General features: G+C 30.9%; 9 protein-coding genes and 1 long non-coding RNA gene across 15 annotated transcripts; 5 read left to right on the top strand and 5 right to left on the bottom strand.

Annotated features, from left to right (window-relative positions):
• Positions 1–4,273: 4,273 nt before the first annotated feature.
• Positions 4,274–10,472, bottom strand: LOC100878881 (uncharacterized). Its single transcript, XM_076538853.1, has 3 exons — positions 10,337–10,472; positions 9,411–9,721; positions 4,274–5,909 (listed from the first exon to the last, which is right to left on the bottom strand). The coding sequence occupies exons 1-3, from the start codon at positions 10,373–10,375 to the stop codon at positions 5,411–5,413; spliced, it is 849 nt and encodes a 282-aa protein (XP_076394968.1). The 5' UTR covers positions 10,376–10,472; the 3' UTR covers positions 4,274–5,410.
• A 2,804-nt stretch (positions 10,473–13,276) lies between these two features.
• Positions 13,277–20,239, bottom strand: LOC100878994 (trypsin-7). The gene is made up of 6 exons (XM_012280802.2): positions 18,178–20,239; positions 17,435–17,716; positions 14,925–15,108; positions 14,441–14,703; positions 14,216–14,352; positions 13,277–13,998 (listed from the first exon to the last, which is right to left on the bottom strand). Exons 1-6 carry the CDS (start codon positions 18,275–18,277, stop codon positions 13,822–13,824), a joined length of 1,143 nt encoding a protein of 380 aa, XP_012136192.2. The 5' UTR covers positions 18,278–20,239; the 3' UTR covers positions 13,277–13,821.
• A 2,157-nt stretch (positions 20,240–22,396) lies between these two features.
• On the top strand, positions 22,397–26,038 carry Mcm6 (minichromosome maintenance 6). Of its 2 annotated transcripts, none has more exons than XM_012280803.2 (11): positions 22,397–22,645; positions 22,731–22,874; positions 22,999–23,263; positions 23,337–23,539; positions 23,614–23,815; positions 23,886–24,416; positions 24,490–24,795; positions 24,868–25,192; positions 25,281–25,403; positions 25,484–25,623; positions 25,697–26,038. In XM_012280803.2, exons 1-11 carry the CDS (start codon positions 22,554–22,556, stop codon positions 25,799–25,801), a joined length of 2,436 nt encoding a protein of 811 aa, XP_012136193.1. In that variant the 5' UTR covers positions 22,397–22,553; the 3' UTR covers positions 25,802–26,038. The 2 variants fall into 2 exon arrangements, with proteins under 2 accessions (XP_012136193.1, XP_003701379.1); XM_003701331.3 differs by having other exon boundaries at positions 22,401–22,645; positions 25,278–25,403.
• A 151-nt stretch (positions 26,039–26,189) lies between these two features.
• On the top strand, positions 26,190–37,991 carry LOC100879105 (urea transporter 1). Of its 3 annotated transcripts, none has more exons than XM_076538538.1 (10): positions 26,190–26,503; positions 26,651–26,784; positions 27,334–27,453; positions 28,301–28,452; positions 28,922–29,069; positions 32,113–32,196; positions 34,913–35,060; positions 35,171–35,355; positions 36,079–36,243; positions 37,837–37,991. In XM_076538538.1, exons 2-10 carry the CDS (start codon positions 26,656–26,658, stop codon positions 37,897–37,899), a joined length of 1,194 nt encoding a protein of 397 aa, XP_076394653.1. In that variant the 5' UTR covers positions 26,190–26,503; positions 26,651–26,655; the 3' UTR covers positions 37,900–37,991. The 3 variants fall into 3 exon arrangements, with proteins under 3 accessions (XP_076394653.1, XP_076394651.1, XP_076394652.1); XM_076538536.1 differs by having other exon boundaries at positions 26,662–26,784; XM_076538537.1 differs by lacking the exon at positions 37,837–37,991 and adding an exon at positions 37,005–37,808 and having other exon boundaries at positions 26,662–26,784.
• A 10,444-nt stretch (positions 37,992–48,435) lies between these two features.
• LOC100879218 (uncharacterized) lies at positions 48,436–133,916 on the top strand. The gene is made up of 5 exons (XM_076538541.1): positions 48,436–51,345; positions 63,871–64,132; positions 77,378–77,685; positions 118,438–118,734; positions 120,508–133,916. Exons 1-5 carry the CDS (start codon positions 50,958–50,960, stop codon positions 120,582–120,584), a joined length of 1,332 nt encoding a protein of 443 aa, XP_076394656.1. The 5' UTR covers positions 48,436–50,957; the 3' UTR covers positions 120,585–133,916.
• Positions 133,917–135,964: 2,048 nt separating this feature from the next.
• LOC105661943 (facilitated trehalose transporter Tret1) lies at positions 135,965–143,645 on the bottom strand. The gene is made up of 3 exons (XM_076538540.1): positions 143,545–143,645; positions 142,324–142,399; positions 135,965–141,019 (listed from the first exon to the last, which is right to left on the bottom strand). The coding sequence occupies exons 2-3, from the start codon at positions 142,373–142,375 to the stop codon at positions 139,629–139,631; spliced, it is 1,443 nt and encodes a 480-aa protein (XP_076394655.1). The 5' UTR covers positions 142,376–142,399; positions 143,545–143,645; the 3' UTR covers positions 135,965–139,628.
• Positions 143,646–148,040: 4,395 nt separating this feature from the next.
• Tsp97E (Tetraspanin 97E) lies at positions 148,041–151,355 on the top strand. Of its 3 annotated transcripts, XR_001095268.2 has the most exons (7): positions 148,045–148,315; positions 148,686–148,853; positions 149,482–149,580; positions 149,653–149,772; positions 150,258–150,386; positions 150,561–150,688; positions 150,868–151,355. XR_001095268.2 is itself a non-coding variant. In XM_003701332.3 (6 exons), the coding sequence occupies exons 1-6, from the start codon at positions 148,256–148,258 to the stop codon at positions 150,937–150,939; spliced, it is 648 nt and encodes a 215-aa protein (XP_003701380.1). In that variant the 5' UTR covers positions 148,041–148,255; the 3' UTR covers positions 150,940–151,355. The 3 variants fall into 3 exon arrangements, 2 of the variants coding, with proteins under 2 accessions (XP_003701380.1, XP_012136198.1); XM_003701332.3 differs by lacking the exon at positions 150,561–150,688 and having other exon boundaries at positions 148,041–148,315; XM_012280808.2 differs by lacking the exon at positions 150,868–151,355 and having other exon boundaries at positions 148,044–148,315; positions 150,561–150,834.
• A 1,511-nt stretch (positions 151,356–152,866) lies between these two features.
• LOC143265667 (uncharacterized) lies at positions 152,867–154,242 on the bottom strand. The gene is made up of 2 exons (XR_013040353.1): positions 154,108–154,242; positions 152,867–153,991 (listed from the first exon to the last, which is right to left on the bottom strand). It is a non-coding gene; the product is annotated as an uncharacterized LOC143265667 (long non-coding RNA).
• On the top strand, positions 154,228–157,358 carry LOC100881234 (cyclin-dependent kinase 2). Its single transcript, XM_003701333.3, has 5 exons — positions 154,228–154,544; positions 155,713–155,908; positions 155,981–156,253; positions 156,370–156,573; positions 156,665–157,358. The coding sequence occupies exons 1-5, from the start codon at positions 154,429–154,431 to the stop codon at positions 156,773–156,775; spliced, it is 900 nt and encodes a 299-aa protein (XP_003701381.1). The 5' UTR covers positions 154,228–154,428; the 3' UTR covers positions 156,776–157,358.
• On the bottom strand, positions 156,664–220,047 carry tau (microtubule-associated protein tau). The gene is made up of 9 exons (XM_076539251.1): positions 220,020–220,047; positions 216,778–216,983; positions 191,297–194,276; positions 190,001–190,138; positions 189,208–189,416; positions 187,061–187,246; positions 183,304–183,348; positions 177,661–177,822; positions 156,664–161,211 (listed from the first exon to the last, which is right to left on the bottom strand). The coding sequence occupies exons 1-9, from the start codon at positions 220,045–220,047 to the stop codon at positions 160,057–160,059; spliced, it is 5,109 nt and encodes a 1,702-aa protein (XP_076395366.1). The 3' UTR covers positions 156,664–160,056.
• Between the last annotated feature and the right edge of the window lie 49,269 nt (positions 220,048–269,316).

Here is a 269,316-nt window from a genome sequence, read left to right on the forward strand (position 1 = left end):
TTCCAAACACCTAAATTACTAAGTTTACCTAATTAATTATTTAATTTAAACACTGTTCTAAAACGACCTGCAAATTTAATAGTAAACGTGTCGATTAGTCTTCACCCCTTAACCTACAAGTTAAGTCCATCAGAGCTGCCTAATTATTACTGCATCGCTAAACTAAATAAAGAATGTTAAGATGTTCGATATATTTTGGATTTAGCAGTCATTACAAAAACCGCAATTGGTATCATACTCAAAACTCTTTTGAACTAGTTTTATCATATTTGCAATGTGCGTCACGAGTCTGACTCGATGTAGCCCAAGGGATTAACTACTTAAAATGGCAAAGTATCGCAAAGGAATTTAAAAAATAAATCGAAGTAGCAGAAACATAGAAAAGATGAAATTTCGCAAATTTCCCAACAGCGTAAAACGAAAAAAGAGCAACGTTTAATAACAGCGCTCTTTCGCATCCCGGTAGAACATTGCTTTAATACGGTCTCTCCTCCTTTTCCAAGGACTCCATCTTGCGTCTTCATCTCGTTTTCTTTCTACTCCGTCATGGGAAAAAGATCCGAGGGTATTTCTCATATTTTATTCCTGCTACCTCGCTGCTTTTTATTGCGGTTCGACTCAGACTGCGCACCCCGCAGCTTCAACCATGGCTCGTAGCCTTTGAAGAGTCTCTAAAAAAACTCTAAGGATTACCGGAACCGAAAGAAATGCAAGGAAATTCGCACATCGCGCTGGAAATAATGACAGACGAGCCATTTTATTTGTCCTGTACTGCGGTCTCGTTTCGGTCGTTAAAGCAAGCTCAGAGTCGCGTGAAGGATTTACGAGAACACAAAGGATCAGCAGTTTCTCGTTTTTATTTTATATACAAACATAGATCTCGATTTTGTACCCTCTTGGTACATCGCGTTCCTTCTCTCTGTGAGCGTCCTGTTTCCTTTGAATATTTCAGCAAACCGTAGAACACCGTGCGGAAAACTTTTCGCGTATGCTCATTTTGTGCGAACTGTGGTTTAAAGAAAATGGAAGGATTAACGGATTATAAAGGGATACTTAGTGCTAAGGACGAAGAAGTTTCACGAAAATAATTTTTACCTTCTGCCTTTTGTAATAAAGCGTTTTATTTACGAACACACTTTTTCTTCGTTAAAATTAATATAACCACTCTTAAAATAGGGGTAATAATTTGACAGAAATGATTTCCTTTCTCTTAACTGATATGTTCATTGATTAATTTGGTGTAAATTTATGATCCCCTTATTCGGTTATAACCTTTAAAAATTTTCAAATCTTGTATTGGACACAATTTCTTCCTGTTAATTCATCGCAAGATATTATGAACTTACTATTTACCGAAAGGCAAGCAAAAGTATTAGCTTGGACATATGAACTAATTGTGAAGGTCTCCAGATAGTTGGAACAGTTATTAGCAAAGCTATTACTCTGCCTACCGATTTCCTTTGCTAAAGCTCGAAGAAACTAATGGAGACTGTCGTCCTGAAAATACAATTTTCAGACAATCTGGTTTCCTGGCGGACGGACAGCAATCAAGCACCACTTAAGCCCTCATCGTTCGTTTTATGATCCCGCAACAAGTATACCGGAGACGAGGAAATTAAACGGTCTCGAAAATGTCTACAACTACTGCGTTCACGATGTATTTATCTGTATGTGGCCCGATTTGGACGTCTGCACATTCAGGAAACGTTTATTAGAGCGTGATACGGGCCAACAGCACTTTACAAAATATTCATTTTTTTCCCTTTCAGGCGATTTTTTTCTGGTGATCCGTTAAATTACGAGTTATGCATTAATTTGTGCGCACACGATGTTCCGCGTGAATCTTTTTACTAATAGCAATTCATTTACACTTACAAGAAACACGTTCTGTGAACCAATCAAATACAATTAGTAAAACTATTCGTCGCGTCCATGAACAGCTAGATTGGATGAATTATTGTAATTAATATTAACTGCACGAGTGAAATTGTCATTGTAATTTTTATTAAAAACATTTGTATTCGTTCTGAAATTAAATCACTGTACATATGTGTTTTATAAACTTTATCTTATTAATTCCAGGCCAATTAATTAATTGATGTTAAGTGCATGGGCACATAATATATTATATCACTGTTTTAGGGTTGATATTGTGTTGACTGTTATTACTGCCACTTTCATTAGTGACTGATACTGTACACTGTACGGTTGTAGTCTCCGGACCCTTGATGAAGCTACCTGCAATGTTGGTCAAACATTGAGAACATTTTGCTTCTGGATAGAGCTTGTAGCTACCTCAGAGTCTCAAACAGCATTAACCGTAATACAAACGGTATTAACTATAATTTCCAACGAAACATATATTTAACAAAATTTCTCATGCATACTTTTAAAACGAAAAACTATGTATGTTATAGCATAGTTTTATACTCATATACTATTTTTTTTGTTATGTTCGCAATCTTTTATATTGGTTCACATACTGTTACAAACACGTGTTTTTAAAAGTGCTGTAAATATGCGATTATGTATGTTGTATGTATACGTATAGAATAAACGAAGTTTCTTATTATATGTTATTATATGTAATTTAAACCCTGACAGATTTGAAAATATCACAATTTCTGTTTCAAGCCTTCGAATCTAGAGAAGATAAAATTTTTACTTTTTTAAAGTAATAATTATGAAGTATGAAATATGGTACATGAAATATTAAATAACTGGAATATCAAGTGTTAAGTATCGAGTGTCAAGTGTCAAGTGTCAAGTGTCAAGTGTCAAGTGTCAAGTGTCAAGTGTCAAGTGTCAAGTGTCAAGTGTCAAGTGTCAAGTGTCAAGTGTCAAGTGTCAAGTGTCAAGTGTCAAGTGTCAAGTGTCAAGTGTCAAGTGTCAAGTGTCAAGTGTCAAGTGTCAAGTGTCAAGTGTCAAGTGTCAAGTGTCAAGTGTCAAATGTGAACTGTCAAATTTTAAATATCAAATACAAGTACCAACTACCAAATACCAAGTGCCAAATATCAAATACGAAATACGAAATACCAAATACCAAATGCCAAATATCTAGTTTCAAATACCAAATACCAAATACCAAATGCCAAATATTTAGTTCCAAATACCAAATACCAAATACCAAATACCAAGCATCAAATACTAAGTACCAAATATAATATACGAAATATTAAATGTGGGGAACAGAAAGTGAAATAAAATATAAGTTACAAACATTTCCAGAACACCCTATACATTGTTATCAATATTTTTATATCAATCATCTTCACAATCTCGGTAACTGTACAAAAGGAGTGCGTCATAAATATTCAACCACTACCAGGCTATAAAATTGTTCTTTCTTTCCTGAAGAACAAGTTTTCGCTTTAAGTAATAGAGGCATTGGATCGGAAAGATTTATTTAGTAGCTTGTATCTGATGGACGTAGTCTGAACGAGAGCAGCAGCGGTCGAGACCGGTACATGGCTTTCATCAATGAAATCAAGTTAGTAGTATCTAGAGAGGTTTCCGGAGAGACAGGAAGGTGTAATGAGAGTAGTTTAGTGCTTAATCGGGGTTTCTCGAGCGGCCTCTCAAACTACTCCAATTAACTTCGCGCCAAGCCCGATTGCCGGTAGATTCAAGGGTAAATCCGCATGATATTGATTAAATTTAGAATGGGCCACGAAGGAAGCGAGTTAAAGTTTTCTTTAATACGGCTAGCCGAACTGTCGTTTGGATAATTAATCAGTGCAACGTCAGCGAAGGGCAAACTTCGGGTTGATTTAATGCGGAGTCTGCGGTTTAAGCAACCTCAATGAACGGAAGTAGATTAATCGTTGAATTAAAGTTAAAACTATCGCCTTGAGAACTTTAATGAATATTGTTTGTAGACATAAATTAGTATCAAGAAACCATTAAATATTTATTTACGTTTTTACGCATTCACTACTATACTGAGTTCAAAATTAAAAATGCTAATACTTTAAGTTTTAACAAATGTTACCAAATATTTTCAGTTACGAAAGTGCATTTTTTATATAGATGTCTGTATAAAAATTAAAGTGTCATATATGACAGTAAAAGTGTTACATACTTTAATAAATAACATATAAGTGTATGTACACTTACTTTGCAAATATGTACATTTTTTGTACACTTATTTTTTAAATGAATTTTCGAAATTTTTATACACTTAGTTTATATGTGTACGAATTTGAAAATTTAAAATAGAGTTATATAAATTTAAAAATATAAATTTTATTTATATAAAATAAAGTATATCGCATTCATTGTATTCATGATTTATTGTAAACACGAAAAATGTTAGATAGATATTTTCTATGTATAACTAGTAATAAGTTTACTAATGAAGAAAAGTAAAATTATATGAAAGAACTACATGTCACAAATCCATAAGAACAAATAAAAATACATTTTTTCTCAAAAATTAATTTTTAATTTTTTTTAATCAGATTTATGTGTTAATGGAATATTATCTAGTTATTCCTGGAAAGGAATGATTTTACAAGCTTTCTTACTCTGCTTGTACTAGGACTGCTGGAGAAAGAAACCATTTTCTTCACAAAATAATCGAATCCTACATTCAATAAATCCCTACATTTCCAAATATCTAAGTTTCCAAGTACCTGCATCTTCGAATCGCTACATCCTCAAATTTCTACATTTTCAACTGCCTACATCCTCAAATCTCTAGATCCCCAAATTTCTACATTCCAAAATGCCTACATCCCCAAATTTCTGCATTGCCAAATGACTACATCCTGAAATTTCGGGACCTCTAATCACTGAGTTCCCAAAATTCCAAGGTTCTTAACTTAAAAAATCCTGTAATCGCTACATTTTCAAATCCCTACATCCTCAACTCTCTACATTCCCAAATCCAACGTTTCCAAGTCTCTACATCATTAAATTCTTATATCTCCAAATACCTGCATCCTCAAATCGCTACATCCCCAAATTGCCAAATTTTCAACTGCCTCTACCCTCAAATCTCTAGATCCTCAAATTTCTGAATTCCCAAATGACCACATACTCAAATCCCTACATTCCCAAATCCCTGCATGCTCAAATCAGTCTATGTCCAAATCCCCAAGTTTCCAATTTACTAAATCCCTAAATCCGTAGACTCACACACCTCCAGAAAAATAAATTGTCAAAAATCCGTAAAAGAAAGTGGTTTCTCTCCTCTGTTGCGTTCTTATTCCAACATTCGTAGTGCAAACAAAGCAAAAATTCGACTACACACTGACAACGCTAGTAACTGGCTTAATGAGGACGCTTCTAAAAACGGTCACTTTCACTTTCCTTTTCGCTCCTTCCATTTTTCTGTTCTCTTTCAGATGTCCACTACGCGCAGCAACATTTAACAATTTTTTCTATAGCCACAAAACATTCGCAGATGTTATCTGCGAACGTAGGTGGGCACTTGGTCGCATTCGAGCTTATAGCTACCAAACGGTTTGTTGTTGTGTATGTTGTTTACGGCCATGTGCGCGTACACGCGAGGGTTTCGTGCCCCGAGCACGTAGCGGCCATATCGAGATAGGACCAGGGCTAAAACAGGATTGGGCGGTGGATGTAGCTCGCTGTTGTAACTATCATCGTTTAGAATCCCGCTCAGGAAGTGATCGAGAGCTTTGATGACCGTCGTTATGTCTTGCGAATTACGATGGGGATTCGTCGTCTGAGCCTTCCCACGATAGACCAATCCTGCATGATCCGAATCGTCCGTTAGGTATTCATCGCGCTCTTCCACAACTTGATACGAGGAAGATCGTTGAGGAACGTGGGGATGATGTTCGACCCTGGATCGCAGCCTCGACCCACCATTTATCGACGTTTTAACCGTGCCAGTTGTCGATATTCCGTGGCTCGTTTGCACCTGCTTCGCCGTTCTCGAACTGCAAATTCGAGATGAGCAATTAGAGAGAGATGTCACTACATTGGTTAGCTCGCGGAAAATCTGTGTTATTACGGGGACAGTTTTGGAATTTTAAAACTTTTTGTGTTTGGAAAGGGGATTTGGAGACAAACGGGTAGAAGTTTTCTACGTTCCAGAGTTTCAGTATTTGGATATTTGAATATATTCCTACTGTGTAAGTTCAGAATTTTTGGATATTATACTGGAGTAATTAACCAAAGTATATATGTATATACATATACAGGGTGGCTCACCACATTTTGTCAATAATTTTTTCACATAAATAGATTAATACTTTTATATTACATACATATATTATATAATATTATATTATATTATATTATATATAACACATGATTTGGAATGTTAGCTACGATTTGAGAATTTCATGGGTTTCTAATTTGGGAATTCATGGACTTCGGAGTTTGATAGGAAATTCGAAAATTTCAAAACTAAAGAATTTAAAAGTGATGATTTAAACATTTTTTAGTTTCAGTATTTGGAAATTTCAAAATCATACAAGAGTATGAAAATTTGAAAATTCTAAAACTTGGAAGTTCATGGACTTAGCGTTTGAAAATTTAGAAATTTAAAAATTCGAGATTTAAAAATCTGGGAATGACGATTCAGATATTTGAGAGTTTATGGGTTTAGAAATTTGATAATTTGTGAATTGAAGAATTAAAAAATTTAGAAATTGTTTCATCGCAGGATTATAAGGTAAGAGACAATTAAAAGTAAGATTAAATTTGATAAAAGTTGACTAAATTTATAAGGTAAGATTAAATTTGATCATTTAACATAATTTGTGCGTTGTCAAATGTTCGAAAGATAAAGTTAAAGGACGCGAATAATTTTGGAACAATCCTGTGCGCAAATTCGAATGCAAATCGCATACTGTTATTAGTAATGCCATGTGAATCGTTTATAATTCTTTTTGTGCCAATTGCATAGGATTATAGTAGACTCTTTCTACCTTAACGAAAAGAATAATTTGTTCCGCTCGATTTAGCCTCTTCTCACAACGCTTAGTTGAACGTAAAATAAGTTCGTTTCAATGACATAAAAGACATTCGACTGAAAGGAACAATGCAACAGTCTCCTCCTTCCAACTTCTCGCGTCCTACTTCTTTTGACCAGTAACAGAATCCAGTCATCGTGAAAAATATAATTGTAGATTATTTTCAGCTAAAATGCTGACAATACGTATTTTCTGTCCTTAATTAAACTAGCGAAAAGTTGGGCCATGTAAAAAGAGTACCACCGCTGAACTTCGTTTTCGGGCGCCATTTTGACTTCTTCAGCGAATGGTATCCTATAATGGTATTAAGAGGAGTCTTCTGGCAATCGTTGTTCAAATAATTTAAATACAGAAACATACGAGTAGTACAGATTGAATACTCATTCGTACCGAGAATGTTTCTGTTGAGTCAGTTCATATTTTAACATGATTTTGAAGATCGGCGAAACGGAATTTGGCAAAAGAGAAATACTAGCGTGTCAATGCTACGTCCATAATACTACCAAAGTTTTAAATAATGACAATCAAATAATTTCAGTTTTTTTAATATGCTCAAAATACTTCGAACAATTTAATCAATATGATATTTGAAGTGATTGAAAATTCTGTTTATTTTTTCTCCTCTTTCCTGAATTATTTTCTTCTCCCGTATCAATTGAACATTCTTGTATGCTCACTCTTATGAGCGATAATTTGAATATTGTTAAGTATAAAGTAATTTGTTTCTTGTTAGAGCAAAGTTTCTTGTTTTGCGATTGAAGGGTTTAGCGACCTAGGGATTCGAGGATTTGAAGATTTGGGGATTTCAGGACTTTTGGAATTTGGGAATGAAGGTAATTGAAAATGTAGAGATTCTAAGATAAAGGAATTTGGAAAATTTAGCGATTGGAGGATTCAGCGACCTAGGGGTTTGAGGATTTGAAGATTTGGGGGTTTGAGGATTTTTGAAATTTGGGAATCAAGGTAATTGAAAATGTAGAGACTCTAGGATATAGCAATTTGGTAATTTAGCAATTGGGGGATTCAGCGACCTAGGGATTCGAGGCTTTCAAGATTTGATGATTTCAGAATTTTTGGAATTTGGGAATGAAGGTAATTAAAAATGTAGAGATTCTAAGATAAAGGAATTTGGTAATTTAACGATTTGGAGATTTAAAGATTTGATGACGTGGGAATGTATGAATTTGGGGATACAGATTTAAGTATGTAGGTATGTGGGCATGTAATAATTTAAGGACGTATGAATTTGGGAATGTAGTTAGAAAATTTCATATTTCCATATTGTCGATGGAAAAACAATACTCAGCATGCTATTCATAAAATTTTTTATGAAACTGAGCTTTTTAATATATTGCATATTGCGATTACTTGGAACAACAAGTTTGATTATGTGCAAATATTGAACTAGCAGTATAAACAAGTATTGTAGTGTGTAGATTGGAAAGTAAATATGTGTTGCAATATTGTTACGACGTGAAGTTCAAATAGTAATTAACCTAACGCTCATTGTTTTGAAAGGATTAAAAATAATGATACTAACAATTTTTCCGCATCAATTAGTCAATCATATTGACCAGAAAGTCACGATTTCCTAACAAGTTAGAATTAAAATATCTCCTAAACTAATGCTTTTTTCACATAAATAGATTAATATTTTTTTGTAAAGAATATGAAGGAGTATCAGCTGATGCAATAAAAAATATATGATACCATTTACAAAAACATTAATTATCTTCATATGTCCTTTACACGTCCACAAAAAAATATACCACCAGCAGACAAGTCTAGAGTAACCATTTGTACTGATTTTTTGTTGTATTTTGTCATACGTTATAGGTCAAATATACTGCTAAATATTCACTGTATTATAGTCAGTATATTAGTATTTACATACTAAGTACATTAAAAGAATATATCACTTTGACAGAGTTTGAATTAAGTCTACATTAATCAAGTCACAAAGTTTTGCTAATCAAACCCTATGTAATCGTTAATTACGGTTCATAACATTTATAATATAATGCTCATGAAATTTCAAATTTAAAAATGCCATAAACGCTAAGTTGGCTATATAAGTGGCTATTTTACGTTAAAAATAATAACAACACATCAGCCACTGCAGGAAATGCAAACAGACTGCGATTCAATATAAGATCATCTCTGAAGGAAGGCCTAAGGGACAAATCGACTCAAAATATGCTGCTCAAAGCATCTAAACTGTACAACAAGCTGTAATAACCCTAAGTCGCTAATAACCCATGAGCAGTTGTTGTGACTATAAATAAATAAATGAAAAAAAGCTCATATAATCGTTTTGATTAGACTTGTGTACTACAAGTACCAGTTTGTGTATGTTCTTTTATGCCACCAAATTGTGTCAGATTCTGCTTTCGAACCACAATAGAACATTTGTCGTATTATCCCTCGAACTTCAACAATCTCGAAAAGTGAATTCCTTACCTTTGCTTATCGGTGATTGATTTAATCTTCTGATCTCTGGACGGTAACTTGAGGTCGATCAATAGTGGTTTCAGGTATGAATACCCGGCTTGTGTTTGTCTTTCTGTAAAACCTCTACCTGAGGCCCCGACGTCTTCCAAGCCATTGTCCAAGGCATGGTTGGCGAAAACAGCGTGTTGCGAAAGTTTTGGGGACACGGTGTTCGTAGTTGGTAAGTAACCAATGGGCGGAGATTGTAAACTTGTCGCTGGTTGGAAATCTCTAGGTACCTCTGTTGTCAATATGCCACTGGCCGGATAGAGAAACGTTACCTGAATTGGATCATTTTTGCGCTTTATTTCTACGATGTATTGAAATACTCTTACTCGGTGTGTTTCATAAATGTTCCCCATATTTTCAATGTTACGAATTTTTGATCAGTGTTCTGAAACTACTAACTCGTAGTATGTAAATAAATTGTTTAAAAGAAAACTGACGTAATAAGCTGGGTTAAAACCTTATATTCACGCGTTTCATAAACGTTCCAATCTTGTATACTCTTTTTACATTAATCGAGCTTCATAAGCAACCTCATTATGTCACCTACGTTAGTTTCATTTCATATAAGATTCCTTTCTGAAGGTTAGAAAATGTTTCAAACAAGTTTGAACGAACCTGCTAATGAGTTGTTGCACTCGCCATTACTGACAAACTCATTTAATGACAAATAACGAATGAAACGATTGATTGACCAAAGCCTTAAAATATTGGAATTAAAAGAATTTTATTTGCCGTTTAAAAAGATTTGTTATTAGTGTTCGTTAACTGATACAATTAAGAATTTTAATAAGTCAATAACTATGTATACGTTTATAAGGACGTCAATAAATATTACATATGTTTTCGATGGAAATAAAAACGTAATATAAAATAAAAATACAGTTTACCAAATACAAAATAATGACGTCGTCGAGGTAGACCAACATTCTGGAAGGTTTTTGAAATAACTAAAACGACAGCATACGCATCGAGAACTTTTTATACCCTGTAATGCTGTTTGCCCTAAAAGCGAAGTCTTGTCAATGGCAGGAAACGTGTAAGTACTGTATTTATCTACATACTGAAAGATTTCTTAGCTTTCTCTTTTTCTACGTTTTTTATTACGAAATCTCTACTCACATTTTAGTCACGTCGTTTTTGACAACGTTTTTGACAACGTCAATTGAACGTTACCGTAATGAACGTTACCATTTAAAGGTATTACAATTTTTAATTTGTATATAAGCAAAAGCTGTAAAGATAATATTCTAAAATTATAGTCCGCAGTTTAGACTCTAGATAAAGGCCTAGAAGAATATCCGAAAACGTTGGTGTCAGATACTAGTTTCACATTTTTTCAACATTTTATTTCAAAAGGCTCATTAACATTTCATGTTAAAAATAATTAAATAACTATTATATTAAGGTAAAGGTACCAGTAGTTGACAGTTTAAGGAATTTTTTTGTCTATTTGTTCATATGGCTTAGGCTAAGTTCACTTTATGGAAAATTTATAATTACCAGTCGCTGCACAAACTATTCTTCTATTATATTACAACAAGTATTCATTCCTGATGGCGGTTGCAAATTTTTTTCTTTTTTTCTTCTAAACGTAGAATTTGATTAAATAGTTGACACCCAGCGGAAACAGAAAATTGAGTAGTTGACATCCTTTTGTTTCAGTAGTTAACGTAGAAAAAAAATCCAATTAACGAACTAGGCTTGGTAATGTGTGAATACAGAATTTTTTTGAACATTTAAAAAAGATTATTCGTGAATAAGTTTACAAAAAAATATTTAATAATTAAGGGTTAATATGAAGAGTTAATAATAAATATTTAATATGAAGAGTTCGAACACTCCTCATATCGGAGGTATCCTCATATCAGTTTTTTATTGCATTTTCTCCTGCATCAGTCAATACTCTGGCTGGGCCCATTTTTCTTTTAATTGGATGTTTGCCTTCAACCTCGCATTTTAAAGTTGCCCTCGGAACACTAAATTTCCTAGCTGCCGTTTTATACGGAGTTTTATGGAGCCGAACATCTTCCAGAGCCGCTTGCATAGTCTCTTCTGTATAATTTCTGAAGTTACGTAGGAGGCATCTCAAAATTGACAGAGGAACAAAGTCAGTAGTTGACACGTAGTAATTTAATAGTTGACACCCCATGTCAACTACTGAATAGTAGACCATTACAAGTTTCAGTAATCGACACGGAGTGTATTTAGACAATTAAAATTGTTGCCAATTTTAATAAATAAACCTCTTTTTAAGTTTCAAACAACATAAACGAATGCCCTTTTTAGTCACAATAATTAAATAATACAAACTTGCAATACTTACATTTTAACGAAATCCTTAGCGATTTATATAAAAAAACACTGAAAAATCGTAAGAGCCGTGCGCAAGATTGATTAATCAGTTGCTATTACATTTTTGAATGGCGGATGTGCACAATAGTTCGTAATTAAGCCACTGAAGCATGCCAGTATACAGATTAATGTTTGATGTATTCCAACTTGTGGCTTCCTTATTTATTTACTTTTTTTGAAAAAGTGTCAAGTACAGGTACAGTGTCAACTACTGGTGCTCTTACCTTATATTATTTGAATATAAAATTATGCCTCGTACTATATTACGCAAAATAAATTGTTTCAATACGCTATTTTTTTGATATCGAAATTTTATTCCTCTTTAACATGTGCATCAGTAGCGGAGAGTGTCTTTAACAGATTACTATTAAATAAATAACATAACATATTTAAAAAATTACGCACATTTTGTATTTCTAAATTTAATATCAGAACGTGAGTTGACAACACTACTAATATCGTTACCAGACAGTGATCAGCGCGAACATTCAAGCTTGTATTCACTAAAGAATCGCCGAAAGCCAAATTGATAATGATTTGGTAAAGTCAAACATTCCGAAGTTAATTAGTCTTGCACTCCGATGCAATTTGTTGTATATTATAGTTAATTAAATCAATAAAATCAATGTTGATTAAAAATTTCATGAAAATGTAACAAGTGGTGCTATTTCTTCGGCGAACAGGCGAACTACACGTTTGTGAAACTTTAGTTTCATTAGTTCGCATATACTACCGCTAAATGGCGCCGCATGCATCTTTCTTTTTTATCATCAGAGTCGTCGGTTACGAAGAGTTCTGTTATTCAAGCCGTCGATCAAGAAGAGTTCTATTTATATTTGTGAACAAATGATTAATGTTTAAAGCAATCGTCATTTGATCGTATTCAATTTCATTTTAAAAACCAAATCGTTCACTATTCATTCTGTAATCAAACCTTAATTCAAGAACACGTATTCAAATTAAATTCAGAATCAAATCCAATAAAATTAGTTATTTTGCAAAGTTATTAATTAATTGATTATTAAAATATAAGAAGACAACATAGGAAGGAATATTCCCTGATATCTTCTTTTGCAAAAAAGTGCTTATTTGCAAAGTTTGAACGATATCGAAGTATGACGGTTTTTCGAAATTACGCCTATGCATTAAGAGTATTTCATAAAACTACACGAATTATATGTATATCTAAATTTAAGAAAAAAAAAATGTTAAAAAATATCAATTTTCAAAATTTCGTTTAATACGCAGCATCATTTTCAGAATAGTCGATCGTCAATTAGGTAAAAAATGACATAAGAATGGTAAAAAGTTTTTTCCGTGTCGCCAAAAATCGTTTTCACAGGTGTTTCCTTTCTGAAAAATTAGCTTATTTGCAAAATTTGACCGTGATTTAGAGCACGATGGTTTTTCGAAGAACAGCGTGAAATTGCTGCGAAAGCGGTGAGGAGTGAGGACCAATAAATTTAAACTTCGAATTCCATTTTCACATTTATTAATACCTTCAAAACATTTTTAAGTTACTAATTAAGTTGTAAATAGCACAATCCGGCAACAATGCTTGCATAATGCACCATCTTACACATTTTTTTAATGATGCTTTTATCGAAATGTACACTAGCCTTTGTAAAAATAAAAAATAATTATATAAATATACTACTTTTTTTTTATCTGTAAGCTTATCAGGAATATTGCCATAAAGGGTAGGATTTACTGAATGGTGGGTGCACTTTTTGAAAATACTCAAAGAGACACGATCTCGTCTTGACGACATCCCCGTTAATATGGACATTGTTTAGAGCACTTGGGGCCGGAGAAATTTCCCTCACAAAGGGAAGTATAACGACAAAAGGCACATGACCTGTTTTCGACCATTGGTCGATTTCTGTTTTCTAACACATCGCTAGTTCGTATTCTCACTTTACTTTCAATATGAAAATAAATCGACATCAAACATCATTAATTTTAATATTCAGACGTCTCAAATAATAACCTGTTGCACACATCCTCTAGTCGATTTCAATCAGTTTGGCCAAACTATATCTTGTATCCAATCAATGTAGAAAAAAACATTTGTATATACACCTGGATACATACGTTTAGTAGGATCCGTACAAATCGCACCATAACTTGTAATACCGATGATGAAGTGTTTTCTTTGCTTATCACGATAGACAGATAACGGGCCACCGCTGTCGCCCTGTACAGAAAAATAAACACAGAAAACTATTAACGCCACGGTAATTCTATGGTTCATATGTCTAGAGTACACATTCACAATCCATGAGTTGATTCGAAAAGTTTTGACAAATACTGTTCTAAAATAAAATCTAAACATCTGAAGCTGAGCGTAAAATTCAAATCAATTATCCTGTTTGCGTGTGCTTCTTCATTATGTCTAATAGAATTATTCTTACATAACAAGTGTCATTCCCTTTGCCACCAGCGCACAAATGTATGTTCGGAATAGCACTAGGTTTAAATTTCTGGCATTCATCCATTGGTACCAAAGGAACGTTAGCGCCCAAAAGAACATCTGATATTTTTCCAGTTTCTGTAAGAAAAATAAAAAAGAGAAATGAATAGTATATTCACTTATACGAATAGAATTCGTAAATTGTTTATCGCTCTTTTTTATTTACTTTCAGTTACTCCCCATCCAGAAACTTCTGCGTCGATAGAATAATTTTCGAAGGCTGCAGAATAAGCCAAACATGCAGGAAATACACTCGCGTTGAAGGTTACATTAGTTTTTAACTCGAGAAGAGCAATATCGTAACCAGCAGGCGTGTTTGATTTATTGTACCCGGGGTGTTCCGTTTTGTGGATAATTTGATGTCTTGCATTTATGTCATTTTCCACCGTCGTAAGATTCAAAACCCCCAAAATAACGTGAATTTGATCGCTGTAACATATAATAATTAAAAAGAAGTAAAAAGAATTTAGGATACTCTTAAAAATCTAAGCGTTTATCTATAAAAACAGTGATAACTGATTATAAATCGTATCTTGTTTATGATTACCAGTCAGGTTTTGAAATAATCTCGATCAGATGCACTGTTACAATAATGGCCGGCCAATAACCGCTCAGATTTTGTATTGACGAGTATCGGCATAAATACTTACATAGTTTCCTTCTTTTTAAAACAATGCGCCGCGGTTAAAACATATTTTTCAGAAATCAAAGAACCTCCACATCTAAATGCGTTATTAACATATATCGCGGCCATATGTGGATATTGATTTTTTTCAGCAGGTTCTCCGTGTATCACCTTGTACATACCACTCGGTCTATTGTAGCGATTGCATTCTGAAACAATTAGTTTGGTACACTAATTTGAAAATACAATTTGCGCACAGATAGCGCTCGCGACATATAGCATGATCATAACGTGAGTGATATAACACGTCACTCAATAAGTCTCCGGTCTAACTAAGAAAAACAAATTTTTTTTTTAGAAATTCCACTTTAATCATCAATATACATTCCTTCCAGTGTGATACATTGATTCCAACGCTCCTCTAACTTTTCAATTCCCTTTATATTAAACGATTTGTCTTTGCCCCCAAATAAGCTGCAATTTCCGCAATCACTTCTTCATTTGAGCCAAATTTCTTTCCCTGGAGCATTCTTTTCATATCTGCAAAGAGCTAGTTGTCGCTGGGGTCTAAATCTGGGGAGTACGGTGTGTGGGAAAACAATTTGTTGTGTTGCGCGTCAACTTAATGCATACGCAACTGTTTAGGTATTGTGTCAGTGACCACTACTCCGATAGTATGAACAAAAACAACGTTTGTAAGAGGTATAAGTTAAACTTTTATTTGTACTTAGAAAAAATTCCCGAGGTGGTAACGGATTTTTAGGGGTGTTTACTCGTTAAGAGCTGGCGAAAGAATCCCTTGTCTCACATGAATATTTTTCCACGAAGACTAAAGATGCGGAGTGGGATTGGCATGTGTTTGGGGGTAGACGAGCGACTTGACAAAATTAACCATTAGATTGGTTGAAAAAATGTTCCGAGAAGGGGCAAGAACCGCCCTAACAAAATGTTCGAGTTCAGGTCAAAGTTGACCTGAAGAAAGTCGACTACACCGTCGCTCGTCACCTAACGGTTGGACAGTCATAAAAAATAAATCATGTTGGACCTTAATAAAAATATAAAGACATATAAAAATTTCGAAGGTACAAATTGGCCCACAATAAACCGCTGCAACGGTGGCGGTCATTTTCAAGAAAATTTTAAGTAAAATAAATACGGTCTTAGAATATTAAGATTGAGTCCCAACACAATTCAAAACGTAATTCATTCAACTGAACCATCGCATCGTGTTCATCGACTTGTGACACGGCGCATTGCCTTCGTGAAACAGCAAACGCGGCACCCACTTTGAAAGCAATTTGCACATGCCCGAATTTTCATGCAAAATTGTGAAGGTACTACCTTCTGATATCTTCAAAGCATCAGCTGTCTCACACAACTTAAGTTTATGGCCCTTTAAAGCTATTTTGTGGACATTTTTTATGTTTTCCGGAACGACTGCTGATTTTGGGCAACCAGAGCGTTCAGCATCATCGGTGCTTGTATGACCGCGTTTAAATTGAGCATACCAGTCAATGATAGTTGATTTCCCTGGTGCAGAGTCCCTATAATGCTCATGAAGTCACTTTTTGGCTTCAACAGTATTTTTTCCCCATTAAAAAACAGTGTTTAATCAGCACACGAAATTCTTTTCTATCCATTGTCTTCAAAATTACAAAACTGGGGGTACTAAAATGACTGTTACTTCTACTAACAGTCATTTCTACTAACTATTGATCAGAATACCCTGAAATTTTGACACGTACTGTTTGAAGGTTAGTATTATTCGAAAATAACGTGGGTCTGTCACCAGTATCGCCATATATGTGTCAGACCGGAGACTTATTGAGTGACGTGATAATCATATAAAAATATTACGAACATTTCTCACACATCAATTTAAAACACAAATTATTATACTAAAGCCTCAATATAAACGAAAATGATCTACATGATATAAGCGAAAAAATGATCCACACCTAAAATCTTTCAAAACAGCAGAAGGTACGCTCGCCGAGAAACGTAACGTGATCCGAGTTTGCATACATCCTGGAAACAGTATTAATGCAAGTATGAAACTTTTTCATTTTTAATTTTTATGTTATTAAACTTTTACCCATAGGTAATTGACATTTTTCTGATTAAAATGAGACTAAACACATCGTAATATAGGTCATATTTACTGGCATTAACTTATTGCAGTAAAATTCTCATCATACGCGAACGCTTGGAATTACAAGTAAATATATTTCGAATTACGTCGCGCTTGGTCTCACTCTACTCAGAGAAAATGTTATAATTATATTGGTAAGAGTTTCATAACAAAAAATCAAAAATAAAAATATTTTTTCCTTACATGAAAATTGCCTCATGTGTATGTTACTTTATGTTACATTCAGCCAATCGGCTATTTTTTTCGCTCATTATCCTTTTCAAGTTTGGCAAGACATGATCATTGTACGAACTATACGATATGAGCAAACGTTCAGACCCGAAAAATTTGCTTATATCCAGACTTCACTGTGCTTGTATTGAAACAATTGAAAATACACGTACCTTTTTCCGCTATTGCTTCAGGTGATTCGATAGGTGCTGTGGTTGTTGTAGATGAAGGTGGAGGAGTTGTTTCGGTTGTTGTTGCTGCAGATGATGGTTGAGGAGTTGTTTCGGTTGTTGTTGTTGGTGATGATTCGTTGAGTGGACAGCACACAATAGGTTCAAAAAAGTAATATCCGACAACTAATGGAGGAGATCCACGCCGAAAAGCGTTCAAAGCTGATTTACATTGTCTCATATATGTACCTCTACCTGGTGATCCGTTAATTGTGCACGGATCGCCTGAAACTCACAACAGATGTATATTTAAACTTGTTACAATAGAAATATCCACTTATAGTACATATATGAATAAAACACGTAACACAGATTATTGTAGATATTAAAAATTACTTATTTAATACAATGCTTCAGTTTGCTATTTTGCATTATCAATACAATTTTCAACGATATTCGGAGCTATCTCGCTGTCTTTAGTATTTAATTATTTAACCGAATTAAATTCGTGCTGCCGATGACCGGTAAACGTGGCAGCAAAACATATAAATCGCATTACATCAGTATTTAAAGCAATAAAAGATATTAAACTAATAATTTGTTTACAAAAATTGTAAGTAACTACAATTTGATGCGGTATGGGTAATCTTAGCTTAACATTTGTGCCTCCACGAATAATTCGAGAAACGCTAGGTAATTACCCTAGTGTTCAATGAAAGCGATAAAGCTAAAACAATTGTATATACCTTGGCATATTACTTTACTTAATGCATCTCCAGTTGAACATATGTGGAAGAGAAATACGAATACCAATAATACACTACTGACAGGAAATCGTAACGCCATTCTTGCTCGTTAAATAGTTCTGCTGGTACTATCACTTCCAACTGTAGTGTCTCGATTCTTTAATGTATTGCCGACTTATGTCCCTTCCATTTCCTTCAATTTATACGAAAACAGGAATCTACGGTCATGTATTATATAATATATTTGCATGTATAAAATGCGATAATGCATGACCTGGTCAAGATTCTACAAATATTATTTTCCCTTGACTTGGAAGAGAAATGATTGACACCATTTGATAACGAATAATCGCGAACTAACTATGATGTATCTACTATATTATACAAAAACTTTATTCCTTACTCGAATGACCACTCCAAGTTGGAGACTACGTTAAATCATGTCATGAGTTGTTACTAAGGTTGTTGAGGTTCGAAATTTTAATTTTTCAAGAAAGAAAGCTCGACGTGTATAATTTTCTCGAATAAGGATGAGGGAAACAGATTTCTATTGGCTACACAAAATTGGATGGAAATGGAAGTCGAGAAACGTATGTGGTGGGTATTTTCTTGAACAAGTGATCAGATCAAGTGATAAAATCAAGCAATACTTCGACTTGAATAGAAAACTGCAAATAAAAGACTCCACTGCTAAGATCAAGGATTCTGACAACCAGATGTGAATAGTAATAAATTAAATGTACCTGATAGAATGTAACGACTATTTATGTGTCATTGCTGTTACGGGTAAAGAATCTATTGATTTGAAGGTGTACAAAAGTGTGCGGAGAAACTAAAAACGGTACATTATTGAATAGATAGAAAACTTAGTTCGAGGTATAATCCCCTGGCTATGATAATTATATTCTAATTGTAAAACCTAACAAAATGGGCCCAAACACGTACTATACGGTGTTAATACTAGTTGCATAGCGCTACATGTTTTATTTCCGCCATAAACTTTGAAGTTCTAACGTTTTCCGAAGTTTATCTGCTTGATTGTTCCACTCTATTTCACTTTATTATCGAATGCTCAAAGATCGATTCCACTGGTTTAGATGTAACATTGTATGAGATAAGAAGCGTAAAGAAACTGAAGAATAATAACTGCAAGCGACCTTTCATATTTAATAATTATGACCCTAAAAACTGATATAAGCTTGATATCCACATATATTACAACGTAGAATTATTTATCAAAGTATGTGATGAGAAAAAGATCGAAGGACCAGAATTTAAAAAGATTATTGTTGTATTACGCTACCTTTCATCAAGATAAAATTAAATAAACCTTATTCTTTCAAATAGTTTTTATTAATAAACGTGTCTTTTTACGAAAGATCGGGATTGATGAAGTCACAAGAACACAATTATACTGAAACAGGACTATTTTTAAACAATAGGCGAATCTGATTTAAATTGGCTTATCACTTATTTGCGAAAAATAAATAAGTGAACATTATTGTCTTATATCTTATACTTACCTTTGCAGCTTCTTTGTCCGCGTTTTTCTTTTACACCACTCAACCAATTCTCATCAAATTTTGCACGCACATGCGTTGTACATCCAGATGGACATAGAAAAAGAAATTTTAAATCGGGCTTGCCACGGAGGAATAATCACCGAAAAAAATGATCCTCATAGACTTCAATGTAAAAATTGAATTTGCTCGCGCTTGGAATTTTCGTTATTGGGAATGTTGCAAAACACCCACCGTTTGATATTCAACACATGCATTTTAAAAACACTATCTCCAGATAAATATACAGTTTTATACATAGATCTTCGTTCAAAAAATATTCTTGGATATATGGAGACCAACTTGAGCCGTCCAGGTTTAAGGGGTGAAAAAATTTCACTCTGGGCTGAAATACACACCTGGAAATTAACGGTCAATTTTGAACTTTCACCTCATGCGCAGTAGCAAACCGTTACAAATAGTATAATTTTTTTTTTTTTATTAAAATACACTTCAGATCCAAAACGGACCTATGTGTGTTGTTTTAATTAAATATAAATATAAAAATCTATTGACAGAATAACAAAAGATATAAAACTACAAAATATTGCATATACAAATAGTGCAGTTTATTGACTAAAAAATTGGCGCCCATCCAGTGACGAAAGGGGTGAAATAAACTTAAAAAGTGAGGGTCCGAACACGCATATAAGGAAAATAAAAAAATGAATATTTCGGCACTTTGGCGACGTAGCATGGTTCCTGAGGCATTTAGAAACAAATTTCTATTAGGGTTTGATGCGTTTTGATTCCCAGTAAAGCCAGAAAATGAATTTTTGTCGAATTCGGTCGAAAACGGTACCGGTGGCGCCATCTAGCGGCGAGCGACGGAACTACGAAAAAATAAAATTTTGATTTTCTCCAAAATTAGGCAATTTTACGTATTTCTGAGGGTCAGAAATTGTTCTCTGACCTCTCTAGAACCTATATAATGCCACAACAACCTCTTCAAAGCGCTAGAAAAGAAAATAAAAAAATAGGTCAAAACATGGACTAAAAAATTGGCGTCCATCTAGCGGTGAAAGTTGGAACTACAAAAATATAAAAATGCGATTTTCTCGAAAATCAGCGAACTTTGAGTACTTCTGAGGCTCAGAAAGTGTTATGTGATCGCATTAGAAGCAAAATAATGCAATAAAAGCTTCCTAAGGGCTTTAATAAAGAAAATAAAGAAAATGTCATTTTATGGAGAAAATTTGTGGCGCCATCTGGCGGAGAAACTGCGAACTAAACTGAAAAACGTATGCCCATACACGTGTTAAGGAAAAATATGAAAGGTAATATTTCGGAACTTTGACGACGGAGTAAGTTTCTTTAGATATTTTAAAGCAATTTTCGTTGAATAAATTATTCATTTTTTGGCCTATTAAGCCCAGAAAATTAATGTTTATTTGACCCCTTTCCCGCGTGTTCGGACATACGTTTTTTCAGTTTAGTTCGCAGTTTCGCCGCTAGATGGTGCAACAAATTTTCTTCATAAAATGACATTTTTTTTATTTTCTTTATTAAAGCCCTTAGGAAGCTTTTATTGCATTATTTTGCTTCTAATGCGATCACATAACCCTTTCTGAGCCTCAGAAGTACTCAAAGTTTGTTAATTTTCGAGAAAATCGCATTTTTACATTTTTATAGTTCCAACTTTCACCGCTAGATGGAGGCCAATTTTTTAGTTCATGTTTTGACCTATTTTTTTATTTTCTTTTCTAGCGCTCTGAGGAGGTTGTTGTGGCATTATATAGGTTCTAGAGGGGTCAGAGAACAATTTTTGACCCTCAGAAATACATAAAATTGCCTAATTTCGGAGAAAATAGAAATTTTAGTTTTTCGTAGTTGCGCCTCTCGCTGCTATATGGCGCCACCGGTACCGTTTTCGACCGAATTCGACAAAAATTCATTTTCTGGCTTTATTGAGAATCAAAACGCATCAAACCCTAATAGAAATTTGTTTCTAAATGCCTCAGGAACCATACTACGTCGCCAAAGTACCGAAATATTCATTTTTTTTATGTACTTGACTTTTCAACTTTTTTGTCCACGTTTTTCTCTTGCACCACTCAACTAGTCCAACCGGATGATACGGTTGACTATTTTTGCTTTAGCGTGAGATTTACTCGCTCGCTCAACATTGTTAGGTTAGGCGCTCCGCGCCTCAATCGAACACTCCTAGTTTGTAATTATTTTCATTATGTAAAGACGGTTGATCACGTTCGCGCTCAGCCGACAGGCTCAAAGCTGTCGCTCTAGCGCCTAAGCGCGCGCAATCCTCGCGCTCTGATTGATCTCTGTTTCTGCTTAATAATTCAAAAACAATGCTTCAAATTCGACAACCATCTCAGGTACATACCCACCAAATTATGTCTGTCTATGATTAATATGTACCGAATTATTTAATTTTTATTGGTTACCCCTTTTTGGTCCGCCTATTTTTCATATATCTAAAAACCTTCATGAAAGCATATATGTGCGCCAACTTTCACCGTGATTGGTCAAACGGTGACGAAGCTATTAATTTCTTACAAACAAACTTCCATTTTTATATATATAGATTAGCTATTAAAAATAATACACGTTAAAAAAAATATTTGAACGTCTCTTTCTAATTAATATCATTATAAATGTTAGTTTCGAAGATAGTAATAATTTGTTTGACTATATGTATACCATAGAAACTGAATGTGACATTTGTGAACTCACCGGAAGATAATTCCCGCCAAATTCTGTTATGTTGTTTCCTCGTTGAATGGTTGAACGTCGTTATTTAATTATAATTGTTTAAATGCATATAAGTTGAACTGTTTTTTGTGATTGTATAAAAAAATGGATGCTGGAGATACGCAGGCTACTGGAACTCGTATATTTGATGAAGTCGGAATTAAATGTCAAAAGTTATTTCAAGATTTCCTTGAAGAGTAAGTTCACATGTTACTGAAACTAAATAATGCAATAGTATTCATTTGGTAAATCATATATTAATCATATTTTGTTTTTAATTAGATTTAAAGAGGATGGCATTGTGAAATATCTTGAACCAGCTAAAGAGCTTATAAGTCCAGAACATAGCACATTAGTAGTCACGTTTGATGATGTTGAAGAATATAATCAAGTACTTTCAACAACTATCGTTGAAGAATATTACAGGTAAATGATTTATGTTCAATTATTATAGTGCAGAATTTATTATTTTTATGTTGAACAAATTCTATTAAATTCTGGTTTTTGGTAATAATTCTTCTGATTAATATAAAATATTATTTACTTTTAGAGTATATCCATATCTGTGTCAAGCGGTATGTAATTTTGTCAAAGATGTATCAGAATCAAGAAAAGATTTAGAATGTTATGTAAGTTTTGTGGAGGTACCGACTAGACAAAAATTAAGAGAGTTAAATTCAGCAAAATTAGGAACCTTAATACGTATATCTGGTCAAGCGATAAGAACACATCCTGTTCATCCAGAATTAGTGTTCGGTACATTTATTTGTATGGATTGCAATGCTGTTATAAAAAATGTAGAACAGCAGTTTAAGGTACAATATAAATATTTCTTAGTTAAGTTTTTTATATTATTAATTGTATTAATACTCATAAAATCATTTATAGTTCACAAATCCGACAATTTGTCACAATCCAGTGTGTAGTAACAGACGACGCTTTATGTTGGATGTAGACAATTCTGTATTCATTGATTTTCAAAAAATTAGGATACAAGAAATACAAGCAGAACTACCAAGAGGCTGTATTCCTCGTTCACTCGAAGTGATTTTACGAGCTGAGGCTGTTGAAACTGTACAAGCTGGTGATAGGTACTTTTGATGGAGAAAGTTATGTATCATTAATTTTTTAGGTGTTTTGTTAAAATTTTGTTTATGTTTTCTAGGTATGATTTTACAGGGACTCTTATAGTAATACCAGATGTTGCAGTTCTTTCTCTTCCTGGTGTAAAACCTGATCTGAAAGCAAGACGTGGAAATCCTATGGAACAAGGAGAAGGCCTAACAGGATTGAAAGCATTAGGGACCCGTGAATTAACGTATAAAACTGCGTTTTTAGCATGTAGTGTTACTCCGACAAGTTTCAGGGTATAACATTTACGTTATAATTGACAGTGCTAATTAGAAATGTATGTTTTAATGTATAATGTTTCTGCAGTTTGGTGGCACTGAGACAAATATGGAAGAAATTTCACAAGAAATGATGAAGAAACGCATGACAGAAGCAGAATGGAATCGTATATATGAAATGAGTCGTGATAAAAATTTATATCAAAATCTTGTTAATAGTTTATTTTCTTCAATACACGGTAACGACGAAGTTAAAAAAGGAATAACTTTAATGTTATTCGGTGGAGTTCCTAAGACAACGTTAGAAAATACCTCGTTACGAGGAGATATAAACTGTTGTATCGTTGGTGATCCTAGTACAGCAAAGTCTCAGTTCTTAAAAAGCGTCGCTGAGATTACTCCAAGAGCAATTTATACCTCGGGAAAAGCATCTTCTGCTGCTGGTTTAACTGCCGCCGTAGTAAGAGATGAAGAATCTCCTGATTTCGTTATTGAAGCTGGTGCTTTAATGCTCGCTGATCACGGTATTTGTTGCATCGACGAGTTTGATAAAATGGATCTTAAGGATCAAGTTGCTATACACGAAGCTATGGAACAACAAACAATTTCAATCGCCAAGGTTACTTGATTATAAAACAGTTATTAAATTTTTAAGTTATAGCATATATTCATATGAAGTTATTTTTTCTTAGGCCGGTGTAAGAGCAACTTTAAATGCTCGAACATCAATATTAGCTGCTGCGAATCCCATTGGCGGACGATACGATAGAAAAAAATCTTTACAACAAAATGTTCAGTTAACAGCTCCTATTATGTCCAGATTTGATTTGTTCTTTATTATAGTTGACGAATGCAATGAAATCGTGGATAATGCTATAGCTAAAAGAATCATCGATTTACATTGCGATAATTGGCAGGATTTTGAAACAGTATATACGCAAACGGAGATTATTAGATATATTAATTTTGCGAAACACTTTAAACCTGTTCTAAGTCAGGTATTATTATACTTAATTAAACAGAAACCTATAATTATTTGAGCTGATTGAATTGATTTAAAAACATTTTAGGAAGCTGCAGAGTATTTAGTTGATTGTTACACAACTCTTAGGCAAAGAACTGGTGGTGGAGCTGGAAAATGGAGAGTCACTGTTCGACAACTTGAAAGTTTTATCAGATTATCAGAAGCTATGGCTAAACTTGAATGTTCAGATGAAGTTACTATAAAGCATGTGAAGGAAGCTAAACGTTTATTAAGTAAAAGTATTGTTACTGTGGAACAACCTGATATAGATTTGGAAGAAGCAGAAGATGGCAATGTGGACGGTCACTTGGATGAAGCTCCACCTGCAATGGCTGCACTTAATGCAATCGATAATAATACATCAGAGACCCGTATATTTTTTATTTATATTTTTGTATATTTGGATTTGTTTTTGACATATAGTTATATTGTTCTGTTGTGATGTTATACCTTTAGCAGCACAAGAAGTACTAACTCAGAAAAAGAAATTAACGATGTCTTTCGAAGAATACAAGAATTTATCCAACATGTTGATATTGTACATGAGGGGTGAAGAATCTCGCGCAGAAAGTGAAGCCATGGGTAAGCGGTTCATAGTGGTGGCAAATAAAACTGTCGTGTATACATTTATTTCAGATAAAAATATATTACTTTTTTTGTAGAAGAAACTAAAGGTGGATTAAGAAAATCTGAATTAGTGGCATGGTATCTTGATCAAATACAGGATCAAATAGACTCAGAAGAAGAACTATTAGAAAGGAAAAACTTTATTGAGAAAATTATCGACAGACTGACATATCATGTACGTATTAAAGTAGCACTCTAGGTTATCTTCAATTTATTATCATTTCAATATGTAATTAATTTCTTTTCAGGATCAAATTATAATACCTTTGACCACGCGTGATTTAAGAAGTAAGGATAAAGAAGAAGATGATCCCGTGTTAGTTGTACATCCGAATTACATTCTTGATGCGTAGTTTGTATTATACATTTTATACCCAAATGAACGTAACTATTTTTAAAGAAACTTAATAGTAAATAGAGGTAAAAATTAAAACGGAATAATTTCTTTTTTACGTTCTCTGAGAGTTTGTTTTAGAATTAAGTCAATTTTTACCTCTAATTGCCACGATCAATTAAAAACACTGATTTTATAACGAAAAGTGAACAAATCTTTTTTACAGTTTTTTAACAAATAAATATTTATATTCGTATGCAGTGTGCATTTATTTCATTCATTATTGTTTATTTCAGCATACAAATTTAAACATAGCTAAAATTGTAGTCGTTTGTTAATGTATAAGTTAGACTTTACCTGTCGTAATCGTTAATCGTGTTAATTGTCTAGTAGATATTCGTGCTAATTTCTCTGTACCCTATTTGTACAAACTGAATGTTCAGTTGAAATAAATCATTGACACAAGTAAACATTCAAGTTAGAATGAAAACTAAATAATGTAAAGTATTTTGATCTTTAATTAGAATTTTAGATATTGATATCGCTTTGCTAACAGTTATGATTTAGCGAAAAAGAAAACGTGACTCTATCATAAATTTACCTTAAAAGTGGTAGGGGCATTTGCACAGCAGTTAAAAGGATTTATCTGCTCGTAGAAATTATAGTCGTACATGATTCAACTATGAGTGCGAGATACCGATCTCAAAAGTCAACGCACGAAGTAAGTGTTAAATACAGAATAGCAAAATATAAGTATTAGGCATTACCATAAAGCATAATTAAATGTCGTAACAAGTACATACGTAAATACTTTTTAAATTAAATACTTAAGTATTTTTATTTTTTCAAATTATATTTATAAATATAGTTCAAATGCAGGAATATTCACCAGTGGCATGTCTTGGGAACTTTGTCATCCTACAAGATTTCTTGTCAGAAAAAGAGGGCTTCATTTGGAATATACTTTTCTTATTGAACGTGCTTCTACGAGGTTTTAGTCATGTAAGGTATCAGTTATTAGTAGCTTTTAATAAGTAAATACAACTATAAATGTTATTGTAACAATGCTTGAAAATTGTAAATAAAAAAGGCTATGAGTGCCATATTTTAAAATATTACTTTTGTTTATAAAAAGAGTGTTTATGTGGAAGCTACTGTCAGGAAATATGGGTGAAAATGTTACTACAATAGTACATTTATAGTTTTCATCAGTAATAACTGTTGACTTATTTTGTCAATAAATAATTTAATAAACAAAATGTCTTCTTAGTTTTAACACTTATAGCCTTATTTGTTTCCAATCTATATTCATACGCATACATTCATGAAAACTTTAATCTTTATGTATGCATTATAAAACATATATTTGTGATATAGTAATATTAACTGTAAAATTCTACGAAACGTTTTCCTGGCCTAATAAACGAACAATAAATTAGTGATGTTTTTTTATTAATACGCTACTTTTTTATTGTTATTTAGTATAATATTAGAATTCATAGATTGTACACCTACTTAGTAGAATATTCAAAATAATACATAAATTTACAGACGACGATCACAAATAATCCAATCAGCGGATTATTGATAGCAATTTCGGTAGGAGTGGCTTCTCCTGGTGTTCTCGTTTTTGGATTATGTGCTGGCTTTTTAGGTCTGTTGCTGTCAATGGTATGTAACATGAACTATGTTAATTTTTTAAAGTTAATAGTTGATTAACATTTTGTTATTTATAACAGGTATCTTTATAATTAACGAGATTTATTATTCAGTTATAATAATTATTGTACAATTATTGTACAAAATTGAAAAATTTGTACAATCAAAACCAGCTTATAGTATATAGTATCTGAAAACATTTTTCTTTTATTCTACCTACTCTGTAAATACATTATTTTACATTTACGTCTTTAATTTGTTATTTTTAATGACAAAATATTAAATGTCAAAACATGAAGATATAAAAGGAAAATGTTGGAAGTTGCTCCTGTTTCAATAATAAAAGTGTGCATAGCTTAAAAGTAGTTTTGTTTCAATGTAGTACTAAATTCAAGGTAAAAAAGTATCCTAAAATAATGTATATGTTACCGTGAAAAACCGAAATCTGGTGAATGTCGACATTCTCCAATTTCGGTCTTTCACCGTAACATATACATATTAATTCGACAAAAAATATCGAGCTAATTAAAACAATAGAAAAGAGGATGACTATAGGCAAATTAGCGTAATCAAAAATATTTTGAAGCTTCATTCATTTTGATTTCATCTTCATAAATAATTACTGTTTGCACTCTGATTTAGGAAGCTAACAAATCCTTTGTGCATATTCGGGTTTCGATCTTTTTACTTTTTTTCTTCCATCATAATCTATCGCTTTGTAAGAATGAAGCAATATTACTGCAATGCGGAACTCTTTGCAAAAATTTACATACGCCAAAGAATCCTTTACGCTTTCCACGTATACTGAAAAGTACACGTGTTATTTAAAAATAATACATATATCATTTATTATTTCTAGTTAATACGAGATTCACAAAATGACATTGCAAACGGCTTAACGGTCTACAATCCGTTATTAGTTGGCGCACTTTCATATGTTTTCATACCAAAATTTTATGGAGAATTCGACTCTTTCAGTATACTTATGACGATCTTGGCAATAATATTCAGGTATGTTCCCATAAACTAATATGTATATTGTTCAATAAATCATATTTTATTGTACAATCGGAGCTACTGCGTGCAAATTGTTCGCTAGCAATGATAACATTTATTTTCACGACATTATTTAAGAAATCCCAGATATACATCCTACAGTTATATCACCATCTGTTGTAATAGTCTCGCTTTATATCACAACACATTTTATAACTCCAAGTAGTATACCCACGTTATATCGTCAAACATTATTATCAATGTACGTCCACTTTAACTTTTATCTAGATTTTTTCAAAATTTGTGTAATTCAAAACGTTTTAAATGGTAAACATTTGTACTAAAATGATTTGATTTATTTAAAAAATAAATTTGTATACTTATCAAGAAGCAATGAAATTAAATCGTAAGATATACAAATCATTATGGTATATACTTGTTAATATTCGGAAATATATTAATAAATAGTTGTTAACGTTTTCAGCGTTTATATAAGACGAGCCTTTAGCAACAGTAATATACCGTACACAGCATGGCCATTTAATCTGGCTGAATTTACGTTGCTGTTTGTCCTTTATACGGAAGACAATGGATTTGGCGCAACAGAGAAACTGCAAGTAACCATGGGAATGGTAATTGAATTTCTTATATGCATTTAAATTCTACTAAAAAAATTCGAAAGCTATTATGGAACAGTCGATCTTGTAAAAATAGCAAACTTGAGTTTTCTTCTTTTAAATTACAAAAAGGAATATTACATTACTAGACCGTCATTTTCAGTGAAATATAAAGTCATTATAATAGTTAATTTATTCATTTTTCCTATTTTCCAATTTAATTTCACGTGAATACAGGGTGCTCACCACATTTTGTCATCTGGATTTGCGTTATTATTATTACTCGTAGCAAACATTGTTTTAAATGAACTTGAATGGTTTTGAGAGAGGCATATGCTGGTGGTATATTTTTTTTTGTGGGTGGACGTGTAAAGGACATATGAAGGTCATATATATGAATCATATATTTTTGATTGCATCAGCTGATACTCCTTCATATTCTTTACAAAAAGTATTAATCCATTTATGTGAAAAAATCATTGGTTCAGGAGATATTTTAATTTTAATGTCTATTTACAGAAAAGGTTCAATGTGGCGACCATTTGCATCAGAACACTTTCTGAATCGAGAAATTAATGACTTACTAACATTCCGTAGTGCATAATCTTTCTGCATGTGTAGTACTTTTCCCAGCTTCAAAATAAACTGATAACATGTCTATCTTTTCTTCTTTAGAATACTTTATTATGAAGTGATAATTTACCTATTGTCGTATTCATCGTATTAGAGACGTAACAGCGACAAAATTTCACTGTTACTGCGTAACAAAAAAAAAAAAGAACTCACAATTCGTTTGGTGACACGTGACCTCTCAAAGCATCTAGAAAAACATTTGCTGTTCAGTTAGGGCAATTCATAATATTGACCAGAAAGTTACGATTTGCTAGCAAGTTAGAATTAAAATATCTCCTAAACTAATGATTTTTTCACATAAATAGATTAATACTTTTTTGTAAAGAATATGAAGGAGTATCAACTAGTGCAATAAAAAAGATATGATTCCATTTAAAAAAACATTAATAACCTTCATATGTTCTTTACACGTCCAGCTACAAAAAAATATACCACCAACATATGCCCCTCTCAAAACCATTCAACTTCATCTGAAACATTGTTTGCCATGAGTAATAATAATGACGCAAATCTAGATGCCAAAATGTGGTGAGCCACCCTGTATACAGGATAGTGATAATGAATAGAACACGGATTTTTACTTTCCTCTAAATGAACAACTTTTTGCACTGGTGCGCTCTGTTGAAAATGGACAAAGTATGAGCGAAAAACAAAGTGTGTTTGTTCGAAACAAGTCCCTTTCACGGTCTTTCCGATAACATCCACTTTACTACTCGTCGCATTGTTGTTTTTCAAATCACGCATCTTCGCAAACTGCGGCTTTTATTCTGCAACAAAGTCGTGCACTAAAGCTTCTAAATAAATGAATACTTATCAAATTTAATATCGGTATGACAAATTTTAATATTTTGATTTTTTCTTCAAGTGTGAGATGCCGCCATTTTAAGTTCTATTTAAAATTACAAACAAAACTTTGCATTCTAAATACACGTGGAAATAATTTCCATATGTTTCGTACTTTTCGTGAAAACCATTATGAAAATTATTTGTCACGTGTTGTTAAAAGTCTTCTTTGAAACAAAAGTGAAAATAAGAAAAATAAAATATCTATAATTTTTTTAAGACTTCGTTAAAGTATCATTAACTAAAAATTCATATTTATAAATATTCAATAATATTTTACAATTTCTTATGACTATAAAAACATAATTACATTAGATCGTTGTAGAATGCTCCGTACGTTTATTAATTTTAAATCTACACAAACAAAAATAAAACATGTAAACTTATGTAAACATTGTTTTAATTTAGTGAGCAAAAGTTAAATTATAACAATTATTGAGGAGATAACAGACTTTATTAATTCAGAATTTTACAAATATATTTTACGATTATTTACACGGCAATTATTATTTCATACATGAAGCAAAAACGACGAATACTTGTTAACCAAAGATATTTTTGTGCGAAATATTTGCATGAAACTAGAAGTTTGTTTAAAAGCAGCGCAGAGAATCGTTTAACCAGTTTACGAAATATTATACTTATAGAAACTAGTTTGAAGGTATAAGTTTATTTTTTTCGTTCGTATCAAACAAAATTTACATAATTTTTAGCTTAATATTGTGGATGTGCATGCTAAAATGGTAATACTTTTAAATTATGGAAAACAAGTCAATTTTTTAGACTCGTTAGAGAGTTGCCAATGTTTGGTAACTTTCTCCTAAGTGCTATGTAAATTATTTAGTATTAGATTATTCTGAGAGTTTCCTCAATATTCTGTACCTGATTTTAATGCCATATAAAGTATTTTAATATTTGTTAGAAGAGCATGTATTGAATTCGCATATATCAAGTTTTGCTTCATTCGTATAATAATTTCTTACGTTTCACATATTTTATTACTGGGCAGAAGACAATTTGATCAAAGTTAAAACATAATAATCAAACTAATAGGTTTACGTCAGAAATGTATATAACCCTTTTTCCAGAGATTTTCGTGAGCTTCATTTTTTGTTCGGAACATTTTTCTCTAAAATCAATTATTTAGTCAGAACTTTGAAGTGGAACAAACGAGGTTCAAAAATCTTTTTGGGGGCTTTCTTCCCTAACCAACTTGGTTATAATTTCAGCAGAATCGGAGCTGTACTCTAAAGTAATATAATAAAAAATATTGAATTAGAGTCTTCGAACGTCTTAGAGACATAGGAACTTTCAGGCTGACCTAATACTTTCTCGCATAAATTAATATCCAGTCGAGTGAATGATCGTCATGAAAGAAGGATTGGTTCCTCGGCGAGAATATGTAGTTTTAGCCGAAGTTTTCTCTCGATCGTGGACGTCAATGGTCGAACTACCCCAGTTTTAAGCACAGGGTTATGTGCACCCGAACAAAGATATCGCGTTCGTGTATATGCACGTGTTATGTGTGTCGCGTCCATGTACATGATCAGTTGTTTATACCGTGCATTGTTATTGTTTCCAGGACAATGCAACAAGTGATGCGACGACAGGCAATGTCAGTTTCATTGGAGAAAATGCAACGAGGACCCATATTGACTGGGGAATGGTAAAGTTTGCATGTGCTCTACTTTTCACTATTCGATCATGTTCCACGCGGTTCAAAGTATCGGGTCGAATTTTTCAAGGAGAAATGAATATGCTCTTCCTTTTTCGTTCGGGCTGCCGGTGATTACGAAAGTGCGCAAAGTCGAAATTCCATTATGGTTACATTATCGAAGTAAACTTGTATTTCTTTATGAATCCAATTTACGAATATTTAAACAAAATAGTAGACGTCAAATTATCAAATTTTCAAGCTTCCTGCTTCTACTTACATCATCAAATTCTGTAATTTTCAAATGTTCAAATTTCCAAATATCCAGATCTTGAAGCTATCAAATTATTAAACGTACAGATCTCCAAACTACTGTCATCAAATTCCCAAATCCATAAATCTTAGAATTTCTAAACTCTTCGAGAAAAATTTCCTTTGTCGGCTTTTTCCTAGACTCATACCACTTTGTCGATAAACAGACGTGTGTAGCACCATTGTTGTCGAGTCAACACTTTAAAAAATCTGACTCACACCGCATTTTTTTTATCTTGTAATATCATAGTTTTTGTGCTGCAAGATCAAACGTGTTATCATCTGTAAGAAACGATGAAACGTGCTTGTTTATGTGATAAACTGAACCATGCTGTAAAAAACGGGACGTGCTGTTTTTCTCAACGCACGTCAAGATTCTCATTAAAAATTGAACGAAAAATACGAAATGTTTGACACATAATTTGTTTTATAGTTTAAAATGTAACACATAAAATATTTCGCAGTGTACGTAACTTTCATATTTATGTATTTTGAAAAGTGGAACTTCTTTGAGAAAGGAATTTCATTATTGGAACCACGTTTACAAAGTCCGATATCTGTTTGTTTGAACTTGAGAATTTTTATTTCTCCTTGGAAGATTTGATGTTTCGAATATTGAACCGTTTGGGAATCCAAGTTATTTCAAACTTTTCTTCGTACCATTATACGGAGAGAGTAATGATATATTTTGCAAAGTTTTGAGAGAAACTCAATAATTTATCTTTCAACGTTGAAGTTTAAAGATAAAGGAAAAATTATTAACGGTATGGCATTGATTTATGGTAATTGAAAAATACGGGTTTCGTAGAAACTTTGCTGATTTGTAAACGTGACAAGTAAGTATACTATTAAAACGTTTCTCTTCTTTAGTACAACTAGTGAGAATTAACAATTGTATATAAATAGAATAAAAATATAACAGACTATCTTGATAGAAATTGAAGAACTTACATTTTAGTAAAACAAAAGCTTATTTTGAAATTAACTGAGAACTTAATTAAGTGATCATAGTTACATACACAGTGGCCGGACAGGTCAAACGAGCAGGAGGAGATTCTCCATGTTAAAATAAGTCTAAAAACAAGAATAACATTTTTTCGTTTAACGCTTCGTTTTCGAGAAAATCGAATTTGAAAACTCTATCCACACGTGCACTGGACTGTCTCCCCAAGTCATTGTTTGCTACAAGTTTCCTTTTGCATTCTAATATTGACGTTTTTAATGTTTACATCTTTTCTTCAATTGTACGGCTTTCTTCTACTTTTATTCTGTTTTGATCAGACAAGCTATGTCAATGTCTACTTATAGCAACCGCGAATATGTCGGTATGATAAAAGCTTTGGAGCTTGTCATGGAAATGCAACAGCAGCGGCTGAATATAGGCAACAATTTCCAAATCGTCGCTATCCGGACAGGAGAGTGATGCACAGGGTAGAGTAAAGATTAATTAAGTATGGTTTTTTCACAATTACCATAAGTCTGGTAGCAATAGAAGATCTCTAAATTTAGAAACAGAAGTTCTTAATACCATTGCTAATAATCCTAAAATAAGTATACGAAAACTTAGTGCTCATCATAATACCAGTACCAGAACTATTGGTCGCAATAAATAATATTAACATTAACATTTTTTATTTATAAATATATTCAAACCTAAAGATGGTATAATGCACACGTACTGGATAGAATTTTCGAACTTGATTCTCTCAAAAATGAAGCGATAAACGAAGAAATGTTACTCTCTTTTTCGACTTATTTTTACATGTAGTATCACCTCCTTTCGATTGTACCCGTTCGGCCACACCCTGTAAATGTTAAGTATAACCGAGAAGCGTGAATGTTTAGAAATGTATTCTACATTTACATTCACCCCTTAGTAACACTGGAAAGAACACTTGTGACACACTCGCAGTTGTATGATAACTTTTCATATTTTTAGTATTTGAGTTTTTGGTTTAGGTTTGCAGATTCCTATTTTGCACGGTTAAGGATTGCTAAATACAAAATGAATACGATACTTTAACTTTCTTTATTTGTGTATTGTAGCTTTGAATGGGTATTTAGGTTTGACGCATCTGTCGAATAAATCAGATCTTTCAAGTTTTCAATTTTGAAATTCCCAAATTCCCAAATTTCTGAATTTCCAAATTCCTAAATTCCCAAGTTTCTAAATTCCTAAATTTCAAAATTCCCAAATTCCCAAATTCCCAAATTCCCAAATTCCCAAATTCCCAAATTCCCAAATTCTCAAGTTTCCAAATTCCCAAATTCCCAAATTTCCAAATTCCTAAATTCCCAAGTTTCCAAATTCCCAAATTGCCAAGTTTCCAAATTCCCAAATTCTTAAATTCCCAAATTCCCAAGTTTTCAAATTCCCAAAATCCCAAATTTGTTATTTAGTAACACGTTTTTCCAGGTATTTCAAGGGACCATAATGTCAGCGTCACAGGTGGTAGGAGTTGAAAATGTCATTACAGGATCCATCGTCTATTTAGCTGCTCTACTTTTTTCACCGATAACGGCGGGCTTCGCTTTTTTGGGCGCACTTAGCGGTTCATTGGCAGGTATCATACTATTTTCGTGTATAAACCTTGAATTTATCGATTCTCAGTCTAGAGCCGTTTTGTAAATGTTACCCACATGAAAATACTCGGTATACTTTTTATTCTTTCAGGTCTCGTACTTGGTGTAGAGATTAATGAAGTATATTCTGGCTTTTGGGGCTATAATACTTTTCTAACCGGAGCTGTTCTAGGAGGAAACCTTTTTGTGATTAATGGACAAACAGCTGCGGCTACTATCGTAGCTATTACATTTACTGTGATCGTACATTATGGTGTACTGTTTTTCTTTAGAAACGTAATTACGTTTACCTGTTTCACTATCTTGTAACAGAGAATAACAGTCATTTTAACACTAAACCTACCAGCGTAGAATCCAACATACAAAAAATAAATAAATGATAAAACACGGATTAATGTACACATTAATTCTTCACATTAATTTTGTAAATTTATCATTTGACCTTTTTGGTAGTTTTGGTGTTTCATGTTAAGAAATTATTCTTATTTCAATGGAAGTCGCTTATTCAATCTGAAGGGACTAAAAAATGTCAACTACTTCACTATAAACTTTTTCATTCATTTTATTATTTTCTTCAATATTTATGCAAAAATTTTTACGGAGGTTTAAAATAATTAGAAAGATGTCTCTATTGAAATGAAAATATGTGTACATTAAACTTCGTATTTGAATGTCAGCAGTGTAATATAAATTTAAGTCATTTATAATTTCTCACGAAAAACGTAATTCTGTCAAAAACACAAGTTCTCATATTCGATTTAAAAAAACATTAATTACTTTTCTGCACTATCCTTTTTCTACGACTCTTTTAGAAGAACAAACATTCATTCGTTAAAAATTTGTGACGCACGAACAGTCCCGTGTTGTTCTTTCAAATTAATGCCCATATTGCGGTCACAAAAGTGCAGTTTGAGAAAGTAGAATATTCCAGTAAATTAGAATAACGATAAAGTAAGTTCTTTTTAAATGGTGCTGAAAAGTGAATAATTGTGTGTGCAGCTGAAAATACCAGTAATTTCACTGCCGTTCGTCATGGTGGCCTCTTTGTTCTTGAAATTACGCGACAATCCAGGGGATAAAACCTTTCCACGACCACTATCTCCTTCTTTTCCGGAAAAGCAACGTCGGGATTACATCACCACACAACATATGCTTATTCAGCAAGTATGTAGACATTATTTCTATGCCTATCAAAACCTTTAACGCTTTTTTTAATATTTTTATGCTTAATATTCTCAGCAAGCAATATTTATATTACTTCTATGCTTGTTCTGGAATTCAATGTTTTTTTTAACATCTCTAACCATAATTTATAATATTTCTCAGTAAGTAATATTCATATTACTCTATGCTTGTTTTGGAATTCAATGTTTTTTGTAACATCTCTAACCATAATTTATAATATTTCTCAGTAAGTAATATTTATATTACTTCTATACTTCTTTTGAAAAAACCTTAAATTTTTTTGTAACATCTCTAACCTTAATTTATAATATTTCTAAATAAGTAATATTTATATTACTTCTATGCTTACTTTATCAAAACCTTGAACATTTTGTGATATTTTTATACAAGTTTAATAATATTTCCCAAGAAGTAATATTTACATTATTCCACTTATGACATTCTTGTATAATGAAATTATACAAGATATTGAATGATATTGAAATATTAACAATATTTTTCGGCAGAATGAAAGTTTATGCCATGATGGAAATATGTGCCCTAAGTTTTAATAAGTCACGTAACGATATAAAAGAAATTTTGTAATTAATGATACAAACGAAATTTTGTAATTAACGATACAAAAGATATACAAATTAATGAATAATGTATATTAAAGATATAATTCGGTTACGTTGAAATAACGAATTCAGGAATTAATGAAAGCTTGAACGTGTAATTTGAAATATTATTTAACATAGTTGCAGTCGGCTTTAGCTAATAACAGGTTTTACACGTAACTCGAACTGACAACCACGCCCTGTAGGATCGCACAAATTGATTTCTACCCTTCTCAAGCTTGCCTTTATACGAAACCAAGGAATCTCCTATGGTGTGTAGTATACTATACACATGGTTTTATTCCATCGACGGTTATTGGTGGAAGCACTCAGCGACACGTTTCTGGTTTATTTTATTTGAGACGTTCGAGGAATAGTTTGCATTCGCGTGAATGGAAAGTGTCCGTCGGTGTAAATACTTATATTTGTTTGCAATATGAAAATTCACGAGTGTATAATTATTCTTTATATTTCAATTGAAGACTATTCTTGTAAATTTTATATTAAATTCTGAAATAAATGGAAAAGCAACAACTGAACCGTTGTTTTAAAAACGATTTGATTGTTTATGCTTCTATATTTTTGTAAGAACAATATTTTCGAAAAATGGACTTGTATCATAAATTCTAGTGTATTATATTAAATACTAGACACTAAATGCTACATATTAATAACAGTAATATATATTATAATATTTATAACAAACAAATTATCAAAAAACATTTGTAAAATATTAAAATATACTTTTTTGTTAATACCGAGTTTCATAAACTTTTACTTCGACGAGAAAATTTTGAATAAATCGATTAATAAACGTATTATCCGTCTGAGCCAGACATTGACATTGTCACATGTAAATATACATCTTTCTCGTATAAAGCAATTTTCAAGAACCAGAAGAATTTATGAAGTTGGCTTACTCTTTCTCTACTGAAAGATTAAAAGTTTATTTCATTATTTACCTTTTTTATAGGCGGACGAACCAGAAGAATCCGAGGACGAGAACAAGAGGAATGTCTCCATGTTTAAGGTTTAATAAATACGATAACTTATCTTTATTTTTTATTTGTAACTGTGGAAACGATAGTGTACATAAAAATGATGGATTTTTCAATGTTTACTTTTAAATATTGACAATAGATTTATTCGCCAAAATGCCGGATCTTTCTTAATTTAAATTATAAAGCTTTTGTCAAAATGTATATCAACTTTTACCGAGATAAAGAATCATTTTTTTAGCAAGTTTGTGGTCTCTTATTTATTTTTTTACTTTAATTCCGAAATCTCGTGTTAATTTTGTTATTTTTCATATCACGTAATTTGCAAGACAAATAAAGCGTTACTTCAAATTTTGAAATACTTTCCCATAACTTACTAACTTAATATTATTTCTCGTATTTAATCTAATTCAACGCAAATAATTTGTTGTCTAACTGGAATCAAAGGCATTTTATAAAATTAATGTAGACTTATTTGGCTTAATGCGAATGCTCGTTGTGACACTCGGAAAAACATGCTTCCGTTGTCACAGAATTCTCTCAAGTTTCCTGCAGAATTCATCTCGCAGAATAATATATTATTTCGCAAGATAAACATCTCCGATAATTTAAACGACCTACTTTCACCGAAGATATTAAGCGAGACGCGTTGTATATAAAAATTGGAAAATTCTGTTTTTCACTCGCGTTCATACGCAGGTATTCGATGACGTCAGCGGTAGTTTATAGGTTTGCCGTTCGATAAGAACAAAATGCCTGCGTGGTGTCTGAACAACTTGGTTACGTTGATTTTTATTTATTCTTGGCTACTTTAAAAACCGTCGTCAATCATTTCTCCCTCTCCGCTTATGGCATTCCATCATCTTTCTATGAAGCTGAATTGAATGATCGCCATTGTGTCTCTTCCATTTCTAAGATTCTATGAATGTCAGTTAACAAGTGAAAAGGATCACAATTTCATTTTTCAGTGATACTGAATTAAATCGCTGTGTAAGTGTTTAAATCCCCAATTAAACAATAGACGGAAATGATATGCAAAAGTCTAATTTTCATACTTCACTATAATGTAATTGTGCTTCGTAATTATATTGGACTTAACAATTCTTTTACTTCATATATCCGGTATCAATGCAGCATTAAATTTCACTATGACATTTTAATAATAAAAAATTATCTATTAAATTAGAAATAACTTTATCAAAGACTTTAATAATATTAAAATTGGTTCTTATAGATATACAGAGTGGCACACCACATTTTGCCATCTAGATTTGTGTATTATTATTATTCATAGCAAACAATGTTTCAGATGAACTTGAATGGTTCTGAGAGGGGCATATGCTAGTGGTATATTTTTTTTGTAGGTGGACGTGTAAAGGACATATGAAGGTCATTAATGTTTTTTTAAATGGAATCATATATTTTTTATTGCGCTAGTTTTTTTACTAACCTTTTTTTTTTAAATCATGGTAGTAAAATGAAAATGTCAGTAAAAAAAATTCGTTTCCATTTCTTCGAAGACAAATGAGTGGGGGATGATTTGGGCTGGAATTTAAACGGAGTGGATACAAAGGCAAAACAAATGTACAGTTTCTTCAAGGAAAAATGAATTATCAAAAATATATAAATTTACTCTCAAAATAAAGTATTGAACACGCACTACGAATTACCACTGATAAATTTATTTTTTAACATGGCAATGCTGCAATTCTCCGAATTAAAGTCGAAGAACAATTTTTTCAAAGAGAACACGTATCGATTTTACCGTTGCCCGCACGCTTCCTGGACCTGAATATTATTGATAATTATTGGGGAGAACTAGCACGTGCTGTATATAAGAATGGAAAACAGTATGATAATATTAAACAATTAAAAGAAGCTATTAAGATAGATTGGGATAATTTGCCACAAAATACAATTAAAATGTTATACAAATCCTTACCAAAGCGGGTACTCGAAGGAATAGAAAATAAAGGCGGATTATTATTATTATCATATCATTATTAACTTTGTATTAATTGCAATGTAACTTTCTTTTTTATGAAAATATGTATATAAATTCTGTGAATGTGCTATCATTTCGCCGGCACTATTTGTATATTTCTTCTGCTTGCTCAAAAACCTAGCAAGGTCAACCATATTTACTAAGAAGTTCCTTCTCTCTGCCATGTAACAATTAGAATGGTATGTATTACATTAAAAAATTCTAAGTAGTTTTCAAGAAATTAAAGATAGCACACATGTGCTATCTCTTTGTCCAAGGGTGTAGATACACAACAATCTTGTATAAAATAAGTTGACATGTAAGAATATAAAATGAGAGTATATATCTTATTCATACACACTTCTATTATCTTATGTAGTATATCTTATATAAAATATAAATTCCCTTTTACACATAATTTATAAAATATATAAATTATTATAAGATGTAATAAGATGTTATTCAAATAGATAAGATCTTATTCAAAATGAGATTTGAATGTAATTATATATATAATTAAATTTAAGCCCTTTCCGAAAGCAAACAGTAACATAAATGGAAGCATATCTAAAATGAGAAATATTTATTTACGTGAGTCGAAAAGCTAGAAAATTTATTACACAAACTTTCTAATTGCGTAAGGCAATAAAGTCTAGACATTAAACAATGAAGAATGAAACAAGTTTCTGGCATTAAAATCCTTGAACGAAGCTTATGGCAGTATATGTTGTAATCTGTAATTCAGATTGTATCGCTTTCGATGTTTTAAATTTGTTTCCGTTTTTATAGAGACGTATTAGGTAAACGAACTCGTAATCTTTGATTTAAACTCGAATGACGCGAAATTGACTGAAAAGTTTGCGTTGTAAACTTCGTGGAACGTTTAATAAAACAGTAGCTTCCTTTTATAGCTTGTCGTATAACTTTAATAACGTAGGAATAATGTTATTTATATCTTCGTAAATCGGGCTGAATACAATGCGGGCATTTATCGCACAAATGTGTTTCAACTACGGTAACCTTACGTTGTAGCAATAAAGACGAGCAAGAACAAGTTAAAAGAACTATTATTACTATTTTATAATGAATAACAAGCATTATGTGCTATTTATAAAATACTTTCATCTCTACTGTATTCATATACTCAGCTAATAAATTTCTAATATTATTTGTTTAAATAAAAGTTGTAGAATCCCTTTTAAATAATTATTTCTATTTATTGGAAAATATTTATTGCTAATTTATTTCGCTTATTTACCACGGAAATGAAATATTTCTTAATTTTATAACGAATGGAAGATATTTACTAAATTATTTCTTTTTAAGATAATTATCTTTATACGCGTGTGTTTAACATGCACAATGACATATTTTAATTTAACAATCAATTTTCAAATATTATTAATTTTTTATCAAGGTTATACGTCTGTGATTATCTTAAGAGTTCTTACAAAAGAATATGTTTTAGTATTACTAACAAAAAATATATATTTAATAGTTCACCACAGTTTTGTTAACTAAACAAAGTAATTATTTATTCTAAATATTTTATTTAAATATAAATAAATATATTTGTGTTTAGATGTGGACTATAGCTAGAAGTTCCACTCAAATATATTTCAATATTTTTTATTGAATTTAATTATATTGAAATATTTTATTGAAATATTCAATATATTAGTAAATTAGTTTAAATAGCAACTATTTAATAATTACATCATTACACAGCGCATTTTTCACCTACCTGTAGTCTTATGACAAACAAAAATTTGGAACAAAAATTTCAACGTATGATTTAAAAAAAATTTTGGAATAATTTATTTTCTAAGTTTTTACAAACATGAATACATCATTTCAGCATTGCAGACATTCAAAACGATAAAAAGCACATTACACGATATTTTTACTAACATATTAGTACGTTAATAAGTTTTTAATTAATGTTAATAATTACTATGTTAATAAATATGCTATTGTTGATTAATAATATAACTTGTATTATTCTTAAAATATCTTGTATTATCACATAAAATAACCAAAGAAAACATGCGAGTTAAAATTCATATTTATAGGTTATGTTATCAATAGCTTGGCTGCTATATTATGTCAAAACATAGTTATTAACTAATGTGAAATTTTAACGAGTAACTATACTTAGGTTGAATATATAAGAAGCACTTTGCGGTGAGTGACTACGCTCATCTTTAGTACTTAGCGAGCTATACTCTTCGTAGCGAAAGGGTAGCATACGCGAACTTTCCCTCAGCGAAAATTCGTATTCGAGGTAATTTATTTACCGAAACCATTATTCAACTAGATAAAACAATGAAAAATCTCGTTTAATAATTAATTAATCTCCTTTTTTTATAAATTTAGTTAGAATACATCATGTTTCCTATCAGTGATGTAAATAACTCTTGACCTTCAATTTTCTAGAGAGTTATGCCATTCATGGTGTACTAATTCTTGCTACAACATGAAAACTGATGGCTGGTAACCATAATTTAATTAGAATACATCATGTTTCGTATCAGTGATGTAATTAATAATTGACCTTCAATTGTCTAGACAATTGTGTCATTCATAGTGTACTAATTCTTGCTACAACATGAAAACTGATGGCTGGTAACCATAATTTACTTAGAATACATCATGTTTCGTATCAGTGATGTAATTAACAATTGACCTTCAATTGTCTAGACAATTGTGTCATTCATAGTGTACTAATTCTTGCTACAACATGTAAACTGATGGCTGGTAACCATAATGTAGTTAGAATACATCATGTTTCGTATCAGTGATGTAATTAACAATTGACCTTCAATTGTCTAGACAATTGTGTCATTCATAGTGTACTAATTCTTGCTACAACATGTAAACTGATGGCTGGTAACCATAATGTAGTTAGAATACATCATGTTTCGTATCAGTGATGTAATTAACAATTGACCTTCAATTGTTTAGACAATTGTGTCATTCATAGTGTACTAATTCTTGCTACAACATGTAAACTGATGGCTGGTAACCATAATGTAGTTAGAATACATCATGTTTCGTATCAGTGATGTACTTAACTCTTGACTTTCAATTTTCTAAACAGTTGTGTCATTCATAGTGTATTAATTCTTGCTACAACGTGAAAACTGATGGCTGGTGACCATAATAGTGTCGATTGACTGGCGATTGATGTCGCAGATTGCTATACACTATGTCGTCCGATCTGGGCAGGGATTTTTAGTCGCAAACTAACTCCCATGCGATTAACATATTTTCTTTCTTTAACACTTTGACTAACATGTCATCCATATGTGGCACTGCAATTACCATACAAATCTACCATTGATATTATTAAAAATATGTCCTCTTACTTCATTGAAAATACTCGTATTAACTGCTTGTAACTATGAAAAATAAATATAAGAAGATACCGTAAAAATATTTGGTAAGATTTGTTAAAAACGAAAATGCAATTTTCAGCTGCTTCGGTGATGGCAGTTCATGTGTTAAATATATGTCTATTTTGTAAAATATATTGTGAGTTTTTCTTACGTCAAAAATAAAAAAAATTGAAAAGTTAGGCACGTTTTACTTTCGACGATCCTTGAGTTTGAAGGCTGGAAATAGAATTCATTTGCAATGAAAATATGAGTCTGTTTCGTCATGTGTGAGTTGTAAGATTCGTCACGAGTGTGATACAATATAGTAGTGCTAAAGGATAATTATTTTATTTAAAGGATATATAATTATTTTCAATTTTTGTATACGAAAAACAGAAAAAGAGATATGCAAAAAATTGATATAATTTATGTTTGATAAAAACTACATATTTATTATATTATTAATTTATGAAAACTACATATTTAATGTAAAAGAGTACAGAATACGTAGGTAATAAATATTGCAAAGTTCTGTTACCTCCGCTAATTATCGTCGTTAATGGATTAAAAAGACGTTAATAACGATTAAGCGGTTTTATGTACAGAATTAAGTTGGAGGTCAGTCGATGAAAGATGAAATGAAACGTTTTTAATTAAGTGGCTTCAAACGATAAAACCATGAAGTAATTTATAGATATATAAAGTATTAATTTTTAAAAGATACATAACGAATTAAGTTTTTATTCGTTACATGTTCGTATCACTGTTATATCGCTCTGAATTCAATTAACTGAAAGATATTATTTTAAATGTAAATTGATTTAAGATATTCGAGAAATATCGAATTTGTACATATTTGAAAAATTGGGCTTGTAAAATATTTGAAAAATTTGTAAAAATATTTTGATCGAAAAACATTCATTTTTTTGCAGTTTGACATTTTAAGTATAAAGTGATGATCTTTTCGTGTCGTGGAACTTTGTATGTGCCTTCATACAGAAATTCTCGTTAACAAGAAAGGAACTAGAAGTGGTCAGAGCTTTTTCAATGGCTCATACTTCAAATTGTAGGTCCAGAGTTGTTTAAGGAACGCATGTCTTCTAACAATAACCAACTATTAACGGAAATGTGATAAAAATTCAAATTATTATAAAATTGACAATTTTCAAATAATAAAAGCAATAAATCGATTTATAACGAAAAGAATTAATCTGTAGTTTATTTTCTTCGATACTTCCGTTTGTTGTTCTTCTCATTTTCACTAAATATAAAATTCGCGAGGAGATTATGTAGCTTAGGAATTTCTCTTTAATTTGTACACTCATCTTTTTCTTTTGAGGTTGTTTTTAACGCACTCAGTACTATGTGGGTCAGCAACTGACGTCACAAATTTAACATAAATAATGAAATAATAGGAGGAAATGAAAATTATGAACTCTGTGAAATAATGCGCTGAAATTTTATGTAAAAGGTTATACAATATGCTTAACCTTTATTCAAAAGACTTTAGAATTTCAAAAGATTTCAACGGATCCTTTAAACATTTCATATTGAAATTAGAACCTTAAATTTGAAGGAGTACAAAGTAAAATAAATACTATATTTTTAAAAGCTGCAAATTAAAAGATGGGGCTGAAAATATATTGTTAGTGTTTATTTAATATGTGACCTTGTATCTGACTTTATATGTAAATTTTCACTGTTGCAATCAAGAATCAAGGTGCTGACGTTATTAAATATGTTAGATGACACATTAAATATAAAGTTGTATTTCTAACGCATTCACCGCAGAAAATATACGAGGCACTCGAAACGAAAGCCTTACTAAGGAATTTTTGCTATTCTTTTTTTTATTAAACCGTACGTCTTATTAATACATAATTTTAGCGACATAGTTACAGTCAAGGTTTACGACGCAGTATAGTTGTGTGTGGAAAGCCGAGATTAAGTTATAAATAATGAAAATTCCTAGGATTTTTCGCAGCAGATGTAACCAGCGTAGCATGTCCTTTTACAAAATTAAAATACCCGCTATATTTTCCTTGTATCTGCTAAAATTTTGAGAGACGCGAATTTACGGTGAAAATAATTTCCGATCTTAAAATAAATTTATTCAAATTAATCATAAAAGAAAATTAATGTCGAGTCAACTGAAGATTTGTCAATAATAAATGGATGATATAAGCGAAAATTACGTGGTTTTATGTATTGACGTAAAGACACTCCATGACTTCTAGCTACACAATTGTCACGAGAATCATTAAAGCTTCTTCTTTGATCGACTTAACGATGCGTTATACAAAACGACGCTGCAATTTCGAGTACACACGATTGTCCTTTTACCATACATTTTCTACTTGTGAATTACTCGTTTCAGTTTTTTTATTCTGAAATATAATCGTTAACTTTTATTATAGCCATTCTAACTATTTCTTCAAAGTATCATGTTATTACGTTTTTTTAATATAGCATCAGTATACAAATACGTTTAATGTATTTAGTATTCTTATGTATACATCAGGATGACTCAATAAAATCCTTTTTGCCCTCGCCGTCTAAGAAGTTAGTATAGCGTAAAAAACCCTCCCACAGTTAAGCTCAAAAATTTATATTTAAAAAATCGATCGAAGTAATTTAGAAATTTACAAAATAAAATTTAAGATTAAATTTTTTAACTACCTTCTTATTTTTTGAAAGCTATTTATTTGTCAATGGATGTCTTGTATATTAACCAATTGTGGGTATTCTCTCGAATTTATAATTTAAATACACTTTTGTCTATTTAATTTAAGTCCTTGAGTTTTTCTGAGAAGTAATCATTTTTATTGCGTGATGGATATTCATTTTAGTATTGTCGCACTACTTTTCATGAATATTGCAATTTATCTTTATTGTTAGTTAAATATTTATTAAATTTGTCCATCAACGTTACTCCTCGCTCTGTCATACCATTAACAACTTGGAAATTTTTTAATATTTCTTCACAATTCTTATAACTTTTGTAATAGTTAAGTTAAGAGTAATAGTAATTCCGAAAATAGTTAGATCAATTTCAGTCGAAATTATTAAAATGAGATTTTACGATTTTAAAATGAAACTTCATGATTTGAATATATTGGAAACTTGATATGTTCCTGCGTCAGGGGCTTTAATTACGGTAATCCAGCAGGAAAATATGAGATTTTTTTAGTTTCTAGTCCACATTCCTAGACGCTAGTTTACATTTTTGACAATAAATTTTTAATTGACAATTTACATTTTAAAGCAGCAAGCTTACATTTTAAATAAAATATTGACTAAAGTTTCAAGAAATCTTTTAATTTGAAACATGAGAATATAAGAATTAAAAAATTTCGAAACTTGAGAATCTGCAAGTTTGAAAATTTAGAAATTTGTGAATAGTAAAATTACCAAAACTTGTTATAAACTTGCTATTGTTATTAGTAACGTTTGCCTGTCAATGTGCAGAAAATGAATCCCTCAAATTACTTAAAAAAATTTGAAAGACATATTCTTTTTTTCGCGCACATTAGCCACGACAATCAAATTTTGTTATTCGCATTTCAGATCGAAATCTGCTACATTTAACTCTTAATTAGCAACTGAAGATCACAAAAAGGCTTTGATATTATGGTCTTCAATTAGCATCGATTATTATTACCGGTTCTACATAGTCATGATATGAGAGTTTATTATAATAATAGGGCAAATTAATTTGATCAAATAGACATTCTACATAAGCACGATATGTGCATATACGTTATAAATAACGCATTCATCACATTATTTCACATTAAACATATCTATGTTTAATAATAAAACATACAATAATATACAACAATATACAATAATAACAGAAAAATATACATGTTTAAAATCCTTTGAAACATGTATATGTATAAACAAACTATCTAATTAAATTTTATTAAATAATTTTTCATAAATAGGAATGGTGTTATATGTAAAATGAACGAAGCTTTACATTCAACTGTTTAGAATGGTTTATGGAAAATTAAAACTTTAACGATCCATTTAGTGAAGAGGAGAGTAATATTGTTTCATCTGGATAGCGTTATGCATCATACTGCAATGATTACACGGTTGGCGGATGCAACACAATTATCATATTTTTCTGACATCGTCCCAGCACATTTTCATTTATCACCACAGAACTTTTTACCGAATGTTTCTAAACAAGAAACAAGTGAGCCATTCATAACTTTGCGCAGTGTAAAGGTCAGCAATTTTTAATACACTAAAATTGCGAATAACAAATATACTTAAATCAACAATTTTACAAATCTTTACCAAGGGAAAAACTGTAGAAGATAAATGAAGAAAATAACTACAAAATATGTCTATATTCATTTCTCTACTGTGCTTTAAATATGCATTCAAAGTGTATACACTCAATAATATATAGTGGTGAGATGCACACTAAAACCTCAAAGGTGTTGCAATTTTAATCTACACTGAGCAATCATGTATCACCGAAATACATTTTCCCCGTAGATTTGCATAATTAACACAAATTGTACAGTTTACACAAAACAAAAATCGCATCTCTTGGTATTGTGCTTTAATTTCTGTACTCAAGGTTGTTAGCTGTTACATAATAAGTATACAGTGATCTCAAAATAACTTCAAGAAACATCAATCAAAAAACCAGGTATCTGATTTAGACTAAGCTTTATTTCATCTTCGAAACTTTCCTCTATGAAAAAAATTCCAGTGTTTTTCCGTAGCTCGCCCTGTATAATTTTTCTATCCATAAATACCGAAACTGTGAAACTCGCGAAAGAACATTTGACGTGCACTAATTCCTCGTACGCAGGAGACAAAAATTCCGGCAGCCGACACGGGTTTGTACTTTATACGTTTTCACGGCGAATGGTGAAGCGCATAATTTCGGGAGGTATCATAAATCTTTCCGCGGACGCACGCATTGTGTATCCAGAATCCAGGGTCGCCGATATTGGTCGTACGTTACGGGGGCAAAAAGTGATCATATAACACAGTATCACTCTGATTGCGGATACATACGCTAAGGTGAGTATCGGCAGGAAGGGAGATGGTGGATGCCAGGAGAAGGTAGCGGAGAAAGAGGAGCATAACCTAGCAAAGTGGAAGTGGCGATGTCGGTATAGGAAGGGGTAGGGCTGAACGCATCCCTGCCAGACCGGCCACCTGCCTACCAACCCTGTCTGCTCCACGACGCTTCCCAGTATTCGAGCGATCGCTAACACTCGCGCACGCAAATCCCTCGGCCGGGGATGTGCGTTTATCGCGCCATCACGTCGACACACATCGTACTACGAAACGTACGAAGCAACGTAGTGGCAGCGTGCCCGACGTGACGTGATGTGGCGTGTCGTGCCGTGCCGTGCCGTGTCGTGATTCGATGTGGTACACGCCACCTTCGAAATTGGACCTGTCGCGATGTATCACTCGGAGAAGACACCTTTGTCCGTCCCTTCGTAACACGTCACCGAGCCCTGAGCTATGGATTCGCCGGGAATCACCGCGCGGGCATCCCACGAGTGCCCATGAACGAGCTACCCCCATGAAATCCTATGATGCGGCCTTCCGATACTCTCGACCTCGAATTCATCCGACAATCCTCTATTCCGAGCTTTTATAAACACCGAGAAGGCCAACAAACGATTTCTTCAGAATCGCGGTTCAACAACACATGTTCTGCGACAAGATTTAACGACCTCTGCGTTCACTCAACGTGGGTTACTTATGAGGACTTTATCTCTGTCCGGTAATTTTCGGAACTTCAAAGGAATGCTAAACTTCGATCCAATTGGACATTTCTGTCGATCGAATCTTTGCAATGGGGATGAACTCGTGTCTCGTCAGGTGACGAAGACATTCCAGAATAAAGTTTAATGAACGTCAAGTATATGCGAATTCGTTAACGGAGCAACATTGATGATAAATTCGAGAAAAATGCTCATTCGCTGTGCAATTAACGTCACTAATGTACCGAATGACATCTAATCGTTCGGACTGCGGGCTAAATTTTGATCGCGTTCGCAGCAGTAATTCCGAGCGGTGGCTTCCCTCGGCCTTTGCCTCCCTTTTTCCTGTTTCGAAAACACTTGACACAAGCAACCGGCGGTGTATCGCAGTGAACGCTGCCTGACATGGCTACGTGTTTCGACCAAGCTTCGTTTCGCGTTTCACAAAGGAACGAGGTCATTAGGTACGCGAGAAAGCAGGAAGGGTCGAGGGAAGTTGGCCACGCGGGAATAAGTGTCCGCGGCACTTTTCCGGGGGTCTTTCTTTTATTCCGAAAGGATGTCACGACGGTCAATCCCTCGTAGCTCGATACACCTTTAAGTTTGCCGCTTCAATTGCTCGGTCGATTCACGTACTTTCTGAACATTCTAAGGGCACTTGTTACCGTATAGTCGACCGGACGGAACATTTACGTCGGATCGAAGCCATAGAGGATTACGGTTGGCTGCAATCGCCGCATAGCAGCTGTAAATATCGCCGATTCAAGTAAGCGCTGTTGATTCGATGGTGTATCGTCAACTTACGAACGGATCGCAACGGTACTAATTTCTAGAAAATTGTGAACGAGTGAATAAACTTTTGTCATTCGAACCGGAGCGGAAGAAAATTTCGGGACCTGTTTGACACGGTGCGTTGAAATGAATTGTAGATGATTCTTCGTGTTCGATCGTGTGTTAAATCCGCAGCTCCGAATGATCAATTGGTCGTAGCGAGAAGTGGAAGAGCATCGGGTTTATCCATGATGGAGGCGGAAATCGAGCAAATTCTATCGAAACCCACTAGCGAAATGAAATGCGAACTGGTTGATCTGTTAAACAGCATGGTACTCTTGATAACCGTTGTTAGATAATGTGGTTGATCGATTGAGGGGGCAATTTTGTTCAGCCAACTAAAGAGGAAACGCTTGTCAAGAGGTTGTCGAGCACCTTCTTTAATCCTACATAGAGAGATCCTTGAGATCATATTTCGGATAACGAGTCGATGTAATCAGTGCTCGAACGTCGCTACGAATCGCTGGTAATTAAGAAAATGTCAAGAACAAGAAACGTAGATAAAGATAATTTTCATCCTGACGCAGCGACGACGTGCTGATCTTTCTTTTTTAAACGAGCTACGCTGCTTATCTCGTTTCCGCACAATGGTCGATGCTCTTAATCTTACGGAACACCAGAACGGAAGAGAAAAATCTTCTGCGGTCGTTTTCTTCTAACCACGGAGAACGTTTAATGCGAACAAAGGAACATCGGTAAAAACTCCATTCCGCAGAAGCAAGAAAGTCACCACCATTGCCGGTGACGTTAACGTTATTCGAAAGATATAAAGGGAAAAAGGTTATCGATAACATTCGTACCTCGCACAAAAGCATCGAATATGCGGTGTTCGCGCGTTCTATTCCGCAGAAATTATCAAGCATCATCTTGGCGGGAAGTTTGAAAGCTGCTCGGAGCGAGAAACACCCCCGGTGTCTGTAACAACCGATGAAAAGGGCCGAGTAATCAGCTTCATGTTGTCCCGATTTATCCGAGAGCTCTCGGCGGATAGTTTCACGGAAGAACGCGGAAAGAAGAAGAAGAAGTCACGCGGTGACGTGTCGTCGGTTTTGTGACCGTACGGTGAGCGGGCCGTCGAGAAGTCCCGCGACCTTTCTTATCGAAAAGTGGTCACCATCGAGGGTGGTGAACGTAATGTGACAACAGCAGGTGAAGAAATGACGGTGACTCCGTCGACTTCCGATGTCGCTGACAAGGCAGTCTCGACGGACGACGGTGGCAGTGGAATGGAGGTGGCACGTCTCGAAGCCGTCCTCGCTGCTCTGGTGGAAACGAAGGTGGAAGCAATCAAAGCTTCCTCGGCATTGAGCAAACGTTCCGGTAGCGCGCCAGCCAGTCCCCGTCGGCTCAGACTAACTTCCACTTCGACTGCCTCCTCCTCGCTGAATCATCATCAACATCGAAGGAAGAGTCATCATCATCATCATCACCATCACCACCACCATCATCATCATCATCATCGTCGTCGTAGGAGACACGATTCAGCCCCGTGCGACGAGTTCATGGGAGATATCACGGAACACCATCATCATAATTCGCATCATGGTGAGTATGTTTATTGCTTTAGTTAAGCTTTTTAGTTTTACGAACTATTCTGTATCTGTGAAATGTTTGTGTGAGGCAATTTAGAATACTTGGTTTGCGAGCTTAATGAAGTGTAATGGCACAGTTATAACGCGAGGTTTTCAGATTGTATGAACAGCATGTTTTGAATAAATTAATGATATACTCGGGTATTCGATTTCGTGGTAGCAAAATGCTTTTTATGTGAAATTTCATTGATTAAGCTGATGATTAAGGTCTTAGGTTAGAGTTATCATATTATTCAATTAAGGTTCACATTATTATGTTCAGGTTAATAATTAAGGTATTAGGTATAAGTGGAGTTAGGATTTATCTTTCTCCTTTCATGAGTGTTTAATTAATCCTGGCATTAATAACTAAAATAATTGTGGTACAATTTGAATATTACATTCACGTACTACATAACACATTCTCATGTACATATAGAGTGTTCCTATTTTAATTTATTTAACATTATCTATTCCTAAAGAAAGGAAATATTGAAGTAGGGTTTGATACTTTGTTAAAAGGTTATAATAAAAATACGAAATGACTCACGAATTTATTGTGAACTGGCGTCGTTTAAAATGTTAAAGAAATTTAATAAAGTTTTAAAAAGATTAGTAATATGAAGAAAAAAATGTTAAGGGGTAATATTTTAAAAATTGAGTTTTAACCTTAATAAATAATAAATTAATTCATTGTTTTTACATTTGTTTTCGTTTTTTTAAATAACTGTAATGGATGATTTCGAAAGACAATTACGTTAATATATTTTAAATATTTTAAAGGAATAAGGTTCCAGAACCGATTTATTTCAGCATGCGCCATTGTGTTCCAAAAGAAACATAATAAATTCTTAAACGTCCACATGGATGTGGATTATTGATATAAGGATTAAATTCGTGGTAGCAGTCAACGATGACTGACTTAGGGATTGAAAATAGCTATGATACGGTTTCGATTCTTGAAACTGTTATGAAAACCGAAATAATGTCATAACTGTTACGGATATAACGGTTCTTGCTCGTATCGGTTTCCGCTTGAGTTTTTCAGAACCGATATTATATCGGTTTTATAACTGTTATTTTCCAGTTCTATATTTCGATTCTAAAGCGGTTCTAGAAACGATACTGGTATCGATTTTGAAATATCTAAGGTTCTCGACAGCTGCAAAGTAGATACGAGTATCGATTCTACATGGAACTGTTTTGGAACTGCAATATGGAACCGCAAAATCACAGTCACAGAAGTATCAGTTGTAAAGAAATTCGTATCATTATATCCATAACAGATATCACATTATTTCGATTGTCATAATTGTATGAAGAATCGATGAATAAATATGGAGTAATTTTTCTTAGGAACTGGTTGATTTGGCCCAAAAATGTTTAATGCATTTACTGCTTTTAAATGTACAGGGTGTCATCGACCCAAATATATTTAAAAGTTTGATACAAACATGTTTGAGACAAAAGTTACGTGATTTTAAGAAATTATTTGAGTGATTGTATTCTTGTGCTTTAGAGAAGATGTGAATGTAAGCTCGTTTTTTAAATCATATATTTTCAATGCGCCGTTTTATGCAGTTCGCTTTTCTCTACCCAACAGTATTAACGACTATTAAACTGCTAATTTTGGTAGTACACAATGGTATTAATGAGTATTAACCAGTTAACTGTGGCGATCTTTTTGCAAAGCGCGCACCAGTGTGTGTCGTGATAATCAAGCGATGACGAGTTAGCTCTCAAGAATTTATGAATCCATTTCAAATTATTTACACTTTTTATTTGTTTATTTCATTTCGCGTTGACCTCTAAACATTTTAAACATATTACAATTTATGAATATAATTTAGTTTTCGCCAAAATTACAATTTAAATATCAGATTGTAACAAAATTTTACGCAGTAACGGATATAGTCGTCATGACACAAAATTCTGCCAGATCTCCATGACGGCTATAGTCGTCAAACACACTTAACTGGTTAAATTATTAACTGGTTCTGTTAGTATACAAAAATATTTAAGAAAATTAATTGTACTATTGAAGAATATTAAATTATTAATTTTGTTAATATACAAAAGTACATAAATATAATATCGAATATTACTTTTGTTAATACCTAGAACGAGTATTAAAAAATGTAACACAGTATAACAAGGTATAAAAATATAACGAAAGTATAAAAGATACAAAACGTATAAAAGAGTAATAACGACAGCTGCCACGCGTTTAGTTTACAGTTTTCATATTTTTAATTACGCTTTTATAACGATTAAACGATTAAGTTTCCATGACAATTCGAATTTTTTTACTGACAATTAAAACTTAATTGTTAATTCAATGTTTTATAATTGAAAATTAAAATTTAATTTTTAATTTAAATTCGTCAAATCAAATATCAAAAACTCGTAATAGAAGACATTCTTAATTATTATCCTGTAATATTTTATTTATGACTTTCTTAAATTAAACATTAAAAATTGAATTGAAAATTAAACCTCAATTCTTGATTAGAAAATTATATAATTCACAATTCTAATTTTCATCGTAATTGAAAGAAATTTAATTATGATTAAATTAAATTAAATTAAATTACATTTAATTAAGATTAAATTAAATTCCCGTTAATTACAATTAAGTTACATTAAATTAAATTAAAACTCCATTAATTGCGAATTAAATATTAATTCGTAATAAGTTGTCAATTAAATTAAAATATTTAATGGTCTTATGTAAAAAGAAGTAGCGAAACTGTGTTAATCATAATTTTTTCTGTAACAATTTCTGTAACAAAACAACTTCTCTGTACTTCAACATAATAGTTTAAGATATGCTTAAACTAAGTTGTTTCCAGTACGCTTTCAATTCAATTATAGCACTTTAGACGATAAGTAATCATAAGTAAGTAATCGATTCAATTATATCACTTAGTACGATGAGTAAGTTCGTCAACTTTTTCGAGGCAAATACGGCGCCATTTTTTTACGGAGTGCCATGTATAATCGCATTCAAACTTTTCTTCTGGCTACTAACTAATAGATTTGAAAGCTTGTTAATTTGCTTATTGGAGAACTGAAAAGCTGATAATCTGCAGATCTGTATATTTGTAAAATTGTAAATTTGTAAATTTACAATTTATTTGTAAATTTATTTGTAAATTTGTAAATTTAAACTTCTAACTTGTGAACTTGTAAACTTGTAATCTTGTAATCTTGTCGACTTATCATCTTGTGCACTTGTAAACTTGTAAACTTATAAATCAACTTATAAACAAACTTGCAAATATTCAACTCAATAAATTATAAAATTTCAAAGTTCAAAAATTTAAAACCAAAAAGAAAACTAAATATTGAAATGTTCAAATTTCCAAATTTCTATTCTAAGAACTTGAATAGTAAAGTAGATCGTCATTCCGTATCTTCGTTATAACTTTTTAACCAAATACTTCAAGGCTTCTATTTATTTTTTCCTCAACTTTGCTCATAAATTATACAGAAAAAAAACACCCTATATACGAAGATATAATGAGAGCAGTATAAAGACGTAAAAATAACTAATAAAAAGTAACTCACAATGAGGGAGCAAGTTTTGAACAATATTAGCAGGCTCCTGTCTAAAAAATCTTACGTACAGCACTTAAAATAATTGAACTGTTATTCTTGCTTCCTTTCATTGCTTATTCCTTTAGCTCGCTGCATTTCAATGGTATATTATGACCGCAGTGTGATCATGATTTATAAAAAAAGGTATAGGAATATCTAAAGCGATCAACAGATGTTCATAATGAAAATTAATGTATTGCAAAAATATGCTAACAATTTTGTTTAATGATGCATTTAGTACATTATAAAAAATATTCGTACTATTTGTGAAAAGAAACTGTTATTATTTATTGTTACAATTTGTTTTGTTTATTTTATTCTGTTTGACTATGTTATATGTAACAACTGAAATGTTTATTTGTATAGAGGAAGACTTTTTTGGGAAAAGTGGCGAACTATGAGGAAAAATAAATATTCGCACTATTTGTGAAAAGAAACTGTTATTATTTACTATTACAATTTGTTTCGTTTATTTTAGTTTGTTTGACTATGCTATATCTATCAATTGAAATGTTTATTTGTATAGAGGAAGACTTCTTTGGGAAAAGTGGCGATCTGTGAGAAAAAAGCACCGTCACTCTTTGGTATTTAATTAATTTTCAAAATTCGTTGAAAAATTACTTTCGAAAAAGTCTGAGTTCAAAAATATAGGAAATTTCTGAGTTGCGTGATTCGGAAATTTGTGTCTATGTAAATTTGAGAGATTTAAAAACTTAGGAATTTAATAAATTCATTTCCTAGAAGCGAGAGGAAGAAAGATTTTGAAATTTATAAATTGTTCATTTTTCAAATTCACAAATTAAAAAATGTTGAATTTCCTGAACGTTCAAATAAAACTCTCATATTCTTAAAATACAATATTATCAATTTCTGAACTGAAAAATTTTTGGATTCCCAAATTCACAAGTTTGCAATTCCTTAAATTTTAAAATAAAAATATGTTAAAATTTCCGAATTTCCACATTTCAAACTACTAAATTTCTGAATTAGAATGTTTGTAAATTTAACAAGTTAACTAACAAAAATCAACAAATTACGAGATTTTTTTCCACCATTTTCTTTACGTGTCGGCCATTTTGTTTACCCATCTTGCTCGCAACTTACTTTTTAACGCAGTCAAATATATGATATGATATGAACAAAATTATAATTGTTAATAAGTATTAAAAGCTTTCCTTTAAATTATATTCTATTATCTATTTATTACTATTGCCTTAAATCATACTTTTATTATCATATTATTACAATTATACTACTACTTTGTATGACGTTTAATATTTAAAATACTTCTATACATTCGATCTTACGAAATTGCAAACACAGATTTACGATACACACATTTCAAATATTGTTTCATTAAATTTTGTGTGATTGTTCTCGAAATCTAAACAAGGGTGGAGAGAATCGTTGATAGTATTATTGATACTAAAAGATTTACGATTTGTATATTTCTGATATTGGTTGGTTTATTGAATGCTAAATAATCCTTTTCAAAATATACGTCTGACAGGATTTCACAACAAAAGGAGAGCTCAAAATATTATTTATGTTGCATTTCAAGGTTAAAGTCTGCAGAATTGATTCGTAATACAAAATGGCTGATTAAATATTTTACTTTACATCGTGTCACACTTGTGATACATCGAACTAACCTAACTCGTATTTTTATCGTGTTCAAATTTTTAGTTTCATTCTAATCTTAATATGCAAAATCGGGGGTTAAATATAACCTAAAATATAAATATATGTATAACCTGAAATATAATAAATGTATATTTAATAACTTTTTTTATTCATCAAAACATCGCAACAATTAGTTAAATCTAACTGACCCAATTGTTGGAAAATCATAGGTTATGGTTTCACAGATGAAAGAAAAGGAAAAATTTGAAGAGGTTATAACGAAATAGTTATCAATTATAAGAATTATACATAAATTACCTTATTAAGGAATAATGTCTAATAAATGTTGAAAAATGAAAGAGAGAGTTATGTTAAAAAAAGTGAAGACAGAAAAAAAATACGCAAATCTTACCAATGTAATGATTGAATTGAGCAAAAAAAGAAACAGAAGAATTATTTACATAATAAATTATTAACTGTTGTCCAAAAGTTCCTTGTTTTATTGTTCGTGGTGATGTCACAAGAGAACATTAAGGGATAAAATGTAAAGTGGATAAGCTAGGCATCCTCTTCTATTTATCTCACCGTGTCTGTCATAGCTGCCCCGAGGCTTATCTCGTGGCAAATTGTGGCGCAGTGAACCACCAGGGCATAAACCTGAATCTAAACAAAACTATCCACCTGTCAACAAAAATTAACCACCAAACACGTTCCATTGTATTGCACGAACTGCGGACACTGAAAATATTTTGCATAAGCAGAAGATACAAAATAACTCAATAAGTATATACGTAATCAATTTATTAGTGTATAAATATGTTGTTTATTTTGAAAGTAGTCTAAGTTCATTTATGTTTTAAATTAGTACGAGCAGTGTATTAATTAAAAAGTTAGAATATATCGATTTGTAATTTTTTCTATACACTTCTAGGCTCTGAAAAATTGTATATTAATAATTTCAGCAAGCTATTAAAACTATGAAAATATGAAGAAGATTTCGTGAAAAATTGAGATGTAACCAGATATCGGTTGTTGATTTTTGCAATTGTTTTCTGCAATTTCAAAAAGTCTAAAAAACTTACAGGTTAATAACCATGACATGGCACTTCCACTGTAAAGATATAAACGTGATCACCTAATAATTTCTATTAAGAAAGATATTTTTAAACTTCTAGAATCTTTTAACCTCTTCCCGTGCTTTGACGAGTCTCACTTGTGACGCACTTACAGCTCAAATGTGGCAAATCTTACTCAAATTTTGAATACTCTTCAAATTGAAATTTAGGTCCAACTATAAGTTGCATTATCAAGGATCCCTGAATATAAAATAATTACAACATTTTAATTTTCTTTGCTTGTTTTAATGTTATAGCCCTGAATAGTTAGTCTTGACTAACGCATCTGATAAATAAATGGCACTAGAAAGGGTTAAAAATTCATTTTGCGTTTAAAAATTCTGGAAAAATTCATGAACACGTAGATCATAGAGCAGAATATCCCTGACGTTTTCAAAATTTTCCATACGATATATAAACTGTAAATTGCGTTTCGTCTTGTGACTACCCTTCAAGGAGCGATAGCTGCTTGATACTTGGGAAAAATGGTTTCCTTTGAATGGCCCATTAACTGATATGTTTATAATTTGGCCTAAAGGCACTTCTGATTCCCGTATTTGGCTATACCCTTTGTACATTTATGTAACTTAGAAATTCGTAGGATCGTAAATTTGAAAATTTAGAAACTTGAGAAATTTAAAGATTTGAAACTTAAAAACTTGAAAACTTGAAAAGTCAAAAATTTAAAAACTTGAGAACTGGAAATTGCGGAAACTTGAAAACTTGTCAACTTACCAACTTGAAAAATTGAAAAATTGAAAAATCGAAAAATTGAAAAATTGGAAAATTGAATACCTGAAAATTTGAAAATTTCAGAAATTGAATATTTAAAAATCGAAAAATTTGAAAACTCAATAACTCAACAACTTGACAACTTGCTAAATAGAAAAATTAAAAATTAGAAATTTAGAAAACTAGACGACTAGAAATGTAGAAAACTAGAATACTTGAAAACTATAAAACTAGAAAACTAGAAAACTAGAAAACTAGAAAACTAGAAAACTAGAAAACTAGAAAACTAGAAAACTAGAAAACTAGAAAACTAGAAAACTAGAAAACTAGAAAACTAGAAAACTAGAAAACTAGAAAACTTGAAAACTAGAAAACTAGAAAACTAGAAAACTAAGAAACGAAAAAATTTGAAAAATTGAAGAATTGGAAACTAGAAAACTGGAAAACTAGAAATTATGAAATCCTGAAAAACTGGAAAACTTGCAACTCTGTATATAAACGTGGACATTAGAAAACTTGAAAATAAGAGAAACTCAAATATTTAGAAATTTGTATATATGGACATTTGAGAATTAGAAATTTTTGTTTCTATTGATAGAAGTTTCTACTTCACATACGTGATTTACAATCATAGTAAAATAGTGGTAATCTCCCCTTTCATTAACCCTTTATCAAATGAAGCTTAATCGTCATTCCATAATTTATATAAGAATCTCAGTAATAATTACTCATGAATATCAACACCTTAATCTTAATCCAGTTAACAAGATCCTCAACCATCAAGACTGAACAGAAAAACGAAATGCCACTAACATGATTGATTATCCCACACCTTAATGTTTGTTTTTGATAATGTCTTCTTTGTATTCCACGTTCCTTTGTACCTAAAATTAACGTTGAGTCCGTACAAAAATAAATCTGTTTCTATGTTGAAGTGTATCGGTGCAGTTTATATTTTGACGTAGTATTAGCTTACGTCAAAGAATGGTGAACATAGGATTACTATGTAAATCGATAAACGATACGCCGTGCTGAAATGAAAATACTGTTTTATAAAATTCGGCGGACTCATGAATATTCGACGATATGCACGTTTCGTATCGTTTCAGTTTTATCAATCATAAATTTGCGCGCTTTAATTTCACAGAGAATCAAGTTGACCGAATAAAAGTAGTTTCAATACGGGTCTAATAAAATTCATTTGGTGATTACATGTATTTATTTGAAGAATGACATTTTTTTTCCTTTCACAAAATTTTTTAGTTTTTTGTAATTTCTACATAGTTCAAAAGATGAAAATAGATGTAACGCAAGTAAAAAATGGGAGGTTTATTAAGAAAAGGTTTTTACAAAATATTGCAGTGTTTTTTTATCAAAATCAATATTTTATTTTTGTCAAATATAGTCAAATATTTTATTTTTGATTCAAATTGAAATAAGTTTTCAATAATTTGATAGACAATGATCGATGGACAAGTTATTATGTTTTGTTGGTTAATTGATCTTTACATATGTAAATTGACCTTTACATATGTGAAGATCAAGGCCACTGAAACTGGGGACCATATTTTATAGATCCACCTTTCTATAAAAAAATATCCGTAAACTCCTCATTTTTTTGGTGTATAAAATTACCAATAAACTCTGTTCAATTTTATTATGTTCGTCTTCTGATTCTGCAATTCTAAATTGTTATGCAATTAATATTACCTTCTGTAACTCACATGGAATGTAGACGATGAACATAATGTAATATTAAACAGGCGGTTTTTGTATCACAATGTGTTATTTAACAAAAAAACACACTATCATTTGAAGGAAATACTAAATGAATACAAAAACAGTCATCGTTTTATTGTAAATTACTTGGGAATTTTGAAATTTTGGAATTTAGGAATTTAAGAATTTGGGAATTTAGGAATTTAGGAATTTAGGAATTTAGGAATTTGGAAATTTGGGAATTTGGAAATTTGAAAATATGGAAATTTGGGAATTTGGGAATTTAGGAATTTGGGAATTTGGGAATTTGGGAATTTGGGAATTTGGAAATTTGGAAATTTGGAAATTTAAGAATTTGGAAATTTGGGAATTTGGGAATTTAGGAATTTGGGAATTTGGGAATTTGGAAATTTGGAAATTTGGGAATTTGGAAATTTGAGAATATGGAAATTTGGAAATTTGAGAATATGGAAATTTGGGAATTTAGAAATTTGGAAATTTGGAAATTTAAGAATTTGGAAATTTGGGAATTTGGGAATATGGGAATTTGGGAATATGGAAATTTGGGATCCTTCGATTACAAATTACTACTTTCAGAAAATTGGTACATTATCTGATAAAGTTAATTTTTCTAGCGTTGTATAATTTTCTAGTAAATTTTTCCATGCGTAACTTCTACCAAATACTGTTACACATTCTACGAATAATTTTGCAGTTCGTGCAACTAATGTTCCATGATTAACATGTTAAATGCAGCTGTGAAAACAGACGTACTTATATAGAACGGAATGTTATAATTGTAATTATTCCAGAGTATAATCGTTGCAGTTTCCAATTCAAACGTTTCGTTTGCTACTTCACGAAATTAGTACAGCATTTCACAGAACTATGTTTGCCCTGCATTTTGAGGTTCCAATATTTTTATGTTGACCTACAGCTCGATAAACATTTCTATGCACATTATGATGCAATTGAGAAAAGAAGAAGTACCATCTGCTCGCAAATCTTTTATTAAACGCATTAATAAGCGTCTAGAATTTGAAGATAAATATTTCAAGTATTTATTGTAATGTTCTTAAATGAAAAACCTCCCAGAAGAAAGTAACGTTGTCATTTCAATAGAAAAGGTATTTTTGATATAAACATGACAAATCAATTAGACTAAGAAATATTGAACTTCCAACAAAAGTGCATTAGTTAAATTTAATATAAAATTAGTATAAATACATAATAATTCTTTCCCGCCAAATTATTACATTTCGAACAAAAAATATTTATGAAGTGATTATACAGCTATTTAAGAGTTTCAAATTGATGTATATTGCACTACTTTATTATCAAATAGCGTTGGGACCCCACTGTTTCGAAATTGAACATTTATTATGTAACAACGTAATATATGGTATCAGTAGCAAAAGAAAAATGGCAGAGGAACTACCGAAGGTAATATCAACCTAAGCACGACAACCATTACTGTTACGTGCAACCGATAAATAATGCTCTGAAAGTTAAATTGCTTAAAGTATTGACTCGCGTGTGTAGATACTATTTGTACACGAGTGTTTATTCAAAGAACAAGAATCGTAGATCTACTTTTACTCAAATAAATAGTAGAACTAATGGGTGTGTTTTTTTCGCGAATAGTAGAGCGCAAGAACGAACGAGATGTTTATGCAATTTAATTAAACATTTCAGTTTTTAAAATGAGAATTAGATGATTTAAGGTGAAGTGGGGTAAGCGCAGACTGGTTTTTGTAAAGTTGGTATTTAAACGTAAGTATTTTCAGTCTGCTATGTAAATACTTAACGCTGTCGATATCGAACGCTTTGCACAATTACTACTAGGACCTTAATTTTCCTTCTACATTTTAATTTTGATAGGACATTGTTTAAAATGTCAACTACTTTGCACTTTCCCTGAAAATGGGGTAAGAGTGTAACTTTAAGTTAAATATTTTGAAACTTTATTTCATGTGCAATGTGGCAAGAGCAGAATTATTAACAAATCTGCTATAAAATGCTTTTTACTGCATTATGCAAGTACTCTATACTGCAAACAAGTACTCTTAGCTGAAATATAAAAGGGAATATAGTGAAACAAAACAAGAAAACAAACATACTAAATGGAGAAATTTCGCTCATATTGTAATAAAAATAGCCTCTAACGCACTTGCCCCGTTTACGAACTTACCCCACTTCATCTTATCTATAATTCCAGGGATTATTCTGTGGAAGTGTGACCATTAAGGGTTGATGATTTTAGAATAGTTGGATGCATAATTATTGGATATTCTTATTTTGAACAAGTGCCAATGTGACTAGCCAAGTTACAAGTCAAGCAGCAAGATTATTGTACGTTTTCTTAATTCAAAATATGCTATTTGGAAAACAAACGAGCTGTGATTAGCGGATTAAATGCATGTAATGATGAGACGTGAGATACAGAGAATATTAAGTTTCTTTATTTTGGAGATTCCAAAATTTAGAATTTTGGAAATTTGGAAATTCAATTTGGTAATTCGGTAATTTGAGATACTGAGAAAATGGGAACTTAAAATTAGAAATTCGGGGATTTATTATTTTGGGAATTTGGGAATTTGAAAATTTGAGAACTTGGGAATTTGGGAATTTGGGAATTTGGGAATTTGGGAATTTGGGAATTTGGGAATTTGGGAATTTGGGAATTTAGTAATTTAGGAATTTAGTGATTTGGGAATTTGAGAATTTGGATATTTGGGAATTTGGGAATTTGGGAATTTAGTAATTTGAGAACTTGAGAATTTGGGAATTTGGGAATTTGGGAATTTGGAACCTTGGGAATGTGGAAATTTAGTAATTTAGGAATTTAGGAATTTAGTGATTTGGGAATTTGAGAATTTGGATATTTGGGAATTTGGGAATTTAGTAATTTGAGAACTTGAGAATTTGGGAATTTGGAAACTTGGGAATGTGAAAATTTAGTAATTTGGGAATTTGAGAATTTGGGTATTTGGGAATTCGGAGCTTTGGTGATTTAGTAATTTAAAAATTTAGAAATTTAAACCTCAAAATGTAGGGAAAGCCTGTTCTAAGATTTTTAATCACGAAAAATATCCTTTCAACATAATTCAATACGTATAAATTGCAGATATAATTCAGTGAAAAATAAACCAATTACACAGGATGAATGTACTCTAATATGCCTTCAGAATGTCAAAACTTGTCCTACCTTTAATCACTCTTAAATTAGTATTAAACTTTCTACCTATTTATTACCGCGTGACACAACACACATACATAAACACAAAATATAAAACCAAAGAAGAAAGCAATCAACTACATATTTTATTGCATTTATCTGATTCATCCTCATCGTATCATATTTACGTATGATATATTAACCGTCTTTAATACTACTCGTAAATACTGTATATGTATTCGTTTAAACGTGTTTAACATCTTGACTGCCACATCACCCACATATAGGTAACGCTTAATCTTTCATATGAATCTGCCATCTATAATATTAAGAATTTATCTACTAACCCAATTGGAAATATTCGTATTAACTATTTGAAACTATGAATAATACATGTAACAAAATATTAGGAGAATATTTAGTAAGATTTGTTAAAAACAGGAATACTATCTAATATAATAGTCAACGTGTTAAATATATTAATATTGTGCTTTAAATGGTGGTGAAATAATCAGTGTTTATAAAATTACAGGTAAAGGAAGACGAAGAGCATCCGAAAGCCCACGACGTCCAAGAAAGAAGCGCAAATACTCAAAAAACCCGAACATCATTCAAGGTGTTGTCCAGGACGTTCAGGCTGGTCTTGATTCACGTTTAGAGCTTTTCGGGATGGATGGTGATCAAGATCTCGCATTGATAAACTTTGAAAGGGCTCGTGAGACTCTCAGCGATTCCTGCGAATATCCGCAGTTGCACCGAAGTGCCTGCTACTTTTCTCAAAGTACAGCTCAATTGTAAGTTCACTCAATGTTATATTATAAATTGTGATATCGACACTCGATACGAGAAAGTACTTCGCAGACAAATATGATAGAAAATATGGGATCGAATGCTTATTTAATACAATGCTTCAGTTTGCTATTTTGCATTATCAATACAATTTTCAACGATATTCGGAGCTATCTCGCTGTCTTTAGTATTTAATTATTTAACCGAATTAAATTCGTGCGATGACCGATAAACGTGGCAGCAAAATATATAAATCGCATTAAATCAGTATTTAAAGCAATAAAAGATATTAAACTAATTACTTGTTTACAAAAATTAAGGGTTTGTAAGTAACTATAATTTGATACGGTATGGGTAATCTTAGCTTTACATTTGTGCCTCCACGAATAATTCGAGAAACGCTAGGTAATTACCCTAGTGTTCAATGAAGGCGATAAAACTAAAACAATTGTATGTACCTTGGCATATTATTTTATTTAATTCACCGCCAGTTGAATATATGAGGAAGAGAAATATGAATACCAATAATACACTACTGACAGGAAATTGTAACGCCATTCTTGCTCGTTAAATAGTTCTGCTGGTACTATCACTTCCAACTGTAGTGTCTCAATTCTTTAATATGTTGCTGAATTATATCCTTTCCATTTTCTTCAATTTATACGAAAACAGGAATCTACGGTCATGTATTATATATTATATTTGCATGTATAAAATGCGATAATGCATGACGTGGTCAAGATTCTACAAATATTATTTTCCCTTGACTTGGAAGAGAAATGATTGACACCATTTGATAACGAATAATCGCGAACTATGATGTATCTAATATATTAGACAAAAACTATATTCTTTACTCGAATGACCACTCCAAGTTGGAGACTACGTTAAAGCATGAGTTATTACTAAGGTTGTTGAGGTTCGAAGTTTTAATTTTTCAAGAAAGAAGGCTCGATGTGTATAATTTTCTCGAATAAGGATGAGGGAAACAGATTTCTATTGGCTACACAAAATTGGATGGAAATGGAAGTCGAGAAACGTATGTGGTAGGTATTTTCTTGAACAAGTGATAAGATCAAGTAATAAAATCAAGCAATACTTCGACCTGAACAGAAAACTGCAAATAAAAGACTCCACTGCTAAGATCAAGGATTCTGATAACCAGATGTAATAGTAATAAACTAAAAGTACTCGATAGAATGTAACGACTATTTAGGTGTCATTGCTGTTACGGGTAAAGAACCTATTGATTTGAAGGTATACAAAAGTGTGCGGAGAAACTAAAAACGGTACATTATTGAATGGATAGAAAACTTAGTTCGAGGTATAATCCCCTGGCTATGATAATTATATTCTAATTGTAAGACCTAACAAAATGGGCCTAAACGTACTATATGGTAAAATACTAGTTGTACAGCGCTACATGTTTTATTTCCGCCATAAACTTTGAAGTTCTAATGTTTCTCGAAGTTTATCTGTTTGATTGTTTCACTCTATTTCGCTTTATTATCGAATGCTCGAAGATCGATTCCACTGGTTTAAATGTAACATTGTATGAGATAAGAAGCGTAAAGAAACTGAAGAATAATAACTGCAAGCGACCTTTCATATTTAATAATAATGACCTTAAGAGCTCTTGGTATCCACATATCTTACAACGTAGAATTATTTATCAAAGTATGTGATGAGAAAATGACGGAGGAGCAGAATTTTAAAAAATTATTGCCATATTACGCTGCCTTTCATCAAAATAAAATTAAATAAACCCCATACTTTACAATAGTTTTTATTACTAAGCATAGTTAATCATATGAAATACTGCTTTAGTTACCGAGTATGTATAATTCAACGTGTTAGAGTTTGCGTTACACAAGGTCAACGACGTTGAAATTTATCTTACAATTGTTGCTCTTCAACTTATTTTAACGTATTTTATTTAATGTTCTCTACTTATTAGCAGACGTAAAACATTTTCAAGCCATTTAATATTCTTGTGCGAAATATTTCGCTGTCTGTTGTATCAGAAAGGTCTACTGACGCAGAAAATAGAAAAAGTGTTACTCTTCGCAAAAACGGTTCTTATTATTAATCATTTGACATTGACAAATCAGTTTTTTTATCTTGCAAGAATATTAATCCATTTATTTCCACTTGCGTTCAGGTAATAAATGTATGATAGAATCATTTTTCATTTCATCTGCATCACTTTTAAACGCGAGTTCAGAATTAAATTTGATAGTCAATTTTTTATGGTCCCTCAATGTTAGTTACTTCTCCATGATTATTTCACGAAACTATAACATAAAAATTATCTCAACAAATATAATTGAAATACCTCATTATTGAATTACTATTATAGTATTTTGTTATCTTAAATACAATAAGATTATATTAAAAATTATTTCTTGGCATAAATAGGACAGTCATGTTATTAGAAATATATTAAAATATGCGATTTAATATTATTCGTTAAAAATAATATAATATAACAATATATATTAACAACAGTTGAACCACATATTTACTTAATAAATATTACTGCTCTGAACAAACACTATATGCAATTAAATATCAAGCAAGTAAAATTTCGGTAAAAATCCTCATTCTGTCTGAAACAGAATTATTTTATTCTTAAGTAAATAAAAAAAAATCAAATTCATTATATTATTTCTTAGTTATCACTGCAAAAGTCATTACATCAATACTGAACAAAAAATGTAACACCATTACATTTGGGATTTCGGCCTATCAAATCCTACTAAATAGGAATTTTAAGATAACGTTGTAAAACCAGCCATTTTTTTCCCAGTATTCCAACTGAAGGTAAAGGACAAATTGACGAGAATAATAAATAAATTTCATCGTTTGCTGATCATTTCCGCGGTTTCACGGGGGGTGAATTATAATGAGCGTTTAATCAAGCGTTCACGGAGTCGAATAAACGATATACTTCTACCTTTCTGATGCAGATCAATTGACCTCGTTCCTAAACACTGATGTTATCTGGAAAACCGAGTGCACTTTTTTTTTCGATAAAATAGTACAATTGTGTTGCTTCATTAATTCTTTTAAAATCGAATACGATTAATAGCAAAATTTTCACTACTTTTAGAAATACTTTATAGTGCACGTAAACATTCTTAACCCTTTATCGAAGAATATCGCGAAACATTTGTGACACACGGTACACTTGCAATATAACTCAGTACAATTGAACTTTGGGTGTAATTTTAATTAATGCACAGCCCCTGGATACTGAATTAGTACCACTGTTTTTCAGCATTTCACACGGTTAGTGTGAATGTACAGGGTGTCATCGACCCAAATATATTTAAAAGTTTGATACAAAAATGTTTGAGACAAAAGTTACGTGATTTTGAGAAATTATTTGAGTGATTGTATTCTTGTGATTTAGAGAAGATGTGAATGTAAGCTCGTTTTTTAAATCATATATTTTCAATGCGCCGTTTTATGCAGTTCGCTTTTCTCTACCCAACAGTATTAACGACTATTAAACTGCTAATTTTGGTAGTACATAATGGTATTAATGAGTATTAACCAGTTAACTGTGGCGATCTTTTTGCAAAGCGCGCACCAGTGTGTGTCGTGATAATCAAGCGATGACGAGTTAGCTCTCAAGAATTTATGAATTCATCTCAAATTATTTACACTTTTTATTTGTTTATTTCATTTCGCGTTGACCTCTAAACATTTTAAACATATTACAATTTATGAATATAATTTAGTTTTCGCCAAAATTACAATTTAAATATCAGATTGTAACAAAATTTTACGCAGTAACGGATATAGTCGTCATGACATAAAATTCTGCCAGATCTCCTTGACGGCTATAGTCGTCAACTATAACACTTAACTGATTAAGTTAATTGTATTAAAAAACACTGACACCTTATATTTGATTATTTTGTAAATTATACAATTTTATATTTTTTAACGAACTGTTACCAAAAATTCGATCAAAAGCTTCTCAAACTTCAACATTTTCGAATTTCTAAGTTGAATTATACGAATTGAAAAATCCAAAGATCGGAAAAGGAAGCAAATCGATATTTCTCACTTTGCAAATGTAAATTTTTACATATAAAAAATTGTATATCTAAAGTTCGTAAATATTGCTTAAAATACTATCGTCTTTTATTGTGTTTCTTCGCAAGCAATTTACCAAATTTGCCAAACAGGACGTTTCGGAATAAATGGACCGAAACACACAAAGCTTATGGATTAGCCTCCAGTGCCTCACGATTTATTGCATCTGATTTCTTATTACAGAGGGTTCTTAAAGGCATCGTTTCCGATACATTACCAGAAAATGTAAGCGACTTACAAAGTGAAATATCGAGCATGGTTTCAATATTTCAACCATAAACAAATATTTATTACACATAAATATGTATTTAAAAATTTTCAAGGCTATACAAAAATTCGTGAGATTCAACAGTTCTTGTACAGAAAAATTATATTAAATGTACAGCACAACTTTATCAATAAGTGTATTAATTTAAAGTTTTCATTTTTTATTTTGTCGGTATGTTAAAAATCTTGCGTCGCTTATTAGCACTACAAGTTACGTTTGTAGTGTTTTCGTAAATGTGAAATATTTTATTTTAAGAATTTTCCATTTCTCAAAAAACGTTGCAAATATGGAGAATCAATTTTTTCTGCATATTTATCAGTTATAAGAAAAACGGTTGCGTGAAAATTCTACATAACTCCTCATTTCTACTGATATCACCCTTGCGAAGTTCTGACGTCAAACTTACTGAATATGTATGGGGAGAAATGAAAAGGAAGTTACCGAAGTATGAAATTTCAGGCAAAGAAATGAATTGAAGAGAACAATTTCTGATGATTTGTAATAACATGGAGAAATATTAAAATTAATACATAATATAGGAAATCGTTGAAGAGCTATAAAAATTTAAGACGGAGCAGATATTAATTATTAAGATATATTCATAATATTGATTACACGAGTGTACATTTTCTTTGAGAGAATTGAATAAATTTTGTAGAAATTTTCAATCTAATATTTAATGTTATATAACAATTATATAAACCTTACTTATATAACAATTTTCATCACTGTTATTTATGGAACATACCGGTAAAATTGTATGCACCTGGACGTAAATTAATTAAATGTATTAAAAAACAAAGCATTTCTAATTGAAGTTATAATTCTTTAATAAAGCATTTAAATCTTATGTTAATATATTTTTCCAATTTTTTAAATATACGTTAATATATTTTTGAACATTTCTATTTTTTGTAAAAACTTGAACACTCCGTATGTCAATTACAACGCGACAAAAAAGTGCTATTAAAAGAACATTAAGGAGATTTTAACTAAAAGAACGTTTATCATCGTTGGAAACACAGCGTGAAAATCAAAAGACGTTAAATAATTCACACTTAGGAGTATACGAAGTCATATTTCAAAAACTTTTCTGAACATGCTAGTCTGAATTTCATAGATAACAGTGTAGCGAGACACGTAACTTTCTCGCGAAAGTTGGGACTAAAAGTTGGGAATACTAGATGAAAGTAGAGTTATTACTCAATATCGATAAATTTCCTTGAAACTGTAGTATTTGAATCGATAAATTAATTTACGGTACAATTAAAACCGTTCGAGTCAATACTACTACCGAAAACACTGTGACGCGTCCATTTTTCTATTCTGACCAATTAGAGCCGTATGATGGCATGTACGAGGTACGACACAAAAGTAACGAGACTAGTCCAATAAATCATTGTACCTGCAGAATCAGTTCTCTGTGACATTATCACCTTCAAAGTAGCCCCCTTCAGCATTCACACACTTTTGCATTCAGTGCTGCCATTGCTGGTAACAGTTCTGGAACGAGGTTTTTGGAAGTCTCTTCAGGAGATTCTCCGTTTCTGCCTGAACCTCTTTAACTGAGGTGAAATGGGTTCCCATTAAGCAAAATTTAACTTTAGGAAATAAAAAGAAATCGCATGGAGCCAAATCAGGTGAATAAGGAGGATGCCCCATCACAGTAATATTTTTACTGGTCAGAAACTACTTGGCAGACAGTGCCGTGTGAGCGGGCGCATTGTCCTGGTGCAACAGCCATCCATCGCTTCACAACTGTGGCCTTTTTTTCCTAATTTTTTCACGAAGTCTTTTTAGTAGTTCAATGTAATAGTGTTAGTTAACAGTCTGACCACTGGGAAACCACTCAGTCATTACAATTCCATTAATGTCGAATTTTGATTTTAACATGCGTGCTTTTTTGGGTTTTGGGGATCTTGGAGACTTCCACTCCATTGACTGGCGCTTACTTTCTGGGTCATAGGTAAAAATCCATGTCTCATCACATATTACAAAAGAGTTCAACAAATTTTACAAGAAACTTGATATTTATTCGCAGTTCGGTTTTTACATTAGACATTTTTCCGGCAGAATGCAGTTGCACGTGTTCACTAAATAACGCAATACTTCCAAATGGTATGACCGATTCAATCGAAATTGGCAATATAGATAGAGGAGGTATGTGGAATGATGCCATAAAAACAATTGCGGCCAATTCCATTGTTTTTTCAAGCTACAGACCTAGTCTCGTTACTTTTGTGTCACACCTCGTATGTTTACACTTGTCCTTCTCGAAACAACTGTTTTCAAAATGTACAATTTAGCAACACATGGTGGCAAATAATTTCTTGGCGCATCATTTGCATTTGTTACGTACTACAATTTTATTTATAATAATTTGTAGTAATTTTCCAACATCCTGTGCTGATGCTGAACATGACCACTTATTAATGTGACTCAACTCCGTTTCTTGATTAAAAAAGAATTATATATTATATAACAGAGAATTAATTTTTACTATCGTGATAAATTATGTGGTGAGCGATAAATTAGCGGAATTGATGGTACGATTAGTATTACACTTTTATTGCTAACCCATAACCTAGAATTTTCAAGGCAATTGCTTCATTCGAACCAAACTTAATGTACAATGTTAATAGGAATAAAGAAGGTGAAAATGTTAGACACATTTTGCACTTGGCGATCCTTGATTATACAGGCTGTCTCACAATTAGTGTAAGTCTCTAAAATGGAGGGTTGCTGACGTGATTCTAAGCAAGATTCCCCTTTGCAAAAATGGAGTTTGAAGCTTTGTTTTTGAATTATTAACGAAAAACACGGACCAATCAGAATCTATATAGATTATAACTATTAGGTCTTTGTATATACATTCCAGAGATTCAGATCTCACTACAAGTTTTTAGTTATATAATAGTTTAAGGGTTTTTCGTTTCTTTACATTTGTAGTGTCACTTCTTGGGTTTCAATCAAACCCTAGCAGTAATGAGTCATTACGTTTTACTGAGTACTTTTTGATTTATTGTTAGTTACGTCTGGTTGTCAGAACCCATCACCTTAGCAGTAAAGTCTTCTACTTGCAGTTCTCTACTTGTGTCGAGGTAATGCTTAGTTTTATTACTAGCTACGATCATTATGAAGAAAACCTAGACTTCACACGCTGTTTGCATTTTCCCTACATGAATTTCAGCTAAACCAATAAAAAATTGAAAACTACTGCCCTCATGAATGTCACAAAAATTGCACGCTCACTCCGAGTTTTTATAAAACAAAATTTTTCGGCACTCTCGAGTCATCCAGTACATAGCGAAATAAACTCTAGTTCGAAATTCTTAGATACAGTCCATGTATTTACTGAGAATGGTAACGATTCCACTCGTTGTTTAATCGTCAATAGTGTTGACACTGCGACGCAGTCCCCAGCCATCGAATTAGGACGACATACAAAAATTTCACTTTCATAGCCATAATTATGTCATATACAGAAAATTTTTAGATCACGCAAATTATTACTAAGTTGAAATATGTGGAAATTTACAAATGTCGAAATAAAGAAATTTGGAAATATAGGAATTTTTTAATTTTCAAGGTTTCAAAAAGCTTTGCAATTTTCATATTTTCCAATTTAGAAATGTGGAAAGATGGTAGTTGAAGTATGTGGAAATTTACAGATGTCGAAATAAAGAAATATAGAAATTTGAAAAGTTGAATACATTAATATATTATTACAGTTACTCTATTACAACGATAGTGCAGTCAACGATTTTTGATAATGCTACCAATGGGGAGTCAGAACCCACCAGATGCAAAAGATTTCGTTCCGATCGGTCCACCCAGTTCGGCGTAATCGGCGAACATACATACAAAAAGAAAAAAGTTGCCGGTTTTTTTGCAATAACAATACTTTGCAATTAAAAAATGAAAAATTTTTTGATAATGGTACCAATGGAGAGTCAGAGCCTACCCGATGCAAAAGGTTTCGTTCCGATCGGTCCACCCAGTTAGGCGTAATCGGCGAACATACATAGAAAAAAAAAAATATACTGATCGAATCGAGTAACCTCCTCCTTTTTCGAAGTCGGTTAAAAATAGTCCTTGGCCATCAAATGAGGACCAGGTACGAAAATTTCACTTTTATGGCTATAATTATGTCATATATGGAAAATTCTTAGGTCATGCAAATTATTACTAAATACATTGATAACGATATATACATAGCAATTTGTTACTATCGTGATAATAAATTGTGTAATGAGCGATTAAGGGCCGTCGAAGCGTTTACGTTAGGCTCAAAAGACTAGTTCACAACTCTCCAACCGCATCATCTGAGTTGAAAAGAATTCAGATATTTGGGAAAATAATGAAGATATGAAGCATATGATGTATACAGCGCATGTCGAAAGCTGTGACCAAAGATATTAACATGTGTTAATGTTATGTACAGTAGTAATCATGGTACCTAGTATATCATTACAATTTGAACAGGCCTTATTTTACGGAGAACGCGTAAGATGCTGAAAAATAATCCTAATCCGATGTGGACTGTACATTGCTTCCACTACTACTCGCTATTATGAAAGGATAATTTACTCTCGGAAGGGTTAATCGTCGATAGTCTAAACCGGCATCGGACGAACGGTTTCATTAAACAGAATTAACTTTCACAGTGCGTGTCGCTCATTTCCGCTTTCCACAAGCCCGCCTTTCCACGTTGTATTTTCGTGCGATGACGGAGAGACACTCGCGGGCGTGTTTGCAAAGAAAGGAACTCTATTCTCCTGTAAGTGCAATATACCGTGAAACTGGGTCACCCCAGTGCGTGGTTGCACGTCGCTGGTCTCTTCGTTAGATGTTCATCCAATACGGTTTCATACTAGAATCGTCTGCTGAACAAAGCCTGTTCGGATGTATAATGAAACGTGGGTCGTCGTAAATGATCACGGAGAAACGTGATCGCGCTTCTAAGCATTCACTTTTTCGTCATTTTTGTTGCATAAATTCGTTTTGCGTCTTTGAGGTAGCAAAGAACAGAGAAGTGAACTTGGAAGTATGGAGATTTGGAGTTTTGCGGTTTCGAGAATATGCGGATTTATTAACTTCATGAAATCGAAATTTGGAGATTAGGCGTTTAGAAATTGAAAAATTGGGAAATTGAGAATTTGAAAAATTTGAGAAATTTGAGAAATTGAGAATTTTGGGAGTTTAGAAATTTTGGAATTTTGGAATTTGGGAATTGGGAATTGGGAAATTGAGAAATTGGAAAATTAGAAAATTGCAAGATTGGGGGGTTCGGAAATTAGTAAACTGATAAATTGGAAAATTTGGGGATTGGGGATTGGGAATTGGAAAATTGGGAAATTTGGAAATTGAGAGAATGGGAAATTAGGCAATTGGAATGTTGGAAATTTGGGAAATTAGGAAATTAGGAAATCGGGAAATTGGGAAATTGTGAATTTGGAAAATTAAGAAATTGGGAAATGGAGAAATTGAGAAATCGGGCAATTGGTATGTTGGGAAATTGAGAAACTGGAAAATGGGGAAATTTGGAAATTGAGAGAATGAGAAATTAGGCAATTGGAATGTTGGAAATTTGGGAAATTGGGAAATTGTGAATTTGGAAAATTGAGAAATTGAGAAATCGGGCAATTGGTATGTTGGGAAATTGGGAAATGGGGAAGTTGGGAAACTGGGAAACTGGAAAATTGAGAAATTTGGAAATTGAGAGAATGGGAAATTAGGCAATTGGAATGTTGGAAATTTGGGAAATTAGGAAATCGGGAAATTGGGAAATTGTGAATTTGGAAAATTGAAAAATTGAGAAATCGGGCAATTGATATGTTGGGAAATTGGAAAATGGGAAAGTTGGGAAATTGGGACACTGGGAAATTGGGAAACTGGGAAACTGGAAAACTGGGAAACTGGGAAACTGGGAAACTGGGAAATTTGGAAATTGAGAAATTGAGAAAACAGGAAATGGGGGAATTAGGAAACTAGAAATTTAAGAGTTTTAAAATTTAAAAATTTAGAAACTTAGAATTTACAAAACTATTAAATTAGAAAATTTTACAGTTCATTTTAAAAGTTCGGAAATTTGAAAATATTTGAATGTTTTCATAAAACTTAATTGTCTTCATCATTAGCACTAATATTAACTACCAATATAAATGAAATAATTGTATCTGCAAGGAGTACGACTCTTTCATATCTCTAAGAAAACTGCTCCGAAAAAAATTCTCAGTGAAATATTTATATTTCATTCTATACATTTATGTGTTTGAATGAAAGAGAGTCGTTGAAATGTATTATTGTTGTTCGTCCTAAATAAATTTATTCGGGTACTGTAGAAAACAAAGAAGAACACTGTGTAGTTTGACTTTATTGCCTTCTTTATGCGCTTCTTTGTTGAGGTTAAATACAAACAGAATAATGGCCATTTTACGTGCATCAATACAGTCTGACTTGATATTGGATTGTACTACTTATGGGTAGCTGTTGAGTACCGTACGAAAATTACGTGGTTTTATGTATTGGAGTAAAGACACTCCATGACTTCTAGCTACGCAATTGTCACGAGAATCATTGTACCTCCTTCTTTGATCGACTTAACGATGCATTATGCATAATGACGCTGCAATTTCGAGCACACACGATTGTACTTTTATCATAGATTTTCTACTTGTGAATTACTCGTTTCAGTTTCTTTATTCTGAAATACAATCGTTAACTTTTATTGTAGTCATTCTAACTATTTCTTCAAAGCATTATGTTATTACGTTTCCTTAATATAGCATCAGTATACAAATACGTTTAATGTATTTAGTATTCTTATGTGTATATCAGGATGGCTCAATAAAATCCTTTTTGCCCTCGCCGTCTAAGAAGTTAGTATAGCGTAAAAAACCCTCTCACAGTTAAGCTCAAAAATTTGAATTTAAAAAATCGATCGAAGTAATTTAGAAATTTTCAAAATAAAATTTAAGATTAAATTTTTTAACTACCTTCTTATTTTTTGAAAGCTATTTATTTGTCAATAGATGTCTTGTATATTAACCAATTGTGGGTATTCTCTCGAATTTATAATTTAAATACACTTTTGTCTATTTAATTTAAGTCCTTGAGTTTTTCTGAGAAGTAATCATTCTTATTGCGTGATGGATATTCATTTTAGTATTGTCGCACTACTTTTCATGAATATTGCAATTTATCTTTATTGTTAGTTAAATATTTATTAAATTTGTCCATCAACGTTACTCCTCGCTCTGTCATACCATTAACAACTTGGAAATTTTTTAATATTTCTTCACAATTCTTATAACTTTTGTAATAGTTAAGTTAAGAGTAATAGTAATTCCGAAAATAGTAAGCTTAATTTCAGTCGAAATTATTAAAATGAGATTTTACGATTTTAAAATGAAAATGATTTGAATATATTGGAAACTTGATATTTTCTTGCGACATGGGCTTTAGTTGCGATAATCCAGCGGGAAAATATGGGATTTTTCTCATATCTAGTCCACATTTCTAGACGCTAATTTACATTTTTTAAGATAAATTTTTAATTGACAATTTACATTTTAAAGCAGCAAACTAACATTTCAAAGAACTAAATTGACTAAAGTTTCAAGAAATCTTTTAACATGTATTATTAATATAATTTTTAATATAATTATTATTACTATATTATCAGTATAATCTTAGTATCAAATATTAACGTGTAACCCTTGAGCTTACAGTTGTATAATGATGTAAATTTTGCTGAATTTAATTTTACATGTAAATGTGAAATTTAATTGTAACTGCCGCAATGCGCAATATACTGTAATACTATTGAAAATTTTTTCGTGATGCAAAAGAATGCATATATCTTTCCTTCTTTGTTTAGTTTAGTGTTGTACAGAAATACTTGAGAATTATAACATGACCTATATTATGAATGCGTCAGTTGAACGTTTTATCTTCGCCTGACACATATCTGGATCAAGCCACTTGTGCCAAAGTTGGATTTTGTTTTTAATTATTTTTATTTAGACCCTCCATTTTACCTGTTAGTATTTGCATTCCGTTATTTCTGAATTGTTAATGCTGAAAGTGAAAGATATTAGTTATTAATCTGGAAGAAAAGGAGATGATTTCATTGTTGTATTAATTCAATATAATATTTTTGAAGTATCAATGTGTCAAATATAATTTTGTATAAAAATTTGTATACAGAACAATATCATTCGTTACCAATTATAACTTGCTAGTTTTTTTAAATTTTTATTGAATTACTAAGGTAAATGAATTCCTCAATTACGTCGAAAATCAAAGTCGAAATCAGATACCTTATAACTGTAATTAGAACCTTTAGTTCGAACAAATTATGATCGATCAACATTATCGAACAATAATTAGACCGATAATTACTACTTTTGACGTCGAGGTTAGGTGACGAATATCGGTTAGGGCAGTGGGTAGAGGTTTGATATATATAGTCATTAACGAAACTTCGCTAAAGTGCAGAGTTCCCTTAGGTCGTAAGTCCTTCGTTAAGTGCATCCGTTTCAGGATTTATTAAAGATTAATTACTGTATTGCTCTCCAAGAATTTTCTAATTTATCCAGTGCTTTTAATACACGATCTTTTTTTCTTTAACATAAACTGAATAAAATTATATAAAATTGCAAAGGAAAATCACGTAAACATACTTTTAATTTGACTAACAGTTTTGAGCGTTTATATAATGACCTACGTAATTTGTACTTTCACTTTGTTAAAATCTCTATATCTCGTTTTTGATCTACCCATACAGTAGGTCAAAATTATAAGTACACATTCGAATTCACGTGAAATACCTAGTAGACCCATTAGTTACAATTTATGTTTATGTTCGCAGAAAGATCCATTACGACGATGATGAGTATGTGGCGTTGAACATAGCGGACGAGTTGGAAGAAGAGGAAACCTTGAGCGGTCCCGAGAAGATCGCAGCACATCGGGAGAAGTATCATCGACCCCGCAGAAAGCGGAAACGGAAACGGCGTAAAGTGGTCACTGCAGTTCCTCAAGAAGAGCTGGTTGATCCTGAAGAACTTCCTCCACGTGCTCGATGGACGATCGTCGCGACCGCTTGCCTTCTTCTCGCAATGTCTTTGCTCTTGGTCGGAGTCACCCTCAGGATGGCACCAATTATCGACGAAATGGGTGAGCGATTATTTTTATTTATATCTTTACAGGGTATGGTCGGACGGATCAGGGGGAGATTCTCCATGTTAAAATAAGTCTAAAAACAAGAATAACATTTTTTCGTTTAACGCTTCGTTTTCGAGAAATTCGAATTTGAAAATTCTATCCACGCGTGCATTGGACTGTCTCTCCAAGTCATTGTTTGCTACAAGTTCCCTTTTGCATTCTAATACTGACGTTTCTAATGTTTACATCTTTTCTTCAATTGTACGGCTTTCTTCTACTTTTATTCTGTTTTGATCAGACAAGCTATGTCAATGTCTACTTATAGCAACCGCGAATATGTCGGTATGATAAAAGCTTTGGAGCTTGTCATGGAAATGCAACAGCAGCGGCTGAATATAGGCAACAATTTCCAAATCGTCGCTATCCGGACAGGAGAGTGATGCACAGGGTAGAGTAAAGATTAATTAAGTATGGTTTTTTCACAATTACCATAAGTCTGGTAGCAATAGAAGATCTCTAACTTTAGAAACAGAAGTTCTTAATACCGTTGCTAATAATCCTAAAACAAGTATACGAACACTTATTGCTTATCATAATACCAGTACCAGAACTATTGGTCGCAATAAATAATATTAACATTAACATTTTTTATTTATAAATATATTCAAACCTAAAGATGGTATAATGCACACGTACTGGATAGAATTTTCGAACTTGATTCTTTCAAAAATGAAGCGATAAACGAAGAAATGTTACTCTCTTTTACGACTTATTTTTACATGTAGTATTACCTCCTCTCGATTGTACCCGTTAGGCCACACCCTGTAAATGTTAAGTATAACCGAGAAGCGTGAATGTTTAGAAATGTATTCTACATTCACATTCACCCCTTAGTAACACTGGAAAAAACACTTGTGACGCACTAGCAGTTGTGTGATAATACCTTTTTCATATTTTTAGTACTTGAATTTTTGGTTTAGGTTTACAGATCTTTATTTTGCATTAAGGATTGCTAAATACAAAATGAATATGGTACTTTAACTTTCTTTATTTGCGTATTGTAGCTTTGAATGGGTAGTTAGGTTTGACGCATCTGTGGAATAAATCAGATCTTTCAAGTTTTTCAATGTTGAAATTCCCAAATTCCCAAATTCCTAAATTCCCAAGTTTCTAAATTCCTAAATTTCAAAATTCCCAAATTCCCAAATTCCCAAATTCCCAAGTTTCCAAATTCCTAAATTTCCAAATTCCCAAATTCTCCAATTCCTAAATTCTTAAATTTCCAAATTCCTAAGTTTCCAAATTTTCAAATTCTCAAATTCCCAAATTCTCAAATTCCCAAATTCCCAAATTCCCAAATTCCCAAATTCCCAAATTCCCAAATTCCCAAATTCCTAAATTTCCAAATTCCTAAGTTTCCAAATTTTCAAATTCCAAAATTCCCAAATTCTCAAATTCCCAAATTCCCAAATTCCCAAATTCCCAAATTCCCAAATTCCCAAATTCTCAAATTTCCAAATTCCCAAATTCTCAAATTCCCAAATTCCAAAATTCCCAAATTCCCAAATTCTCAAATTCCCAAATTCCCAAATTCCTAAATTTCCAAATTCCTAAGTTTCCAAATTTTCAAATTCCAAAATTTCAAAATTCTCAAATTCCCAAATTCTCAAATTCCCAAATTCCCAAATTCCCAAATTCCCAAATTCTCAAATTCCCAAGTTCCCAAATTCCCAAATTTCCAAATTCTCAAATTCCAAGGTCCCAAGATCCTCGAACTCCTAGAGTCCAAAATCCCTAGACCCACAAATTCCTAGACCATCATATCCCTATTTTTTCACACCGATAGCTTCCAAAATCTCTAAATCCCCAAATTCCTCATCTTCTTTTCAAATCCTCAACAATCCCGAAAAATCAACAACTTGTTCCCTGAAAATCAAAACTCACGTCTTTTCCTTACAAATCAAAAATCGAGGTTTCTCTCTAGATTGTCATATTTTCTCCAAAAAAATTAGATAAATTCTCAACTGTCCATACACTCAATTCTGAAACTTGTAACGAATATATAATTATCAGTAAATAAACAAAATGAGGGGATATGAGTCCAGTTTGAGTACAGTTTCATAAAGAATTCATATGATCGTGATCGATCACCATATTGGATCCGCCATTTTGAATTTCTATCTTCAGATTCGTAATCAGCGACCCTAGAACCCCCTGGGTATTAAGTCTGAACCTATCATGCTGGTATGAAATTCGTAGCTCGAAGCGCATGGTTTGGGGCGTTAATAGAATGCGCCCACTTTGACCCTCCATATCTCCTGAACTAATTGCGTGCTCAACGTAACAATTTTCTGCGATTAATGTCTCATCATGACGTATCATTTGGCGGTTCCGAAATGGCGGTTCCGAAATGAACGATTTCGATGATCACATTTTCACCTTAATCTACAACTTTTTCGACAGTTGCGTCAGACAGAATCTAATTATTGCTGCGATATTAAGATGAAAAGTTGTATGTTTTGTCTTCATAGTTGTTAGGTATGTTTTGCATTTAGCTTTTCATCGAACAGATAAAAATTGGAATTAAAGTAAAAATTTGAATTTGATGAAAAAATCAGTTGAGATTGTTGCGTTTAATTGTGGAGTGCGTCACGAGTGCGACACGGTAGGGGAGTTTAGGGATGAATAGATACTTTTTATTATACTAACTTGACTTTAATTGAATTTTGCAATCGTCGAGCTATTATTTAGCTCTTTGGATCTATCATTTCAATCTTTAATGTCGCAAATTGTAATTATTGAAAAAATTAATATAATGCTAGATTTAAGGTAGATTTGAACTGAAATTTGTAACTTGATACCATAAGTCAAGAAGGTAAAATAAGTTTACAAAGTTTATGAGTTTGTAGAAAATATACTTGAATTTTAAAGTTTGACAATAAACCTTATTCTATTGATAAATATTCTGTCATTGAAAGTATAAAAATTGCATATATTAATGTTTGTTACTTTTTAACAATTCGTTAAATGTACATAGAAGAATAAGTATTTAATGAAACATATACGAAGGGAACTTTTAATACAATTTTCCTTTGTATTTAAAAACTAAGAAATCAGCTTTCAGAGTTTAATCGTCTGTTTATGTAGTTTACTTAATTTAGGTATATCGTTGATTGATTTACAGAGAGATTTTAACACAAGCTGCATTGAATGAAATTAATAATGGCTTCGATGAAACCTTTTCATTTATAGGTTCTGAATCTGAACCACTTAACTGCACTGACTATTCACGCGGATTAAGAACACTTTTCTATACAGTAGTGTGCGAAGCACTCAACTTTTAAAAAGATACTTCAGTGCAATGTAAATGCAACTTCAAAAGTTGCCAGGGTTGCATTGATTTGTTGATATTTCTCCTGTAACGCTTCTGGATAATGTGAATTAACTTACAATGATTAAAGTAACGTTAAGAAAATTAATAGGTGATATTTAATTACTTTGATATTATAGTTACTATTGTTTTTATTACATGAAAGTGCCATGAAACTACAATGCCATGAAACTACAAAACAAAATTGCTAATTGTTAATTGTTAAATTAACAATTAAAAGGATAATTGCCAATTGTTTATTTTCATCATATGGAACTGTATATAATAGTAATTGTATTACAGAACATTACAGAATAAACAATATAATATAAAATATAAAATAGTATAAATTATATAAAAATTAAGTATTGCATTGTAAGAATTATTAAAAAATTGCAACATAATTTTAAAACAATAATTTATCATAAATAAAAAATATCACGAACTGAACCATAATGAATCCCAAGTCATAACATAAATTTGCATGATTATTTCGTTCAGGTGTTGCATCTAACTTTAAACATACAGGGCGTCTCATAACTACTATAACTCCCGGAAATGGATGGCAGGGCACGTGATTCTGAACAACATTTTCCTTTGCAAAAATGCGGTATGAAGCTTCGTTTTCGAATTATTAAGGAAAAACATCGGCCAATCAGAGCCTTCCCGCGCATGGGCGCGCAATTCTCGCGTTCTGATTAGTCCGTGTTTTTGCTTAATAATTCAAAGACGAAGCTTCAAACCCGATTTTTGCAAAGAGAAAAGTTGTTCAGAATCATGTTCCCTACTATCCATTTCCGTGAGTTACGCTAGTTGTAAAAACACCCTGTAGTTAACGTAGGCCACTCCTAAAACGTCATCTTCCGAATCAAGATCGTGAACGAAGTTTAATCGTGATCATAGTTTTGTGAACACTGTGATAAATCCCTGTTAGTAATTGTGCCTTTAGTTGCGTCAGTCAGGGCAACTATTGCTGCAATATTAAGACAAACAAGGAAGACGAAATGTTGGGTACATTTTGGATTCAAGCATCCTTGATTATGCAAATTATAATTAGTATTAAACTCCAGATTTACTCAAGCTGCAAGTACAATTTTCGTAAACTGTAATTTGTGTCACAAGGACACGATATTATAAGTCAGAGTTAATTTAAGACTAGCGTTTCGATTGTATACTTTTGAAGTTGAAATATTGCTGCGACGTCATATCGCAATTGACTTTCATTCGACGATATTGTCGAGAAGTTTAGAATCTAAGATATTTAGGACATGCCTCTGGAGGAACCAGTTCTTTGTACTAACGATGAAATATGCAACTAATCCCAAGAGGTATCACCTCGAATTGCAATCACAACGCGTTAATGTTTCACCATATCAATGCCCTATTGTCCTCTGCAACTACGAATATAGCGCTCCTGCTCTATGGCTTGATTATATTTTTAGGCACAAAAAAGTGTTCCGAATCGAGCGCAATTATTCATCAAAACCGAGAGATCAATGAGAAAATTTAGGCCAGAGAGGTGTTATAAATAAAGAAGTGTATATTGATGAAGTACCTATCCTCGTTTCGCCGTTCGTCATTATTCGTATTGATAACAAAATCTTGTTTTACTCAGCTGTTCGATTAATTGGATTCTCGGTGAGAATATAGCTGTGTTTATTAAAGTTCGTCTTTTGTTGCGAGCTTTCATTACTGACAGCTGACTTGCCACTTTATTTTCAAGAAATTTAGAGGTGCCATTAAAATGCAACGTATTCAAAATGTAATGTAAGTTTCGTTTTTAACGACAGAAAAAGTTGATTGTTTGGTTATTTACGCAGGCAGTTCATCATTTGAGTTTGGTTAGGTTAGGTACAAATAATTTTTGTGTGTTCTGAAAAAGGAAATTAATATTTTACTCAATTTTTATTTGTAAAATTCTTATCGCATTTTGTACTATATTTATTGCTAATAAGATTGAAGGTTTTAAGTGTGTTAAAATTAAAGATTTTAAGGTTAAGACGTTATGGTTATATTTCTTCCATAGATCAGAATACTTTTTCCATTAAAAGAAAAATACAAATCATTAATGAAGTAATCACCCTTCATCCAAAATATTTAAGTCAAATTACTTTTGAAACCCAGTAGTACCTATTTATAGAATTCGAAATTATACCTAGACTTATATAGTAAAACACTATATAAGTGTTTTATAGGTAGTAAAAGTGCTCAGGTCTAGAAAGATAAAAACCAACAGGCATCATGTAAACAAAGACTGAGCATCTCGAAATATTTCTCGGCCTACAATACCCATAAAAGTTTTGAATGCAGGGTAAACTCTGGTAAGTCCCTGATAGTTTTACAATTGTTTCATTAGTTAATAATTTGCACATGTGCTGAAACCGAGTCAAGGATATAATGATAGGACACGTAAATAAAGAACAGGTCCATGAAACTTTACTGAAAACATTTTGTCCTAAAAATAAAATACAAGATTCAATTTCGAAATCTGATTATTTTATAACAATTTTAATTTTAACTCATAACAATTTAAATTTTAACTCATAACAATTTAAATTTTAACTCATAACAATTTAAATTTTAACTCATAACAATTTAAATTTTAACTCATAACAATTTAAATTTTAATTCATAACAATTTTAATTTTAACTCATAACAATTTTAATTTTAATTCATAACAATTTTAATTTTAACTAATAACAATTTAAATTTAAATCCACAATGATTAACGAAATTTCCAAATTTTCAAATTCTCGAGTTTTTAAATTTCTTCAATCCATATTCCAAAATTTCAAATTTTCAACTTTCCAAATTTATACATTCTTAAATTTCTGAATTTGCACAATTTCACGTTTCTAAATTTCAGAAATCTTGAATTTCTAAATTAGCAAATTTTCAAACTCTGAAGTTTTGTAATTTCTTGAATCTCCATATTCCTACATTAATTAAATTCCCATATTCCTGAATTATTGAAATCCACAGATCTGTAAATTCCAAAGATCCTCAAATTCCTAGACCTCTTAAATCCCCATATTTCCACATCCGTAAGATCCCAAAATCCTTACACCTCCAAATTCTCCTTTTCCCCGATAATTCTCAATACCTAACAACATGTCCTCCCCTAAACAAAATATCGTCCTTTCTGTACAAATATAAAATTACCACATATTTCTAAAAAAGTCAAAAACTGTACATTCAATTCTGAAATCCGCAATATACCTATCATTATTTCTAAAACAAAAAACAAAGAAATTCTGAGTTTAATAATAAGATTCCATAATTAATAATTATAAGTCCACACGATTTTGATCGAACCTTATCGAGTTTTGAAAAACACAAAATTTCTAGTGTTCACACTTGAATCGTAATCTGTAGCCGCAATATACTGAAATCCCTCTCGGGTAGCACTCGAGTCATATGAAGGGGTATTTTCTGAAACGCCGGTCGATTTCAGGTCGGACTCGAGTCGGTCCTTTAAACGGCCTAGCTTTTCTCGCGTCACAAGTTTCAGCCAATTAACCGACGGAATTGTAGCACTCGTGCAACTGAATCCAGCGCGAAAAAGCACTTTTGGGGCCGGATTTGTGTACCAACAGCGTGGCAGAGGGCACACGTACGAGCACACAGGCGTCGGGGAGAAACGGCGTGTGCGGGCTCGAGGGCGCTCCGCGCCTCTAAATTAAAGGCGCACGTCTGCGAATCCTCCAGTCAGCCGTCGGATTTCCGTGGTGGAACCATCTCGAAAACTTCATCCCGCGATTCATCGTTTTAGTCTTCTCGCCTCGTTCGTTGTGGTCAACGAGCTGTCGGGTCTACTCGACCCGCTGGACCGAGTGCCGATTCACGAGTGTGCCCCTCGGAGTGTTACCAGTGCCAAACGTGCCCTTGCTTTAAACCGTCCCGATCGTGTCGGTGTTTTCGATCAAATTGGTCACAGATTTCGAGATATGAGTGCAAACGGAGTAATTGATTTCGGGGGGTGTTTGCAGGAATTTGAAGATTAGGTACTGTGAAGGTTTAAAGATTTACCAGTTTGAAGATTAGGCACTGTGAAGGTTTGAAGATTTAGGTAATTGAAAGGTAACGGTGACAAAAAGGTGTTCTCAGTTTTTCCTTTTGAATTAGCTGGGAATTATGGAATTTTGGGGAGAACGTGGTGAGAACACGGTGAGAACTGGGTCAAAGTTTTTAGGACGCTAATTTATAGAAAACAGAGGTAAAGAAAGATTAAATCGATGATAAGTTAAAATAAGGCACTCTCCTGAATTGTACGTTTTTAGTCGTAAAAAATAGATTGAAATTATAAAATTTTGCATATTTTCATTAAATAGGAAAATCGCTGCTAAAATTTCTTTATTAATATCAAACTTAATAACGTATATATAATTAAATATTGGAAATGAAATAAGAAAATGAATAAGCGGTATAATATAAATTTACATACCAATTTTTTGTCTCGTAAATAAGTAGAATTAAATAGAAAAAAATGAATTTGTAAAAAATTAGTAAAAAATTAGAAACAGAAATGAGTAAAAAATGAATTTGTGATACTGAAACGAAATTTCAGATGTTGTAGTAAACAGTAAAATTTGACTAATTTTCTTATTCAATTTACTATTCAATTTTTTACTTAATTTCCTATTTTATTTCTTATTTAATTCCTTACTTAATTTTTCACTCAATTTATTATATAATCTCTTATTTCTTTAACCAACAGTTCAACTTGTTCGCTTTATTATCAGAATTATCGAGAATCGAACACCAGTGCCTGATTTATCGCGATTCATTGGCCCATAAAAGTACGATATTTTCATAAAAGTGCAATTGTTCTGGTTGAATGAATATTTTTAATATGATCTCTCTCTCGCACACATTGGTAGCATATTTTTCTACCTCAAGTGCTACCAGTTTATTAAACCGTTGTTCAAGTGGGCGTGAAATGTTGAATATTGCACGATGGTATTTCAAAAACTGTCGAAATGTTGATTCAAGAAATAAATACAGAACGTGGAGAAGTGTTATTTTAAAACGTTCAAATAAGAACAAATGTCCATAACTTTCTTTTACGTAAACTGTTTAAACTGAGTCCCATATAGAAATATTATTCGATAGTAATTACTTTCAACAAAGTTTTGCCAAATCAACAGATTACGTTTATTACTTCTAAAATTGAGAATGCACCTTGAACGTTACTGAAATGTTACCAGAGTTGTACTAAAAAAGAAATTTTTATGTGACGTTGCACTAGAAATTTTGACAAAAAATCGATTTACTTGCTAAAATTTAAAAAATTAAAATTAATCAAAAATTGAGAAAACTAATTTCTTGAGGGAAGGAAATTTGACTTGAAATTTAAAAATATAGTAATTTTTTTCAAACTAAATTCTTCATTAATTTTGTTGCAAACAAAATTAGACTTTGAGTGCTAGTAACTTAAAATTTAATATTTGAATTTACTTATTTTTAAAATAAAATCTAAATAATAACTTGATGTACGTAATTTTCTTTTGTGTAAAAAGGTTTAAGTTAAGAAAAACCTAATAGTTATTTGATTTTTATACTTTATTATACGATAAACTGAATTATTACTAAATTATTAAATTCGAATTATATAAAAATTATTTAAAATTATATAAAAGTTGTACTATATAAAAATCTGTCAAATAATAATATAAATGAATTAAGTAACGTGAATATTTTTAATAATACCATGTATATTAAGTTTCGAATACAATATCGGAAGTTCAATCAAAACGTGTATACATATATTTTTAAATTTCTTAGACACCTCGAAATTGAATAGAAAGGTGCATGAAGAAGAACAGCTTCCTTTATCTAGTGTTTTGACATGCAAAACAGCAATCTTGAGGTCCATTAAGGTGAGTGTCCATTATGCTGTTAAAATCGAGTTACGAACGGTCTCCTACAACCTGCAAGATCTTCCTCCTCCGGTACAGGTTTCATTGCATTATTTGTGCGGAAAGGAATATATTTTATATAACCTACAAAATATGGAAAATTTTGCACATAGGAATACAAAAATTTTGGGATTTGCGAATTTGAAAATTTGAGAATTTGAGAATTTAGAAATTTAGAAATTCAGAAATTTAAAAATTTAGAAATTTAGAAATTCAAAAAATTTGAAACTTTAGCATTTAGAAATTTATGAATTTTGTAATACAGAATTTGGAAATTTTAGAATTTTAGAATTTTAGAATATAGAATTTGGAAATTTTAGGATTTTAGAATATAGAATTTGGAAATTTTAGGATTTTAGAATATAGAATTTGGAAATTTAAATATTTGTGCATTTGGAAATTCAGGGATTTTAGAATTTGGAAATTTATAAAGTAACTGTGAAGATTTACTAATTCGAAAATTTAGGTACTTACAAAATTATGAAATAAAAACTTGGGAGTTTGAAAACTTTGGAATCTGAGAAATTAAGAATTCGAAAATTTAAAAAATATGGTACCATAATAATCTGCAATGTATAACAAAAGATGTTATAATATTATCTACGACTTCTCGTTGGAGCACGAATTGTTTTAAACTCATTGATAACATTCCTTCATCTTAATAATCTATATTCTAGCGTGTCTGACCGCAAACGTCAGTTTTCACTGTGGCGGTCAACGCGTTGACACATTGACTGTTACAGTAGAAATTGATGTATGTGGGCAGACACTAGATCTAATATAGAGATACAACATTAACACTAAATCTACAAGTACGTAATCCTTCGAAATTAAGAATGAAGTTAAAAAATGAACCAGTGTGTCAGAATGGACGATGGTATACCGCCTATGAAAGTACCTGCATATTTAGAATATTAAAATGCTATATTATACAGGATAAAATGTATCAATTTAAAAATAAAATAAAAATAAATCAGTTTTCACAATTTTATTGTCAACGTAAATTACAAACTTCTACATTGTAGAAATCTGTATGAAATACATTTCGAGTCTTGCACCCTGCTTAAAAGGGACTTGTAGAGAGTCATGCAATTAGAGTTAAGACATTTTACAATAAGCACATTTTGTTCCACAACATCATACAAACACGTTACATGCATGATCGACAACAAGTACGTAATCGAATCTTTTATTCGTCAAATGGACAATGATATATGGATTGGCTATTAATATAACGTTAATGTTAATCGGTTACGATACTGTATATAACTAGTGGGTCTCCAGGCGCCTCACGCGAATTCGAACGTGTATTTCAAATTTCGAGTACCTACTGTAATGTAGGTAGAACAAGAATGAGGTGCCGAGATTTTAAAGTCGTTCCAAACGATTAGACATGTCTGAAACTATCGAAAACGACACCAAACAATTATTGTTGATTTCACGACAAACACGTCAATAACGACCAAGTATTGCCGTCAAGGATAAGTTATAGAGCTTTTAACGTGTTTCCAGATTCTATGTGTCAATAATTATCGAACATAAACACGATTTTTTGTCGATTCGACAAGGATCGACGACAACAGGTCCCTGTCACATCACAGCCAAAATCTATACAGCAAATTTATGGTGTCTCAAGAGTTTATGCTCAAAATGGCAAGTTGAAAGACCCAAAATGGCGGCGTGTAACGTGTTGCAGACAAAGAGATAAACGAACAAGAGTTGTCCCATCTGTACGTTCAATAAGCAAATGGTAGATATCGATTCTTTATGAGAATCAACATAGATCTCAAGAGAAACACACTAACAAATTTTGTAAATTGAAATAAAGAACTTTTTAATTATTCTGTAATTTAGAATAGAAGAATTTGTAAAATGGTCGATGGTCGCTTTGATAATTATAGTGTTAAGAATAAAAATATACCAATTCTTTCAGAAATCTAAATAGAGTCTTAATCTAAATTACAAATTCTTCAGCCCAAATCGTTCAATCTCATCTTTTAATTCGGCTAATTAATTCAATGTTAGAAGCACTCAAAGGTTTTTTCGTTTAATTAATCTAATTGAATTTGTAATACCGGTCACCGGTGACCATCATGGGTAATCAACGTGGGAAGCTTTCATGAAAACCCAGTATTTGTTCTTCGTTTGAACATGTAATGAATCAATCAATTTATCGCTTTCAATTAATATTGTTCATTAATTAATATCCAGTTCCGAGTCGCTGGATGTATCAAAGCGCGGAGGTATTAGATTTAATTTATCGTGAACATTTTACAGTTTTTAAGTTGTATATCATTTTTTTAGTTGAACACTAAATTTTTTAATCTGTGTATTTGTGTATTTGTAAATTTATTCAGTTCTAAATCTCCAAATGTAGTAATTCAAAATTTTGTTAATTTAAAATCTTCTGTTTTTGAAATGTCGAAAATTTATAAATACCAAACTTATGGATTTCAAATTTTCCGGTTTAAAAGTTTCAAAGGTTACAAATTCCGCATTCTCCAATTGCAAAACTTCAAAGTTCATAAATTCCAAATTTCCTGATTTAAAAATTTCTAAACTCATAAATGGCTTGAAGGCGAATAAAACTACAATATAAGAATTTTTTATTTTGTCAAGGTGAAAATGTCTAATTTGCAAATTCTGAAAATTCAAAATTTGATAATTTGAAAAATATAAATTTTGAAAACTTGTACACCTGAAATTTGCTAAATTAAAAAATTTTGAAATAGAATTCACGTAGCAAGATTATATTCTAATTTTTATCAAACTTTTAAATGTCAATTTTATATACCATATATTTTGAAACATTTCTTTATATTTCAAAAGCAATAATGTAAGAAAGTGGCTTATATTTATCAACTACAAAGTACTATACACAATATCTAACATCAAATTAGAAGAAAATAATGAAATAATTACTTGAAAATGATTGACGATCGAATTCATTAATTTTCTTAAAAATTAAATAGTTTTTCTTCTCTTCCCTTTAATAATGATTGATAATACGATGTAAATACGTGGTTATCGCGAGTTTATCGATCCGAACCGGACAACCATTAATCTTCTTATTGTTACCAAAACATTCCACCAAAACTGTATAAGTGATTGTTGCTGTCAGCTTCTGTCAATTGTTTTGAATAATTTTTTTCAAAATGCTCTGGATGAATCATTAATAAACAGCTTACAGATTGATTACTTGGACTTCAGGTTAATACATCAATATGCCAAAACTATCATTGTTATCGGTTTACTTATAAATTACATTATGCAACAAATTAAAAAGTTGAATTTTAATACCGAACAATAAATCATTGTACTATGATCATGTTTACTATGATTATCGAATCCATTTTTATCCAATTACAATTTTTTGAAAATTTTATTCTGTTTCGAATTTCAGAAATTCATTTTTCACTTTTAACTGCGCTATCTAAAGTGATACAAATATTTTTTCTAACAAAATATCCCTTATAAATATTTTCTAACATACATACATTTTTTCGTATATCCTAATTACACATATTTCGTATATTCTAATTACACATTAGATATTATACAATTTATTATGCAATTTATTATTTTTAAATAAATAATTCTTTTATACTAATATTAGTAATCGTTAAAATGTATTTTAATGACTGTTTAAATAATTACTGAACAATGTTTTTCCATTTATCCATATCTTTCATTTTTCTAAGAAATTTGATATCTCTTTAAAATTTTAAACTTTTATGAATTATTAATATCTACCCACGTGTGATAAACAATTTTCTATATTGAACTTCATATGTACTAAGCATTATTGCCCGCATAGTTCAAAGCATTTTTCGATAATAGAATTTGGAAGTTACAAAAAAGCTCGTTTTCTCGAGAATCGCTTTAGAACCACAGTCCTCCACAAAAATATACAGTGGTGTCCAAAAATTCGAGCAATGGAACAAAACTTTGAAAAAAGTTTCAGATTTTTTATTACAGCCGTTAGTACAAAGAACTGGTTCCTCCAGAGACACGTCCTAAATATCTTAGATTCTAAACTACTCGACAATATCGTCGAATGAAAGTCAATTGCGATATGACGTCGCAGCAATATTTCAACTTCAAAAGTATACAATCGAAACGCTAGTCTTAAATTAACTCTGACTTATAATATCGTGTCCTTGTGACACAAATTACAGTTTACGAAAATTGTATTTGCAGCTTGAGTAAATCTGGAGTTTAATACTAATTATAATTTGCATAATCAAATATGCTTGAATCCAAAATGTACCCAACATTTCGTCTTCCTTGTTTGTCTTAATATTGCAGCAATAGTTGCCCTGACTGACGCAACTAAAGGCACAATTACTAACAGGGATTTATCACAGTGATCACAAAACTATGATCACGATTAAACTTCGTTCACGATTTTGATTCGGAAGATGGCGTTTTAGGAGTGGCTTAAGTTAACTACAGGGTGTTTTTACAACTAGTGTAACTCACGGAAATGGATGGTAGGGAACATGATTCTGAACAACTTTTCTCTTTGCAAAAATCGGGTTTGAAGCTTCGTTTTTGAATTATTAAGCAAAAGCACGGACTAATCAGAGCGCAAGAATTGCGCGCCCATGCGCGGGAAGGACTCTGATTGGCCGATGTTTTTCCTTAATAATTCGAAAACGAAGCTTCATACCGCATTTTTGCAAAGGAATATGTTGTTCAGAATCACGTGCCCTACCACCCATTTCCGGGACTTATAGTAGTTATGAGACGCCCTGCATGTTTAAAATTAGATGCAACCCCTGAACGAAATAATCATGCAAATTTATGTTATGACTTGGGATTCATTATGGTTCAGTTTATGATATTTTTTATTTATGATAAATTATTGTTTTAAAATTATGTTGCAACTTTTTAGTAAGTCTTACAATGCAATACTTAATTTTTATATAATTTGTACTATTTTATATTTTATATTATGTAGTTCATTCTGTAATAACACTTGAACGAAATAATCATGGAATGTATGTTATACGACTTGGGATTCATTATTATATATATACTAGGGGGCTCCGCCCCCTGGCCGCTTCGCGGCCCAACCCCCGAGGCGCTTCGCGCCTATTTCGTGTGCATGCTCTACCGGAATATTTTTATGTTTAAATTTATAGTGTAAATTTTATTTAAAGTTTATACAGGTTATTTTTCGACAAACTTCAATTAATTTTTGGTACAGCTTTTTATTCCGAAAATCTGTCCTTTATATTAAAACTGGAATAATTCGTTCATTTTAGTAGTGTAGTTTTTTAAATTAAAATAGAATTGAAGTGTAATATGACTGTGGTAGAAACCTTTTTATGTTATGTTTACACATCAAAAATTTCGGGCCAAACTTCATTTTTAATAATCATACTCTTCATACTCTATAATATAAAATCGTAACGTAACGCGTAACGCGTAACGCTGTCACGGTTATATTGTATTCTATTATTCTCTATCATACTCTCTATAGTACAAAATCATAACGTAACGGTGTCACGCGTGACGCTGCCACGGTTAGGTTAGGTTAGGTTTAGGTTAGGTTACATCTATCACGGTCATACTGTACTCTATAGAATAAAATCATAACGTAACTGTCTCACGCGTAACACTATCATACTTACTAACCTAACCTAACCTAACCTAAACTAAACTAACCGTGACAGCTTTATGCGTGACACCGTTACGTTATGATTTCATACTATACAGAGTATGATAGAGTACAATAGGATCGTGATAGATGTAACCTAACCTAAATCTAACCTAACCTACCCTAACCTAACCGTGACAGCGTAACGCGTAACACCGTTGCGTTATGATTTTGTACTATAAAGAGTATGATAGAGAATGATAGAATGATAGAATACAATATAACCGTGACAGCGTTACGCGTTACGCGTTACGTTACGATTTTATATTATAGAGTATGATAAGTAACATTAGTTGTGAGACAGCCTGTATACGTTCTCATAATTTACACTTAGGTATTTATCTAATTATGTAAGGCTTATTTTTACTACAATCTTAATCTCTAAAGATTGTCCAGTTTTTAAACTATTGAACATATATTATTTGAAACGTATGATAAGACTAATAATGCTATTATATTTTATGCGATGTTCGCACCATTCGAAGATATCGATCGACCCCGCAAATATTCATTCAACTTAACAAGCCAAAACTATACTGTTCTTCTTACGTAATTAAATAAATTCCTATCTTTGCTTGAAATATTATTTTACAAGTGTATATAAGTTTTTAATAATTTAGTCTTTGAAAGTTGGAATACTTTCGTGAGTGACTGTACCTGAAGGAACATTATTGAAAAATGAGGCTCCGGTCATGCTCAGGCTTTTGTTCCGTTTTTCCTTATTGTTGAAATCCGCCATTATTCTTCAAAAGAGATATTTGACGATATTGCTATCAAGCAAAGTCGCTTTTCTGTAGTCGAAATCCTCGTTCAATATTTGTAAAATTAATCACGAATAAAGAACCCGCCATTTAACGAGCGAAAGCCAAGTTCCAGTTTCATAATTCTGTAATATATTTTCTGAGATAATTCTACGAATTTTAAACAAACAAGAAGTAAAAAATAAATATTCTTCTATTCTATTCCTTAATAAGGTTTAAGCTCAGGTTAACCTTAGGTTAAATCTTATTAAGGATCCAGAATCTGTAAATTCGTATTCCATCGTAAACTACCAATAGGCTTTTTCTTTAACGTAATATCTCCTTAATTTAAAACGAAAAATGAAGTCAGAAAATAAATGAACAAAACATAATTTAGTACACACATTAATCTTGACAAAGATCAATGTAGATTTCAGGAGAATCACTTCAACAAATTATAATAAGGAACTTGTGGAACGATCATTAGACCGGTTTACTAATTTATTGATTTGCCTACTTGAATTTATCTGAGGTTTTATATCGACCCAGAAAGAAATAAGTTTTCAACACACGATTCGAAAAAAAGTAAACACAGAAAAAACAGAAAAGGAGGTCTGCAACGAACGTGGTAAGCACGAAATGTAAACAGTTATAAAACGCGATTCGGTTTACTCTCCCGATCGATACAAGGCGTGCAGCCATCGCACTTACAAACGTTTTCTCGCACACGTTTCGACGCTTTTCCACGATACGTTTACATCATTATGCACTCTCGTAGAATCAGGTCAAGTCTGTGGTCGACTGATTTCTCCGGCGCGTTCGATTTTGATGTACGTCATTAAAAGAACGAATATAACCGGATCATGATGGAGAATGTGCACTGTTGGCAGAAGCTTCAAATTCGATCACTCGGATGCAACGTAGGTTTACATTTTGGATTAGCATAATTGCTAAGAAAGAGGATTTCTAACACCTGTTTAAGGGGTTTTAAGGGATTAAAAGTTGAAAATCTTGGGAACTGTTAAATCTTAACACGAAATTCCAGATTCAACTATTTTTATATATAAATTATGTAATTAAAAATTTGCAAGGATCAGACATCTGCATTCTGTCGACTGAAATTACAAATTTTCTAATTTTATATAAAGTAAAATTACACGTTTTTAAATTTTCCATCGATGCAATGTCAGTTTACATTTTGAATTAGTATAATTGCTAAGCAAAAGGTTTAGAACTTGTCTTCAGTTTTAAAGAATTACAAGTTGAAAATCTTGTAAATTGTTAAATCATTACATAAAATTCCAAATTCAATCATTTTTATATATTAATTATATAATTCAAAATTTGCAAGGATCACACATCTACGTTCTGCAGTATTCAATTCTTTATGTATTCTGTCGACTGAAATTACAAATTTTCTAATTTTATATAAAGTAAAATTACACATTTTCAAAAATTCTTAAATTCTCTTCAATATTACATTTGTCGAAGTCGTGAACTGAACAAGTTTTTGCAACGCATTCACACAACAGCTGTTTCTTATTGCCTGTCAAAAAGCATAACACCACGATTTACTTGGAAAATCGTCAGCCACTCGTTGGACAACGATATAAAAGCTTACTAGATGGAAAAATTCGCAATCGTCGCGGTGAAAGAAACGAGCGACTGACGCGATAAAAACGTCAGTCGTCGAATCGATGGTTCTTGAAATTTCGTTCGAAACAACACTACGTTTTTCCACGAAGTTGTAAATTTTACTGACGGTACGCGTTCCTCAGCTGCTTTTGTGCGTCAACGGGCAGATAATGTCGGAAAGTTTCGGAAATCGAAACAGACATTGGATGTACCGTCGAGAATAAAATAGATTTAAATTGGGAAAGTGGCGATATAGGGGTAGAAGGCAAAAAGTTCATTCTTCGGTTGGTAAATTTCCAAGTGCACAAAATATCGGATCTGATATCTGAGGATTTTGGGATTTGGAATTTTTTTAAGGATAAAAAGTTGAGAATTGAAAACGTTAGAATTTAGACTTCTGGAATTGCGAATTTTAAAAATTCAGACTTTGTCTATATAAAAATGGTTGAGCTCACAAACATTCAAAAATTCACAAACTTGGAAATTGAAAAATTTGGGCATTTTTCATATTCGGCTGATGAGAATCTTGGAGATCTTAAAATTAAGAAAGAAAGACATCAGGAAGATAGAAAATAAGGAAATTAGGAAGTTCGGTAATTAGGAAATTCGGAAATTAGGGAAACAGTAAATTAGAAATTTTTGAAATGGGGCCATTGGGTAATTGGGTAATTGGGAAATTAATAGACTGCTAAATTGGTAAATTAGTAAACTGGTGAATGGGAAAATTAGAAAATTGGAAAATTCCAAAATTGAGAGATTGGAGAATTGAGGAATTGGAAATTGGGAATTGGGAATTACGAAATTGAGAAATTGGGAAATTAGAAAGTTCAGAAATTGGGAGTCTGAGAAATTAGTAAATTGGAAAATTGGAAAATTGAGAGATTGGAAGATTGCAGAATTGAGGAATTGGGAATTGAGAACTGGGAATTGGGAATTGAGAAATTGGGAAATTGGGAAATTGGAAAATTGAGAGATTGGAAGATTGGAGAATTGAGGAATTGAGAATTGAGAATTGGGAATTGAGAAATTGGAAAATTGGGAAATTAGAAAATTGAGAAATTGGGTGGTTGAGAAATTAGTAAATTGGGAAATTAGAAAATTGAGAAATTGGGTGGTTGAGAAATTAGTAAATTGGAAAATTGAGAGATTGGGAGATTGGAGAATCGAGGAATTAGGAATTGGGAAATCGGGAAATTAAAAAGTTGAGAAATTGGGAGGTTAGGAAATTACTAAATTGGAAAATGGAGAGATTGGAGAATCGAGGAATTGGGAGTTGGGAAATGGGAATTGGGAATTGGGAATTGGGAAAATGGGAAATTGGGAATTGGGAAAATTGAGAGATTGGAAGATTGGAGAATTGAGGAATTGGGAAATCAGAATTGGGAATTGGGAATTGGGAAAATGGGAAATTGGTAAATTGGAAAATTGGGAAATTAGAAAATTGAGAAATTGGGTGGTTGAGAAATTAGTAAATTGGGAAATTAGAAGATTGAGAAATTGGGTGGTTGAGAAATTAGTAAATTGGAAAATTGAGAGATTGGGAGATTGGAGAATCGAGGAATTAGGAATTGGGAAATCGAGAAATTAAAAAGTTGAGAAATTGGGAGGTTAGGAAATTACTAAATTGGAAAATTGGAAAATGGAGAGATTGGAGAATCGAGGAATTGGGAGTTGGGAAATGGGAAATGGGAAATTGGGAAATTAGAATATGAAGCAATTACCAAGTTAGGAAATTAGGAAATGCAGTTATTATCAAGTTAGAAAATGACTAAATTAGAAAATTTGTAAAACTAATCCATAAAGAAGTATAAATTTGAAGATTTTTAAATCCAAAATCTTGAAAATGTAAAAGCATCCAAACTTCCGACATAAAGTACAAAATATTTGAATATTTCACTATTCAATTTTCATCTTCACAATAATTGTAAATTAGACATAATGATTTCATTTTCTAATACTTAACAATACTTAACAATGTCCTAATTTCAAATAATTCATTACAATCATGATTTATTCTTTTCTCTGAACCAATTTCTGATGTATAATTGTACGAAAATTCTTGTATTCACATGTCACACTTTTCACATCGGATTTTATTACAAGGTAGCTCATGAAAATGCTTTAATGGCATCAGAATAATGTTAAATGCACGGACTGACAGAAATACATGTTTTACTTCGAACTTTACTGTTCCCAACAGAGCGATGACAGAGCACATCTGACACTGCTGTCATTTCAGAAATTGTTTTATAAAGTTATCATTTATGAGACATAGTAAAGCATGTCGTTTCGAATGCAGTAAACTACGAATGCAATAGTTTTGCGAAATACATTCGCACTGTTTTATTAATAAAACTCTGTTAATTTTTCGAATTAAATTGAAAAATATGACTTTTGGATTTGACTGAAATAACCTCACTTATTTTTTTAATAAATGACAAGTATTCAAATATGTTTTATTTAGAAATACGTCAAAAATTAATTAATTAAACAATTTTGTAAAATTATTTTATGAAAATTTCTTTAATTATTTAAATCATTAATTTAGGTGATTAATTAAATTCGCAAAAATAATTACTTAATTTAAATAATTAGATTTATTTTGTAAAATATGTAATTAACTTCGATTATTAATAAATTATTGAAGAAATTATTTAACGTTACTAAAATAATTTTGTTTGTAAGAACTTATAAGTGATAATTATAAAAAATACAATCAATATGTATTATTGAATGTAAAAATATTTATAATTAATTAAAATGTGTACATAATTAATGTACAGTATTTTTAAGAAAAATAAAATGTTTTATTATTTAATTCGAAAAGTTTATTATTTAAATAAAACTTTTTTAATGTCGTATTGAATTATATTCTCATATTTGTTTAATTACTAATTTGTGATCATTATCTGATTATTAATTTATTGTTACCATTATCATTATCTGCTGCTGTTGTATTTGTTGCAACGTGGCATTGTTGAATAAATGTAATCATTATTACGAACGTGCACGATTTCCCAGAAATAAAATTATTTATACATTTGCATTATACGATCAAATTGGTTTTCGTTACTTAATTTATGAAAATATTGCACTTTATTGATTTTTTCCGTATAAATTTAACAAGACATTATGTATAAAAGATTTAACTCACTTTTTTTATGAAATTACAATTATATTATATTTTATATTACTTTAAAATAATAAAATATTGCAAGTTTGCACACTTTTAAAATTTATTTTTTGTGCTGAAAACATTTGTTTATTATTACTTTTTCTATCATTACTTTTAAACTGTAATTTAGAGATATATTTTTGCAAGCATATGTTCTTTCTTTTATAAACTTCATATTTTAAGAAACTACAAATATATATGATAATGCAAAATGTTCATAACTCTAAAAATATATAATAATGCAAAATGTTCATAACTCTAAAAATTTATAATAATGTAAAATATACATAAATAAAAGAATACATAAAAATATACATATATTTTTTTGTTCAAAATTGCAACAAGAAGTTAAAACAATTATTAAATAGCATCATTAAAGAATAATTCCGAGAACAAGATAAAATTACTTTTAACCAGAAACTTAATTAAACATAATTAACAACATATTAAATTCGATTAATAACGATTCATTTAGTAAATATTCCGAGAACACCAGATGCGTTGAAACCACAGAATCACAATATGCAAATTTTAATTTTACTGCGCGCAGTTTAGCAGATTTATAACGTGATACCGTTGCCACCGTTGCCAACAGATTCCAGCTATAAATTTTTGTCAGCTGACCGAATGCTAATTTTACGAGAAAAAAAGTAAACTGTGCGACCGACAAGGAGGTGGATCGATTTTACGATATAGCGTGTAGCGAACCCACATCTTGAATGCCAGAGAAAATTGACTTAACAACTTGATCTCGAAAACTTTTCGGTGTAGACATAGTACTTCTTTGAAGAGAAATGTACGTTTTAAAAGTTCGTTTCTGGATTGTGCGTATTACGTATTCAAATTTGAAATGTATTATGGACAAAAACAAATATTTGGACATATTAACCCTTTGTGCTTGAGAGGCTCCATGCGATTTAATACAATAATTTGAATAAGCATTATTTAATTAATTCCATGATAGTGCTGCTGTGATGTATAAACATAGTGAAATAGACAATAATGGAAATTGTTAGTAGAGAAATAATAACAACAAAAGAACTCATTTAACATTTCAATTAATATTTTAAACTTGCTGCTTGTAAACAATTATCTTCGAGTGCAAAGGGTTAAAGTAAAATTTATTAAAAAGTGCAATGAATATACGCGACAGTTTTAAGTTCTACCAGGATAACGATCCAAAACACAAATCGAGAATAGTTCAGGAATATTTATGTATGCTTGTTCGAAAGTGCTCCATCCTCCACCACAATCACTGGATTTAAATCCAACTGAAAATCTGTGAGACTTATTGGATCGTAATATTAGGACCACCCCTATCAAAATAAAAGACGAATTAAAAATACGACTGACGGAAGAGTGGAAACGCATTACTCAAAATTATTTAAATAAGGTAATTTCAAACATGCCAACACGTGATCAGACAAAAGGGATGTCCCACAAAATATTAAATTAATATTAAAATTATAATTTTGTTGTTATGTACACTCTAAATAAGAAAAAACTTTGTGTAATATTAAGTGTCCGAATATTTTGTCGACACCAATATCGGGTCTAATTTCGTTTGTGATTTATGTGCACAGCAATAAAAAATAGAGTATTTAATTTTACATATTTGTAAACTAGAATATGCGCTTTAACTCATTACGGACCAGAAAATTCGATAATCACATTGCAAGTAAGTACAGGAAGCTTTAATTTCGCAAATACCATAGTGTCTGAATATTAAATCGAGTAACTGTAACTCGTCTATTATCACACGGTGAAAATGGCCATGTGCGGTATGGTATGTTATAATAACGATTACTAACCCGGTGACCCACTGAACGTGTTAATAGTTGACGATAAAGGAGGTCTAGGTTACCTCTATTACTGGAAAGATTGTGGAAAGAAAATTAAAGGGCAGCGTGTTAAAGTTAATACTGAAATACGGGGAAGCATTATAAGAGAATTCTGATGTACTTGGTTTCTTACGCAAACTTTTCAAGTATTAATTGGTGTGAACAATACCAAAACCCCAAAGCCTTTAATCCCGGAATCAAATTTTAAAATCACAAAATCTCCAAAAACCAATTCTCTAAATTCATATATTTTCAAAATCACAACCATCCATTCTTGAATTCTTTAATCTCTAAATCACTAAATCCTCAAATTCCTAAATTCTCACATCCTCAAATCTCAGAACCCCAATTCCCAACATTTCTACATTTCCAAATTTTCAACTTTCCAATCCCCACATTCCTAAATTCTTTAATTTCTAATCCCAAAATCTTTAAATTTTCTAATTTCGAAATCCCTAAAATGACGAAACCCCAATTCCCTAAACCTCTTACTTTCAAATTTCCAAAATCCCAACCCCTTCCTGAATTCGTTAATCTTTAAATCACTAAATTCTCAAATTCCTAAAGTCTTAAATCCCCAAATCCTCAAATTCTCAAATTCTCAAATCCCAAATTCCCAAATTGCCAGATTCTCAATTTTCCAAATTCTCAAATTTCCCAAGTCACAAAATTCCTAAATTCCCAAATTCCCAGATTCTCAATTTTCCAAGTTCTCAAATTTCCCAAGTTACTAAATTCCCAAATTCCTAAAAATTCCCCAAATTCCCCAAATTCCTAAATTACTAAATTCCCAAATTCCCAGATTTTCAATTTTCCAAATTTTCAAATTTCTCAGGTCACAAAATTCCCAAATTCCCAAATTCCCAGATTCTCAATTTTCTAAGTTCTCAAATTTCCTAAGTTACTAAATTCCCAAATTCCTAAAAATTCTCCAAATTCCCCAAATTCCTAAATTACTAAATTCCCAAATTCCCAGATTTTCAAATTTCTCAGGTCACAAAATTCCCAAATTTCTAGAACTTACCCAAAATCCCTAAATCCCTAAATTCTCAAATCCCCAAATCCTAAAATTCTCAAATTCCAAAATTCCTAAACTCTAATTCCCTACTCTAAATTTCCAAGTCCTTAAATCCCTAAATTCTCAAATCCTCAAATTCTCCAAACCAAATAAATATTGCTGTTATTATTGATAGAAAGAAAATAGAGAATCATCTCAAAATTAATACTAATTTAATAATTGTTTTAATCAATACTTTTATTATTATACTACTGTACAAGCATATTATACTTACATATAGTATTGATTTTAATTGAATTAGGTGTTAATAACAAACTAATACGACATAAATGAATAAATGCAAAATTAATTGAGAAATGTAAATCGGTACAGTTTAAGTTCAGATTCATTTTTCAAATCTATAAATAGTTTAGTTGTTCTTCATAATTTATCTCAAATTTCGTTCCTCTTTACTAAGCGACTCGATCATTTATCTCGAATTAGTTTCAACCGAGTAATCAACTACTAAATATTCTATACAGCTCGCTAAATGCAAGTATTATAGGAGGCCTGATCGTGATTATCTCAGAGTTCAAGGTATAATAACTGCAAGTAAAAATGTTAGCTTAACCTTTAAGGAAGTATTATGGTTAGTACGCTGCAGATTATGAGAAATTTAAAACCCCTTTATTATCGTTATCTAGAAATCCTTTATTTCTTTATTTTAATACAGTGTTATCTTTTCATCATATATATTTTACACGTTTTATAAAGTGTATATGTTTCACATGTTTTACATGTCTTACATAGTTTATATATCACATATTTTACATATCTAATATATTTGATATATTTGATATATTTGATATATTTGATATATTTGATATATTTGATATATTTGATATATTTGATATATTTGATATATTTGATATATTTGACATATTTGATATATTTGATATATTTGATATATTTGATATATTTGATATATTTGATATATTTGATATATTTGACATATTTGATATATTTGATATATTTGATATATTTGATATATTTGATATATTTGATATATTTGATATATTTGATATATTTGACATATTTGATATATTTGATATACTTGATACATTTGATATATTTGATACATTTGACATATTTGATATATTTGATATACTTGATACATTTGATATATTTGATATATTTTATATATGTTACATATTTTATACATATTTTACATATTTTACATATTTTACATATTTTACATATTTTACATATTTTATATATTTTACATATTTTACATATTTCACATATTTCACATATTTCACATATTTCACATATTTTACGTATTTTATACATCTTACATATATTCCATATTTTAACATTATTACAAATTGAAGTAAAGTAGAAAAATAAATTACATCTAAATTAATTAAATTTATACTATTTTTGTTATTTTTGAAAATTGATCACATTTATAGATAGAAATAAATGAAGAGTCTATTATAATATACTTCCGAATAACTCCCACGAAATTCTGCAATTTTTGTTGCACACACAACTTTCCATAAACAATCCATTGTCAGAATCGACAAGTCTTATGGTTCGTGAGAAATTCATATTTTAATGCTTGAATTGCTTATATCGTTATTCATTGAAACACTAATGCAAAAGTGAAATACACAAATCAGAACCTGACCTAACCTAACGCCATTAACACGCAGAGTGCGATGCTCTTGCTGTGCTTGGCTGGTAGCGAATACTTGGCGGCGATATTTGGGATGAGGAGAATAAACAGAGGCCTACTTTGCTTCACCTTATGTTTCTTTCGAACTGGGACAATGATGTCGCTACAGGTAAAATTGTTTACTTCAAAAGAAAAAAGTAAAGGCACATAAAAAGCGTTCAACGTATTAAGGACAGTGTCCGCGCCGGCCATCTTACAGTAGAACAGGTGGACTAAAACTAATTGCAGTTAAACAATAACGATGTCTCATACAGACTCTTGTTATATTGCAATTGGTGAAGATGTGAAAATTTCTGAAAACAGAAAATGACAGATATTAAAAATTGTAGAAAGAACTCATGGGACATCTGATGATTAGAGCTTTAGAGTGCAATGAAAGATTTGCACACTTGTTAAGGAGAGTGTCCCGCGGCGGTCATTTTGCTTGTTTACATCAGCTGTCTCACTCATGCACCTTCGAAAATTCGACTTTATTCAGTATGGAGTATTTACTGCTGTCTAAAGCAACCAGATCACCCTATAGTGAAGTCCACTGATGGGTGTTGTACTCGTAAAAACTTTATTTTCGCAATATTCGAGCGTCAAAGTCGAATCTACGAAATCGCCTCATCTCTTTCACACATCGCATTGGTGTGAGAGATCGCATTGGTCATTTTCAAAATAAAATTTTTTATGCGGGCCGCACATTCAAATGTAACTTAAATACTGCTTTTATATCATACACGAGTATAAATAAATTAAAAATAACATGTATTTCTCATTACCTATTGTAGTGAAACGTCATACGATTGTCAATATGAACGTGTTTATGTGCAAAATGCACATATGAACATACAGTAGCAAACTGGCGAAATGAAAGAATGCTACACTTGCTAAGCGAACTGTCGTATTCGCTGGGGAGTGGGGACTAAACTTGCGCAGTAAAATAGGTTTCCCAATATGCTTCTATTAGCGCCCATTTTTGTCACCGGCCACATTTCGGCACGCTCACGCTCTAAGTTTGTTCATTTTTCCTAAAATTATATTGGTGCTTTGACGGGCCGCGCAAAAAGTTGCAAAGGGCCGTAGGTTGCCGACCTCTGCTCTATATTGAATAAAGTCAAATTTTCGAAGGTGCATGAGTGAGACAGCTGATGTAAACAAGCAAGATGGCCACCGCGGGACACTCTCCTTAATATTGGAACGAACTTGAAACGTGAAAATCTCGTGAACCATAAGAGATCCATTGATTTTGACGACGAATATGGAATGCTCATGGAAAGTTTATGCAAACAAAATTTCAGCGCTGAACTCGAGGGTCATTCGGGAGCTATTATTTAAGTATAGAATAGGCGATATTAACAGCAACGATACAACCGATGCATTTCACGTGGTTATATCACCTATTACGTTTGTCGTTCGCTCGTCCTCGTTTCTCGAACATCGTTGACATTATTACGCGAATGTCCTTACAACAACGAGAGCTGCTATACGCTAATATTGGTAACGAGTACACGAGTATTATCGATTATCAATATCTGACGTACCACAATAAGAGGGATCACCGAGCAATGTGCTAACTGAATCAGAATTTCGGACTGTTCATTAGTCACGTATCTGTTTTCACGAATGCATCCAGTCAACACGTTACAAATCATATTAGGAGACCTAATGGGTTATTACACTGTACAGTAGGGGAGTACAATACTTCGGGCTATCTTTGGGACTTTTTACAAATAAACTATGCATTAGAATGGTCCTTAAAATACTAGGAATTCTGTAAAAATAGATATTTTTCGTGGCCTAAATTTCTTCAAGTCATGAAAGTTGTGTGTTAAGAGAGGTAATAACTGTAACTATATAAAGAGACGTTTATGTCGAATATAAACTAAATAATATATGGAAGTCTGCAATGTGTACGGGGAATTCTGTAAAAATAGAAATTCTTTATGCTTTCATTTTTTGAACACTCTTGAAAATGTTCAAGTTTCTAAAGTCTCGAATTTTAAAACTTCTACAATTTTCAAATGTTTAAATTTAAAATTAAATATTCTTTTAAATGTTCTTTGTAACTTTTAAATTGTCAAATTCAAACATATGAAAATTTGTAACTTTTAAATTGTCAAATTTAAACATTTGATAATTTTTTTTTCATTTATTTGTAACTTTTAAATAGTCAAATTTTCAAATTGCAAAATTTTCAAAGTTCCTTTATATATTTTCAAATTTCTAAATTTCTAAATTACATTAAATTCGCTGATAATCGTAATGTATCAATGTTAAATTTATTCTTTTGAAAACATAAAAGAAATATGAAATATAGTACATTAGAATTGTTTAACATAAACAGAAACAAAGATAATGTTTCAATAGTAATAATTATTCTAATATTTATGTCAAAATTTGTGAATTTAACAGTGACGTAGTAATCGCATGAATATAATAATTAGAGTTACAAATAAATTATGTGAACATAATTATAGAGAAATTAAAAGTATAGAGAAATTATAGATAAAATATCCGAATATAAATTATATAAATATAGCGACAAGATTTACAATTAAAATAATAATTTTTCAACGAAATATAGCTAATTACTCGAAACAGTATTTTACATTCTTCTTAACCATTTAACTACGGAATTTAATTTGAAAAATCCCGCACGAGATAACTAAAATCAATCAACGACGAATATTCACGTCGGAAGCAAGACAAAGGCTTCTATTATAAAGTTGACAGAAAAAGTGCAGCAAAAGGTGCTTTATTCCATAAAAAATTAATAATTCGTTAACGTCAATAGTACTGAAATAAAGATTTAGATTGACGCGTATACGACGCAGTTAATTGATTAAAAGTGCATCAATTATTTGAAATTTTTTTGTGGGGTCAAAAAGTATCTCTACATTCAGTTTTTTGTAATAACTTTGTTTAAATAAGTAATAACAAAAATTGCTTGCATTAATAGCTTCTTATAAATAAAAATTATACATATACATGTATTAACAATTTTTGGTGTTATAAAAGAATAATATAATAAATAAAAAAATTTGAGGGCAAACAAGTATTTGTATATTAATAATTTCATTAGAAAATTTCTAATTATTTAAATTTAGTATTTAACTTTTGGTTCCTTTTGCAGTCTTAATGGCATACAATCTCTGTGGTATAGATTCTGTCAATTTATTCTAAATTAAATTTAGACTAAATCATTGTAAAAAATTTAATTACTGAAATTTAAAATAAATCATTGTAAATCTGATTTTTTATATTTTTTTTTCTCCTTATTTCAATATGTAATAGGTGCCATTTTTCTATGGAGTTAATACTGGGAGACATGGGGTTAATACCAGGAGATCCCAGTTAATACTGTTGATGTCAGTTTTTTTGGGACATGTATAATAACCATTCTTACGTTTTTCTGGCGGTGTGTTTTGTGTCGTTGAAAGTTATAAGTATATAAAAAATACATTATATTTGCACAAAATTATTGTGCCGAGTTCAGAATATTATAAGGTACAGAGGATCACTGCTGGAGCAATTTCTGAGAAGTTATTAGACTCACTTTATAATCAATATAATTATATACGTGAATACTACGACACGATCGCAACCACGTAGTAGATTTCATTCATGTACGAAAATAAATCAGGTACAATATCGTGAAACTAATATTCGAATGTTCTGTTGCAATAAGAGAAATAAATTTAATTAACAAATAAATTAAAAATTTTAATTAACAAAGTCAGAAATATAGAATTAATTAATTTAACCAATTTTAGATTTGCAACATTAAATAAATATTTCGAATATTTAACTTGACACAAAAATATACTATTATTTCAAATGAAGCTACGCGGTAATAGTAATAGTTTCCTCAAGTATTTTTATTATTTATTTTACTGAAGATAACTCGTACACTGACCTCTTCTTGTGTTGTACACAATGTAATGTAAATAACATTTGTCTAAATACAATATTATTTTCAAACAATAATATAACTCCAAATACAATATTATTCTTGTCAGGCTAAAGATATTACATGATATTTTAACCAGTCGAGTGTGTGTTTACAGGATAATAATTAAGAATGTCTTTAATTATGAGTTTTTGATATTTGATTTGACAAATTTAAATTAAACATTAAATTTTAACTTTCAATTATAAAACATTGAATTAACAATTACGTTTGAATTGTCAGTTAAAAAAATTCGAATTGTGATGAAAATTTAATCGTTTAATTGTTATAAAAGCGCAATTAAAAATATCAAAACTGTAAACCAAACGCGTTACAGCTGTCGTTATTACTCTTTTATACGTTTTATATCTTTTATACTTTCGTTATATTTTTATACCTTGTTATACTGTGTTACATTTTTTAATACTCGTTCCAGGTATTAACAAAAGTAATATTCGATAATATATTTATGTACCAATAAAATTAATAGTTTAAGGCGCTTTGGTACTTTCGTTTATTAACAAAATTAATAATTTAATACTCTTCAATAGTATATTTAATCCTCTTAAATATTTTTGTATATTAACAGGACTAATAATTTAACCAGTTAAGTGCGTTTGACTACTATATCCGTCATGGCGATGTGGCAGAATTTTGGTGTCATGACGACTATATCCGCATTGCGTAAAATTTTGTTACAATTTGATATTTAAATTGTAATTTTAGCGAAAACTAAATTATATTCGTAAATTGTGATATGTTTAAAATGTTTAGAGGTCAACACGAAATGAAATAAACAAATAAAAAGTGTAAATAATTTGAGATGGATTCATAAATTCTTGTGAGCTAACTCGTCATCACTTGATTATTATCGCGACACACACTGGTGCGCGCTTTGCTAAAAGATCGCCACAGTTAACTGATTAATATGTATATCAACTTTAGTACATCTACTTTGCATTTAACAATTAACTTCATTACATGAATTCACAAAAGAGGTTGTATGTAGAGTATCTCAATTATCGTGCATCATCCAACTTTGTTTTTAATCCCAATCGCAATTTCAGTGTACACAGCTCCGTTTTTAAAACTCTGACTTGTAAAACACGTGTATCTGGATAAAAACGAATATTCAAAAGTTTCTTGGAGGTCGGTTGAATGCACTGTTTCGGTTTGCGAGACATTTGGCCCCGATTTTCCGGAAATTCGACCTCTGCCGGATATGCGGATAAAACAAAGTGACTTTTTGCTGGTCTTATTCACAAAACTTTCCCAGTGAAGCTTTAAAAATAACATGGCAAACATGTGCCGTCATAATAATATACAAAGCCCAAAAGGAGGAAAACCTGGCATTACTTATTATTACAGTTTTTATATTACTCTATTTTAATTTGTAATATGGAACAGTTTAGATAACGTTAAATAATGTTCAAATATAATACTACTTGTTATTACAATTTTTATATACTTACTCTATTTTAATTTGTAATATGGAACGGTTTAGATGACGTTAAAGAATGTTTAAATATAATACTACTTGTTATTACAATTTTTATATACTTACTCTATTTTAATTTGTAATATGGAACAGTTTAGATAACGTTAAATAATGTTCAAATATAATACTACTTGTTATTACAATTTTTATATACTTACTCTATTTTAATTTGTAATATGGAACGGTTTAGATGACGTTAAAGAATGTTTAAATATAATACTACTTGTTATTACAATTTTTATAGACTTGTCGCATTCATGTTTATAATATAGAGCAGTTTAAACCACGTTTAATATTGTTTAAAGGTGATATTATTTGTTATAACCATTTTAGAAAACTAGGAATTTAGGAAAATATTAAATTTAGGAATTTTGAAATTTAGAATTGCAGAAATTTAAAAATTTAGGGATTTGGAAATTTAGGTGTTTGAAAGTGTTGGAATTGGGGAATTTAGGTATTTAGAAATTTGGGAACTGGGAAACTTAGATATTTGAAAAATTAAGAATTTCAAAATTTAAGCATTTGGAAGTTTAGCAATTTTAACATGTAGGAATTGGGGAATTTAGGTATTTAGAAATTTAGGAATTGAAAAACTTAGGTATTTAAAAATTCAGGAATTCCAAAATTTAAGCCTTTGGAAGTTTAGAAATTTTAAAATGTAGGAATTTGGGAATTTAAATATTTGCAAATTTGGAATTCGGGGTTTAATATTTTCCAAAAAGTGAAAATTTGGTGATTTGGTAATTCGAGAATTTAAAATTTTGAAAATTCAGAAACTCCAAATTTCAGAAATTTGAAAATTCAGAAACTCTGAATTTCAGAAATTCGAAAAAGTTGATGCTTGTAAATTTAAAAGTTCGGAAAATTTAGAAATTTGGACATTTATGAATTTTCAAGTCGAAAAATTTTACAATAAAAAGTAGTAAAGCGTCTTCCAAATTTCTAAGTACGTATTCTATACACATCAAAATATCATATGTGGAGTGTTCCACGCATTCCACGCAGTTTACCTCCTAGGGAATGTAAACCATCCGTGACCATAGTAATATCAAAGGAGGAAACTTCTTGACCAACCTCATACTACTGCGAATTCCAAGAACGTTCTGCTATTATAGCTTCATTCGTGGCAATATATCAAGGATCTACCACATTCTTATTCTTCTATAATTAGAGTTTCAATTGCGGCTATAAATCAAATTCAAATATCAATGATATTCAAGTTTGAAATGCGAATTCTAGCAGCTCTAGTTTCAATACGTTCTACAACATTTCATATCATAGTTTCAAACGATTTTAAATATAGCAGATTGTTGGGAACAGTATATTTTATGGCGAATTTTTATGACAGTTCTTTCAGCTTAAAAGAACACGTATACATGTATACTATTCTGTTTGGTAATATTTAAAATGCTACGTCTAGCTCTGCTGTGTCATTAACTTGCAAACTTTTCAATATTTCTTGAAACACTATTCCTTAACCTTATTTGTTTATTGATTTCTTAACCATGTAAAATCAGCTGATTGACATTGTTGTGCGACTTAATACTAATATCTAATTTTGTATGGTTTTAGCGTAATATCTGTAAACACTTAAATCGTAGTTAAAAGTCGACACGATAGAAAATCAGTATACCGATAGGAAATTGCTCTAAGCAACCTCTTAACATTATTTCTACAGAGAGGTATTAGGAGATGCTTTGGAAATTATAATTTAAAATTATTTTTTAAGTTTAATCATTTCTCCACAATTAATTTTTTGACTTTTCATGCAATTGTTGTAAAATTAATTCAGTGGTGTCTTTTTCCTCCAGCTTATCTTAGGTCTAAAAATGTGCATATAGTATATTTATTTTTACCAAGAGGTTTTTTGACATCTTAAGAATTTCATGACAGTGCCCAATTTTAAACCATTTTACATATAAATATCGACATCATTTAGCATCGTATCAATTATAATCAAATTAGAGAACCCTGATTTCAGTTGTGATGGAAAATACAAGACTTGCGCTATGACTTTGATATTCGTTTATTTCCCGCCATGTTGCATTTCAGTGTACACCGCTGTGTTTATATTTTGTGGATTGATTTATTAAGCTAGAATTTACAACCTGGTTAAATCTCTAATAAAAACACTTCAATGTATCAATAAATATATTCCTCAAATTATCTACATTTAACTCATAGTATGAAATCCCAACAGTTTTGCCAATTATTTGCATTCAAACGAAAACGTGACACATTTACCTTTTGGTCGAAATAGATATACACAAAATCGTGGTAGAAACAGTGCTCAATACTCACAGTTTAATTGCTTCATATTTTAAATTAATCTTCCCACTATCGTACATAAAAAATATTTTAATTGTACAAAAAATTCTGTTGTTTCAGTTATTTAATTACGAATGTACGTGTTAACTTGTAGATGATAAACAATTCTTTAATACAATTAAAATCCAACTTCATCCTTTATAAATTCTTAAGTTTACACGAATTTCCTAACATTGTAGGAAGATATGTCTCAAAACAGAAGGAGACAGAAGACAATAGTATAGCACGTTAAAAAGATCGGAAATGAAGGGTCGAATCAATTATAGTTAGCTTCCACTTTCAATCTGCAATTTCCCAAGTGAAATGTACGACTGATACATTGGGTTACACAATCCGTATCAAGAAAATTCAAGTTTATTTTTAAATTGATCTGCTTAAGAACAATTAAATTTAGTAAACAGGTAGAGGAACACATAAAATAACACTGAAATAAATTTAGAAATTTTTAAAGGAGTTTCAATTTTCAAATTTTCTGTTTCAGATTTTTCAATTTCAAGTCCAAGGACTGACAAATTTTAGGATTTTCGAATTTAGCAGTTTGGAAGTTTAAAAATTTAGAGATTTAAACGTTTAAGAATTTTTGAATTTAGCTATTTAAGAATTTAGAGACTTAGACAATGAAAAATTTAGAAATTGATTTTGAATTTAAAATTGCCTTCATGAATTTAAAAATTTAGAAATTGTGGTTTTTATAAACTTGAAAATTTAAAATTAAAGTACTTTAAGAATTTAAAAATATAAAAATCGATTTTGAAATTAAAATATGTAAGAATACGTGACTTTCAGAATTAACAAACTTACAAATAATTTACAAGTTAGAAATTTAAAAATCAGGAATTTAGAAAATAGAAATTCCAAAATTCAAGAATTAGAATATTTGGAACCCTAGCGATCTGTTCGCGTAAAAATGTATAAATCTTTAGTATGAAATTTTGAAATTCTTGAAAAATTGGTATTGAAAAATTGTCCATTAATGCTCACGAGTGTACATCACTCGTAAATCCATATTACGCCCTTGCTGCACAGCTGCTCACCCCTGGGCTAAATGCATGAATTACTAAACTTGTTTAGTTTTCAACACTTCTTTTTTTTACGATGAGAGTTTCTTCTTCCGTTTTTCAAGAACATATTCACACAAAAGAACTCGCAGACTTCAAAATTAAAAGCTTAGAACATATTTCATATTTATAACTAACTTTCAGTTACGCAGCAATTTTTTAAAGAAAAGTTACATTTACATTTTTCACATTATTTATTTTCAGCAAGAGTTAAAGAGGAAAATCCCTACTCTTTTCCATGCAAATAAAAGAACTCAAACCCTCATGAATTTTTAAATATTAAAAACTGCGTATTTACGAAGCACTTTTTTATGCAAAATCATCGCTTGAATAAAAAATTTATTTAAACAAAATTCTGCTTTGAATGCAAATTCTGCATAAACATAATCTACAAAACGTGGATGTAAAATTAATTTAAATACAAAACGGACATAAAATTAACCCAGTTCAAAACGTGGACGTAAAATTAAGATACAAGAACAAAACATAAGCATAAAATAACCTAACCTAAGAATAAAATAATCTAACTTATTAAACGTATATAAAGAAAGCTATCAGTACACGAAAGTTACGTTAATAATGAGAAGAATTTTATTAACCGCGAATACAAAAGCCGCGATCCCTATCTTCTTTAGCGCGCGAATATTCGAATAATTTGGATTGAATCGGTAGGCGTTGATTTTCTAAATATTTGGCCCTGTATGTTTATCGACATGTCCGTGGTACGCATGCATGTGTGTGGAAGTTTAACAAGCACACACTTGCATAAAGAACACACGGAAAGACGCAAGCGTATGCAAAACACGAGGGGTCGATGGGGGAGGAAAGAGACATGGAAAGCGGATAGGTGGCCTGCTAGATCCGTCGCTAAAAATACACGTCGCAATAAACTCAAGGGTGACGTTCACTACATAGACACGACGTATTTAGCTGTCCTTAGTTATACTTTCATTCTCCTTCTTTCGAGTTGCCGTTTAAAAAAGACTTTCTTTTGTACGACTGTTGCGGAACTTCTGCGAAATTTGAACTCCTGGCAAATTGCAGGATGCTTGTGACGCAAGAGAAATTGTCAATCTTAGGCCTATATTTATACTGTTTGCTCTGTTTGACCCCCTATAACCCAATTTCTTTTTCGAGATTGGTGGAGGTTTGTTAGGCGAAAGAAAATTTAACCTTCGAATATGAATGGACTTGTTTACAAGGCTTAAAGGACTTATTATTCAAATGGTGACTTGTTTGAGGTCATAGAGGGTGCAATATTGGGATGTATGTGTACAGTTCTTTTTATTGAAATTTCGTATAAAATGTAACAGTATGCTCTTGGGAAAAATATTTTTTTACGGGAGAATGTTTTTATTAGTTTTGTAGAAAATTAGTATTTTATTTTTACAATAAGAATTATATCAGTAGATAGTTTGTATTAATTTTATTATATTATATTGTGTGTTATTCCATGTATATTGTATTGTATAACATTACAATATTATTAATATAACGTTAACTTAATATAACATTATATTGTTAATATAAATTATCTACTGACATATTATTATTTTTTACAATATTACAATACATTATATTATTATACAATAATATTATTTTAGTTTGGTATTATTTTAATATTATAATAACAGATGTTATCAAAATAAAAGAAAAAAAATAAGTCATTATTATTGTAAATCATTTTTCTTATATTTTGACACAAATTCATATCACAGGGTAATTAAACATTTAATTTATTTCTTATTGTAAACTTATTTTCTTATTATTGAACATCATCAACAATCTTATTATTAATCTTTATTTCTTATTGTAATATTACCTCATCTTGTATTACAAAAAATTATTGCTTGCAAATATTTTCTATTGCATAAAATCTTGTTTTATTTCTTATTATTAATTATCATCAACAATGTTATTATTAATCTTTATTTCTTATTGTAATATTACTTTATCTTTTCTTATAAAAATATAGTTCTTGCAAATATTTTCCATTACATAAAATTTTAGTCTTACCATATGGAATTTGCGCTCTGTTATAGAATACGTGGGATTGAAATTTCATTGTAGTAGCTCAAAATAAATTTTACATAGCTTCGCTATGTGTGGGAAGTAGGAGGGTCGTCATCGTCTATAGCAGTATAACTGAAGTGCACTGGTGACCACTGATGGATAGTCAATTTTTTAACTAATTTATAGATTCCGAAATTTTAAGGTATTTAAATTATTCAATTTCTAAATTTCTGAATATCTACATTGTAAAATAAATAATGTGCAAATTCCAAATATCAAAATCTGAAAATTCTTAATTCGAAAACTTCTGTATCTTTAGTTTCAAAAAAATCATTATCCAAATTCTTTTTGGAAGTTTTATAATATGGAAATTTAATAATTTCATAATTGTTCAATTATTTGTTTAATTGATTTGTTCAATTTTATCATTTGTAATTAATAATGTGCAGTTAGTAATTTGATCATTTTGTATGTTGTTTTTTAATCTTAAATATCAAAATTTACCTAACTTTTAAACTTTCGAGTACCTATTGAATTTTTTAATTTTTAAATTCGAAAATTGAGAAGTTTAAAAATTCAAAACTTGTTAACTAAAAAATATATTATAATATTTCTCAACATTTCAATATTTCAATTTGTCGCTTCTAGAATTTCTAAATTTCTTAATTCCTACATTTTCAAAAGTCTAAATCCCTAAAATTCACCAAAAAAATATGTATCAAATATTTCTTCCAAAACTGTAGGTAATATCAAAATTTTGTCACAATTAATTGCAGACTATGCGATCAACATCTTTCGTACATACGACATCAACCTTATTTTACAATTCTTAAATTGAAATAATCATTTCATAAAGAACTATAAAACTAACCTAAAATCGTATTTGTAATAGAAATTTCAACGGTGCACGTATTATGCCTCCACACTGCGCTCGTGTTATTAGTTACTCTTGAATTATACTGATATATTGCAAAGTTAAGACATGCTACACTAATAAACTATATGGGAAATACAACGTTTACATAACTAGATTTCGAGATACTATCTGTTAAATTTAATCAAGCACTAATTATACAAATACGTGTTTCATTCGAAACAGTTAGCTTAAAGTTCATCCAAATATCACAGTACCTGAAAATATGTATATTCAGAGATGAGCTCTTAATTATTTAAAATTCTTCAGCATTTAAGTGAAACAATTCATCAACCAATTTACATTAAAAAGAATTCTGCAGAATCCAACTTCCTAAATTCCCAATTTCTAAAATAGTTTAAACCCTTTAATTCCAAACTTGCAGAATCCCAGCTTCCTAAATTCCCGATTTCTAAAATAATCCAACCCTCAAATTCCAAACTTGCAAAATCCCCAACTTCTTATATTCCCGATTTCTAAAATAATTCAACCCCTTTAATTTCATACTCTCAGAATCCCAACTTCCTAAATTCCCGATTTCTAAAATAATCCAACCCTCAAATTCCAAACTTGCGGAATCCCAACTTCTTATATTTCCGATTTCTAAAATAATCCAACCCCCTTAATTCCACACTTTCAGAATTCCAACTTCCTAAATTCCCGATTTCTAAAATAATCCAACTCTCCAGCTCCATACTTTCAGAATTCCAACTTCTTATATTTCCGATTTCTAAAATAATCCAACCCCCTTAATTCCACGCTTTCAGAATCCCAACTTTCTAAATTCCCGATTTCTAAAATAATTCAACCCTCAAATTCCAAACTTGCAGAATCCCAACTTCCTAAATTCCCGATTCCTAAAAAAGTCCAACCCTCAAATTCCAAACTTGCAAAATCCCCAACTTCCTAAATTCCCGATTTCTGAAATAATCCAACCCCTTTAATTCCAAACTTGCAGAATCCAAGCTTCCTAAATTCCCGATTCCTAAAATAATCCAACCCTCAAATTCCAAACTTGCAGAATCCCAACCTCCTGAATTCCCGATTTCTGAAATAGTGCAACCCTCAAATTGCAATCTTGCAAAATCTCCAACTTCCTAAATTCCCGATTTCAGAAATTCGGAAACATCTCTACACTTCAGAACGATTTCACTAATATTTCTGAAAACGCTCGACAGATCCGTCAAAAGCATTTCTGAGGCCGACAATTCTTCGCTATGTCGAGTCGGCCGAAATCGGCACAAGAGAACGACACAAATCGCCGATTATCCGGCACGTCATCGGAACGAATAATCTTCTATATGGACGACACGTCGTTCGAGATCTCTCACGAGGCATCTCCCGATCATTGTCAGAGATCGAACAATAGTTATGCGTTATATCCTACAGAGGACGGTACCGCGTTTTATCCCTTGGATTCCGACACGGCCGGTTTCCAATTGGACGATCGTTCGACTCTTTATTCGTCGAACGTCGACGACGAGTCGCGCCGTAATGTTTCCGGTCACTCGAAAACCGGTAACTCGAAACAAACCAGAAACAATTCGGAACACGATCAACGTCACAGCCGTCGTTCCAGCGTACAATCCAGCCGTTCGAGAACAAACAGCTGCAGCAGGCCAACGCCGTTAGGTAGGAGACAATTGGGTCATCAGACTTTTCGATCGATCAGAAACGCACGTACATTGTTTGTTACCGCTTCGCGTTCCGTGACGTAATAACGATTTTGGGTTCAGGGGTTAATTGCATCTACTGACAAAATCCTTTGAATGCATGAGAGGACTCTTTTGAAAATATGATTGATTTATCGCTGCTCGGTCCTTTTTGACATGCAACCTTTTACTGCTGATACTGTTCGGGGACTACTACTACTACAATAATAGTAACGTCGAAGATTTGTTTGTTTTCTACGAGTTGTATCAAAGGCGAATTGAAGTATTGATTGATTGTTTAAAAAGTATAAACGTCGATTGTTGTGGTTATTAGTCCGGAACTAAAGTACTCTGAATTTATGCAACGGTCATTGAGTTTAAGAAATTTGAATTGTTTATGAATATTAACTTAATTATTAAAGGAAGGGAATATTTTTTGGCAATATACAGTATTTACGGGATTTTAAGAAAATGAGATTCATTATTCTAGTCTAATATGAAACAGGGATATATTCTTTTTTATTATTAAGAGACCGTCTTTGATATAAATTGAGTAAGGTGAAGTGGGGTAAGTTCGTAAACGGGGCAAGTGCGTTTACAGGCTATTTTTATTACAATATGAGCGAAATTTCTCCATTTAGTATGTTTGTTTCCTTGTTTCGTTTCACTATATCCCCTTTTATATTTCAGCTAAGAGTACTTGTTTGCAGTATAGAGTACTTGCATAATGCAGTAAAAAGCATTTTATAGCAGATTTGTTAATAATTCTGCTCTTGCCCCATTGCACATGAAATAAAGTTTCAAAGTATTTAACTTCAAATTACGCTCTTACGCCATTTTCGGGGAAAGTGCAGAGTAATTGACATTTTAAACAATGTCCTATCAAAATCAAAATATACAAGGAAAATTAAGGTCCTAGTTAATATTAATTAAATAGTAGTAATTGTGCAACCCGTTCGATATCGACAGCGTTAAGTATTTACACAGCAGACTGAAAATACTTGCGTTAAAATACCAACTTTACAAAAACCAGTCTGCACTTACCCCACTTCACCTTACTAGTTGTTTCTTAAGAACAAAATTTATTTATTGAATAAATTGTGGGTTATTCGACGGTATGTAACTTTTGAACAAACGCTAAGAATATGAGGTTGTCAGGGTCGGCTATAAATCTCTCTTGAGTGTGGAGTTCTGGAATTTTGGAATTTGGACATTAAGAAATTTGGAAAATTTTGAACGTGGGTTTTGGAATTTAGTGATTTTTAAATTTAGGAATTTTGGAACTTTAGAATTTGAGAATTTGCAAATTAGGAAATTTAGAAACTTTGGAATTTGGAAATTCGAAGATTTAGGAATTTGGGAAGTTGACAACTTGGAAGCTTGGAAATTTGAAGATTTGGGAATTTGAGAAGTTGACAACTTGGAAGCTTGGAAATTTGAAAATTTGGGAATTTGAGAAGTTGAAAACTTGAAAGCTTGAAAATTTGAAGATTTGGGAATTTGAGAAGTTGAAAACTTGGAAGCTTGGAAATTTGAAGATTTGGAAATTTGAGAAGTTGACAACTTGGAAGCTTGGAAATTTGGAAATTTAAGAACTTAAAAATTTGGACATTTAAAAAATTAGAAATTTGTAAACCTGTGAATTTGAAAGTATGGTAATAGAAAACTTGAGAATTCAAAGATTTAAAAATCCTAAAATTTGAGTTTGAAAATTCGGTAATACCGAGTTTAGACAATTTTAATTTGAAAATTTGAACATTTGTGAATTTAATAATTTAATAATTTAGTACTTAGAGAAGTTGGAGATGTAGAAATTTTGAAGTTTACGAATTTTTGAATTTAATATCTTAGTACTATGAAAATTTAGTGACGTGTTAATTGGAATTTATGAGTTGCAATTTGGAAATTTTAAAAACTTGATAACTTCTAAAACTGGCTTTAGAAGTTTGGACATTAGGAGATTTAATAACTTAAACATTTTTCAGTTAAAAAATTTGGAAGTCTTAAGAATTGGTAAGTTTAGTGAAATTTAAAAAGTCAAGAATTTGTAAATTTAATACTTAAAAAATATAAGAGTTAGAAAATTTGATTATGTGAAAATATCAGAATAAAAAGTAGCAAAATGACTCCCGAACTTCCAAATATAAAATTCCATGCAAAACTGTGTCACAAATACTCCACGCAATTCGTACCGACCCTGACGTTAGTAAATGTAACAAACAAACGAAACAATTTTGTAAATGTACAAAACAAACGAAATACTGTAAATGATAAAAAAAACTGTTCAGGCAATGGTAGAAGAGGTAGCACAAATAGAAGATCAAAATCGCGGAGATCGAGTACGTCACGTAGGAAGGATTCAGTTCGACCTTTGAGGATCGAAATAAAGGAGACACAAAAGGTCGTGGAAGATGCTGAGGAGACGGAACAGGCAAGACGTCATCGAAGAATTGCTATGATCGTTCTGGGAACATTTATTTTTCTGCTGGCAGCATCGGTTCTTGTGGTGGTCGTTACTTTGACCCACAGCAGCTTTTTGAGCCCTGCTATGGGCTCCAAGGAACTTGCTGAACATCGTGCACGATGTAATCATTTTATTCAAATTATTTTAATAAAATAAATTTAGTAAATATCTTTATAGATATTTGTTATATAACATCAAATAATATTAAAATTTGTTATGTACTTTATATAATAGAAGAGGACCGAGTCCCAGTGACAGTAGCATATGTTATCGAGACTGTCGTTCGAAATAACTTTTCCTTATTACCTAATTGTCGCTTATTATTAAGGTTATTAATGAAAAAATATTTGGCGATAATTTAGACTAACCTAACCAAACGTAGCATGTTTTATAATTCATGGTATTTGTTCCCTGATGTTCATTTATAATTATAAAACATGTTAAACTAGGTTAGGTTAACATATTTGGTGATATATTAATTTGGACTAACCCAACCCAACGTACCATGTTTTAAAATTCATGGTATTTGTTCTCTGATGTTCATTTATAATTATAAAACATGTTCTAGCTAGGTTAGGTTAGCACATTTGGTGACATATTAATTTGGACTAACCCAACCCAGCGTACCATGCTTTAAAATTCATGGTATTTGTTCTCTGATGTTCATTTATCATTATAAAACATGTTCTAGCTAGGTTAGGTTAGCATATTTGGTGATATATTAATTTGGACTAACCCAACCCAACGTACCATGTTTTATAATTCATGGTATTTGTTCTCTGATGTTCATTTATTATTATATTATAAAACATATTAAATTAGGTTAGGTTAACATATTTCTCAGGTTAAAGAATCAGAAATACAGAATGATTGAAATCTGTTGAGCTTGATTTATAAATTAACACGTTATTTACCCCTTTGCGAAATCATCCAATTTTTCGTTGTCAAATTTTGCACATAATGTTAATAATTTTTTATTAAACAGTGAGAGACGATTAAGTTATAGGAAAAGGTTACTCAGGAACATGTCCTTAATAATGTTTGTCATGATCATTGGGATTGGATTCTTTTTTGACAATATTTTTTCTCAATTTTTTGCAGCAGATTTTTACGATACGTTCAATTTACATGTAATTTATAAGGATTTATCAAAAATCAGTTTATTTTGTGATTTTTATTTAGTAAAAGAGTAAAAGTTATCCATAAACTTTTAGTAAATGTTACCCATAAATTTTATTATCAAAGTGTAATTTCATGGCTACAATAAGCAGTTTATTTGACAAAATACAAAATATTGATGATGTGTACTTTACACATAATGATGTGTACTTGATTTGTAACTTTAGAAAAAGCTGATTTCTTAAAAACAATGTATGTATCAACATTCAGTGTAAAGAATGTTTATGTAAATTTAAAAAAATATATTTCCATTGTTACTCAAAGCGGACGAAATTTGAATTTAAGTAAAAATTAATTTGGAAAATAAATATCATAATGACAGGTACAGTTTAAAAAATAAGAAATGAATATCTATTATACAAAGATAAATGTGGTTGAATTTCACAGTAAACTGTTTTAAATATTTTGTATCTGCAACAAATTTGCAGATACAAAATATTTGAATATTGAAGTATTCGAATATTCGTATTTTTGCAACAGCCCTACAGTCTCTAAACAAAATATTTGAGTGTTTAGACTTACCACTAAAATTTAATTTCTGTTACTTTCTATATCGCGTCCACCATTTGCCTAAGTCGTTTACGCGCGTACCGTAAACGGATTTTTCCTACCGGTCTTAACCACCCCACCATTTACTCTCTGAATGTAAACCAAGCTTAAGACGTATAAACAAGCAAGAAGCCGTGATTAACGAAATGTTTATCTGCTCTTCCAGTGCGCCGAGAGAACGAGGAACTGTTGAATTCTCTCAACAGAGTCCTCGTTACCGAAAACTCAACGACATCTCCTTAAAGAAGGCGGTACCGGAATTGAAGAATGGTCTGTTTTGTCGCGTCCTTTGAAGCAGTTTATCCGGAACGAAGAGGAAGAAAAGGAAGAATAAGGTTGTAACAGGAAGAACAAGTAAAAAAGTATCGGGAAGCTCGTTTCGAAGCGTCAGATTGACGGCCGCTTTCGCGGAAAACGGCGAACTTTTATTACGATTGCATTTCATTCGACAAGTCTTAGGTGCAGCAGAGAAGATATCGAGTTTAATTTGTCAATGTCGTCATGGTACACGGCTAATTTGTCGACTCCGTCAATAACACGAACTTCGAGGCAAGTCCGTGACAAAGTGGAGTCGATGCTATAGTTTTATCCCCATTGTTTCGAAGATACGTCCAAGTTCTCTTTTTCATTCAATCACGTACCGTAGTTTTGACGGACCCTCGGCACGAGATTAGTCGAACGGGAAATCGCGTTGAAGGGGTTAGAAGAAATAAATAAAAAGGAGAAATACGATGATAAAATACACGTAAAGTTACCGGCGACGATTGAACGTCGCTTTTGTTAGCTCGTTATTGTTGTTGGTGCGACGAGTCGACGATCATGCGAGAATAAATTGTGTTACACATTCGTTCGATGCACGAAAATTTGACCGCTACAGGCAGCGTATACCGATTTCTTAGCGGATTTTAATGCGGAAAATCGGTCACAGCGCATCGTATGCCGACAACGAAACGTTTAAAAGATGCTTGTAAAACTCGATACGAATCCTCGTTGGAAAAAAGTTATGTACTTTGGATCGAACTAGGGGACTTTACGATCTTTGATACACTGATTTCATTGAAATCTTACATGATTGTACAGAACGACAAAAGTAATAATTTTGCAGAAACATAAAACGCAATTTTTTAAAATGTAGAAGTTTTTGTTTGAAATTCTTGCAATTTTTATTTAAATATCTTTGAATAATATAAAATCTACTTAGAATAATATGAAAACTGATTTAATGAATTAAGGTTTGCGAGAGCTCGCGGAATTTTTTTTTTCATTTTATTAATTAAGAAATAAGTGTTTTAAAATTCTGTCGGGGAAGATTGAATGAATAAAATTCATTTGATTTTTCTGTTAACAGAAAGGAAATTTATTCTAAAAGTAAAAGAATAAAGAGAATTTTATTTTAATAAATTGCGGACTATGATTTTGCAAAATTATTACTTACGGTGTTCTTTATAATTCCCCGAAGTTTAAATAAAATTGATATACCAAAAGACGTGAAGTTTGGAAATATTTTTGTTGTATAAAGATGTTTATTATTTATTAATTAACACTAAAACTGCTAACCAGAAAAAATAACTGTTTTTTTATATTCCTTTTTCATGTTACGGAATTTTGCTAATATGCTTCTATAATCTAATTTCTATATTTAAATTTCTAACTTCTTTACTACAATTTCTATGTAGAGATGAAGCATAATTGAATTTATGTTTCATTCTCTTCGATTATATCTTCAATTTAAAAACAGGTGTAAACCTGCAGTTCTAGTGTTAATAAAAATTTATTAATCGTTTGAGTGTTGAAGCAGCAAACATATTGCAAAAAAAATCATGGATGGTAATAAATGAAACAAAGTTTACCGTATAATCAAAACAAAATTTATTTTAACTTAAAGAAACTCTTTGTATTCTATTATAAAGTTGCAGTAAAAAATCTTTGAACTCAAAAATTATTTGATCTTTGATGGCACAACTACGTAATAACAAATAATTTGTCATTTTGCGATAGAAGTTCGATTTAAGACTCAGAAATTATATTAAAATAGCAGATATTATTAAAATTATGCAGGAGCTGCAGCATACTAATAACATACGCAGTGTAAAACATACTACAAAGAAAAGCATGTCACATTTTAAGATAACAACTCGCAATGCAACACTGCGGTTGCATAGCATGATAAAATTAATTGCTTCTTTCATGTAAGATATGAAAATTGTGCTGTTGACAGTCAAACGATTAATACTCTCATTCAAAATTTTGTTCATATTTAAAAAAAAATTAGATAATTTATTTCAATGCTAATGGACTATTAAGTGTTAAACTGAATTAATACAATTAATTATTAATAGTTAATTAAGGTTTTTAATTCAATTCATTTTATATTTATGAATTATCAAAAAGTTCATTAACTTCACTATTAAATATTAATAATTCATTAATAGTTAATATTCTATTTTGTTCAGGTTTTAATTCATTACAGGAATTCATTTGTATAAGTCCTTTCCTTTGTGAAAAGTTTTTACTTTAACGGAAAGTTGACATAATAAATTACCAGGAAAATACATTTTTTCCAAGAGGACACGTTCATTTGTTTTTGCGCTTTACGACGTACTCAATGAATAAAGTCTGTTAAAATGAAATATGTATTTATAACCAAGCATCGACGTAGCCAAAGGAGTAGCTGAAATAATTGTTGTTGTCAATTGTTTGTACAATATGAATCGTCTCAAATTAAAGAAAGGATTAGAAAACTTCTATCGATTTAATGTTGCTTCAAGGGGAAAGTGTTGAACAATAATTGTTAGACACTGTGCATGTATTATAAAGAATACTGTCGCGATTTACAAAATTACATTGCATAACATACTTTTAACTCATCAATTAATTCATTATAAAAATAAAAGTTACGTGGGGAACAAAATGAAGATATTACATTATTATTATTAACATTATTTGGGATTAATGTGTAATCATTAATGTGTAATGAGTATTAGCGTCAATTAACATTCAATTGGCAAATTGAAATTTTTTTAACTAATGCGAGTTAAGTGTACACTGTTATGTAACGTAAGCTTTCTTCAGAAACTAAACGGTAGGAGCACTTTACAATGTATCTTTGATTTTGAAAGATCAAATATATGATACTGAAAATTTTTTAATTTTCAATTTCTCAAATTTTTGCATTTTCAAGTTGTAAAATTTCTGAACTTTCAAATTGTAAAATATCCAAATATTCTCGACTTCTCATATTCTCAAATTCCTAGGGTTCTAAATATTGAAGTTACTACGTTTCCCAAATATCCAAATTTTCAAATTTCTAAAATCCTAAATTTATAAATTGGTATTTATAATCAATTAAACAACTTCTAATTATTTAATTTACAACTCTACAAATGTTCAAATCTTCAAATTTCTAAAGTTTCCAAATTTTTCAGAATTTCACAGTTCTCAAAATTACTATTAATTACACTTTAAAATTACTAAATTTTCAAATGTCTAAAATTATGAAATTCTAAATTCAAAACTTAAATACCTAAATTTCTATATTTTAAATTATATCTATGCACATAAATTTATATTTAAAATTAGTTAACTAAAAATCGACGAATGTTTGGAACACTTTCCCCTTCGTCGCCATTTTATCTACGGAAGCTTACGTTACTCACCAGTGTACAGAATCAGTCACATAATTAAAAGAAACTAATCAATTACATAAAGTAAAAGAAACAAAGTTTTTTTTTTTTCAAGAATCGTGACAATCTTCTTATTAATATATCTGTGTTCGAGCAGCACATTCACCCCGAAATGAAAATAGGCCGATTACGAATCTGGATATAAAAGCTTTCGATTTCCCTCGATCTGCATCCACCATTCTTCTCATGAAACGCATAATAACGTCGGCTACATACAGAAGCTTTTATTGTAACAATATTAACTAGAAAAGTTTATCTGTGCCACTCTCATTTCCATTTCAGGTTTAGCCGTGGATGATCCATTGGCGACCAGTGTTTCATAAAAACCGTAGTTTCTTCGTCTTTTAGAAATAATTTAACAAAAAATAATGCAACTTCGAACTCTGTCGAACACTTGCATGTAAATTTTTCTGATAACAGAAATTAATTAATTGTCGAAACGATGGATGAACGAGAATCTAATGATTGACAGGAAATAGGGATAATTTTTCGAATATGATCGATCTAAGAGGTTCGCACAATTGAAATAATTTTGAAAGAAAAATTACTTTTTCATGATTTAGGTTGACAATTCGTTAGCTTTTCACGTAGTTTGAAGTACCTATCATATAAAGAAATATTATACTTATCATCGGTGGATCTAAATCGTCGCCCACACTTCGAACACTAAATACACAAATAAGAACGTACTGAGCCTACATTTAAAATGATAAATGGCGTGACGAATAAATTTAAAGACCATTTTTCTTTGTCAAATATTTTCGGAATTAACTAAAAATGTTCGACACGGTTTTACAAATTTTTTCAATACAAAAATTAAAATGGTAAAATGAATATAATAAAAATTACAAACAGAACAATTAGAAATATAGAATTAGAAAAATTAATGAAGGATTAGAAGAGATAAATAAGATCTTTTTCTTGTAATATTAGATTTGTGTTCAGATGGCTTGAATTTTAAAAAATAATTATTTAAGAAACTAGCTCGCAAAATTGTCAACCTAATATTCGATTCGTATAAATTTCTTGCATGAATTAACTTGTGGAGGAAACACACTGATGAACAATAAAATAAAGTATCTCTCGCACGAGGAAAGAATTTTTTGTAAAAATTATTAAAGGAAGGATTTTCCGGAGGAAGTTGAAATTATATACGCATCACAAGTAGAGATTGAGGGTACTCAAAAATAGTTAATATGGTAGATAAAGTAAAGAGTTAGCGAACTATAATTCCATAAATCGTTTTATCCATCGATGCTCGACCAATTTCTATCTCGTCAATTCTTGTCTTTTACGCCGAATTATCGATTTTGCTAACACACTATTTCTCTTATTATTCTAAAGGCAGCCGTCCTCAAGAAACATTGCTCTTTTTCTCAGGGGACAGTCAGATCAAAAATACAGGTTTGTATCATGGGACTCTTTGATACTGAAGTATGTTCAGAGCATGCTGTGTGAAAATTTAAAAAATCGAACAAATTGCAACAGTACTATTACTTCAAGTGACATATCTACATAATTTACAAATTTATCTACATGATTCAAAAATTCTTTTTTTTATCAATTTGTGAAAATACGAAATTTAAAGTAGTATTATCTATCATATGTTATTATCTATTTATTATCTGTTATCTACTTATTATCTGTTCGTTACCTATTTATTATCTGTTATTATCTACAGCATTGTTTCAGGTTATACTTTAATTATAAACCTTTTGGAGAACAATCTCTATTTCATTTTGACATAAGTTATCGTATTATTAAAAGATTTAAAATTAATTATAAATGATCCATATCTCCACAAATTTGCACAAAATCATTTTTTGCATCAGTCAAAATGTCATTAATGGAAAATGGATATTTTCATGATTTTTTAAAAAAAGCATGCTCTGAACATAAAGGTCTTTCACCGAAAACTGATAACAGATAAATTAGTCAAACGATTGGTATTCTAAAAAGTTGTATAGAGAAGTGGCCAATTTTTCAGAGTATTATCGAAGCTTTCTAGGAACGTATTTGCGTCGCACAATCCGACCTGAGTCAACTTTCTTCGATATCTATCCCGTAGGTTTAAATTTGTATCTTGAAACATAAAGGATCGTCGATCCTGTAAGATGCAGTTTATATCTGCACCTCTTTATATAAAAATCGAAATTTCGAACTCGACGACCCGTTGCACTTTGTTAGCTCGAAAGTAAACGTTGTTACGACAGTGGACACACTGATGCTTGTATCAAATGTACGTAGAGTACAATTGTAATGTTAGATCGTTCGTTCGTATTTTTTTGGCCGACATTGTCGAGAAAATAGTATCGCGATCGATAAGTATGTCTAATAGGGCATCGAGCCGTAAATATGTATTGTGTATTTTCTAGGAGATACAAATCTCGTTTTTCTACGTGGAATCGTTTGGAACATCTCTCAGCTTAACACGCAAAGATCCTCGATTTTTTAACGCGAAATACAGTGACCTGCATTAAAATATTTCATTTTTGAACTGGGTTAATTATAACAATTTTTACGACCTGTAATTGATGTCCTGTCAATTCTATTTAGAAATGAAATAACTTTGAATATTATTTTCTAATGAGATTTTTTTTTCAAGATTTATATTTGAACTGTTTGGTACGGGATCATTGACTCGGTATCGATTGATCAAGGTTTAAAAAATTATTGCTCGATTTGTTGCTTAACTTACATTATGTAAGTATAAAATTATTGCTTTAACTTATATTGTGTAAGTTAAAGAAATTAACTTATGTTAACAAAATTTTTATGTACACAGTATGGTTCAAGATTCTAATTGATTAAAATGTAAATGGTAATTTTTCCGTACAAAAAAGAACAAATAAAAATTCTACCGTCGCAAAAGTATTTGAATGATGATATCACACTTGCTGGATTAATCTATAATTGTATGTGGATATGCAATGTTTAACATACAGAATGTATCCTGGATGACTATCAATAAATGTCACGTAAAAGAAGCTTCCATCAAAATGGCGCGTGCAGAAAAAAGAAAATGGAAGACAGTTTACTGCTTTCCATATTCAATATAATATTCGTTATATTTGCAATATTTTGCAAGTAACAAAAATAATTAGTTTTTCGAACAAATCTTACATTTTTAATATTGTATAAAATATTTGAAATATAAATTAAATTAATATAGAAAGTGGAAATTAATCTGAGTTAGATGAAATTAAAAATGAAGGATTTTAGCATAAATTGTATACGATATCGCGCAATAATCACTTAAATATCATAATATTATTAATGCAGATCACTGTACAGAAACATCCATCGAATGGTAAGCATATTTCGAAGATAGACGCATAAGGAGCAATTTTTTATTTTTTTATTTAAATAAAAGTTTATTATGAAGCTATGGTTCTACTCACACAATATTTTACACGAACGTTTAAATTTTGGCAAGTAAAATTTCTTTTGGCTTTTAATTAATATTGGATTATGAAAATGAACAAAAATTTCTTCTAATTATTACCTAACCTGAAAATATTACTGTAGAACATAAAGGTACACCAAAAATCATTTCTCCTTTTGAAAAAGTGCATCTTTAATAATTCTACATACATAGTTTGCACTGCATTTGGTTCTGAAACAATTGTAATTATTTTAATCTTGATTAAATGATATATAAATTTTGTTTACACAAAATACGATTTTTAATAACATTAGAACTTCTTAAATAAAAATTTGGATTGCACTTGTACAAAACATAAGTATGATGCTATGAAAATAATACTCAAATATTTTATTACGCGTACAGATTAAAATTATTTCGAACCACCATTTTGTGTTTGCACAGGAAAAATACTGAAACGAAAACTTTCTTCGAATATACTTTTAAATATTCAAAATACTATTTTAATTAATACAAACGTACATTATTATTTCGAAATTATTGAAATTAAATTCAACAGAAATGAATATATCAAATTATTGAAATGAAAATTAAATTGAATTATTGAAATAGAAATTAATTCGATACAAGTAAGAAAACGTCTATTTCATAGCAAGTACCAATTTTTATTTACACAGTATACTTTATACTTGCCAAATAAACTGGAGTTCATGAAATCATTTAATTTCACGGTTCAGTCCATTATTGTTTCGAAAACAGACCACGTTATCCGCCGTATGAAACATTCTGTTCATCTTTCAAAAAGGCATTCTATTCATCTTCAGAACGCAATGTAAAATAAACTGCTGGGTTTATTGGAATTTGAATAATAAAAAGGGCTTTCATTTTATCAACTTCTAGACAGTGATATACTCTCTGTTACTAAACGAATCAATCTTATAGCGAACAGTCAAAGGTTTGAATTATTTATAAAGTTTTCATCTTATGCGTCTAACCAATCTCGCAGGTATAAATATTATGGCAAATAGCACCAGTAGCGTTGCTATAAGCAGCTTTTTCAAACCAAGAGAGAAACCGTGCTTGGGTCTTTTTTAAGCTTTGAACGATGGAGCCGGGTCTTTGGTAACCCAGAAAGGTCAATTTTAAATTCCTTATCTTTAATTTATTAATTTTTGAATATATGAATATCTTATGTTTAACAACTTTACGTTTAACATGCTGACAAAATGATCACTGTGTGTTAAACGTAACATGTATGTAAACATCTGGGTCACAATTGACCCGACTTTCCATTGTTCAATGATTAACACGTTATCTGCCACAGTAGTAATAGTTACGCCTAGTATAGCACACTATGCTTTAATTTACTGCCTTAAATAATTAATATTTTCAACAATTTATTATTTGATCAAATTGAGTTCGTAGTGTCACTGACGACCTCCGTGGCAGTAAACGTATTAATATCACACAGCGTGTGGAAATTCTCTTGTATGAACGACTAAAGGAACGGACAGCGGCGCAATCTCTCGGGGCAATGATTGATGCGAACAGGAAGACGTGTTATTTGAGATATTTAAGATATTGGCACAGTAAAAAAGGTGGACTAAAACTAATTGCAGTTAAACAATAACGATCTCTCATACAGACTGTTGTTATATTGTGATTGGTGAAGATATGAAAATTTCTGAAAACGGAAAATGACAGAAATTAAAAATTGTAGAAAGAACTCATGGGACATCTGATGATTAGAGCTTTAGAGTGCGATGAAAGATTTGCACACTCGTTAAGAAGAGTCTCCCGCGGCGGCCATCTTGCTTTTTTACATCAGCGTCTGTCTCACTCATGCACCTTCAAAAATTCGACTTTATTCAGTATAGAGTATTTATTGCTGTTTAAAGCAACCAGATCACCCTATAGTGAAGTCCACTGATGGGTGTTGTACTCATAAAAACTTCATTTTCGCAATATTCGAGCGTCAAAGTCGAATCTACGAAATCGCCTCATCTCCTTCGCACATCGCATTGGTGTGAGAGATCGCATTGGTCATTCTCAAAATAAAATATTTTATGCGGGCCGCACATTCAAATGTAACTTAAATAGTGCTTTTATTTCATACACGAGTATAAATAAATTAAAAATAACATGTATTTCTCATTACCTATTGTAGTGAAACGTCATACGGTTGTCAATATGAACGTATTTATGTGCAAAATGCACATATGAACATACAGTAGCAAACTGGCGAAATGAAAGAATGCTACATTTGCTAAGCGAACTGTCGTATTCGCTGGGGAGTGGGGACTAAACTTGTGCAGTAAAATAGGTTTCCCAATATGCTTCTATTAGCGCGCATTTTTGTCACCGGCCACATTTCGGCACGCTCACGCTCTAAGTTTGTTGATTTTTCCTAAAATCATATTGGTGCTTTGGCGGGCCGCGCAAAAAGTTGCAAAGGGCCGCAGGTTGCCGACCTCTGCTCTATACTGAATAAAATCGAATTTTCGAAGGTGCATGAGTGAGACAGACGCTGATGTAAACAAGCAAGATGGCCGCCGCGAGACACTCTCATTAATGAGCAAAAATCTCAGTCTGTCGATTGAGAATAAAAGATGGCAATATAACGAGAGTCTACTGTATTGGAGATCAATATTAATGTAGACTTGCTTAAGTTTCTTTGTCACTCTTTTATAACTCTTCTGAGTTATATCAAAGACACAGAATTAAGAGTGGCAATATGAAGAAATGTATGAAGGATCAGAATAATAATACAGATTTTCGAAAATACTAGATTCTACAACTAAAACTGGTAGTAACAGTGGCAATAAAAAAATTCTGTTATATTACGGATTAACTAATTGTGTAATATTTGCTGGAATAACAAAGAATTAATTCAAAAACTAAAAATAGTAACAATGGCAATATAACAAGAGCACCGTTAAAAAACAGAATGATGAACTATTTAATGTACATTTATTTTTTTAAATAAATTTGACAACGTTGCCACCAGTTACTGTCAACAATTACCGTAATCATAAGAACAATTGCCTAAAATAACTATTAAACAAGTTGAACGCATACGAAACTCAACACTGCTCAAATATTTCAAACAGCACCTTGTTATTTTTTAATAATAACGTATCATAATTTTCTGAGAGATCGCCCTGATGGTCGTTCGTGAATTAAAGTATAAATATACTCTTGATGCACTCCTAACGTTCTCGTTTTGAAGAGGAACGCGGAGGCGCAGGTTATTTGGCCTAACGCGAAAAATCTCTGCCGCTAGTATTTTCTTCCAGCGAGTATCTGTACATAGAAGAAGAGATTACTATAACTCCTGGTTCGTCGTGTATTATTGTTAACGCGATATTATATATGGATCAATTCTTGTTAAGGACGACATAGGAACGTGTTAAAGAACAGTTTTATATTTTTTAATTCTTCGGGACACGGTGGGATTAAAAATGTCCTATCTTTTTGATGCATGGTGCATGGTGGGACATTTTTAGACCCACGATATTGCAATTGAACCCATGTTTGGTGATACTATTTGAATTCTACCCTATAGCAAATTAAACTGAATTGTACTATACCAATTATTATAGTAATTTATGTTTGAACGTTTGTGTATTCAGTTTTCTATTTCATTTTTAATTTTAAATTATGGTACGTTTAGTGTTAATCTACAGTCAGAACTACAAAATTTAAGCGTTGCAAAGTATATTAAATTTTCCAATTTCCAAATTCTCAAAGCTAAAATTCTGAAGTTCATGACCTTTGAAATTTTCAATTACTCAAAGTTTCAAATGATCAAATTCCCACATTCTTAAATTTTTAAATTCTCCAAATCCCAAATTTTTATTTCATTAAATTCCCAAAATACTAAATTCTTATGACCCCCAAATTCTTGATTTCCTAAATTCCCAAATCCCCCAAAATTCCAAATCCTAGAATCTTCAAATTCTTAAATTCCGAAATTTTTAAATATTCAAAATTTTGAATTCTATAAATCACTCCAAGAAGATATCATCTTGTTTAAACATAAAATTTAAAAAATGTTACTTTATTTAAATGATTTATATTTACATATACAAAAAAATAGCATATCTAAAATTACATTACTGAAAAAGGTGTACATTAAAATATAAGAGATGTTCATCAATTCTTTCATTATATAAATACCAAATAATATTTCTCTTCCACTTTTCTACGAACAGGGTTGGAACAATGCGAGTTTTTGTGGCGTTTTTTATTTTAATGAGTTCAACTCGATGAAAAATGGAAGAATTATTGTCCTACATCAGATTCATTTAAAATACTGTAAAAATGACAAAACCAAAACAACTAAAATACAAATCAATGACTGCTTGCACATGTTATTTTATGAAAAACTCACGTTTAAAACGTTGAGAACATTTATAAATCAGAATTTAAAATCGACGTAGTTCATAAATGAATTTTGATTAATAACTTTTTTGTTATGTAACAGAAATAATTTGTGATTCTAACGAGGTTAAAATATAAGGTTATAAGAAATTTTATAATATGTTATAATGTTAAATTTTATAATATATATAAATATGTGTTTGCACGGCACTTATTTAGTATTAATATGAACATCCTTAAAATGATATAATTTGCATAGTTTGCTTTTGGAATTAATCAGAGATGTATTTTAGATATGTTATTTTTCGAAGAAAATTATATTCATAAACATAATGATGAACACGTTAACCGATCATTTGCAATAACCTTTGAATAATAATTACTCTGACATTAAACGCGAATATTGCAATGTTACTATAAATTCATGTAACAAATTATATTACATGAATACTTGCAATAAATGTTACAATTATATAATTATTCTGTTATTATATAATTATTTTATATATAATTATATAAAATTTATTGCAATAACTTTATAAAACATGTTACACAGATTTATCAAGCGATACAAGAAAAATGTATACTCAAATTTCTACATAGATGAAATCTAAACACTGTTACAGAAAATGAAAGCTTCGTGATATTTAAACGAGCGGAAAACGGCCATGTTGTTTTGAAATGAATTGTGACTTTCACTGGCGGTAAAATTCAAATTTATTTATGTGAACACGAATTTTTATGATTGAACAAAAACTTAGAGGATTAATTTTATTTATTTTATTTTTAATTTTAAATATCATTTTCAAAAGCGTTTATATCTTTCTCGAATCGACTTCTATCTTTATTAGATAAAAATTAAAACAATAATCTTCTTATAAATTAATATGAACGAAGGGAATATATGTAATGTCATTTTAGATATTTTATTTTTACACAGTTGTTATAGTAGTCCAATATTAAAGAACAACCAGTTTTCTGCATAATATATTGTATATATTATGTATAACATTTCTGTATAACACAGTATTATGTACTTTCAATTAGAGAAAATATAACTGTTAACCTTAAAGGTTAAAACCTAAAAAAAACTTAAATTTTACGTATTCGGATAATTCCGTTCCTATGTCGTCAAAAAACCACGAGAAGAGCAAGAAATATTATAAAAATATGGAAATTAATCGCGATAACCCTTAAGTAGTGTAAGTATACGTAGACAATGTGTGTGCCAAAACGGAGAAGATTACCGTTGTATCGAGATAAAATCGCGTAAAGCGTCAACTTTTCCTTTGACAATCAAAGTGCAGTGTGTGATTTGACTCGAATGTATGTCTCCGCGTAACGAAGAACATCCTGACAAAGTAAATGATAATTTATCGCTTAAAATGTCTCTGTGAAAAGAACGTGCAAAAGAAGAGAACGGAGGAACGAGGCAAGAATTGTCTTTGACGTTTCTAAATTGCTGATTAATTTCCACAGATTTTCCTCCTCTTGCGTCTTCCTTTAGAGATAGAGTAAAATTTGTAATAAGAGAAATATCTCATTTACGTAGATATTAAACGATTAATTTGCTTTCGATAGTTTTTACCTTCTAGTAACGTTTTTTCCAAAGATTTTTTTCTCAAAAATTTGCATTCCACGATTCGCTTCGAAAGGTAGTTCGTTCGAAAACCGATTGCGATTACCTCGATCGTTTTTTTTCAGCGATAGAAACATAGAAGCGTAATTATAATGTATTAGCACAGTGCGTCGTGCACCTTTCGATCAGATATCGATCGAAAAACGAAACTCGAGGTCTTAAATTACGAATCGTGCTAATTAATAAAGCACGAGCTTGAAATCGTTTGTTGCGTTCGCATGTAACGAACGGCCATTTTGTTTATAGGGGATTGCGATTTAATTAACCAGCTCAATCCCGCCAAGTATTTAAGAATGTACGTAAAGAAAATGATTTTCGTTCGTGAGATCGTAATAATAATCTCGACTTACGAGATCTGTATCATACCGATGACGTTGTAAGATGTTAATGGATGAGATATTAAGGTTTATGTTTCTATATTGTAATAACATTTATGTATAATGGTTATTATAATGCAAAAAATATACATGCTAATTGTCCACGTTTGCAGCGTTCATTTTTATTATCCTGTTCCTTATATTTATTTCTTCTTATGCGTCTTAGAGTTATTTCGATTTTTTATTTGCAACTAGTTTTTTTCTTTTTTGCATACATACAAATTGTTTATTTCTTACTTTTTTAATGCAAATGCAACTTAAAATTAGGTTTTATGAGAGATTGAGAGAAACGTTCATAATTTTACTTTTTAAGCTTCGTGCTTTATTGTAATTTCTCTCGATTCTTGTTCTTAATCCTTTTGCTGCTATAAACACTTTAACATGGTGCACCTTAGTAGTATTATAATACTGCATATACAGGATGTCTCACAATTAGTGCAGGTTTCTGAAATGGGGAAGGGGATATCTGACGTGATTCTGAATAACATTTCCCTTTGCAGAAATGGGATTTGAAGCTTCGTTTTTGAATTATTAAGAAAATACGCGGATCAATCAGAGCACGAGGATTACGCATGCGCAGACGCGAGAGTGCAGCGTCGAACCTAGTGGCGAAGCGCGCGTAATCCTCCCTCTGATTGCTACGCGTTAGATTACCACGCGCTGGATTATTACGCGTTGGATTACTACGCGCTGGTTTTGCTACGCGTTAAATTCCTACGCGTAGAATTTTACCGCGCGTTGCATTACTACGCGGTGCATTACTACGCATTGAATATCCACGTGCTCGATTACTACGCGTTGGATATCCACGCGCTGAGTTACTACGTGTTGGATTACTACGCGTTGAATATCCACGCGCTGGATTACTACGCGTTAGATATCCACACGATGGGTTACTACGCGTTGGATTACTACGCATTGGATTACCACACATTGCATTACTACGCGTTAGATTACCACGCGCTGGATTATTACGCGTTGGATTACTACGCGCTGGTTTTGCTACGCGTTAGATTCCTACGCGTAGAATTACCGCGCGTTGCATTACTACGCGGTGCATTACTACGCGTTGAATATCCACGTGCTCGATTACTACGCGTTGGATATCCACGCGCTGAGTTACTACGTGTTGGATTACTACGCGTCGGATATCCACACGATGAGTTACTACGCGTTGGATTACTACGCATTGGATTACCACACATTGCATTACTACGCGTAGAATTACCACGCGTTGCATTACTACGCGTTGAATAACCACGCGTTGGATAACTACGCGTTATCCGAAGTTATCGCTCTCGCATCTGCACATGCGTAACCCTCGCGCTGTGATTGCTCCGTGTTTTTCCTCAATAATTCAAAGTCGAAGCTTCAAATCCTATTTCTGCAAAGGGAAATCTTATTCAGAATCACGTCAGCTACCCCCCATTTCAGGGATCTACACTATATGCGAAACACCCTGCATCTTTAATAAATTAAAACAATTATCAAAATATTAACGTTCTAAGTATATAAATTTCTTAATCTCTAGATATTTATGTTAAAAGTTGAAACAAATGTTCAAACTTGTAAAATGAAAAATTTCTATACTGTTAAATTGCCTAATTTTCAAATCCTTAAACTTACAAAATTTAAAATTGTCGAATTTCTACATTTCCAAATTTACTTTCAAACATTGAAACTTGCAAAATTTATAATTTATAAATTTCTGAATTCACATATTTCCACAATTCTCACATAGTCATATTATATTAATATTGCATTCTACTGTGTACATAATGATTGTAGTTAATATATTGCCTTTGACACGTATGAAAACACAACGTAATCCTATTATTTTAATATTGCATAAAATACTGAAATGCATTAAATAAAATTGATGAAAAGTGGGAGAACCATAAAACTTGTGGCGCATCGATCGTTGACTTGTATCACTGCATTTGCATTATAAAGGTTGGTCTACGATTTACACATGCATCATTTTTTATCATACTATTTTTATACATATTCAATAACAACAACAAAAGAATGTACATATACCTACCGTGTTTTACTTACAAAAAGAAAAACAAATAAAGTTGCATGAATACATAGAATATTAAAGTGCTATATAATACAGAATAAAATGTATCCATTTAAAAATAAAATAAAAATAATTCAGTTTTCACGTAAACAATTTTATTGTCAACGTAAATTGCAAACTTCTACATTGTAGAAATCTATATGAAATACATTTCGAGTCTTGCACCCTGCCTAAAAGGGACTTGTAGAGAGTCATGCAATTAGAGTTAAAACATTTTACGATAAGTACATTCTGTTCCACAACATCATACAAACACGTTACATGCATGATCGATAACAAGTACGTAATCGAAACTTTTGTTCGTCAAATGGACGATAATATATAGATTGGCTATTAATATAACGTTATTGTTAATCGGTTACGATACGGTATACAACTAGTGAGTCTCCAGGCGCCTCACGCGAATTCGAACGTGTATTTCAAATTTCGACTACCTACTGTATTGTAGGTAGATCAAGAATGAGGTGCCGAGATTTTAAAGTCGTTCCAAACGATTAGACATGTCTGAAACTATCGAAAACGACACCAAACAATTATTGTTGATTTCACGACAAACACGTCAATGACGACCAAGCATTGTCGTCAAGGATAAGTTATAGAGCTTTTAACGTGTTTCCAGATTCTATGTGTCAATAATTATCGAAGATACCAAAACACGGTTTTTTATCAATTCGACGACGATCGACGACAACAGGTCCCTGTCAGATCGCCGCCAAAATCTATACAACAAATTTATAGTGTCTCACGAGTCTACCCTCAAAATTTCAAGTTTGAAGACCCAAAATAGTGGCCAGTAGCGTTTGGACAAATTGCAGGTCGAGTCCCAGGAGCCTCACTACGTTTGACAACAACTTATTGTATGCATGCTAACGTGATATACAAAGTTTCGTGTGGATCGATAACGGTGTTAATAGTAACAAATATGTAATTATATCGGGCCGATTATATTCTGCGCCGAAGCTATTCTTATAGTAATACGTTTCACCCTGCCTAAAAGGGAATAAATAAAGTTAGTCATGCTACGGTGCTCATCTATATCCTTGTTGCATCAGGGCCATTGTGCGCGTTTTTTATTCACACTCGCGTTTTAATACGCGACGCGCTTTGATAACGTTTAATCGTAATCGTTGTAGTTGATGATCTTGCACCCTGCCTCAAAGGGATAAAAAGTTGGACCTAATCGCCAAATCAGTCGTCGGAAAAGAATTTAAAGTCGTCGAACTATTCATTATCATGATGGAGTAATTTTGCCACTTTGTTTGTCGTTGGAATAATAGTATCATGATTTTAACAATAGATTTATGGAATTAAATGTAGTGTCACTAAATGATGGTTCTTATTTTAAATAATGAAGCTTATGCCAAAACGTAAGTTATCCTTCGTTGAATCGTTGTGTAAGTTACATATCGTACATTATTTATTTATTTTTATTCTTTAGTTTCAATATAAATCATCGTCCACAAATCTAGCGTTAATATGGTCGAATGAGGATGAAAGAAATTGTGAATTAATGTTGCATTATGAAGTTCAAATTGAAAAATTGAATTATTCCAAATAAGTGGGTTCTACTATAAAAATTCCTAAATTTGAACACTGATTTGTAAATTTATAAATTCTTGCATTTGTAATTATAACGAGTCAAATTTCAAAACTTGCAATATTTATAAGTTAATCAATTTTATCGTAAATTAATTATTTTTCGAATTCGCAAATTTTTTTGCGGATCATTCGATAACTCCATCACTTACTATCTTCTATTCTAATTTCTATCTTCTTCTGAAATTCAGAACCGTTATCATGACGATATTACATTCGAAAACAAAATCTCGTTTAATCATTTTCTTAAATTCGTTAATGTTTACATTTTCGTATCACTGAATTATGTTTAAACCTCCCCGATTAATATCAAGGCGCGATTTATACGTTATCTCCGTAGTAACCCACGAAAACATAATCCATCAATGAAATTAAATCGACAACTTTTCTCAGTTCCGTAACGTTTTGGCGATAAATAAATACGATTAGTTATAATCTATCAGTCTCAACGTTTAACCCTGCCTAAAAGGGAAAGAAGATGGTCATGCGAGTTTGCTCTTTACACGAATGGGGCCCTAATTAGCTCACACATTAAATATCGCGTAATTTCTAACAATTTCTCCGAAATATCAAAGCAGTTTCGAGAAACTGTCAATTACAGAAATTCGCACTCTTTCGTTGTATCTGCTTCGACTGCCGTTAATATTGATTAAGATTATTCCTGTGAATAATATTTTAAAAATTATTTGAAAATTATCAAATAAGCGCTGATAATTTATTGTCACCCGTGTAGAGGGTAATTCATAAAAAAGACTTGTTTGTTGTTATTAAATCTTAATCAAAAGTATTTAACGATTTTGTGTGCTCAACCGAAGCAGATTTCCATAAATGGAATATAAGGGCCCTCCTCTAAAAATAAACACTAACCTAAGTTAACAGAGCAGAGATACATAGCTCTTTTTCAGAAATTAAAGTTCAATTTACACTGTAAATAACGTGTCGTAAATTGAAAATGCAAATATATACGTACAAGAATGGACACGTAAAGGGAGTATATGCAGTAATGTCTCGATATCAGTGAATCTTTCGGGTCTTTCGCTTATATCGTGTAGTTCCTGCATTGATCGATGCCTAACATAAAGGGCAGTAAAATGTCCGAACAACTGAACGTAACAAACAGTAATATATCCATGAGACGATCTTAATGCAAGAATAACCATTTTCTGTTATGAAACTTGTACTAACATATTTGCAACATTTTCCTGATCAAAGTGAAATCGAGCACGACGTAACTTGAAATATATTTACTTGTAACTCCAAACGTTTATAACGAATTTTACTGTAATAAGTTATTGCACAAATGTTCCAAATTATGTCTTGTTTGGTCTTATTTTAATTAAGAAAATGTGACAAATATGTGGGCAAAAATTATATAAAAAAAGACTGAAAATAAACAAAATTAATTAGTAAAGAAAGTCCAAATTATACTGTGGTTAGTTTCATCTTAATCAGAAAAATCTTAAAAATCTATGAGTAAAAATTTGATAATAATAAAATCAAAAATAAAAATATTTCATTATTGCATTAATATTGCCATAGATCCGAACCTAAATCGCGTTGCATTTCTCGACCACCATATTTTCTGGTGTTTTGAAGGGTTTTCTTCGTTATGATAATTTCTTCGCATATGTCGTCTACTTCATTTTCACTTATATCGAGACTTCACTGTATTTTGGTGTAAATTGACCTTTAAATTATCTGTTCGATCGAAAAACAGAAGCTCTCGATACAAAAATCAATTCGAACCTAATACTCTAATTTTTGTAACACAAGTAGAAATTTAGTGAACAAGATTTTAGAACGAATTTCTGTCGAATCGATAGCTCGCTATTTCCTTTTAAATATATGTAAATATTGTAAATAAATGCGATGCAGTGAACAGTTTAACTTTCGTAGGTACAGAAGTTAATGTAAGTACTTTTAAATATTCGTAAATACTTACGAAAGTTTTTATGTTTTAAGACCGTTCATGCGATAGACACATTTAACCAGTTAACTGCATTCAACATATTCATCTAAAATTTGATTTCACTTCAATCGATATTAACAAAAAGTTAATGTTTATCGAGCAAAAATATCTGTCATAAAATTTATAATGGAAATTTATCGTTTGTTTAAAACTAAATTCCGCGGTTAACTGGTTAAGCGACAGTAATTATTTGAACATTCTTACTTATCTGTTTCGAATCTTTGCCCTTCTTCTTCTTCTTCTTCTTCTTGCAGTTCAATTTCTCTTGTATCTCGAATAACGATTTACCTTTCGTTTCCGGCACCACGAATGCGATAAAGGCGATTCCAAGGAAGCAGCTAATCACGAACCACCCGAAGGAAGTGTAAACTCCCCAGGAATCGGAGATGACCTGATACATCTTCGCAACGATGAATGCCAGCAGACTTCCCCACAAATTCGCCAAGGACACCGCAACTCCTTTCACGTTCGTCGGGAATAATTCCCCGAGCATCATATACGCCAATGGATTTAAACCTAACGCTATAATAAGCTCGTAAAATATAATAGAGGCATGAAGAATCCAACCGAAATCGCTCATGTCCACCAACATCTTGAGTTTCAGGAAATAAAACGCTCCGGCTGCGGTCAGCGACAATCCGGCTAGCAAGGTCGTGATCAGGAGCAGCGGTTTTCTACCCCATTTATCGACCAAAACGGACGCTCCCACACCGGCGACAAGCTGAAGAGCGCTCAGGACGATCACAGCTGTTGCGGCAGATAAGCCCGTGTCGGCTTCCTCGAGGATCTCTTGGGTGTACGATTCCACAGCAGCTAAACCGCTGAATTGCAGCACCACTTGAAGGCCGAAGCTGATCAATACAGCTTTCCGGTTACCCGGAGTATTGAAGAGGTCCCAGAAATGTCCTTTGTCGCTCAGATCGCGGATCATGGTCTTCTGCATTTGCTCCAGATCCTCCTCCAGCTGATCCTGCGTCGCGTATCTCTTCAGACTCTTCAAGCTGTGCATAGCCTCCTCGTCGCGGTTCTTCATTAGCAGATAGTAAGGAGACTCCGGCATGAAACTGAACGTTAGGAGGAAGATCGCCGGAATTATGGCGCAGCTATAAGCTAACACCTCGTACGACACGTACGGACCGATCGCATGGGCGTATAGCTCCCCGAACGTCACCATTAGTTTGATAAAGGAACCCAGGGATCCTCTGATCTCTTTGTCCGCGATTTCGCCGATGTACATGGGAGACAGGACGTACGCTATACCGGAACCGATGCCTCCGATGAATCTTGCGATGTAGAGGATGTAAGGATTCCAAGCAATGATGATTAGAATCCAGCTGATCGCGAACGGTACGCCCGATATCAGCAGACTCATTTTGCGACCGAACCATTTTACTATGAACGCTGCCATCACGGTGCCGGGGATACAGCCTAGGAGGACTAACGAAACCATCCAGGAAGCATCGTCCGAGGTTAATGGCAAGGGAGAATCCGGGGATTTTAATATGGGCAACATGGGCGATGTCCAACCGATGTGGCAGCCGGCGATTGTCATTGACAAGGTGGCTGTATACGAAAACAGAGATAATGGTTCGAGTAAAGTCTGAAGGATTAAGTGATGTTGAACGATGAGTTGAGAAATATTGTACTACTTGTTTTGGATCTATTTACATTTTATTAGTTAGAGTCACGTTATGTTTACGTTACGTTTTATTAATAAGATGGTATTAATATTTCGTATCTTATGTGTAAATCCATCAATCGAAATAAATAATACTATTTATCAATGACGATTTTGCTTTAGTAAATTAGTGTTTTGAATAGGTAAGAGTGTCAACAGTAATTTTTACCTTTTTGTATTTCATAATTTTGTAATATTATCTTTCATTTCTATTTTCGCATATTTTTATCACTTTATCTTTTCTTAAATTTACCTAATTGTGTTGTAATATTTTAAATATGTAAGGAGGTATACATGTTATGCATATTATAATTTAGAAATGTAATTACAGTAAAACAAGAAAATGGAAGATAAGAAAAAACATCAAATATATTCGTAAAAGATTTAAGTGGAATTGTAATTATCATATTCCGCCATAAATAGTTTACAGTCACATTTAGATAAGTACATGTGATGCATACAGATAACGATAATATGTACATGCTTGAATGTATTACATAAGGAATATTACATAAAAAGGAGGATGTAGTACATATATAAGAGTAGAATTTGTGTCGATACAAGCACATGTACGCACAACGTTTTGATTGAAGCTTATGGCCTTAGAAAGTAAGTACGAAGTGCGTTGTATGCATATATGAGCAAAGTTAATCGTGTAACTTTACTAATTATCGGTTTCCATGTAACGGAAATTACTTTTGACAGTATATTTCAAGCTCACTGAAATCCAATTATTTTTATATATTGTTAATAAATTCTCAAATTTAAAAATGTAAAGTGACAAAATTAACACAGTAGTGTTTCAGAATTATTATATACTATTTTAAATATTTTATTTCTCAATTGTTTAATTAGTTTGAATGTACATTTTAATATTTTTGTGCGTAAAACCGATGTACATTTGTGTACATATTTAATAATTAGATACAGTACGAAAAGTGCATATTAATAAATATAAAAATATTTAAAATTTGAAGGTTTATTGAAGCCTAATTTTACCAAAAATTGTTAGTATATTTTCTCATTGACTTAACGTAATGTTTTTATTTTTTCAGACCGTTTTTGAAAAAAGTTTACAGTACCATTTCTGGACATTTTTTCGCTTCAATGTTACTAGATTGCAGTCAGCATTTGAATGTTATTTATTAATTACTCGTACATAAAGGGAAAAATAATAGTTGTATCTTACCTGTAAATGCGGCTAAGAATTGTGGCCAATATTTGATGCGCGATTTGTCCATCTTTTTTATTTCTTCTTCCACGGACTGGAATAATTGCAAAAATTAATATCTACTGTCATATGAACTTACTTCATCCTATAATACAATAGTTATTATTAATTCTTTTTAAAATATTCTATTTTTTTATTATACTTAATTCGTCTCTAAATCATAATGCATATTTAAAATATTGTATTTAAATTGACAATTGTGAGGTGGCTCAAAAGCAATTTAATACACAAAATTTAATTTAGGGTATGGTGGAAAATAAAATGTTTTCAAATTTTGAGTTCAAAAATTTAAATTTAAAAACACGTTCAAAAAAATTTGATAGTTTACAAGATAAAATTAAAAATAAAATTTTTTAACCACTTTTTTATTTAGTTATCAATAATTATCTATATTAACCAATTACAAGTATTCTATTGAATTTATAATTTAAATATACTTTCTTGTATTTTTTTGCCCTTTTATTTTGACTAATAATTTTTATTGCGTGATGGATGTTCATATTGGTATTGCACTACTTGTAATAAATATACTGACCCTCATTTTTAGTTAAACTTTCATTAAATTTGCCTACCAATGCTACTCGCATCGTTAACAATTTGCAAACTTTCAACTATTTTTCCAAATCTGCAACTTTCATTTAAAATCCACAAATCAGATGCAGATAAAGTTAATGATATTTTTATTTCAAAGTCATTAAGATATTTGTAGATGAATGAATATTGTTTGGCAACATCAATATTACAATTTTTAACAGTTGCCAAAGTTCACCATTTTCAAACACTATTCTTAATTAGCCTTACTTACTATTTACAACTATATTTACTTTGTATTTACAACTATGTAAATACAACTAAACTACTATGAGACTCAAATCCAGTAAGATTTAAGTGATTTCATATTTTATCTTTGTAATAAATAGCAAGGATTATTTACTGCACCATAAGGGAATTATCCTACTAACAAACTGCAGTTTCCATATAAAATATAATATTATTTGGAACAGTTAGTACAAGGTTCTATAATTCACTCACATGTTCTTTTGTAGACATCAACACGTTACAAAACAGTTGTATGATTCTATGCGAATGATTATTTTATGCATAAGTAAAAAATGTTGTTTTGCGATAAGTGAGTAATTGATCAAAATTTATTGGATAATAATTGCAGCTATTACTTACAGAGATAACGATGAGACACGACAATGCCACCAAAAAGAAAATCGGTTCCGCGTCGGAGTTCTTCGTGCCTCTTTCTAACACATTATAGACGGAATGGAAGTTTGATCACGATGTACTACATTTTATATATCACTTTATCAGTTGATCTTCTTTCACAATCAGATCCCCACTTAACGGCTGACTAAAATCAGTAGGAAAAAGTTGAGCAGGAATAAAGGTGCCGAAGAGTCGAATAAAAATTAATAAAAGCTACTTCATTCGCCTAATACCTTAATACAAATATTAGAGTTAATACAAATTGATGGAAAGACTCTGGGTCAGAGAAAAACATCAAGGAGAAATAGTAAAATTAAAATTATTAATAATTATTACAAATTTGTCAATTCGAATCCTTCTACTGGAATCACTTTTTGAATTTGGCGCCAAAAAGGATGTAAAGGTTATGAGTCATGTTTGGAACAATTTAAACGCATTTTTTATCCAAAAATTAAAATTACAATTTTTCTTCTAACATTCTAACATGTCTTTCTTCTAATTTTATTTATTTAGCTAGATTACAAAACTGTGAATAATAAATGCGAGAATTTACAATCATTTTTGAGACAATTTTTTCATACATTCGCGAAGAGTTTCAGTTAATTCTACCTTTATTTAGTCAATTTAGTTTAGTAATTTAAATACTACATATTAAAAACAATTATGTATTAAGCATAGTAATTTAAACACTGCATGATACAAATCGAGTTAACTAATTTTTAGTTGCATTAGTAGACTAATATTTCAGTTGTTTCAGTACTAAAACATAACAATATTTCAAGTGCAGAATATTCTTTCATAAATTACAGTAAATTTAATCTTCCTCTGCCAATAATTTTTTAATAAACAGTAACAATAAATTATCAAAAAAGGTCACTTATGAGATCATAAAAGTGACTTATGTTGTATGTCAAGGTCGAGGTGATGCAAGGTCTCTTATACAATATGTATATTGTCGAAATTTTCGCTCTTTATGAACTATGCTATTCAGCGATTTTAATTGTTAGTTTATGAAGTTCTCGTGGATGGCGAATATAGAACATACGGGCGGAATTGTGTACAGCTATCTAACATCTTAAACGACCTTGAATATGATTTAATTATTTTCGCGCCGATGTATACATAAATCTATCAGCACCATTCCTTTCATGCAGATGAGCGAAAATAAAGCTGTATGTTTAAATTATGACTATGGAAAAATGTCTTGTCTTTTTAACCTTGAAATTCGATATACCGGCGAAAGAAGCGTTAATTATGTTGGCTGTAAGTGGAAACAAACTAATTACTGTTTAGTGTATTTTATGTGCATGTAAAATGAGGTAATGAATATGCACACAGAACCTGTAAAAATAGACACATTAAGAGGAAATAATTGTTTTAAATGATTTGAACTTTCTTGAGAAGATGTGAAGATCAATTTATTACACTGCTAAACGTTCGAAAGTGATACGGCAATTTTGAAAATTGATTATTGAAAAATTTGAAGTTATTTCCAAAATTTCAGTGTTTTATATGTAAATTAAAAAATTGGAAAATTCATATGTGTGGAAATTTACAAAATTTCTAGTTTCTAATTTATAAAAGTATGAAAAATTGAAAATTGTAAATTTGTATATATGAAAAATTGGAAGATCAAATATTTTATTTGTTAATGTTTCTTTTATTCTATATTTTTACACTTCTTATCTTCTGAATAACTAAATTACTTAATTACTAAGTTACTAAATTACTAGACTGCTAAGTTACTAGATTACTAGATTACTAGATTACTAGATTACTAGATTACTAGATTTCTAGATTACTAAATTTCTAAACTTCTAAACTTCTAAACTTCTAAACTTCTAAACTTCTAAATTTCTAAATCTCTAAATCTCTAAATCTCTAAATCTCTAAATCTTGAAATCTCGAAATCTCGAAATCTCAAAATATCAAAATCTCAAAATCTCAAAATCTCAAAATCTCAAAATCTCAAAATCTCAAAATCTCAAAATCTCAAAATCTCAAAATCTCAAAATCTCAAAATCTCAAAAACCCAAAATCTCTGAATCTCTGAATCTCTGAATCTCTGAATCTCTGAATCTCTGAATCTCTGAATCTCTGAATCTCTGAATCTCTGAATCTCTGAATCTCTGAATCTCTGAATCTCTGAATCTCTAAATCTCTAAATCTCTAAATCTCTAAATCTCTAAATCTCCAAATCTCCAAATCTCCAAATCTCCAAATCTCCAAATCTCTAAATTTCTATATTTTTCCATTAAAACACTTCTTAAACGTTCATTACAACCTCTCGAAAGCAAAATATAAAATATAACCTTCATTACGTCTGTACAGCTTCTGAAAGAAGCTCGAATCGCTTGGTCCAATTTCAAGAAGAATGGTCCCAATCTTTCGTCCGCTACTACACGTCTACAAATAATTTATAACATTCTAAATCATTCTTTCTTAAACAGTACAGTTGAAAATATCGTATATTTTTCTCGAGCTTGCCGAGACGTAGCCATCGGCGAGGGATATTAAAAAGTAGAAATGTTAAAATATACAACTTTCTACTTTAAGCATCGTCTACACTGACATTCTTCTGATCTTCGCATGATATGTTCTCTCTCGACACTATGAAATTTTAATAACGTTGTACTGTGAGATGCAACGATAAAAGCTACGAACATGAATATTTTTAACTATTTATAGAGGTAAAAGAGACTTATATATTCGTCACAGAAGTCTTATCAAGAAAAATGAGTAATGGAAACAAGCAAACGAAATGTATACAAATCGTTGATAAAGAAGTCGTTTGATGAATTTAGTGTTTAAGTCGTTAAACGTATAAGAATCTTAACTTAACGTGTCTTTTGTGTATAATTAAAAAACTGATATAATGTCTGATATGAGGAAAACGTCGTATCATAAATGAAAACCAGTTTCTGTAAATCAGATTTGCTGTCTTTTAATGTTCTATCGTATTACAGAGGATCGGACTAATATTTATAGTTATATAAATAATACTTCAATAATACTTGAATATGTAAGTTATATAGCTAATAATATTTTACAGCGTATTTTCAGGGGTTGTCGTAAGAAATTATATTTAATCTTTTTGTATAATTAAATACGAGGTGTAAAAATATTAGTGGAAAGTAAGAAAGCTTGATAATGATAAAAGTAGAGTTTTCCAGATTTAGTAATGCATATTAGTTTTGTGATATAAGTATCGAAGCTGTAAATTTGAAGTTTGAAGAAGAAGCTGATAACATCAGGTAGTTAAGAGTCTATGCATGAAAATATTCTGGGAACTTAATAGCGTAAACAGCTGTCTTTTTTAATTGGATGCAGGCAATATAGACAATAGTCATTTCTCGAATGACACTTAGATAAAGAATTTTTCAATATATTAAAATTATAGAAAATTAATTGAATTATTCAATTTATGAAGATGAAGGAAATTCGTTTAAATTATTTTTCATTGTAATTAAAATATTGGAAAATTTCCATAATAATTACAATTGTTATCTAAAAATTTTTATCAATGATTTTGATTGAAAATCATTTTATTAATTAACATATCAGCGAATTGAATACAGCTTATTAAATAAAAATCTATGTAATCTCTTATAAAATATACTAATGAAATGAAAATTTATTAATCATGAAGCAGAAAATTTATTGAATGTCTCTATTGAATAATAAAATCACTATTGAATTTATTTACGTGATTTATCATAAGAATTAAATTAATTTGTACATGTTTCTCTACATCTTACTGTATTTAAACTTATAACAAATGTGTCTGATAAAAACTTATAACAAATCTGTTCATTGATAAATTTCCGACGTAACCGAACAGACTTTCCAATCTTTTTTTAACTGTACGTTAACACAACAGTTTCGTGAAAGACGACTTTACCGGACGTAATTTATGATATTGAACGTTCAAGGAACAAAGGTTTTAGTAACATTCAAATATTTTGTAAAAATCCTACACATTATGGAAAAATAAACTGATACATACTTACCCGGTTATCTCTAATGTTTAATTTGAATCTGACACGAAGAATACTTAATCTATTTTACGTGTTATCGCGATACATTTATGATACCTCTATTTTGTTTCCCTGACGGAAACTGAACGTTCTACAGAGGCACCAGAAACATTCTACGTTGTATTTCAACAGAATGTACTTGTTATGAAATTTTATTAAAAATTTACTTCTAAAAAAATTTCATTTAAAAGCAATAAGCTTTTTTAATTTTAATTCATGATAATATAATATATTTCGTAAGAATATGATCGAAACGCGAACTAAATGCGTGGATATGTTCTACTTAAAGTAGCAGAATGAATATATGACAAGCAACATTTATTGTAATATGATTTTATAAAAAGAAACGAATAAATCTAATTGTGAAATTTGTTTTTCGCGCGCATTGTTAGAATCGAACGAGAAATCGAGAGTTCGAATGCACTCGACGTGTTGCAGTGCGAGCAGTCGCAAAGTGTCTGCCATCAGAGGAAGGGTGGCGATATATTTGTTCATTGCACCAGTTAATGTATATGTGTTTTTTTTATTAGTTCGTGATATTATAGCAAAGTATTCAGATTCTCTGAATATCGTCATTTAAAAAATCGACGAACTCTCACGAGTGAATATACTAAAGAGGACAAAGCCCATATACGAAGATGTGTGGCGGCTTTACGTGCTCCAAAAACGCATTGACGGCCTTAAACATCCTTTATATTGTAAGCTGAACTTCCGGAAATAGGGCTGCTTGCACACTTTGAACAAAAACGTTTGACTTTAATCATACTTTTATTATTAAAACATTTTATATTCTCCATTAAATAAATATTATATTTTGCCTTATCTGGCTTGTATATTGTGATGTCATGAATAATAATAATCTATAAATTAAAATAATTTGAAAAAATGGGAAAATTTATTTTATTTAAAAAGTTATTACCTTATAATAGGACAGTCTAAATTGTTTGTATAAAATTGAAACTTTTCTATTAATATTTATTAAAAAATATAAATTTAAGAATAATATTTAAATTGAATACTTTTTTTGGATCATAAATAGTAATATTAAAGTGTGTCTGAACATTTCAGGTTGTTGCGTTTATTTTGATCGGGGTAGCTGTTTATGGAAGAGCTTCGGCTTTAGTTACAAACCTTCCAATCATTGGAGGAATTTTAGCATGTGGTGTAATACTAATTCTTATTTCTATACTTGGCCTCATCGGTGCTGTCAAACACCATCAAGTTCTACTGTTCTTTGTATCCTTTTATGATTTCGTATGAATGTAGAATATTTTTTATGTAACTATATATTTACAATGCATTTAATAATAGAAAATGTCATTTTGATACTTTCATATTGTTTTTTTTTTTTATTAATATTATTTCTGTTTATAACTTTATGTTATTATAGCGGTTAAAATAAGTTAAATTAATAAACATATTAATGTCAAGTGTATAGTTCCATTTAAATTATAATTTATTATAGTTTTTACACAACTCTTAATTCATTAATTTAATTTTTTGAGAATTAAAATTCTGCTTAGTACATGATCCATTTATGCACTTTTTATGTATTCATTCCAGGAATTCTTAAAATAATGTTTATAAAATTTATTGTTTACTATATTGTAACATCAGGTATTTAATAAATTATAAACTTGTATGTAATAAAAATCTACATGGAACAGTAAGTATAATAACATTAGGATTAAAGTTGACATGGAATTTAATATTAATCAATCACAAAAATTGTTATAAGCCTTGGTAATACATGTCTTTTAATACAAAAATTAAAAAATGTTAATTAATAAAGATTATACATACATTTAACAAATATTATATATGTTAATACATTTCTAATATGATCCTTAATATTATTTAACAGTATATGCTTATTCTGTTCCTTCTGTTTTTGATTCAATTTAGCATTGCTTGTGCTTGTCTTGCTGTTAATACCAAACAACAAGAACAATTAGCAGAACAGGTAATATTAATTTTAATAATATTTTACCATCATTAACATCATTATAGAAAACACCAAATATTGTAATTTTAGGGTTGGAGACGTGTTGGACAAGATTTAAAAGAAAAGGTTGAGACTACTTTCAATTGTTGTGGATTTAATGATACTGTCAGCGCAGTCTTAGATGATAAAGAGCTAGTATCTTGCAAAAATGTAAGTGCATTTCATTGTGTATTTACATTTTATGTACATATAGGATATAAAAGATTCATCGAAAATCATAATACAAGTGGAAAGATAAGATGTGAGAGATAAATTCGATATACTTCGAGACATTCTATATACTTCGGTATAGAATGGCATTTTTTGAAGATTTCCTTTTCAATCCAATTAGTCTGAAGTTTAATCAGTGTTTATTTAATTGTCTCATAACAAGAGCTGGTTGGACAAGTACTGCATATAGCTACTATATCTGTATTTATTAATAATATTGTAACTTGACATAAATCAGATTAATGCAGGAAATTTCAAATTATTAACAATGTTCTCCTGTTTGCTATATATAAATTGCTGGTCAATGTATTAAATCAAATACTTGCATATAGTATAATATTTAGAAATGAAACATTCACTTGTACTATGGTTTTTCATATCAGGTATAAAATTATCTTTTCTAATCTTGTGTTTTTGTACTTCAGAAACTTTGCTGTCAATATCCTACTGATACTGATTGTGAATGTCCGTCATGTATGCAGAAACTACAATCTACAATTGATTATGCTTTTAAATTGTGTGGCAGTATAGGATTATTCTTCAGCTTCACAGAGGTAAATATTTTGAAGCATATGTTATAGCATTATTTTTAGGAGAAAACGTATTCATTTTTAAAAAGCAATGTGAAAATTTAATGCTGCTTAAATTATATATTACACCTGTCAACTGTTTCTTTGTTGCACTGAATAGTGTTACTTAGCAGATGTTAACTTGTATACCCATTACAGTTCGTTGGTGTTTGGTTGACCGTGCGGTACAGGAATCAGAAAGATCCACGAGCTAATCCTAGTGCTTTCCTCTAGTCTAACACCATCGCTATATCCTCTGTCACCTCATATGATCCTTCTAATAGATGGTGGGTGCTTACATGTTGTGATTTCTACTATATATGTTATCATACTGATATCTATAAAAACATTTTTTATATCGCTCACATATTATATGTATAACAGGTTTCAATGTAATTCACTAGTTTATTAATTAAAACATAAGAATAACTGATTTGGTGTAAATTAAATATTTACACTTTTTCAGGTGATTGCAGCTTTCTTGGCAAGACGTTACAGAAATCAATTAAATCCACATCAAAGAGCTGTTTTTTCTTAGCATAAATATTTTTATTGAGATAATTCGTACATTTTACACCAAAAATTTTTATTTCTACAGAAATGCTAATAACTAGGAATATTGATGAATGTCTCGACTTGAATTATTTTGGTTCATGCTTAGAAACGTTTGATTAGTTAGGAACCAAAGAATTAATTTTTATTTCACAGTACAAACATCATTGCATATAATACAATTCTCAAGGAACTGTTTGTCTTTCACTGCAGTTTACAATGCTCAACAGGAAAAAGATACAATGCATTTGAAAAGTGGACAGTCATAGGTTTTAGAACGCATTAGACAAACGATAGTTAAAATGTGTGCTCTAGTCATCCATTTAGAACAATTGTACTAAGCCTCAATGCGCCTTGTAGTTTAATACTTAGATACATTTGCGCAAGCGCGTTTTTACAAAATTTAGTTTTTTTATTCGCCGAAATTTTGTTTGAATATGACCCATTATTCTTCACTAGCAAAATTATTTTTTGCTAAAACATTATTTCTAAACAGTGGTTATAAGTGTTTAGAAAATATGAGATCATTCATTAATTAAATTTCTCTTCAATAACAATTTTTTTATATTTTAAATTTTAACAATATTTAACCTGAATGTATTAGTACTTTTTGAAAATGCTTCAATATAAAGTACATATTGTACATGTATTTTTAAAACAGAATTCCTTCTATTAAACTTCAATCAAACAAATCTTCATCAAATTATTTTTAAACGAATTGTTTTAATCAAAAAGAATAACTTCATGAAGAATTATAAAAGATTAACAGTATTTCGCTATTGAATCAAATATATTAATGCAGAAAAAAAGATTCAGATATGGCGTGATAATTAAGACAAGAATCTTTCATCTTGAGATATTATCATAATACTGCCATATATATTATAATGACATTATAATCACCATGTTACCAATTTTGAATTTATTATTTGCTTCCTGTAATTTGTATCATTTGCTTCCTGCAACTTATATTACGTTTTGTAGTATGGGTTTCGTAGATTGTATATTTAAATTTAATGTAAAGTACGTTAAAATATAATTCTATAGAATCGTTTAAATTATTCAGTAATGTTTTAGAACAACATATATTAATTTAATATTTTAATGGTTATACTTCCAAAACATATAAAGTGCTCGTTATTTTCAATTAGTTTAAATTTTAAGTACAAAAAGGGCATAATAATACTTCATGCTTGGAATACGTATTACAAATATATCATAAAATAAGAATTTGAATTTAGTGCACTGAAATTGCACGGCTCGTTATATTTGTTTCAGATGTATTCTTTTTCGTTTTCATCTCAATATTACTTCTTTTTTTTTATTTAAAAGTTTCATTATATTTGATATCAATTCAATAATAATATATAATCACTATCTTTACATTTATAATTTCTCTTTTATTTTATTCCATATCTAGTTTAACCCCTTTAATGCAGACTTTCAAAAGCTATGAAAAAATATGACATCATTTCTGATATACCAAACAATAGTTGGTGCATATGAAATGTTCTTCTGAATTTTGAATTTCTTAAGATAATTTATTGATCAATTCTATAAATCATATGTGTGCATTAACTCCCAAAATTTTGTATTAATTACCTAAAAATGTTTTTTTGAAACTATGGACAATATATGATTTTCGAGCTATTTCTTTTAATGATTATGATTTTAGTAACAGTACAATGAAAACCACTAAAGCAATTATTTATTAATGTAAAAAGAAATGATATTTTATATGCACCCATTTAATATCTGAAATTTGCAAATAAAATTATGAATCAAAAACCAATGTTGCTTATGAAAGTTTGATGAATATGACATAAACATATACGATATTGTATTCATACAAATAATTAGAGATACCATCATGCAATATAATACACAATAAGGGGTTAATAAAGATACATTACTCAAACATTCCAATCTTCATATATTTTTAGCTTTATCAAAAAATAGGTATTATAAACACTTGGTAAAAATCATATCTATAACTCACGGCATCTTTGTGCATATTATGCAACACATTGAGAAAAATATAATATGTTATGTACTGTAAGCCAAGAAAGTAATAATAAATTGAATAACATAATTTCAAAATTAGAGAAAGGATTTAAAGGATTATAATCTGTAACTAGAGTATGTCACTGTCTTTATTTTTATCCAATTGGAGCTATAAATATATCAAGAATAACATTGATTACAGTGATAAAAATGATATATAAATTAAGATAAATATTGCAAATGTAATAAATGCGTGTTTTACTACATAACATATTAATACATTCCTATATGTATATAAGCATAATCAATGAATATCTACATATTATTAAACAGATATATTTCAAACGGTTAAGCAATAGTCAAAAGTATTTCTTTTAAAATAGATTAAATTTACACCTAATATAGTGTAAATGCATTAATTAAATAATTCATTGAAAATTATTGATAGTTTCTATATAGTAATCACTTTATGTTCCAATTTTGAATGTAAGAACCAGTAATGCTTTTAAATCGCCTGGATCATTCCATTTAACTATTTTAAAATTTGAAATATTTATGAATATTTGTTGCATTGTTTTACATCAATATATTACATGTTATTTTGTATCAATAACGTTATAATTATGAATATATTATTATTCTATGGTTCTGTAACATTTTTTCTTTGAATAAATACATATAATATATTGCATAGTGACATTGTTTTGTTCAATTTTTATTCTTAATTACTGCTCTAACATAATAATTAGTTAATTATTATTAGTTAATTTAAAATTTGAAAATTCAAAAAGAATCTGGAAATTTTTATAGAATTTGAGAACTTAAAAATTTAAGGCTTATGAAAATATTAAGATTTGAAAATTTTGAATTTCAGGAATTTGGAAATTTGAAAATTTGAGAAATAATAAATTTGGTATTTTGATCATTAGGATTTGGAAATTTTATAATTTTTTAATTTGGAAATTTGAAAACTTTAGAATTTGAGACTTAAAAATTTGATCATATGAAAATTTGCGGTCTAGTAACTCACACACCTGAAAATAAAAAAAAATTTTAAATTGCATTATAATAAAAATAAATGACATTTTTTACGATTTGAAATTTCATAAGTTTTGTAATAATCCTAATATAGCAAGCAGTTGAATGTTACCGGGTTCGTTCACCTGTTACGTCGTCGATGATTTAATAAAGCGATCAATCGTTCAGTTCCATCGATTTCTCGAATCGATTATTCTAAACCCTTTTAATAAAAATGGCTACTATGAAATGCGCATGTCAAGCGGTTTTTCGGTGTTGATAAACAAAGAAATTTGATCAAACGGGTGCTCAGGTTGTTTATTAACCGTCGGCATCGATTGTCGGCGTCTCGTCGGCACGCAGTTAGAAACAATTTCGGGACGGTGATATAAGATTGACAGCTACAACGGAGTGTCAAAACCAAAACGACAACGTCGAACGTGACGTTGAGGTTATGGACAACTTCGTCAAGATCGAAAAAATTGGGGAAGGAACTTATGGGGTGGTTTACAAAGCGAAAGATAAGTTAACTGGAAAACTAGTGGCACTTAAAAAAATTCGTCTTGAAACGTACGTCGTTTGTTACTTATATATAAAAATTTGTTATTTTTTGAATGTTCATTCTAGGTGATGTGTCGTTTATATTTTATATTAACCAAAAAATGGGCATATATTTCGTTTAATAATAATTTAAACTTATTAGAATTAGAGTGAAAATGCTTAAGTGTATATTACAATATATTACACATGTAGAAATATGTGTTTTCGATATTTTTTATGAAGTATGATTCAGCTTTATTATTACTTTATTGTTTACATGTATATACAGAAATATAAAAAAGATATTTTTCTTAGAAGTTTCTGACTGTGTATGTAATAATATAATTTTATAGAATTTTAAATTAAATGTAATTATTTTCTGAATGATGTTACTTGTATATGTGTAATAAGTATATTTTACATTCAATGGATATAATTAATTTCTATTCATATCATACTGTATCTAATTTTTTACTTTATTAATAAGTAAATTATATAGTTTTCCATTAATTTAATGATACAAATATTAGATATTTTGTATATCTTTAAAAATAGTTATTCAATTAAATGCTACATAACATTATACCATTCATTTTAAATATTGTTATATTAAAATTATATATTTTATTAGGTATTTAATATATTATCGTTCTGAAAACTAATATTCTATTTACTCTATAAATGTCTAAATAATTTGCATGTTTCTAGGGTTACTGGATCATTTCTCTATAATTGTTTTTGTCTTTAACCATGTAAATAACTTTTCAAGATAAATATAATTCATTGAGCTTGTGCTTCTTATGCATTGCTAACACATCTGCTAACTTACACATTGGGGTCAGCTGAATCTGCAGGGGCCACGTTACATTAAATTTTCGTAGCACCACATTATTCAGCTTGTCCCATTGTGTTATGCTCGCCTGGTTTTTAATTTATAATCTTTTAATTAATTCATCAAATATACAAACAGGATTTTCCCTATGTGCTTATTTTTTAAACTTAATTGTTTTATTTTATCAAAGTTCATCAAATGTATGAATCATGTGGCTTAATGGAAATTAAATATTGTCTTTGTTAATGATTCTATCTGTAAATAAACACACAATATATTTATTTAAATGACAGAATAACTTAGTACTCAAGTTTGTTATCAGTTATTAATCCATATGAGTAATGAAGTAATATTAATTTGTATTAGGGAAAGTGAGGGTGTTCCATCCACTGCTATTCGAGAAATATCATTATTAAGGGAACTTACACATCCAAATATTGTACAGTTATTTGATGTAGTAGATGGTGACAATCACCTCTATCTTGTTTTCGAATTCTTACAACAAGATTTGAAAAAATTATTAGATTCTGTTAAAGGAGGATTAGATCAAGCTCTTGTAAAGGTATTGCTCTCAAACGTTAAGACTGAAAATAGATGTGTGAATTGTTCAAAGACTAGTCTATTATGTTTACAGAGCTATCTATATCAATTATTGAAAGCAATTTCGTTCTGCCATCTTCGTTGCATTTTACACAGAGATCTAAAACCACAGAATCTGTTAATAGATCGGGAGGGTCATATAAAATTGGCAGATTTTGGTTTAGCCAGAACATTTGGTGTTCCTGTTCGTACATACACACATGAAATAGTAACATTATGGTATAGAGCACCAGAAATACTTTTAGGAACCAAATTTTATTCTAATGCTGTGGACGTTTGGAGTCTTGGTTGTATATTTGCAGAGATGGTATGTGAACTAAAGCATCTGTCAAATACTACTTTAATGCAAAAAAAATAATTTTAAAACATGATCTAATTAATAAATAATTTTAATTTTTGAAAATAGTAATATTATTCTCATAGGCAACCAGAAGAGCTTTGTTCCCAGGTGATTCAGAAATAGATCAACTCTTTAGGATATTTCGTACATTAGGTACACCCGATGAGAGCATTTGGCCAGGAGTGTCACAACTACGTGATTACACGTCAATGTTTCCAAGGTGGGAACCCCGATGTTTAGATGAAGTTGTACCTTCCTTTGATTCTGATGCCAAAGACTTACTTTTGGTAAGAATAATACTTCATAAAATAATAATTCATATTCAGTTTTTCTTTGATTACAGCAGTTGTGATTACTTTGTTGTTCTTCGTTTAACAGAAACTCCTGACTTATGATCCCAGTCAAAGGATAACAGCAAAAAAAGGATTAAGTCATCCCTATTTTAATGGAGTTACGTTAGTTCCACCACCACTGCCAAAGAAAAACTGATGTAGATCAACAGGGTAAGTCACAAGATATGTCCTTTGAAGTATTTCTGTTTTGAATAGTATAAAAAAACTGAAAATACAAACATTGTAATCATTTCTTGAATCACATACAGTTACAATGGTTTACTTGTAAATGTAAGTGTGAAGAATACTTCAAGATACTTTTTGATTACTTTTTCTCAAAATTCAGTATTTATTTATATATTTAAATTTTATTATAACAGAATAATTATTTTAATTAAAAAAATTAAATTAATTGTGAAGTGTTCATCATATTTACATTTTCAATGGATGCAGTGTAACTTATTACAACATATAAATTCTTTGAGCTCATAAAACTTAACACAGTGGGTATTCTCTTATTCTGTAACAAAAGCAGAAATATTTCAGGTGAACAGAATTCGTGACTTACTCTGTATTGTTCTTTAATTTATCTTGTTTCATAGTACTTTTTTCACAACAGCACAAAACTGCCAATAATATAATTATTACAGTCAAATATTTTTGGAATCTCTTAGTAAAACGTACTTCCAATTTTAACACATTGAAAATGTATATGCAATAAAGATATATTTTGCTATGTACATCAAGAACTATCCATATATTGTTATTACCTTAGAAATGTCTATATTTTTAATAACTATCACTATTCCGTATCTCAAATATAGTATATTCGTAATTCTTATAGATTTTTTATGGTTTTGATCTCAATTTGGATGGAAATATGATTAAGTAATTGCAAAGGTTATAGTTGAAAATAATACTTTTCAATATTTTGCATTATAATTAACAGAACTGTATTTTGTGATGTTATGTGCAGTAAAATTACGATGTACTATTTACATATTGTTAAACTCGTTTTATACATAATAATATATTTGGTATACGTGTACAGACTTAATTAAAATAACAATATTTTTTTCTTTGATCAGATTGTTCGCAAGATATTTCATAAATTGCATAGGGAAAGTAAATGACAAAGTAATGAATTGTTTTTAACACAAATCATTTGTTTACAAAATTTGTATAACTAATTTTATTTAATCGATTTTAGCGAAATCTTATGATGATATATACTTTTTGTATACTTCGTTTGATACTTTTATCTTACTTTTTATCCATAATTTACAATTTACGAAACATCGTGTACATGAGATTATGTATTTATTGAATAAATTATAAACTACAAAAATTTCTCAGACTCTCAACCTTCATAAAAATTTCATCTTTGAGGTAAAAGATGCGAGGTTGCGACGGAATGAATTTCGTTAGAAAGAAGTTGGCTTGCAAATGTTTCAAGCCATCACTTTCTTTGCATTATGGCGTTTTAATTATTCTTTCAGTCATTTATATTTATGTGAAGCAGCTCTACATTCATTAATACAACTGAAAATTATTTGTTATAAAGTGCATACTACTTAATTCAATTTTACGTGTGTCCTAATTGGTTCTCTAAATTCATACAATGTAGAAAAAGGAATTAATTTAGAAATTGCAATTTTTAAGTTTCCAACAATGTTACTTACTTCTCAAAGTAAATTTAGTTCTCACTTAACGGACTCCAGGCCCAAAAAAAAAATATATTTCAAAGGAAGTAAAAATACAATTTGTATTAAAGTACGCAATAAACAAATTAATTTTCACATTTGAAAATAACATATTTCTGTTTGTGTTAGTTTAGGGGAATAAATATCATCTAACTTATCTATGTATTTTTTTTTCTTTATTTTATGATATAATTGGTATGCTATTTAAAAAATAAAACGTATAGAGGATGTAATGATGCTGTGGCCCATCCATTTGTTTTTTTTTATAAAAGTTGATTCTTTGTTCTAGTTATTTTAAACTAGGATAAGATAAGCTAGGATAGCTAGCTGTTTTTAAAAATGAAATAAATTATGTTTATATCTGCAAAAACATGCATACACCACAGAAGAAAACATAAATAAAACATAATTTTCTTCTAAGATTACTTCTGGGAAAAATATTCCCAGTTGTAATATCCGTTGCGTGTTTGTATATTTATAGAAAATAAGATAATTTGTGCTGTAGGTTATGTGATATCAATATAGTCCCCAAGGCCAAATTACATTTTATCATAGGGGATCAATCTATACATATTGTTCATGAAATGTTCATTGTAATTAATTGAAAATATTAAAAGTTGATAATGAGTAAACTAAATATAAGTTAACTAAACATAATAATGAAATTATCTTTATCATATTTGACTTGAATGATATTTTCTAAGAAATCATTTTTTGTTGATAATATATGCTTCAAATTTTATGATTATAGCAGATTTCAATATAAATAATTCTAAAAAATGACAGCATAAGCTAAAAAGTACGAAGCTCGTCTTCAAAGTGTTGAGGTTCTTAGTAAGCTGCTAGTTGTGCTAACCTAAATGTTATGAATCAATTTTCAAATGTTCAAATCTTTTTTAGATCTTCAAATTTGTTAATTTTGCAATCTTTACATGTACTTTTAAATCTTCAAATTTTTAAAAGTGTAATCATAAACTAGTTCTAAACTTTTCGGCCCCTTAGAAATAATTCCAAATTTGGGTCCAATGTGTTCCAAAAACTATCGTTCGTTATTAGTACAAAATTATTTTGCAAATTGGTATACAGAATAAATATATGTATTTAGTAATTACTAGATAATCATCTCAGATACATGTATAAATATGAGGTCATGGGAGACAACTCATAAGCAAGAGTCATTTTCTCCATATTCCATAATTTTACATTTTAAAACACCATGCTTAAATTTTCATTTTACATTCTTGACAAATTGACGTAATTTTTATGAGTCTCTGAATGTTAAATAAGGGAAAGACTTTATGGAATAAAATAATTTATCAAACCACTCAGTGTATCTTACAAGAAGTCTCCTGAAAAGGTTCAGGGTTAAGCGAGGTACACTACTCGTTAATTTTATGTAAGTTTTATCAATATTTATGTGTAACCACTTAAATTAGTAACTTAAACACTGTACACAGTAATTTAAACAATCATTGTTATGTAGTAGTTTAAACACTACATCGTTTGAAATTACCCTTTCATTTCGATTAATCCTTGCATTTCACTCAGAAGACTTCTTGTTGGACACACATAGTATAACCGAGTGTGTACCATAATTTTCTAACCACTTTCAATTAACTTAGCCTTCAAAGAAAAATTCTGATTGTTATTAAGATTCCTGGGTTTCAAATTGACCTGAAGTCCGCTGTGTGCATCAAGTGCTGTGCAACCGCTAAGGTATTATTCTCTCAATTAATTAATGTGCAACGCTAAGTTTTGGTAAACTCAGCTTAGAATGCGCTTCTGGGGCTGAGATAGGCTCCTGCGGAGTAGGAGAAGGTGCCAATTTTGGTAGTCGCAATTCTTTCGCAGACGATTTCCCAGTGGAACGAGGAGACACTTTATCTGGACTCAATTGCGGACTATTAGGAGACCGCGGAGAAACAGGCGATTTTGATGCTCTGTCCTCTGCACTTTTTAATCGAGTGTTAGGAGAACGTAGACCAGGTTTTGCTGGTTTATCTTCTGGACTTTCTTGAGTATTATTTGGAGAATGTGGAGATACAGGTTTATCTTCTGCACTTTTTAATCGAGTGTTAGGAGAACGTGGACTAGGTTTTGCTGGTTTATCTTCTGGACTTTCTTGAGTATTATTTGGAGAATGTGGAGATACAGGTTTATCTTCTGCACTTTTCAACCGAGGAATGTTAGGAGACCGTGATCCAGATGATTTTGCAGTTTTATCTTCTGGAATCTTTGACTGAGAATTACTCGGAGAAGGTGACTTTACTGTTCTATCCTCTGGACTCTTTAATCGACTGTTAGGGGAACGTGGAGTTCTGGGTGATTTTGCTGATTGGTCGTCCGGAGTCTTCGATTGGGGAGAATGTGGAGAAACTGGCGATTTTGCTGCTTTCTCTTCTGGACTTGTCAATTGAGGACTGTTAGGAGAACGCGGAGTGCCGGGTGATTTTGCTGTTTTGTCTTCTGGACTTTTTAATTGAGGACTGTTAGGGGAACGCGGAGTACTGGGTGACTTTACTGTTTTGTCTTCTGGACTTTTGAATTGAGGACTGTTAGGAGAACGCGGAGTGCCGGGTGATTTTGCTGTTTTGTCTTCTGGACTTTTTAATTGAGGACTGTTAGGGGAACGTGGAGTACCAGGTGATTTTGTTGTATTTCTATCCTCCACATTTGGACTCTTGCCCCCCATTTCTGCTTCCGTTTCTTGAGAGATCAGACTTTTTTTAGGTCCTGCTTCTGGGGATTTTGCCAAACCACTTCTGACTGCTCTAGGAGTTACTATGGAGGACGATGATAGGTTCTGGACCTTTGTTGGAGTACTTGGCGGTGGTTGTGGCGAGTCATCTTTCGTTTGTTCGGGAGCATTGATTTCTTCGTCATTTTCAACCTGTAAGATACAAATCGATGTTGATATGAATGAAACACTAATAAACGTTAATATGAAACACTTTCTATATTTTACAATATTTATGTAATGAAAGTTAATCTATGAAAATATGGAATGATTGAAAAGAATAAAAGCATGCTTTTTAATTTGTAATTTGGGACAAGTGAAAGAATGTTTAATTTAAATCTTCTGTTATTTTCCGCAAAAAAATTAAGTAAGAATTGTAAAAGGTAATGTAAAATTATAATAAGATATGAATTTTGAGAGTATGAAATTGTTTAAGTATAGAATGTGATCAAATTTTAAATTTTATCAAGTTTTAGTAATTACTTTGTGACATACAAAGCTGTATTCTTTTTTATAATTTTTATCTGAATTATTAATCTAGTTTTCAATGAAGAGTCGTACACATGCATCTTAAGTTTGAATAATCTGTACGAAATGAATGAATAACGAAATTAGAGGTTCGCAAGTAGTATAAGGAAATCATTTCTGCTCCATATTGAATTTACCATATGTTTTATACAGTTAATTCTATAAAAGATAATCACATTACTTTTTGCACATGGATAATAATTATGCTATTAAATATATTGATACCAGATATTTATTTGCATTGTGCATTAGTAAACCAATAAAATATAATTATTTCATACACAAAAATTATACGTGGCGAATAAAATGCGTATATTATATTTCTTTGTAATGTGCTTTTAAACAAAAGTATAATGGTAAAAAATGTAGAAATTCTTTTAAAATATTAAATATATTATGAATAAATTGCATAATTTATTTTTTACGAAGCTGCTAAAAGTATTGTCATATTATGTAAATGTTCGAAAAATAATATTCGTAATATTTTTAATATTATAAACATTATACTTCATTCGGAATATTAAACACTATTATTAATCGAAAAGTCTTTGATTAAATAATTTTTAATGTTTAATTTGGAAAATTTGAATTAAGAATTAAACTTCAATTTTCAGTTAGAAAATCATTCAATTAAACCTCAATTTTCAATTAGAAAATCGTTCAATTATAATTGAAATCTCAATTAAAGAATACTTAGTTATTAATTTTTATTAAATAAATTTACAAAGAGTGCATAAAAAATGACTGTCAAACAGGAATACTTGAAGGAAATTTTCTCTTTTGTTGAATTTAAAATATCGACCACTTTTTACCATTATACTTGTATTTTCAAAGAGTAAAATACTGTACGTTTCACACATCTGATATTGATTATCGGATGTTATTTTTTATTACAATAAATTATAAATTGTGCGGAGACTGACCTTGATTTACAGTAGCGGTGATTAGCAGCGATGCTTCTGTGTCCACCGAGTGTAATTTGTGAAGGTGAAGTACACGCTGTGCTTATTAATCCACGCAACTGAAGAAAATTTACTAAACGCGTCTAATATCTCAACGAGATCAAAGTTAATGTGGTATTCGTATTTGTTCAGAACTTAGCTGTTGTAACTAGATCTACCGTTAATGTGTGCTCTCAAATTTCGTGTGCCAAACTACATGTTGTTTATTTAAAAAAGAAAAATGGCGATAAAACTGTGCATCGAAGTGACGTCAATCAAAAAAGAAACATCGATAAAATGTTTATATAAATATTTCGCAGCTTGTGTGTATTCTATTCTATGAAATAAATACGACGATGTATACTGTGAAAATTATGTGTTTCGATGTTTTTAATTAAGTATTAATAATATTCTACTTTTGTTGTTGTGAGAATGAGTTTTAGATTGCACACGTTATCATAGTCTCTTTTTATGTTAACACATTGTGCACGGTGTTTTTTGTTTAACTCATTTCAAATTTTTAATTATTTTCAAGCATATTTCAGGTTTTAATTTTCAAGCTAATTTCAGCTTTTCATTTTGAAGCTTATTTCAATTTTAAATTTTCAAGATTATTACAATTTTATATTTTCAAGCTTATTTCAATTTTGTATCTTCAAGCTTATTTCAATCTTTAATTTTCAAGCTTATTTTAAATTATAATTTTCAAGCTTATTTCAATTTTTAATTTTCAAGGTTACTACAATTTTATATCTTAAAGATTATTAGCTTGAAAATTTTTAATTTTCATTTTTAATTTTCAAGCTTATTGCAATTCTTAAATTTTTCTGCGTATTTTAATTTTTAATTTTCAAGCTTATTTCAATTTATGATTTTCAAGCTTATTGCAATTGTTAAATTTTTATACTTATTTCAATTAAAAATTTTCAAGGTTATTACAATGTTATATCTTCAAGCTTATTAGAGTTTCTAATTTTTAAGCTTATTTCTTGTTTTAATATTTAAGCTTATTACAATTCTTAATTTTCCAGCTTATTTCGATTCCTAATTTTTAAGCTTATTGCAGTTTTTAATTATCAACTTCATTTCAATTTATAATTTTCAATCTCATTACAATCTTCAATTTTCAAGCTTATTACAACTTTCGATTTTCTAGCTTAGTTTCATTTATAATTTTGAAGCTTATTTGCCATTTTTAACTTTTAACATTATTCTATTTATAAATGTTCAAGCTCATTTCAATTTTCAGGCTTATTTCAATTTTCTTTTCGTTCGAAATATCGTGTTCAGTTTCTAATATAATATCTTTGTTCGATATCCTAATACATTTAGGAATTTTATTCTCATGCTACCGTTCCGTGTAACATATTTAAGCATTGCACCTAAGAGGATAATAAAAATCCAATTTTTGTGTGCGTTATCTCTCTGTCGCATTTCTTCTCTTATTTTATGGTAGCAGCGTCTTCGTTACTTTTGCAGATGAAATTTCATCGTAAAATAAAATTGCTTCTTTCAATATTTTAACTTTTCTACATCTTGACATTTTTTACATTTCTTTTTCCTTGTACTGAAATTTTATTTATATCAAATATTGCAATTTATATATTGCTTATATTGTACAAATAATACGTGCATTATTTAATAAAAATATTAATAACTAGAATGCGATTCTTTCGTAACACTCATAAACTGAAATTGTCATTCAAAGTCAATAATAAAGCAATATACCCTCAGAAAATTGCTTCGAACAACCCCTTAAATTTTAAGCTCTTTGAGAAGATTTTTCTAACACCATATACTAAATTTTCAGGGGGTGAGACAATCTCCCTTATCCCCTAATAATAATTGCCAATATAAAACCAAATGAATTTTCAGACTACATATAAACTAATTAAATGTACAAATTGCTAAGCATAGTGAAAATTGCCGTGATATTAGGCAATAAAAATATTGTTCAATCCGTGCACCCTGTGTTAACATACTTAAATAACGTACTGCAGCTGTAATTCTAAATTGTTGTGTAACGAATATACCAAACCTTATTTTTCTTAACCCTTTAACTGCGAATGTGGTTTATAAACCACATGCTTAAACAGAGGCGTGGTATATACGAGCTAATTTTTGCTAATATCAAATAGCAACTGTGGTTTATATACCACTAAAAATAAAATAACGGAAACAAAATATTTTTAAAAATAGAATATCAAATTAGTAATAAGATTAAATTAAAATTAGTTAACACTATTTCTACCAAAAGGTGTCAAAAGACTTTCCAATTTTAACTTCAAATTCTTTAAGTTGAATCATTTCTCCACAATTAATTTTTTGACTTTTTATACAATAGTTGTTAAATTCATTTAGCGATATTGTTTTCTTCTAATTCTTCTAGATTTAAAAATGTGTATGTGCTTATTTTTACCAGGGTTCTTTTGACACCATAAAGATTTAGTGCCTAATTTTAAAGTATTCTACATATAAATATAAACAGCATTTTGCAGCGTAACATCATCAAATCATCATATTAATTATAATCAGATTAGAGAATCTCGATTTTAGTTGTAACAAAAAAATTGCGGCACAACTTTGATATTCTCTTATTTCTGCCATGTTACATTTTAGTGTACCCCGCTATACAGGGTGTTTCCGATGTACACAGTAGAATGTAATATTAATATAATATGACTATGTTAGAATTGTGGAAATACGAGAATTCACAAATTTATAAATTACAAATTTTGCAAGTTTCAAGATTTGAAAGTAAATTTAAAAATATAGAAATTCAACAATTTTAAATTTTATAGGTTTGAGGATATGAAAATTAGGAAATTCAGCAATATAGAAATTTTACATTTTACAAGTTTAAACATTTGTTTCAAGTTTCAACATAAATATTTAGACATTAAGAAATTTACATATTTAGAACGTTAATATTTTGATAATTGTTTTAATTTATTAAAGATACGGGGTGTCTCGCAACAAGTGTCAGTCCCTGAAATGGGGGGGGGTAGCTGACGTGATTCTGAATAAGATTTCCCTTTGCAAAAATGGGCTTTGAAGCTTCGTTTTTGAATTATTACGGAAAAACGCGGACCAATCAGAGCGCGAGGATTACGCATGCGCAGACGCAAGAGCGACAGCTTCGAATAACGCGTAGCTATACAACGCGTGGTAATCCAACGAGTAGTAATGCAACGCATGGTAATTCTACGCGTAGTAATGCAACGTGTGGTAATCCAATGCGTAGTAATCCAACGCGTAGTAACTCATCGTGTGGATATCCAACGTGTAGTAATCCAGCGCGTGGATATACAACGCGTAGTAATCGAGCGCGTGGATATTCAACGCGCAGTAATCCATCGCGTAGTAATGCAACGCGCGGTAATTCTACGCGTAGGAATCTAACGCGTAGTAATCCAACACGTAGTAACTCAGCGCGTGGATATCCAACGCGTAGTAATCGAGCACGTGGATATTCAACGCGTAGTAATGCACCGCGTAGTAATGCAACGCGCGGTAATTCTACGCGTAGGAATCTAACGCGTAGCAAAACCAGCGCGTAGTAATCCAACGCGTAATAATCCAGCGCGTGGTAATCTAACGCGCAGCAATCAAAGCGCGAGGTTACGCGCGCTCCGCCTCTAGGCTCAACGCTGTGCTCTCGCGTCTGCGCATGCGTAATCCTCGCGCTCTGATTGGTCCGCGTTTTTTCTTAATAATTCAAAAACGAAGCTTCAAACTTAATTTTTGCAAAGGGAAATCTTATTCAGAATCACGTTTGTTACCCCCCATTTCAGAGACCTATATTAGTTGTGAGACACCCTGTATTTTGTAGATTGATGAATTAAGCTAGAATTTACAAACTGATAATCTCTAATAAACAGCAATGTATCAATACTATTCCTCAAATTATCTACATTTAACTGATAATTTGAAATTCTATCAGTTTTGGAAATTTGCATTCAAACGAAAAGGTGTGAAGACACCTTTTGGTCGAAATAGGTATACACAAAATCGTGGTAGAAATTTGGTAGAAATTATGTAGAAATAGTGTTGCGATTAACCCCTTGCTTTGACGAGTCTGACGCCCTTTTAGTTCAAATGTGACGAATCTTATTCCAATTTTCAATAAGCTTTAAATTATTATTCGCCAAGGATCATTGGAATAACATTTTAATTTCCTTTAGTGAGCTGACACATTCGATAAATAAATCAGCAAGGAGCTAAATTAAAACTTAAAAGTACAAAAAGCCGCAGTTAGAAGGTTAAAGATCTGTTACGCAAATGGAAGCGAGTGGGTACAATAAAAATGCCCGCAGTGTAAATTTAAAAACAAAAATATTATTATAATAGCTCTTTTTGTTATTTCTGACAGGTATGCCGAATATTCGTTATACAATTGCATTCGTACGAAGTGATTACTCGTGACAGTTACAACGATGTCAAATATTACATAGTTAATATCGATCGTCGTCTAATGTCGGATGGTTAATCGAATCGAAGTACATTATAATCGCCAGTATGGAAGCAATAAACTAGAAGTAATATGTATTACATACTTTCTTAGCGTAGGTTGCATGAATTCATCAAAATGTGACACGATTGTGAGAAGTGATCTCTCGAGAATTGTTCGCACGATGTCACCCTCTGTTCACGCCGTTCCTTATACTTTAATTCTCATTTTTCAATCGACTGTGTAAATCAGCGATAAGACCTAACTATATATTCTGATGTATGCAACAAACAGGTATAGTTTTACGTATCTACAAGTAACGATTATGAATCGATCGTATTTTAGCGTTTTAAGGCCCGGTGCAGACGAGCGACTTTCCTCGTTGCGATTTCGCATCGGCCATTTTTATAATTCTGAGTTTGTTATTAGTGTTATCTAAATTGGCGTAAGATTTTTGTTTTTGGAACTTCGATAATACTCGGTTACCCTGGACTTTTTAGATACTTATAAGTTTGAAAATGATTTGAAAATTCGATTCTTCAATTTGGAAATTTTTAAAGTTACTAATTGAGAAATTTCAAAATTTAGAGATTTTAAGATTTATGAAGTTGGGGATTTGGAGAGGAATTTGTGGAATTTGGAAGCTTAAAAATTTGAAACTCATAAATTCGACAACGAGGATTTTCAGAATTAAGGGTACAAAAATTTAGGAGTTTAAAAGTGAATATAAACACTTAAATTTGAGATATGAAAATTAGCAAATTTTTTGAATTAGCAATACAAAAATTTTGTAATTTAAGAATTTTTTAAATTAGGGTAATTAATTTTTAGAATTCTTAAATTTAGAGAATTTGTGAATTCAAAAATACAGACATTTGAAAATATGTAAATCTGTGCATTTAAAAATGTAAGAATTTGTAACTTTAAAAATTTCTAAATTTTTAATTCAAACATAAACAGATCAATATTTTTAGTAATCTATATTTTTAGTAATTACCCTAGTTATTAACCAATAGTCCAGTCTCGTTCTATAAACAGATTTAGACATTTTTAGCAATTAACCAAATAGTTATTATTTATAATCAAACAGTTATAATCTAGTTATTAATCTCAAGGCTCAACACAGATCCTTCGATCACAAAATGATATGAAATCGCAACGAGTCAGCCATATTGCTATATTCATTAACGCGTGCACTGTTCGTAACAACTGCGGACAATGTTTGGATGTTGAAATGTTCGAATAAGTATCCCAAACCATGGAATACAACGATATAACATTATCGGTCTACATCGGGTCTAAATACAGTACGAAGGATATTCGATGCGATCGCGTGAATTTTATCTTGTCACTCGATGCATTTAAATATGATCGAGCATTATAAACTTCTCTACTAGGGTTCCCGGTCCTTGTCCACCATTAGATTGGATATTTCTACTGATCTACGTAGATGAAAGTTTATTTTCGTGAGTTAAGTTATGATTGTGAATCGATTTTGAAATGTTTAACACGCTGACTGCCATGGAGATTAATTCAAATCATTGCTCGTAAAATTCAGTATATTTTTATGAAGTTTAATACGTAATATACATATAAAACAATTCAGTTTGGGAAATATCGAAAATTAATTTAAAATGGATACTGAAGTTCGAAGTGATGCTTGTGACATTATTATAATTGTGTTAGGTGCTAAAATTTATTCTAATTAATTTTTCTAACCGTAGTTAAAAAAGATATGGCGAAGTGTTAGACCCTGTAGTTTATATTTAAATATTATTAAGTGTTTTATGTTAGTTTTATTTATAAGTGTAGAATGCAAGTGTAGGTTTTAAACTTTGTATAGTGTATTAAAAACATACTGTTTGAGTAATATTTGAATATTACTCAATTATTATTATATTTGAATATTATTTGAAAAACTGAACGTTATAGCTAACTGATATATAAAGTAAATTTTTGTAGAATATAGTAAATAATTTTTGTATCAGAGCACCATTAAAAGATTTAGAGAAATAATTAAAAAAGAAAACAGAATATTTTGTTCTAGAATTATCTTAGTAATTTAACATAGCAAAATGGAGTATTAAATGGAAAAGATGGCGGCCGATGTCCGCCATGACAGATGGCGAATTCAATTCCCTCAAACAATTAAGAAATTATCGAGAAAGAGAACTAGTTAAAAATATTATAATTTTAATTTGAAGTAACTAATTGCGCATTATTTAAAAAAAATAGCTTCTGATATTTTTAAAAATTTATATCCTAACCTCTCATATTCATTTTTCTTTCTAAGATCAATGATTCATAATTCATATCAAGCATTTCCATGGCAGTCAACGTGTTACACAACGTCAAAGTATTAATTAATAACACCGGAACAACCATATCCATCAGTATGACGGATTTCTGATTTATTTTAAATTACAGAAATAATTAGGTAAGTATTAAATTCTATTTATATATTTCTCTAATTTATTTGCAATAATTCAAAATTAGGTAACAATCAACACTGGTTGTTCTAGTGTTAATCATTCTTTCATCGTTGCTTTTCAGCCGATTCAAACTAATTCGATTATTTTCAATCATCATCGACAGACTGGAATACGATTCCAGTAATCTTGCTTTTGTTCGAATATTCCAATAATTTGTTTAATGAACAACAATAATTTTTAATGAACGACAATAGTTTTTAATGAACATGTGTTCTATAATTTGAATAAAACCATTCTTCGTTCATTTAACGATACAATCGTATTGTTTCGAGTTAAATTTTGTTCATTGTTCACATGTTTATAATCAACATCAAGGTGAGTTTAGAATAGCAAGATTGAAAATTGTACGCGTTTCGACTAAAAATGCATCACATCTGCTCTAATTTTTATCTCACTATTCTAAATATGAATCGTGTGGTTTTTTATTCGGGAGTAGGCGAGTTCAGGTAAACCTCTAAATGTTATTAATTTCTAACGTTACGATTGATGTTTTGTTAATTATTTAAGTTATTTTTCATTTCATGTCACAGAAATTGTTTAATTTCTTAATAGTTAAGCATTTTCATAAACGTTGCCTGCAGTATTTATATTAGAGCTGTAATTTATCTTCTAACAAATTCAAATTAATTTCTAGCAAATTAAATTGTTTATTTTATAACATCCAATAAGTCTTTCATAGATTAATGTGCGTCGAATATGAAAATGAAAATTGTTTCCAAGAAATTTAAGAAAAGTTATGTTTTATAAAAATATTTTGTTTACTATTAAAAATCAATTTTTGTTAATTATGAATATTTACATTTATAAATAATGATATAACTAAACTAAGTACTTTAAAATTTATTATATTAAAGTAAATTTTTTATGAAACTAATTTTATGAAAATTTGAATTAAAATAATTGATAAAATATAAAACATTTACAAATTTTAAAAAGTATACTTATGATTAGATAAAAATTGTATATAAGTATTTAAAATAATAGTTAAAACTTATAGTTAGTCTTATAATTAGTTAAAACTTTGTATAAAATTTGCAATTGACACCATATAAAATATGTCCTAAAATGGTGTCCATCATTTACCTCTTACAGTGTAGTTTTAAAATGTACTCAATCAAGAATTTTTCAAATGAATTTAATTTACCAATTAAATTTAATAAAAGAATCATTAAAAATATTATTGACTTATTTAAAAAAAAATAAAACATTCGAGTTCCGTTTTTTTAGATAAAATTTCTGAAAACACTCCACGCATTTTTAGGTTAGAAAATAAAATGGCGTTACATATCACTATTATACCTTCTAGAACGATTATAATTATTCGCAATTTATCACAATTCTTTTATTCACAATTCTAAATAAATACGAGAGAAAATATAATTAACAATTTTTCAAATTCATATTCGTTGCACAAGAATCAAATACTTGTATACTTGATGTTATAAATCAAACAAAAAATAAAAATTTCTTAAGAATATCAATGTTTCTCTTTTATCATTAATTCGCTAAATTTCAGAGAAAAATTGATTTGATTCAATTTTTGAATTGATTCAAAATTGAATTGATTTTGAAATCAGATCAGGTAAATACAAGAAAGTCAGGGCCGCGTACAGATGTCTTCGGCCCCTGCGAATAAACATCGTGTATTCAAACAAAAATTTTTCATACATGGAGAGGTGACATTTTACAAAAAAGTACAATTTTTAAAGCTGCATTAATTTATATTATTGCAATCTGAAATTACAAAACAATATAAAACGAAAATAAAAGAACAATAGGTAATTTGAATGAAATTAAAATTTTTGTTTTTCAATTTTGATACGTGTAAACCTATTAACAATATTCATATAATAAATAGTTTCTTAAATAAGCTCTGCGGGCCTCAGCGAGTGCTTTTATTTTGTTTAACACGACCCTGAAGTCAATATTAATAATCCGGAGGTTATGTTCATTTTATATATTTTATTTTTACTGCTACAACACATTCAAAGCTTTTTGTTAGTACAATGGTTGGCCATTCCCAAAACAGCCCTGAATTTACGGTACATCTCGCAGGTTTAACAAAAATACACCTACTCTCGGCCACCGGTAAATCGCAATACTAATCGATCTGCATAATGAGTCCGCTATTATGCTATTCATACGTTTTATTTATATTTGTCCGGTTGGGATGTGTTAGGATCGTAGTATGAAGCAATGATGGCCAACGAGTACTGGAGGGTTGTCAGCTCCTCAAGTTGGATATTTCTAAATTTTTGTATTTGGAGATTTGAACATTTCTGTGGTTTAATTATTTGGAGAGGTGGAAATTTTTGAAGTTTGAAAATTTGGAGAGATGGAAATTTTTGAAATTTAAAAATTTGAAGAGATGGAAATTTTTGAAGTTTGAAAATTTGAAGAGATGGAAATTTTTGAAATTTAAAAATTTGAAGAGATGGAAATTTTTGAAGTTTGAAAATTTGGTAATTTGGCAATTTGCATAGATTTTCTATGTTTCTGTATTTTTCTATTTATAGGACTATAAATTTTCAAATTTATAAATCTATAAAATGATACATTTCTAAGTTTATAAATTTGTAAATGTGTTAATTTATAAACTTGTAAATTGGCAAATTTGAAAGTTTGAAAATTTTTAAATTGGTAACATTATAAATTTCTAATTAAATTTGTAATGTTTCTAAACTTTCAAATTTATTTCTGAAAATTCAAATTTATTACTTATCACATTTTTATAATTACAAATTCCTTATTCCTATATTTCAACATTAATTAATTACAAATTACCTATTTTTATATTTCTATACTTCTTAATTCCAATTCAAAATTATCATATTTTACAATTTCAAATTTTTAAATTACATAGTGTGAAATTTAAAAATTTAAAAATTCTTAAATTCTTCAATTCTAAATTATCAAACTCCAAATTCCAAATTGTCAAATTTTAAAAATGGCAAATTATCAAATTTCAAATCCCAAATTATCAAAATTAAAAGTTTCCAAATTATCAAATTTAAAAATTACAAATTACAAATTCTCAAATTTAAAAAATGGAAATTATCAAGTTCGAAATCCCAAATGATCAAATTTATAAATTCCAAATTATCAGACTTCAAAATTAAAAATTCCCAAGTTTTAAATTTCAACAATTTTTGAATTCCCAAACTCCCAATTTTTAAAGTTATAAAATTTCCAATTCCCAACTGCAAATTGTCAAATTCCAAACATTCCACGTTATCACAAAACTGTTCAAATTCCAAATGTCTAAATTTCTAAATACCTGTATTTCCCCAGTAAAAAATTTGAAAATTTAGAAATATCTACAGTCAAGAGTTGTCAAACTTCTAAACGTTCAAATTTTCAAGTATCTATTTTTCTACTAATCATCTCTGACAGCTTTCCACCACCCTCGTCTGTCCATCACTGTTTCAAACGACCACGAAAAATGAGAATTCGCTTGTTATTCACTTAAGCGTATCACGTTATCGCGTCTCCTTTTCAGACCAGAAAAATGTAACCGTAAGTCGTCCAGTCTTAAATGCTTCTTATTGCGATCTACAGTGTGTAGCAAACAATTGCTAAGCGTTGTCTTGCATAACGTTTCATCGATTTAAAGGAAATCCCGTTTCCTTACTTCTTACAATCTAACATTTGAAAATGTCGTTCTTATAAAAACTCCGCGATAAAATTGTAGTATACCTTGAGCGAGTTTGCGCTATGTATAATGGGATGATCGGTGTCATTTGGTTGAATCGTACGAAAATTCTCCGACGGCCATTTTCTCGATCTGAAAAGGTATCGCGAACTGTCCCCTTTCGTTCCAACAAAATTTTGCTTAATAACCGTCCCGACGACCCTATGTTCTCTATCTTTATTATTAATTTTCTTCGAACAACTTCAATTTCCGTCACGTATACGTAAACAAACGACCGCTGGTTCGTCGATGATCGGTCGTCAAGTGTTTTAAGGATAAATGCGTGGAAAAAGAATCAATTGACGTGGTGTGATACACGTTATCGATTGGAAAAACGTACACGTATGCATTGGTGTAACTAAGATTTTTAGAGGGATGCGTTAAATTACCAGTCGATACATTGTCACGTTCTATGATTACACGTTACATTGCCGTGCGGTTCTTTTTCTATCGTTATTGCACAGGTTGGTTGACCTCGAGTTATATCGCCACGCGTTATATCGCTCGCTGTTACTATGCGTTGTATATCTCCGCGATTCCCATGTTAGTATATTTCTGCGCGTTAGATTTTTGGAAGATTAGATTTTTACGCATTGAATTTCCTTGCGTTAAATCGCCACGTGTTAGATCGCCACGCCTTATTTCACCACGAGAAACGTTTCTACACGTTAGATCGCAACAAGTTAGAATTTTAAGCGTTAAATCACGAAATTTTTACACGTTAGATCATCACGTGTTAGATCACCGCACGTTAAAATTCCTTGCATTAGATTGCCACGCGTAAAATTTCTACACGTTAGATCACGCGTATAAATTCCACACGTTAGATCATGACGCGTTAAAATTCCTCGCGTTATATCGCCGTGCGTTAAAATTTCTAGCGCTAGATCATCACGCGTAAAATTTCTACACGTTAGATCCCTACGCGTTTAAATTCCACACGTTAGATCACGGCGCGTTAAAATTCTTCATGTTATGTCGCCACTCGTTATATCACCGTGCGTTAAAATTCTTCGCGCTAGATCACTCATTAAATTTCTATACGTAAGATCACGCGTTTAAATTCTACACATTAGATCACGACGCGTTGAAATTTCTCGCGTTATATCACCAGTCGTTACATAGCGAGTAAAAATTTATCAACGCGTAAAAATTCTTCGTGATAGATCACCACGTAATGAATCGCGAGGCAGTAAAATTTACGCAAAAGTTCTCCGCGTCGTATATCACCGTTAGATCGTGTCGTATGAAAACACGTTATTTTGCCGCGCATTAGATCGCCATCTGCTATATAACTTATCACCTCAGATTGAATCACCAACCATTAGACCTCTATATATCACATCGTCAGGCGTGAAGTCACGTGCCGTGCAACAATACGTTATTTCGCCGCGCGTTAAATCGCCATCCGTTAGATGACGTGTTCGATCTTTCATATCTCCGCATTTACAAAGATGTCTATCCAGTTACACCAATGCACCGTGAGAGGAATAACGTTTCCTCAGTCTTCGCGATATTGTTCACCTCGATTGCATGGAAAAGTTCCTTCGTATGGCACGTAATGGAATCTCCTGGTTATTGCTGATACGAAGCAACAACGGGATAAAACGAACCGATCGATCTGGCCACGATTGTTTGAATTAATAATGAACGTGTCCACCTCGTCCCTCATACGGTCGATCGAAAGCCCTCCGGTTCAATAATCGGGGAAGAAATGTACGGGGCGATTAATCAGACGCAAGTGACAAGAAAAAAATCGGGTCTAGCGGTCGAGTTCTTTTCGTGATCTAGCATTCCTGGTTGTAGTTCCCATAGAGGTTGAGGCCCGAAGTAGGCAGGTCGTTCTTACCGGCGGCGACCGTGCCAGGGGGCACAGGGCTCTGCGGGCACAACACACAGGATTAAGGTGGCCCATTAACCACTGCATCGTGACCTATCAAGGTCATCATAGTCTGGGTCACGTTAACCCTTTGAAGCATCGAGGTTCCGTGCGGAACGGAACGGAAATTTACTATCCATCATCGATTCGTCACTGACTCACTGAACGTACAGGGTGCTCGCGATAATTTATGACACTTTTACTATTTTCTAGTTTAGCTTTTTTTGGAAGATCTCCAAGTTTTGCTTTTTGGTGTGGATTTGTATTGTTTGCATTGAGGTTGGTGAGGTCGAGAGATTGTGAGAATCGACAGTTTATATTTTATGTAAAAGTGACAATTTTTTGCATTTAGAAAGTTGTTTGGTTTAATGTAACAATTTTGAACAAGTATTTTTTAAACGAATTTTTAGTAATGTGTGCACATAGTAGACGTAGTTTATATATTATATGTAATTCATACACAGTAAACAGTTCATAAATATATAAAAATAATTTGTAAGTCATAAATGTGAAAATTGAAGGTAGTAAAACATACAATTATAGTAATTAATAATAGAGAAATGAGGAATTAATTAACTTTTTTGACTTCAAAGTTTTAAAACTATCATTTTTGCCAACAGTAAAATACTTTTGAGTGCAAAGAGTTGTCTTAAAAATATAATTTTTAGTTATGTCATTATCAATGTAGATGGGATATTGAAATAGTTACGAAGTTATCATAAATTAGCGCAGTCACCCATTATAGTGCCAGTGTGAGAACGAGATTACTGTCTTAAGGGTGTCGAGTATTTTCCTTTTCTAGGTAGAAGATTATAAGTTCTTATTTTTAATTCTTACTTTAGAAATAAATTACACATTGTAATAAATATTATTATTGTACTGAAAACTCATTCTACTTCAAAGTATTGAAAAGTTTGATTTTATTAATTGATTTAATTATTGAAATGCACAATCAAAATAGTCATATAACAATTGTTAATAAACATGTGAAAATAATATTAAAATTATTAATATACATATCTAAATTTTATATCAAAATTATTAACATACGTTTTAAATTAATAATATATACAAAATTATTGATATGTATTATATATGTTAACGGATGCTTCACATAGTGTTTCAGTTTCTGCTAATATTGATTTATTATTGATTTAGTTTAATTGAATTTAATATTGATTCTGATAATATTGGATAACAATTATTTTTTATTACTCTAATACATATTTCATAAAAATAACTTTACTCTTTTGAAATATAAGGGTTAGAAAATGATATTCAAAAACGTGTACGGAGAAGGTTTTTTTAAATTACATTTACAGGACACCCTTAAACAGAAATGAACGCAAGTTCTGTAAATGGTTTTTAGAACATAGATTGTTTCATAATGTGTGGACAAAATTTCAAGACTGAATTATACATACAAAAAAACTTTGTATAATGTTAATGTTTTGATTAGAAAATGTAACAATATTTTAATAATTACGTTGGTCACTTTATAATTAAAAACTACCGATTACAATTTGTTAAATGTCCGTATATAAAAGCAAACAGAAAAATTTGTTTGTTGTCAAATATAAAACATATTTCTGCAAAAAAAGTTTTTTAATAAGTGCTCTTTTTTATTTAAAAAAATATTATAATTTTTAGTTTAAAATTAAATTGATATCTCACTTCTAATGCGAAACTTGAGATAAAAAATACTTGTGGAACATAAACAATATAAAATATAAAGTTCAATCGAGTATATCAGTATTTTAAATTTTTTAAATTTCTGTATTAAAATGCGGTCCTACATTATGAAACATCTAGTATAATATTTGAGTTAAACGCTATACATATACGATGTTGTACAAAAAAGTAGTTGGCTGTGCAAGAGAATATAAAAGCAATTAGAAAACATGCTTCAAAGAGTTAAGTGACAATTAAATGCACTTAATTTAATAGAAAATTTTCATTTACTTATCAATATACTAAATCAAATATTTGTTCGAATATTAAATTTATGTTACAAAATTAATTTATAACAGATTTACTTTTAACTTATAAAATGTTACCCAAAAATGTTGAAATAGCAATCGGAAATATAAACAAATAAACAAGTGAAGTTTATTTTATTCAGGATTCTCCGCCACGAAGAAGAGAACCATAACTATCGTACAAAACATTGCAGAGAAGCATGCAACGCGTGTTTTCAAGCGCTTTCCGTGGTAAACAGTGCATATATAAGTGGGAGAACGAGAAATCTCGAGAAAAAGACCGTAATTCCAAGTGTAATTAATCAAACAAGAATCCTAAAGGTATTTCTTAACAGTTAACGACAAATATATTAAACATTTATTTCAAGACTTTTAGCTGTGAACTTGTAACTACAATTATTATTAATATTTCAATAAAAATACTATTTACTATTCTTTGAATAAAATGACTATTTGTTATTCTTTGAATAAAATTATTATTTATCATTTTTTAAATAAAATGACTATTTGTTATTCTTTGTATAAAATTACTATTTATCATTTTTCGAATAAAATGACTATTTGTTATTCTTTAAATAAAATGACTATTTATTATATTTCAAATAAAATAACTAATTCTCGAGACTCTTACGAAAGGCATACCTGTGATCCACTACCACTGAGACTTTCTACGTTTGAACCAGTTTGTCGAAGATAATCTCGATCATTGAAAATCTTTTTATCACCACCCCCAGGCTTATGCTTCACGTTATCCAAGGATCCAATCTTACTCTCCGCTTTGATATCAATTTTTTGTGTTTGGATCTGAAAATAGTAACAATATTCATTACTTACTGCTCGGAGACTAACTGGCAACCCTCTCAAGTGTCTCTCGGGTTTTAATGAACTTTTACAAATTTATAGATCGTGTTCCAACGAATCATTCTATATATTACCCCTAACGATTTTTTTACCCGCTATCTGATAAGAAGTTTACAAGAGTTGGTGTACAATAGATATCAGTAAAGAATAATTCGAGAACTGTTTTCACAACGAAATCGAGGTCACCTTGGATTTTACAAATACAAACACTTTTTACAAATATAAACTTTTATATTTGTAAAGTTTTATAAATACTTTTATTCTTGCTAACATATTCGAAATTTCTTTTACTGCTATCCAATGTTTTACATTCTGAAATTCTTGTTTTAAACTTTTTTTGTCAGATGGCTGTAAACGGGTGAAAAATCGTTAGAGGTAACATACTATATAGTTCTAGGCGCAGATCAATAGTTTAAAAGATATTTAATGTTGAGGTTTTTGTACTATTTATGTTCCTCATTGCAAGATTTGTGACTAAATCATTTTAGATTAATTAATCAGGCAAATTATAATGAGGTCAATTTTGAATTTCAGAAATCTCTGTTGATCAATTTTAAATTTTTTTTAAATTACGTTAACTTTGTAATTTTTGTATGGTGTGATAAATTAACAGTTAATTTTTTTTCGGTGTAATTGATATTAATTTTATTGATAGTTTTAGATATAATTGATGTCATTTATAATTTTAGATACAATAAGAACGTAATACAAAAATTGAGGTTAGGTTTTTCGTATCGAATTCTTCCCGTATAATTTTACAGATAATAGTTATGAAATGTTTACACTGAACTTATATAATATTTGACAAAAATATGTGGTACATTTTACTAGAATACATATCTTTACTAGAAGATATTCTAGTTTAGTAAAAAATATAAGAAAATTATTGAATTCCTTTGTGTTACGCTTCATAATTTTACAAATATTTCATTTATTTCTTGTGCAACTTACAAAAATGTTTCTTATTAAAACACCATCTGTAATTTTATCGCAACCATACATTTATTAACAAAAATTATGCAACTTTAAATTTATTAACCAAAATATAGTAATCAAAATTGAAATTTAATACAAAAACTTGTGCACAAAAATAACACTATCGTCTCTTTCTACAATTTTTCACGATCAATTTTACCAAAATTATATTTTAAAATAAAGGAAATAAATATCTTATAATTTGTCAATAGTCTGCGTCTAAAATTATTTACACATTTGCAACATGATTAATTAATTTACAAAACTTCAGTAAAACCTAAGAGGGGCACTTGGGACGATTTTCTCGTAAACTTCAAAAGATTCCTTAAAAATAATTTTTGATGGACATGAAATAACTGATGAACTATAAATATCGTATATTAAAAATTTTCCCTGAATCTAAGCTCCATTTCGAATGGGTTTCGTGTGTCTCCTAAACTATGTAGGTTTGATTTAGGCACATAAAAAAATCACCCATTCGAGGTACGAACATTTACACTAATTTGAAAACATGCAGAACATGCTTTAGTTTTTCCGAATTGAATTTACTTACTCGACTTACTGTGAACGAAGAACGGACTAATTTTGAGGAACATACTTCGTTCTTGGCGTAAAAGCAACGGAGTGTCAGTTTAAACGACGTTAGTTAGCCGAATTATTCACTCTAATTAATAGATTTGAATCGTGTGTAAAATATTGAAATGATGAAATTTTCGAATGTAACAGAGATGCGAACATGTAAGCAATGATAATTAACAGTTAAACAATTGTTGACCGAGGCAGGAGAGAAATTGTACGTTGCTAACTCAGAATTGTTGAATGTTAATAGTAATGTTAACAATATTAATGATTACTGTTTATTAATTTTGTGCTTAGTTGCATTTCGTTTAAGTAACACAGTGATTATGTCACATATTTAATTTATTAGAATAATGGAAATGAAAGTAACGAAGTTATGAATATAATATACATATGCATTTTATTGCATTCATATACATATATATGTATACATATTATTATATTTTGTTATAATATATGTACATTGTAGTCAGGATATATGTAATAAGCAAATTGTATTTAAAGTACAATATGTATATTAATGAATCGTATAATAAAAAATTAATAAAATAGAAAGTATTTGAAACAGTAAATAAATTGTATAGAAACAATTATACCATTTTTGTATAATAAAAATTATACAATTTTTTTATAGTAACAATTATACAAGATTTTTTATGCAACTTATGTAGAGTCTGTATACAGTATACATGGTGTTTCACAATTAGTGTAGGTCCCTGAAATGGGGGGTAGCTGACGTGATTCTGAATAAGATTTCCCTTTGCAAAAATTAGGTTTGAAGCTTCGTTTTTGAATTATTAAGGAAAAACACAGACCAATCAGAGCACGAGGATTACGCATGCGCAGATGCAAGAGCGACAGCTTCGGATAATGCGTAGTTATCCAACGCGTGGTAATCCAACGCGTAGTAATGCAACGCGTGGTAATTCTACGCGTAGTAATGCAACGTGTGGTAATCTAATGCGTAGTAATCCAACGCGTAGTAACCCATCGTGTGGATATCCAACGTGTAGTAATCCAGCGCGTGGATATCCAACGCGTAGTAATCGAGCGCGTGGATATTCAACGCGCAGTAATCCATCGCGTAGTAATGCAACGCGCGGTAATTCTACGCGTAGGAATCTAACGCGTAGTAATCCAACGCATAGTTACCCAGCGCGTGGATATCCAACGCGTAGTAATCGAGCGCGTGGATATTCTACGCGTAGTAATCCATCGCGTAGTAATGCAGCGCGCGGTAATTCTACGCGTAGGAATCTAACGCGTAGTAATCCAACGTGTAGTAATCGAGCGCGTAGATATCCAACGCGTAGTAATCGAGCGCGTGGATATTCAACGCGTAATACATAATCCATCGCGTGGATATTCAACGCGTAGTACATAATCCATTGCGTAGTAATGCAACGCGCGGTAATTCTACGCGTAGGAATCTAACGCGTAGTAATCCAACGCGTAGTAACCCAGCGCGTGGATATCCAACGCGTAGTAATCGAGCGCGTGGATATTCAACGCGCAGTAATCCATCGCGTAGTAATGCAACGCGCGGTAATTCTACACGTATGAATCTAACGCGTGGTAATCTAATGCGTAGCAAAACCAGCGCGTAGTAATCCAACGCGTAATAATCCAGCGCATAGTAATCTAACGCGCAGCAATCAGAGCGCGAGGATTACGCGCGCTCCGCCTCTAGGCTCGATCCTGCGCTCTCGCATCTGCGCATGCGTAATCCTCGCGCTCTGATTGGTCCGCGTTTTTCCTTAATAATTCAAAAACGAAGCTTCAAACCCCATTTTTGCAAAGGGAAATCTTATTCAGAATCGTGTCAGCTTCGTTTCAGGGTCCTACACTAATTATGAAACATCCTGTATATGTCAGTATGTGTATTATATTCAGAACGCAATCTTGCATTTCTTTAAGCAAATAAACAAAAAAATAAATTAAACAATATTTCTCTTGAAAAATGAGCGTTACACGCTCTCGAAATTTAACATAGTTTCGAACACCTTGTATGTACCGTAACAAGTTAATCACAGAATGATACAGCAAATATTGTATCCTAATCAAGCGCTGTAATCTAGACACACTTAAAGCTGTCATGAAAGCTACTTCATTCTTTACTTTATAAATAGAAATTTTAACTTTGAAGGATTAATGTATTTTTTCTATTAGATATTTAATTTTAACGCGTAAATAAGTAGTGTTTAATATGTTTTATTAACTTTAATTTCGTTTATTAATAATTCACAAATTATTTTTTTATTATGATTGCCAGCAGTAGTAGCAACTCCACTTTCTTCTTTAGTTTATTTCACCTTTTGTTATACAATATTTAAAGTTTTATTAATATGTTGTAACGACTTTTTGTATATTAATAAAATTACTCTATTTATATATGAATATAATTTATATTATTTTTATATGAACATTAAATATATTCATAGTTGATTTCATTGCATATTTATTTAATTGCATAGTTGATTTATTTATGAATCATAAAAGAATAATCCTTTATAAATTTCCAGACAAGCTTAAAATACTTGCTATTAGTTCTAAGATATCAAATACTTTTTTATTATATATATATAGCGCGTTTAAACGGCATATAACTATAATTATTCAGGATCGTTTTATTTTTAACCCCTTTACAATATCGTGCCACACGTGACGCAATTACACTTCAAATGTAACAATCTTGAACCATATTTTTAGTACCGTTGAATTTTAAGTTCGATTCTAATTATAATCGCTAAATGCAAAGTACGCACTGCACTTCAACTTTTACTGTTTGCCTTAACATTGCATCAGTGAATAATTAGTTCTGACTGACGTAATTGCCGAGAAAATTATTACGTCAAGGGTTAAATTTAAGTTTTCGATTTTCTACTTTGTGCAGTTACTGTAATATTAATGTAAACGAAAATTTTGTTCAAAGGGATGTCTTTCATTTAATGTCGTTTGATTCAAAGAAGTTAATTCTTTTGAAGTTATTAGATTTGTTATGTTTCGTAATAAATTGACAGATATTTGTAGATAACGAAATATTAATTTATTTTATAATAAATTGCAAAATAGGTAACTCTGTAATTGTTTATTTAAATATTGTTAGTAGGATTAATTATTTTAAATATATTTCATTAAATTGGTCGCTAAAATATGTTTAAACATCCATACTAATATTATAAGGTGTTTATATTAATATTTCTAATATTACTGTACAAGGTGTTACACATTATATTCACCTAAATATCTATCATAAAAAGAGAATTTCTTATTTAATTTATATTAAATATTTCTCCTGTAATTTACTTCAAAAAACCAATTAAATTGGAGAAAATTTGTTTAATACTTTTTTCAGGATCATTAATTTTTATGAAATTATTATAAATAGACAAAATATCTACATGGTCTTAAAAGTACTACCAAGTCGTTATTTGTAGGCAAATATTGTGAGTAAATTTTAATTAATTTAAAAGCTTTACTTACATTTTGAAAATATATTTAATGTCGTTCCCAAATATTAACATTGGTATACAAGAATGTGAAAACTTGAAATATTTGAAAAATGAGGTTTTGAAAAGATACACTATACATTCATACAACTGTGAGAATTATGTAATGTAAAAATGTTTACAGAGTAAAATTGTTTAAAGTGTAAAAATGTAACAGAATAACCAGTGACACAATAATCAATGCGTTAATTCAACATTAAAATCATTTTCGAATCTGTCGTCATTAATCTTTTGAACAATTTGAACAATTAGTGTGAACAATTCGTGTAGATGGTTATGCAATAGAAGGTAGATTATTGTTGAAAATAGTCGGTCAACAATGTGTCGATTGAATGTTTCATGAAATTTTTGACATACTTACGTCGTTATTCGTTTCCTGTGGCGTCTTAGGTGGCGTTGCCGATGACTGAATATCAACAAACAACAATGACTTATTAATAATGATAAGTGAAAATACATGCGTACAAAAGAGCAATGCGTGTTTTTATATCGTCGACGGGATGCAGAAGGTTTTTATTGGAAGAAAAATACTTCACTAAACAGAGATACTTTGTCACGATGGTACGGTGAATAAAAATTATTTAATATTCAGAATAAAATTTATGATGATATTTAGAATAAAAAATAAAGGTCTGAAATGATCTCGATTTTTAAAGAAAATGAAATAGTAGAATTTAGTGTTAAATTTCAAGATTTTTATAAATGTCTTAAGCTTTTAATATTTTTTAATTTAAAGCGACGCTTATTGTTTCTATCATTTGTGTAAGTATAATAAAAAATATAACTTATTAGGAGATAATAGAGAAAAAAATGGAGAAAATAGATTTTAATTCGATTAAAAATTGTATTAAATAAAATCTTTTATCTTTATTACATATTTTTTTTCAAATTTAAATTTTGAACTTTTTGCTTTTTTAGCAGAAATAAAATATATAGCGAACATATATATTTTAAAAATTATATAATAAAATGCTAAAGAAATATTTAGCAGACAAAGAACAATTTAACACTCGAATTATAAAATGAATAAGAATAGTGTATCATAACATGGTAAATCGATTTTTAATTCAGTTTGTCAGAAATGAAGTTTCATGTAAAAAGAAAGCTTCCATTTTGTTTCTAGCTTCTGAGATGGATTATTTTATTGGTCACATGTACCATCGTCACAATTATACAGCAGTGTTGGGCATATTTACAAATAACGAATGACTTTTTATTTTAATAGAGATTTATTGAAATAAATTCAGTAAAGTTTATATTAAAAAATTTTACAAATTTATATATGATAAGGTGAAGTGGGGTAAGTGCAGACTAGTTTTTGTGAAGTTAGTATTTGAACGTAAGTATTTTCAGTCTGCTATGTAAATATTTTACGCTGTTGATATCGAACGCTTTACACAATTACTACTATTTAATTAATATTAACTAGAACCTTAATATTCCTTGTACATTTTGATTTTGATAGGAAATTGTTTAAAATGTCAACTACTCTGCACTTTCCCCGAAAATGGGGTAAGAGCGTAACTTGAAGTTAAATACTTTGAAACTTTATTGCATGTGCAATGGGACAGGAGCAGAATTATTAACAAATCTGCTATAAAATGCTTTTTACTGCATTATGTAAGTACTCTATACTACAAACAAGTACTCTTAGCTGAAATATAAAAGGGGATACAGTGAAACAAAACAAGGAAACAAACATACTAAATGGAGAAATTTCGCTCATATTGTAATAAAAGTAGCCTGTATACGCACTTGCCCCGTTTACGAACTTACCCCACTTCACCTTAACTGAATTTTCCAAATTTGTATATATTCGAATGACTCTTTAATAAAAAATTGGATACTGTTTATTATCGAATAAATTTCTTTTTACTTGTAATTTTCATTTTAGAAGTAATCGTATAAAATTTTATTCGAATGATGCCCAACTCTGTCATGTATATTTCTTCTGCATCGAGAGAAAGAGAATATGATACAATGATAAATTGTAGCATATAATTGAGAAATACAATGATGAGAAACTGTTCATTAGGTCATATAAAAGGGGGCCATATAGGGAGACTATACTTTAAAATCTGCCATTTGTTATATGACAATCTAAAATTAAACTTTGTTGCTAAAAGAAATTTCAATCTTTAAAAATACAGGAACACTTTTTCTAAGAATAATAAATAATGTATAGAATATTAATATTTCTCTTGATGCTAGAGTTAGTTCCTACTCTGTGAAAAACACTAATCTTTGAACTAATGAACATCTGAGACGTAAATGCGAATCTACGTTGACATTCTACATGCAACGATGCAATCAATATAAAAATATATGTTTTCTAATTTATCAAACTTCTATTCTCGTAGTGTACGAACGAAATGAGCACTATGTTACTGTCGTGAACGGGTAAATGCTGAAGAAGATAAAGCAGGTGTTTAATTTGACAAATGAGTCATCACCACATTAAATAAAACACTACGAATGTAAGTGTTATTAAACAAAAATGTAACACTCTTCGACATCTAGTTAAAAACACCTGAAAATTTCAGTTCGTCAATACACTTGTTCAAGCAGTTTAATTGCTTTTTAAAGTAATTAGTCACGAAAATGACAATGAAAATGTGGGCCGTAGGACAATTAGATTGAATGATATAATCTCGTCATAAATTTAAAAATTTTTCTATTAAGATAAGTTTGAAAAATATTTTTGTTATAAGTTTAACAAATATTCTGTTAACAGAAGTTTGAAAAATATTCTATTAAAACAAGTTTTAAAATTTTTAATACTCTTTGAAATTAGTGAATTTTGAATGTTGAAAACAGTAAAAAAAAAATTCAACATAAAAATATACAAAATACATATATCTTCTTTAATTGAAATGACTAGTTTTTTATACTATATTCTTACTCAGTTCGCTCTGAATGAAAGTGCCTCAAATATTTCATTCAACTGTTCATGATTTCATAGATTTTTCACTATAACACTAAAACTTCTACGCTATTATACAGATTTCTATAATTTTCTACAAGGAATAGAAATTGTAAAATATTATTGTAAAACTGTGACGAAAAACTAAATCGCACGCAGGCAAATTCATAAATAATAAAGAAGCGTTATTAATTAATTATAGAAATCATTAAAATAATTTTTGAACGCAGACAAAATGTTGTCTGAAATTATGTAAAAATTGTTAAACATGGCACTTTTTCATTACCTTTATAAAAATTGAATTAATTATCTGAAGAACAAGGAAGTAATTGAAAGATAATTAATTGTATAATTACTTTACTCATTTGTGTTGAGTTGTCTTGTATTGATCTTAATAAATATCAATATATTAAGCATATATCTGGTCACATGTTAATATATCAAGTATACTTGATCGTATGATGTATGTCAATGTAAGTATGTATCAGTATGTCAATACATCATGATTTATACGATTATATCACCATATTATACAGACCTATATCGACATATCAATATATCCACATGACGTAGAAATATGACATTATTATACTGACTTATTGCCAATATAATAACTGATATATTACTGTACATATATCATTATATGTTATATATTAATCTATGTATATCAATATATCCCTGTATCCACATATCAAAATGATTTATGTTAATATATCAATACATCCACATATCATAATGATCTATATTAATACATTAATTAATACATTATATTATTATAATAATATATGTCTATTTATCAACATATCATACACATTTATATCAATATATCCACATATGATAGTGATTTATCAATATATAGTTAATGTATCAATATATCATAATAATCGATGCCAATATATCAATATGTCTATAACAATATATCAATGTATCCACATATGATAGTGAATTATATTAACATATCTACTATTGATATAGATCACTGCGATAATATATGGTATATTATAATATATGATATATTATCATAATGCTCTATATCAATAAATCCATACAATATTAAATGATACAATTATCATAATACAAAATTAAATTGAATGATCTAAAAATGTTAATACTCGAGGTAATGGAAAAGTACCTTTAGAGTTCATAAATAAGTAGTAAGTAAATACTCATAAATTTATTGAAATAAGATTCTTACCTTAACGCTGCCACCTCCTGGAACATGTTTAGCGTTGTCTTTCGAGCCGACTTTTGGTTTTGCTTTATCTTTGAAATCGAGCTTCACGGTCTCTATTTTTTTATCGCCACCCCCAGGTTTGTACGTCGCGTTTTCCAACGATCCAACCTTAGGTTTCGCGTTCCACTGAAGTTTTACTTGAGCGATCTGTGATACATTTTCAAAAAAGTATGAATAAACGGTTTAACTGATTGTGTACAAAAAATACACTAAATCGAGGCTTAATTTGTATATTTCACGTATTTTTGAAGTTGCTGTTTTGTAGACGAAATGATGAATTTTGAAAAGAGAAGTTGGCAAAAAATTTTAGGTGAGAATTCAGAAATTTAGAAATTTGAATATTTGAATGTTTACTTAAGTGTTTAGATATTGGAAAATTTGGAAACTTGAAAAACAAAAAGGTTGCAAATTTCAAACTTTAGTGATTTGAAAATTTGAAAGTTTGAGAATTTAGAAATTTAAAAATTGGGAAATTTGAGAACTTAGAAATTCATAAATTTAGCTACTTAAAAATTGGGAAATTTGAGAGCTTAGAAAATTAAAAATTTAGCTATTGGAAAATTGGAAAATTTGAGAATTAAGAAATCGAAGAATTTAAAAATGTAGACAAATTAGAATTTTAGAGATTTACGAATTTAGAAAGTTTTGTATTTGGAAATTTATGAATTCGAAGATTTGAAGGTCTGAAAAATCAATATTAAATAATTAAATAATTGTACGTAAGCAATCACTTTCAATTTCGAGAAATTCTCATTTTCCACGAACAATTTAATCAAAAACGTTATCACAGTCTCCCGCGTAGAATGTAGGTATGTATTAATCCACATGTGTCCAAATATAACGTATATTCCATGCATATGGAACAGGATATTCATCTTGGTAAATGCGTTTTATTCATCATAAATCTCTTACACGATAACAGCCATTAGTGTTAACGTTGGGGACGTTAGGGTTGCTTTTAATTGAGTCAGTAGAACTAATTATTTCAAATTGCTAGCACTTAAAAGTTATACATGAAGATTACGGAAGAAGAATTTCAAGTACCTACGTTGAAGGAAAAATTTAATATAAATTACAGAACACAGACATTCATGAATTGCAAAAATTTGGAAATGAATTTGAAAAATATCGTCGACTCACATCACTCTTTTTACAAATCGATTACGGTCGGTCATCGAATTAAGACCACTACATTCAGCTTTTTTCACGTTCTCTGTAAAGTTAGGCCTGTTCAAATTGTAATGATATAATTTATTAGTTACCACGATTACTACTGTCCATAACATTAACACATATTAATATCTTATATTTCCACCCTTTGCTTTGATCACAGCTTCCGGCATGCTCTGCATACATCATATGCTTTATATCTTCATTATTTTCCCAAATATCTGTAATTCTTTTCAACTCAAATAATGTGGTTGGAGAGTTGTGAACTAGTCTTTTGAGTAGGCAGACATTTTCTATGGCATTCAAATTTTACCTGACGCGTTATCGATACTTGAGCCTAACGTAAACGCTTTGACGCCCCTTAATCGCTCATCACACAATTTATTATCACGGTAGTAACAAATTGCTATGTATATATCGTTATCAATGTATTTAGTATTAATTTGCAGGACCTAAGAATTTTCCATGTATGACATAATTATAGCCATGAAAGTGAAATTCTCGTACGTGGTCCTTATTTGATGGCCAGGGACTATTTACTGTACTATCATCGTAATAGAGTAATTGCAATAATATATTAATGTATTCGACTTTCCAAATTTCTAAATTTTTTTATTTCGACATCCGTAAATTTCCACGTATTTCAACTGCCATATTTCCTCATTTCTAAATTGGAAAATATGAAAACTGCAAAGTGTAGTAATTTAGATACTTGAAAATTTAAAAATTCATTGTTTTAAAATTCTTATATATTCAAATTTCTAGTTCTTCCAGTTCTATTCTTACAATTTTTAAGACTATAAAATTAAAAAATTGAAAATGGACAAATTTTTGTATCTCGACATTTCCAACTTCTAAATTTCTAAACTAGTAAATATTACAATTCAACATATTTAAATTTCAAATTTAAAAATTCCTGAACTATGATACTACTTAACCTTTTTGTCGCCACCACTGGGTGTGTATTTCTCGTTTTTCGCTGCAATTTTCGGCTGTGCCTTGCTGAAGTCCAACTTCCTGTTCTCTATCTTCACTTTTCCACCGCCCGGTTTGTAGCTCGCGTTCTCCAGAGACCCAATCTTCGATCTCACCGTTTTCAAGTTCGGAGATGGCGCTGATCCCACTTGAATTTTGTTCATAGGCACCTCTGTACAATTCAACAGAAACTGGTAGTTAATATTCGTTCAAAATTGTATAAATTTATGAAACATTCATTTCGTAATGTATAGTTGAACATTAATTTTGTACTTTGTACAATATTTGATAATACATATTTGTATTCGTTCAAAGATACATGAATTTATAAAACATTAATTTCCTAGTTATACAGTCGAACATTAATGTTGTTTATTGTACTATGTACCTATAGTACAAATTCATTTTATAAACTAAAAGTGTTTTTATTTTTATAGTAACTACTGTTCATTGTATTCCTTTCGACGCTATAATTTCCACTTAATAATTGTTTACACTGAACAAATTTTTTTTTATAAATATTTAAAAAATATAGTAATTCAATTTTGTTGAAAATAAAGTCATATTAGTCAAAGTCTTAAAAAATTATTATTCCATATTTTTTATTTTTTTCAAATTGAATCGCTTTATTTTCCACTTCTAAAATATTTGATATTAAAATTCTCATATACAATTTTTACCAGAATTTGCAAACGAAAATTGTTATTTTGCAAATAGTGAATTTGCAAAAAATTGTTATTATAAATTGTTACGTACTTTTCTTTTCTTGACCACCTGTCGATGTCGGAGTTTCCGGAGTCCGTGGCAACGATTTGACAGATTTACTTGGCGATTTTACCGGCGACCCAGCCGCAGATTTCTTCTCCGAGTTTGATGCACTACCATTCTCAATTTCTAAAAGAACAGAGAAAAGAGACGCTGCAATGCTTATCCTACATTTCAACGAACAGCAAAATGTGTCACCAGTGCACTCACGAAGCAAAATCTTGATACGGTATACGCTCTATTAATGCACGGTTTAATGAACGGTAGAAACGTTTTTAGATCATTAATGTTACATATGCATTTTTTTAAATTATTAAATCTACATTTATTGTAATGTGTGATTGGCTCTTATATTTTATGAGAAATGTGTGGTTGGTTCTCTATTGCTGTGTTTCTAAAAATGGCTAGAAACGTGCATTAAGAGAGCAGACACTGTATTTTAATAGTGAACTAAAACAATAACAATTTATTTCCACCACAAAATTTACTATGAAATAAAATAATTTGAGTTGTATTATAAGCCTCAAAGTTTAGTGTAAAACAAAGTATTTTAAGTTCCATCATGAAACTTAAAATTTAATATTTCAATAAATAAATTAAATACTTTAAGTTTCATTGTAAAACAAAATATTCTTAGCTTTTCATAAAAGCCAGTTTTACTGTAAAAAACTGTGGGTTTTGTTACAAAACTGGTAATTTCAAATAAACAAATTTTAAGCCTCACTATGAATTCCAATATTTAGTGTAAAACAAAATATTCTGAGTTTTATTATAGAATTGAAAATATTTAATGTTGCACATATCTCGGGTTCTGTTATAAAACTCAAAACTTACTATTAGTTCAAATATTTTGAGCTTTATTGTAAAACACAAAAACAGAGAGTTTCGAGAAAATAAAATAATTTCGGTTCCATTATAAAACTCGAGATTTACCATAAAACAGAATATTTTCAGTTCTATTATAAAACTCAAAATTCACTGTAAAACAAAATAATTTTAGTAGTAATGTAAAATTCAAAATTTTCTATAAAACAAAATACTTTGAGTTCTATTACAAAACTCAAAATTCACTGTAAAAAAAAATAATTTAAGATCCATTATAAAACTCAAAATTCACTGTGAAACAAAATAATTTCAGTAGCGATATAAAACTTGAAATTCACCACAAAAAAATTTGGATTCACCAAAAAACTCAAAATTTCCTATAAAATTAAAAATAAATCACTTTGCCATACCGAACTTTCCCCTAAAAAAAAATTGTTCTTCACTTTAGAAATAAATAAAAACCTGTAATTCTCGAAGACTTCTTCTCTGACTTTTCGCCTAATTTAGTAGGCGTCGATACGCTCGGAATCTTAGGCGCCGCTACTTTCAAGCTCTTCGATTCAGTCTTCTTAGCGTCGCTCTTTTTATCGTTCGAATCACTGACTTCCTTCTTTTTCTCATCGTCCTCCATTTTCTCATCATCATTGGTTTTCGGGGATTTCGGCGAGACTGGCGACTGAGGGCTATAAGATGGCGACGATTTTACCGACAACGATCTCGGTTGCCCATGATCGAAGCCTTTCACGCTTCCTTCTGGAGTCTTTGGCGGAGACAACATCGATTCCGGTACGTTTCCTGAATCTTCCACTAACGCGGGAGTCTTTTTACCTGTCTCTTCCGGTTTCAAAGACTCTGCGGCAGGTGACTCTTTTTGTCCTTCATTCTTAACACTTGACTCTTCCGCAGCAGGACTAGATTTGTTCTCATCTACAGCCTGCTCTTCCAATTTCTTCGCTTTTGGCTCAGATTCTACTTCTGACTTCTCTTCAGGTTTTTCCTCCTTCTCTTTTTCACTGTGTCCTGCTTCGGTTTTGTTAGAAATTGTTTCAGTTTTGTCCGATATTGTTTCGGTTTTGGACTCCGTTTTTACTTTTTCACTTTCATTGTCTTTCGCCTTCAAAGGACACACATCCTTATCATCCTTTTCAACCTCCTTTTCTTCTACCTTCTTCTCAGTTTCTTCATCTTTAATTTCAGTAGTCTCAGATTTCTGTTCATCCTTTTTATCCTGTTTTTCCGTCGGAACCTTCGAATCTTCCTCTTGAGCTGGGGTACTCGCTCGCGATTTATCTGGCGATTTAGACGGCACCTTCAATTCTTCCGTTTTACCTTCACTACTCTCTGTCGGTGTACTAGCTCGCGATTTATCTGCAGATCTGGACGGTGTTTTCAATTGTTGATCACTTTCGTTCTTATTCGTATCCGGTGTACTCGAATCCGCGGATTTAGGGGGTGTTTTCAGTTCATTTTGATTCTCCGCTTTATCTGGGGATTTAGGGGGTATTTTATGTTCTTGTTGAGGTTGGCTCATGTCTGTACTCGATTTATCCGGAGATTTAGAGGGTGTTTTAAGTTCCTGATTTTGAGGTTCGCCCGTTGTACTCGATTTATCCGGAGATACCTGATCACTTTGTTCTTGATTTACTTCCTCCAACCGTTTGCTTGCATCCGACATCTTAGACTCATCTGAAGTTTCTTTATCAGACGCTTTATTTGAACTTTCTTTATCAGTCACTTTATCTGTACTTCCTTTATCGGACGCTTTATTTGAAATTTCTTTATCAGTCACTTTATCTGAACTTCCTTTATCAACTTCCTCTAATTTTTTCGTTGCCTCTTTATCGACCACTTCGGGTTTACCGTCGATCTCGTGTTTATTCGTAGACTTTTCATCAGACTTCGATTTGGTGTCATTTTCAAATTCTTCATTTGCACCTTTGGATATGTCGCCATTCTTTTCATTAGCCTTTTCCCCGATCGTTTCAGGCTTATCCACCTTTCCATTTATCGTAGCAGTCTCCGGTCTCTTTATCGGCTCCTCCTTCTTCGGCAGTTTACACTCGAAGGCTTCTTTCTCGCCGTTGGTACGCGGCGACTTTTTCCCGTCCATCACCACATCATCGTCATCGTCCTCCACATTCTCGGTTTTGGAAGGATTTTCGAACTGCTGAAACTTCTTCGCGTTCTCAACATCGGCCATTTTGTCGATTACTATACGCGGAAGCGGATGTTTCTTATCCTCCTTGATGGATGGACCCTGCTGGACTACGTTCAACGACGATTCATTTCGTTGCAATTGGTTTTGTGCGATCCCCTGGGATCGGGCAGCCTCCGGGTTTCGTGATTGCTGCCGTACGTTTTGTTGCTCGTGTCCCGGTTGAGATTGTTCGGCGTTCTTGTGTGGTTGCTGATAATTCGGATGTGAATTAGGTCCCTGTTGACGTGGGGACGATGGTGCGACGAATCGAGGATTCAAAACGATATTTTGCTGTGAATTTTGACCTTGGTTTATCTGCGCTGGGTTTTGACCTCTTTGCTGAGTTTTACTTTGTTGCCGTGGTTGACTTTGCGGTGGATTTTGCGTTGGATGCTGATTTTGTTGTATTGGTTCCTGCGTAAGGTGTCCTTGTGGTCGACTCTGACTTTGCTGTTGACGTTGTGGTCGATTTTGACTTTGAGGGTCTTGCGACGGGTGCTGACCTTGCTGTGGTCGATTCTGACTTTGTGGATGCGGGTCGTGCGAGGGATGTTGACCTTGCTGTGGTCGATTCTGACTTTGTGATGGATGTTGACCTTGTAACGGACTCTGACTTTGTTGTGACTGATGTTGACCTACTTGTGCTAAACTCTGACGTCTGTTTGGTGTCGGATATGGACCTTGTTGTGAATGTGGACTTTGTTGTGGATGTTGACCTTGTGATGGATGTTGACCTTGTTGTGATGGAAATTGACCTTGTGGATGTTGACCTTGTGGATGTTGACCTTGTGGATGTTGACTTTGTTGCAGTGAATTCTGACTTTGTTGAGGTGGATATTGACCTTGTGACGGATGTTGACCTTGTTGTGGATTCTGACTTTGTTGATATTGGCTCTGTGACAAATTCTGACCTCTTTGTGAAGGTGGATTTTGATTTAGTTGCCGCGGATGTGGATTTAGTTGTGTTGGATTTTGACTTCTTTGTGCTGGAACCTGTTGTGGCGGATGTTGACCTGGTTGCGGTGGCCTTTGAGGAACTGGAGCTCCTGATGGTTTTGGAGGACCGTACGGCCTGTGTGCTCCAAATTGACCCGAACCAGATTCGGTCGGAGAACGACTATCAAATCGGATTTGTTGTGGCTGTCCCGGTCTTGGTTGGCCTACAGGACCATTATTTATGGGCTGCCTTGGTAATCCAGGCGGACCTTGAGGTCTCCGAAAGTCTGATAGTTGATTCGATTTTACCTAAGAAACAACAACTTGTCTTACGAAAATTCGCGATGAGAGGAAGGGATGAACCCTAAGCGTTAAGGACAAGGATACTTAATTTCATCTTTTAATTCAATGTTGTTTCAATATTAGCTCTAAAAGCTTCTTTGGTTCACTTTTCCTATAAATAATTGATTTAGCTAAATTTGTAACGTAGGTCACATACGACCATCAAGGGAAACGTGTTAGCTATAAATATTAGTTTTGCATAATAAAAATGATAATGTAGATCTATTCAATAAGAGAAATTTTGAAAATAATTTTTGGAACTATCAATGCCAGGCAGCAAAATGTTTTACTCGTTTGAGATTTATATCTTTACCTACACATGTGCTATAAGGTTTATTGCATTTGTTCGAAAAATCGATTGCAACGGGAAAACTGAAAAGTTGAAGTGTGCAAGAGTAATTTGGATAGTCAATATTGGCCCTGAGCCCATCGAACGAGTCGATACTGTAATACAAAATAATGACGTCTCGAGAATTCGTATTTACCGTGCCTGCCACCGTTCAATGTTCCACTCGTTATGGGATTAAACCACGAATCATTATAGTGTTCCATCGACATTCGAGTCGAGGAATTTTAGACTAGCGTGACCTACAGCACTAGTTTCTCTGATTTGCTGTTTTCCTTCGTTCCCCTCGAAATTCACGAGTAAAAAGACTCGGAAAGCTTGTCTGAATATTTTTTTGGTTTAACTGAATTTAACTTAATTGTTGAAATGCTTGTGACCAAGAACATTTATGACTTTAATCGATGACTGAAATTATTATGTAATATTATTAAGTATGTTGATTTTAATTGTATTTAATTAATTAACTATAATGTAATTATATTTAATTAATGATGATATAATTACATTTAATTAATTGAGATTATAGTATAACTCGATATAATCATAATTAATGACTATTCAATTTAATGTGATAATTTGAAACAAGTATTCTTCAGTATTTTTTAGTATCTATAATGGTATAAATGTAATGTGCAAACACAGTAAAATAATGAAAATTAATAATACACAAATTTTCAATAAAAAAATGTTTTATAATTAATTGTGGAAAATGTTAGATTTTATCTATCAATAGCAAAAATATCATAGAGTGAAAATTAATAAATCAATTTAATGTCGCGAATACTTGTGTAAAAAGAAGCATTTATTTACCGATTCCCTTTAATGGCTACCTAATAAATGAAATCTATAAACTTTTTGTTTTGAAAATAAATCAAACTAAAGCACTTTCGTTTTAAAGTATTTTAAATACACACAATAATTTTATATTTTTTGGTCTTGTGTATATTTCTTGATTTTTTATATCAAATTTAAAAATAGGGGTGGTTTTTAACGAATAACTATGTACAATGAGAATTGATTGAGTTATAAAAATATTCGGTGAAGTATATTTCACTATTTCATGTCCAGATATTTTAGGTAACCGAAGTAATATTTATATTAGGTTCTCCTAGTTATTATTGATCGGGTTATTATATCAGTCCCATAGGTTTGATTGAAAATAGCATTGCGGGAAACCGATAGCGGGTCATTTTTTACCAATAATTGAATTCCGTCGAATAATAGAGCATATTTTCTAATACTTAAAATATATAACTAACAATATACTTGTTAAACATGAGTAGATGGAATTAATACTTGCTTATTATTGCATCGACGTTTATACATGTATGATACAGGGTCAGCATAAATTCATTCGTTTTGAGAAGGCTATATCTTCAAAAGTGTTATACGTACATACATGAAAGATATATGAAAAAAACCACAAACTCAGCAAGTTTATACACCCTCTATGTTCCATATGTGCCCCTTTGGTGACACGACACACGTCCAGACGATAATCGAACTCATTCCATACATTTTGTAGCATAGTCCTGTCAATTGTCTGCACAGCAGCACTGATGCGTTCCCCTAGAACCTAGCTTTGTTCCCTTGGCCTACCAGAACCTTGATTTAACGCCCTGTGACTTCTTCCTGTGGAGGTACGTTAAGGACCTTCACGTACCCCCTCTAACGCAATCCTTAGTCGAGCTCAAAGAACGTATTAGTACTTGATTATCGTCTGACGTGTGTCGTGTCACCAAAGGCACATATTGAATATAGAGGGTAAACTTGATGACTTTTTGCTTCTTTTCATATATCTTTCATATGTGTACGTGTAATACTTTGGAACAGAGTCTTCTCAAAACGAATGAATCATTTAACCCTATATATCGCGGGTAGAAAAGCATAAATAAATCAGGTATCAGATCTACAATCTACAGACTACATGATTTATGTTTACCGTGTAAACTTTGATATTATCATACTTAAAAAATATTTGTGTGCTGGTTTTTTTATTGTAACTTGTTCGGTTTATGTGCAACGTGACATTATAACAAGATTTTGACGTATGAAAATTTCCTAATCGTCCATCATTCGTAAAATTGAAGCTTACCGCATTTTCTCGAAAGGAAGCAGACTCAGCTGCATTTCTTGCAGTTTCTTGCGAATTCATTTTCAGATAATTTATGCACAATCAAATAGTTTATGTCGACTCGAGGATCTCGTCGGTTCTGAAAAAATATCTCCCCGTAAAACCTGCAACGGTAATCGTTGCGTCAAAGAGATCATAAAACTCTACGTGAGTGCTGATGCAACGATTACTACCTTGTGTTCGGTGAACTTTACTCAATGGAAGACGCTACTTTTAAAGCGTGAATCATCATGTTCGACGTTTCAAGAAGCTTGAATTAAGTCGTTGACGATGAAATAATTACTAGCTACTTGTATGATTGAAATAATTTTTCAATGAAATAATTTAAATAGACGATTTTGCAGTTTGTTCAAAAGTGTTGAAATTAAAGGTTTAAATAGAATTTATTTTGAGTGACATGGTTTTATCCCTTGTCCTACAATTACATTCGTGTTTTCACTGCAATTGAATTTTTATGCAAAATTTTATAAAAATTTTATCAATAATTTAAATATCATTTACTTGTAGTGGACTAATATTTAGAAGAACTAATATTGGTATTTAATGTTAATCTTCACGTGAACTAATATTTGGAAGATTCCAGCTCGCATTTTCGCATTTTTTACTTTTTTTTAAATATGCAGGATTCATATGCATAATATGATCATCTCAAATATTTTTATTATAAGTAAATCACAAACTTGTGATTATAATACAACCCTTATATCATAGAAGACACAATTTCAAAAAGTGTTCAATCTGACAAACAATATAGATAACGTATGAAGAAAGCTTCCTTCCAGTTTAAAAACTATTTAATTTATTTGTTAAAATCGATTAAAACTTGCAATTTTTTAAACTAAATTCAAGAGTCACTTATTAAATTTTCAAATTTAATTTAAGAACTACTCTTTTTTATTATGAAAATTGAATGTAAGGATCATTGCCATAAAGAGTTTATGAAATTCTACAACAAGAATCTTCTACGACAAAAAAGATTCGATTACATGACTAATACCAAAAATAATTGCGGTTGCCACGTTAAATGAATCACCGTGTATCTAAAGCTTTTATGCACATGAAAACGTTTCGTTCATAAAATTTAAACCTACGAGTTCTTGTAAGTAATGATTAGAGGTGCTATTTTCTCGATTGCTATGTCTACCTGCTTTGGTACTTGTTTATGGTGCGTGCAACAACGGTACCCTTCAGTTACAAATAATCGCGCGTTTTACATGCTAAAAGATACACTACTTGCTGATGTGATTGTAGCGCTGAAATTACTTTTAGTCTACTTTATTTGGTGCGATCACTACGACAGTTTTGAACGTGCCAGGGTACGAATAAACTCCATTTTTCAATCCTTTATATATTTTAATAACATAGTAATAATTTCTGAAAATTTAAAATAAGTGAAAATAAGTGAAAACTTAGTTCATTTTAAATGTAAGTGAAATTGTTTAAAATCTGAAGAAATTACGTAAATGATCGAAGAGAATGTTTACATGTCTTTGTACTCTTTTATTTACAAATAAAATAAAATAGTTTGTTCTATTTTACAGATTGCATTGAGAAACGTCTTCCTTTTGTTAGATGGTTAAACATGTAAAATAGCTTCTGTTTATTTAATAACTTCTTATTTAATCATCTGCTATAATTTTTCCAATTCAAAAAAATTTGATGAATTTCAATAATTCCAAATATGTTATCTTATAAATACAAAAATAAATGAAATTATTGTTTTACAGGAGTCTTAAAACCTAACCTCTAAATTAAATAACATAATTTTTTTATAAGTAAAAAGTATTAAAATATGTAAAAAATATGTAAAAAATATGTAAAATTGTAAAAACAGAATAAGGCCATTTAATATATTTAAATTATTAAACGAATGCCAATAAAATAAACCCCTAAAAAAATAAAACAAGAAAACCTCCAATGAAAAATTCTATTTCTCCACATTTCTATATCAGAAAAATTAACCTCAATAATTTCTAACTGGGTTTCCATAAATCCAGTACCAAGACTAATTATTTTTCCGTCCATATTAATTACCTTGTCAGTACAGCGTCCTGTAATATGCCTACAGACAAATTTCCTCGGGCGGTCGATAATTAAGTGTTCAAAACGTAAAAGGTTCAGTGGGGAAAAAACACAAAGGAATAAAAGTTTTGGGGGTTAAGAAGATAGAATGCACGCAACGAACCCAGGAGTAGACCACAATGGGATCATATTTCAATGTAGAATAGCGGTGATCGCTAACCTTGGTAAAGTACATTCGTGTTTGTATCACGAAACCATGCCAGCTTCGTGCAAAAGACTAATAATTGAAGTAACGCATATTTGATTCGGCTGATTACAGTGTTAGAATGTTTTCTTCACTTCGTACGTCGAACCGTTTAGTTTTTTCTCGAACCTCATTTTGCATGCAATTCTTTTGCACGATAGACGCGAACATTACTTTAATGGACGGACACCTGACATGCTAGATATGTACTCTAATTGATAAATTAATTTGTGAGTTGTCTTCACGTTCGTTGTATTGTTACATAGTAAGGTGAAGTGGAGTAAATTCGTAAACGGCAAGTGCGTATACAGGCTATTTTTATTACAATATGAGCGAAATTTCTCCATTTAGTATGTTTGTTTCCTTGTTTTGTTTCACTACATCCCCTTTTATATTTCAGCTAAGAGTACTTGTTTGCAGTATAGAGTACTTGCATAATGCAGTAAAAAGCATTTATAGCAGATTTGTTAATAATTCTGCTCTTGCCCCATTGCACATGAAATAAAGTTTCAAAGTATTTAACTTCAAGTTACGCTCTTACCCCATTTTCGGGGAAAGTGCAGAGTAGTTGACATTTTTAAAAATTTCCTATCAAAATCAAAATGTACAAGGAAAATTAAGGTCCTAGTTAATATTAATTAAATAGTAGTAATTGTGCAAAGCGTTCGATATCGACACCGTTAAGTATTTACATAGCAGATTGAAAATGCTTACGTTTAAATACCAACTTTACAAAAACCAGTCCGCACTTACTCCACTTCACCTTACTCATGTTTATTATTCTTATATTCTTATATAGTTTTCACGTTAATTATTGTTATATTATTGCGTGGTCTTTACGTTCATTATTGCTAGTCTTTTTTTTATTGTGTAGTCTTTACGTTCATTATTGCTATATTATTGTGTAGTCTTCATGTTTATTATTCTTACATTCTCATATAGTGTTCAAGTTCATTATTATTATATTACTGTACAGTTCCTGTTAGAGTTATAGATTTTATTCGTTGCGAAAACAGTAACATAAAAGCATTTATAACTAATTAGGTTCGTCACAGTAAAAAGAAGGGAAAAATGTAATTCCACGACGCGGTGACAGCCATTTTGTTACAATAAGGGAGTGTAAGGCCCACCGCATGGCCAGATGTCACTGTTTTTTGAGTTATTAAAGAGGCGCGGATGCACGTACGAACAGTTTCCATGTTTATTATTATTATATTACTGTAATACTAACTCTTTGTTCTAACCTATAATAAAAATTTAAAATAATCTATTTTAATAATAGTAAGTATTTGCACTTATTATTATTGTATTATTATAGTCTTCGCGTTCAGTTATTATTAAAAATAGTAAGAGGTAACATTTTCATATAATTATTTGAAAATGTGAAAAATGAAAAACATATTAAACATGGAATTATTTTAGTTAGAATTGTCATAGTAAATTATTTATTACAAATTACAAAATTAAAATAGGTTTAAAGCGAAGATTATGTAAATAAATAGTTACTAAATATTTTAAATATTTCTGTAAAAGTAGGATTAACATCAAGAATTATGCAGTTCTTTCTCAGCTTCATAATTATATTATTTTTAACGCGATCAGATTGCATATTCATTAATTTTAGTGCAATATATATATTACTATGTTAGCAATACATAATACATATACACAACATGTATGTTTAATTATATTTCATTCTATGTACATACATAGAATGTACATTTATTACATTTTATTCTCTGTATGTGCATAAAATATACGTTTACTATATTTCATTCTATAATACACATAATATATTCATCACATAAATTTTAGCGATTACAGCTAGTAATAATAAATTTCCTAAAAGAATACATGCTGCTCATTCACAAAAATATCATCAATTGAGTACGTAATTATATAAACCTCAAAAAATGATGTATGTACTTCAATTCATAAAATCTGAATGAACGATTATATCAGAATTCCAACTACGAAGACAATGTCTTTCATATTTCAGTAACATAATCGATAACCTTTTAATGACCTTCAAATTTATCAATCAGACAATCAACTACGTTTTTTATACCGCGTATTCACGAAAAATATCATTCGCGATTCTTTTCAACCCTCTCACGTGACCTCCCGTGGAACGCGAATCTATACGTTTGGAAATTTCGTGTGAATTTAATGTCGATGAACACGTGGCTCGAATATCTGATTGTCGGAAATAACTGTATCCTTCGGCAGCAACTGAATTCACCTACTGTTCGAATGCAATAAATATCACATCCAGAGACAAAAGTAGGGAATAACACCAAAGCCTTAACTTCACAGAAGCACATAGAAAATATCCTAAAGTACCTGAAAGACATCAATATGTATCACAGTATACAGGGTGGCTCACCACATTTTGCCATCTGGATTTGCATCACTATTATTACTCATAGCAAACAAAGTTTTAGATGAAGTTGAATGGTTTTGGAGGGGGCTTATGCTGATGGTATATTTGTTTTGCAAGTGGATGTGTAAAGGACATATGAGGTTCATTAATGTTTTTTTGAATGGAATCATATATTTTTTATTGTATCAGCTGATACTCCTCCATATTCTTTACAAAAAAGTATTAATCTATTTATGTGAAAAAATCATTAAAGTGAAGTTGAATCTTTCTTTATAGATCTTGCACATTTTTATATAAAATTGTTTAGCACTATTGTTTTTGACAGCGTAGAATTTTAAGTATAATTAAAGAAATTAGTAATTGTTAGTTTTAATATGCTGATTGTGGAAACTTATTTGAAGTACATTATCCGATTACCTACGTGTGATAGCTTGAGGCGTTATTTCTTCAAATCAGATATTTTATGTCGAATTTAAACGTTGAGAAAGTAGGAAATATGAAAATTCTAAATTGGTAGATTTTGAAACATTACACTTACAAATTTAGCAATTCGGAAATTGTAGGATTAGAAAATTTAGAAAGGGAAAATGAAGATTTATTAGTTTGGAAATTTGGAAATTTGGAATTTTGGAAACTTGGAAACTTAGAAACTTGGAAACTTGGAAACTTGGAAATTTAGGAATTTAGAAATTTAGAAATTTGGGAATTTGGGTATTTGAGAATTTGAGAATTTGAGAATTTGGGAATTTAGGAATTTGGGGAATTTGGGGAATTTGGAATTTGGGAATTTTGGAAATTTGGAAATTTGGAAACTTGGAAACTTAGGAATTTGGAAATTTGGAAATTTGGGAATTTGGGTATTTGAGAAGTTGAGAATTTGGGAATTTGGGAATTTGGGTATTTGGGAATTTGAGAATTTGGGAATTTGGGAATTTGGGAATTTGGGAATTTGGGTATCTGGAAATTTGAGAATTTGGGAATTTGGGAATTTGGAAAATTGGGGAATTTAGAATCTTGGAAATTTGGAAACGTGGAAACTTGCAAATTTGGACATTTGTAAATTTATAAATTTGGAAAGTTGCAAATTTGTAAATTTGTAAATTTAGAAAGTTAGAAATCTGAGAATCTAAAAATTTAGATATTTAAACATTCAGAAGCCTAGAAACCTATAAACCTACAAATCCAAAAATTTAGAAACTTACACATTTAGAAATGTCGAACATCAAGTCACCACGTGACACACACAAGTTCCAATCAATCAAACCCAATTTCCCCCACTTCCAAATTCAGCACTAACAACTCATACAACCAAAGATCCCCAAATTCAAAACACCCCAAACAGTTTTCATTGCATATCTCAAAATCATTTCAATAATCACACATCTCTCAGAACCCAGAAAATAGGTTAAGTTTGATCCCCCGAATGAAATAACAGTACCGGGAAGTGATCACCAAATTGAAATCAAGCTCGTTAACTTAATTTCTGAAAGACGATCGGAGAAGACTTTCAGTCGAGCGACACAGGTACGTCAAAGACTTCCGTTCTCATTTTGCAGAGAGAGAACAAGAAACAGGTCATACACAGCGTGTCTGTACGACTCGGCAAGTGCCCATTCCAGAAGTTATTGATCCGACCCGGTGAGCGTGTTCGACTTCGTCGTCGTTTATGTACACGCGGATGCACATCGTGTAATACGGTTAAGTTAACTTGTTAATGAGTGCACACTTCATAAAAAGCCTGCGACACCTCCGGCACGGCGAGTGTCACGCGTGCCATTAGCGAATTCGAGAGAACTGAATGTTGATGGAAAAATGTCTTCTCGTCCTTCAGGAAGAATCACGTCCTTTTGACAGATGTGTCTTTAAACTTGAACAATAGGTTTAATTATGCGGGTGTATAATATTCACTTAATGCGAAATTGAAAGTAAAGGGAAGTAATTTTTTATCTGGGTAAAAGTTAGGTGGGTGATTTGAGAGTTTGAAGGTTTGGTACCTTTGAGGTTTGCAGATTAGGCGATTTGAGAGTTTGGAGGTTTGGTAACTTTGAGGTTTGCGGATTAGGTGAAAAATTAGGTGATCAGATGATTTGAGAGTTTGGAGGTTTGGTACCTTTGAGGTTTGCAGATTTGGTGAAAAATTAGGTGATTAGGTAATTTGAGAGTTTCGAGGTTTGGTACCTTTGACGTTTGCAGATTAGGTGAAATATTAGGTGATTAGGTGATTTGAGAGTTTGGAGGTTTGGTACTTTTGAGGTTTGCAGAATAGGAAGTTTAAGGATTTGAGAATTAGGTGATGGAGGTATTTGATCATTTTTTGCATGGAAAATGTCTCATCATGTTCTATGAAAGACATAAGACATTAACACTAAACCTAAGGAGTGATTAAACCTAGGGAGACTAAACCCAGGGAGATTAGGAAGTTTAGGGATTTGAAAATTAGGTGATGGGGGTACTTGACCATTTTTGCATGAAAAGTGTCTTACATCTACTTTATCTGCTTTCAAAATTGAAAAGACAGAAAAAGTAATTCCTTATCTGGATAAAAGTTATGTGGGTGATTTGAGGGTTTGGAGGTTTGGAACCTTTGCAGATTGGTAAGTTTAAGGATTTGAGAATTAGGTGATGGAGGTATTTCATCATTTTTTGCATGGAAAATGTCTCGTCATGTTTTATGAGAAATTCAAGACATTAACACTAAACCTAAGGAGAGTTTGAACCTAATGAGGCTAAATCCAGGGAGATTAGGAAGTTTAGGGATTTGAGAATTATGTTATGGAGGTACTTGACCATTTTTTGCATGGAAAATGTCTGATCATGTTCTATGAGAGATTCGAGGCATTAACACTAAACCTAAGGAGAGATTAAACATAGGGAGACTAAATCCAGGAGATTAGGAAGTTTAGGGATTTGAAAATTAGTTTCTGGATGTAGAAACTCGATAACTTCGATAACTTGAAAATATGAAAATCTTGAAACTTCAAAATTCGTGAAATTAGATAACTTGAAAATATGGGAACATTGTTCATTCAAATTATGCTGATAAAATTAAAGCTATGACAATTTGACAATCTAGTCATGGCAAAGTCATGTATATGATGTATGAAATTTTTCTTTAATTTCTTTCGTAATTTTTTATGAATAATATGTCATTTACTCATAATAATCACCTTTTAAACTACTCTTTTATCATGGAAGTTCAAACTATACACATTTGAAACTGTGACTAAGTATCAATTAGAAAATAAATATACACTGCTCGAATTTATGTCCATCTTGATTGACGAAAAACGAAACAAATGTAGAGAATTTTTATTAGTGAATTAAACGTATTATGTTAATAAGAGAAGTTGGACTGAACGTATAAATTAAGAAATTACGTCATGGTATTCTTAGTAATCGTTATTATAGCGTGTCTGACTACGCATGGCCACTTCCACTGTGGCTGTTGTGTTAAATAATATCCTGTGAAGGCGCACCCTAACCTTATGAAACATTTTAAAATTCAATAACATACTTCATGTTCTTCTGATGCCTCTTAAGTAAACGGTATGGAAAGAATGAAAGAATTTCCAATATAATGCAATTTCTACGCTCTTCGAATACCACATCGGCAAATAATTTTGTAGGGATAAAAAGATGAAATGTAATAAAAATGATTTATAGAAAGATCAATGTACATGTAAATAATATTGTTTAAGCAACGAAATATGAAATTGTTTTAAAGTAATTTTTGGTGTTTAATAAGTAACTTTGTTTGGTAAATTGATTTTCTTATTTATGCAATTAAAATGCAGTCTTTTTAATTTTTTAAAAGTAAAATGTGCTTTTTTTTAAGTGTTTGCAACTGAATTGCTATTTTTTCCTATTTTTTGAAATTAAAATGCAATATTTTTCATTTGTTATACTTAAAATGTAATTTCTTGCAGTTGAAATGCAAGTTTTTTAATTTTCTGCGATTAAAACACAATTTCTTTAATTTTTTAAAATTAAAATGCAATATTCTTAATTTTCCACGATTAAAATATAATTTTTGTAATTTCTTGCGATTAAAATGCAAATTTTTTAATTTTCTGCGATTAAAACACAATTTCTTTAATATTTTTTAAGTTAAAATGCAATTTTTTAAATTCATTGCAGGTAAAGTGCAACTTTTCTAATTTTTTGCAAATTCATTAAAATGTAATTTTTGTAATTCCTCACAATTCAAATACAGTTATTTAATTTTTTGCAATTAATGTGCAATTGACCAATTCTTTGAAATTAAAATGATATATTATTTTTCAAGATTGTCCGATTTACTTTGTAACAGTTTCAACGAAATGTTGAGCATAGTAAAGCCTTAAATTTACTATGCTCTATTTAACAGGGTTCATCATTTTAATCTAGAAAGCTAATTGTAAAAGGAGTTGAATTTAGAATACTAATTTTTGGATAATAAATTAATAGCATTAACATACAATGTTCGACTGATAATAGAATAATTATTATTTGAAAAGAAAGGAAGTGAAAATTACAGTTAGAAAATTTACAAACTTTTTCTGCTTTATCCTTTAAAATAACTTATTTATAACAAAATTCATATCATAAAATTCAATAAACTCAAAGTTCATAAAATGTACATCATAAAATTAAAATTTTGACAAAAACTTATTTTCCATCGGAAATTCACAAACGACGAATTCGTTTATAATATTATTTACTACTACTTATTACTAGTGATATTACTAGTTCAATCAATTGTATCTCTAAAACAGCGATCTGTACGGAAGTACATTTTTTGATCTCTGAAGGTCAATTGAACATTTATAGGCGCCAATAAATAGTGGAAGGATAAAGATCGTTATACGAGTAAACAATGGATAGTCGAAGATGGCTGTATTATAATAGCAAGTTCGATAGAATTGGAATTACAAATCTTGACCTCTGAAGTTCCGAAGTTCTGAAGTATCATGAAAGTTTGAAGAGTACCCAAAACTGCAAACTATTCGAATTCTTATTGTGACGCTGGTTTTATTCTGATCTCCAAGGTTTGAATTTTTATTGTCGTAATCAGAACTACTATCTTACCATTAACTAAATTCTTATTGTGACGCTAATTTTATTCTGATCCCCAAGGTTTATTGTGATAAAATTATATCAAATACAATGTGTCAAAATCATGATAAAATTACAATATGAAGTGATAAAATTATTAGAATACTCGTACATGTACGTTAAAAATAGCAATGGAAATAAACTAAATAAATCTAAGATATGTATGTAACATATAAAGTGAATCCATTTCACATATAAAGTGAATCCCAGATGAAATATATTAAAAAAGCAGATGTTACAAATATATGTAATAGATGAAGTGATCTTAAGGAAAACAAACTGACTTTATCATGTCTGGCACTATGAACAAACATGATAAAAGAAGTAAATCCACAAAGTATGTGCAGCAGATGAACTAAATTTAAATTGTAACAGACGATGTGTGAATTTAAGGAGTATATGTAGTGGATGGAGAAGATGAAGTAAATATAAGTAGACGTAATAAAAGGAGTAAATTTAAGAAAAACTTGTTCAGAATCGTTTCAGCTACAACCCCAATCACGCAAGTTTTGTGACGTCACGTATAATAAATGGATTAAATATGAAAAGTAGCAGTAATACACGTTGTGAAACACCCAGTATAATAAATGGAATAAATATGAAAAGTAGCAGTAATACACGTTGTGAAACGCCCTGTATAATAAATGGAATAAATGTAAAAAGCAGCAGTAATATACGTTGTGAAACACCCTACACAATAAATGAAATAAATCCAAAAAACATCTGGAACACATGAACTGATTCTAAAATGTAGATGTAATAAGAGGAGTATATTTAAGAAAAAATCGTTCAGAAATCATCTCAGGTGCAACCCCATAGTCACATTGGTTGTGAGATGCCCTATACAATAAATGAAATAAATCTAAAAAACATCTCTAACAGATGAACTGATTCTAAAATGTAAATATAATAAGAGGAGTAAACTAAACAAAACTTCTTCAGAAATCATCTCAGTTACAATCCCATAGTCACACTAGTTGTGAGACATCCTGTATAATAAATACAATAAATCTAAAAAGTAACAGTAGTGAAACAAATCTAACAAATCGATGTAGTAAAATAAAGAAATCTAAGTACATATACTAAACGAAATAAATCTAAAAAATGTCCCTAATAGTTCAAACTGATTCTAAAATGTAGATATAATAAAAGAAGTAAATCTAAATAGTGGACGAAATAGAGGATCAGGTGAAGTAAACCTGTGAGTATATGTATTTTTTTGGGTACAAGTACTTGAAGTACGTTCTTCGCACAACAAAAGTTCGGTCACATTAAAGGGAAAGGGCCAGTAGCGTTTTAAACTGGAACTTTTAGAGGTACAACGATTCTACGCGTTTATATATAATTTCTTTATCTTGTTTTATAAAAAGGTGCAGGCAATCATATGTTTAAAATGTAACTGTAAATGTATTTCAAACACGGTAAAACCTGTATGAATTTGTCTGAAATGAGAGCTATATGTCTAGAATTATCCAGGTTGTTACGTTAATATTAACTTACTCTCGACATGGATTGGAACCAAGTTGATGATTTCCAGACCCGCAGTAACAGCAAGATTATTTTTCCCAAAAGTGCAAAATAGGGATGCGTTCCCCATAAAACCTTGGGGAAAACACGAGGACGATGCATTTTGTTAGAGACTTGTTGGAGAAGAATGAAGAGAGAAATCAGACGATAATAAATTTGCAAAACTTTCTGTGTGAAATATAGACATCCTTACAGTTATGAATGCTCACCTTAACACTGAATAACGTTAGCCTAATTAAAAGTGTACCTCGTTTCTTTCAACCTTGTTCATTACTTTGAAACTACGATACTTTTAAGCTACGGTATTGGAATACTTATCTAAACTAATTAAAGTAATTAAATAAAAGTAGAATTTACGTCAAATATTAATATTGTCAATGTTTAGTTTCTTTTTTTATCCAATGGCGAATAATTCAAAATTTTGTTGGATAAAACAAAATAATCCAAACACATGTAAAACAAAATAATCCAAGTATGTGTAAAACAAAATAATCCAAACACATATAAAACAAAATGATACAAATATAAAACAAAACAATCCAAATACATATAAAATAAAATAATTCATATACAAAACAAAATAATCAAAAATTTTGTTGGATAAAACAAAAACAAGAAGTCTATAATCCATAATTTTGAGAAGTAGACCCAGTGTCAAGGAAAAAGAATTTGTCAACGACCTAGATAGCTTAACTGGTCGAAGCAGTTGTCGAGCCAGCGAAAAATCGAAGTTTATGTTTCGAACAAACGCAATCGATCAAGCTTTTTCTATCTCAAACCTTTTATGATGTTAACCTTTGTGCTCCAAAATGTTCACGGTTGTTTTGTAACCGGAATACTCATTTATCCATGACATAAAAGTAAGAATGTGCAATGAATGAAAATCTGGAACGACTTTCGAACATTGTGACAGAAATATAATAGTTTTTTATAAAAACTGCTACCTGGTCGTTGACATACTTGTAACCTAAATTAAATAGCTAAAAAAGTTTGGCAAATTTGGGATCTCAGATATTTGGTAATTTACAAATTTGGGATTTGGAAATTTGCTAATTTGCAAATTTGGTATTTTAGAAATTTAGTAATTGACAAATTTAGGATTTGGGAATTTGGTAATTTGCAAATTTGGAAGTTTAGAAATTTAGTAATCTGCAAATTTGGGATCTCAGAAATTTGGTAATTTGCAAATTTGGAATTTTAGAAATTTGGTAATTGACAAATTTGAGATTTGGGAATTTGTTAATTTACAAATTTGGAATTTTAGAAATTTAGTAATCTGCAAATTTCGTAATTTGCAAATTTGAGATCTCAGAAATTTGGTAATTTGCAAATTTGGGATTTGGTAATTTGGTAATTTGCAAATTTGGTATTTTAGAAATTTGGTAATTTGAAAACTTTCATTTTAGAAATTTGGTAATTGACAAATTTGGGATTTGGGATTTGGGAATTTGGGAATTTGGTAATTTGCAAATTTGGAATTTTAGAAATTTAGTAATCTGCAAATTTGGAATTTTAGAAATTTGGTAATTCGCAAATTTGGGATCTCAGAAATTTGGTAATTTGCAAATTTGGAATTTTAGAAATTTGGTGATTTGCAAACTTGGAATTTTAGAAATTTGGTAATTGACAAATTTGAGATTTGGGAATTTGTTAATTTACAAATTTGGAATTTTAGAAATTTAGTAATCTGCAAATTTGGAATTTTAGAAATTTGGTGATTTGCAAACTTGGAATTTTAGAAGTTTAGTAATTGACAAATTTGAGATTTGGGAATTTGTTAATTTACAAATTTGGAATTTTAGAAATTTAGTAATCTGCAAATTTGGGATCTCAGAAATTTGATAATTTGCAAATTTGGAATTTGGAAATTGAAAATTTAGAAATTTGAAATTTCAATACTTCGAAATCTAATTTTAGAATTTGAAAATATCGAAATTTGCTAATTCAGTAATTTGGAATATGGAAATTTCGGAAAATCTGGAACGACTTTCGAATATTATGATAGAAATATAATAGTCTTTTATAATAACTGCTACCTGGTCGTTGACATACTTGTAACCTAAATTAAATAGCTAAAAAAGTTTGAAATTAAGAAAGTCATTTTTAATTAAAAAAAAATTTTAAATTAAGTAATTTTAACTTTTTGTTGTACTTTGTTAAAAATATACTTTGAAATTTTTTGATTTTGTGAAATATAAATGAAGAGTGTATTTCATTGGTAATCAAATTTTTGTAAATTATATTAACAATTAGATATTCATGTTTTATCCTATAATAATATCTTTATCGATAGCTTTATATCGATAGAACATGCTATGGTGAAAATTATCAGTACAATTTCTTTTTAAATAAATTTTTCTTTAAAACAAATTTTTACAACAAGATTTTCTGTCATTTTCTTATTCATATCATTTGCGGACACTCGGTATATTCATTTTCACTGTATGCAATCAACGTGTGCAATTAACGTGTTCACACATTAACCGCCATAGTAAATATAACCATGTGCAACATGGCACGCGATATAAAGGATTGTTAAACATTTTAATTTATTTTCTAGTACTAATGCTATGCACCAATTAACAATAAAAATATTATTCACTCAAGGTAATTGATGTCTGGTTTCATATTTTAAATTACAGAATATTTTTACAATTTTATGCTTTTGAAATGTATGTTGTCTTTTGTTGTGACAAAAATAACTGTATTATATTCATTTATTTATTTTCCTACTTCTTGTTTAATTCTTCAATTATTTATTTTTCTACTTCATGTGCAATTTTTGTAAATTTGGGATTTTAGAAATTTGGTAATTTACAAATTTGAGATTTTAGAAATTGGGTAATTTGCAAATTTGAGATCTTAGAAATTTGGTAATTTTCACATTTGGGATCTCAGAAATTTGTTAATTTGAAAATTTGGGATTTTAGGAATTTGGTAATTTGCAAATTTGGAATTTTAGAAATTTAGTAATCTGCAAATTTGGGATTTTAGAAATTTGTTAATTTGAAAATTTGGGATTTTAGGAATTTGGTAATTTGCAAATTTGGAATTTTAGAAATTTAGTAATCTGAAAATTTGGGATTTTAGAAATTTGTTAATTTGAAAATTTGGGATTTTAGGAATTTTGTAGTTTGCAAATTTGGGATCTCAGAAATTTGGTAATTTGCAAATTTGGGATTTGGAAATTTGGTAATTTGCAAATTTGGGATTTGGAAATTTGGTAATTTGCAAATTTGGGATTTTAGAAATTTAGTAATTTGAAAATTTGGGATCTCCGAAATTTGGTAAATTGCAAATTTGGGATTTTACATTTATTTATTTTTCTACCTTAATCACTTTTATCAAATTAACTCATTTTTATTATTTAACTAATTTCTGTAAGCATATCTTCACAGCAGATTATTTTATTATAAATAAGAAAGAAATACATAATAGTAATTTCCATAGAATTATTTTGTTAGAAAAGTTTATAATAATTTAGTGAAGTATATGATTTCTTTTTAAGTTTTATATGCAACATGTATACTTCACTTGTATTATTTCTATCTACTAGTAATATAGTATCTAATAGTATTTACAGGTTTTGACTAGTATTTACTAATATTTATTATTATTTATTGGCATTTATTATGTATTTATTTATAATTTATTATATATCGCTATCGTTGAATTTTGCTTTAACGACACGCATTTATGAGAACAACTGAAACGAACAAAAGAATAATAAATTCAAAAATCTACGCCGTGAAGTCACGAATCCGTGCAGCGAAGTGTTAACAAAGGTAGAAAAACCGTATAAAAACGTAAAAATAATTAACATAGGGGACTTGTCATCGCTTTGAAATAAACTCGAGTACAGGGAAGTTCTGTTTCTCGGAAAAATTATTAAAGCGTGAATCATTTCGCTAAGAAATGGTGACGGATTAATTTGTTTAACAATTCCGATGTCTGACACGCTCGCACGCTAATTTTCATTATTTTCAATTGCACGCGATCGATACGATGGCTAACGCAAACACGGTTCTAACGAACTGTATCTGGGTCAACAAATGAAATTTACATGATAAAACTTTTAATCACACTTTGGTGTAACAAGAAAAAGAAATGGTTTAGAATGTGCTTTGCTATAAGTGACTGAGACGAAGGACTATGTCTGCAATATTATTAAACAAAAGATAAAATTGTAAAATTGTATATAATTAATTTTTAAAATTGTATACAATTAATTTTCAAAAATTTTGCAAAGTTAGTTGCATTTCTATTATTTAATTGGAGAGTTGAAAAAGCATGTAACAAATATTGAATGAAATTTTGTAAGAGCAAACAAGTGTTCAATGAAATATTAGGTTCTGCATAAATATTAAATAAAATATTCCATGAAATATCAGAAAAGTACCAAATATCAAAAATTTATTCTATTAAATGTTATAAAATATTACAAAATTTGTTAATATATTTTAAAATGTATTAAGTGTTGTAAAATGTTATGTAATGAAACAAAATTTTGTTTCTGTACAAAGAAAGTACTTTGGCAAAGATATTTAAATAATAGAAGATGTATGAAAGAATGACATTAATTATGTGTATTCTTAATATCCACGATTAATATATATTAATATATACATATATTCATATATGTTTTCTTCGTTGTTTTTCTACAAAAATATTATCTGAATACTAACAAATGTACATGAAGCTTCAACAAATATTTACAACAAAATATTAATAAAACAGCTCTGCAAGCAAAATATAAAAGAAATCTCATAGTAAGTAAAAAAATCAGATCTTGTACGAAATATCCTAACCTCTCAAATTGTTCACATTGAGTCAGGTGTCTAACACACATCAGTTCAACTACGATTGATTCATGTTTCTGCAAGAATGTTTTGATTTCAATATTTGCACAAAACATCTCTGAAACCAAAATACACATAACATTTCAGTTTCTTTATTTATATTAACATTGTAACGATTCTTTAACTGTACCTGGCATCTGCTGAAGAACTCATGGGTTAACCTGCCATTATCAACAGATTAATATCCCTAGAACTTTACATTGTAAAACATCAAGCACAAATAATTCACTATTTTATCTTGTAATCGTAAATCGGTAAACCCACACGACACGTAGGATAAAAGTAATTTGAAAACTAAATTTGCTACGAAGTTATGTGCAGAAAAGACACGCAGAAGATTAACTTCGCTCGCGAGCATCAAATTGCAATACCAATGGCAAAATTGATACCTATTATCAAGTATAAGTTTACTTCGCTATTTTCCGCTAGACGTTTCTTGCGTGCATCCGTAATATTTACGACTTTGTTGCGGACAAAATGAGAAGACGGATTGGGGGTAACGACTGATAACGACAGCTGGATAGCCTGTGCACACCCGGTGTTGTTTTATCTTATTGCAGCATCTTTGAGTCACCTGCAGCGTCGATGTGCAATTGTCACGTGGGTATAGTTATCTGGAATGCATCGACACTTCCTGTATGCTAACCTATTTAGTATTCTGCGAGTGACACGTCAGTATAATTTTTGGTAAATAGGATTCGATTAATAAGTGCAATCGCACTAATAGCTCTATCTTTCGTGTCGATTGAGATGGTTGCGTAGCAACACTCAGGTTTCATAGTTATGGCAGCGATAAGTTTGACAAATGATATTTGTGATCAATTATTTTGCAAAGAAGGTTCATTTTAATACATTGCAAGGGTGTGTGATGAGGAAGTGTGAAGTAGGAAGTGTATAATGTACTATGAGTACATATGTGAAGCATGAATGTGAAGTATGAGTACATATGTGAAGTATGAATATATGATGAATAAAGTGTGTGAGGTAAAGGAACATATGTAAAGTATGAATGTGTGATGTATGAAGTTGTGTGAAATATGAGTGTGAGAGATATGAGAACATATGTGAAATATGAGACCATATGTGAAGTATGAATGTGTGATGAATAAAGTGTGTGAGGCAAAAGAACATATGTAAACTATGAATGAGTGATGTATGAAGTGTGTGAGGTATGAGAACGTAAGTGAAGTATGAGACCATATGTGAAGTAGGAATGTGTAATGTATGAAGTTTATGAAATATGAGTACGTGAGGTATGACAACATATGTGAAGTTTGAATATGTAAGGTATAAGTGTGGAAATATGAATGTATGAAGTATAAGTATGTAAAGTATGGAACAAAAACATAAATATATGAAGTTTGATTATGTGAACTTTGAATGTGTGAAGAGTGAGTAGGTGAAGCTTGAATATGTAAGGAATGAGTATATGAAGTATGAAGTGTAAAGTATAAGTGTGTGATGTTTGAATGTGTGAAGTATGAGTATGTGACATGAGTATGTGATGTATGAAGTACGTGAAATATAAGTGTGTGAGGTATGAAAACATATGCGAAGTATAAATATGTGAGGTATGAAACCTAATGTGAAGTACGAATGTGTGATGTACGAGCATGTAAAATATGTGTATGTAATATGTGATAAGTTTCTATAAAACTTAGAAATCTGCAAACTTGTAATATTCCAACAATAAAAATTTAGAAAATCTCCCAACATAAAAGTCACAGACATAATTTCCAAAAATCAATACAACACTCGAAATTCACAGTTCCCTTCGAACAAGCATACTTCTGCTAAATCATCACTTACGACGTTCTCGAATAACAAATCCAGCAGTGATAATATTTTCGTTCCTACAGCAGTTACTGTCAGTAACAAAACTTCGCTATCGTGTCAGTCCTACTCGTTTATTTTTTCAGATTTAGACGATACGTTTAACCTTCCTACGATAAAAGAGCTTCGATCTAAATAAAATGGCATTCGCTCACACGTTCATCGATCACAAGAGCTCCACAAAAGTTTCTTCGATTAACGACTACCGTTAAAATATCTTGAGATTTCGAAAGTCACGATAGCAAGCTAGAATTAAAAGCAATTTAAGCGCCGACAGAATTGGCTGGCACAATCGATAATCAATCAACGATCGATGTTTCGAATTCTGTGATTAAACGAAGCTACAAACTCTGCAAAGGCTCTTTTGCGACATCGTATTCCGATTATCGAGCGGAAATCTCGACGGAGATGCATCTACCCCTTTTTCTTTGCTTTCGAGAAGCATCGCACATTGGAAACTGTGTCCATTTGTGCCATTTTATCGATACCATTGCGATATTTAATACTTTATTCCCTTGTATCGCGCTACTGAATAATGACACGGTTTATAAATAACGCGTGACTAATTTATTCGTTTATATCGAACGAAAAATTCGTAGAAAAATGACTCACTCATAGTGAAAACAAAACCAAGTAGTTTTGCATAATTCATTTTTTAAGAAAGTTTTAATGTAAAAAATTTTTAGTTGTTCGAATTTTAAAAAATGTCATTGTTTGAACAAAATGGAAAAATTTTTAGTTGTTTGAATTTTAAAAAATGTCATTGAACAAAATGGAAATAATTTAACTACTTGATTAAATATTTTTTTTAACTTTAGTTGCTTGATTAAACATTTTTTTAAACTTGCTTCATAAAAAAATTTGGATAATTAGAAATTTGAAAGAATTTTTTATTCATTGATTAGAAATTTAAAAACTCTGGTTTTATTACAAATTTTTTGCTGTTTAATTGAAAATTAAAAAGAATTGTAATTGGAAATAAATGTCTAGCTGTTTGATTAAAAACGAAAATAAGTTGTTAGATATTTAATCATTTTTCTTTAAATTTGAAAGAATTTTTAGCAGCTTGATCAAAAATTAAGTTTAAATGTCTGAAAAGTCGATTAATTTAATTAAAAAACTGTTCTATCAGTTTTATTGAAAATTAAAACATGTTTCAATGTAAGAAATTTTATAAACTAGAATTATCCAATTTGTGAATGAAATTTATAATAGTTGTTGAAATATATCATTACAAAATAACACAGTTAAATGTTAAATATTTAAATGATTTTTACGATACTTTAAAATACATCTCACAATCCGATGTACTGACAACACGTTTAAATGATTTTTACAACGATACATTTTCACAATAACACATTTAAATGTTAACAGCGATTTTAAATATTTCTTACAACACATTCAAATGTTGCTGACGATTTTTACAATACAAATGTTTTTAATAGCATTTAAATGTTTCAATGCTGAAATATTTCACGATTAAACGACGACACATTTAAACGTTCCTGACGACAGATTCAAATCGTTTAAAGGGCCGTGGCACGATGGTGCACCTCGAACAGTGCAATGTACATTGTGCACATACTCTACGTGTCTATGTGAATCTGCATTAATTACTGCCGTGAATAATTAATAATTTGACCGTAATCATCGAAATTCGGGTAGCACCCTACGAATTGCATAAGCTGTGCGTTACCTGTTCACCACATCCTCCGTTCGTCCTGCACAAAATTCACCATAAAAAATTCCCAACGATTAATATCCGAAAAGCACTTCTAAAGCGAAGCATAGACACGGTCTTATAAATCATAAAATCCACAACAAGATCACAAGATAATTTGTACTAAAATGGAGACTGCGCATCTCGAAGGAAAAATTCATGTAACCGTCTCGTGGTGCGAATACGGGTCAAAGAATCGAGATTCTTCCGGAGAAAAGATGGATTCGTTGAAAATAGGAAAGCACATCACTCGTCGATGCGGACGGAATCGCGAACTGCTGGTGCAAATGGTACGTTCCTTACCTGTTTCACGAGATTTAGGGTGGTCCTCAAGGAGGATTCGCGAACACGGTTGCTGCGTTGTCTGTCGATCAGTGTCTGACGAGAAACTAGCTCGCCTAAAGACCTGGAAGTCCTTCCTCGGTAAGGTACGTCGTCCGTCCGTTTGTCCTGGCGTGCTCTGCTCCTGCGCCTCACACCCAACCACCCGACCAGACAACCTAACCCAACTCACTCGATAACCCACCCATACACGTACACGGCTTCGTCGAGCTTTTACGAAACAATCTATCGATAAATTATGTAGTAGCTAGTCCTCTTTTTTCCGCACGCAAAGGCACCCGAAGCTTTCCTCCCACTTCCTTGCTTTTATTTTTCTTTTTTTACGCTGTCTGAAGAGAAAGGGTTAACGCCTTTGACGTCCTTTCGTATTCTGCTCGATATTGGAATTTTATGGTTGTTTTCCACGTGTTACAAATACGATATTTTTGGAAACTTCGGCAATTTTGGAAAATTTTAGGATTTGGAAATTTGGATATTTTTGGGGGATTTTAGGATTTGGAAATTTGGATATTTTGGGGGGATTTTAGGATTTTGAAATTTGGATAATTTTTAGAATTTTAGGATTTGGAAATTTTTATAGCTTTGGAGAATTTTAGGATTTGAAAATTTGGAAAATTTTGGAGAATTTTAAGATTTGGAAATTTGGTTATATGCAAATTTGGGATTTTAGAAATCTGGTAATTTGCAATATTGGTATTTCAGAAATTTGGTACTTTGCACACGTGGAATTTTAGGAATATGGTAATTGACAAATTTGGGATTTGGAAATTTGGTAATTTGCAAATTTGGGATTTGGAAATTTGGTAATTGACAAATTTGGGATTTGGAAATTTGGTAATTTGCAAATTTGGGATTTGGAAATTTTGTAATTTGCAAATTTGAGATTTGGAAATTTGGTATTTTAGAAATTTGGTACTTTGCACACGTGGAATTTTAGAAATTTGGTAATTGACAAATTTGGGATCTCAGAAATTTGGTAATTTGCAAATTTGGGATTTGGAAATTTTGTAATTTGCAAATTTGAGATTTGGAAATTTGGTATTTTAGAAATTTGGTAATTTGCAAATTTGGAATTTTAGAAATCTGGTAATTTGCACATTTGGGATTTTAGAAATTTGGTAATTTGAAAATTTCGAATTTTAGAAATCTGGTAATTTGCATATTTGGGATTTTAGAAATTTGGTAATTTGAAAATTTGAGATCCCAAAAATTTGGTAATTTGCAAATTTTGAATTTTAGAAATTTGTAATTTACAAACTTGGAGTTTTAGGAATTTGATAATTTAGTAATTAATTAATTCGAAAGTTTGAGATATTAGACATTTGAAAATATGGAAATTTCGAATTCTGGAAATTTAAAAATTTGTGTTTCTACAAACTTCAAATTTTCGAAATATGTATTCAACTTGAAAATTTTTTTTGGAAATTTGAAAATTTACCAATTTGTAATTTGGAATTTGAAAATTGAAAATTTAGGAATCTTGAAATTTGAAATTTCAATACTTGGAAATTTCATTTTGGAATTTGGAAATTTAGAAATTTGAAAATTTGCCAATTTGTAATTTGGAAATTGAAAATTTAGAAATTTGAAATTTCAATACTTCGATATTTAATTTTAGAATTTGAAAATATCCAAATTTGCTAATTCACTAATTTGGAATTTGCAAATTAAAAAATTAAAAAATTAAACTTTAGAAATTTTGAATTCTAGTACCCTAAAACCCCTAAAACTCTAGTTCTGTAAAACTACTATAAACAATCCTGACACAAAAGTAACAATTCCTTTAGAAACTTATTACTATTTAAATAACGCAATCATAACATAAACCTTCATCTGTTACTCATAAACAAGATATATTACAATTTTTATATACAACTATTGTATTCTATTAAACATTAAAAGAACTCCTTTTAAGAGCACCCGTTATTTCGTCATTTTACACTGGAAGAACAAGATGGACATTAAAATGTCTGTCGCTTTCATTTTAATTACTGTGACTTGTTTTTATGAACACATATACATTTATCTTGTAACCGCAAAAGGGTCAAATAACCGGTAGCACGAATAAAGTATGGACGCACCCTTTCCTGGCCAGCCACTTTAATTCCGCTGTTATTACGGTGATGCGGTCGCTATTCTTCTTTATTCTACAGCTTTGATACTGTGAACTAATAACTAACTTTTGATAACGGACAAATTTGGTAACAATTTTTGTTGTTGATGGAGCAAAGTTGAATAAGGTCAAAACTAGAACACTTTTCGTTTTTTTTGCGACATTTTTATGGGTTTAAAGATTTAAATATTCAAACTTTTTAATTTTAAAATTTTCAGTTTCAAGTTTTTAAACATTCAAATTTTCAAAATTTTTATTAAGTTTTTATTATTTTTAACTTTCTAATTGTTAAATCTTCAAATCTTCAATTCTCTAAAAATTTTCAATTTCTAACATCTTTAGTTTCAAATGTCCAAATCTTCGAATTATCAAATTTTCGTATTTCTGAATTTTCAAATTTTCGTATTTTCGAATTTTTTAATTTTCACATTTTCATATTTTTAAGTTTCTCACATCTTCAGTTTCACATTTTTAAGACCACAAATTTTCGGATTTTCAAGTCTCCCAATTTTTAGATGACAAAAATTGGTAATCTCCAAATTTTCACATTTATAATTTAAGTTTTAAAAAGTTCAAATTTTTAGTTTCAAATTTTCAAGTCTTCATATAGTCGAATTTTTAAATTATTCAATTTTCAGATGTCAAAAATTTGAAATCTTCAAACTTTCACAATTCGATAATGCGTGCGTACGTACAATATATGTCTGCAGTTCATGTATACAATAATGACACAAACATTTATCTAATATGATTGCTGTTATTATTCTCATTACTACAACATCGATCAAAGTTTCTCTACGACAGAGGACACGATTGTAGACCTTCGTATAACCTCAGACCTTTTCAGTATCTCTTTTCTAATTTTTTTCTTAATATTACTTTCATTCCTTTAATGTGCCATTCTATAGTTTCCTGTACACATAGCCAGTAGGCCGATTCAATACATGTACAGTCCCTGGCCATCGACCACTACAAATTTTCCTCTTTTTTCACGTGCTATGTAAAATTAGGCTTGTTCAAATGGATATATTAGCTACTATGATTACTGCTGTACGTAACATTAACACATGTTAATATCTTGTATATCCACCCTTTGCTTTGGTTACAGCTTCCGGCATGGTCTGCATACATCATATGCTTTATATCTTCATTATTTTCCCAAATATTTGTAATTATTTCCAACTCAGATAAAGTGGTTGGAGAGTTGTGAAATAGTCTTTTGAGTAGGCAGACATTTTCTATGGCATTCAAATTTCACCTGACGCGCTATCGATACTCGAGCCTAACGTAAACGCTTCGACGGCCCTTAATTGCTTATCACACAATTTATTATCACGATAATAACAAATTGCTATGAATATATCGTTATCAATGTATTTAGTAATAATTTGCATGACCTAAGAATTTTCCATATATGACATAATTATAGCCATGAAAGTGAAATTTTCGTACGTAGTCCTCATTTGATGGCTAGGGACTATTTACTGTACTATTGTTGTAATAGAGTAACTGTAATAATGTATTCAACCTTTCAAATTTCTAAATTTCCTTATTTTAACATGTGTAAATTTCCACATATTTCAACTGCCATCTTTCCTCATTTCTAAATTGGAAAATATGAAAAATGCAAAGTGTAATAATTTGAAACCTTGAAAATTAAAAAATTCCTATATTTCAAATTTCGTTATTTCGACATTTGTAAATTTCCATATATTTCAACTTAGTAATAATGTGCATGATCTAAGAATTTTCTATATAGAACATAATTACAGCCATGAAAGTGAAATCTTCCTACGTGGTCCTAATTCAATGGGAGGAAACTATATTTCAATAAACAGAATTCAATAATTATGTGTTCATATAGTACAAAAGCAACAAGCTTCATATCGTACGAAATCATACGGCGACTAAAACGTTTTGACGAAAGGTAATTTTATATAACCCATTTGACATGCGATTTCGTAATTACGATATACCGTTACTTTTCACGTGTTTGCGTAGACGAATCTATTACCATATCATCTACAACCATAAGCCCTTTCATCACGTTATTGTTCTGATTTAATACTGAATATGCAACCACGATTCTTTGTCGCGTATTTTCCGCCGTTGTTGGTGTATCGTTTGACTACAAACATGCAAATATGTCTGGGGTATTGCGTTAATAAAGAAATTGTTTCACACAAATTAAATTACGTGAAATAATATTACGTGATATAAATAAGTTTCGTGTGGGTGAGGAATTTAAGAACAAATTAATCTGAACGATAACATTTTTTATGAAAGTCAATTCATTTTTCGTATATTTATTTCTTTCATATTTTGTATTTTTATATTTTTAGATTGTTATGAAGTATTTTATTGTTGAATTTAAAATATTTTGAATATTACTCGAATCTATTTCTTTATATAGATTATTGCTATAAGAACTGATCATTATAAAGCAGATATAAAGAAATAAACTTAATCTAGAATTCACTTCCACTGTCCCCATAAAAATTACTTTTAATATACAATGCTTGTTATTATATTATATATTTTTTAAATAATTGCCATCTCTCGGGAGATATTCCACGATTTTCAATTAACCAAACACTTTATATGTAGAACAACCACCCACGCGAAAAAAGTTATTAACCAAAATTGATTGGTATCGACTATTTAAAAAAATAGCGACAATAAAAGTTCCGAAAATAATTTGTTTTTAGAACAAAATCTGGGTCACTTTGAAAACGGGAATTTTTTTCGTTGTCGAAGATGTTAAACCATATGCGAAAATCACATGTTGCACTTTTATTTAGTTAATATTGGCTTTGTTATAATGAAAATAGTAATTCTTATTTTCTCATAATTTTTTTATAATTTCTTCTTTTCTTATATCTTAAATTTTCATATAATTACTTATTTTTTGTACTTTTTGTAACTAATCATATGATTATTTACAAAGAATGTAAATGTGGGTTGTTGCATTAAAAGTTTCAAATTGTCATATTTTTAAATATTTTAAAATTCTAGAATTTTCAAATTTAGGATATTTTCAAGTAATCAAGCTTTCAAAATGAGGTGTTTGGAAATTGGCAAACTTTCAAGTTTCGAAGTGTAAAGAATTCCGAAATTTAGACACTTAAATTTACAACGTGTGAAATTACAAAATGGATTAAATTCATAAAGTTTTCAAATTTGACAAATTTTAAATTTACAAACATTAAAATTCCGAAGTTTAAAAACTTCCAAATTATCACATTTCTAATTTTATAAACTTTCAAATTATCACATTCCTAAATTTATGAACTTTCAAATTTTCAAATTTCCAAAATAAACTTTCATCCTTCTAAATTGTTGAAGTCTATAAATTTACAAAGTTGTCAAATTTCCAAGTTCCCAAACTAAACTTTCAAATTTTCAAATTTCCAAAATAAACTATCGAACTTCCAAACTTTCGACATCAAAAATTAAAAAATTTTTAATTTGCGTAAACTTTCAAATTTATGTTCTGATGTCTTTATTTCGCTATATCATGAAATCCATCCCAACTAGTTAGTTAGGTTATGTTAGTTAATAAAGTTAATAACAAGGTTAATACATTAAGAAATTCCAGAGAAGGTACATTAAAAATTTCTTTCAAAAAGAAAGAAATATCTAATGTTATTGTAATCATATCTTTTAAAGTATATTCTCTGCAGAGAACAAAAGATATCTAGATTGGTGCGAAGATAGAATAGTCACATCCACCTTATGTGCAATAAGTACATTTTGCTCACAAGGAAATCACCCAAGTTTCCTCTTCAGACTTTAATGAACTGTTACATGTTGATAGATCATGCTATTATGAATCCCTCTATTATGGTTTTGCCCATAAGGATCAATAATTTAGCAGATATTTCATGTTGCAGTTCCATTATGATTCATGAACTCCACTAGTAATTTCAAGAAAAATGTAAAACGCAATGACGCTAAAAAGGTAAAAAATAAAAAAGGGAAAAAGTAAGAAAAGTAAAAAAATGAAAAATCTTCTCGCAAACTGTATACAGTCTTTATAATTATACAAATTATGTACATAAGTACCAGGTGAATTACAGTATACATATTCAAAATTTATGTTTGCCAGAAATTATGCAAAAGTCTTCTTTAAATATGTTTTTTAAAAAAATTTTTATTATTACCCTTTGCTTATTTCTATTTTCAAAGACACTACACGAAATGATACACCAATAAAAAATTTTACATTATCAAATATAAATGAACCACAAACTTCATTATTAATCCTTATCCAAAAAAATGTAATTCTATACAGGGTGGCTCACCACATTTTGCCATCTAGATTTGCGTCATTATTATTACTCATAGCAAACAATTTTTTAGATGAAGGTGAATGGTTTTGAGGGGAGGATATGCTGGTGGTATATTTTTTTGTAGGCGGACGTGTAAAGGACATTATGAAGGTCATTAATGTTTTTTTAAATGGAATCATATATTTTTTATTGCATCAGCTGATACTTCTTCATATTCTTTACAAAAAAGTATTAATCTGTTTATGTGCAAAAATCATTAGTTTAGAAGATATTTTAATTTTAATGTCTATTTACAGAAAAGGTTCAATGTGGCGACCATTTGCATCAGAACACTTTCTGAATTGAGAAATTAATGACTTACTAACATTTCGTAGTGTATAATTTTTCTGCATATGTAGCATTCTTCCCAGCTTCAAAATAAACTGATAACATGTCTATCTTTTCTTCTTTAAAATACTTCATTATGAAGTAATAATTCACCGTATCGTCGTATTCACCGTTTTAGAGACGTAACAGAGACAAAATTTCACTGTTATTGCATAACAAAAAAATAACAAAAACTCACAATTCGTTTAGTGACACGTGACCTCTCAAAGCATGTGGAAAAACATTTGCTGTTCAGTTAGGGCAATTCATAATATTGACCAGAAAGTCACGATTTCCTAACAAGTTAGAATTAAAATATCTCCTAAACTAATGATTTTTTCCTATAAATAGATTAATACTTTTTTGTAAAGAATATGAAGGAGTATCAGCTGATGCAATAAAAAATATATAATTCCATTTAAAAAAACATTAATGACCTTTATATGTCCCTTACACGTCCGCCTACAAAAAAATATACCACCAGCATATGCCCCTTTCAAAACCATTAAACTTCATCTAAAACATTACTTGCTATGATTAATAATAACGACCCAAATCTAGATGACAAAATATGGTGAGCCGCCCTGTATAAGAAATATTAATATTTATTTGCATTAATGGAATTGCATATTCTCATCTCTTGAACATTCCTAAGACCCTATAACTTGTAACTTAATAGGTCTGAAGTTTTAAATTTCACACTAATTGCACCATCGTTGATGCACTCTACATCCGCAAAACAGTTAAAAAAAGTCGAACACGCAAGAGACCTTTTCCAAACGCGAAATGTCTAGCAATAAATTGTTATCTTCGCGGTTATAATGCCGTGGTAACTTAATAAAAAATGATCCTCTACATGATAAATGTCGTCGTCACGAGAGTGGCTACCACCGTTCCGAATGTTACAACACGTTTATTGATTAATCGCTGAGTCCGTCATTGATGCTGGCGAGTTATTTCGCACCCCATCATCATTAATGGCACACACGGATCGAGCCAAACCTCTTTTTTTCGCCGAACAGTCGTTTCATTCATTCGTTTCTGCCGGCTTTTTCTGGCCGGCGATGTTATCGACAAATGGCGAAGCAATGTGTGCAGTCGCGTCCCGTAGTCGCCATATCTCGAACACGGCAAAAACGGGATCAATGAATATAACTTTAAAACGTTACATACATGTTGACGTTGTTTGTTCGTGGAAACTGTGCTTGTCAGTTTCTGCTCGGTAAAGATTTTGCTTCGTTGGTTGCGGGGTGACTCAATCGGTGTGGGGCGGCCATTTTTCTTACCTGGAATCAGAAGCAAATTTATGATGATTAAGTTTGTATCGTGCTACTGTTTATCATGAATATATTTGATAGTGTACTTTTGGTTATGTTTTATTTAAATTAATGTGGTTATTAATAACCACAAATTTTTATTAATAACTATTTAAATTATTGTGGTTCTAATAACAATAATATTAACTATTTGTGTAATTTCTTTTCGAGAAAAAATATAGGAATAAGAGATAATTTTGAACGATAGAAGTTTTGAATTTTTGTTGAAAAATGTCGATAAACGTAGCTTGAAAATTTTTATAATTTAATCTACAGGTTCAGAAGTTTTTAAGTTCTGACGTAAAAGTTCTTGTTATATGCTAAATTTTTGTTTGGAAATTAAATTTGATATATTTACTCAAAGGACTTAAAGATTATCTTTAGATAATATAAATGTTTGGTTTGTGTTCTCAATTCAAGTAAAAATCTATGTGTCTGAAAATTTCTGTCAATTTAAAGCATTTCATTTTTAAAAACAATTTTAAACTATAATATTAGTGTATAATATGTGTTTTTATTAGAATATTCTAAATATAAATAAAATTATTTGTGTAATAATTCATGTGTATTATGTTAACAATATGGTGGAGGTAAATAACATAGATAATTTAGAGACGACTAACAGATAATGATACAGATAATTTAAAAAAATTCTTAATTCATAAGTACATTTAGCATAAATGTACTTCCATAAATAATCCTAAATAAAAAAGCATAAATAATCTTTCCATTATAAATTAACAAGTAATATGTAAGTGAAGAATATAAAATAATTGTAAGAAAAGGAATATTTGCGCAATAAAGGAAAAGAAAGAATTTTATGTCTTGTGCAACATCGTAACTTTGAAGAAATAGGTAGCTTACTTATTCCATTATTACGTTGTATGTATAGTGACCCCGTGACTCAGGGGATTTCAGTCGAACATTAGTTTTGTTCCACAATTTGAAATTCAAGCGAACGCGGTAATAAAAATTTTAGCATTTTGAAATTACTCAAATTTTCCGTTGGAATGTCTTGTTATTGGAATAAGAAATTGCAACGTTCATTAATATTTGTAACGATTGTTACATTTTTGTTTATTTTTTTCAAATTCTTAAGTAAAATTAGTTGTAATAACATATTTTGCATGAAAATTGTGCTAAAATTATATTCTCATATTACGTTATGAGGTCATATCATCGGATTATTCATTTTAATCAATCAATTATCAATTGTTTATAAAATTTAAAAAATCTAAAGTTTGAACTAATAACTGTTTACTTTCTTAATTGGTAAAATATTCTGTTTGTAATGCAAATATTTCGAAATGTCTAAGAAAAGTCAATAAAATGTTAATTAAATTGTATTTGATCATATTCTATTTTATTTCAATTCTATCATTTGCAAAAAATATCTACTTGTACTTTAAAATATTTACTAAAAAAATATTTCTTTTCATTTTACTTGCTATTAAAAATTTAATTTATTAAGTTTCCTCTTTTCTATAACTCATCTACCGTTTCTGCTTAAGATAACAATAATAAATTGGTCACGAAATATGACAAAATATCATATTATAAGTAATTAATCTAATGAGTTAATAGTGACATAAATATTGTAATACTAATCGAGCTTCATTTTTATGCATTTAGTATGTGCATAACAGTATCGACTTTGAAAACAATACCTTCCGTCGCCCTCTTGTGGTGCAGTTTAAAACTGACAAAACAAAATGTTATTGATTGATTGATTGATTTACAAGGGCCTCGACTGCTATGATCATTGGCCCAAACAAAATATTCTATTTTGTAAACTTGATGAATGGTATCATGCATTGTGTAAATTTGAATGCATTTAAATAAATACTTACACATTAAAATTTGAAATTATCAGTTTTCTTTAATAGCATCAGAAATTTACTAGCTAAATATTATTAAGACGTTCACCTAACGGGCTCTGGATCGAAACCCTTTCTTTTACAGTTAAAAAAGACCGCCATAATATTGAAATGCTATGGCCATCTAACGGTGTACTGCTAACACTAATAGAAATAAACTTCCCTTATTTCTTCTATGGTACACACAATTTTTATCTAATAAAGTTTGTAAGGTACTTTGCACTTATTATATTCTTTAAATTACGCTGTATAAAAATGCATTTATTATGTTAATATTAAATATGAAAAAAGTAGAGAAAGTCAGCAGACAATATGGAGAAGTAATTATAGTACTCGTGACCTACCACTAGATGGCTACAACATGATCGATAAAATGCAATCTGCTTAATTGTCCAAATAAAGATTAAACTGCTAAATAACGTGGAAATACTCGAATTTCTCTGTGAATACACAATGCTGTAATTATATTAATAGAATGGAAGATTGTTTAATTTGTTCAAAGATATTCATTGTTTCATTACTTTTGCCTTTTATCACAAGATGACGGTAGTGGTATTATTTACGAAATAATTAGTTTAAAAAAAAAAAATTAGAAACAAACATTTTTGTTAATAATGCGAATTTTTATGATAGATAAATAAATTGACGTAGTAGTTTAGTAAATAAACTATAATTCACTCTAATTTAGCGCACAAAGTAAATTACTAACACAAATTACAGTAAAGACTGGATAACTGCGACAAACGATGGACTGGATAACTGCAACGTTACTATCCCCACCACTTAGGGGGATCCCCCTTGAATTTTGACACTTGACGAGCGAGCAGCGTATGTAATGTAATCCGAACCGGCGTATCGATGTGACAACACTAATGCAACAGTAAAACTTTTTTATTTTTTGGTTTTACTAAATATTACTTTTACCAATGTAATTGTGAAATTCTCCTGATCAAAATAAGACCAAACACGGCATAATTTGAACAACATTTGTTTATGTAGTAATATTGTTTGTTTTTTCGAGTGTATGGAGGCGTGATTTTGTATGGAACCAAAAGACTATTACTCGTCAGACTTCTCTAAAAATTTAATTTTAAACAGCCTCACTCGTTCGCTCTCTGTCCTTTCCTACGTTTAGCGGTCGACGCGAGCCAAATGTAAACAAGGAATCGACACCTCGACTCGATAACTGCAACGCTTGTTCCCGATTTTGTTGCAGTTATCAAGTCGAGGTGTCGATTCTTTGTTTACATTTGACTCGCGGCGATCGCTAAACGTAGGAAAGGACAGAGAGCAAACGAGAGAGGCTATTTAAAAGTTAAGAATCGACACCTCGACTCGATAACTGCAACAAAATCGGGAACAAGTGTTGCAGTTATCGAGTCGAGGTGTCGATTCTTTGTTTACATTTGGCTCACGTCGACCGCTAAATGTAGGAAAGGACAGAGAGCGAACGTGAGAGGCTATTAAAAATTAAATTTTTAGTAAAGTCGGGTGAGTAATGGTCTTTTGGTTCCATATAAAATCGCACCTCAATACACTCGAAAAAACAAACAATTTTGCTACATAAACAAATGTTGGTCAAATTATGCCGTGTTTGGTCTTATTTTGATCAGGAGAATCTCACAATTACATTGGTAAAAGTAATATTTAGCAAAACCAAAAAATAAAAAAATTTTACTGTTGCATTAGTGTTGTCACATCGATACGTCCTGCCGATTGTTTTCTTTCCTCGGACCTCTCTCTCTTTCAGTCTCTGTCCTTTTCTACGTTTGGCGCTCGGCTCGAGCCAAATGTAAACACAAAATCGACACCTCGACTCTATAACTGCAACGCTTGGGTCCCGATTTTGTTGCAGTTATCCAGTCTTTACTGTATACTTTTTCTTAAACATAATTGTTCAACACTATAAATATTTATAATTATAAGAATTATTTATCATGCATTCAACTATATGCGTCACTCTGCATATTGCTATATTAACATCATCGAAAATGACTGACATGTTTTAATAATATTAATTAATTTCATGATTTATAATATCAATTACTGAAAGTACTTTTCAAATTATCATTTATTTTGTTCTAAACAACTTTTACACATATATGTATTACGGAATTTTAAAAAATGTTTAAATTCTTTTCAAATTTTCACATTTTTTAAGAATTTAAAAATTTTCATGTATTCTGAAAATCCTTTTTTTTTATTACTTTTCTCAAAAATGAAGTCTCATATGGAAGAATATTTTTTACAAAATTATTTTGATATGTAGAATCATTCTCTAGTTTATAAGTTAAGCTGTGGACCCTCAGGAGTCTGCGAAGCAAGTTTGAAAATTTTGCATTCCTCAATATTTATTCAGCTTTTTTGCATACATCAGCTTTTATTCAAATAACTCATTTAACGAAAGTTTCAAATGGTTAAGCTTTTTGTTCTTGTCACATAACTAGTTATTGACATAACTAACCAATAATTAGTAGGAAGTTAATTATGGGATAGAGTCTGCAAGAAAAATATTTGAGAGGAGGTTGAACTAAGTAAGTTTGATCCCGGGTCTAGTCATACTAGAGACATACTGTATGTTACGCGCGATGGGTAAAATATAAACTGTTTACAGTTATTTACGAAGGTTGTAAATCTTCGTCGACCCATGGCGTTTCCAAAACCTGTTACAGTCGTGGAATATTTCTAAAGTTAATATTATGAAGTAGAATTTTATTGTAAAGTAGAGTTTATATAGTGGCTCAGAGTCCTCCACACTGGTGTGTCCAGGTCAATGAAGGATGTAGATCATCATCCCACTAGTTATACTGGTTGTTGTGTGTTGATGTAGTTGATAGTTACAAAGTTAGTCTAAGACTGACCAGAGTAGGTATATTTCAACGAAGCTAATCTAAGACTGACTAGTTGCCTCTAAACAGCCAGAAAAGAAAGCACAGGAAGAAGTTCAGGACGTGAAGGCGTTGCCAAAAGGGACCAATCCGGACAGATTGTTATTTGTAAAAGACAGTGATTGGTGAGATGATTCGACGAATGAGGTTGTAAGATTTTAGCCTTCACTCCAGGGTTGTAAATAACGTTTCGTTAATAAGGTGACCCAAACAGTTAAGTGATTTGGGTCCTTCAAAGAACTAAGTAAGGGGACACATTGCGAGACTGCTGAATGACCGAGTCAGAGTGCCTGGTCCGCCGAGTACGCAAGGATTTTCGTAAACACTGCACACAGCAAGGGTGCACAGTTTAGGACTATGGACATAAACTTCTTTAAGGAAAGATATATTGGCGTTATAAAGATGTGCTTTTCTGGCCTGTTAAAAGGCTATTGTCAATAGTTAAGACTGTCAAGCTGTAGAGACATCCATGTGGTCTTGAAGATCCGTTTGAAATTGCAAGAGTAAAGGTTTGACAAAACACCCATAAATATTACGCTAATTATATTCCGAGTGCTTCGGAACATCCTCCCCCCGTTGAGAGGGTACCGATCAATAAAATAAAGTCTGGGTACTTATCTTTGAACTGTAGAGTTTCGTGTGGTATCACCTACGATTATCTTGATGTTACCGGGTGTACTTGTCCTATTTGATTGGTAGGAAATGACACTCGCTGGATTTCGTAAAAAGAATTGTTGTGGCATCTTGAACGTTTAACTCCTGGATGGAGCTGTCTGATCTTGTGTATCATGGCACCAAGAGACCATTGCAGTGATGGTGTATTTAGTTTTCTTAATGATGCTTTCTTTCATTTGATCAATGAATCCTGATGATTCACTTGATAATTGAATGCCCGCTTACGTAGAACTCGTTAACGAATCGCCAATAACAAATTGTTTGAAATCAAAGAATGGTACATCACTGCGTCTGATGTGATATGCATGAATGAGCGTGATTTCACAATGACCTTGTTCAACTAATTAACATGTTGTAATTTGTAATGTAAATAGTTTAGTTCTTGCGACACATTCGAAGTAGAATTTGGATTGTGTTTGTCATTTCATTGTGAATTTGTGATGAAAACAGTTTGAAGAAGAATTGGTAATTGAATCAGTTACATGCATTCGACGTGACTGATAGATCCTCAAAGAATATTAAAGTTGTAAACTTATATGAAAGACAGTTTGAGGCACCGTTGTACTGAGCTTGTGTGGTTTACAGATTATTTGAAATTGATCCGATCAACGAAAGTTGGTTTTTCGTCTCACTTCGTGTTCTAGTGTATTCTCGTGTATTGATTGCGCATGTTGTTGTTGCGATGAGTTCGCAAAGGTAAGTGTGCGTCACCAAAAGATAGTTCAGTTATTGGCCATTATGATGGTTAGCAAGGTGATCAAACAGTTGAATGATTTGGATTTTCAAAGGAAGGAAGGAACGGGTGCTATGCATAGCTGTTTACTGTCTAGACCCAAGTGTCTATCTTAGAATTGTGATTAGCGGCAGGGTGTTGGTCTAACGTGGGCGTCACCTAAGGTTCCCAAACCTGTGACTGAGAGCTAGCCTGGTCTAGCCCCTTTACCAACACGAAAGATACTACCCCACGCTATCTGTCTTTGCAAAAACTTCCCTTCTAACATCTTATATCAAATCAATTCTCTGCTCGTGTCTATCTTATAATTGTGATTAGCAGCAGGGAGTTGGTCTAACGTGGGCGTCACCGTGTGACTGAGAGTTAGCCTGGTCTAACCCCTTTACCCATGATAGATACTTCCCTACGCTATCTGTCTTTGCAAAAAACCTTCCTTCTAACATCTTGCACCAAATCAACTCTCTGCTCGTGTCTATGCTAGGACCGTGATTAGCAGCAAGGAGTTGGTCTAACGTGGACGTCACCCCTAAGGTTCCCAAACCTGTGACTGAGAGCTAGCCTGGTCTAGCCCCTTTACCCACGAAAGATACTTCCTTACGCTATCGGGAAAAACCTGCGGCTGTGGTGCACGTGGGCAGCTGTTATTTTGCTAAGACCCGCTGACTTGGGACCCTGTCCTTGAAGTACGCATACTTCGCGGACCGTGACACCACAGGAGGTACGTTTAGGTGACCCCGAAACAGAGAGTGATAAATTAAGAAAAGTCAGTTCTATGTTGTCTGTTTGGGTTTTCTCAAGAGTTGTATGAGAGGACGAAAGTGTCCGGAAATCATAAATTGGCTTTCTTACGAAAGCTAAACAAGACGTGATGGAAAGCAAGGAGTTGGAAGGCAATGCACACAACTGCAATGCACATTGGGTGTCATATGAACAGATCTGGTTGTTATAGAAAACCAAGACAAAACGAGTTGCCTCAACACTGTCAGAAAGAAATAGAGGATGAGCCTTAATGTTTGAAGTGTTTTAATAACACAAATCTGTGGTATTTTGGTATCTCTAAATTGAATACCATGTATTTGTATATTGTTTTCATGTTACACAGAGTCTCCAATTCAAGAAGGTCGTAAATCTTCTGAATTGAAATATTTCATGAAACTTTGATCATAAACAATGATCCAAACTTAATCTGTAATATAGATTTCAATAATAACATTTTAGTGGTGTTTCTGATGTTTTGTTCCATGAAGTTAAAGAAAAGTAAATTTCATAATAGAATAATGTAAAATTGATAAAAAATAGGACTCTGTGACCATCAGGATAGCCAAGGTTTCATCAGGTAGTATTCTAAACGAGGGTCGAAACCTGATGACAATAGTATGTCATTGACGACCGTCTTCTATACTTGATTTCAACTGACGAAAGGTCGGCATTGAGTTTTATTGAGTAAAATTTGTTTATGACCGTATGTATGCATACCTAAAGTCAGCGTTCTTTTCGCGAACATGAACAATTGTTCCACGTTTTTGGAAAAACTTATTGGGTTTTCTTAAAAGAAAATCATAAATGAGTTTACAATCGATCTCATATTACTGACAATCTCTAATAGTTTGAAAATAATTCAATGAATAAGTTTCATTTTGAATTGAACTACGAACTTTAAATAATAATTTAAATGAAGAGTTCATGGAGTCTGAAATGTAGAAGAAGGACGTAAACATTTCTTACAAATGCTGAACTTGTAGTTCATTCTTTACTTTCCAAATTGAAGTGTGATTGCATTACAAAATAAAGTGAATTGAACTACACACAGAACGACATATTTTGTATGAATTGGGGAACTGTCGAGCTCCCCCCGATGAGCCGATTCAGATTCAATGTTTGAAGGTACGAATCTAAATCAATGTAGGAAGAGATTTCAGATACTGAACAATAGCGAGGATTGAATGGTTGATACACTAAATCCGAATGATTAGATAAAATCCTAAACTGGTTAAGAAAGTTAACGTGTGCTGATTTTCACTCAAGTCTATTTGATAGTACATAATGATTGAATATGTTAACGTGATATACAATAACTTCGAAAATTCCAGTAGAATCGAAATTCTATTAGATTGAAATTATATGAAATGTAATCGAAATAGAACATTTGTTTATAAGATGTTGAGATCCAGGATTTGAGAATTTTATTGCAACATTTGTCAAAGTGTAATTATCAGTCAATGTTTAAAAACAAAAGAGCTGTTGATTTTGCTGAATAGATATTTTGAACAATCATAATTGATTTATCTGTGATTACATTGATGATGAATACATTAATTTCCTATTCTCTTGAATTGTAAACATATCCTAACTATGTGACAATTGACAGAAATGCCTTTGTAATAAAATAGAAAAGCTAACAATGAAATTAAATCTTGTGTGAATTTGAATTTAATCTTCTTAGGATGACAACTGTAATGTTAGTGATAGTTGATATGACAGAAATTCAATTACACAAAATATTAGAGAATAAATTTTCAAACAATTTAGATATAAGAAGCACCTTATAATATTCATTGTTTATTAAAGAAGTGGCCTGAGCAAAATCCTTTCAATTGTAAATAGGGCAACCTCTTGCAAGAAAAGAGATAATATCAATGAGGTAAATTTTGAGATAAAGTTTTTAATTTCAATACTCTGACGAAATTGACGATAGATCATATTTGTGGTAGAAACCTGTAATTTCAACCAATGATGTTAAGATCCGCAAGTTAGTTGGTCATCTGTCAGTACAACCAGACGTAAGAATTGTTTTGAAGATTTTTATTATATGCATTTTGTACGATCTTGAATAAATGTAAGAAGATGAATGGATAACAAGCCTGTTTTATCAAAGAATATGTGCAAACGTGTTTGCAATGGTTTATTACCATTAGGGTAGGTATGCGAGAGACAGGTAGTGCGCTAAAACAGTGGGTCGAAGGACCTGTCGGACACTCTTCCAGAGTAATAATGTAACCTTGGCTATGACGGTATAATAATTATTTTGAATTCTGAAACTACATGTTTGCTTAGATTCATGGAACAATTAAAGTTGATTTTTGTTGAGAAGATTGGATATTTAAATCAAGTAATTGTATGTGCATGAGAAAACATGACACATCGCAGTGATGTGACTTTTCGTAACCGTGAAAACTGGCCATGTGTCAAGAGACCTGGCTCATATTATTACTTCATTTGTGTCGCAAGCTGTTAATGTTAAATTCTTGTACTAAGAATTGTGTTTCGTTTATACTTGACGGATTTGACATGACTATCTGACGTCATGAAATCGTGTAACAACAATATCAAAGAGTTGGCGAAACGATTAAACGAGCCTACTTTAGAGAAGCGGAATTGTATATGGTTTGTCGACTTATCTTGTTGAAGCCTCTGGAATATCCTCAGATTGTCCGTAGTTTGACATGTTCTCGAGTTGATTAAACTTAATAATCCATTTGACACGTATGGGAACACACCAGTGTGGTCACTCACTGTGATTTTTCAAACACTTATGATACACCTTGTAACACATAATCCTGTTTATTGCACTTGTAACTGAGTTTATGCACTGAGCAAGTTCGCAGAATCCGGCTCGAAGGACCAAATGTTACGCGCGATGGGTAAAATATAAACTGTTTACAGTTATTTACGAAGGTTGTAAATCTTCGTCGACCCATGGCGTTTCCAAAACCTGTTACAGTCGTGGAATATTTCTAAAGTTAATATTATGAAGTAGAATTTTATTGTAAAGTAGAGTTTATATAGTGGCTCAGAGTCCTCCACACTGGTGTGTCCAGGTCAATGAAGGATGTAGATCATCATCCCACTAGTTATACTGGTTGTTGTGTGTTGATGTAGTTGATAGTTACAAAGTTAGTCTAAGACTGACCAGAGTAGGTATATTTCAACGAAGCTAATCTAAGACTGACTAGTTGCCTCTAAACAGCCAGAAAAGAAAGCACAGGAAGAAGTTCAGGACGTGAAGGCGTTGCCAAAAGGGACCAATCCGGACAGATTGTTATTTGTAAAAGACAGTGATTGGTGAGATGATTCGACGAATGAGGTTGTAAGATTTTAGCCTTCACTCCAGGGTTGTAAATAACGTTTCGTTAATAAGGTGACCCAAACAGTTAAGTGATTTGGGTCCTTCAAAGAACTAAGTAAGGGGACACATTGCGAGACTGCTGAATGACCGAGTCAGAGTGCCTGGTCCGCCGAGTACGCAAGGATTTTCGTAAACACTGCACACAGCAAGGGTGCACAGTTTAGGACTATGGACATAAACTTCTTTAAGGAAAGATATATTGGCGTTATAAAGATGTGCTTTTCTGGCCTGTTAAAAGGCTATTGTCAATAGTTAAGACTGTCAAGCTGTAGAGACATCCATGTGGTCTTGAAGATCCGTTTGAAATTGCAAGAGTAAAGGTTTGACAAAACACCCATAAATATTACGCTAATTATATTCCGAGTGCTTCGGAACACTGTATATCCGTAAAGGATATTATATTATACAGGATGTTTCACAATTAGTGTAGGTCTCTGACATGGGGGATAGCTGACATAATTCTGAATAAGATCCCGCTTTGCAAAATTGGGGTATGAAGCTTCGTTTTTGAATTATTAAGGAAATACGCGGACCAATCAGAATGCGAGTATTACGCGTGCATAGACGCGAGAGCGCAGCTTCGAGCCTAGAGGCGGAGCGTGCGTAATCCTCGCGCTCTGATTGCTGCGCGTTAGATTACTACGCGCTGGATTATTACGCGTTGAATTACTACACGCTGGTTTTGCTACGCGTTAGATTACCACGCGTTAGATTCCTACACGTAGAATTACCGCGCGTTGCATTACTACGCGGTGGATTACTACGCCTTGAATACCCACGCGCTCGATGACTACGCGTTGGATATCCACGCGTTGGGTTACTACACGTTGGATTACTACGCGTTGAATATCCACGCGCTGGATTACTACGTGTTGGATATCCACACGATGGGTTACTACGCGTTGGATTATTACGCATTGGATTACCACACGTTGCATTACTACGCGTAGAATTACCACGCGTTGCATTACTACGCGTTGGATATCCACACGATGGGTTACTACGCGTTGGATTACTACGCATTGGATTACCACACGTTGCATTACTACGCGTAGAATTACTACGCGTTGCATTACTATGCGTTGGATTACCACGCGTTGGATAACTACGCGTTATCCGAAGCAGTCGGTCTTGCGTCTGCGCATGCGTAATCCTCGCGCTCTGATTGTCCGTGTTTTTCCTTAATAATTCAAAAACGGAGCTTCAAATCCCATTTTTGCAAAGGGAAATCTTATTCAGAATCACGTCAGCTACACTTCAGGGACCTACACTAATTGCGAGCCACCCTATATAACATAAGGGGTAATATTAACTATTGACTCTTTGCACTCGAACGTATTTTTGCTTCTTAATTAAATAGTTTGTTGAATTCTTTTAAAATTACTATTACTATTGTTCATTGCCACTCTTGTCTGTTGCACTATGCTTATATACCGCATGTATAATACTACAAATTAAGTTTAGTATAGTTAAGTTAAAATATTTATTTCAAATTCCTGTGTTAAACTGAATGTGAGTCATCTCTTAAAAGAGTTAAATTTAACTTGGTCTCGAGATAAAAGTGTTTAGATACAATAAATAAAACAATATTGGAAGAAATTTGGTTTGTAAGGTGTATTGCTCTTACTCTCATGCGTCTAGCCGAAGATTACTAATCCACAACGACGGAAGCCTCGCAAAGTCCCCTTTGGAATCGAGCCACGAGCTAAAGTCTCTCTCATCGTTAAGAATCGATAGCCTCGGCTATCCTTTTGCTCTCATGTATCCCTTATTGATATTCATTACCCGTTAAGTCAATATACAGGGTGGTCAGTTTTCGTTATCAAACGGCCTATCAAAATGTAAGAATTAACCTTACACTTGCTCTGTTTATGAACTTACCCCTCTTCAGCTTACTATAGATTTAGTTAAAAAGCATTTATTTCATATTGTTGTGTTAACCTCTTATCAGATACGAGTCAGACTTGTAATGCACGTTACACTTCAAATGTGACAAATCTAACTTTGCACAAAGATGGAGTCTTCGATATCAATTATAATTTGTATGATTGAAAATCACTGAGACCAGAATATGCCTAAAATTTAAATATTCTTTATTTACCTTGAGGCTGCAGTAATCAGTAGGTAGCTCTGACTGATACAACAGCTGTAAAACTTGTAGAGTTAAGGGTTAATCTGAATTGAGTCACTTTTTAAATCCACGAGCTTAATGTAAATTATAAGCAATTAATTTTATACCACCTATACGACATGTACGTATACACGTACGTATACGCACATATGTACATATACGTATTATTAGTATTACTTTATATGTACATTATTTATTACTACTATTGTCTTATATGTAATTATTGTTAATGCCATTTTTCCTTTCTACGAAATTGCTGTTAGAAAGCATGTATCCAGTACAAGATTTCTACATATGTGGTGTTCGCAATACTTCCATAAGGAAGTGACGAAATGTAATGACAGTCTTTAGAACTACTAGAACATATGACAATACTGTCTATACAAGATCAGTACTCTCACGAAAACAATTATGTATGTCAAAACAATACCATTGAGCTTATTTTTATCTTTTTCAGTTTTCATACTTGTTCACGTCGAAATTACAGGACATTACTTCACTCCATAACCTATAAGCTTTCCGGCATTTGCGTCAGTTAAAGCTATCTAATTATTACGCAGTGTTAAGATAAATACCGGACGTTGAAATGTTAAGTACATTTTGAATTTAATAATCTTCGATTACGCAAATTACAATACAATTGGTATGGAACTCATAGCTCAATGTTTATGCAAATACGATTTAGGCTTGTTAGGTTAGAATTGTAACGTGCATCACGAGTCTGACTCGATGTTAGAAGCCAAGTAATCAACTTCACCATCAGCTTAAATAATAGTATTTCCATCGTTTACATGAAGAATGGAAATGTTTCCAAATTAATGACACTTTGATTTAAAAGTATTTATTATGTATACACTAATGCATTTATACTTACAAGTTTAATTCATTTCACATTTATAAATGCATTATTATTTCATTTAATATTCATAAATGATTCATATTGATATGAATATTCATATTCATATCCAAAAGGAACTTTAATACTTTTAAAATTTATTTTACAAACAAGGAGGAATTGAAAATGAATTCTAAACGCAATAGAAATAGAAATCTCGTTCCTTTCGATTACTTAACCGAACATAAACGGGGTCATATTCGGCACATTAGCTCTATTATTTTGACGCTAGAATCGAAATACGCCGAAGAAACAGTTTCTACAAATATCTCGATGTCGCGATTTCGTTGACCGAGATATTTTCAAACGTTGGCACGTGACAATTTTATAATCGTCTCGCAGTATCGTACCAATTTATGGGCGTTGGTTCAATGTATGCAAAAACCATAAACGAACACACAAATACAAAAGTCCTAATATTTAACTTTAACGGTTTCGAAGATTGCAAACCTCTTGCTGAAATTATAACTAAAGCTCATCGTTGATTAGAAGAGAACCTTAAAGGATTTTTGGCGACAGTTTGCTTCACAACCTCCTGCAACATTTTTCATAGTTCTTACTAAATATATCCGAATATATGCATTTTAGAGAAAAAAGTTTCAAACAAAAAATAAAGCTCACAAAAGGCTTTACAAAGAAGGTTATAAACATTTTTAGTCTAAACCTATTATTTAGGTTGTTATGAGCCAAAATGGTGGGGGTCAAATTCACTTCCGCCCGTAGCACTTATAGCAAAGGGATAAAATACTTTTTCTTGTCATAATAACTAAAATAGCAGGTTTACAGAAAAAATATATAGAAAATGTTTTGTAGAACTTATTAAGAGCTTCATTTTTTGTTTCAAACGTTTTGCTCTAAAATTAATATTTTCGAAGATATTCAATAAAAATTGTGAAAATTGTGCTTCAAGAGGGGTTGGAGGGCAAAAGAGCCTTTACTAAAAATTCTTTTAGCGACCTTCTCCAATCAAAGGTGAATTTTAATTAAAATTTCAGTGCGATCAGAGATTTGCACCTTTCAGGTTTTTATTCAACCTAAAATTCATGTTGTAATACTAATATTTATGTAACGTATCCACATTCGTCTTAGTTGAACGCCTTCCGAAAAAGCACTCCATTGATTCATCAAAATAGACAATGTGTCGTTAAATCGTTAATCACATTCTAGATGAAAGCATGGATGTGTTGAGCGGAAATGAACATAAGATTTCATTTGGACTCATGCGTCAGAGTAGATCAATTAAGGCCAACGAAAATGCTAATAAGATGCTCTGACATAATCTGATCGTAGCGAAACTGCTAACATAACAGCAGCGTTTTGCATCAATAGAATTCGTTTCATGATATGCTACAATTATTATGATGAACTATATTGAGTGATACAGTAACCATACAGGGTGTTCCATTTAAGTTAGCATTGTAAAAAATCTCGGAGACTTGTGATTTAAGAAAAACAGTCTGACACGTGTCTTTTTGTATTTCAAGTGGGGAGTCAAATGGGATTACTAATTTTTTAATAAATTAAAGGTTGAAGGTTATTTCAAGACTATACTGTCTTGCTTTTGTCATAAACATTCTCTTCTGTTTGACAAAATATTTTATAATAATTACTGTGAATTATTTGCAATATAATCTATAGAATTAAATATACTACATCATTTATGTAATTAAATATACTACATCATTTATGTAATTAAATATGCTACATTATTTATGTAGTTAAATATACTACATCATTTATGTAATTAAATATACTACACCATTTATATAATTAAATATAATTATTACACGATGTATGCATATTTGCAGGACAATGAATGAATTCATCCTGTCAACTTAGGATTTGAATACATGGTATCTGAAAGAACATAAAAAGTGTAGAATTCTCCATAGTCTGAAATCTATAAACGTTCTTGGTCTTTCTTTTTGTTAATCACAATGGACTTCCGCCTTTGAAGATACTATCGAAAACAGTACTGTCGTACGTCGTAATTAGTTATCTGCATGTTCCATGCGATTTCAGAAAGTTTCCCCCAGAATACAATGGCTGAGAAGTCTTTACATAAAACTTCATTGACTGTACGAGTAAGAAGGAGAAAGCCTCGGATGCCATTCCGTATGCTGTTAATTGCATCGGGATCGCATTAACTTTGTTCCCTGACCTCGTCAATTCTGATTACGCACTTGGAAAGGCTCGTGGATAGAATAAGTAACTGTTTAACGCAATATTTTTCATTCATTTCTCTGTCGATGCCGCAAGTTTGATGCGGAAGAAATTGGAACTTAGAGAAGTTTTCGTGAATGTACAAATATCTGTACAAATAACAGCATTTAAAAATTGAAATAACTTTTCGTGGTGTCGTTATTTTGATCTTTTTGGATTATTTACTTTGATAATTTTATGTTGATTACATTACTCATTTTCCATTAAGGACTTTAATAATTTTATACTATACTAATTGCATTACTAATTTTTGATTAATTACTTTAATAATTTTATATTAATTACATTACTCATTTTTGATTAAGTACTTTAATAATTTCATATTAACTGCATTACTCATTTTTGATTAAGTACTTTAATAATTTTATACTATACTAATTGCATTACTAATTTTTGATTAATTACTTTAATAATTTTATACTATACTAATTGCATTACTCATTTTTGATTAAGTACTTTAATAATTTCATATTAACTGCATTACTGATTTTTGATTAAGTACTTTAATAATTTTATACTAATTGCAGTACTACTTTTTGATTAATTACTTTATTAATATTATTTTAATTGCATTACTAATTTTGGATTAATTACTTTAATAATGTCATATTAATTACATTACATATGTTTGATCAATTGCTTTAATAATTTTATTTTAATTACATTACTTATTTTCGATTAATTACATTATGTTTTTTTATTAACTATTTCCTTTATTTCACATTAATTTACTGATAATTATTAGAGTAATTATTAAGAGCAATCTATAAAGCACGCAAACGTTTCATTACACTAACAGAAAGAAATTTTAATCGATGATATGCTAATTAATAAATGAAAACATGGTAATTGATAATAATATATAATATAATAATATTATTATTCAATAATTATTATGTGCAGTCGATAAAGTGCACAAATATTTCATTACACTAATAGAATAAAATTTGAATCAACAGTATGCTAATTAGTAAATTAAAATATGTTAGTTAATAATAATACAAAATAATATACTGTATCACGTATTTATAAATTATAAATGTAAATTTGTTCACCTAATATATTAATGAATGCAATAGTAATTGTTATATTAATAAATATATTAGGTGAAAAAAATTTACATTAAAATGCAAATTAAAATACAAAAAAATATTAAGAAATAATAAATACTAATCTGAAAATAAACCGTTTTAAAATTACTCAGTTATTCTTGCTATAACTAGTTTTTTATGCACTGTAGTTTGAGCACTGTCATTTTTCACATACTGAACCCTCACACAATAGGCTTTTCATGACAACCGCTTGAAACAGTAACCATTCATCTGAATGTACGCTTTCAGATATTTTCTGAATGACCTCCTCTTAAAACAACAGATGGAATTTATTACAATAATTATAATAATTTATCACGGTATCCTGTCATTTCTTCCAATTATAGTAGTTATTTTTAATCTACAGAAATTAGTATGCTATTACGAAACGCATTTCTAAATCGTCGTTTGTTTACCATAACAGAACTCAAGATATAAATTACAATCACCGTTATAAATGATCTGAGATTATATACTTATGATTAACTTAAAGGGTTTTTATTAGTATAATTCTCTGGTTAATGTAACTTTTTTAGTGTTCCATCAGATTGAATATGTACCATGATTACATGTTACTAGGAAGTTAATTGCACATCAGTACGTAATTATAGTAATAGAACTGAACACATAAACTTGAATCTCAAACTCACTGAATTTATTTCGGTTGCGTGCATTAAACCTTGTCTAGACAACTTCTTCTTTTAAAATTCCTTGCTAATAAAGCTACGTGCAATAATTTTGACGTATGTATTCTTGAGATTATTCCGTCATTGCTATGCTAATCCATGTATTGTTGTGTCTTATTTTTAAAGACCATTTTGAAAGAAAAAAATAAATGTGTACTTAAACTATTGTATTTATTACTTCCCTGATTATTCAAAACGTGAAAAGAAGTTTAGTATGTATGGTTAGGTTAGGTTGTTAGTTAGGTAAAATTGAATAATGTAATGTACATTAATATGAAAATTGACTTCGTTGAAAATACAACAAAATGTCAAAATCTTATCACCAAAATTATAATGTAATGTGAAACTGTAATATGAGGAATGTGGAAACTGTCATAAAATATCTGAATATCATCAAATTAATGTTATGTAAATTAATATAAAAATATCTGAATGTGATTAAACTAATGTGTATTCATATAAAAATTGTCTTAACGTTACAAACATAGCAAAGTATCTTAATTTTTCTATTACACTAATATCTTATTAGTAACTCGGGTTATTTTGGCTCTCTCATACAAAATTTATAGAATCAACATGAGTCATATAATCCACATACATGCCATGAATTTAGTGGTTTAAGTATATTTTGCATATTTTAATCGACACATCACAAGTACATAAATATTTACTAGTAACTATAAACAATTCTAATCAAATCGTAGAAACTAGTTTCTTAATTTACTTTTAATCAAAAATATAAATTATATGAATAGTTGTGGAACTGATTCATTTTCTCCATCATTCTGACTACAACACCTACACAGCAGTGATAGTATAATGCATCAGCAAATAACATAATGTTACGCAAGGTGTTAATGAAAAAATCAGAACCGAGATAACGTGTTCCGTCAACATTCAGTTCACGGGTACAATTCATAAAGCATTACACGCTGGAATTTAGGTTACCTACGTAATTAGCGAAGATAACTTTTAAGTGTCGTGAATCGACCAGCGTGAGGTAGCTAAATGTGGCTAACTAGCGAGAGAGAGGAAGAATGAAGCGAACGAAGAGGAAAAGAGTGCACAGCGTGGGCGTATTTGTACGTAAGATCATCAAATCCAACCACTTTAAACAAGTATCAGTCTCCGAGCGATAAGAATAGCGGCGTGTCACCTTTACTTTTTCTTCCGACTGATTCTTTTAAATTTAAGACATACAGGGTGTCCTTTGTCAACGCGACAGAACTCAAGAATGTATTAAGGCGAAGTGGGGTAAGTGCAGACTGGTTTTTGTAAAGTTGGTATTTAAACTTAAGTATTTTCAGTCTGCTATGTAAATACTTAACGCTGTCGATATCGAACGCTTTGCACAATTACTACTATTTAATTAATATTAACTAGGACCTTAATTTTCCTTGTACATTTTGATTTTGATAGGAAATTGTTTAAAATGTCAACTACTCTGCACTTTCCCCGAAAATGGGGTAAGAGCATAACTTGAAGTTAAATACTTTGAAACTTTATTTCATGTGCAATGGGGCAAGAGCAGAATTATTAACAAATCTGCTGTAAAATGCTTTTTACTGCATTATGCAAGTATTCTATACTGCAAACAAGTACTCTTAGCTGAAATATAAAAGGGGATATAGTGAAGCAAAACGAGAAAACAAACATACTAAATGGAGAAATTTCGCTCATATTGTAATAAAAATAGCGTGTATACGCATTTGCCCCGTTTACAAACTTACCCCACTTCACCTTAATATTGTAGATTCTTAAACACTGTGCAAAAGTTATAGTACAGGTACAAAATAATTGTGGCTGTTTTTCGATGTTGTATACAGTGTGTTTTCTACTGTTTTTTTACTGTCAAACTTTATCAGCGCATTCTATATACAAATACGAAAAAATTGATATAGGATTTTAAACACTATTATAAAGTTATAACAAAGGTATAAAATTACTGTGGATCGTTTTGTTTTTTGATATCATACAGTGTGTCCCGGTCTTTTTACAATCTTTATTAACGTATTCTATATGCAGAATTGAAAAAAAGATGTTATGTTAATATAGAGTTTTAAACAATTTATTAAAAAGTTATAATATAAATACAAATGATTTTGGATTGCTTTGTTCTTCGATATTACATACAGTGTATTATTCCAGTAAGAAATAACAGGAAATAAGTCAGAGTTACGTAACACACGAAAAATTATGTCAGGTCGAAGAGGTTAATTTACTGCGTTGGCCAGAAATGTATGCATGATCTAACTTATGCGGAAAAATATTTAAAAATAGAAATTTCGTATAAGCTGCTGTTACTAATGACGAATACCATAATCAAAGTTTATAAATGTGTAGTAGTATCATTTAAATAAAATCAGTTAAGAATTGATATAGAAACATGGAATGTATAATACGTACACTTATTAACAGAATAGATTTCTTCAACGAAAAATTGGATTGCTCAATTTTTAAGAAAGTAGAATTAAAATTAATTTGGAAATTTTTAACATAATTACTAGTGCAATTATTACGTAATTATATGCTACAAAATACTATGAAATTTTAATTTAATTATTTACTACAATACACTATGAAATTATAACGAAATTATTTATTACAAAATATTATAAAATTGTTACATAATTATTACTGCGACATTGTAACGTAATTATAACGTAATTGTTATAATTACAAGAGTGTTACGTATACAAAATTATAATAAAATAAAATACTAAATTATAATTATAATAAAATACTACAAAATTGAATATATAACAAAAAAGTATAAAATACAACTTCCGAGTAATTCGCATGTGAATGTCCTCCATCCTCCATCGCCACGTTTATTTTTCCCAGAGAAAAATCTCCAAAAGAAAAATATACTAGTGTTCGTAAGAATTTGATCGATGCCCAATTAACCTTATTGCGGCAATTAAATTAAGCACCAGAAAAATTGAACGGGTTAATTAAAATGACATCGACTGGTTTAAAAGACGTAGTTCGATCGAGGACAGAGTATCATCTATCTGTTTCGTTTTTTAATACAGACAATGACATAATCGTTTCTTTTTTCTTGTCGCTGAACTACAAATACGTAATTCGTAGCCGGAGACAACGATCTGGTCCATTAGCCGTACATCGTACAATTACCGGTAAGACGATATGGCACATTGGCGATCCTGCGCTAACAATCAGTTACGCCTCGACATCGAGAACTATAATGATAATTGACAGGGGTGTGTCCAGCAGACGTATGAAGCAACTTAAAAGGAATCGGTTACTACGGTCCCTGACCATCAAATTATGACCACTACAAATTTTCAGCATTTTTCACGTTCTATGTAAAATTAAGCCCGTTCAAATTGTAATGATATATTAGTTATCACGATTACTATTGTCCATAACATTAACACATATTAATATCTTATATTTCCACCCTTTGATTTGGTCACCGCTTCCGGCATGTTCTGTATACGCCATATGCTTTATATCTTCATTATTTTCCCAAATATCTGTAATTCTTTTCAACTCAGATAATGTGGTTGGAGAGTTGTGAACTAGTCTTTTGAGTAGGCAGACATTTTCTGTGGCATTCAAATTTCACCTGACGCGCTATCGATACTCGAGCCTAACGTAAACGCTTGGACGCCCCTTAATCGCTCATCACACAATTTATTATCACGGTAGTAACAAATTGCTATGTATATATCGTTATCAATGTATTTAGTATTAATTTGCAGGACCTAAGAATTTTCCATGTATGACATAATTATAGCCATGAAAGTGAAATTTTTGTACGTGGTCCTTATTTGATGGCCAGGGACTATTTACTGTACTATCATCGTAATAGAGTAACTGCAATAATATATTAATGTATTCGACTTTCCAAATTTCTAAATTTTTTTATTTCGACATTCATAAATTTCCACGTATTTCAACTGCCATATTTCCTCATTTCTAAATTGGAAAATATGAAAACTGCAAAGTGTAGTAATTTAGATACTTGAAAATTTAAAAATTCATTGTTTTAAAATTCTTATATATTCAAATTTCTAGTTCTTCCAGTTCTACTCTTACAATTTTTAAGACTATAAAATTAAAAAATTGAAAATGGACAAATTTTTGTATCTCGACATTTCCAACTTCTAAATTTCTAAACTAGTAAATATTACAATTCAACATATTTAAATTTCAAATTTAAAAATTCCTGAACTACCGCGTTTTCAGACTTCTAAATTTAAAGTTAAGTATCTATAATTAAAAACTAATAATGACAGTCAAAATCAATTAAATCTGTCAATAAAAGCTTCATCTGTTGATCTGTCATCTCTCTTCACAAATCGTATAGGTTAGGTTAGGTTATTACAAACTTATTACAACAATTAAGAATTAACAAATTTATTACAATACCATAAGCAAAGTAAATTTTACTGCTATCATACAATTAAGGAGTAGCATTCTCTCCCAACGAAACGATTATAAAACTATAAAGGTCAGAGGTAAATCGACTAAACATTGGTAACACGTAGATTAGTATATAGAGTATAAATATCTGGATACTCAAGTTTAATCGATATTATCCAACAACTAATTTGTGTTCCGATATTCAATATGCATTTCTTATAAAGCAGTGTTTGTCAACCAGTGTTTAGGAAAAAAGTTTATTAAAATTTGCTTTTTATTTAACACAAAACGTACACGTATGTATATTATAAATAAGCTGTTTGATCCAGTCCAAGGGCAAATTAATCGTGTATCAGGAGACATATAACAAATAATGTAAATCGATAATTATATTCATAGACATGCTGATATTTGAGAGAAATATAGTAACTTGTGCACTGCAACCACTTTAAGATAAATTTAGGATAGATTTAAGATTTAAGGTAGATTTATCATGGCTTAACCCTTGGTATTTCTTTTTTTTCAACTACTTTTTACTTAATTTAGAAAATACTTAATGACTAATAAAATAGCTAATAGTATAATTAAAAATGGGGGTGTAGATATAACGTTGTACTGCAACAGTGTAGAGTAACAAATAAATTTTTCATTTATATTAAATAGTAAGATAAATAAATAAAACTATATTCAACTAATTTATTTATCATAATTATTTATAATTTTGTCTGTTCAATATGTTGAACAGCAGTTTTAATAATGCTTCGTTCTCCCACAAAAACAATAAAAAAAAACAAATATGTTGTGATTCCTTCCATTGTAGTTACATAAATATCAATACCAAACTAATTAAATCAAAATTAATTACTTAATTTCAAATGTACATATCAAAAATCAAGAGAGCAATAAAATAATTATTTTATTTTATCAGGTAGGCATTTTTAAAAACGTCAAGATAAATAATAAATTTTTTATCGAGTTTTATCGAATATCATAAAGTCTATAACGAAGGGAAACGATTTGGAGACCAAAATTATGCTATTTTTTGAGGAAATCGTAGTAAGTACCGGTGTAATTGCGTGCATCGTTTTCTTATCAAAGCATCTCGTACGTTAAATAATTCCAATCACGTTGGACTCACATGTACTTACACACACGTAGTTCTATTCGTAATAGAAACTCGTAGTTTCTTTGTATATGTAGTCTTAAACGTTCGTGCATAGTAAAACCTTGCATTAAAACGGTAATTTTCACTGAGCGTACCATAATAACTGAAAAATATCACGTGCTTTATAATCGAAGAATGTTACTGTAGAATAGTTTGAGAGAAGTAGATTAAGTTCGCGTTTGATTATTACAGAAAACAAATTTTGCTTGACGATCAAGCTTTATTAAACATATGAGAGTAATTTAGAAATGTACTACTTCTAAATTAATTTATTATAATTTATGAGTATTATAATCTCCTGTACCATCACCTGTAACTGTGAAAGATACAAAAATAAAACGTAACAAAAAATAATGATTATAAAAAATAAAGAAACGTTTCCAATAATTTTATAAATTACACACTTTGCTATTTATACTTGACAAAATCAAAGAATCTCATGGTACACTATTTTTAAATCGAAGTAAATGAATTTTAAGGTCACCAGATAACTTTTTTAGAAATTTTACTACGGTAATTATCTACAATTTTAATTTTTGAAAGGGATATGAATATTTTTGAGAGAGAACATAAAATCTAATCCTCAAGAAGGAACATACGTATTATAAACTTTACATTTGTAACTAGTTTGTTCTCATTTAAACCAAGGCACTAAATTCTTATATTCTTTTGCTTACTGAACTCGAATGCTTTCTTTGTACTGCTGGTTTCTGGCTTAAACTTCGGAGCTGCATGCAAATTTGTACGTTTTTTTACCTATTGTTCACATCAGCAGCTGTGCTACTCGTTAGCTGGCTCTTATTAATACCTTTCGCTTTTAGTTCTTCTCTTTTAATGACATCATGCTTCCCGTTTTGTATATTCATCACACTATATCGGAAGAATGTTTTGCGATTAATGTTTGGTACAAAATTTCGACGCTTTATTTGTATAATTTTAAATTACACTCATAAATTATAAATTTATAATACAGTTACGATTTTTGTTATAATTGTAACAATTTTAGATTAAATTATATTTATATATAGGTTCGTAAACACAAACATTATAGCAACTATATACAATATAATTTGTATTTATGGTTTAATTATAATTTTTTTGTAAATTTGTAACATTACCTTTTATATGAAATGTAATAACATTTCTATATTATTAGATTTTTAATAGAATATATTTATTATTAGATTTAATAGAAATCTTATATTTTAATAGAAAATATAATAGTAGTTTATTCTATTCACATGTGTGTATGTACATATACAAATAAACATTACAGCAGAAAATTAATGTAATATAATTTTAAACTGTATTTATAGTTGTAAGTATAATTTTTTTTTAAATTTGTAACAAAAGCTTTCATATGATTATAACCATATTTTATTTTATTTACATGTATGTATATATGTAGATAAACATTACAGTAAAAATACAGGTAATATAATTATAAATTATACTTATATTTTTTATTTAGTTTTAACAAAACGTAGTCGACGCGACGTTAAACACTTATGAAGAAGAAGAAGATTAAATTTTGTTTAACATTAATTTTCATACGATTATAACAATAATTTACTGTATTCACAATAATATTCATATAAACATCAAAGTATTAACTGTGTATAATATAATCTTAAACTGCATTCATAATTAAGTTATAATTTTTATTAAAATTGGTAACAAAATTTATATACAGATAAATGTTCATAAACATGATAATTATTGTTTACAATTATTATTCAACTAAACAATTTATACATAGATATATATTTATAGATACGATAAATATTGTTCAAATTTATTGTCCAACCAAGTAATGCACAGACATATTCATAAACACGATAATTATTTAAAAATTATAATATATATACATTTAAATATAACCAAGAAAATAAATGAACCTTTATACAATTCAAATAAGATTAAATATGCTTATCCAGATACGAGAAACAAGCTCGTTCGCGAAACGAATGCAGCAACGATAAAAATAAATGCGGTGATAGAAAGAAAATGGAACTTCAAAACTACAATACAGAGAGTTGAAAGGTACAGAGCATTACAGAGAGTTAAAGAGAACTAGAAAATCTTAAGTGTTTAAGAAAAACGCTCCATCCTGTTGGAACATGGATGCTGCGCGACGTCGCGTCGTTTTATTATCGATTCTCCTGTCTGGCGCTAGTGCAAACCCTCTCTTCTGCTTGTTCCCCTTCTTTCACCACGACCCCTCACCCTTTTACTCGGCCTTTGTACGAGTACGCACATACCCTTCCTGGTTTACGGGAATACGGCGAGCGTGCGTTCGCTCGAACGTGACATAAGCCGGTTCTCCGTTAACAAAATATACGGGGTGTCGTGCAACTGTTGGCACAACTGAGGATCTTGTAACTTTATCTAAGAATATCGATCGAGTATGTAGTGCACGGTATGTGCGATGGAAAAAGATCGATACTGAAATTTCAAGGTACGATAACTTGGATAATGGTAGCAGGGATTTTTTTAGATTTTAGAATTGCGGTTTGGGATTCTGAGATTTTGGAATTGCGCGATTTGGGATTTTGGAGGTTTTGGATTTTAAGATTTTGAAATTTTGGAGGTTTTGGATTTTGAAATTCTGGATTTACGAAGTTTTCGGATATCTAGATGTTGGAATTGTGCAATTTTCGGATTTTGAGATACTGGAATTTCGAAATTTTGGAATTACAGAGGTTTGAGGTTTTTACACTTTCGACTTGCAAGGTTTCTGGATGTTTAGATGTTGGAATTGTGCAGTTTCGGGATTTGGAGATTTTGAAGTTGCAGAGGTTTAGGATTCTGAGATTTTGGAATTGCGGAAGTTTGAAATTTAGAGATTTTGAAATTGCAGAGGTTTGGGATTTTTACACTTTGGAATTGCAAGTTTTCTGGATGTTTAGATGTTGGAATTGTGCAATTCTGGGATTTTGAGATACTGGAATATCGGAAGTATGGAATTTTGAGATTTTGGAATTGCGAGGTTTCTGGATGTTTAGATGATGGAATTGTGCAGTTTTGGGATTTGGAAATTTTAGAATTGCAGTTTTGGAATTGCAGATGTTTGAGAATTTAGTGATTTGTACATTATGGAATTACGAAGGTTTGGTATTTAGAAATTATGGAATATCGGAGTTTTGAGTTTTAGAACTTTTAAGACATTGGAATTTCAAAATTTGAAGAATTTTTACATGTTGAAAACTGCTGGGACCTAGGAATTTTAATATTTTAATATTTTCTAGTTTCTATTTTTGCACTTTGAAATATCGAATTTTCGGAATTGGGGGATTTTGTAGTGTTATGAGACTAACTTTTTGAAATTTTTAAATTTTGAGACTGTGGGATTTTTGAATTATGAAAATATTAAGTAAAATGTTAAAATTTTGTAATTTCTATTTTCCAGTCTTTAATTGCCGATTCCAAATTTTCAAAGGCCTCAAATTTCCAAACTTTTGACTTTCTATATTTCTAAATTATCTACCTCAAATATCCAAAATTTCAAATTCGCAATATTCTAAATTTCTGAATTTAAAGTCCATAAAACTTTAACTTTTTAAATCTCTAAATTGTTAAATTTTTTAATTTCTCTAATTTTAATTTCCTCAATTTTGAAGTTTTTAACTTCTTGAATTTCTCATATTGCTCATACTTCCCAAATTCCTCAAATTTCACAAATTTTACATGATTCTAAAATTTTTTAAATTTCTCAAATTTCAAAAATGTATAAATCGAAGAGGTTCTCAACTTCCAACATTCTATATTTTCAAATTTCTCTTTCTCAAATGTCTCAATTGTCAAACTCAAATTTTTAAATTCCCAAATCTACAAATTTCCAATTCGAATTCAAATTTCCAACACCAAATCTTACTTTCAAACTTCTAACCTTTCAAATAAAAAATTCCAAAATTGAAAATTTTCCAATCACCATCATACTCAATGTATATTATATTAATCCTCAAACCATATTAATCCAACTAAAATCCCTGGCATTGGGATTACTTATACTACACAAAAATTCTACCCACACCAACAAGTTAGAAACACAAATTAAGAATCGGTCCTATTCGATCCTACCCACTACAATCTCATAATTTCTATTCTATCCAATCTAACTTGTTTCTATCTAAAGAAATAAAAACCCAAAATATGTTGTACTCAATACCACCGATATAATTACACCTAATCAAGTATCCTCCAGCGAATATCAAGCGATACGCTAAACGCAGATCGATCAGCATTAAACCGATTGCGTCGCTACAATTTTAAAGCTGACGTAATGACCGGTATGTCAGGATCGAGGCGTTATCGGTATGCGGTTGTTGCACAGGTAGAAACGACAACACATCACGTGTGTGTTAGTTTTGAGCTGTATTTCATTCGCAACGAATCCAATCGTTCCGAGGACGCGTGTCCTTTAACGGAAAAACGAAACAAATCGGTGAAGGGGCTGCCCGAATGCGACAAATTGATGCCAAAGACTGCTTCGTTTAAGGAAAATCGTGGCGGATTACATCGTATCAGTTATGTAGATTTAAGCACGTTGCGTGAGTTTGATTCCGACCTGTTACGCGATCACAATGTTACGACATGTCTGCTCGAGATGTTTGAACGCAACATCCTGCGACTAAAATCGCGACACGAACGGTTACTGATAAAAAAGGACGATGTTAATGAGCTATGAAAAAACACGATCCGAGTTGAACGCACCGTCGTTTAATCGCCTTTGCCTTCCGACGATGTTAAACGCGCTGATAAATGCGCGTTTGGTTGAGCATTGCGTAACGTTTCTGAGTTAGGTATCGGTAAAATTGCTGACTGTGGTCGAAAGTTTTGTTGGAGTTATGTTGGAGACTTTTTGATACATCAATATATTGTTCAGTATTATATTAGGTTGTGGTACTTCATATTTTCATTTTTTATGAACCTTGATGTTTGTATTGAATAACGTTATAGTAATTATGTATACATAATTGTACTGTATATATTGCACTTACATATGTATGGTGTTCGACATTCAGTTCCACTATAAATTAATTTGTAACATTTTGTAAATGAAATTGTTTTCTGCACCTACCTATCCACATCAAAGGTAGACTACTTCTGATATAGGTAGGCAATCTTATGTGACGAATTATTTGTCATTGCTTAATAATCTTATGTGACGAATTATTTGTCATTGCTTAATAATATAAGATTGCTTGCATCAGAAGTAGATGTTATCTTCTTTCACTATGTATTAATGTGTAACATTTTGCAACTAAAATTGTATTCTGTATCTACCTATCCACATCAAAGGTAGTCTACTTCTGACACAAGTAGGCAATCTTATATGACGAATTATTTGCTGTCACTGCTTAATAATATAAGATTGCTTGCATCAGAAGTAGATATACGTTTGATGTGCATAGGTACAGAAAATAATTTTATGTGCAGAATGTTGTTAATCACTTTAAAATGAAAGAAAGTAAATATCCTAGCACACAAATGCAATATACGCAGTGCAATTGTGTTGCAGTAATTATATAAAGATTTATGTAAATATTAGGTACCATAACCTAACATTTATGCTAATTGTAAGTGATTTGTAGCTTGATATAACATTAACGTTTTTACTGGTAGCTTGTTGTTGAATGTGCAAAGTCAGTACTGCGAATGCTTCAATTAGAAATATATTTTTGTTTACAATAGATTGAGAGATAGTTTAAATTGAAATGTTTAAAATTTTAGGGTGTTATTAAAATTTATATTACGTTTACAATTCACTCGAGTTTAACTAAACTTGAAATTTATTAAGTACAAGTTAATTGAATAATCCTCTACATCTTTCAAAACTAATTTCACTATATAATTAATTCTTTATTTCTATGATCAAATATTTGTCAATGACTTGAAATGTTTAAAATTTTATTATATTAAAGTACATATATTTTCATCATTGTAATTAACAATTTTTAAATAATTAAATAAAAATTTATTCAAATAAAATATTTTCTCACCTTATCACATTCGTTAATTTGAAAAAGATAATTGATTTGTTCTCAGACTTTGAAAATATTATTTTGACTGAATTGTATTTAAACTCACGAAAGAGGTTAAAACATTTTTAATGTTATTATATTCGTTAAAAGCAATTACTTTATTTTTAGCCTGAATTTAATATTAAATTAACAAGTAAACAAGTAAACATTCAATGTAATTACTCGACATTTTTCATAAAAATAAAGTAATTAACGTGTACCGAATTGATTCCATCAGCAGTAATATTCGATGGTTTTAATTAAACGATAATTTCAACAAATTCATTTCCAAGAATTTCCAACATTTTCAACAATTTCGTTTCCAATTTCAGATTTTCAATACCATATTGCGAATATTATATCAATTTCCATTATCAGAATTTTAATACACTTATTGATTATATGAACTATTACATCAAATATTGTATTGATTATATTAACTGTTTTGAAACTATACATTAAAAACTTTTGTAATAAAAATTTATTTTAAAGGTGGAAAGATTTTATCGGAGCGATGTTGAATGATTCTTACAGGTTGAGAAGAAATGTAACCAAGGCCGACGTTTACCGCTTCCTAAGAAACACTGCAAATTGTTACATAATCGTGAATTGCCGGAACGACTATTTCCAAGAATAGACATGATTCTAAAGTTGTACTATAATAACATAAACAGGGTCACAATTTCCCAGTTACAACGATATTGTTTGTGAACGCAGTCTTATGAATCAGTGAATCTGTGTATACAAAATCCATATTCATCAAACACTATTTACATATTTAAAAAAGATACAGCAAACTATATTTCAAGATCGAATGTAATTCAGAGTAGAGTTATTGTTAAATGGATAAATTTATAAATGCATTACAATTGTGATAAACATTGATAAATTTTAAATTTATAATCTGATGCTTACAAAATAATAAATAGTACTTACTACATTTATATGTAATATATTTAATTCATAAATTGATATAATTTATAATAACAATAATTTTAATAATCAATGTTGTGTTGTTAAAATTAAATTGTCAAGTTGTGTGTCAACTATCAGATCCATATGTTTTGATAGAGTTACGTAATAAGTGTTAGCTGACACCTTTTATTTACAACACCTGCACGAAATAAAAATTAGTACCCATTAAATTTATAATTACTCACGAGAACTTCAGTACTCATAGAGATAATACAATTTATCAGTATAGTTACATATGTATACATAACGCATAATGTGAAGTGGGGTAAGTGCAGACTGGTTTTTGTAAAGTTGGTATTTAAACGTAAGTATTTTCAGTCTGCTATGTAAATACTTAACGCTGTCGATATCGAACGCTTTGCACAATTACTACTATTTAATTAATATTAACTAGAACCTTAATTTTCCTTGTACATTTTGATTTTGATAGGAAATTGTTAAAAATGTCAACTACTCTGCACTTTCCTCAAAAATGGGGTAAGAGCGTAACTTGAAGTTAAATACTTTGAAACTTTATTTCATGTGCAATGGGCAAGAGCAGAATTATTAACAAATCTGCTATAAAATGCTTTTTACTGCATTATATAAGTACTCTATACTGCAAACAAGTACTCTTAGCTGAAATATAAAAGGGGATATAGTGAAACAAAACGAGGAAACAAACATACTAAATGGGAAAATTTCGCTCATATTGTAATAAAAATAGTATACGCACTTGCCTCGTTTACGAACTTACCCCACTTCACCTTATTCAAATCCTGAAAATTCCAAATTTTTCAATCTCTGAATTTTTAGACTAAATGCCACAATTTTCCAAATACCAAATTCCCAAATACAGAATTACAAAATTCCACAATAGCGTATTAGATTGATTGATTTTATAAGGGCCTCGACTGCTATGATTGGCCCGTGTAGTAGATATGTTCATTGGTATACCTAATAGATACATATGTACTTATGTAGGTCAATCAAAGTACTGTAATTATTTTATCGCATGTAACTATGCGAGCTGAAGTTTCCGTAACAGTTGCAGGAAATTAATAAGCATATTTAGATTTGCTTTGCATAATTCATTTCGCCACATAATTGTCCTGTTAATAGTTAACGTGGTAGGTGAATAATGAATACCTGGGGCAATTGCGCAACCGCTTATTATTCAATCTGAACAGCGAATGATGAGTTAATTCGTCACTCGAATTTTGAACTGACAGGTTTTTATTACTTTTCATCGTTTTAGGTGGTATCAACGAATGCATTTTTATTATAATTTTTCTTAGAGATTCAAGAATCAATGTAATTCCAAATTCCACAAGTTCCTAGGTCACAAAATTCCTGAGCTCCAATATTCAAAATATCTGAATTTCTAGGTCCATAAAGTAGATTACTAAATTTTTAGTTTACTAAATCTCTAGATACCCAAATACTTAAATTTCTATATTTCTACATTTTCAAATCTGAAGCGCTCCAAATTCCTTAAATCCTCAACACCTAGATTCCCAAATATCAATGATTCCATATCTCTACTATATCTTCTTCTATATTTCCAAATTCCCAAATTCCTAAATTTTCAAGTTTCCAAGTTTCCAAGTTTCCAAATTCCCAAATTCCCAAATTTCCAAATTCTCAAATTCCTAAATTCTCAAATTTCCAAATTCTCAAATTCCCAAATTCCCAAATTTCCAAATTTCCAAATTCTCAAATTCCCAAATTACTAAATTTCCAAATTCTCAAATTCCCAAATTCCCAAATTACTAAATTCCCAAATTCCCAAATTCCCAAATTCCCAAATTCCCAAATTCCCAAATTCCCAAATTCTCAAATTCCCAAATTTCCAAATAATATGTCCAACGTATTTCTCCAAAGATTCCTCATCGCTACATTTCCAAATCCTAAGCTCTAAAGCCTTATACCTCCAAATATCTAGATTTCTGCATCAGTAGATGCCTAAATCACAAAACCCTAAACTCTAATCTCCGAAATTTCTATATCTCTATGCCCAAACATCATATGAGAGTGTCCCAACCTAGTATCCCAACACCTGCGGCCCTAAATCTCCGAATCTTCTTCTCCCTGCATCCCAAACACCACAAATTCCTGCATAAGCTCTAAATCGTACACACACGAACGGGCAAAACGATACAAAGTTCGTTCAAGAAATTGCGAGTTGTTAGCAATTTCCGAACGCTTGTTAAGAAAACGTAACAAAGGAACCCACAAATTTAATATTGCACTCGAATCATCAGAGCGTGCCTCATTAGAGTTCGTCTCGGCGTGCCTTCAGCCTATACGACCCTTCATAGGAAGGAAGCCCCTCCAAAGCTTTGGAAGTGGGAAGATAATCACGGATGCTGTGTAGGTGCGTCTTGAACGAGACGGGGTCGAGGGCTTCTCCCGTTTTTCCGCGTATTCGTCGCCGACAAATTCAAAGAACCTTGCCGGTCGGTGAACTCGAGTCGCAATAAATCGTCCATTGACTTTCGATAAATCTAAGCGCCACTTGTAATCCAACTAGGGGAACAATGTTAATATTAACACGGTGACCGCCAGAGTGAAAACGTTCGGGGCGAACGATACGGATTATTAACGTCTTGCTTTATGATTTATGAGGTGCGTCAGTCGGAACTAATCGCTGCTGTGTTGTTAAACTGGAGAGAAAAATTGAAATGTTATGTCAATTTTGTGTTGTGGAAAATTGAAATGTTATGTCAATTGAGTATGACTCAATCTTGTTGAGTATCTTTGACTACGAAAAGAATAATAATTGGGCTTGGATTCTTAATCGAAAGTATTCAAAATTCGATTTGGGGATGAGAGATTTGGGAATTTGGTGATTGGAAGGTCTACAGATTTGGGGATATAAGAATTTAGGAATTTAGCCATGTGAGAGTCTGGATATTTAGGAATCTAGGTATTTGGGAATCTAGGTATTTGGGGTATATGGGATTGGAGGATGTAGAAATTTCAAGATTTAGCAATTAGGGGATTTAGAGATTTGGATATGTAGGAATTTGGGGATGTAAGCATTTGATGATATAGAGATTTGGGGATGGAGGGATTTGGAGATGTAGAGATTTGGGAATGTAGGAATTTCGGAATTTAGAAATTTGACAATTTAGCAATTTGTGAGTCTAAAGATTTAGGGATGTAGGAATTTGAGAATATTAGGATTTAGAGATGCAGGACTTTGAGAATGCAGGGATTTCTGGATTTAGGAATTCGGAAATTAGGGATTTTGCTAATACAGCAATTTGGGAGACCAGAGATTTGGGGATGAGGAAATTTGGGAATTTAGCGACTTGGGAGTCTAGAGATTTGGGGAAGTAAGCATTTGGGGATGTAGGAATTTCAAGATTTCAAAATTTGGGAATTTAGCAATTTTTGAGTCTAGAGATTTAGGTATGTAGAAACTTGAGAATATTAGAATTTGGAGATGTAGGAATTCCGGGATGTAAGGATTTGGGGATGTAGGGATTTGGGCATGAAGAGATTTGGGTATGAAGGGATGTGAGAATGTAGGGATTTCTGGATTTAGGAATTTGGAAAATAGGGATCTTGCAAATATAGCAATTTAGGAAGTCAGAAATTTGGAGATGTGGGGATTTAGAAATTTTGCAATTAGATAGTCTAGAGATTTGACAATGTAGGAGTTTGGGAATTTAGCGACTTGGGAGTCTAGAAATTTGAAAATATAGAGATTTGGGAACTTAACGATATGGGAGTCCAGAGATTTAGGATTCTAAGCTGTTGGGAATGTAGTTTGGGAGATTTGAGAATCTAAGCATATGATATAGAGTACATAGAAGATACAAAGATTGCAGGATTTAGGAGTTTAGAAACCAAAAATTTGGGGAATTTACCAATTTGAAGGTCTATAGATTTGGAAATGTAGACTCCAGGAATTTAGCAATTTGAGGATCCAGAAATTTTGGAATATCGAGATTTGGTAAAAAAAATAGTGTCTTCCCTTTCTTGCCTTCTTCATTTATAGACCTGGTACACGCAAAGCTCGAAACGCGCAAATTCGACTACCCCTCGACAAAGCTACTGGTATCAGTTATTCATATAATCTGGACCTCCCTAAGAAATCTTTCTCCCCGCTGTGAAATATTGTGCTACGATTACTGTACAACTGACGTACAATACCCATAGGTGCAATGAAACTAAACGCAACTAATCACGTACGTGATGAAATTTCACGAGCTTGTAGATGGTTACGTTTCACCCAGAGTTTGGTCAATATTCTCCGTGAGTATACGGAATGTTTCATAATGGAGGTAGATGTAACTGTATATACTCTCGCATATAGTAGTTTACTATGTACAGTAAACTACTGAACTTTAATCGAAATTGCGTTTTGTTTTGCTGATGCTTTAGGTGCGAGTACAGAGCTGATAGTTTAGGATAGTCATAGGTAGACTGTAAATGTTTATATATTTATTTTGTAAGAGAGTGCAAATTGTTGTAGTGTAATAATGAAAAAAATAACAATGCAATTTAATGTAGATAAATATTTTGTAGAAGTCAGTGTGCAGTAGATTTTTCAATACCATTTAATCTTTTAATTCAATCATTTATTCGTTCTTTCATTGGTTTTTGGTTAGACATATCTTTAGAAGTACACATCCAGTACAAATGTTTGTCATAAATTCATACTTTGCATATTCATTCTTTTTATCAATTTCTTATATTCGTTTCTACAAAAGTGTGAATCATTTAGTCTATAAATTGTGGAAGATTATTGTTACATAAATTAACGCAGCGTAGTTATAAATATTAGGTTGGCCAAAGTATTATGTCTTTTTTTAGGTGTTATAGAGTTTTTTATAATCTACCACATTGTTAAATTTTGAGATTTTCTTTTTATATACAATTTAGTTCAATTATGAATGTCCAACTTCATAACACATTTTAAAAATTTGTTTATATGCAAAAGTTGCATTCTATATGCTAAATTTTTAATGTTATCCACATCATCATTTTGTAAAAATTTGTGTAATATCCTATTTATGTACAGCTTATTTTAATTACGATTTTTGCTGATTTCATAAAACTTTCTGAATTATCCTCATCGCTATTGTGATCAATTCTGTGACCTTTTATTTTAATTTTCTTCACCTTCATAAAACACCAAAAATTGCCTCTGACCAAACAAATTTTGAACACAATTCGATTTATTTCAATTTTATGTTAAAATCAATGATAAAATGTCACAAACGTATATCTCACAACAAAATAAAATAAAAAATACACAACGTAGAGTGTGTTATCACTATGTTATCAGATAAATTATATAACGTCAAGTATTAAGAGTCCCTCTTGTCCCCTACTTTCAGATATGTTTTAAATTCGCGATTAAATCACAATAACTTGCAACTCTCCTATTTTAAGACACAGCGTTATTTTCACTCCATTAGAAATCCGATAGAACAACTTCTGATATGAAATCGAAGCTTCTCGAGATGTATGAAATTTCAATCGTGATTTAACTCGTCGGTCGAGATTAATAAAGTATGAAACATTTTTTGTGCGCACGGTTAGCTCAACTAAAATACTCGCTTAGATATTCTTGTCAGAGTGTGTGGAAACTAATCGTGCTCGACGTGTCTCCTACTCGAACGCTTGCAACGAGCTATTCATCACTACGACACAGATACATACATTTTTCGTGCAATTTGCGATAAATGTAACATATAACAGCAAACTTCAAGACAAATGCAGCTATTTGGCGATTGCTATTTGCAATTCAGATTTTCAAATTTGGAGATGTGGACTTGTGAGCCCAGTGATTTTAGGAATTTCGAAATCGAACTATTTGAGGATCTAGGAACTCAGAAGCTCCAGAATTTGAAAACTAAATTATTGGTACAAGAAGTGGTACAGGTATTTGGGGACATTGGAGTTTAAATCTATTAGTAATTAAAACTAGTAAGTTTAGCTTAGAAATTTGGAGGCTGAGAATTTCAAGTCTAATTTGGGAATCCAATTCCTCAAAGAAGAACTTGAACATTTAGAAATCTGGAAATTGAAGTACTTCGAAATTGAAGTATTTTAGAAATTTACAAAGTTATACTTTGAAGAATGTTCAAATGTTTAAGGTACACGAAGTACGTCATTCAACAGAAGACAACGTTGCATCCGTAATTTACCTGTCCACAACGAAAGATTGATTGACTTTAAGGTCTTCACTATGATCATTGGCCCAGTAACAAAATTCCCAGTAAGTTACAAAATTCATTGATCGTGGTTTAAATAGAAAACTGCCGAGCGAAACATAGTTGCACAAACATTGAACGCGATGCAAATCGTTCTAATAATCACGATGCACGGCAGGGCTTAAAGCGGGACACGGGTAACGAGGAGGACCTTGGCCCCCTATTCGTGTAACGATAAGCATTTCGCATAGCGATAGGTGCTTACGTATTAGCTGTGCACATTAAATTTAACAAACCATCCATTTAATCGTCAGTGTGAATGCACGCGGAGAAATGCATGCATGTGGATCTTGATCGCGCGGAACTTCGTGTAATTAACGCGAGCTGGGGCTCTGAGTTGTTTCTGTTATTTCGAAATGAACATATTTCCCTGCGTTCCATTTTCGTGTCCACTGCTGAAAGATAATGAATTTTGACTTTCAGTGTCACGTTTTCGTGACTTTTTTTATAGTTGCTTATCTGTTCATTTTTTAGTACCGATATTTTGAAAATATCTTACCATACTTTGACGAGTTAGACTTGTGACACACTCAAGTAGGATAAATTCTACTCGAATTTTGAATACGTTTCAATTTTGAAGTATGATTGAAAAGTCTGGTCATAATTTGCATAGTGAAGGATTGCTAAAGATAAAAGAGACATAAGATTGTAATATTCTTTACTCGTTTTAATGTTACAGAAGTGAATAGTTACTTCTGACTGACGCAACTGACGAATAAATCATATGGCAAGGGATTAATAATTTAGGGGGATTAACACCAGAACTACCAACATTAAATTATTGTTTATTGAAGAATGAAAAGGGAAATAAATAAGTACTAAAGCATCAAGTAATATATAGAACTAGTTTTTACCTCAACAAAATATGACAGACATTTCCATAAAATCACGACAATAAAATTTTGTAATATAAAATAAGAAATCTGAAACCAGTCATTTTGACTGGTTAGTAGTTCTAGTGTTAATAATAATAGTATCATTCTGTGATGGGTGAAGTTCTATTTTAATTCATCAGTGAAATTTGTTCAATTATTTATTTTTTAAGAATGGTGGAACCTTATGATTAATTTCTTGGGGAAATTAAATTTGTGGCAATGTACTGTGACCGCAGTCAACGTCTATAGATCTAAACAATCAATTTCGTGATTTATGGGTGCAGGAGATATAACAAGTTTAATCAAAGCTTTGCAAATTTGAGTAAAATATTACAAGTTTAAATAAATTATTAAGAGTGGAATGATTTTAACCCATCAAGATAGTTATGTCTTCAATTATTTATTATTTAAGTAATTGTTACAAAGAAACATCTAATGATTCATTTCTTATGAAAATTAATAATTTTGTGGTAAACAAGATTGTCTGACTTTCATTCAACAGTGTAGATGTTTGTTGAGTTATTTATTTTTTTAAGGAAATGATTGAAAAAAATCCTTTTAATTTCTAATGCAAATTAATTATGATCAGTATAGATGTAGGATTTTAATTTTAATCCATCAGTACACTTGTTTGTTGAACTATTTATTTCATAAGAATTGGTAAACTGAAACATCTTATGATTAACTTATCGAACTGAATAATTTTATATTAGTATACATTTTCGATTTTAATCCATCAGTCCACATAATAATATTATACACGTTATATGTATTAAACTTCATTCTATGAAGTTTGCAATCATTACAATGTCATGTAATCGAACTTTTTACAAAATAGTCTCTTCATACAATTAATAAAAATTAAGTGAACAGGATTCATTTATATCGAGATCAATTTTTCCGTAAATACATTATTGCACCTCAAATATTACACACTGCAATGGCAGTTAATTCGTGTTTCCCGATTACCAAGTTAACACGTTGAGTACCGTGATGAATATGACCATGTACCTTGCGGAACACCGCAATCAAAATTTTCACGAATATGAATATTTAACGTGCTCACTATCGTGCGAATCATGGGTGATTGACGGAATAAATTTAGACTGATCACTTAACTAAACAATTACGAAAATCGGATAATTTTATATATCACCGTAGTTGGAAATACGAGACGTATACCAAAATACCTGAATTTTTTGTTAAAACAAAAAATTAATGGTGGAGTAAATAATATTCTGTTAGATACATTTTGCAGAAAATTAGGAGTGTAGGAAGAAAGCTTCGTCCTTGATATTTTAAAAGATTTAACCACTAAATTTGTTATTTTATTACATTAATATAGTATGTTAATATAAGTTAATTAGTCAATATATTAATATAATTAACATCTTACACATAATAATTTATATAAAATCTTAATTATGATGTCTATTAATTTATAATATTTGTGTCCTGTCGAATTGAGAAGCAATTTGTTGATTTCATCATTTTCTACACTGTGAACAAATTTTTTTACAAATACTAAAAGATGTACAAATTCAATTTACTAATAAAATAAAAAATAACGTCATACAAAAAATTGTATTCCATTTTTCCTTATGAATTTATCCAGTTCTGGTTGTACCAAAAAACCCTACATAAGATTCTGAGTCAATTAAAATTATTTACATTGTGTTTGAATTGATAATATTTTAAGCGATAATTGTCAAATGATTACAAGTTTAAACAATGATAATTGTTAAATGATTGCAATTGACTCAAAATAAAGGAAAGATTAATGTATCGTTTAAATGTTTACACAGACATTTCCGTCGATAATTACAATGACTTTAGAACTATTTACAGATGCGAAGTTCTCCGGAAGCGATAAACAAGTTGTGGACGCCAATTCGTCCAAACTGTTGAACACCATGAGAGGGTCATCCGATTAAGGTCTCGGACTCATCGTCGAAGGTAAGCCTCGTCAATTTTACAATTATACGCCCACAAAGCATCGTTAACTCATTGACGCTCGTCAACTTCCTAATTGGCACACGATACGACCTTTTTTCGGCCAATTTTTCCAGCTCGTTTAGTCGCCAAGGTAATTGGCGGTTTATTTTGCTTGCAATGCTGACTGCAGTTAAAGCCTGCAGTTAATGAACCGACTGACAACGCGAAACTTTTGTAAATAATTTAATTTATAGCAAATTATAGTTTTGATAGGCCAGTTACTTTTATAAAGTAATGTAAAATTATAAAATAGTTGATGTTATACAATTTTTGAAAAATACAAAATATGTTTGTTGACTTTTAATTAAAATGGAAAATGCTTAATTAACATTGAAATATGAAAGATATTTCATGTAAATATTTTCATATTTTATGTTTCAAAAATATTTCATATAAATGTTTTCGTATTTCATATTTCAGAAATATTTCATATAAAAATTTGTTCATATTTCACATTTCAAAAATATTTCATATTTTTATGTGAAAAATTTAAAGGACGAAATTCATACAAACAGATGACTATAAAAACAGAATGACTATAAAACAGATGACTATCTACATTTTTATATTATATATAATTTTTATATTTACATTTTGACAATGGCTTAAATAATGACTTAAAGGTAATATGTTACGTACTTTGATGTTCATTAAATTTTACATCCATAATAAATTTTGCAATCCTAATATGTTAAAACTGAATTTCAGTTTGAAAATATTTAAAAATGATTCTTTAAATAAAAGTATAAAATTACAGCTTTCGTTATAACAGTCACTTTCCATAAATGGCTATCTATAAACACAACAGTGTAATGCTCTTAGAAGATTAGGAATCTTTCATAAAACGTTGCGTTAGTATTACTTAAACCTCAACATTCTTGTACATCGATATAACTAAAAGGTTTTATTAAACGTGTGATAAAGTTGATAGTACGTGTAAATTTGTTCCTTCAACGGAAATATATACGATCCCTTAAAACCTCTTCCGAGATTTAGTACCGAAACGTTTTAACGCATTGTGAGCAAAGCAGCTGTAATTTTTCTTTGTGTCCGTCTGTTTCCTCGAAGCTATCATGATTGGAGTGCAACCAAAATATATTAGGAGTAGGTTCAAGCTTGGCTTGATATTATAGATTATTTTGGATCGATAGTTTGAATAATTCAATAATAATTTAAAATACAACAGCATTTTTATAAAATTTAAATTTAGCAGTTTTAACGAAATTTGAAGTTAGAAATCGTGGATTTTGATAATTGTAAGTAGTTTAAAAAAGATATAGGTATAAACAGTTTCAAGTATAATTGAACTTTTGATTACAAGTGTAATTAAAGTAGATTCAATTATTAAAGTATCTTTTACACATACTATGATTAGAAGTTTATTTTATTGCAATTACATTATAATAATTAAAATTACGTAATTTTCATAGTAAGTGAATCTAATGTTAATAAATACGTAAATATCAATTATGAAAATTCTAAGTTTATTAATCTTATTCATTTTTATAAATAATTTTATTGAGAAGTTTGTTACAAAGTTTGTCACTAAGTTCAATCTTTCTAAATTTGAATCGATAATTAATAAAAAAAAATACTCAATTTCGATTTAATGGACTGATTTAAAATTAATCTACATATATGTGCAGAATTTAATATAACAATCAACAAGTTCATTTATAAATAAAAAGATTAATAAAATTAAGAAAGTTAATCAAGTATTAAATAAAATAAACTAAAGTAATTACTTAAAATATTGATTAATTACTTTATCTTAAATATTGATATTAAAATAAAAATATCAAAAAATATTTTGTGCTAAGTAAATTTATTTAAATATATATTTGCTACATTTTTGGAAGACTCAAAATAGAATTGAAAATATTTTCAATAATTTCGTTAATTATGAAATTTTTATTTATGTTTGGTAATGCTAGAATTTTGTAAAGCATATTTACAACAGGAAATAAAAAAAGGTTGAACAACATCAGCTTTTGCATTCTTACCTTATTTTATAATAATAAATAAAACAAATAAAAATTGCAGTATATTTTTAAAAGTTATTTAATGGCAAATTCCTGCGTGACTCACGTATACTTTTCTATATTTATTATATTAAAAAAGATAGTAACTTCTGTTACTTTTAAAAGTAACATAAATTTCTGTTGCCTTTTAATCTGATACAACCTTGAATTCTATTTACACACTATATATTTCACATACTATAATTTCAAACTAGATAATTCATTTTTCATGTAAATATCTCTCGCGAACAATAAGCACTGAAGTTTCACGAAGTGTTCTTTTGTATTGCAATTGACTCCGATTCGTGAGTCCATATTGAACTTGATCTCATCCCCAAACCACTCGATGCAAACTTCGCTCAAGATAATCTTTTTTCGCGTAAATCACAACAAGGATTTAATTATGCATGGGCGTCTGACAACATACTGCGCTAATCAGCATCTAAAGGACTTCCTAGTGTTACGACTCAATATTATGTACCGGCTTTTCTCATCGCTTGCAGTCTAATGCCCCCGAACATCGAGGCCATTGTACACTCCACAACATAAACACAGTGCACTTTGATCATCTCATTATCATTAGAGATTATTTTGATTATTATAGATATAATCGGTAACTGCAGATATAATTGATAATGACAACTAGCTTTCTTGTATTTATAACTGCTTCACAGTTATAACAAGCGATGTATTTACATTACAAAATATTTTTATTATCACAGAATTGATCCACACTTATCTTTAAATCGATATGTTACTTTGTCTTCGAACATATCTACATAAATCTCAATTTTTATCTACGTTATATTCCTATGCGCAAATAATTAATCGAGAACATTCTCAGCCGTGCGCTAACACGCCCGATCAATTCACTAAATTATATCACGACCTAATATTCTCACATCCGCTTTACGGTCACGAAAAATCGTCTCGTAAAATTTGCAGGCTTCGAAACTCCCCTTATCGAACCCCACATAAGTTCCCCTTTATGATTTACACCCCATCCAATAATTCGTAACACACCCCATTCGTTATTTTCACACGGAAGTTCCAAAATATGCGTCGTATTATATTTTTACTGCGTGTTTCCCCGTGTTCAATATTCGGAGCAATGACATTCGAATAGAGCAGACGATGCTCTAACGAAAGGACGCGATTTGTGACAGGGTATTTAACAAGATGGCGAACCGCGTGCCCACCATGGTCCCGCGTTCGCCAGATTACTGAAAATACTCGCGCACGTAATAAACACCAACCTGTTCGCTGCGTGACGTCGCCGTTCTGTCGAACCGCGCCGGCGGCGTCGTCCTTGCTCGGATTCACTTGTACATCCGTCATATTTTACTCCGTCAAGCACCTCTTGTTTGGCCGTGAATTAACGCGACGGCCGGTCGTCACACTTGCTACGTCGTTACACGCGCGATAAAACGCGGCGGGAAACGTTTGGTAAATAAACCGGGCGGAAAAAGGGATCGCTTTAATCGACGACGTAATCAAAGTGGAAGACGAAACGCGCGGCACTTGCGACGCGTTTGAACTGACTGGCTCGGCCGCCGGGTTTCCGGGATCTCCCGAACGCCCCACGCCTCGCTACCGGAAATCGCCGAGCGTTTACGAACCACTCGAGTGATTCTCAGGTACGCGACGCGACGCGCGACGATCGCAATCTGCGCATCGCGTGTTCACCCTTCGGCCAGATAGAGCTACCCTTCGCGCTTAATTTCTTTCGCATGACGAAAATGCTGTGCGATTATGGCTTTCGCGCTGAAACTGCATTTTGTGAAACTACGCTGTTAAACCATAGCGCAATAATTACTGTTTTACATGTTTCTTTAATTCTTTTGGTCGTGGCGTTACTATAAAACCCCATCTCCATTAACTCATGTATTTAAATGTACAAGTCAAACCGTGGCAGATACGAGTTTTTACCAGAGAATCAAACTTTCTTAAAAGGAACCAAAACCACCAGAAAAATTGTAAAAATTTCAAACTTTAGTATTAATTTAAATTAGTTTTTGGTATTTTCAGAACTTTTTGAAATAATAATTTGCAAATAATTATGTAGTTACTTTAGGTCAAAATTGTTCTAATCTTTAAGAATTTAAAATGTAATAAAGGTGATAGGATATGCTATAAAATATTTATCGTTTTATTGACATAGCACAACATAACAGTACTAGTTAAATTTTCACGAATTGTACTGAAATTGTGGGGTATCTTAATGGAAATTACCGAGAATTAATTCGTATGGTCAATATCGATTAAGAATACTGAAACATTGATAATATTGCGTCGAGACTGTATGCTGATAGTGAATTTCGTAAAGTGTTGGAAATAAAACTGGAGCACCTTGTATATCACAAATTAGATACGCGGTTATAAAATGAACGGCGGTAAAAGTGGAGTAATCCTTTGTAACATATATGTATTTTAAATTCAGTTCAATGGTTATATACACTAGCGAGCGTAATAGGCCTCTCCAGGGAAAATGGCGATATAGAAAAGAAAGGTACCATCACTTGTTGGTTTGTGGTTCGAAAATTTCCAAATTATTAAATTTGAAAATTTAGATAATTGAATGTTTAAGAATTTGAAAATATAAAAATTTGTACATTTCAGGATATAACTTGAAAAAATGCAACAGAAATTGTAAACTTGAAAAATTAAGTTCTTAGAAACTTAGAAAACTAGGAACTTGGAAATTTAAAAATTTGTTAATTTAAAGAAGCTGGTTTGGAATTGGGAATTTGGAAAATTGTAAAATTATAGTAGTATTTGTTTGCACAATATTAAATAGTTTTAGAACAAAAACAATAAATAAGGAATAGAATTATAAAAATCTTCACTTCGTGCGAAACAGTTAAGAATCACCTGAGATGTTTCTTTAATACTAGAACGTTCAAGCTTCACCTATTTCAATGAGATTAGCATCCCCTATGACACACATTCCACAGGGTTTGAGGCCAATTTTTATATTCATATCTAAACGTCGTATAGTAATAAGCTACTGCAATTACTTTTAATAAGAAACTTAAACCTTGAAGATTAATGTTAGTGTAAAATATTAATATTAGTAAAATATAAAATATTAATTAGTATAAAAATTATTACAAATTAATCGACTTTGTGGATTTCTAATCTTTCAAATTTGAAAATTCGTGCATGTTTAATTTTCTAAATTTCCAAATTTCTAGATTACTTAATTTTCAAATTTTTAAATTTATAACTAGTTTAATTGTTCATGATATTCTTTGATACACATTAAACAAGTTGTAGAATTTATCATTGGCAATTGTTTTTTAAATAATTATCTTTTAATAATTATAACGTTATACATACGACCTAAGGATCAAAAGAATTTTTTAAATTATTTAAATATGAAACTGAAATTACGTAACTTAAATATGAATCTAAAACCATGAATTTTAAA

Source organism: Megachile rotundata, chromosome 13, assembly GCF_050947335.1.
Source record: "Megachile rotundata isolate GNS110a chromosome 13, iyMegRotu1, whole genome shotgun sequence".
Lineage (NCBI taxonomy): Eukaryota > Metazoa > Arthropoda > Insecta > Hymenoptera > Megachilidae > Megachile > Megachile rotundata.

Excerpts from the sequence above, each read along its gene's own strand:
- LOC100878881 (XM_076538853.1), bottom strand. The coding sequence starts at position 10,375 with ATGTTGGTCTACCTCGACGACGTCATTATTTTGTATTTG. Across the intron at positions 9,722-10,336 it reads ACGTCATTATTTTGTATTTG|GTAACGTTTCTCTATCCGGC; the intron begins GTAAACTGTATT and ends GATCCAATTCAG. Across the intron at positions 5,910-9,410 it reads TCAATCACCGATAAGCAAAG|TTCGAGAACGGCGAAGCAGG; the intron begins GTAAGGAATTCA and ends TCGAATTTGCAG.
- LOC100878994 (XM_012280802.2), bottom strand. The coding sequence starts at position 18,277 with ATGGCGTTACGATTTCCTGTCAGTAGTGTATTATTGGTATTCGTATTT. Across the intron at positions 17,717-18,177 it reads AAGTAAAGTAATATGCCAAG|GCGATCCGTGCACAATTAAC; the intron begins GTATATACAATT and ends TGTGAGTTTCAG. Across the intron at positions 13,999-14,215 it reads AAGGGAATGACACTTGTTAT|GGCGACAGCGGTGGCCCGTT; the intron begins GTAAGAATAATT and ends TTTTCTGTACAG.
- Mcm6 (XM_003701331.3), top strand. The coding sequence starts at position 22,554 with ATGGATGCTGGAGATACGCAGGCTACTGGAACTCGTATATTTGATGAA. Across the intron at positions 25,193-25,277 it reads TAATAATACATCAGAGACCC|CAGCACAAGAAGTACTAACT; the intron begins GTATATTTTTTA and ends TTATACCTTTAG. Across the intron at positions 25,624-25,696 it reads TCGACAGACTGACATATCAT|GATCAAATTATAATACCTTT; the intron begins GTACGTATTAAA and ends ATTTCTTTTCAG.
- LOC100879105 (XM_076538536.1), top strand. The coding sequence starts at position 26,465 with ATGAGTGCGAGATACCGATCTCAAAAGTCAACGCACGAA. Across the intron at positions 26,785-27,333 it reads TTCTACGAGGTTTTAGTCAT|ACGACGATCACAAATAATCC; the intron begins GTAAGGTATCAG and ends ATAAATTTACAG. Across the intron at positions 35,356-36,078 it reads TACTGTTTTTCTTTAGAAAC|CTGAAAATACCAGTAATTTC; the intron begins GTAATTACGTTT and ends TTGTGTGTGCAG.
- LOC100879218 (XM_076538541.1), top strand. The coding sequence starts at position 50,958 with ATGACGGTGACTCCGTCGACTTCCGATGTCGCTGACAAGGCAGTCTCG. Across the intron at positions 51,346-63,870 it reads TCATCATAATTCGCATCATG|GTAAAGGAAGACGAAGAGCA; the intron begins GTGAGTATGTTT and ends ATAAAATTACAG. Across the intron at positions 64,133-77,377 it reads TCTCAAAGTACAGCTCAATT|AAAGATCCATTACGACGATG; the intron begins GTAAGTTCACTC and ends TTATGTTCGCAG.
- LOC105661943 (XM_076538540.1), bottom strand. The coding sequence starts at position 142,375 with ATGGACAAATCGCGCATCAAATATTGGCCACAATTCTTAGCCGCATTT. Across the intron at positions 141,020-142,323 it reads ATTCTTAGCCGCATTTACAG|CCACCTTGTCAATGACAATC; the intron begins GTAAGATACAAC and ends TTTCGTATACAG.
- Tsp97E (XM_012280808.2), top strand. The coding sequence starts at position 148,256 with ATGTGTGGCGGCTTTACGTGCTCCAAAAACGCATTGACGGCCTTAAAC. Across the intron at positions 148,854-149,481 it reads ATCAAGTTCTACTGTTCTTT|TATATGCTTATTCTGTTCCT; the intron begins GTATCCTTTTAT and ends ATTATTTAACAG. Across the intron at positions 149,581-149,652 it reads AAGAACAATTAGCAGAACAG|GGTTGGAGACGTGTTGGACA; the intron begins GTAATATTAATT and ends TTGTAATTTTAG.
- LOC100881234 (XM_003701333.3), top strand. The coding sequence starts at position 154,429 with ATGGACAACTTCGTCAAGATCGAAAAAATTGGGGAAGGAACTTATGGG. Across the intron at positions 154,545-155,712 it reads AAAAAAATTCGTCTTGAAAC|GGAAAGTGAGGGTGTTCCAT; the intron begins GTACGTCGTTTG and ends AATTTGTATTAG. Across the intron at positions 155,909-155,980 it reads TAGATCAAGCTCTTGTAAAG|AGCTATCTATATCAATTATT; the intron begins GTATTGCTCTCA and ends TTATGTTTACAG.
- tau (XM_076539251.1), bottom strand. The coding sequence starts at position 220,047 with ATGCCGGAAGCTGTAACCAAAGCAAAGG. Across the intron at positions 187,247-189,207 it reads CCAGTGGTGGCGACAAAAAG|ATCGCTCAAGTAAAACTTCA; the intron begins GTTAAGTAGTAT and ends AATGTATCACAG. Across the intron at positions 177,823-183,303 it reads CACAGGAAACGAATAACGAC|ATCCAAACACAAAAAATTGA; the intron begins GTAAGTATGTCA and ends TACTATTTTCAG.